The 288,358-nt window shown below is 40.4% G+C and overlaps 3 protein-coding genes across 6 annotated transcripts; all 3 read right to left on the bottom strand.

The window, feature by feature from the left end:
* Positions 1 to 37,163: 37,163 nt before the first annotated feature.
* LEPR (leptin receptor) lies at positions 37,164 to 103,020 on the bottom strand. Of its 4 annotated transcripts, none has more exons than XM_016208321.2 (20): positions 102,884 to 103,020; positions 102,497 to 102,542; positions 85,892 to 85,948; positions 81,337 to 81,666; positions 79,199 to 79,322; positions 68,280 to 68,488; positions 67,288 to 67,433; positions 65,708 to 65,852; positions 64,439 to 64,729; positions 64,163 to 64,280; positions 63,109 to 63,308; positions 60,786 to 60,934; positions 59,645 to 59,804; positions 59,445 to 59,527; positions 56,297 to 56,513; positions 54,425 to 54,607; positions 52,636 to 52,731; positions 51,145 to 51,250; positions 50,189 to 50,264; positions 37,164 to 38,999 (listed from the first exon to the last, which is right to left on the bottom strand). In XM_016208321.2, the coding sequence occupies exons 3-20, from the start codon at positions 85,929 to 85,931 to the stop codon at positions 38,193 to 38,195; spliced, it is 3,480 nt and encodes a 1,159-aa protein (XP_016063807.2). In that variant the 5' UTR covers positions 85,932 to 85,948; positions 102,497 to 102,542; positions 102,884 to 103,020; the 3' UTR covers positions 37,164 to 38,192. The 4 variants fall into 4 exon arrangements, with proteins under 4 accessions (XP_016063807.2, XP_016063781.2, XP_016063798.2 ...); XM_016208295.2 differs by lacking the exon at positions 37,164 to 38,999 and adding an exon at positions 42,001 to 42,096; XM_016208312.2 differs by lacking the exons at positions 37,164 to 38,999; positions 102,497 to 102,542 and adding an exon at positions 42,001 to 42,096.
* A 45,125-nt stretch (positions 103,021 to 148,145) lies between these two features.
* Positions 148,146 to 159,451, bottom strand: LEPROT (leptin receptor overlapping transcript). The gene is made up of 4 exons (XM_087820498.1): positions 159,407 to 159,451; positions 154,766 to 154,841; positions 153,024 to 153,210; positions 148,146 to 150,580 (listed from the first exon to the last, which is right to left on the bottom strand). The coding sequence occupies exons 1-4, from the start codon at positions 159,420 to 159,422 to the stop codon at positions 150,464 to 150,466; spliced, it is 396 nt and encodes a 131-aa protein (XP_087676624.1). The 5' UTR covers positions 159,423 to 159,451; the 3' UTR covers positions 148,146 to 150,463.
* A 2,260-nt stretch (positions 159,452 to 161,711) lies between these two features.
* DNAJC6 (DnaJ heat shock protein family (Hsp40) member C6) lies at positions 161,712 to 262,173 on the bottom strand. The gene is made up of 19 exons (XM_016208345.2): positions 262,149 to 262,173; positions 204,329 to 204,479; positions 203,184 to 203,233; positions 202,938 to 203,086; positions 193,818 to 193,940; positions 189,921 to 190,054; positions 189,198 to 189,392; positions 188,206 to 188,323; positions 186,495 to 186,574; positions 185,462 to 185,655; positions 185,277 to 185,357; positions 182,203 to 182,637; positions 179,151 to 179,285; positions 174,668 to 174,736; positions 173,526 to 173,645; positions 167,872 to 168,135; positions 165,579 to 165,721; positions 163,851 to 164,027; positions 161,712 to 163,206 (listed from the first exon to the last, which is right to left on the bottom strand). Exons 1-19 carry the CDS (start codon positions 262,168 to 262,170, stop codon positions 163,105 to 163,107), a joined length of 2,742 nt encoding a protein of 913 aa, XP_016063831.2. The 5' UTR covers positions 262,171 to 262,173; the 3' UTR covers positions 161,712 to 163,104.
* Positions 262,174 to 288,358: the final 26,185 nt, after the last annotated feature.

The following is a 288,358-nucleotide window of genomic DNA, read 5'->3' as shown; positions in this document are numbered from 1 at the left end:
GCATGCTTGCGGGAATGGGTAGCTTGAATGGGTTAGTCAGCAGAGAGAAGCAGGAAATAGTAAGATGGAAGCGGAGAAAGAGGGTGCAGGAGAGAGCCAGGAAGAGAGGGAGCGAAAAGACAGCAGTCAAGTCCCTGCACCAGCCACCGCTGAGGCCGGGCAGGGGCCTGGCCAGCCTGGCCCTCCCGTCGCTTGGCTGAGCCAAGAGAGTCCCGACCCATCAGCCCTCGGAGTATTTGAAGACCTGTCAGCAACCCGCAGAGTGCCTTGTTTGAATATATTAATAACATTTTAGTATTTCATGTAGTACCCGACACATAGTAGAAACAATATATGTTTACTGAATGAATGATCCAAGAAGCAAAATTGTTAAAATAGTATACACCAAACGCAGGGGTTGCTGTTTGCTGTTTCGCTCTGGCCGGCTCTGCGCAGCTCGGGGAGGATGCTAGTGCGGCGCTGCCTGGATGGCTGCAGGAAGGCCAGACAGGCCCCGGCTCCGAAACGGCCAAGCGCATCACGGCTGTATGTTTTAATTTGATTTTCAGAGATGAGATATGTTTAACCTTACGTTTATTAAATAAATGTCCTATCATAATGCTTCTTCTGGAAGCCTTCTTCCTGGTGGCTGTTTTTCTTTTCCATTCCATGTACTGATGTTTCAGTAAACCCCATTTGCCTTTCTTCCTGTTGGGTGACCCAGCTGCTGAGGGGCACCACTTGGGGGCAGGAAGAGCCATCATTTCCTCCATGCCTGGGGGTGTATTTCTACTGCTCTCTGTGATGAAAAACCAGTATAAAGAAAGGCCCCTCCATACAAACATAAAAGAGGAGGAAGACAGATAACACTGTCCTCTGTAACACGGTTTAAAACAGGGATATACGGAAAAAGTGAAGCCAGTAGAAATGAGCCTGGCAGAATAAAATTCTTCTTTATTTACCACTTTGAAATAAAGGAGTCCTCTTTCACCTGTATTTCTTACTAATATTCAACCCCCAAGAGTCTATTAGAATGTAAAACACTATAAAATAGACAAGAAAGTATACACTTTTTCATTGCAATAAAAACTTGCATTCGGTTTTGCTTTAATATTAGACAAGTGATAAAATAAGCAAGAGGAAAAAACAAAGTTACTTCTAAGTCCTGTTGTCTAGAATGCTGTTACAAAACTGATACTATAAACTTTGCTTAGGCTGTTTCCCTCTGAGAAGCACTTTACCATCCATTAACTTGCTTCGGCTCCACACGTAGTATGATGGGGAAATCATCATGCTTTGAATCAGAAAGTTAACTTGCATTTGGACAAGTCACCCAGCCTCTCCAAGCATGTTTTCTCTTCTCTAAAATGAAGATACTGACACCTCCCCATTTGACAGGGTAAGCAAATAATGTGAAATGGCTGGAAGAGGTGGAAACTGGAACTCAGGTCTTTTGTCTTTTTTAGGACTCCTTGAAGGATATTGTAAATAATGGCTGCTGTTTTATATACAGGTATATAAACAATTTCAGAAAAATTGTTTCTATATTTTTAGAAGTCTATTTTAAGAATAATGAATTCATTTTGTAACACGTGGTAAATAATATGTGCAATTAAGTGTGTGATAAAATATGAGGGCCACATTCCTCTATCCACGGAGATGAATGGACTAGCCGACATCTCTCACGCACATATATGTACAGGAACAGATAAAAGGGCAAAACTTTTGCTTTTGTCTGTCAGCATTTCAGCCAAAGGCCCAAAGCTGCAAATAATAAATGAGGAGTAATCCAATATCCTACAGAAGATGGAAATGCTGTCAGAAACCCCTAAGGGTTTCTAACTTCAACCTCTTGCTTGCTTTTTGTTTTTTCCTTAATTCTTGAGGGATCTTTTTAAAAAACAGTCAGTATTCATTCTCAATTGATGGTTTCCATGTATCAACCTACAGATTTAGTTCTTTCATTTCAGAAATTGTTTTCTATATTAACCCTTAGAGATCTTTTCTGCTTCTTTGTTAGAATCTACTTCAAAAGCACCAAGTATAGTTACATTTTATCATCTGTTTCCTTTACCTAAAATTGCCTTTATCTTTTTTTTACCTTCATTCAATGCCATCATTTCACTCCTTTTCACCACGTAAGTAATTTGAATATGAGTCCTGTAGATTCTGTTCTCGGTGTTTACAATTGATTGATTGATTTACTACATAATGCTGTTATTTTGGTAGCACATTTTTTCCCCTTCTCTGCAATTTCCTGTGTCACCTTATTTTGTTGATTTATCAGCACTCTCACTTTACCAACTTTGTGCTTGTGTTAATCACTTTATAGCAAGAAATGATCACAAGCAATTACTTTCTGACCCTTTAGTTATATTTTTTTCACTCTCCGTTGTCCATTTTTCTGTCTTATATTACACTTTCTTCTTTCAAACTTTTTAATTATAGATTTTTGTATAGTCATCATACAATTTTTTCATGTATATCCAATGTTAATGTTGACTACTCTGAATATATATATTATTTCCTCTGATATTCTATTAATGAATTCTCTAACATTCTCTCATCTGGGCTATAGTTTGAGAATGAGGGATGGGTTTGGTGAGATATCAACCTGGGTTTAGTGACGTTTTCAAAGAGGGCCTTAGTTATGTTCTCTTTTTTGACATTTCCCTAACTATCTCTTATTATTATTTTTTGACCTGAAGGGGGTATATTCTATCCAGTGGGGGTCTCTTCAGGCCTTTTATTGTTGCCACCACTTAATATGGAACATCTATACTTCATCAAACTCAGTCTATGCTGGTTGGTAGCTTGGCCTATTTTGTCTCTCTCCTCAAAGCTACTTATATTCTATGTAAGACAAAGGAGGGAAAATAAAAGACCAGAACTTGGTTGAGTCATTTTCTAGAACTGATGTTGTGATGTTGGGGCAATAAAAAGCAAGGCTCAGGTCTTCTTTCTTTTCATGGCTACATAGATTTTTTAAATTTTTATGTCATAAAGCATGGCCCCTTTTCCCTGTTAGATTTCTTATGGCTTTTTTTGTGTGCTATAGTTTTATTTGTTTTACTACTTTTTTTTTTTTCCATTCAATTAAGTGCTATAGAGGGAAATCATGTGATTCATCCTCACTCTATCGTTTTTACCCAGGCGTTATTAATGGAAAATAAAATTATCCTACACTCATCATGTTTTCATATTTCATTCATTCAACATGAAACATCTATTTATGAAACACCTACTAGTGCTGAGCATTGAAGCTATACTCCCACAGGCCAGGGGGGAAAAGAATTTTTATGATGTAAAATCTACATGATTTCTTCCTCCAACCTCTCCAAACTGTGTCAACCAGAACTTTTGATTTGCTCACTTTGACAACTCATGAACTTTTCAAGCGCCCTCGTGAATTACACATACCCCTCGAAAGTTCACCACCAGCATGACTTCTACTCTCTCTCATTGCCTCCAAAAGCTCTGACAGAAGCACAAAGGTCTCTGAACCAGAAAGGAAGGCAGTTAGATTTCAAAGAACTTGTAGAACTGAGACCACAAATAACAATAAAAGTAATTGGTATAGGTTTTGGGGATATGGGTTAACATCCACCTGTGGATTCTAAGAAACAAAAAAAAATTCTACTTTATTAACTAAGTAGGTATCTGTGAATTGTTTTTATCCCCAGGATCATCCTTTTTCAGGGCAGTCCTTTCAGCCTCTGCAACCATCAGAGAAGGAACCAGGCGCGGCTGACATCACGGGCCTCTTTACCCTCGAGGTCCCAGTCTGCCCTGAGCACAGGGAGAAAGCACGATATGAACATTAGCTTTGTTTCCTGCTTTGCAAAGAGGACTGCAGGTCTTCATCTGGGGGGGTTGTCAAGCAGCACAGCCCTTTACAGACCGAGTGCTGCATCGTGCGGTAAGGTGTGTGCCTAGTGTGCAAAACTGGAACGTTAAGCCAACGCATAGACTCTGAAAGGGTTACAAAACATGGAACCTTGATCAGGCAACATCCGCTGAAATATGTATATGGGAATCAAAGAGCCAACAAATGGCATGTTAAGCAGGCACCAGAAAGAGGGCTGTTGTCTAAGACTAGCCTTTTCCATCTTTTGTGGCATAACGCTTAGAGAAGTCAGCTCCATTTAAAGGCAACACCAAGTATCCACTAGGTATACAATGATACCTAGATCAAAAGTATCTGTAGAGCTGAAATATGCATTTACAGGTTATTGTGTATCTGAATGTAAGGCTGTCACACAATATAAATTTAAGCTTTATATACAACATGACAGGAATCACAGGAGATGAAGTTCTCAGGAGAGGAGGGTTCCTGGAAAGCATGTGTTCAGTGACATTCCCAGAGAGGATTCCGGAGTCGCACTGTGGGGGTTTGTGGTTTAGTAACATAGATGTTGTGGGAAAATTTGAGGAGGAACTAAAATGCTGTTAATTGTGGTGTTAAACCCTGACCCCCTTGTACAAACCATGTTCAAATACTATCATTTCTAATTTGGACAGAGCAAAAGAGAAAAATGGGAAACTCCCCCTGTTATCATTATAACTGGATAGTTATTAATATTAATAATAGGAAGAAAGAAAGGGAAGGCCAGACATTATAAGCATGGTCATCTGGACAACTCCACCAGGAAGCTGCAGCTTCACACGCCCCAGGGAACCACGAGTCCATTCCCTGCAAACCACTGGGGAAAGAGAGCAAACAAAGGGGAAGATGGGCACGGGTCTGGGTGAGGTAGGGAAGGTGCTTGCCTGTCAGTATAACCTGAGAAAAGAATAATTGGCTAGAGGGGGTAGAGCCACTGCAAGCACACAAAATCCTGAAGGATTCCTTGGATAAGCGCCCAGTTAAAATCCCAGAGGCAAAGCATTCTCTCTCTTGCCACCTGCACTCCTGTTTCTCACTTGCTCCATGTCACGCACTCACCGTGCACCTCCGTAGCTATGTGGCCCTAAAGCCGAGCGGTCCATGGTCATGCAGACCCCACACACGATGGACTGCGGCTGGGAACACAAACTAAGCTGGCCGGATGCTGGACTAGGCTGTGCCTTAGTGGGGGGCAAAGACTCGGGGCAGTGGCTTTAATCCCAACTCTGCTGAAGACAAAATGGAACTTTTTCCATGGTGGGACAGGGGAGATGGGACCCTGAAGGGGACTTCCCTTAAAGTTACCTCATGAATAATGCTTTCCACAATGCCTCATCCTTCCGTAGCGGCCTCAGGAAATTTTTATTCCCGTGGCACCCCAAAAAGCCCACTTCCACTAGGAACAGGTGGGGACGCAGGGGACATTCTACTGATAACACTCTTACTAGACAGCAAGCAGAAATAATAGCCCCAGGATCCCAGCTTTACTGAATCTCCTCATCGTTAAATTGCATTTTTAATGACCAGAGGCACAAAGGATGTGAGCCAGTTAAGAACTTCTCCTTCTCTTCAGAACCCTGCTGCCGGGGACTGAGACTCTCAGGAGCACTTGAGGAGGTCTCCCAGCAACAGCCCCGTGTCCGACTGCCTGCAGGCCAGCAGGGCTTCTCTTCCCTGTATTCCCTTTCTTTTCTCCTCTGTCACTTTATTTCTTCTCTTTCTTTAGAAACTCCTCCAATTCAGCCCCCATCTCTCTCTATATCTCCAGTTCCCTGTGTCCTGCTTCCTCGGCAGCCCTCTCACAGCCACTCGGATCAGGGTTCACGCCTTCCAGGCAAGCACCTTTGTCCTGCCTGTTGTTGTGCAGTGAGTTCCCTCCTGTGCTCTCTTTTGAAATAGTCCATCTTTTCTTCTTTTCGAACTTCTCCCCTTTCCCCCTTGCATTTGGGGGTTCCCTCTTTCCTCAGCATATCTCCTAATCTTAACAAGAGTAATTTTTCTCATAATTCACCCTCCAGGAAAACAGCTAAATATTTCACTCCACCGAAGTTGCAGCGGACACTCCTCCTTGCTTACCTGACCTCCATTCCTCTCACTTTCCTCCTTTCTAGCACAACTCTGATTTTATTCAAATAACCACCACTACTCCACACAGCCATGTGCTCAGGAAGAAAACGCCATTTGGGAGTCAACTCCAGAGGGGGACTGCTAATTAGTAGAAGCCAATTGCCATCATCTCATTCCGTTTTGCAAGTATGGGCTTGAAGAAGGGAATTTGTCCTAGTGAGTGAGACATGAGAGTAGTCTGCTGGGGACTTATGGGAGAAGAGTTTCCATGGTCTTAAGAAGGCCCCAGATGAAAGCCACCTCTTTCTTCTAAATGCCTTCATCACGCCTGAATGTGAGGCTAGACCCGTGGTAACCATCTCATCTCCAACCTGAAGTTAAGGCAGAGTGGGAGCGAGGAAAAGCGGTAGAATCAGAGAGGCAGAGCTGGGGCCCTATCATCCTGCCCATAGGACCTCCATCCTCTTGTTATTCAGGATAATAAATGTCCTATTAAGGGAATGTGAGTCAAAGTTTTCTGTTACTTTCAATCAAAAGTATCCTAATCGAAATAAATATCATCTGCTTTAGAGAGAGTGCAACTTTAGCTCCACCCCAAGATGACTAAGCAGATTGATTACTTGCGGTAAGCTTCATTATCTCCACCGATATAGCCAAAAGATCCACGTGAATACAGATGAGGGCATATTAAAATGTGAACCCTGAGATTCTGGCCCCCTCCTTCTTGGTATTAGGGTCCTGGTCCCCAGTTGTCTACATGACTCTAAGGGAGCTTACATGCATTTATGAACTGGCCTTGATTTAGAGCCCACAGCTTCAGGCCTGACAGGTGCCCTGTAGCTGCTGTTTCAAGTGGGACCTTCATCTTCATTCAGTTGCTGCTGCATAGATGTTGGTGGAGATAGAGACCTACCTGCCTGGATAGTAGCTGACTTAAAATACATACCACCCCAGGCCCTCTATGCTAGGGATCTCTGTCACCATTCTTGCAAAATAGGGAAGAGAATGCCCTTTGAGTGTTTAGTTGAGCAGGTTCCCACAACATGGTTGAGTCCCAGAGAACTCTTCGTTGTAGTCCTCCCACAGCAAAATTTCCTGTGCTCTAGGAATTTCAGCATCCAGAGATGTAGCTTGCGATTCACACATGGTGTCTGTAGCAGATGCTTCCAATTGGTATTTTGCATTCTAGAAGCTAGAACATTAAAAACAACTTTTCTCAACCCCTTTCTTCAACTCAGACTCCGTATGTAATCTGGCTTCTCCAAGCAGATCCATCAGCACGAGATGCAGAAGACAAGGGTGAGGCGAGGACTACACTTTTGCTGCCTTTGCCATTTTTTACTGGTAAGCATGGCCACGGAGGCAGTAGGGTTTTCTGCAGCAATGATAACCTATGCCAATGATGGCTTTATGCCATCGGGAATTGGGGGGTGGGGCATTCATTTTGCTGGCACCCATCGTGGCTGAGGTTGAGTAGAGCTAGAGCCAATGGTGGTAGGGCATCTTCTGGCTCCTCAGCTTGTGGGTGAGGTGTGCTGTTCTGGTCAGAGAGACTCCCCAGTTCCTCCCTTCCCAAACATGTTGTGACACTAGTAACCCTAACTGCCCAGTTCTACAGTATTGTTCAGGATGTCATTCTTAGATACTCAGCTTAATTCTGGGTCCTTTGGTCCTTCCAATATTTTTGTAAGCATCTGTGTTAAATCACTTTCTGCTTAAAGTCGTTTCTTTAATGCCCGGCCGGGCGTGGCTCAGTGGTTAAGCATCAACCTAGGATCCAGGCGATCAGGGTTCGATTCCCGGTCAGGGCACATGCCCGGGTTGAGGGCTCGATCAATGACTCTCTCATCATTGATGTTTCTCTCTCTCTCTCTCCCTCTCCTTTCCTCTCTGAAATCAATAAAGATATATTTAAAAAAAAAAAAAAAGTCGTTTCTTTAATTTGGAACTGAAACCCTGATTGAGGCACAGCCTGTTTATAGGCCTGCAGAGTAGTGCAGTGAGAACAAATTCCATCACTAAGAGCAGACTGAAACCCGAAGAACCCAGCATGGCCCTCTCAAGATCAGGCAATATTTCTATGTTTAGCTTATAATGTCGGACTTCTCCCTTCTTTATAGCAATTTCCCTCTCAGGGGCTCCTTTTTGTTCTTGAAAGCTGGCATCTGTCAGGGTCCCATGAATCTGTCAAACATATCCACTTATACTTGAAATGCAGTGCCTGACAAGGTTGAGCCCTTTGCCCAGAGACTCTCAGCATCTAAGTGGATCTGTGGATATAAACAGACACAGTAGGGGGTGTGTATCAGCTAATTCCACAACCCAGGAGCCTCTGGGCCCTTGATCCTGCCTGGACAGATAGGACTGTTCCTAACTTTAATTTGTAGGAGTATCTGTCCAGCTAAGACACTCTATTATATTTATGAAATAGACATGCCTTCGTTTTTATGAAGACCCAGTAAGATAACACAGGTAAAAATGCTGAGCACCATATCTGGACCATAGTAGGTGCTAATAAACAGTTTCTTTTCTCTATTAGTTCATTTTGGGGTAAAGTAGGTAGTCAGAGCAATTCTTATACAATGATTTGTGATTATTTTAAACGTTGTCCTGGGAATATTTACTGGGCCTGATTTAACATTATGTATCATTTTCTTTTTCATGTATTTTTACATTCAAATGCTAGTAAAATATCACTCCCAAGTATTTTATCTCTTAATCATATTTTGTAAGCATACCTAAATGGAGCTCACCATTTATTCAATAAATATTTATTTAGTGCTTTGAGCCAGGCCCTGTTTCAGACATTGGAAATACAGTGGAAAAAGCAACAAGGTCCTTGAACTTACAAAGCTGTAATTCAGACAATTAACAAATAAAGACATAAAATGTTCCTAAACTCATTTTATGGCCAAAACCAATTAACTTTCTTTTCTTTCTCTTCTTTTTAATCTAGCTGCAATCTGTTCCCTCCCTCTCTCCCTTCCCTCCCTCCTTCCTTCCTCCCTCCCTCCTCCCTCCCTCCCTCCCCCCTCCCTCCCTCCCTCCCTCCCTCCCTCCCTCCCTCCCTCCCTCCCTCCCTCCCTCCCTCCTTCCTTCCTTCCTTCCTTCCTTCCTTCCTTCCTTCCTTCCTTCCTTCCTTCCTTCCTTCCTTCTTTCAATAATATCCAATAGCTACTTATTACCAGACATCTTTCTTGGAAATAAAAATATAGCAGAGAACAAAAATGACAACCAGTCTGTAATTCTGGAGACTATATTCTAACATCAGAGAAGATAGGCAATAAATAGTTTAAAATAAACAAATAATGAAATTAACATTTAGCGCAAGGAAAGAAATAAACTAGATGATTTGTTAAAAAGGGGCTAAAGGATAGGAGGGCACTACTTTAGATGGGATGGTCAAAGGAGCTGAGAACTGAAGGGTGAGACGCAGCCAGCCATTTGAAAAGCTAGGAAGGTGGCATTACAAGCAAAGAACAGCAAGTTCAAAGACCACAAAGCAAGGCTGTCTGGCATTTGAAAAAGAGAAAGGAGGTTAGTGTGGCTGGAGCTCAGTGAGCAAATGGGAGAGTGGGAGAAATGAGACTGCAGAGTGGGCAAGGGGAAGACCATGTGGGAACTCGGGGCAAGGTAAGAAATATGGACTTTATTATAAGTGTGTTGAAAGACATCAAAAGGACCTTGCTCTCCTATGCTGGTCTTTTCCACCTGCAGATCCCTTGTGGTTCCCAGACTTTGGGATACAAGGGTATGAAATAGGCATGTCAGAGTGTGGTAGACTAGGCCTGTCTAAGGAGGATGACTTTTTCTATAAAATCAGAGCATGAAAAAAAAAAGGACCATGATGCACTATCATCATCTTGGGTTTTTGCTTGTTGTTGTTTTTTTAAGTGCATTTTCATTAATACCATGGAAGCAAAAAGTTAGGAAAGACATTATCTCAGAATTTATCAGATTTTAAAAAATGATATGAAAAACTCACTGTATTGACCTTTCTCTTTCTTATTTTCCTTTAGACCAGTAAGTGACATGTGTCCTTGGGCCAGGGTTTTGGAAATGCTTCTCTTTATACAGGGATAGGCAGAAACAACTGTGGCACTCATTCTACCTGTGGATGTTAAGTTTCTTTTTATATCTATTGTAGCATTCACATTAATTACAGGACATTAAAAATATGAGAAGGTATATGTTTCTTGAAAACTAGAACTTTGGCTATTAAAGCTGTTTGGGGGGGATTAAAGTATAGAAGCAAATGTTCTCCCTCATTTTTTATTCAATATATTCTTGCTTACCCTTGCCTTTTCCTTCTAGATTAGTGACTAGCAATTATCTTCTGTAAATAGTGACTATTTTAGGCTTTATCGTTAATAGTTTCTGTCACACTCCTCAACTCTGCCATTGTAGACACTAGAGAACATACGTAAACAAATGGACGTGTTTGTATTCCAATAAAACTTTATTTACAAAAACAGCAGACCAAATTTGTCCCATGGGCTTCAGTTTGCAAACCCCTATTCTAATCAAACATTGGAATTATTTTGTTTTGGGGAAATTTCATTGGAATTCTATCAGGGGTTAAATTAATCTGGGGTTGACATTTTTACAATAAAGTCACTTCGGGTCTTGGAGCAAGATACATCACTGAATGGATTTAAATTTCTTTTATGCCTCTTACCAAATGTTATGTGTTTTAAAAACTGTCCACGTTGTTTCCCATTTACTTGCTTATGTACTGCCCACACCGGGGGTCATGCCTCCCATTCTTCACTCTGCTCTCAGAATACACCACTTCCTGTGGAGCCCATTCGAAGCAGAGGGTTCTTTCTTTTTCTTCTTTAAGTACAGGTGCGTGGGTAGCTGATTGTGCGGTTCAGCTTTTTTTTTTTTTTAATTTTAATTTTTTTTTAGAGAACTATTGGGTTCAAAACAGAATTGAGAGGGTACAGAGATTTCCCACAGGCCCGCCCGCCGCACTATGCGTAGCCTCCCCCATTATCAACATTGCTCCAGCATGGCCCATTTGTTACCAAGGATGAGTCTACGTTTATACAGCATAACCTCCCAAAGTCCATAGTTTACATGAGGGTCACTCTTGGTGTTGTATAATCTATGGGTTTAAACAAGCGTGTAAGGACGTGTACCCATTGCAATACCACCCGAGCGTGCTCACTGTCCTGAGAGTCCCCTATGCCCTGGCTACTCTTCCTCCACCCACCCCGCAAGCACTGCTCGTACTGTCTCGTGATTTTTATCTCTTCCGAATGTCAAATAGTTGGAGTCAGAGCCTATGTAGCCCCTTCAGATTGGCTTCTTTCAGTTAGTGATACGCATTTCAGGATCCATTGTGTTTTATCAGAGATTAACAGCTCATGTCTTCTTAGCACTGAATGATAGTCCATTGTCTAGATGTATCACAGTTTGTCTATTCACCGACTCAAAAACATGTTGGTTGCTTCCCAGTTTGGGCAATTATGAATAAAGCTGCTATAAACATCCTTGGGCGGGTTTTTGTGCGAACATAAGTTTTCATCTTCTTTGGGTAAATACCAAGGAGCATGACTGCTGGATCACATGGTAAGAATGTGTTTTGTAGGAAACTGTAAAACCGTCTTCCAAAGTGAATATATTATTTTGTCTTTCCACCAACAATGTATGAGAGCTCCTGTTGCCCCACATCGTCACCAGCATTTGGTGTTGTCAGTATTCCAGATGTTGGCCATTCTAATAGGTGTATGGTGATATCTCATCTTATTGTTGATTTAATTTTCATATTTCTGATGACATATGATGCAGAGCATCTTTTCATATGCTTATTTGCCATCTATCTTCTTTCATGCGATGTCTGTTAAGATCTTTAGGCTATTTTTTAATAGAGTTGTTCTCATGTTGTTGAGTTTTAAGAGTTCTTTGTATATTTTGAATAATTGTTTTATCAGATATGTCATTTGCAAATATTTTCTCACAGTCTATGGCTTGTCTTCTCATTTTTTTGACACTTTTTTTTTTTGCAGATCAGAATTTTTAAAATTTTAATCAAGTCCAGTTTATCAGTTATTTCTTTCATGGATCATGTCTTTGGCTTTGTATATAAAAATGCATCACCATATCCAAGGTCATCTAAGTTTTTTCCTATGTTATCTTCTAGGAGTTTCATAGGATTGTGTTTATATTTAGATCTATGATCCATTTGAGTTAATTTTTGTGAAGAACATAAGATCTATATCTAGGCTCATTGTTTACAAGATAATTTTATTTTTGTTGAGTTATAATTGACATATAACATACTATTAGTTTTATGTGTACAACATAATGATTTGATAGCTCTATGTGTTACAAAATGATCATCGCAATAAGTCTAGTTAATATCCCTCAAATACATCATTATAAATTCTTTTTCTTATGATGAGGAGTTTTAACATCTATTTGCTTAACAACTTTCAAATATGCAATACAGTCTTATTAACTAGGTTCATTTATTTATTTATTTATTTTTGCATGTGGATTTTGTTGTTCCAGTACCATTTATTGATGAGACTCTCTTTACATAGTATTGCCTTTGCTCCTTTTGTCCAAGATTGGTTGACTATGTTCATGAGGATCTATTTCTGGACTCTCTACTCCATTCCATTGATCTATTTTTCTCTTATCAGTACTGCACTGTCTTGATTACTGTAGCTTTACAGTAAATCTTGAAGTCAAGTAGTGTCAGTGTTCTGACTTTGTTGTTCTCCTTCCATATTGTATTGACTACTCTTGGTTGGTTCAGTTATTTTACACACAGAATTTAGGTAGTAATAGCTCTTTCATATAGGCCAATGCTTCAGATCAATTGGAAAGAGAAAGCAAAGAGGGTGAGAGGATTGAGGGAGAAAGGTGATAGATTAGATAAACATATTCTGAGAAGCCACTTTGGCCTTAATGCATTAGCTCTCTCCCTTGCCCTCTTATAAGAGACCTGCTAATAATTTTCCACTTATTCACACTTTCTCCATTTCATGGTTATAGCTAAGAGATAATGTAAGGACATTTCTCTCTTTGGCATGCATACCAAAATGAGGACATCCCTTTTTAAAAAAAAAAAAAAAAATGTTTTATTGATTTCAGAGAGAGGAAGGGGGAGAGAGAGATAGAAACATCAATGATGAGAGAGAGTCATTGATCTGTTTCCTCCTGCACGGCCCCTGTTGGGGATTGAGCCCACAAACCGGACATGTGCCCTGACTGGGAACCAAACTGCCATCTCCTGGTTCATGGGCCAGTGCTCAACCACTGAGCCACACTGGCAGGCAAGACATCCCTTTTTACTCCTGGTCTTATCCTGAACAGTGACAACCAACACTTATTTCATTGGGCCTGGAACAATCACATTCATTATTAATGGGTGTGCCCTTTTCTCCATTGGGTATAAGATGGTATATTTGGAGCTTTTCCATTTCCTTAAATTTTCCTTAGAAACATTTGCCTTGCAGAAAAATGCGCTTGCTTTGCAGATGAGAGAGTTTGGTATAAGGGTCATTCTGGAGAGTTTAGCTGAACTCAAATGGAATGAAACCACCATACGCCCCAGTCAATTACACATAACTTATATCTTCTATTGCAGGAGGGAAACATGCAAAAATAAAAGACCAACTTTCCCAATTCAATTTTCAAAAATAATAAGGTGAAACTTTAAATCAATTTACATTAGTAGATTAATTATTGGGGATAGACATTTATTCAGAATCTGAGAAATTTAAACTCTTCTATCAAAATATATACTTCTGTTTTCTTATTTTAAAACAGCTCTTTTTACCTAACCTTCTTGCCTTAGGTATCAAGGTTCTCTGCTGCTGAAAACCATACAATTAGCAGATGATCAATAATATTTATTGAAAAGAAGATTCCAGTTTTGTTTTTTCCATTAGCACTATAAGCTATATATTTTTTCTTATACCCATCTGTATTTAAGGTTGGGTGGACCCATTTTCTCTGCTTTTTGATGTATTTCTTGCTTGGGGATCCCATAAAACCTCTTCTAATTACTTTCCCCTCTTAAATGTTCATAAATCATATCTGTTATGGGAAAAAAATAGAAAATACAGGTGGGAAAAGGGGGTGAATCATTTAAACTTCCACTACTCAGTGATCACCAACTGTTACAATGTTGGTGCTTCCTGACTTGGGTTTCTTATAAATATATAAATTTTAAAACATGGAATTTGATTCTGCATTTTCCCCTGCACCTGCCTTTCTTTGAACATTTTCTGTATTGATAAATACAAACTTATATCCTAATTTCAAAGGATCAACAAAATTCTATCATATGTACACATGATCATTAATTCAGTAAAACCTTTACCGTTGCATGTTAAGATTGCCTCACTTACAAAAACATCTTTGAAAAAAATATCTTCGCTTGTTTTTTTTCTTTCTTTAGGACAGATTTTTTTAGAAGAGAATTACTGAATTTAAGAATATGTCATTTTTAAGGCTATTGATGCATTTTGTCAAATTATTCTTCAAAAAGTATGTAACAGTTTGTTGGGAAGTTTTCCAGAGATGCCCTGGAACCAACCTCTAAAGGAAAATGGGCCCAAGAAACCAAATAAAGAGGCTCAGAGCTCCAGAGTTTACTAAGGGAACTTACCGACACCCTGGGGCAGGAGCTTGAGGGTAAAACTCCTCAGCAGAAAGGGGATGAGGGCTGGACAGACACTGCCTCCGGGGCACAGGTGGTTTTCGGCCAAGTGGCCCAGGCTTGTTAAGAGCTGTACATTCCAAAGCCGAATGCAATTTAATGGGCCTACTTATCTATGTAAGAACATTCCTTTCAGGTGATATGGGCCCACCCTTCTGGGGGTGAATTAGCAATCACTGAAAGCAACTTGTTTCTTAAAATAGCACCAGTCAAGTCAAACACCAGAAATCATTTTATCAAATACAATTGCACTTCCACCTGGATTATGTAAAAGTTCTTACCCCTCCCCTCATCAATACCAAGTATTTACATACTTAGGCTAACTTTATTCTGACAAGCTCTTTTTATTCTTAAGTGGTTGATATGGGTTTAAAAGGACAAAGAAAGGAAGACCAATATAATTTTTGAGACTCTCGGAAGGATTTTTAGGTGTTTTCCATTTACTGAACCACCAAAGAGCTGCACATCAAATCTCTAACTGGTATTAATATAAATCCATATTCCTAATTATTATTGTAGTTAAATGTGTTAAGAATTACTTGTTTTCAACAAAGCCACTATTAAACTCAGAATGTAATTCATTTCAAGATCCTGGATCTATCAATCTAAAAAGCTTTTAACCAAGTCCCTACGGCTGAATATTGGCATTCTTTCCCAGTGGTTTAATGAAATAAGCAACAAAGAAAATAGGTTTAAATTGAGCTGCCAGTTTAACTTGGGACTTCTGCCACCTTCTGACTGAGATTTGACCCAGCGATTTTTTTTTACTTCTAATTGCTTCTATATAAGTGATTCTTGGCCAGTATTCTTCAAAACAGAGAGACTGCCAGGCATTTGTCTTCAGCTGAACCTCCAGCTCCTCGATATAGCAGAAGAAAGAAAACATAAAATTCTGTGGCCTTTTGTGTTCCCAGTTGTGAGTTTAAAAAAACACACAAAAACAAACAAAACAATGCAGGATGTTAGAATGAGGTCTTTTCATCTCCGCTTGGCTAACGTGGTACATAGCAGATATCAAATTGCAGGTACAACTTGTAAAGGGGTTGAGGAAGCAAATACAGAAATGGAAGGATTTGTAAAGAAATTTCTTTGGAGAGAGCATGGCTTTGCTTTTATCCCAACCTGTTTCACCCAAAATAAGAGGACGATTTATATCAGTCATCTGCAGTTGACTGGGGGCGGGGGGGGACCCAATGGCTTCTCTGAGAGCTTTAAGTTTTTCTCTGAAGCTAGGAAACACTTAAGGAATATTGCCTTAACCCTCAGGAGGGAAGGGTAAAGTGGACTGAAGGCCGCTGCATTGCAGTGGACCAGCACTCCCGGGTTGTCAGAGAAAGGGAAGCATATGAGCCAGACAGGAGAGAAGGCTAACATGAATCCATATTAAGTTCTGCTTACAGGATAATCTAGGATGATGAAGAACTCCAACAAGGAGATGCACTGGAGAGAGAGCTGGGAAACTAGGGGCTGGGGGTGGCAATGTGGAATTGGGTGGTGAATCAGAACAAAGCATTACCTGCATCAAGGGAGCAGCTCTGAGAGGCCACAAAAGCACCCAGAAAAGCAAGTCCACTTGAAACACCAAGGTTATAAAGCCATCTGGTCAAGGTCAGAAATAGCAGCTAGTTTCTTGGGGAGGAAGTGAACAGAGAACAGCTTCCCCTGGAAGCTGGTAGCTCACCAACTAGGGCAAGTTCAAACTTTTAATGAATATAGAAGGGAAAATCAGTATCTTGGACTAGACATTTTAAAATTATGACTCAGATTGATGTGGAAATTAAACAGACAGAATTGTCTTTTGGGATCTGACAGAGACAAAATTCTCTCCAGAAAAAAAGACAATATTTTCTCCCTGAAGAAAATATTTAAGGAAACAAAGGCAGACCTAACAATAGCTAACAGATTATATAGAGCTTCCTGTGTGCCAGCACTATTCTAAACACTTTACCAATTTTAACTCTTGTGATCCTCACCATGATCCCAGGAGGCAGGCATTATTTGAATCTCTATTTTATATATGAGGAATCTAAGGCACAAAGAAGTTAACTTATTTGACCAAAGTCACACAGCTAGTAAGTCACACTGCTGAGATTAGATATTTAATAATCTGATGCCAGAGTCCATCAAGCTCCAGATTTGGATGCATCCATTAAAAATTATAGAGCATAAATATCTGAAACTCTTCATGGACAGACTTAGTAGAGAAAAAGCTTTAGGAATCATGGACCATCTATCCAGCCTCCTGGCACACAGCATAACATTATTGCCAATCACCATGTGATAATTAATTTGAGGGGCAAAGATCATTTTCCCCAAACTAAATTGCAAACTTCTTGAGAGTAGAGAAAATGTTTGCATAAAAATTGCATGTGGAGGACTATAATTAGCATCTGTGGATGATGACTTTTCAATATAAGGGAATTTAAGGGGAAAAGACATTTCTTATTCCAGTTCTTTTTGATATATACCCAGGAATGGAATTGCTGGATCATATGATAGTTCTGTTTTAATTTTTTGAAGACCCTCCATACTGTGTTGCATAGCGGGGTCACCACTTTACATTCCCAGCAGCGGTGTACAAAGGTTCTAATTTCTCCACACCTGGCCAACGGTTATCTTTTTTTCTTTTAATGATAGCCATTTTAACAAGTATGACATGATATTTCATTTTGGTTTTGATTTGCATTTCCCTGATGATTAGTAATGGCGAGTACCTTTTCATACGCCTGTTGGCCATTTGTATGTCTTCTTTGATATCTGCATCCCCATGTTCATTACAGCATTCTTCACAACAGCCAAGATATAGAGACAATCTAAATAAGATCCACAAATTAATAAGCAAATGTGGTATATACTTACAATAGACTATTATTCAGTCTTAAGAAAGAAATCCCGCCATATGTTGTATCATGTTCATATGGATGACCCTGGAGGATATTATGCTAAGTGAAATCAGCCAATCATACAAGGACAAGTACTGCATGATTCCACTTATATAGATATCTAAAACAGTCAAACTCATAGAAGCAGAGAGTAGAATGGTGGTTGCCAGGGACTGGGAGTAGGAAGAAATGGGTAGCTCTTGCTCAATGAGTGCAAAGTTTCAATTATGCAAGATGAATAAGTTCTAAAGATTTGCTATACAAATAGGGCCTATAGTCAGTAGTAATGTATTGTGCACTTAAAATGTATTAAGAGGGTAGATCTCGTGTTAAGTGTACTTACCGCAAAAAACTGAGGGAGAAGTGCACAAGAAGACTTTTGAAGGAGATATGTGTGTATTAGCTTAATGGTCGTGATGGTTCCACAGGTAAATACATATGGTCAAACTCATCAAATTGTATAAATTAAATATGTGTATTTTTGTATATAGATTATACCTTAATAAAGCTGTTAAATGATAGAAATTAAAAATAAATAAAAACAAAACGAGACATCCCTTTTCTGCCAGTGATTCCAGCTTGGTTCAAAATAAGTTTCCAATGAAGTATGAACATAGGCTAGATCTGATGCTAGTGAAATATGCCTTGCTAATTCCATATTTTCTATTATAATCTGGGAGTTAGTATTGAGTACTAGTATTGAGTAGTAATGAGGGAGTGAGTAATTACTGACTCTATCTATTAATAATTATTGACTGTATCTATTCTATACAGATGATTTCATTGTAGGTTATTACCTTGTAGAATTCATATAAGAAAGATAATGATGATGTAATTGCTATTATCTCCAGATGGCCTGCTTTAATAATAACTAACATTTTTTGAGAACCTCCCCTCTGCTAGGCATTATTTTACTTTATAAATTAATTCATTGATTCCTACAATAACTTTATGCATTGTTATTTATCCCATTTTACAGATGGGAAGGCTGGAGCAGTAAGAGTTGAACAAAATTTCACCAAGGATTTCCCACAAAGACATGGCAAGAGTGGCTGTGAACCCGGGCAGTCTGTAACAAAACCCACTCAAGTGTTCAACCACTGTGGTTACTCACAGTGAAGTAAAATGGGATTCTGGGTGAAACAGACAGATTGTAGGTCCCTGAAAAATTCATACGTTGAAACCTGATATCCAAGGTAATAGTATTAGGCGGATTGGCCTTTGGAAGTTGCTTGGGTCATGAGAGTGAAGCCCTCATGAGAGGAATCCATGCTGTTATAAAAGAGACCCTACGTTGCTCCCTACCTCCTCTGCCACGTGAAGTTATAGCAAAAAGACAGCCATCTAAGAAGTGGATCTTCGCCAGCCACCAAATCTGTCTGCACCTTTATCTTGGACTTCCCAGCCTCCAGAACTGTGAGAAATCAATTCCTCCTCTTTATAAACCACCCAGGCGATAGTATTTTGTTATAACAGCTCAAGTGGACTAAGACTTTGGGTGTTCTTAGGACCTAAAAACCCTAATAAAGGACAAAGGCTAGATTCAAAATCTAATTTCTTGGATTTGCATGTCCTCCTTCATGCCCTCCCTTCCTGATCTAAAGATGTCATGCCCCACTTCCCCAACTGAAATTCAGCTTCACCCCTAGATGTCCTATGTGGGGCTCCTATTTCCATGTCTTAGGCATTGCAAGAACTCATGGGTCATCTCCCTGTATCTGCATGAATCCAAAATGCTACTAGAACTTAATAAAAACCTCTACTGTTCTTAGTTTTAAATACAAAAGAAAGCTTTGTTAGTGTTCTGGAAAGGGATACTCGGGAGCGAAATTTCACTCCCACGTTTAATCAGCATCTACCTAGCAGAATTTTCGAGTTTGAATTTTGACACCTTCTGTTCATTTGCAGTCATTGACATTTGGTTTCATTTTATTTTAAATATGTTTTCATTGATTTTTAGAGAGAAGGGAGGGAGAGAGGAGAGAGAGAGGAGAGAGAAGGAAAAGGAAGGAAAGAAGGAAGGAAGGAAGGAAGGAAGGAAGGAAGGAAGGAAGGAAGGAAGGAAGGAAGGAAGGAAGGAAGGAGGGAGGGAGGGAGGGAGGGAGGGAGGGAGGGAGGGAGGGAGGGAGGGAGGGAGGGAGGGAGGGAGGGAGGGAAAGATTGACAGGAAAGAGAAACTTCAGCCGGCCGCCTCCTGCACACCCCCTACAGGGGACCCAGCCGGCAGCCTGGGTTTGTGTGCTTGACCCGCAGCCTTCTGGTGCATGGGACTGCGCTCAACCAAGTGAGTCACACCAGCCAGGGCCGTCATCGCCATTTTAGATGGACTTGGCTGTTAGACACACAGTGTTCCCAGTATTTCTTCATCCTATCATTGGCCCAATTTTTCCTTCAAGGCTCAACTCAAGTCCCGTCTCCTTTACGAGACGCCTCAGTGAGTTCTCCTTCTCTGAACGCCTGTCTGTGCCTCTCAGCCGGTGTCTTGTGTAAGCGACATCGAATCAGGCCCTGCCCCCCCGCCTGGGGCTTCCCTTATTGCCATCCTGCTATGTCCCCACCAGAGCCACACCAGAAAGGCTTTTCCGCGCCCTGAGCCAGGCACAGCGGCCACGGCGGCGGCAGCATTTCGGTGTCCAGCTCCTGGCCCGACGGAGCTCGGCGCTCGGGCTGTGGACTCGGGCTCCTCTGGGCCCATCGGCGTAAGAGAAACCTCCTGAAGCCCGGGCCACCAAGTGCCGCTTGGTCTTTCCGTGAGGGGAACGTCTCTGGTTCTGCAGCAGGGCTGGCTGAGCAGAAACCGAATCTAGAACCAGGCGCAGCGGCGTCGGGGAACCTAATTGCATAACAGCTGAGAAGCCAACATCCCCCCCTCCCCGTGCCCAGAGGGGAGAGTTGATATTCCAGATGTTTCTGCAGAATGGGCTCCCAGCCCGTCGGAGCGGGCGCTGGCTGCTAACAGTTATCAGTGTCTGACGGCTTAATATTCCCCCTGCCTAAAGCGATGCCAGTTATGACACTACTTAGGGATATGAGCTCTGGAATTAGATGGCCCGGACTGAATCATGCTGTGGTTTATCCTGAGGAAAATTCTTTGCCGCTCTGTACTCAATTTCCTTATCTTTAAAATTAGTATAATAAGAGTACCTTTTTCATAGGGTTATTATGAGGATTAAATGTGCTAGAAGAGACAACATATTTAGAATTATGCCGGGCACATCAATGCTCGGTTAAGTATGGGTTATTCTTATTAATTCATTTCTCTGTGCATGTACTTATGACTTTTCCCTTCTTCCCTTCTAGTTTATTTGGTTAATCTAATAATAAAATTGATATGGACAGCCCAGCCGGTGTGGCTCAGCAGTTGAGCATTGCGCATCAGTGGAACCAGGAGCATCCTCCTGGGCGTCGAGCCAGGAACCAGGAGGTCACTGGTTTGATTCCCAAGGGTCAGGGCACATGCCTGGGTGGTGGGCTCGGCCTCCAGTAGGATGCGTGCAGGAGGCAGCCAATCAATGATGTTTCTCTTATTGATATTTCTCTTTCTCTATCCCTCTCCCTTCCTCTCTCTCTAAAAATCAATAAAAACATACTTTTTAAAAACTGACATAGGCCTATTAACTGGAGAAAAACAAATTGTATACATACAGGAGCCCCGAAGTAATGAGACCCAAAGACTCAGGCAATTGATGTTTATACGTGAAACACAGTTTATTCTGGTATTATTATTGATTAATTTTGTACTATCCATAGGAACACCTGTACACCTACTTTTGCCTCACTCTGTATGCCATCCTCAACTAAGAAGAGGGGGTAATGGTCTGGGGATACAACGGGGAATTTACAATGTACAGGAAGATGAGAAGAGCAAAGGTTTGGCAACCAATTCTTCTAGGCCCTGCAGGAAAATCTTTCTGATAAGACCTTATCTTTGGCATTCTCGCTCTCCTGTTACAGGCCCTCCATCTAACTTATCGTAGGCACTTTAGGGGAAGGTTAAAAGTTCTTCTTGAGTCCGTAGGGCCTTGATTGTCTTCAGTTCAAAATAATCCACAGGTCAAAGTGGCATATTTGGGGTCAGGTAGCACAGAAAGAGGCACCAGGCAGAGGTCAAACTTACTGCCAGACTGTCCATTAGCTCACCATTGTTGAAGCAAAACCCCTGCCAGACAGCAGAGAGAGGGACATACTCCCAGGCACAGGAATGAGGCTGAGACGTCTAAGCATAGAAGCAGCTCACTCTTTCATATGGGCCTAGCAGATGCTGGCCTCCCAGCAACAAGATTTACTCACGGATCCACCCACTGGTGAGGATGTGACATATGGCCAAGTCCTTTAACATAGCTCAGGGATGGGTAAGGTGCGCCAGGCTGGTGGTCATCGCTGTCTACAGCTAAGCAGAGCTGGAGAAACAAGAACCTTCCTGAGTTCCCTGCAAAATTTGAGTGCTCAAGAGGATAGTGTTGATGATGATAATGATATTGAAAAGATTATTTATTTACTTGTTGCATGAAGACATTTTCTTGAGGAATTGCTATGACCTAGGCACTATGTGTTACAATGGGAATTCAACAGAGAGCCAGACAGGCATGGTTTAGCAGGTCCAGGTAAATTCTATGCTATATTCCTTAAAAACCTGTATCGACAACCTAGAAAAGTAAATGTTCTTTACTCCACAGGGAGCTGCTAGCTTCTACAACTTTATTTGGCTGGTAGCCTATAAATCAAGGTGAAAAATATTTAGATTATAAATTTCACAATCTGACCCCAAAGTTCTCAACCCCAGGCAGCACCTAACACTCTAACACTTCTAAATTCAAATCGTAAGAGCTTTTTTAAAAAAAATTTTTTTTAAAAAACCTCTTGCTCTTTGAGAGTGGTAGTAATGTAGGGCAGATGTGATGTGCAAAGTCTGAATAGAAACGTCCATCTTCACACATTGTATTTGCTCCCTTAGAACAATTACTGCATAGTGAGTCCTTTCTTTCTTTCTTCTCTCGGGGGCGAGTGCTAAAAGGTCTTAGAAAATAAACATGCTGTGCCCAGGCGAGAAAACCTTTATTCTTCTCTTTGGCTTCTCTGTTCTTTTTTTCTTTTTGGTGAGAAATCATGCTTTTCAATCATGTGCTACAGGAGGGAGCATGCACTCTGCCTGTCTAGATTCTGGTTTTACAAATGGAGCCAGAGGAGTGAGAGACAAAGCAGACCAAGGACTCCAGGGCTTCGGGCCAGTGGTGCCCTCAAGGACTAGCACGACACCCACCATTTCAATTTCATGATATTGAATTTCCCACAGTGGTAGATGCTTCAGAAATAGAAAAGCCCAGATCAACACTACTCAACACACACACACACACACACACACACACACACACACACACTTCTGTTCTTAACCCTTTAACTGGTCAGAGGATGAAAGACACACACCTAATTGAAAATTTTTTTCCTTCCTCTGGCCTCCTAATGAGCTGATCATCTCGCTCACTTGAAGGAGTAAATGTCATCATTTTTCTAGCACCAGGTAGCAAAAGGCTTCCCAGCAGGTGTGTGGTAGCTCAGCATGAAGCACAGCTGGTATTAGGTTCAAGAAGATGAAACTGAGAACAAGGGTTTCATCTCCAGCTTTAATCAGTGGCTCTGTACAGCACCCAGGGCAGCAGGCAGTCTGCATTCTGTACTTGTCTTTTCTCCCAAGTGAAGGAAAATGGAAGGTGGTAATGAGAGAAAGAAGGCAGCCCGCGGGTGGCTAGTGGCCCAGCCATTCTGGGACTGCTGCCTCCCCTTATTATCTGCCCAACACACACGTGCTCTGATTTTTCTAATCCCAAATTACAGGAGCTTTCCTAGAACTGAGTCCTAACAACAGATGTGCTGATAGTCTTAAAATCCATCCTGAATATCAATGTGCCCTGAGCAGAAGAGTTGCTCCAGAAATGTTAGATCATGATCATAAGGATGTGGAAAGGGAACATGAGAAAACCCAAGCTCACGACATCACAATTGTATTCATATATCCATTCAAGCAAATCTCTGAACGTTAGGTAACTATCGAGGGGTTATGATGGGGCAGGCACTGATGGTCTTCACAAAAATGAGTAAAAACTGACCATAGCCCCTGCCCCATGGAGCTTACTTTTGAATGGGGGAGACAGAAAATAAATCCAATGCGTGTAACAACCACACACCTGCTGGGAAGCCTTTTGCTACCTGATGCTATAAAAATGATGACATTTACTCCAAGTGCGAGAGATGATCAGCTCATTAGGAGGCCAGAGGAAGTGCTAACAAGAAGTTCAAGGTGCCATAAGGGGGCATTTTAGAAGAACTTGATCTAGATTGATGGTTCTGGGGGGTGTTTTCTAGGGAAAGACTATTGCCTCAGATCTTACAAATAAAGAGAACTTACTAGAAATGGAAGGATGGATGGATGGATGGATGGATGGATGGATGGATGGATGGATGGATGGAGTGCATTTCCAACAGAGGAACTGCAAGGACAAACTCCTGTGGTGGGAAGCAGCACCCTGAGACCTGAAGGCAGATCTGGGCAGCAGCTGGACCACTGAGCACCATGGGGACATGATCTGAGATGAGGCAGAAAGGGCTTTGTATCCCATGTTAAGGATTTGAGACTCAATCCTGGAAGCAATGGAAAACCATTTAAGATTGTTCTGTGAGGGTGAAGGGGAAAAGGTTTTGCGTTTCAGAGAGCTCTCTCTGGTAGCCGCAGTGACAATAGACTGGAGGCGGCCAAGTTTTGGAAGGAGTTCAGGCAAACTGGATGGTGGCTCGGGCTGCTGCTAACAGTGCAGATGGGAAAAGGTAAGTAGGGCCTAGGTGTATTTAGGAAGCAATTGGTACATTCCTTTGGTTACTCACTGCTCAAACCAGGTCATCAGTTTTACTTATTCATTCATTAGTTCACTACACAAGCTTCTCTTGAACGCCAGCTATGTGCTAGACTGTGGAAAATCATGTGCATTGACTACAGATACGATTCTCATTGAAAAACATTGCAAGGGTCCATTTAGCAGAGCGGTCAAGAGCGTGGGCTTTGGCCCCAGCCCGTTTGGCTCAGCGGTCGGAGCGTCGGACCGCAGGCTGAGGGGCTTGTACCTCAGTTGCAGGCTCCATCCCCGGCCCAGTCTGGGTGCGTGCGGGAGGCAACCAGTGGAGGTGTCTCTCCCGCATAGATGCAGAGAACAGGCTGCTGGCTGCCACAGGGGAAGGCGACTAGGGGACCGGGTGAAAAAAGGTGAAGGGAGTAAGAAATAGTTATGAAATAGTCACAGGAATATAAAGTACAGCATAGGGAATATAGCCAGTAATATTGTAGTAACTCTGTATGGTGCCAGGAGGGTTCTGGAAATATCAGGGGAACACTATGTACAGTATATGATTGTCTAACCACTATGCTGTACACCTGAAACTAATACAAAATAATGTTAAATGTAAACTATAATTGAAAAAATTAAAATATTATGAAATAATAATTTAAAAAAAAAAGGAGAGAAAGAAGAGTCTTCCTAAGAGGCTAGCAAAGAGTGGCCAGAGAGGTGGGGAGAGAGGAGGGACCATGAGAGCAGAACATTGCAGAAGCCAAGATGATATAAGGTTTAAAGAAAAGAGAAGTTGTCAGAATCAAATGCTGCCAAATGATGAAATAAAATAAGATCTGCGGCAAGGAGTCTGTTTCCTACTGAAATGCCTTCACGGACTGTCCTTTGCCTACAGAGACATTCATAAGCATGTCATGGTCTGCTCCGGGGAGGACACATTCATTATTTTAGAGAAGATATTCAATACCTGGACTTGCTTCACAAATGCAGGAGCCAAGGGGAACCTGGCAGTCATCCGGAAAATGAGAACTGCAGGAAGCCTACCACACGTCTCCTTGGGATGGGGGACCTGAGGGAAAAGACGGAGCTTCCACAACTGAAGAGCTTGGAGAAGTTCCAAGTGCCTGGGTTTCAGACTTCTGGGAGGAAGCCTTGGAAAGCTGGTGCCCAGGGCGCTGCGGAAGGAGAGGGACCCAGCAGAGACCTGTGTTGACTATCAGGGATGTTAAGGCCTCTGGTGAAGGGCATGGCATAGCTGGGTCACTGATTGACAAACAAACTGCCCCCCCCCCCCCCCCCAGCTGCTGCTGGCCACCAAGAGGCACAGAAAGGCTGGAGCGGAGCCAGCTGCCTGTGACTCCTGAGAAACAGACAGGAACAGGACAACGGGGGCGGGGGGGGGTGTTCAGCTTTCTCCCCCTCACTTCCTGGACTCTTTCTAGTGCCTCCCAAGGGAGAACCCCAAGGGGACAGCGGCTGACAAAAAAGTCCAGGAAATGCCACTTGCAAAGTCCCAGGCCCAGTATCACAGATTACATATAAAAGTGTGTTTATTGCTGAGAGATAACAAATTTTTTAAAACCAGCCCGTGTGCCACCTTAGCTCCTGTATAATCTGCACCCACAAAATGATGTACTTGAGCTGCTAAGTCAGCTTCACCATTTGCCAGCCGTGCAAACGAGAGCAAGTTCTGTGCCTCTAAGTTTCTATTGCCTCTTTCATAAAATGAGAATTTAATGGTACATGTCTCCTAGCGCACTACATGCACAATCCTGAAAAATCTCATGTTCTACAAAAGCACACACTAAAACTAAAAGGACCGAGGGGGGAAATAAAATTGGGCCCATCTCTCCAAAGCTGTGAAACATTGCGGCCAGAGCACTAGTAAGAACAACGGTTGGCATCTCAGGATACAGCTCAAGATGATCCAGGCAGGGCATTCGGCATAGTTGAAGGCTACTTCGGGGGATATTTTAAAAGCATAAAAGTATGGAGTGGAGATGCTATGATGTAGGAGCTAAGAAAATGCGGGTAGAAGCAGAGCTCTAAGCCAGGGGCCTGCCGTGGATGTAGACAGAGAGGGATGGGTTCCTGCCCTGAGCCAGGAGCCCGTGCAAGGCTGGGCTACCCGGCAGGAGCCCCGGGGCAGGCTCTCATTTTTAATTATTTAAAATACAGCGGTAAGGGCCTCAGTCTTAAACATAGTAGGACTGAGCGCTTTCTTGTTTCCTGTTGGAAGTTCTAATTTTACTTCTGCTCTTCCAACTCCCCTTGCCTAGGGGGGAAAAAAGTGTTTGAACCAACCCAAATTCCTTGCACAGAAATCATTTCCCATTTTCCAATCATATATGAGTTACCTGGAGTTATATTACAGCAGAACAAACTCTACCAATATCATAGCGCTTTGTGAAAAGTGAAAAGGAAAGCCCACGGAAGGTGCTGAGTAGAATACCAGGCCTCTAGGAAGATATTAGCGTTATTGCTGTTGTCCGGATGCAGCCAGCATCATCTTTAACTCCTTTCTCTTAAGCTCCAGTTCGTAGTAGCAACTGCCACATCTTGCAATTCTGGGCCTCTGCGTGGCCCTTGCCTCTGTTTAAAATGTTCGCCAATCCCCCAGCCCGTATCCCCACCCCCCTAATCTGCCCCGGCCTGATAATCTCTGGCCCAGACTGCGGGCAGCTCCCCAGAGCACTCCCTGTGCTGCCGGCTGTTTCTCCAAGACCTGGCGCTGCTGGAGGGCAAGCGCTGTGTCCCGCTCGTCTCTACAGCCTCAGCGTTGATCATAGTGCCCGGAGCCTAACAGTCAAATTTGGCTGCTGACTAGGTCACGAGGAGGAGAGTAGTAGGCCACAGCCTGGGACGGGATTGTGGAGGGGCTTCTATGCCCAACTTTGGAATTCAGGTTTATTTGATCAATACGGGTAATTTATGGATGTTTTTGGCAGGACAGTCACAACTGGCCCTCAGATGGATGAAAGCAGCATCTAAGTCAGAGGGGCTGAAAAAGGCAGCCTGAAAGCAAGAAACCTTGAGAGGCTGGTGCTGTGGGGTGAGCAGAGGCGATGGGCTGAAGCAGTGAAACCGCAGCGGGAGGGGGAGGAGGTGGACACAGCATCGCCAGGACTAGGCGGTGTTTAAATGCTGGGAAGAGAGAAAAGTAGCTCCCAGATTTTATGCTGAGGTTTCTGGAAAGGTGATGGCCCTGTCTTCAGAAAGGGGAGGGTGAGAAGAAATAGTTTATTGGGCATAGGGAGACGGTGGGTTTGATTTCACTCATGTTGTGTTTCACTTGCTATCGGGGGAGCCTGCAGTTTAGCTCCTCTCAGCTCAAGTTAACCGTATGGGTGAATAAGTCTTAAATTTTGAATTCACAAACCTCTCCAGTGACAAATAAGTCCTTGTGGTCCCTTCCCTCTCCCCTTCGACTTCATACTGAAGGAATAATATCTGTTTCTAGGCACTTGCTTGTGAACATTTCAAGTAGCAATGAAAAGAGAGATTGGAGTGAGGATGGGACAATTACTGTGGGACAGAGCTGGGGACAGAGGTGGTGGCAGGAGATGATGGGCGAAGCAGGAATGAAAACAGGTGGGGACTCGAGGCCAGTGCCAGGTCTCTGGACCCCAGCACCAGCAGCATGCCATCCAGCCAGGTTAGTGATGGCATTCGAGAAAACGATTACTGTCCACTGCCTGCAAACTGCTGATGTGAGTGAGCTGCAACAATGAAATGGAGCTGCCCCTTTCTGCCTTTGCGTCTCCTGCCCAGGAGACCCACATCCATCCTACACACAACAAAAAACGTCCCAGGTACACAAGTCTCTGATGAAGAAACTTTTTTTTAAGTTAAAAATATTACACCACTAATAAATGTTCATTATAAATGTTGGGGGGGAGGGGGGACCTAGAACATGCAGTAAGATAAAACAAGCTCATCAGATCAAAGTACTATTGATATTTGGTGTTCTTTCAGAAATTTTATAGTCTTTGTATATGTGTGTGTATATATAATGTATTCACACATTATTTCTTAATGTTTTTCCCAAATTTCAGGTGGAAAAATAATGGGCAGTGGGTAGTTTCCAGTCCACTGCACAGTTTGGAGTCTGAGTCGCCTGCTGACCTCAACAACCCACCTAGCTGGAGCCCCGGCATAGCCAGGTCAGCTGCCTGCAGACCCTCTCGTGGTTCACAAACCCCAAATGAAGGCGCTCTGTCTCGCGTAAGTCTGACGCTGATTTTTTAGCCAGAAAGTCCTAAATGCCAGCCAGAAGGCCCCAAATCTTTGGGACTATGCCAGGCTCTATATGTACTCCAACTGAGAGGACTGCAGGGGCCAAGCATTTCCTGGGGGAACCTCAGGTGAAAGAAGAAAGAACTTCTATTTGGAAAATGCCTACTATGCCCTAGTCAGCACTGCTGGGCCCTGCTGAGAACCATGTATCTCCTTTATATCGAAGTTCCGGGACTGAGGGGAGAGGCCTCCGCCTGCATCCTGCTTGAAGGCTGGAACTTCAGACTTTGGGGCAGAGGTCCTTCACTCAGAACTTTTCAGAGATGCCTGGAAAAACAAACAAACAAACAAACAAACAAACAAACAAACAAACAAACGAGCCAAGGGTCTCAAAACAAGCTCCTGGAGAACAACTGCAGGTCGTGGAGCTTCCTTCTGCCTTCCCACGGATGACCAGCAGGTGGCAGAAGAGCACAACTCAAATCAGGAGGCCGCCGGCGGACTCTGGAAAAGAGTTTGAAACCATGGTGATTTTGTGGAACAGTACTGCTCCAACTGACCAGCCCGCGGTTGTTCTCTAACCCTTCATGTTACCTTATATATTACAGAAAAAGAATATTGGTGTCCGCATCTTTGCATGGACACGTGTTTTCATTTCTCTGCGTGTAAAGGCTGGATCATACCTGAGGTGTATGCATAACACTAAGAACATTCAAGCAACCTTGTAAGTGTGTCATAAACCTCACGTGGGTAAAATGTATAATTCTTTTATATATTACTGGGATGATTTACTAAAATTTTATTAGGAATTATGGAATATTGTTCTGTAGTTTTCTTTAATTATAATGCCTTTTGCCTGATTTTGGCATCAGGGGAAGGCTGGTCTCATTAAATGAGTTAATCAGTGAAATACTGAGGAAGAACAGGGATGAGGGACTTACACGTTCAGATATCAAGATTTATGATAAAGCTACAGTCATTAAACAATATAGATATTGACACAAGAGAAGCCCAAAAGGCCAATAGAATAGAATAATGTCCGGATACAGACTATACATATATGGCTAGGGCAAAGTAACACTACAATTCAGTGGGGAAAATAGTTCTGCTTGATACATGGACCTGGATCCATTGAAACACTGGGGAGAAAGCAGAAAGAGATGGTAGTAGGCAGAATATTAAGATGGTCTGCCATGGTCACCGCTTCCTGGTATCCATGCCTTTGTAAGTTCCCATCCCCTTGAGTGTTGGCAGAGCCAGTAACTTACTTTTAATCAATAGAATATGGCCAGGGTGAATGGGTTTTCAAGATGTAATTCAGGTCTCTAAGCAGTTGACTTTAAATTAATCAAAAGGCAGATTATCTTAGCTGGGCCTAATCAAATGAGCCCTTTATAATAGGATTTGGGGGTAAGCAACCCAGAGAAGCATTATGTAGCATTATAGCCTTCTCGCCCTTGCTGGCTTTGAGGAAACAAGCAGCCATGAATTCTGCAGCTGCAAGGAAATAAATTCTGCTAATAATCATATGAGTTTAGAAAAGGACCTTGAACCACAGATGTCTGAGACCCCAGCCCAGTTAACACCTTGACTGCAGCTTTGTAAGAGCCTGCATGAAGGACCCAGCTAATCCATTCCAAGACTGATAAGCTATGGAAACTATGAGATAATAAAATGTGTTGTTTTAAGTTACTAAATTTATGTGAAATGTTGCACAGTAATAAAAAACAAATACAGATATATCCTTAACTCATACCATACCAAAAAACAAAACAAAAACCTAATTCTAGATGGGTTGTAAAAATAAACAGAAGAATATATTTGTAATCCTAAACTAGGTCAAAATTTCTTAAACAGGACTCAAAAATGCTAACGATAGAGAAAAATCATCAAATTATACTATAATTCAATTAGGCATTCCACTTATCAAACGATTTCATTAGGGTATCCAGCCAGGCATGGCTCAGCTGTTGAGCATTGACTTAGGATCCAGGAGAGAGTGGTTCGATTCCCGGTCAGGGCACGTGCCCGGGTTGCAGGCTCGATCCCCAGCAGGGGGTGTGCAGGAGGCAGCGGATTAATGACTCTCATCATTGATGTTTCTCTCTCTCTCTTCCTCTCCCTTCCTCTCTCTGAAATCAATAAAGATACATTTAAAAAAAAAAAAGATTTCATTAGGAGAGTAGAAAAACAAGCCACAAAGTGGTGGTATATGTTTGCAATTTCTGTATCTAACAAAGGATTCATATAAAGCATTTTAATAAGTCAATTGAAAACAAAAGCAAACCAAGTAGGAAAAAAAATAGGCAAAAAACTTAATTACATACTTTTAAAAAGTGGATATGTGAATGACCAAAACATGTATGAAAAGATACTTAACCTCGTTTCTCATCAGAGAAATGCAAAATGATGCTCCACCATAAAATGCCTGAAATACAATTTCCATCATCCAGTGAGATTTCATGGAAACCTGGCCTAGAATGGTGATGGGGGTGAACTGTGGGTAGGTTTAGGAGACACTCGGGGTGTAGAAGCACTAGGACATGGTGATACATTGGGTGTGATAAGTAAGAGAGATGGTGGAGTCAAATTCTCTGGCCAAAGGGTTTAAAGGCCCTTCGGCAGAAAGCTAAGCATCTGGCCACCTTGGGGATTTAAGAGAAGTCTGGCACAGTGTCACTAAGTATTTATTCATTACAGATTCAAAAATTTTCCCCTGACAGCCTTCCCATGAAATTATAGTGCCTTCAAGTACCAGGCTTTAAGGCCGTAGACAAAATATCTGCTAAAGAAATTTTCATAAATTCCTCAGCTTTGATTTGCTGTACTCTGTGTCTCACCATAGAGAGAGATACAGACACAGAGATCTTGCTTTAAATATATATATATATTTTTCTTCATCACATATCCCAGCGTGTTGTCAATAGTCTATGAAATTGCTCGCAGTTTCACTTGTCGACGCCTCTGCCTCCACCTACATGAAGCTGCCGACAGTTCCATCAGCTTCATCCCCATGAAGCTCCTTTCCCAGAGGTTGAGCTCCCTCTGCGGCTGCAGCGGGCCTGCTTCCAAGGCAGCTGCCGGACAGCTCTGGAAGTTAAGGCCCGCGCAGCAGGAGAACCCCGAGTGTGGAGTCAAAAAGAGAAAATACCATTGGGAGTGGAAAATGCCCCCTTTTGTCTTTACTGTTAAGGTTTGTAAACTCGGTAAAGAGAAATATCGGTAAAAGAAACACGTTCTTAGAAATTTGGAGTTGAAAGACACCTCCGAAATTAAGTAAAGCAAGCTTCTCATTTAACAGCTACGAAAATTAAAGATCTGAGTACATAAGTTATCCCTCAATTAAGAAGAGCTAAGATGACAGGTAAAAAAGAATTATAAGAAATCAATAACACTGTAATAACCCAATAGAAAATTAGGGACAGGAATATGAAGGCAGAGAAAAGTTAATGGCTTATAAACATAAAAATATGCTCAACTTCATTCACTGAGTTAAAATTAAAATGCCAAAAGGTACTTCGGAAAATTTGAGTTAGTTTCTTACACTTGCAACCAAGAGTCCCGACAAGTATATTTGCAAAAGTAGGCAAAGACATAGCTATGTATGAGAATGCTCCCTTCAGTATTACCCATAATAGTAAAAGACTGGAAATAACTTAAATGTTCACCATTTGTGACTTGTTTACATAAATCACTGTACTTGTGATACAATGGTATACAATGCAACCATTAAAGTTAATGAACTAGGTATATTTAAGTTTATAGGGAAATATCACCCGGATATATGAAGGGGAAGGGGTAGTTTTATAACAGCAAACAGAATACAGTCCCAACGATGTAAATTTCTAAAATGGCATGTGTATGACAATCACAGAGATTATTTGGGGGAACAGGCACTAAGGGTTGGGAATAAAAGACTTACACTTTTTATTTCATACTTCTCTGTGCTGTTTGAAATTTTTCCTTTGTGTGTTTGTTTTATTTACATTTTAAAATTAAAAAGCCAGAAAGAGAACATATTTAAATACTAGCCCAAATAGTGGCTACAAACTTACATTGCTAGAAACCTAAGTGACATAATAAATGTCCACAAACTACTGTAAATCAAGATTTCTTAAGGAGCTAAAAAGCTCTTGATGTTTAAAATGAGTTATTTTTCATCTCAAGTACTTATAATTCCAGCAAGAATTTGGGGTGGGGCAATGGTATTCGAGAGAGTAACAGAAAAGGGAGATAACTTGGATCTAAAATGTTTTCAAATCCCTTCCAAAGGTAAGGCATTGTGTAAGAATTTGAAGGCACGAAGCCTAACAATAAATAAAAACTTTATCGTAGCTATTTACATAAAGTACAAGGGTTACTTTTTTATATTTTCAAATATTTGCTGAAAGTAGTACTCATACAATAGATAAAATAATCCTAAAAGAACTTAAGTTGATAATAATTCTATTTGGGCTTCCATTTCTTAAAATTCTGACATTGTTTATAATTCATATTTATAAAAAAATTTAAGTAAGTCATAGCTTATACTTTATGACTTTAGAAACACAAGAATTGGGATAATGAAATTTTATTGAACAATTAATGATGCATTTCTCTGCACTTACGCTTATAGCATTTATTAACATACCGGTTGTGACTAAGAGAACATGTTAACTGAATGCCAAATACTTAGTGATAAGTTTTAAAAGTATAATATCTACAATATAAGTATTTCACTGCAAAAATTAACATCTTCCAAATTTTTCTGTTTCAGGTTTTTTGAGTGAACATGTTATTTAAAATATCCTGTCAAATATTCTCACAAAATTGAATTTAATGCCATACATCTTAAGCATAATTAATTTTGAAATATAGACATCAGCAGCTTTTCATTGAGTTTATTGGGGTGACATTGGTTAATAAAATTATATAGGTTTCAGGTAATCAATTCTATAATACATCATTTGTATATTGAGACATCAGCAGCTTTTCAAAATAAATATGGACTGATAAACTTTGAATAAAAAATAATTTGGTCAATATAAACACCCCTGGAAACCACTTAATGCTCAAATACATGTAACAATATCTCAGTTCCAATACAGACTTTTGTATTCAAAGTTGCTCTTTGAATTAGGTTGTGATTAGGTGGAGTGCTTTGTTTTAAACTAGTTGTTAAGGGAAGAATAAAACTACTGACTTATCTAGTTTCCTTTTATCAACAGTTCCTCACGTTGTTTTTGGTAACTGTGTCTAAGTTTTTTATCAAATGCAACTTCTTTTCACCATAGTAGAGAGGCCCATTTTTATTTTGTGTTTTAAAATTTGAGAATGTTTTCTCAATAATGGATACTTTAGAAGAGTTTGTAACTATCAAGACGGCATTTGAAAGATGAAAAGTAGAACAAATTTCTTGTAAACACTATAGGAAAGGATTTGGAGAGAAGTCCCGTTCATGCCCATCCAGGTGGCAGGTGGTGGCAGTGGGTCCTGATGCGTTCAGCACCCTGGCCAAGCCCACCGGAGCCCCCAGACGCGGCTCTCACGGCCTAACCTGGGTACCGTGCCAGCCAGAGCAGCTTTGGAATCTGCTATCAATTTGTGGAGGCAATTTGTCTTTCCTCAGCTTTTGAGAAGTAAAGATGGATATTTCTAAGGGAATATGACCATATGTTTGCTATCTGGAAGGAGGAAATTGGTTTTATTGGGAAGGCCTGAGAAGAGGCAGAAGAATGTCATGCTGAGGGTCATAAAACTTTATTCCAGGTCTAGGACCACACATTGGTTTAGGAATCTCACCCATGTCCTTTCACTACTTGAAACTAGGTTTAAAAATAGTATCTTTTCCAATTCTTATCAATATATATCTCATCTCAAAATTGGTGCATAGGGCTCAAGAGGAGGCCCCTACTCTTACTAAGTATTCCTTGATTTTTTTTTTCCATCTCTGTTCTTGGGGGTTTTAATCTAGGAAATCTACAATCTTATTAACCTTGAAAAATGATTTGTCTTCAAACGGTTAGAATTTCACATTTCTAGAAACTGAATAGTATTTTGTGTTGCAATTTAAGGCCTTTAAATACAATGTTCAAAATTCCTGATTTATCTTAAATTTAAAAGTCCAAACTCGTATTTCAGCTCTTCTCTCCCTTAAAATTTTTTTAGAGAGTCTCTGGGAAAGAAATGGAGAATATCTGGCCATCCTGAAGGATAAAAGATTCTAAACTTTACCTACATTTTAATGAAAATCCACTACTTATTGGCACATAATTTTCATAAAGGCCCAACAATATACAGTAATATATATAGTGAAATGAACTTTCAAAAGTGAAAATCAGAGTCCTAGCACATTGACAATAAATACGATCTAAATCTAATATATACCAATAGGCCAAACTGTACCACTTCAGCCCTCTCCATTAAAGAAAGTCCCTTGTAATTTCAATATTTTTGAAACTTGTTTTTGGAACCGAAGCTGCACCAGGATGGTACCAACAATCTGGGGTTAAGGTGCTGTCACTAAATTTCTTTAATTCAGTTCTGTAGCACTCCAGTGGTCCTGGGACTTCTGAACTCACTACTGTGTCCACACAGTGTGGTGAAACCTTGGGCTGGTTGAAAAGCATCTATCAGTTTCTCTTCCATGCTGTCCTGAGTCCCAGACCACAGGTGAATGTTGTGTATCAGCGGACATGCTCAATGTTTAGTCTCTAATTATATGAAAACTGGGGCAAAATGTAATTTTCTATCTTTTCTATACTCTATCTTCAATTAAATGTCTGTATTCTATGAGCAATATTAAAAATCGTCAATTTTACCAAAACTTCCATATATATGTAAAATGTTCTCCTTCTGAACCTGTAAACCACTTAAAAAATCAGTGAAAAAGTATTTTTTCTCAACTTACATTCATATAGAACCAAGGCTTTCCTACCACACTGATTGTTCAGTGCGCTGATATGGGTCTCCATCTTTCTCTTGTAAGAGGGTCATCAGTTGAATACGTGAGATCCTGAAACATCTCAACAATACTTACGCCACGAAACAGCTTTATGGATTGCTAAGAGGCAAACGATCATGAAATATGAAAAGATACCTAGAGCTGGAATCTGAGATACTTTTTTAAACTATTGAATGTATTTTAACTCTCAAATCTTTATTCACATTTTATTTTTAAAATTTTTTATTATTGACAGTATTACAGATGTCTCCCATTTCCCACCCCTTTGCCCCCTCCACAGCCCCAGCCCAACCCCAGGCCTTCACTGCACTATTTTCTGTGTCCTTGGGCTATACATACAGGCATATAAATTCTTCGGTTAATCTCTTCCTGCCCGCCTTCCCTCTGAGTTCCGTCAGTCTGTTCCATGCATCCATGTCTCTGGACCTATTCTGTTCATCAGTTTATTTTGTTCATTAGATTCCACATATAAGTGAGATCATGTGATACTTGTCTTTCTCTGACTGGCTTATTTTGCTTAGCATAATCATCTCCAGTTCCCTCCATGCTGTCGCAAAGGGTGAGAGATCTTTCTTTTTTACAGCTGCGTAGTACTCCATGGCATAAATGTCCCACAGCTTTTTCATCCACTTATCTACTGATGGGCACTTGGGCTGTTTCCAGATCTTAGCTATTAAAATAATGCTGCTCTTGCCCAGCTGGGCGTGGCTCAGCGGTTGAGCATCGACCTGGGATCCAGGCGATCGGGGTTCGATTCCCGGTCAGGTCAGGGCACATGCCCAGGTTGCGGGCTCGATCAATGACTCTCTCATCATTGATGTTTCTATCTCTCTCTCCCTCTCCTTTCCTCTCTCTGAAATCAATAAAGATATATTAAAAATATATATAAAAAAAATAACAAAATAACAATGCTGCTCTGAACACAGGGGTGCATATATTCTTTCTGGCTGGTTTTTCGGGATTCTTAGGATATATTCCTAGAAGTGGGATTGTTGGGTCAAACGGCACCTGAGATCTTTGTCATTGTTTAGAACTCATTTCATACGGCTACACCCGGAATAGAGAGGGCATGTAGGACTTTATTCGGGGTAACAGTTAAATCAGCAAATCGTCTCAGTCTAAGTATGAAAGCGATGATGTTTAACAACCTATGGTCACATTTTTGAGAACTAAAGTATTTTTTTTTTTATGATGCTGATAATCTTCAAATTCTTACTGCCTTTGAACATCTATCTGTGCAAATTCTTAATTTAACTTGCTGCCCAATATGCTGTCTTTCAATTTTCTTGCCATACCAAAAGCTGAAATAAGCAATAAACTTTAAAGTCTTTAAAGACAAAGACAGTATCTGTGTAACTCTCAATTTTCATTTGACATTATATTTCTACCTAATATATTTTATTTGACACATCAGCTTTTGTATTTTGTTTTGTTGTTGATTTTTTAATGGAAGTCAATACAAGGTATAGGTTAAAAACACAATCACTAGCATTGAAAAGCTCTGAGTTTAAACTGAATTCCAGCTCCATCTTCCACTAACCGCGGGACCTTGGCAAATTACTTAATCTCCTCCTCTTTACAAGGAGTGTAGCCCCGTTTTGGGGCTTGATCCCCAGCAGGGGGAGGGCAGGAGGCAGCCAATCAATGACTCTCTCTCTCTCCCTTCCTCTCTCAGAAATCAAAAAAAACATTTTTAAAAAATTGAAAGGAGTGTAATAGTACATGTCTCATATAATTATTTTAATAATTAATCGAGTTAAAGTATGGAAAGGGTTAGCACAGTGGTTGGTTACAGAGAGAGAATGTTCAGGAAGGGAGAAAAAAATAGCGTACATGCAAGTGGGAAAGGGGAAGACAAGGATCCAGAGTGACGTTCAGCAACATCGAGCGACCTAACGGAAGCAGAAAGTGAGCGTTTCAACACCGTACAGAGAAAAGTGAAGACAGGCATGTTTCAAAAGTGCTTGTGTTGTCCTCAAAATACTGGTGTGGGTATTGCCATTATAGTAAGTTGGTTTCCTTCTACGGTACACATCTTAGGTTTTATACATAACACCGGCTGACCTGTCAGGCTTCACCCGCGTGTCCCCGAGGCCCGGGCTAAGGCCTCTGTTTCTCTGCAACACTTAGTGGAGTGCTTAACACAGAGGAAGTGCTCAAGGCAGGCTGGTTAAATTGAAAAGTCCTTAAACCACACAGCCTAGTGGCACAAAATTCAGACACATCACACATTTCAAAAATGCACAATGACGCCTATTAGGTGTGTTTGTACACGCATGCATATAAATTAGGGTAAAACAAAGACGGCTCACGGCAGAACTACCACATCCCTGAAACAACAGGCACGTCTCACAAGTGTTAGTGTGAAGTCTTCTTTCAGATGTAGGTATGATCCAGGGGCTTAGCTCTTTCTACACAGGTCTAATGTTCACGGAAGATATTCGTTGGCTTTATTTTCAGCTAGAAACAGGCCACTGGAGGCTGCCGGGCTCCCGAAGGCCCTCTCCCGTTACTCGTCTGTATGGCTGAGCGAGGACAGACAGGTACCATTCGTTCTGAAACAATCCCTTTCAAATTTGACTCCGACAGTTTTCTTTCCTCTCCCATATCCACGACTATAGGGGAATATATTACACGTTTTAGGTTTCACTGTAACATAACTTGAGCTGTTTCTTGATTGAAATTAGACAGTTAGGTCGCACATCTTGTTTTCTGTTATCTTCTGAGTCTGGGTGGAACAAGTCTGAAACTGAGGCATGTAGGACACAAAAGCCTTCTGGCCAGAAGATCCTAAGTTGAAATTATTTTCTACAAGGTGTGAGCAACTGTCCTGGAGGATTCGGATGTCAGTGAATAAACAGTGGGCCGGGTATGGACACAGCACCCTTGGCTCGTCAGTCAGAAACACACTACTCTCCTTTTTCATCGATGTGACCCCTAAATAGTAGATGGATTTTTCATCATTAGTTTCTTCAGAGAAATTTCCCTCGAGGTTCAGAAGTGTATCCAATTCTTCCGAGAATGTAAGGTGTGGTGGAATGATACCGGGATGCTGATCTGGTAACATGAAAAGTGCCTGTGTCTCTGCCCCCCAGGAGCTCTCAGGGAAGGGGCCCTGGGGCGGAGGGCTCCGGCCCGGGCTGTGCAGGGGCCCTGGCGCCTCGGCGGCGCCCGGCTTCGCGTCGCAGAGCAGGGAGGCGTATCGGACGGGGGCCTGCGCCCTGCCCTCGCCCTGGCCCCCCCGGGCCGCCTCGGGGCTCCCCCCAGAGTCGCCGGCCCTGCCGCGCTGGTCACTCAGACCCACAGAGGCCTTTTCAGGGTCTGGAGTTGTCAAAAGCAGAGGAACCATAGTTGCCGGTGCCTTCCCGTCCTTATTTTCCCACGACGTATCCACCCTGATATCTTCCGAAATGGTTTCAGGCTCCAGAAGAAGAGGGCCAGACGTCACCGACTCTGTGTGCTTGATAAAAAGATGCTCAAACGTTTCTGGCTAAAAGAAAAGACACATTTTAATGTTCAATTGTATTCCTTTTTTTTTTTTTGCTTTTTTTTGCTTCACTATGACATGCTTACAGAAATGGAAGTGTGAGAAGTTAATGCTAAAGGACATAAGTCAACCAAAATTTAACTAGTTTGGGACTAAACCATACATCAAAAATCATAAAGGAAAAGCAGTGATGTTTAAAAGAAGAACGAGCCCTTCTATTTCTGTGACCGTGGGCAAGTACACTCATCTCTCGGCCTTTCATCTCAGTTTCCTCATCTGTGAAAACATGTCCAATACTTACTTCATGGCATTGTGGTGGGCAATAAGTTAAACAGTGTCTGGAAGCGCTTAGCTCTCAATAAAGATTGATTTTTGTAATTAGAAACTGCCATCTTCTGAAGAAGTCCTAACATTTAACAGCAAATTAGATTTCCACAAACTGAAAATTTAAACCTCAACTAAAAAAAATTGAAATAAAATCAAAGGAGCAAAAAACTTACCCCAAAGACAGTAAAAATATCTACTCCGTGACATAAGATATGGTGTGAAGGTAAAATATCTGTGACTGCTAAGAGCTTATCTGCCTTACATCATACTGAGAATCTGTTTAAAACGATCAGAAAATAAGAACTTAGAATACCTATTTGTTGAAAACAAAGAAGGTGAAAAAGATGATCGCAGGCTTCTCAACGACTATTCCTTATAACTAACTTTATATGAGAATACATACTATGGGGTGTGTGAAATGAAGACAAAGACACAAAACAAATGCATATCATATTTTTATAAGAATGGTGGTTACAGCACAAGAAAAAATCCTCCCAACCATCAACACATCAAGAATATGTGTGCGAAAAAGCACAACTCATACAACGTGAACATATTGAAACAATAAATGCAAAAAATACTGTGGACACATCACATTGAAAAATTAACACAACCAAATGAGGTGCTATAGAAAATGTGTTCAGTTTGTATATCATACATATAATTGAACTTTTGAATGTTACAATTTTTAAACCAATAAAATGAATTCAGGTTTATTGCCTGAATTCATAATGGCAAATCTATTCCATATGAAAACATAATTCATTTAGCAACGTTTTGAACTCTTAAGTGAAATGTATTGGTGATTATAACCATAAAAGAATAAATATACAAACACTAATATAATAATGGAATAGAGTTATATAGATATTAAAATACTGCATAATGACGAATATCATGTGAACATAACCTTTTCCATTATTCTATAAACATTATATATGAAGAGAAACTGTTTCTGTGCCTATTTTCTTTGTGACAGAAATCTATACATGGATTTATGATTTCCTTCAAATATTTGCTTGCTCACTTTGTGTTTTTTCTTAAGGTCACTACTATATATGTATTGAATTTCTTAACATTTAAAATAACCTAGAAATTAAGATCGCCAAATAAAGGAACTACATACTATCAGTGTGAAAAAAAACAACACATAATTAGCCCATAGTGTGCAATCAAAGTCACATATGTTCTTCAAATGGCATGTCTGGCATATTTCATGCCCTCTAAAACTTCATAATTGGTAACTAATTATTGACATCAAATACTCTACATGTCTTCAAATGCATTCATTTAAGATGGAAGACTTCACTAATAATTAATTAGAAATCATATACTCATATTATTGAAGTATATTATATAAAGGGGTCACAAACCTTTATTAAACATATGCTCATTAAAAATCATTTAAATTACTATATGCATATAAACTTTTGAGATTTTCTAACAGTCTGGGAACATATTAAATATAGGGTGTCCCAAAAAAATGTATACACACATTTTGAATAATTATAAAGGCAGTGCTTATTAAAATACATTTCATTTTTCATTTAGCAGCTATCAGCTGTTAAAATGTGTATACATTTTTGGGGACACCCTGTATGTGTTTAGCAGGTAGGAAATAAAGAATGTCTTTTCTTAATTTCACACTTACATTTTACATTCCAATGACATTTATTTAAAGTCAAGGAAGGAAAAAAAGGATGCAGTTCTGATTTTTAGGGTTTTTTGTTTTTGTTTTTTGCATTCAAATAAAACTACAAATGAAATCTAAATGCAAGTGATCCATGTATAGCCTAACTGAATACTTTTTTGGTTCATCAAGCAGAGACTTTGGTTTATTCTGAATGTGAGCAACAGCACAGTTACTATGCTAAGCTCCTACAAACAGCAGGTGATCTTTTTCAGGAGAAATGTCCTGTCTTCGCAGTAAAATTTGTCAAAGCTCTAGAGTCTTCCTTCTTGCATCACTGTGCACTCCCCTGCCTGCCAAAAGCTTTGGGAGGTTCAGTGTAAATAAATTAAATTCAGGCAAAATTTCACAAGAAGGCTGAACTGGAAGCTAATGTGTTTTCTGGTTGATCTGACCTAGATATATGTCAGGTCATGCTGATACGAACTGTAACTTCCAGAGGCCTGCGACCTGCACAAACTCTAACTTCTGGCTTTCTCTGAAATGAAATGGAAGTTAGCACTTGACCATTTTTGAGGCTATTGAAAATGGAAATTCCCAGGTTGTCCACATTGATGTGTCTATAAAAGAATACAAAGTGGAAAATTTTGGACATAAAAGTATTAACTAAGTACTTTTACTGCACCTATAATTAGAGTCAGTGTATTTGCAAAACTGCATGTCAGAAGCTGCTGTTGCCATCTACTTACAGAATTGTTTACTCTATATTCAATGATATCTAGTAGATATGTAGTAAGAGCAAGTTACAATTTTTTAATGTTTCATGACCAAATGATAAATCAAAAGCCAGATATCATGAATATTGCTTTTCAAACTTCAGATGATATGAAAAGTAATCATACATCCAAACTGAACTGGACTCAGACTTTTATCTTGATCCCAAATTTACCCATCTCTTTTTAGTTCTAAATCAACATAATCCATCATAGGTTAGTTCTCAATAGTTCAACCAAATTTTATTTTTAGATTTTCTCCCCTTCTTCAAAATGTAAAAATCTTCTAATACTCTATAGAATGTTGGACAGTTGATACATTGGGTTCATCTGTAGTGATCATGATTAGACTTCAAAGAATGTCCGTATTCTGTTTAAATAAAATAAAACAAAATAAGAAAGAAAAATAAAAAAATTACTCAGAAAACAAAATATAAAAGAATTCAAACCATTTTCTGTCAGGCACGGGCTCTAGACTATAAATTCTTGTGTGACAGTGCAGTACTACGTCTTTTTAGAAAAGGGTACAATTTTGAACTAAGGCGGCTTCTCCCACTTTCTTAATGCGTGCCTTCATCTCACACTCTGTGGACAGTCTTAATTACCCCAGAAAAGGAAAACAATAGTGGAATAATAAAGTAAAAGGAGAGAAAAACACAGAACTGGAAAAATAAAAAGGGTGCAGGAACAACAGCAACATTAGAGAGTTTGGAACAAGAAAAAGTAAAAGGGTAGAGCAGTGGAAACAAAAATTAAAAAAATTAAGAGAAGGGCTGAAATAGTGAAAAACAGAATCACAGAATCATTATCATAATTTTTTTAATCTAGAAAAAAGATCTAAGAAATCACCTGTACAACTATTCAAATACATATATAACTATATACAACTATTCAACTATATATACAGGTAGGTACAACTAACTATTCCACTAAATACATAGCAGCTATATACACCTGTTCAACAATATACAGAGCTATATATAATGATTCAACTACAGATCCTGCTATATACAACTACTCAAGTATATCTATAGCTATATACAACTACTTAAGTGAATATAGAACAGCAATATACGATTCAACCATATATACAGCTATATACAACTATTCAACTATATATGCAGCTACATACATCTATTCAACTAAATATACAGCAGCTATGTACAACTATTCAACTATTATATAACTACATGGACTATTCAATCACATGTACAGCTATGTACAACTATTCAACCATATATAAAGTTATATACAACTATCTGACTCTATATACAACTATATACATCTATTCAACTATATATACAGCTATTCAACTTAATATACAGTAGCTATATACAACTATCCAACTACATGTAAAACTATATACAACTATTCCCCTCCCCCAAAGAGAAAGAAATCATCTAGTTCACGTCTCTCCTTTCTGACACAAAACAACTGAGGCTTGAAGTTACACAGCTAATTAGAGCAGAGTGAGGTCCCTAAGTTAGTGTTTTCCAGTCCAACAATCTTTCTACAGCACAGTGGAAGATGAAATGATATCCCAAACACAAACAGTCAGGAGATCATGTTCTTGGTTTTGCTTTTTTTACTTGCTGGGACAGACTTGAGCTGATTAATTCATACTCTCTTCGAGATCCTTATAACCTAAGGGCACATGCACAAATATTAAGAACAAGAAACTAAACCAAACTGAAGTCATATTTTAGGGAACTGGCATATATATACACTACTAAGCCCAGTAATGTGTACTTCTAAACAGAACTTCTAACTTAAAACTGCACCAGCTCTCCCACACTTGTGAAAGGCAATGCTATCAGTGTCAGGATGCCTGCCTCAGGTCTGTGAGGATGGTGCTCGTCCACGGGTGGCTGAGCTTCTCTGGAGGCCTGGAGCAGGCTAAGGAATCTAAAATAGTCTCCAAACCACAAGGAGAAATTCATTTTGTTTTAGCTTTAACACTCCTAAAGATTGTTAAGTAGAGTACACTCTTAAGAAATTTGACATAAATGTAGACAACAAATGAGCGAAGTTAGATTTAAAAATACAGGTGATTTGGAATTAGAGAAATAAAATCACAGATTAGGCAAAAATGCTAAAGAAAAGGGCAAAAAATGGTTAAAGTCTTTTAACCACTGTGAAATTTGAATTAGAAGAAAAGCAAGGCTACTGAGTGACTACAATACATTTTCCTACAATATAAATTCGACCTTTCTCTAATATTCTGATTTTTTAAAATTATATATTGAATTTATTGTGATGACATTGGTTAATAAAATTATATAGGTTTCAAAGATACAATTCTATAATACATAATCTGTATATTGCATTGTGTTTGAAGACTGATTTTTAAAAATATGTTTTTAAAGATTTTTAGAGAGAAGAAAACCATCAATGTGAGAGAGAAACCTTGATCAGCTGTCTCCCACAGGCACTCCTTACCAGGGATCAAGCCCACAACCTGGGCGTGTGCCCTGATCAGGAATTGAACCAGCGACCTACCGTGCATGGGATGACACTCTGAGTCACACTGGCCAGGGCTTAAGATTCTGATTTTTAAAGTATTAAGAAAGAAGTAATCTCATTCAAGATGGAAGACTGAGCATATATGTCCCTCTCTCATCTTTGTAGAGACTCGGTTGGAATGAAAATACATGAGTAAATCAAATACAAACCTACAACAAAAAAAGATAATCTGAAAAGGCTAAGAAGGGAGAATGAGATTTTGAATTCATGTTTTACTGATTTCAGAGAGAGGAAGGGAGAGGGAGAGGGAGACAGAAACATCCATGAGAGAGTCATGGATCAGCAGCCTCCTGCACGGCCCCCACCAGAGATTGAGCCGGCAGCCCGGGATGTGCCCTGACGGGGGTCGAACCCTGACCTCCTGGTTCATATGGCCACACTCACCCACTGAGCCACACTGGCCAGGCTTGAATTCATTTTTTAAAAATGGAAAATGACTGAATGAGTGTAGACCAAAGAGGATGAGCAGAGGAAGCTGCAGGCCGGGGCACCTGCAGAGCGGCGGTCGCTGGGGGGAAGCCGGTCGCCCTGCTGAACAGAGGGCACAGCGGCGAGGAAGCGGCGGGGACAGGGGAGGGAGAGCGGGGCGGCCCCGAAGCTGCACGGAGTGGGCCCTGCGCTCCGCTGCTGCCCCCGAAGGGCCCTGGCGTCAGGACTACCCTCCACCCCAAGCTGGGGTTGTGTTCTAAAAAATAACTAAGGAGCTATCTGGGGGAAACCAAGCAGCCCTGGGGATCTCTCCTCCCGTCTACCCACCGGGACAACAGTCCCTGTCTCTATGTCTCGGCTCCCAGGCAGCCGCCTACCGCTTCATCCTTAAACGTGAAAGGAAAACAAAAGATTACTGCTAGGTATTTGGGGAAAGTCTGAGATAAAGAAAAGGAAGGCCAAGAAAAAAACAAGGGAAAAACATGATTCTAGTAAAAACAGAGAATTCAGAAAATAGAAGAAAAGAGAATTTTGAAAACAAACAATGTTCCTTTCATTGGTATTTCAAATAAGATTTATTAAAACATTGCATGCATAAAACCAGAACAGAACATTCTTTAAAAGAATACTTGGAAATTTACAAATATAACAGAAAATAAAGTTCAACAGAAACACTGGAAGAATAGGTTATGGCAAGGTCTCAAATGTAAAACAAAAACACAAAGAACAGAAAAGAGACAATAAAATATAGATCTATGCAGTGAATGCAAAATCCAATGAATGCAGACTCCAGAAAGAGAGAATCAAAGAAACAAGAGAAGAAATTATCAAAGAAATAACATAATTTCTTAGAGTTGACTGGCGACAGGATTGAAAGTATCTTTAAATAATGACCAAGTTAAAATGAAAAAGAACCTCCCTATAAAGTAGAGCACAGGGAATATAGTCAAAATGGTGTAATAACTATGCATGGTGCCAGGAGGGCACTGGGAATATCAGGGGGATCACCTTGTAAAGTATATGATTGTCTAACCACTACGCTGTACACCTGAAACTAATACAGAATGATACTGAATATAAACTGTATTTAAAAAATAGAATTGAAAAAATGAACCTCCCTAGACCCATCACTGAAATTTTTGTTTTCTTTTATTTTAGAACTGAATATACCACAGTTTGCCTATCTACTCATCATTTGAGGGACACTTGGGTTGTTTCCATATTTTGGGTATTATAAATGATAAATAATGCTGCTATGAACATTCATATACAAGTGTCCGTGTGTGTATATATGATTCATTTTTACTGGATATATATGTAGGAGTGGAATTGTTGGGTCCTATGGTAATTGAGTGCTTATCTATTGAACTGTCAGACTATTTTACAAAAGGGCTGCACTATTTTACATCCCCACAGGCAGTGTGTAAAGGTTCCAATTTCTCCACATTCTCACCAATACTTTTTTTTTTTCTTATAGCCACCTTAGCTAATGTAAAGTGGTATCTTGTGTTTTGGTTTTATTTTACCTAAAGGCCATTGATGTTGAGCATATTTCCATTTGCTTATTGGCCACTTGGAAAAATGTCTATTCAGGCTTGTTGCCCATTTTTTATTCCTTTAAAATATACATAACATAAAATTTACCCTTTGAACTATATTTAAGTGGCACTAAGTAAATTAAGCAATTAATTGCTAATATGGAATTGATGGCAAGAGTATCAGTTTGAGTCAGACGAATCTGTGTTTGCACTGAGTTTTTTACATGTACAGCTGGATAGATCAATACAAGCTCAGAACCACCCTGAGCCTCAGTTTTATCATCAGAAAATATAACGCAATTAGGCCTATGAGAGAATTAAATAAAATAATGTGAATACAAAAGCATAGAGCAGTTAGTAAATTTACCTTGTGCTCTTAGGTAATATAACATGATTTACATTGTATTATTTTTCCTTAAAAAGTAAATTTTAGTTATTTAGGAGATTAAAGCAGTGAGATTTTTAAAAGTTACTAAATTCTAGGAGATTTTAATCATTAGTAGAATCTTTGAAATTACATTCCTTTCCACTCTTCAAATATTCCTGCTATATTCCAAAAACTGATTTATTCCTAATTGTGTTCTCTGGGTTAAGCCCTAGTAATAAACTAAACATCTTCAGGGCTAGTGTTGCCTAAAGAATAACTTATAATATTATGAAATTAAATATTTGCAGAGGTTAAAAAAATCCATCTTACAAATAAGGGCATTCACACCCACTGTAGGTATTTCAAAAATTCTTCATAGTTCTTTAATGTATTAGAACCTGAAAACAACTGGTGCTATTTCAGTCTAATTACATGAATGTCTGTCAGATGATCTGTATGGCCTCAGGATCACCTTCAGGGAGTGTATGTGAAACAGTGGGGTAGCACGTCGTCTATCAACATTCACTGGTCCAACCTACATCCACTGAGTGGTTCCTTGGTGTCAGGTATTTTCTGGAAAGATCATTTGGCTCAGGTTCAAACTGCATTTTGCTGAGCTGGCCCTAATCATTTCCCCGCCCTGGTAAACACTTAGGAACCATTATCATGTGGTTCATATGGGAGATTTCAGAGCTTAACATGTTGAAGAGAAAGTGTTTTATCTTCTTTTAAAGCAGGAAATCCCTATTAAATAAGCTTAAGGCAAAAAAAACCCCAAAAAACGGATAAACCCCGAAACCAGGGGTGGGGAACGTCCGGCCCATGGGCTGGATACGGCCCATGAATCATTTGGTCTGGCCCTGCCAAGGCAACCACAGGCGGAACTCGAAATTCAATAAATCTAGGAGCTTTTTTCATAGCTAATTTTTAAGTTGATAGTTTTGTATGGCCCGTGAATGATGTTATAAATATCCAAATGGTCCTTAGCAGAAAAAAGGTTCCCCACCCGTTTTAAAGAGACAGTAAGATGGTTATTCCCTGTATTAATATATACCTATATAGTGAAGCTTTTCAAGTTTCATTTAGATATTTAGATATTTTTGACAAAAAACTCTCATTAAAAAAACCACACTCACATTTAAGAATTTTCTCCTCCTTCCTCTGTCTCCTATTCGCCTATTTCCAGGTTTTGAATTGTGCCTATTTTCCCTGGCTTTGCATCTGCAGGCGGCCCTGCCTGGGCTCTCCCCGTCCACCACAAGATCTAGTTAATGGCCATTCATCTTCCAGGCGTTAGCGCAAATGTTGCTTTCCCAGCACTATTTACAATGTCCAAGATGTGGAAACGACCTAAGCGTCCATCCTCAGATGAACGGATAAAGAAGGTGTGGCATATATACAACAAATTATCATTCAGCCTTTAAAATAGGAGGGAATCCTGCCATTTGTGGCAGCATGGATGGAACCTGAGGGCACTGTGCGGAGTAAAGGAAGTCAGACAGAGAAACACAAATACTGCGTGATCTCACTTATATGGGGAATCTAAGAACAACAACAAAACTCAGGAAGAAAAGGATCAGATTTATAGAGGCTGGGGAGAAGCAGAATTGGAGGAAGGTGATCAAAGGCACAAACTTCCACCTATAAGATAAATAAGCACTAGGGATGCAGTGTACAGCAGGTTAACACTGCTGTATGATATATATAAAAGTTGTTAAGAGAATAAATCTTAAAAGCACCACAAGAAAAAATATATTTTTTCTTTTTTTTTATGTCCACATGAGATGACAGATATTAACTAAATTTACTGAAGTAATTATTTCATAATATATGTAAGTCAAATCATTATGATATACACCTTAAACTTATACAGTACTGTATGTCAATTATATCTCAATAAAACTGGAGGGGGGAATGTTTTACTGTCTTTATCTGCTCATCCCCACCCCACACACTAAGCTCTTAGCATACTGGGTTTCTTTCTTTCACAACATGTAGTTTAAAATTATAATATTATTTCCATTGTAAGCTGGTTAGTGATTATCTTCCCACTAGACTGTACACACCAGGAGTTTCTGTTTTTCTGAGCATTATAGCCTCAGGGCCTGGCACAGTGACTGGCATAAAGTATCAATAAATGGTCTCTGGATAAATTAAATGGATTAATGAATGAATTTTAAAACAAACTATTTTAGAGAGAATAAAGAAGTTCTTTCCATTCTGCTTTCAAAGCAGCCACTCCTCTATGACATGCAAAATAATAACTAATATTTATTGAAACTTTACTATGTTGTATGTACCATCTTCTTTAATCCCCAAACAACCCTATGAGGTAAGTTCTATTTACTTTATTTTACAGGAAAGGAAACAGAGACACTGAGCACTGAAGTAAAATCTTAATGAATGTAAGAGTATGTGTCTCAGGGGTTTGCACATAAATGAATGGACACCATTAGAATAAATTATTAGCTACTCTTTAATGAAATCCTACTTTACTATCTTGCATATAGCAGGAGGAGTCCAGCAAACATCTGTAATGGGTAAAACACAGCCCTTGAACTCAGAGCGCTCGTCACAATAAATCAAACAATAAAATGTCCTGAACGATATTTGTTAAAGGGAAGTTTGGAAAAAGAAGGGCCCAGAGCAGGGTCTTCGTTGGTGTGGAGGAGTGTGTAGAGGTAGAAGTAAATAATAAAGGCATGACTGAGACCCAGGGACAGAAAAAATTGGATATAAAAGTTGGTAACAGATTGTAGAGAGAATCTGTTGATTACTAGCTTAGAAGGACTGCACTTTACCTTGGAGCTAAAGGGAACCACTGAAGACTTTTAAGTGATGAATGATGAAAATGCCATTACTGAGGCGCATAACAACGTCCGTATGATTATGGTTTGAACATCATGTAGATATTCTGACATGAAAACGAAATCCCTATTTTCTCAGTTTTACGGGTGGAACACCAATCTTTCTTCAAGGGAAATTCTGAGAGTTAATAAAATATCCACTTACCTCTGGGGCTTTCTGAGAAATTCTACTATAGATATAGGTACAAATAATTTTATTATAGGAACTAATTCCTTCATTAAGTACTTGAGCTTGGAAAGAACTATTTGCATAAGTATAAGTTTACTTATTATAATTGCATTTTTCAAATTGCAGTGTTTAAGGACAGGATTATTTATATAGTTTTTGAATTGATTTAAATAATTATGGAGATAATTATAGGTATTAAAAATACTTATTCTAGCCCTTTGCCTAAGGACAATCAATTTATACCAAAAAAGTGTATCCAAATATCTGTTCTCCATCAGATTTGATCCTTAACATTCTAACATTAGTTTTATTACACAGAACTACGACACAGAAAAAGATATATATTAACTTCCATATGAAAAACTACCTATTGAGTTTTGTATCCCCCAGTTCCAAATCCTTATATCCTGCTACTCTTGAAAACATATAGTACAGTAAACAGACTCATATTAAAATGAATTGAATAAAAAAGAACTTTTAAACCTTAAAAATGTTTAAAGCTCTAGAAGGCATATGACATCTAAAATGCAATCTTATATATTTTGGGTTAAGAAAATTGAAAAAAGGACCTTTTGAAAATTCAGTCCTTGTGCCCAGGAACAATTCTTGGGGTTTGGAACATCATCCCAAAACAGCTTCTTCATTCTACAAAGGACAATCACAGGGCATTAGAATCAGAGAGGAACATTTCTATCAAAAATGCTAACAACGAATGTATCAACTAGGAATTGATCCCCCAGCGCTATGCCTCAAGAGGGTCAGATTCATTTTCAGATGCTACCACATGAAGATTTCCACCAATGAGCAGTCTAGAACAAAAATAATAATATTATTATTTTTAATAATAAAAATAGCCAACACTCATTGAAAACTGTGTGCCAGGCACTCTGCATAGGTTATTCTCAGAAAAAATAAAATATTAAAAATGGTCATCAAGTGAGTTTCAGAAACAATTCTACTCGATACGGCCCCATCAGCTCACTTGACTGAAAGGTAAATTCTGATTCTAAAATTGATTCTCCCTTTTTTTTTGCCAGAAGACAAAAGTTTCTGCAGAAATTCATTCTGTGAAATACTCATTGGTCCAGATCTCTCAGCACAGAGCCACACGGCACCCACAGGGCCACGAGAAAGTCAAGGCCATTTGCCAAAGCAGACTGGCTAGAGCCAGCAGTGCTGATTTTGAGCAGAGTGCTTACTCATTATAAGTGAACTGACTGCTCCAGGGAAATTTTCACCACTCAAAGTCCTCAACCCAAATTGCACAACTCTGAGAGCCATTTTGCCACCTCCAACAACATACAGCCTAAGATTTCCTAGAATAGGCTTGTTATTTCCTGCATGTATTTACCCAGAAAAATTTATTTCTTCCATGAGATTTATGTTGTGCTAGAAAAACAGATTTAGCTATCTGAAAACAGGCCTTTTGTTTTTATGCCATCTTAGTCGTACAAAAAAATATTTGGGATATAATATTTCTTATTTGTATTTTAAATCAAGGTTTAAATATGCTGAAGGTTCATACCTTTGATGTAATATTAGCAATGCTCCAAGCAGCAAGGTTAATGAGGATATAATTATTGGCACAATTACATATAGACCTGCATCAGTCTGGTGTTTTTCAATATCATCTGAAAAGAAATGCAAGTCACACAATTCAGAAGCCTGAGGGAAAAATTACTTTCTGTATCAAAAATTATAATAGACTTTTTCCTAATTTCATCCTAAATCTGTGTTACCTCTAAAATATAAAAATAAAAAAGAAGGAGATAAAAGTATAGTTATGATCCCACTAATAAAATAATTACTGTGTTCAGAATTATGCTTATTATAATTTAGCAAAATACTTTTTTCAGAATTAGTTGTCAATTCTCTCCCTCTGATCAGTTTTCTATTATATGAGTTAAAGTGCCATTTAAAGTTGTTATGATGACTTTCTGTCCCCGCATCTGCTTCTAAAGAAGCCAATCTACAGCACTAGCCAACCTCTAGCTTGTTCACTCCAGACACACTGACTTCTTTGCGGTTTCTTGAATCACCAAGCATGCTCATTCACCAGTACCAAGCACTGCTTTGTACTTGCTGTCTTTTTGCTGAAATGCTCTTCCCCTTTGTATTTGCAGGGCTCTACTCAAATATCATCTGCCCAAAGAAAAAGACCAATTTTGGCCATTCTAACTACACCACCACATTTTAAGTCTGTCCTTTCATCTTACTTTTATTTTGCTTCATGACACTCCTTCTATCTGACATTATACATGACTTTTTGTCTGCCACTCCTGCTGGTGCGCTGGCGGCTAAGCTCCATGGGGCAGAGAATGATGTTCCCTGTCCAATCCGCAGTGCCTAGAAGAGTGCTCAATCCATATTTGTTCAATAATACAGAAGTGAGTTTTTTCAATTATTTTAATTCTAAAACCAGGTAAAATATTTCTCTCTTGAACCTTCATGATTGGTGTGCTTGGATTTGAAGACAATTCAAAAAGTAATAATAAAATGGGCATATGCCAAATATGGGAAGATGAATCGGAAATATGAGAGGCCCTGTCTATGACAATCTCTCCAGTCTTATTTTCAGAGGAAAAAATATTTCCTTTAGAAGACTAATTAAAATTTATGGACTCACAAGTATATGCCCCCTAACATATTCTTTGGGGAAGGCGCATTTATATACATTATATAAAAGTGTACAGAAAATTAATATATTTCTAATTAGTCTTTATGAAGATGTATTTTATTGTATAGCTGTGTATTTCCCTTTATTTTGTTTATATCAACTTTTTACCCAACTTGAGACTGAAAATTTAACTTGCAAATACAAGAATTCAATACCATGCCTAACCATTCCCCTTCTTACCACCACCTTGGAACCACAGACCCTGACTGCATGCACCCCCAACACATAAGCCTCTGGACTCTTCCATATTTCATCAGGAGAGAAGAGCCAGACAGCAACATTACTGCTACACAGGAAACCACCATCTCTATAAAAAGAAGCTAAAAGCAAAAGTCTTACCTTGCAAAAAACTATTAATTATCTTTGGCTTCCCCACTCCTTCCATAAATATTGGGTAAAGACTGAATTGATATTTCTCAATAGGGATAAAATGATCTGAGGAGAAAAACATATTAGAGGGTCATTCTTACTGAATCAATACAAGTGAGTGAAATCTATGTAAAAAAAAAATAAAAATTTAAGTGCCCCTCCTATATTTCCAAACACAGAAATTAGTTGTTATTGATGGATTGAAACTGAAAATTAAGGGAGTTTCAAAAACAACCTAAGCACTCCAAATTATCCTGATAATTACAATAATTTTATAAATAATACTTTTAAAATCATACACAGAGATAGGAGATAGCAAGTTATCATAGGCATGTTCCCATTATAGCCACTTTGTCCAAGTTCAAGGTATATGAGTTTTTATTTCCCTGTCCAGGGCAATATGCTCTACCTCCTCACCTCTATCTTCAAAGCGAGCAATATTCACTTTACATAGGAATTTAGCTAATTTAGTTTCCCCACCCAAGGCAGCTGGAATACTAAAGTCCTGGGAAATCCTACATTAAAAAGACAGGGGTGGTAACCAGGAATGTCCTTGCAATATCCAGGAGTCTAGATTTATGGAGGACAACCATCTCCACAGCAAAGCTCCAAATGAATCTATCAAGGACTATTAATATACAAAAATTATTTCACAAGAGAGAAATCTCTTTGAAGCCTGAAGTCCACATGGTTTAAAGAAAAGCAGAGAGAGTAACAACCTGGACAACACTGGTAATGAAATGAATTCAGTTCTCTATCAATAATTAGTTTCTATTTACCCTAATGCTAAATTCTAGATCTTTGAAATAAAATAAAAGTATGAGTCTATGGGATGATATTACATAATAAGATCATGGCAATCCTTAGCTTCCCTATACTTAAACCTAACTCAGAGTCGGAAATGCTGTATTGTGCGCTTAAACTTTGTAATCACTTCCTGCGGCAACTGGCCTACTTTTGGGGGTCTGCACTGCCTACGTCACCAAGCACTAGATCCTCGCACCTTCAGCATGGCACTCTCACTCTTTGCTAGTGGAATTATAAGGTGGTACACAATCTGGGAGAACTTGGCAACAGACATCAAAAGCCATTTCAAAGTGGTTTAAAGATAAAGGTACAGCTGGAAGCAACAAACACTTGTTCTCAAGCCCAGCCAGCACGGCTCAGCGGTTGAGCATCGACCTAGGATCCAGGAGATCACGGTCTGATTCCGGGTCAGGGCACATGCCCAGGTTGGGGGTTCGATCCCCAGTAGGGGGCATGCAGGAGACAGCCGATCAATGACTCTCATCACTGATGTTTCTGTCTCTCTCTCCCCCCTCCCTTCCTCTCTGAAATCAATATGTGTGTGTGTGTGTGTGTGTGTGTATACATATATATATATAAAGACTATTCTCAAATAAGTAACAGTTTAAGTTGATTTTGGAATAAAATGCAATATGGTCATGAAAAATAATGGGTAAAGGGATTAGGGAGAAAACAGAAAGCTGTTTGTAATATATCAAAGGAACAAATCAGAAGAAAAGGGGTAGATGACCTGGTACGATGACAACTGTGTAAAATATTTAAATGAAGGAGGGTTGAATGAAATAGAATTAAATGTTTATGGTAAGGTGATAAAATTACCAGTTTTAAGATGGTAGTACCATCTATATTTTTGAAGTTTTTTGTAATTAACTGGCTCTGTTAATTGAATTAATAATCCATAGTATCATACTAATCCATAAGAGAAACTTATTAATAAGTATAGTAAACTTACCATGGATATAATACCTCTTAACAGATGAAGGGATCTTGCGCCATTTAATTTCATTGTCTTCATTAAGAATTTTCCACTCAAGAATAAAATACATCAGCTTGTAATCAGTAAGTGAGAGCATCCAAGAAAGAATCACACAACTGCTGTTTAAAGGATAAGCACTGAGTGACTGCACGATATTTACTGAGGGGGAAAGAAAGAAATTTATTTTTAAAAATCAAAATTAATGAAAATTTCCTAATACCCTTCAAGAACATGTTGCCTACTGGAAAAGGGGAGAAAGAGGAGAAGGCAGATATTTACACAAATAAATATAACACATGGCAATTATTTTTGTATTATAAGAGTCACATAAGCAGAAAGACGTGGGAATACATGCTATCAAGGAGAAACAAGGCGCCACCTAAAACGTAAAAAAGGGATTTTGGAAGATGGTCACACGGCGTCTCCACTGGAGTTCTGCACAAGCCTATTAGCCACCCTTTCTAACTCCCTCCAAACGCTTCTCTCCCTCTGATGGCGCTGCGCTTTCAGAGCACAGATCTGATCACTTTAACACCCTCCGCTCAGAGTCCCACTTGAAAACCTCCAGTGGATTTCCACACATGAAGACAGAACTCCAGCCTGCCTCCAAGGCCCCGAGGGCCACGCCTCGCCTGCCTCTTCGCCTGGGAGGAGCACGCTGGTCTTCCTGCAGGTCCCCTCCTGTGCCACAAGGACTTTTGCTCAGACTGTTCCTCTCAGGAGCCTGTGCTCTCCCCCCCTTTAGGGAAGCTCAATGCCCACGGCACTTCCTCAAGAAAGCTTCTCTGACCCTCAATACTGGGTCAGGTTCCTATTTTCTTTCTTTTATTCAATTACATTCCTTTCCTGGGACCACTTATATTTGTAAATAGGCTTCACTTGTAGGATTATTTCATTAGTGTCTGTTTCACCTACTGGACTCCATGAATGCTGAGACCATCATAGTTTTTCCTCAGGCTGGAATTCCCACTACCTGGCACAGTACAGACAGCCCTCAATAAATGTTTCTAGAGTATAATGATCGAAAATATTTTTAGTAAAACTGTGTGCAAAGGCCGTAGAACTTAAAAGAAGTTTCCTCTATCTGTACAAAAGTAACCAGAATATAAACCATGATATAAAATACCTTCAGAAAGGTAGAAAGCACTCTGAGATTTAAGAAAAGAATAGGACATATCTCATTAAAGTAATAAGCAAAGGTTTCATGGAGGAGATTGGCAGAAGTACAGAAAATTTGAATTTTCCATTAAAAACGTATACTTTGAATATACAATCTAGATTAGAAACCCCTATTGAAAGTGGTTCTTAATTCTCTGAATAATCAAATCTATCCAAATTCATTAAAGAGGGTTCATCACTCTCATTAAATGAAGTACAGGTTAATTTTCAAGTCTGAGCAATTACTTGCATCCATATAATATCTCATACTATCACATATATATATAATCCATACAACACATGTATATATACTGGTTTTTACATATTTACATATATATACACACACACATATGTGCGTGTGTGTGTATTTGTATATATGGAGAGAGAGAGAGATTGAGATTGATTTACCTACAACCTACATTGGTTCAAAAGTATTAGATTTATTAGTACATTCTCACTTATTATAACATCATTTCAACCATGTTCTACCACGAGACCCCAGGACCATATTATGTAATCAGAGTACAATCTAGTTTGTTATTTTTCAGACAAAGAAGAGCTCAAGGTAAAACAGAGACGTTCGGATTCAGGGAATCACAGGCTTCTTGGAAGACCATGTAGAATGGGGGGAGATGGCGAAGATAAAATACTTCAAAGGGCACAGGTTTACGACCCTGTACGTTTTCTTACCTTTGCTCATAGGCCATGAGAATGTTAAATTAAAATTTGCAAAAGAGGCACCAACTGAATTGACAGCCAGAACTGTAACAGTGTGTGTTTGTTCTGTCCACTGGAAAGTGAATCTGGTGTGATTGCCCACATCTTCTGACCATGTTCCACTGCGGGAAGTGTGATGTTTTACCACATATGTTCTCACACTGCACAATGAGTCATTTTTCATCAGGGGCTGGAGTAAACATAAAAATTGATTAGTTTAAGGGTACAGTGCTTTTTATACCAACCGAGCTCGTGGAATTCTTATTCTACATTTCCCAGTGGGAGGCAGGGGTCAGACCAGAGGCGACGCCTCCTACTTCCAGGCTGAGGGATGGGGAGGGCGGGTGGAGAAGGGTCTGCCTCTGACCACAGGTTTGGTGAAGGTGTCAGTGAGGTGGGTATGGAACATAGGAAAGTTAATTTCCTCCTTCTGGATTTTTTTTTTCCTTAGGATTCAAATAAATGAAGTATAAATACAAATGAAGTTTTTCTACCAAAAAGAAAGACTGGCAGAGAGTTGAGTTTCCTCATCTAAAAAGCCAAAATAAAGGATAACACCCTGGTTCTATAAAGAAGCAGGAAAGCTGAAAATTGTTAATCATCACATATATTAATCCCAGTAAAGCTGCCACTCATGTTCCCTTCCCCTGATATGCTGCCACCTCAAGTAACAGAGGCTGTCAGGAAAGTGTGCATGGCACCCCAGAATTTTAGTCCTATAGTTTAAAAAAATCATACCAGGTCACTGACAATTCCAGTGTAAAATACAGATTTAGCCCAATCTAGTCCTCCATTCTACAGAATACACTACTTCTCCCACCACCTTCACCTGTTTCAGGCAAGAATAAGTGCTGCCAATGCTCTGTAAATCCACAGAAAGCTTGACTCTATACAACAGACTAAACCAGTGCTTCTCAATTCCTGCCCCACTCCCTCCCTCTTTCCCTCCTTCCTTTCCTCCCTTCCTTCTTTTGTCATTGAGATTCCTACAAGTCAGGAATATCAAAAAATAAACAGGAGTACATATACATCTATCCCTGCAGGGCTTGAAATAATCTGGGTAAATGGCAAGTGAGACTCTTGTAACCACTGCAAGAATGAAATGTCTGAAAACTCATGCAAATTTCTCCTTTTGTTTTTAAAAATTTATGTCAGTTTTCAGATACAAATATTTACTTTTGTAACCATCAATTAAAAATAATGATAAACTTCCTTACTTTTTGGTACTACAAAGTAATACCAAATAGGCTAATAGGCTAATGTTGTATATTTCCTGCCCAGCCCCAAACCAGCCATTTTTCAAGGAACTTTAGTTTCTTTTATTGGAAAATGGTATTAGAAACAGACCTGGGTATGCTCCTTGCTACTGGCATGCCATTACTTCAAGGCCCTCTCAGCTTACAAATCAAGAAAATGCATGTGTGTATACGAACTCCTGCATTACGCATACCCATAAATGCTTCTAAATGAATCCATCCTTAGCCATAATAAGCTAAACAGGAGCTCATACTGATGTCTCCAACTCTAATCCCTTACCACATGGGCCATTCTTGCCTTCTGTCCCTAGCTCCTCTACCACCAGTCCAACAGTGAGACACCTGGGTCCCACCACCACATCCATTTCCTTAACTGTTCAACTCCAGACAACATGTATAATAGTACAAGGATTGTTAGCCCACGATAATTAATAATTCTATCAAACAGAACCCAGTGCACAGTGCCATTTCTTTTGTCTTTAGTTTTAAGAATCCACTCATTTACAGTTACTTAGGCCTGCACCTTTCTCTCGCACCTCCTTTGGTGAGGTTTTACATACACTTGTAATACACTTGATTCTTCTGTCCCAGTCTGGATTTCATCCCAGGATCCTCCAACCCCCTAAGTGATTTATTTTCAATTTGCATACGTTAAGGTTTGCTCTCTATACAGTTCTACAGGTTTTGACAAATGCAAATGTACTCAAAGCTATGTACCCACCATGGCAATATACAGACTAGTTTTACCACCATAAAAAAAAATCCCTTGTGCCTCACCCATTCAAACATTTCCTCAACCTTCTAGAAACCACTGATCTTTCTATCTTCTCTATATTTATGCCTTTTCAAGAATGTCATGTATGTGGAATCATTGTGTAGTCCTTTCAGATGGGCTTCTACCACTTAGCTACATGCATTTAAGACTCATCCATGTCTTTTTGTGGCTTTATAGCAATTTCTTTTTATCACTAAATAACATTCCACTGTATGAAAGCACCAGAGTTTGTCTATCCACTCATCTATAGAATAATATCCTGGTTGCTTCCACTTTCGGGTGATTATGAGTAAAGCTACTATGAACATGTATGTGCAAATTTTTATACAAACACAAATTTTCAAATCAGTTGGGTAAATACCTAATAGTACAATCCTGGGTCATATAGGAAGACTATGTTTAACTTTGCAAGAAACTACCAAACTATCTTAATTTTGTATTCCCACCAGCAAGGAATAAAATTTCCTGTCACTTTGCGTCCTTGCCAGCAATTTATTCTGAGAAGTGTACAATGGCATCTCATTGCTGTTTTAATTTGCAATTTCCTAATGACAAATAATGTTTGCTGTGGACTAAATGTTTGTTTCTCCCCCAAAGTCTGACACCCCCCCCAAAAAAATGCATTCACTTGTGATATTCAAATCATATGGGAGAGAGAACACTTTGAAAATTGTTAGGCTGAATATCCACTGTTTATGGAAATATCCATTGTTTATGTCATCATGCAAAAAGAATATCTCTTGTTTTAGATGTCCTTGAGGATGTGGAGGCCATGTTTACTATGCTTAGGATTAAATATAAATAGAATTCTTGAACTTGAAGGAACACTAGATGTCACCTACTGCAACCCTACTTTTACACAGATGAGGCTAAAGAGTCCAGGTGACTTTGGCAACACAGTACTGACATAACTATAATATGTTAAGCTGAGAATAAAATTAAAGTCTCCTAACTCCATGCTGGTATGCCCTCCACTAGGGATCTTAGCTATCTGAGATCACCTCTCAAAATAGAAATGAAGTGTGGAATTGCAGAGCCTTAAAATGACAGGATTATGAACAATGAAGAATAACATAAAAAGCAGAAATACTTTCCAAAGTAAAGTGACATTTCTCTCTTTTTTAGTGATGTCTTCATTAATTATTCTCCAAAATTCAGGTCCTCTGATAGGAACTGCAAAACAACAAGGAGCCCAAGTTGTACATGTGTTCTCAGAAGGAATATTTTTCAGTCATATCTGAAACAAACACTTATGCACTGCTAAGGCACATTTACGAAATCTCTACAGACCTTTTATATCCGTGACAACTGTGTAGGCCGGAGTGCTCCAATTACTCCAATACCCCAGTCCATCCAGCCTCCTGCAGCGCACCTGCGCGGCGTAGACGGCACACAGGTCTGGCACCGGGAGGCTGACGGATTTTGATTTTGCATCAGATACCTCATGCATCTGGAACGTAAAGCATTAGATTGATCATTACGAACACAGAGGTAGCTAAAGGGCCCTGAAGTGCATTTTAGTTTAAACCTTAACACTATTCCCAATTTAAGAAGGAACACTTCGTGTCTTCTGGCTCTGGAAATACTCATACTGGGCTGGGCTCGTGAGCACCTTCAAGTTAAAGACTGTCTTAGTCCTCTCGTTATTTCCTTCTTGTAACCAGATCTGGACTGGTCCACTTGCAACCTCACTGCCCAACCGCTCTCTTAACCCTACTATTACTCATCCCTGTCCACTAATCCTCTATCCATAAAAGCTTTTAAGAATTTTAACCTAGCAGTTAATGGGGCCTGCTGTAGAGAATCTCTGATAGTCAGTCTCCTCAATAAGCAGGTAAACAGCCACGTTCATTTCAGTTCAAATCCCCATGATCTAATGATGTTTGTAGGTCTCTGCAGGCTGCCATCCGAAAACTGGCATGGCAACTCATCATACGCACACTTGCAACTATGGATATGATCTGGTTGTTTGATAAAAGCAGCTTCTTCCAAAACGCATTCCACTGAACACATGTATACTAAAAAATATAATTAGATGTTAGAGGAAAAAGGCTTTCTTGGTAAAATGAGTTTGAGAAACATCGGATGAAATGAAGTCACAAACGTTTCTTTCATGCAGGACCTCTCCCAATCTTTAATATGTAATAACTTACGACTCTACACTCGGAACATACAGTGATGCAGGGTTTCCTGTCTATTCAGCCATGCAAGCCTTTTTTAAGGAACATTTTACAGAACCAATGTTCTATAAAAGCTCACTTTTGGAAATGATAGATTGCGGACATTTTATTCCTTTAAAGGGTTAAACTTAGGTCAATGTAACAAAAAATAGCTGAAGAATATAGAGGCTATACTAAATAAATAAATTTTATGATGATTAACTTTTATTCAATAAAATTCTTGAAAATTATAATAAATAACATTTAGTTACCTTCCATTGTACTTCTTTCCCATTTAAACCATAACGAATCTGGAACTGAAGATTATTCTCTGGAAAAATTGGCTTTTTCCAAGATATTTTCAATAATCCAATTTTTGAAGTAATTTCTGCTTTCACACTGGATGGAGGCAATGGTTTCACTGGAAATTTAAAAACAATATATGTAACAGTAATAATGTTTAAAAACCGTTATAATGATGTTATGATTGCCATACCTTATATTTATAAATCAATATCTTCTTCAAATTTTACATTCCTTATCTCATTTGATCCCCTACAACCTTATGTAATAAATAAGGGATTATTTTGCAAATAGAGAGGTTGATTTTTTTAAAAATCGATACACTGCCCATGCCATTCTGTGTATAGTAAGACTGGATTAGAAACTGAGCCATTGGTTCTTCATGCAGAAGATGCCATATGCACACATGATAAACATCAATAGCAAACTCTGTTCCATGCAGAGCTTTAATTAAAAGCAAAAAAACATGCACTGCATTCTTTTTCACATGTGTGAGTTTCAGACTCTTCTCCTACTATCTACTAATAAGTATATCTGAGTCAAGGTCAGATGTGGTCTTGCAGAATGAAGGCCTGATTCTCTAAAATCTAAGGAAAACAGGCTTTTAGGGGACGGAAATGGAGGCACAGGTGACTAGAATGGCAAGAAGATTTTTTTTTTTTTAATTTAAAAAGACAATATAGAATATAAATGTATTTGGAAACCAAAAGCCGCAATGCCCAAGCACAACAGTGTGAGCCTCTGAAGCTCCACACTTCATCGACAATAATACTTTAAACAGCTGATGACCAAAACATACCTGAACTTTTCCATTAGAACACAGTTTCTCATGACTGTTCAATTCTTCACATACCAAGAAGGCATTCCTCACCAACCAGTAAAGTGACATATTTTCACGTATTAAAAAGATAACTCCTCCTCAGGACAGCAAGTACAGTATGAATGTGCACGAGACACGAAGATATTAAAATCTGTGACTGTACCTGACTGAACCACATGGATGTCATATGGATATATTCTGTAAATATCCAGTTTGCAGAAAAGATGCTTTGAAATACTATAGTTTGTGTGGTCCTCACAATACTCACACTGAGACGTATGAGGAGGTGTCCACATTTATTGGGTGATAAAACAGTCAGAGAGCCCTCACGTGGCTAGCCCTAGTCTCTAACGCTGGTAAGAGGTAGAGCTGGCATTTGGATCCCAAAGTTTAATTTCCTCATTGTTTTCTAGTACTAAGTAGGCAATATAAGACCAATTTAAACTCCTTATTTAAGTACTGGAAAGAGTAGCATCAAGGTTAGTCAGATACAGAACTGAATACATGTTGCATTTGTTACACATTATATGTGAAGATACATCTGTGCATGTTTGTGGGGTAGGGAGGTAGGAGGGCTCTTTGCTATCTTAGTACGTTTAGTACCAAACAGGCATTGTCTACAGTACAATCATTTAACATGGAACCAAACTAAATTGTGTGTGTGTGTGTAAATTAATTAGGACTTTATGTTGAAAAAGAAATCTAAACATTATGAGCTTATCTCATATTTAACAAAATGCAGGTTTTAATTCTGATGTGTCCTTATTATTTGAAAGTATAATGAATCAAATAGTGGCTTTTGGCATAATTTCCCAACAAAATAGCATACGGCACCAAAATATGTTCTTTTACCTCTGCTGCACAATCGTAAATGGGTCATTTCTCAAAGATTCTGCAGTAATAACATCAGAGGGATATATCAAATTTTCCCAGGGCTCTCTTAATCCTTTTAAAGCAAAACGTCTTTTAAAAAGATTATTTAAAATTTCATGATGGATATCATTTCTTGTCTATTTTCTTCATTTGAATTTAGCTATTTTCAATCCTGCTCCCTACACAGCCTCATAAATTAAAGCCTTGGGTTGTTACCATTCATATTATAAAATCCATAGAATATCTAAATTAAACTTTGATATTTAAAAACATCAAATGTTTCCAGAAGTACATTGGGGGGGGGTATATACCAATTAGTGCATTATTTAGAATATTATTAAATTTCATTCCCAGTAACCAATATAATTCAACAAATAGTATGCTGAAAATATTCCTATTGCTAAAAAATTGTGCTACAAATAATTTAAAATAAAATCAAAATGGTAAAACTTTCTAATGCTGTCTTCTCAATTTCACTGTAAACAGAAAAAAATGTAAATCTAGTATGATCAGAAAATGGTAAAATACAACAAGTACCGTGAATCAACCTAAATCCAAATCTGCTAACAGAAATGAAGACCCAACACGAATGAACGTACCCACAGAATCAGGAACGACACATGTCGGGGGCGAATCAAGGGAACCCAGCGAGTGACTGATCCTTAACCACATTGTGTAACCGGATAACAGAAAGATTGGCTGAAACACACATTCATAAAAACCACCTCTCTGCAAATGGCAATCTTTGGGTTCAGATGTGGGATGAATAGATGGAACATCAGAACAATAAAGGCTGCTCCTTGAAAGATACGAAAACAGTCAATTAATATGCAACATTGATGAAAGCAGTAAGATTTGAGAATTCTGCTCTGCTGTTTAAAAGGTACAGTTTTTGCTCCATCTGAAAATAGATGTCCTCATTAAACAGGTGTTTCTGAATTCCCAGCTACATCTCAGTCTTGTATTTCCATGAAAGCAGGCAGTAACCCTTATTAAATATTTCATTAGACAAAAAGTAGGGATGCAAATGAAATTAAATGACACTGCTCTAACAAGGAGCTAATGACCCAATTAGAGATAGAATCTATAACACTTTGAAAGCTAAGCTAATATTATACCTAAGTGATACGATTTTAAAAGTATAGATCAAAAGTAGTAATGGGCATCCCTGAGATGAAAAGGAAAATAAATACCTTATACTGTCAGTACAAATTAAATTCTACAACAAACTGAAAACATAGTCAATAGTAAATTACAGCATAATTACAGTGTTGTAATATTTTCTAGTTCAAAGCAATATAATTTTAAGATACCAATTCTTGATTCATATATGAACCATAGAGTCAAGTATATCATTCATCTTCTCAGAGAAGAAAATCAAGAAAATATTTTATAAATGAGTTCCTACCAATACCCCACCTCAAAACATACAAAGCATTTCTCCTCTTTTTTGAAATAGTTCTTCTACCACTATTTGCTCTTAATATGGCATTTAAATGGCTAAAATAGCAGTTACTGTTTCCTAATTAAGTACATTCTACCTTCCTCTTTCAAGAAGAAAATCTATAAGAATACTGTGATGGTGATACTTCTACAGGAAATTTTTATCTCACCATACCCACAAAAAACAAAAACAGCAAAAATAATACATACCTGTGATATCTCAATTGCAAAGTACTCCCCACGAGTGATTGGATTGCATTAGTTGACCATCTGCAAGTCATTTTAGTTAAGTACCCATCAGTCTCACACAATATATTGATATTGACATCTATTTAAAACACATAAAAATATTAATATGTAGCAAAAACAACAACAAATTTTAAATGAAAATGAAAGTTCCTTACATCTTCAGTGGGACTCTACCACAGGGCCCATACGGTGCATTTCCCTTGCAGAACGCAACGGAGATGCCCCCCGTGAGCTTACCGATCACATATAGCTCTGCGTAGCGGTGGTGGCACTCGTGCTCCTCGCAGCAGTACACTGCATCGTAGGTGAACTTCCCCCGAGGCCTGGTTGCGTTCAGGTTGGGAAGGCTGACTTTGCTGACGCGGTCCCCCACAACATTATACTGGCTTTCTGGAATTTTCTCAGCTAAATTCATCCACCAAACAATCTTTTCTGAGGGAACAATCTTGTTTTCATTTTTGTAGATGCAGTGAAAAGAAACATTAGAGCCAACACTTGTCAGAATTTTAGGGGGAAAGTATATGACATCTGTAACGAGGGAAGAAAACAGACAATCGGATGAAGAAAGAAAACATCACGCAAGCAAGCGACTGTGTAAACGTGACTCACAAAGCACTCAGGATCACGCCGCCAAAAATAAAACGCGCGCACTGAGGGCCTGCAGCGCTGTCGCTGCCTGTCTGTGCAGCTACGTGGGCTCCCAAGAACTCTCAGTCTCAGACACTTGATCTTCCACGAATGTTAGAGATGACTTTAAAAATATAAAAACTCTCAAAATCAAGCATGCGAAGCAGAAAAAACTTTTACTGCATAATATGTAACATTCAAATAAAATTTAAATATTTGAAATTTACATCAAATAAATATACCCAATTTTTCAAAATGTAAGGCAAGGAGGCAGGTTTGACTTCTGGTCAGGGCACATACCCAGGTTGCGGGTTTGAGCCCCGGTCCAGGCTTGCAGGGGAGGCAACCAATCAATGTTTCTCTCTTCACATCGATGTTTCTCTCTCTCTCCCCCTCATTTCCAATTTCTTTAAAATGTAAGTTAAGGAAACACCAATACAAACAGTGTTCTGAATTTGTAAATTTGGAACTTTTATATTAACTATATACATATATTTTTTTCTTCTGCCCACCTCCACCTCCACCCATCCCCCGCCTCTACCCTCCTTAGCCTTCACCAAACTATTGTCCATGTCCATGGGATATGCATATATGTTCTTTAGCTTTTCCCTTCACCTTCTTTATCCAGACACCCCCATTAACTGTGTATTTTGAATAAGAAAGTAATTCAACAAGATACTGCTATGAACGCACACAAACCTGAGAGCTTGTATACAAGTTTTCATTAACAAATTAACTTTTTGAAAATTTAAGTAGAAAATTAATATTGTGTTCCTCTTTCTGATTCAGTGCCACAAAATTTAAGAGTCTTATAATATGCCATAGGCAATGTCAAAACCATATTTCTTTTTTAATAGAAGGTACCATTACAAAACCTACCTTGTGTGGTAAAAATGAGAGGGGAGCTCCAGTCACTCCAGATTCCAGGGCCATCCAGTCTCTTGCCCCTCACGTGAACCTCATACGAAGACCCAGGAAGCACACTGTCTACTAGCAGAGATGTGGCTGAGACAATCTCATCAGCCTGTTAAATATTAATTGAAAACAGCAGAACATCAAGTCAATGTGGACCCTTTACCAAAACTGATCACATTAATCAAATTTTACGTAACCCGTGAGTCCAAGAAAACAATCACAATGACAATAAACAAATATTTTTAACTGAATGATAACGAATATTGACTTTTCAAATCTTGAGATACATAGCCAGTGTTGGTGGGAAGCGTCGAGCTACTGCTGACAACTGGAAAGCACGTGGGTGAACAGAGAACTATTTTTCCCTAGAGGAAAACGCCACAGAAGGAAAGCATGAATAACTTTTAAGAACCTGAGCCTGATGATAAACTACAGTGAATCAAAATACAGCTTACAAAGTAGAAGGAAAATATTTAAGAGACCTAACTCTGCACACAACCACCACCAGCAACGAACAAATTTGGTTTTCTAATTAATAATATTATACGGTGTTGGCAAAACTGGACAGCCACATGCAACAGAATGAAACTAGACCACTAGCCCCTTTGATTGTATCTTCTTTGATTCACACTGTTACTCTTACCCTCGTTCCCTCTCCTGGCCTCCAGCCTCTCATCCAGCTCGGAACCTCTGAGTGGCTGTTTTCTCTCTGTGGAACCCAGTTCCCGCACATATCTACATCCATGTCCTTCAGATCCTTGCTCATATGTCACCCTCTCAATGAGATCTTCCCCTACCTCCACTTAATATCCTAACCCACCATCTCCCACCAGCACTCCCACACTCCTCTGCAGTCTACTGTCCCAACGTATCCTGACACAAGCACAACCGTTCCTGGTATCTAGCAGGTGCTCCATAAAAACTTACTCAAAGAACGAAAAAAAGGATTTCATGCGCTTCACGGCGCAAATGCACGTACTGTACTGCATGTAAACAAGTATATTAAGCATTTTCAAAAAAATGATTAAATGTAACATCAGAAGATGCGTAGGTGAAAAATTTATAAAGGAATTCGAGTGTGTGTAGCTGGACTTCCTGCAGCCCTTTAACTGTGTGTGTGTGTAAATAAGAGGAAGGGAGAAGAGAGGAGAAGGGGAGAGAAAAAAGGGAAGCGGAGAAAGATGAATCTAATACACACAGACGTTTTGTGGAAGCGGGACTTTCTCTAGCGCTAAATTCTGGGAGGAATTTGTCATGCTCCTCAATATATAACATAGATCCATATATAAGCAGCACCGAGTAACATCAAATAATTTTTCTAAAAGCATTTTACAGAAGATGCAGAAATGCTGTTCATGTGGTAATTTCCTATGCTGATTGTAAATGAAAGCCAGCGGTATCATATTAACTATAACCGGTTCCGCTCGACCAGGAGCAGGCACGTCTGTTTGTACGCGGCGAGCACTTCCGATGCGGCTCGGGCGGCTCTCACCTTCACTGTAGTGGCATCTCAGCTGTTCCTATAGTTATTAAAATATACTTACTTCTCTCACACTTGTTGTAGAATTCTCTGAATATTTCACTTGATATTGATGTTGAAATGGTACCAGTGTTGAACTGAGCCAAGAAATCTTTAAATTACCACTGTCTGTGATTTCCATATGCAAACCTAATGGTGGATCCGGCTTCACTTAAGAAAAAAAAAAAAAAAAACACGTTTAAGTCAAGCAATTTTTGTGCTAATCATAGAATGAAGTCAAATTGAATTTTTAGCATATCCTTTCTTTCAACTACTTAAAAGGTGATCCTATTTAATGGCTAATAATATAACCAAAATGTTGGGTATGCTCCAAATCTATACAAAACCGAGTCAGTTAAATACTTTAAGTTAACACTTACTTAAATAAGTCACTGATCAAACTTTCAACAATAAACATAAATTAAAATAATAATAATAATAATAATAATAAAGACACATTACTATGGAAAAAATCTGGGGGCTCTTTGTTCTCAAAATATGGGGCAATACTTTGAGTTTTTCTCATGATCAGATTTGTATGCAAGTTAACCCTTGTCTACTTCTTGTTTACTTCTGCCCACCATTATTTGTCCCAACTCTATGAGACAAGAACTTTGTCTCATTTACCAATGTTTTCCCCAGCTCCCAAATCATGAGCCTCTAAGAAACAGTTATTTAAGTTCAGGCAAAAAAAAAAAAAAAAGCTTCTAATTCTTCTCATAAATAGTTATCTGAGATATAAAACAGTGAAAACCAAACGACACATATCCATTAGACAGATCCAGGATTTAAGGAAATCAAACTGTTTTCAAGAAAGAATTTAGGTTACAATCGCAAAGATAACAATACTCCGTTAAATCGTTCCCGAAGCTGCTCCCAGTACTCCCTAGTGCCTCCTGTATCACCATTACAGCGTTGGTCAAAGTGAGATAAGCTAGTGACAAATTTTAGAAGCCATGTTTAACCTGTCTGTAGGACGGATGTTTGGATCTGTGATCTTTCTTATGCACAACTTACTGATAGTTATGGGTTGAACCGACATTAGAGGTGACTGAAATACCACTCCAGCGGATGTGATTTTTAAATACATAAAGAGCGTGCAGTTGAGTCTGGCCGCTGGCACAGACACGGGGCATTCACAACACTCAGGAACACTGCAGTTGCACCGCACAAGCTGAAAACTGCCTTTCGGGGGGACCGCCGGTGATTCTTCCAACACTTCTGGCCTGTATGAAAAAGAAGAGCTAAATATTAATATAGATGTAAAGGCACCGAATATACTTAAAATGTAGGACACAAAATCCGAATGGAAATAAGCTATTCTGGACACCCAGCTTAAAGGGAATCGGCAAAGCAATGCACTGTATCAGGGAAACAAAGATGAGTTAAAGCAGGTCAGCTCTCAGAAATAACAGAAGCAAGAGATAGTCAAGCAACAGAGAAGTACTAAAAGGAAAGAAAAATCGCTATCCTAAAACCCTATACCCAATTAAATATATTTTAAAGTAAACATGAAATAAAGGCTTTTTTTTTCTCAGATATACCTAAACTGAAAGGATTCATCACCGTAAGACCTGCATTATAAAGCATGATAAAGAAAGTCCTTTAGGCAAAAAGGAAATGAATGATGGCAGATGAAAGTGGTTCTACACACACACAAAAATAAAATTTAAGAGGGTAAATATTCACTGACTATCTAAAGCAAAAATACTTACCATGTTTTGTGGGGTTATATCATAAGTAGAAGTAAATGTATGACATTAGCACTAAGCTTGAGGAGATATGTTAGTATGCAGTCAAGTGGTGTAATATCACTTGGAGGTGTAATATCAGGCTACAATAGGTTAAGGACCTATATTATAAATCCTAAAGCAACCACTAAAATAATTTTAAAAAAAAGAAGTTATAGCTAATAAGCTGCAATAATAGAGTCAATGGAGTATTAGTGAAAAGATAGAAAAACAGGTTACTGGAACAGAATAGAGACCAACATCTATATGGATGACAATTTTCTACAAAGGTAAAAAAGCAGTTCTGTGGAGAAAGGATTGTAATCTTTTCAATGAATTGTGCTGGGACAGTGTCATATCTATATTCTGGTGGGGGGGAAGGAACCCTTCAATTCATACCTCACACCAGATTCAAAAGTTAATTCAAAATGGATCACTAATTCAAATGTAAAACCTAAAGCAATGAAACTTAGAATAGAACATGGGGGGAAAACTGGGGGACCTTTGGTTAGGTAAAAATTTGTCAGCTTCAACACCAAAAACATGATCCATAAAGAACATATTGATAAACTAGACTCCTATCAAGATTGAAAAACCTCAGTTCTTCAAGACACTATGAAAAAATTTTAAAAAGACAAGCCAAAGATGAGGGAATATATTTGTCAATCATCTACCTGATAAAGCACTTGTATCCAGAAGATATAAAGAACGCTCAAAATTCAATAATACTAAAATTAACAATCCAATTAAAAAACAGGCAAAGATGTCAATAGTCACTTCACCATAGAAGATAAAAGAATGAAAATAAGTCCCTGAAAAGAAGCCCAACGTCATTAGTCATTCAGGAAACGCACATTAAAACCACAATAAGATACCACTATCCACGTATTAGAATGGCTAAAATTAAAAAGATTAGTCATACCAAGCACTGAACAAGGACATTGGTGAATGAGAATTATAATACAATGCTTTGCCTATCACTGTAAACCTAGTAATGAGTGGGTTAACCTTAAAAGATTAATTGTAATTAGTAGGGTAAGGTTACCTAACTCAAGGTATAAAGAACAATAGTATGCAACTGAGACACAGAGAGTTATTTCTGATTAGTGTTTTTTATTTAAACTGCTTGGTCCCCTAGTGTAAACCTTGTTGTAAATGAGATTTAGAGTGAGAGTGTTGACTGGGGGTGGGGGGTACCAAGGTCCCACATACCCCTATCTTGCTTGAGCTTCCCCCATTTGGTCCACTAACACCAGCTGCCTTCTATCCAAACCACTCCATACTTTTTAAAAACTTGGGAATAGGAAGGGAGTAATAATATTTGGGCATGATCATTGCCTTCAGAAATGTTGCAGTCCTTTTGGAGGTAAAAAGCTGTAGTTGATAAATATACCAATTAAAAATTCAGTGTGGCCTGGCCGGGTGTCACTCAGCAGTTGAGCGTCGACCTCGGATCCAGGCGATCAGGGTTCGATTCCTGGTCAGGGCACATGCCCGGGTTGTAGGCTCGATCAATGACTCTCTCATCATTGATGTTTCTATCTCTCTGTCCCTTTCCCTTCCTCTCTCTGAAATCAATAAAGATATATATATTTTTAAAAATTCAGAGGAAGGATTGCTTTAGAAATTGTGCTAACTAGCATATACATGAGCATTCAGATATAAACACAACATGAAAGAAACGGACCCTAGTCTTTCCACACACATTCCACCAGTACTAAATGTTTTGAATTATGATAACTTTTCATAATTTATCATAAACATTAGTATTAATTTAGTCCTAAAAAAATCAATCAGGAAACAATATGCATAGACTTATTAATGTGCAAAGCAGTCTACTGGGCATTGTGTGAGGAATAATATTGTTGTAAAAAGCACACTAAATTAATACTTGTTTGTTTATGAGCCATAGACCATAGATATGTGAGGGCATTTTGGGAGCCCTGTTTACTTAATCAGTAAAACAGAGAAAATGTCTGCAACATCTAACTTTACAAGGTTGTTGTAAACATCAAAGACAATTACATAAAAGTATCTTTGAAAATGTGAAGTGCTATGCACCCATAAAATACTGTTTTTAATCAGATGTGGATTACTTAGCACTTTCGATTTTATGTAAATTGTTAAACAAAATAAAATGTAATTTTAAAAAATATTATGCCATGCCTTTTATGTGTTTTTCAAATGTTACAAAATAAAAGCTTTTATCAAAAGGATATGGAACAAACTGAATAAATTGTGTTTTGTGTCAGGAGCTTTAACTGAAGAACTCACAAATTTCAAGGCAAAAGCAGAACTGAACAGAAAACAAGACATATATTCTTGACTAATATTTTTATTTTTATTTTTTTAAAGGCTAAAAAATTCTAATGATACTTTTCTTTTTAAAACAAACAAAAATGTTAGAATTACACTCCCTTGACTTAGATGGTCTTGCCAATGCCATCCTTTTCTAAATACAGTGGATATTTGTAGAATAGGGCTGATTACCAATTAGATTAACTCTTTGGTTTCTCTAACGCTTCACTGTTGTGTTCTACTTAATCAATCTTCATTTTCTTTAAAATTGAAATATACACAGAGAAGCTAAAAATATATAGCAAATATTTATAGTAACTATATGTAATGATTTTATATAATATATAACATATATTACAGTAATTCATAATTTGTTTTTTCTTACCATCATCTCTATTCACAATTTTCCCAAACCACCCCATCAGATAACCCTATCATGAAACTCTAAGAATCAATCTAAAATGAATTTTCGAATGTTCTCAGCAGGAGTCAGGAAACTACAGCCCACAAGCCAAATACACCTGTTTTTGAACAGCCTGTGAGCTAAGAATGGTTTCTTACATTTTCAAATGTTTTTTAAAAAGAAAAAAGAAAGGAAGACTGTTCTATGATATGTGGAAATCATATGAAATTCAAATGTTGGTGTCTATAAACAGCCATGTTCATTTGTTTACACATTCACTGTGGCTACAAGGTTATAACGAAGACAGTACGGCCTGCGAAATCTAAAATACTGACCACCTAGCCCTTTAAGAAAAAAAATTTTGATCCCCCCTGTAGGCCAAAAACACTTTGTACTCCTTACTGGTGGGTACTGGGTGTGCAGAGGACACAAAAACCGAGAAACCACATTAAATATATCATCAAATTTCATCATATAACGTATTTACAATTTGCACGAAACACCCTGAGGATCAATATCTACTGCAACTTTTCAAGCCACCTTGTTAGTGAACTTGTATCACCTACTTTATGGGTAAGAAACCGAGGCTCAGTGAGAAGGTAGAGAAGGTAGACCTGGAACTCGAGTGAAGTCTTAGGCTTCCATCTTCAGGGCTCATTTCATTACACCCAAGATGCCTTAATTAGTACAAGATAAATTTCTCTGTTGCCACTGTCATTTTATTTAGAGGATTAATAAAGACGTTAGGAGCCACAACTACAGAATCCTTAATCTGAGTTATGCTAATATTTCTAAAAATCAGAACATTAGAGACTTCTGTAATTATCTCAAATTCTTTTTCCCTTGAGGAAAATATTAGATATTTCTCATATTTAAGAGCAGAAATTTTTCCAAGTTTGTGTGAAACCTGGACTACACCAGCTTTGTTACTTGCCAAAGTCAGCACAAGAACTCCTTTTGCCTTCAAAAAGACTTTTAAAAGTTTTAAGCATTTATGAACATCAAAATATACTCTAAAAATGTGATAATTTTAAACTATAAGGATTAAAATGATGATGAATATTTTTAAATAAAGAAGAAATACATTGGCTTAAAATAATCAAAACTTAAGAATTACCAGCCCTTGCCGGGTGGCTGGGTTGGTTGGAACGTTGTCCCATACACCAAAAGGTTGCGGGTTCAATCCCTGGTCAGGGCACATACAGGAGGCAACAGAAGGGGGAAAAATTACAAAAGAATTAGTGAAATTCTTGAAATATTTTTATGCAGCAAAATATTTTATGCCTTGCCAGCACATGCACATACACACACACACACACACACACAGTGCCTCTTTATTTAATCTCACTTTACTTGAAAGTGAAAATAGTAAAAAAAAAATTTGTCAAATAAATTTTAAATTTGGCCTATTTGCAAATTTCACCATTTGGTCCATTTTTCCACTCAGAATTTACATATATGTAAGTATTTAGTATTGAAATTTCGTTTTTGTAGCCAGAGTAGTTTATAGAAAGCACATTCTGTTCTCTGACCTTTGGTCAAATTATTTATTCCCAGAAAATTTTTCTATGAATATATTAAAAATTCTATAAGCAAGGATTTATACTAAATTACTATAGGAATAACACCAAATTGGTGCCACCCAAGTTTCTGATTGTGACATAAACTTAAAGCAAAACACAATGGACAAAGCAATGAACAGGAACTGGAAAATTTAGTACCAGCTTTCTATGTAATTTAATCAAGTCATTTATTTTAAATCTCAGACTAGTAATCTATATAAATGTTGCCCAAAAAGTATACTTTGCCAATCCCAAATAATTTCAAAAGCCAAGTTGGTTTCCCAGACTAGCTTTATCACAACAATCACCTGGAGACTTGTTAAAAAGTAAATTCCTAGACCCTCCATGAAGAATTCAGTTGGTCTGGGGCTAAGGCATCTGTTTTGAATGTGTCACAGATCAGTGGTTCTCAAAGTCTAGTCCCCAAACCAGTCACATCCACACCACCTGGAACTTGACAGAAATGCAAATAACCGGCTCCACCCCAGAGCTCAGGAATCAGGTCCAGGTGAGAAGTACTGACCTAGATAAATCTTATCAAGGAGACAAGTTTAAGAAGCATTTTGTAAAACACAAAGTTCTCTTCAGATGTAAGATATTACCAAACAAGGAAAAATCAACAAGGATTAGAGGGAGAAAAAAAAAAGGGAGGGGGGAGAGAAATGAGACAAAAACAAATGGACCTTAAAGTACATCAAGTAAACATATAACCACAAGGCACAGAGAAAGGGGAAAGGAATCCCCACGCTCAGCTCAGGGCCCAGTGTACACAGTAGACACGTCACGAAGGAAGAAGAGGATTTCCATTCTAGGTCTAAGATAAAAGGTCTACAGCAGTTCCAAAATAGCACATTTCTTTTGGTATCTCTCCTTCAGATTCTCTGACAAACATTAATATCTGAGCTCAAACAATGTTTTCCCTCAAGGGACATATTTATAGGGCGTTAAATCTCTTACAAACATCAAGTGTTAGTTCCTTTTAAAAATATAATTATTTCACACATGGAAGCATTTGAAAGATTTCTCTTGTGAATTTCCTAATGTCCAGAGAAGATGACTTTGATTAAAAAATCTTTCTATAGTAACCACCATTATGAATTTTCTCTTCCACAGAGGTCTCATGTGTTCTATTGGCCAGCTCCTCCTCCTGATCTGAAGAGTCCTGTTTAAAGTACTTGGAGATATATTGCCCAAAAATGTGCACAAAAATAGAATTCAAGGCAGAACTAGTATGTGCCCATTGGTAAAATAGACATATTAACAAAATTAACCAAATCATACAAAGGACAGAAAAATTAATGTGGCAAAAAAGACAGAATGTTTCTCAGATTGAATGCACTTACCATACGTTTTCCTGTACTGATATTTTTAGAAACCTGAGTTCAAAATAAAAACAGGTTAAAAGAATCTGCTAAATTCATATGAGCAAGTTTTTAAAAATCTAGTTAATTTATCATAATTTTCTCATTTTTCAGTAGTCTTTCATCAAAGACTACTCAGCTGATGAAAGTTAAAATTCTCAGCTGTAGCTAAGTTACTGTGCGATTTTGTAATACTCTGACATATTCAAGCTAAATGTCTTTTCCAGAAAGTGCAGACCTCAAGACAGAACCATAGTCTACACATAATAAAATCTAAATCCTTACACATGGTCACAGAGCTTTAAAACTGAGCACACTGCACAAGCCTGCTGGTAATATTTGAAATTCGCTCGAGTAAGTTCTGTCTTAATGGTTTGTTATGATTTTTAAAAGTGTCTTTTTGTTGCTGTTGTTGTTAATCCTCACTCAAGGATATTTTTTCCATTGATTTTTAGAGACAGTGGAAGGGAGGGGGGGCAGAAAGAGAGAGAGAGACACCAAAGTGAGAGAGACGTATCAGTTGGTTACCTCGCGCACACACCCCGATCATGGCTGGGAACCGAACCTGCAACCCAGGTACATGCCCTTGACCAGGAATCAAACCCTCGAACCCGAGACTCTTCCGTGCACAGGCCGATGCTCCAACCACCGAGCCACACTGACCAGGGCTTTAAACTGTCTTTTAAACTTACATAATGATGTTGATGCTTTTGCCTTTTTTTCTGGTACTAGAATTTGTATTTTCAAAAGGAGTGCCCTGTAGCGGGTATTACAATTAATCTGTTTTGTTCATAAATGTGTCAACAGCTTGATGGTGCATTTCTGAAATGTAGAGCAAAGTGCTTGCAAACTATAATAAATACACTTGTGTACTTTGTGTACTTAAAAAAAAAGTGAGTTTTTGATCATGATCCAAAGTATTTAGGTCATTGCAGGAATGTACTACATTGCAAAGGAATTCTTTTCTCTGTGCTAAATCTGCTCTACCCAACAAAGGAGGAAATTTTCTGCCCCAAACTTCAACTACATCTTCATCCCCACAATGCTTCCTTTATTCTTTCAATACTCAAAAGACAAGGCGAGCATTCTTCATTTCTCCCTCTGTGCTCTTTTCTGGAACTTGCCCATGCAACTATTCGCTACCTATCACACACCTTCATTAGGCCCCTTTCTATTATATCTTCAACCATTCTCTCCCTGCGTGGTCATTTCCTACAGACTAGAAATAAGTTCATTCTTTCCCATGCTTTAAATATTCACCCTTGGCCCTGCATTACCCATATTCTTCCACCTTCCAACCTTCTCAATCTCCACTAGGCTTCTTGGGCCTCTACAGATTTATAGTCCAGCCATTTCTGTTGTGGGCATTTGTCTAGGTGCCCGGGCTGTCCAGCATCAGGGTGGAAAACCTACCATTTGTAAGGTTGAAATGCTGGCAGCTAGGGCACATTCTCACCCATCAGATACTCCCATTCAGGATACAGGCACTGATGGGAACTGCACAGAGGAGCAGGGACTGGCAGGGGCTTCCAGATTCACCCATGGTAGCATCTAGGGACCAGCACTGAGATGTGGAAATTATTAGCACAGGGAGACATTCCATGTCCAGATGTGACAGCAAGGATACCATATCTGGGCTACTTCTGGGGAGACTTTAAGAATTAGTTCAACATAAGTTATAAATATTAACTACTGCCTGATAATCAGCACAAAAATAAAGATGTCAATTAAGCATATTTTCTTCCTTTTTTGTATACATGAACTGCATTTTGTATGTTATATACATATATAATACATATTGTATACAAAATACATATATGAACTACTTTTTTATTTTTACATATTAAGTAATTTCCTCTGAATCACCTCCTTCCCCTATCATTTTACATAAGGATTCTAACTTTATAATTTAGTATTTAATTCACAGAATATTCATTTAGATGAGACTGTGTCTGAATATAAAGAGAAATTAATATCACCCAGGTATCAGTATTGTTGATGTTGGCCCAAATTGGATACAATGACAACTGGCACATAGCATCTCTCTATTTTCGGTGTCCCCTTTTGGTCAAAATGTAGCTGCATCTTATTAAGTGAAAGCAGGAAGCCATAGGGAAGTTGTAGTTCCAGTATGTGCAGGAAGGAGCCTGTGGCTGCTGGGTAGCCCACGGGGTGAGTCATGCGGGTGAGGAAGCTCTTGCCTCGCAGCTTCAAACCCACCACCTACCTAAGCTCTGCTTTCCCAAACTGTGGCTTCTGGTTAACTTCTACCTGTAGGGGGCGCTAGGGGACTAGAAGGCTGATGGAGGACCAGGGGACTTGAGCCTTCTTGTTTTGTTTCCCACTCATCACCCCAGCAACGGCTCCTCCCCTGGGGAGCTGAGGCTGATTTCAGTAACCAGGTTTCTCCCTCCCCCCCCCCCCCCCCACACACACATTCTCAGGACCAACCACAGCCAGAGGCCCTTCCACACCAGCAACCTAGCGGCCCCTCCTCAGGTGCACGCACTCCAGCTCCGCAGGGGCCCTCCATCAAGCGCCCGAAGCACCGCTGCCAGCTCCTCAGAACTCAGCTCTTCAGGATCCTTCCTCCAAGTTTCTCTTTGTTCTCGCCACCTCCCTTCCCGCTCCCTAAAACAGCTCCGGCCAAAGTCCTCCTTATTTGCACACCGCGAAATCAAGAGATCTTATTCAGACCTTACTATACCTTTCTATTATATCTGGCACAACTGGCCTCTCACTGGTCCCACCTGTAGACAATATTATTTCTTCATCAATAACTCTTGGTACATTCATACATTTCTGCGGGGGATAAACTGACAAAAATTTCTTAGAAAGCATTTTAGCAATATTGATTCAACAAATAATTTGGAAGCATCTGTGTGACTATGTCCAGTGAGTTAATTTCTAGAGTTAGGAATGCTGTTAAGCGTAGCAAGCGCTGTGTGTGTACACGTAGTAGGTGGTAGAGCCAGGCGGTCCGACTCTAAAATATGTCTTAGTAACCTCTACACCAGGTAAAACATAGCTTCATGGGCCCCACCCTGGAATTTCTGGTTCACTAATTCTGGAGTGGTGCTAGAGAATTTCAGTTTCTAAGAAGTTTCCAGGTGATGCTGATCTGCTTCTCAATACTACCTACTCACATATTTTTTCTTATTAGCTTTTGTTCATCCCTGAAGACTCAACTCAGCCATCTCCTTCCTTAGGAATATCCTCACCTAAGGCTCCCGCACCGCTCTCGTGCTCCCACGGCGTCCTGTGCTGACCAAGGACACATCAGTAACCACAAAAACCGAAGCCCTGCGCGTACCTGTCCCAACCACTAGCCTGTGAGCGCTTCAAGGACAGAGATCATAACTTTTTTTTTTTTTTGACATCTTGAAGTTCTTTTGTTTTAAATTGTTTTCTTGTGGTAAAATACACATAACATAAAATTAACCATTTTAAACATACAGTTCAGTGACATTAAGTACATTCACATTGCTGGGTAATACATTTCTGGGAGGTAAGTTGACAAAAATGTCTTAGAAAGCATTTTAACAATATTGATTCAACAAGTAATTCTGAAGTATTCAGAACTATTTACATCTTCCCAAACTGGCACTCTGTATACACTTCAAAAGGAACAAACTCCCCATTCCTCCCGCCGCTAGTCCCTGGCAACCATCCTTCTGTTTTCTGTCTCTGTTCACCTCTGTATGCAGTTTCTAGCACACTGTCTCTTAAAGGCACGATCTCACCAACTGCAGAATTGAAGGTGAGTCTTTCTCAAGCATCAAATAAAAGAACAAATGAGAAAGAGCTTTAAAGAGTTAAAACTCACGTAGAAATGGTACGGATTATCACTGGAGTTACCAGAAAATTTGAATGATACATTAGCTGTCAGAATTGTAAGTGTAGGCCCTGGCCGGTGGCTCAGTGGTTGGAGCGTGGTCCTGTACACCAAGAGGTGCGGGTTTGATTCGGGCAGGGCATGTACCTAGGTTGCAGGTGCAATCCCTGGTCGGGGTGTGTACAGGAGACAACCGATCAATGTTTCTCTCACATTGATGTTCCTCTCCCTCTCTCTCCCTCTCGCTCTCTTCCTCTCTCTAAAAATCAATAAAAAACATATCCTCAGGTCAGGATTAAAATAATAATAATAAAATAATTATAAGCATATAGCTATTTGAAACAACCGTCTTGGCTCTCTACCTAGCACAAATAAATATGGATCACCTATATTTTTAAGATAATGGGGGGGGGAATCTACCTGAAATAGAAATAGAAAACTTCATGTCCCCACCCTCCACTCAAATATCTAAAACTCCTAAATTGAGCTCATCCGTTTTTCAAAATATATGCCCATTCATATCTGCAATGTCCTGCCACCTGAATCAACTGGAGGAAAGAGAAATCCTAGTGGAAAAGAAGGTTGTATAAAAAAATACATAAAATGCCCCCTAGAAATTTACGTAGACATGAAAGGTAGGGATAGGAGAGGTTTCAAGGTCTCATAGTCTACTTCTGTACATTGGTACTCTCGCATTTCTTTAAAATGTGTCATAGAAATGTACAAATTCATTTATTTGGTACTTACAGGGCATATAAAAGATGGACCTTAAGGTCGTAATTCTTGAAAGGATTCTTAAATAATGGCTCTATATAACAGATGAATAATTTCAAGTCCTCTTTCATCCAGCACTGTATGTTCCAGTTTGCACCTGAATTAAAAATAAACTACTTTAAATCTGAAAAACATTCTGAACAACTCACTGAAAGAGAAGAGCTAAATTAAATTTACCAGTGTTCTGATATAACTTCCACTGCCCATTCTGAGAGAGAAAAAAAACAAGCTAGGCTCTACCTAGCGGTATGTGTTTGCCAAAGTCATTCATTCCCTTCGGCCTTCAGTTTCCCTTTTTTGTAAAGTAAGAGAATTAAGTACAATTATTGCTTCTTGAACTTTTTTATCCTGAAACCACTTAAGTAGAAAAAACCCTCAAAACAAAATCCTCATGTAGCTCAGTTAATGCTCACTTTCCAAGAGAGAAGAGAACATTAAATATCAAAGGACAAGCAAATGTGGAGCAGTATTTATGTGTCTATTTTAGCAATAAAGGCACAGTGATTCACATTTGAACTATAACGCATGTCTTAAATTCTTGTTGTTATGATATTACAGGCTCCAAATATAACTGATGAAAGTTTATTTCACTGCACACTGAAAAACTCACCTGATAATATAAGATAAACTATAGGTGATCTGCAATTTAGAAAGAAAGAGTAGCAACAAACAAAAATCATGACTAACATAAGACAAGACTAAAAACCACCTTAAGGCAACAGTAACATATTTCCCCAAACCTGAGGGATTTCTAGCTAGGAGGACTTTGCAACACTCCTGAGCCCTACGAAGTAAACAACCTACTTGGCAGAATAATTAATGGAAGTCCTCAGTGGCCACCACTTACATTAGTAATTTTAGTTACAAAAACTTTAACTCACTCAGAAGGAACTAGTTATTAGCCTTTATTTACACAGTATATAAAATTAAAATCTACAGCTTCACAGTTATTCCTTTAATATGAAGAAAATATTAACACTTTTTGATCATGTCAAAGCTCATCCCAAGGACCCTGCTTTCTTAAGTTCATTCTTAATACATTTAATAATCACTGGAATGGCTAAATTTCCTTACAGATTAAAAAAAAAGTGCTTCATTTTAATAACAGTGCAGTGGAATAAAAATGTTATAATTAAACTATAATTAATCTATAGTCATGTGACTAAAGATTCAATTGGAGGCACTTCTAACTTGTTTTAAAACTCTGATTTTATTGCATATTTATGCTTTACCCTTATTCCTAAACCGATTTCAACAAACTGTAATGCTCCTTCCATCTAATCAGTAGTGCTCCACAGGGGCAATTCCATCCTCTATGGGGCACCTGGCAAAACCTGGAGATACGCTCTGTTCATCACAACTGGGGAGGGGATGCTACAGGCTTCTAGTGGGTAGAACCAGGGATGCTGCTGGGCATCCTGCAGTGCACAGAGCTGCCCCCCGATCACCAAGAATTACCTGGCCCAAAATGTCAACAGTGCTGAGGCGGAGGAATCCTGACCAATCCTGCACAGGAGAGCCATACTTAGGCGGGCCCTTATTCTCATCCCGTAGGTCTCTCTCTATTGCTGATCCATTGGCTCTGCTCTATTAGCTCTTCCAGAAGCTTGGAAATAATTTGGTTGTGTAGGTCTCCAGACGCAGCAATTTTAACTACAGTAGCTACATTCATTATCCTCATACAACCAAAAACCCTTGATTTAAAATATCTATTGGTTATAGAGCAATTCTTTGTTTGAACAAATACTATTAGTCATAAATGCTTTAAAACTTAACTAATTTAACAGTTGAATATTTTAATATTTTATCTATTTAACAAAATAAGGTGTGCTTTTAAACTATTTTAAAGCACATTTGGAAGACTACAAGAAACATATTTATAGGTTAAAAGAAGTTCCTTCATTACATTTTTGTATTTTTTATGGGGTACAAAATAATTTGGGGCTTATTAGCTTGGTCACACGATGAATCCTAACTTTATTATTAATATAAAATCATGTATTAAGAATCCCATCCATAAAACATCCATTCCATACAGGTTTCAGAGAATAAAAACATTTTGTTCAATACAGTTAAATAACAGCTAAATCTTAGAACATTAAAATACTTACCTATTTGTTGAAAAACTAAAGGATTTACTGTTGAAACCAATGCCTTCCTTTCAATGTCATCTGCATGTCCAGAGCAGTGCTTATCTTCCCCATTCCAAACACAACACTGGAAAGTTGTTTTGGATGTTAAGTTAGAATAGTAGGTACCACTTGAATTAAATTTAGCTTCAGAAAGTGTCTCATAATATCCATTCAAAACTGAAGCATTCTTTGAGATTCCAGCAGACAGGAGAAAGTCATAGGTTGTATTTGGTGGTATGCAAAACAACTTAAATCCCCAAGGATTAATGGGATATGCCAAGTTAAATGCCGTTATCACATATATAAATTCTGTTTGGACATTAAAAAGAGGCATAGAAAAACAATTAATCATTCTGACTAAGACATAAATAGGAAGTATCTGAGATTAAACCATGCAATGCTCAATAGTAATTATCTAACTTGCCAAATGCTCGGTCAGTGCCTAATGCATGGCTCTGCTTCCACTGTACAACGCGTCGTACTCCAGAGGGTGCATTTACTTATGGAGACAACTTCACTGTCTAGCACCCCTTTTTGGGAATTCACACTTCCAATTTTTCATTAGTCTAACATATGTATATTTTAATGAAAAGAAAGTATGACTAAATATTTCAATTTCCTTTTCTAGAAAAGGATATTCTAATGAACTCCAGTTTAAATAAGAAACATCTGACTGGGGAAACAAAGTGCTATTTCAATATTTCTTAAAGAAAGTAACATCAAAACGTTAATAGTGCTTTCACTGAATGCTTTTAGAAAGGGTTTGTCTTCAGCATCAGGATAGCTGGGTGATCTGACCCTGCCCATAACCCTCCAGATATGCAACATCATGTAAGACAGGCCCTAAACGCATTCCCCAAGAATCGATGCACAAGGACAAGACTTCTTACAGGAACCTTCCATTGATGATTAAAGACAATTACCACTTTTAAGATACATAAAAGTTAAGAACAATTATATAATCCTGTACCAAAAAAAATCCTCAAAGGTGATACTTGTTTTTTAGTAACTGTTTGAAAATACAATAACAATTTTCCATAATTCTTTCCTTTACAAGTTACCCAAATGATCCAACACCTGTGTTACTTCAAATACAGACTACTACAGAATGAGAATTCTGAGAATTCTGCCTGGATTTATATGGAATTAATGTTTTTAAGGATTAGGGTAAATGTAAAAATGTAAGAAAATAGAAATTTTTAAAAATCAATTCACAATTATTTTAAATTGTAAAAACAAAACATGTAAGAATATTCAAACAATACACAAATAATGACTGTTAACAGTTTGGTTTCTAAACCCTTCTATAAATATAAGTTAACATAAATATGTATCAGATGCAAAAGTTAAGGCAAAAATGATTAGCATAACTAATATTATTTTGCCCACAGTGTTAACAATTAGCTACCATTACATCACTGACACGAATCCTCATTGCAATTGTGCTCCTTTGTACTTCAATATTTCTACACGTTTCTAAAATTATAATATCTCAATGAAAAGAGAATAACTTATTTCTTTGGTGTTACAAAACCATGAATATGCATTGGTACTAATTAAAAGCATTATATTTTCTAGCTGCACCTGGAGGATTCGGTTGGCTAAACTGAAATTAGCCTAAATTCCTCAAAGAAGTATTTGAAATTTAAAATGTAATAATGAATGTTATAGACATAGCAACTATTGAATCAGTTTAATTAAAAGATGATTCTATTTTGTTTGCATGTTTCCTTTGCAAATGTTATTTCTTTCCCTCCAAATGAACCCTAAACCTGCTAGGAGTCCAGAGCTTGCATCTGAAAGCATATGTTATCATGGTAGCAATATCCCAGGAACTTTTCTGATTCACAAAACTTGGTCAAGCTGCAAACCTTTTGGAAAGTTAATGTGAAACATGTGAGTGGAACCTAACAAAAACTAGACAGAGATTATGAGAGAATTCTGTAAGAAAGAATGGGTATGATCTTACTTTTTGATAGTCTTTTGTGACATAGTTTTTTCTGAAATCTGTAACAGTGGAGTTATCCTGAGTATATTCTGTAAATATATAGCTACAATGAGAAATAATATCTACAACAGGGAAGACTAAGAGAAGCTCATAAGAGCACCTTTAGATTGGCGTGGCCGAGGAGATGACCCAAACTAGCTGACATACAGGTAATGATTGCTAGATAAGATGGGTCAAGCAGATAGCTTGACTTTAACTTTAAAAACTAGGTAATCAACCTAAATTAGATGATGAGGATTTTTAAATATCAGAATAAAACTAGAATACAGTAAGAAACAAGTGAGAATAGTATACTCAAAAGTCATCAGCAATGTATGACTAATTTCAAACAGAAGCCTGTTATGGTTCAGGGCAGTTAAAAATCACAAGATAGTAAAAGGACATCTGTAAGCTTTCCCTTGAGGATATTCCTGCAATGGGTAGGAGAAAGACCAGTATACATTTAATTTCTGAAAGCATTCTTCTGGTGGTACTCAAGATGGAAATTTCTAAGGTATACACGATACCTTGACAATATGCCTTTATAACATGGTATTTTTTATTATTTACCAGTTATAATGCAAAATAGCATCTCCATTCCATTTGAGAATAAACCCATCATTTTGTGTCATTTATTTTAAATATTATCACCACATAAATTGCTCCTTAATATAGAAAATTAAAGTTTTGACTATTATCTGATATATATATATGTAATTTAACAGTGCTACATTTGCTAAATAAAATTAAAATATTTAAGTGTAATTATATTTTGTTTCTAAGTATATATAAGGGCGTTCATGTGTATATATAAATTTTTGTGCTGTGAAAGAAAACAAAGTTAAAAAGCAAATGGTGGGCAGGGAGAAAAGAATTGCAAAACATAATATAAATTGTTAGGGTATGATAATTAAGGTGACGAGTTAATTTGTTGAGGCCTACAAAGTACTGACATTTGGTCAAACAGTATTCTGGGTGTGCCTGTGAGAATATTTTGGATTAGCTTAACACCTGCATCAGTAGACTGAGTAAAGCAGATTGCCCTCCCTAACGTGGGTGGGCCCCGTCTAGTCAGTTGGAGACCTGACTAAAACAAAATGGCTTAGTTAAAAGGAACTCTTATTGCCTAAAATTAGCTTTTTCCTTCCTGTGGACTCAAACTGAAACATCAGCTCTTCTTGGGTCTCAAGCCTGCCAGTGTTCCTAGTGGAACTTCTACAATCAGCTGTCCTGGGTCCCCAGCTCGCCAACTGCAGATCTTAGGGACTTAGCCTCCATAAAGGTGTGAGCCAGTTCCTTATCATAAATCTCTTCCTAGATACATATAAATCCTACTGGTTCTGTTTCTGTGGAGAACCCTGACTACCACCACAAAGCTAAATATCTATTACATTTTAGAAATTTCTAAAAATCGCCTAAGGCCAATAAAATCTAACAACAAAATGGTGAAAGTATATGAATTAGAAAATCACATAAGAAATATAAATGGTCAATAAACAGTGCTCAACCTCACAAATAATCAAATAAAATTGAAATGAGATGTCATCTTTTGCTTATCTGATAGGACAAAAAGGTAAAAAAATGATAACATGCATCTTTGACAGAAATGCAATTAAATAGCACTCATATAATTGTGTTCAGATTGCAAATGGTACAAAGCTTTGTGGAAAAGATTTCATAGTATATATCAAATTTAATAATTGTACACTATTCAACATAAACATCCCTCTTTAGGAATTAATCTACAGAAATATTCTTCCAAATATACAAAGATATGTGTATATAGATTTCAATGCAGCATTATTTGTTACAGAAAAGACATTTATATCAATGGGGAATTGGTCAAATAAATTAATAATTTAAGGTACATTCATACAGTTCATTGTCACGCTACCATGAAACAAATAAGTACACCAGTAAATACTGGAAAAATTGGAATGATGAATTGAAAAGCTGTTAAATGGGAAAAAATGCAGAACAGTATATATAGACTAATTCTATGTTTGCAACTAAAGACATGAAGTATTTCTCTGTGTGTGTGTGTGTGTGTGTGTGAGAGAGAGAGAGAGAGAGAGAGAGATACTTCTGAAAGAATAATATACATTAGGTTCTTTCCAAGAGGTAGGGAATAGTTTTCATTTCCACTCTATTTTCAAAGGGTTTTCATTTTCACACTTGTACTTTCATTTGGTGAACATAAATATGAGAATTCCTAACTGGAAACAGAAAATTCTGTTAGCCAATAAAGGAAACTATCTCCAAGGGCAAAATCTCTTCCTTACATATGGGCATTTAATAAGAAGTACAAATTGGTTGTTACAGAATAGTCATGGGGCTGTAAAATACAGCACAGGGAATATAGTCACTAACACTCCAATAGCTATATATGGTGTCAGATGGGTGTGAGATTTATCGGGAGGAGCACTTAGTAAGTTATATAATGTCTAATCACTGGGATGTACACCCAACACTAATATAATAATGTACGTCAACTGTAATTGAAAAATAAAAATGAGTTTAAAATGGGAAAAATGGCCAATAACTTACCCCAATGTAACAAAGCCAAACAAAGTTTTTGACAAGTCATTTTACTTCAGAGAACACCTGAAAAACAGTAAATCTAAAATTAATAACACACAGACACACACACACCCCCCAAAAAAAACTGTCTGTGAAAAATATAAAAAGGAAAAGGATTATAAATAAATCTTTAAATTTTAATCATCAATAATACTCTGGATCAATATCAGGGCCGTGTCTCACATTAAAGGACAACTGTGTTATAGATTTATTCCTGTGCACATAATATCTTATTGCATAGTTAAAATAAGCCACATATTCATATATGACATTATCAAAAAACTGCCTTTATCTTTCCTATGATACAACAAAGCCAATGGTTACAGCACAGGTAATGACTGCATATTTATTTCCAATAAAGAGAAGAAAACTTTCCAGTATGTTTTTGGAAACCCACACTGTTCATTTGGAAATGAGGTAATATCCACATTGGAAAGTGATCAGAGTAATTCAAGGAAAGTTTGAAGGCTTAATATATCCATATAGGGTGACTACAGAGACAAGCTTTCCCATGAATTCCACTCAATTTGAAACAACAATAAGATCATTTGTACTAGTATGTCATGAATTAGAATGCTAGTATTATTTTAATATTTTGGGCTTAAATTTGTAGTGATGCACTAGAGGTTTTTGGTATTTCCAATTTTTTTATTATCTCAAATTGGGGATTCAGTTCACTACACACAAATTAATCTGAGGTGAAAAGCCCTGAATGAGGTGTCAAGTCCTGGGTGCCAGTCTAGTCTCTTTTACAAATCAGCTGTAGGACTCTGGACTTTAGCACTCGGGACCTCAGGTCCCTCATCTACAAATCAGATGGACAGATGCTCTCTACAGTCACTTTCAGAGCTTCCCATAATTCCAGGTGATTTTATTTGAAAATAGAAGTCGCGTTTTACCTCAAATAATATTCTAAAATATTAAGAAGCATGCTTCAGGAGTCATATCTTAGAATTGGTACCATGTGATGAGTAAACAGAAAAACATATCTGTTTAGTTCACAACTTAATAACTCTTGGGAAGAAAATAGACGTGTATAAACATTTTGTAGTCTGGTAAATTTGTTATTCAGACTATCAGTTTTTCATCAGAATTTGGGTTCTTTATACACTGATATCACATTATTCTTTAGGATTTCTAAAAAGGATTCGGTTTAGAATCCTCATTATCTACTCATATGAAATGTGTGCAAATTCTTCCTAGTTTTTGATGCTACTTGTTTCTGATACAAAGTTTTCTCATAGAATAAACCCAAGGGCAAGTTTCATAATCAGAATATGACAAAAATACAACATATCACTAGACTAAGTGTTTCAAATGAACTAACTAGTGATTAGTCATTCAGTCCAACAATTAATCTGACTCACTTTTAACTCAACTGAATATCTGCCAAGTTAAGTGACAAAATAGATCAGTTGTTTCTCCTTACATAAACCAACCATTCTTTTATTTAATGTTCCATGAAAAAACAAACAAACTATTCTTATGGTTTGAAATCTTGCAGTCAGGTTTTGCTCTTATATAACAAAGAAACAATCACAAGAATGAAAGGGCACAGAACACAGTATGAAAGGTGGTACCTTCTTCCACAGACTCAGAGAAATATTTATATGCACCCTAAATTGTACCAGAAAGGAATATAAGGAGGTTTATATGTTAATAAAATAACACAGAAAAAAAGTTACAGACATTTTTAAACATGAGACAAAAAGAAATCAAGCAAAGGGGAAACTAATGGTAAGGTGACCAAAATAAGTCTAATATACAAAATGCCATTAATTTAAATTCACTTCCTAAGGATGAGCTATTAATTTGCTTTAGCCTTTCTTATGGTTAAATTTCTCAATTAAAAAGTCATAGTACTTAAGCCCTAGCCAGCTTTGCTCAGTGGTTAGAGCACTGGCCCTCAGACTGAAGGGTCCCAGGTTCAATTCCGGCCAAGAGCATGTACTCGGTCGCAGGCTCTGCCCCAGTCAGGGCAAGAGCGGGAAGCAACCAATCGATGTCGATGTCTCTCTCCCTCTATCTTTGAAAAGCAATGGAAAAAATATCCTCGGGTGAAAATTTAAAAAAAAAAATTCAGAGTACTTAAAATGATCCTAACACTAATAATAATCCTAACACTAAAAACAGGAAAAAAAGTTGCCTAACTTTAAGATAACAGGTAAACTCTGTCCAGATGGCTCAGTTGGTTGACTGTCGTCCCACGCACAGAGAGGTCACCAGTTCAGTTCCCAGTCAGGGCACATGCCGAGGTTGTGGGCCCGATCCCCAGTAGGGGGCGTGCAGGAGGCAGCGGTTCAATCTTTCTCTCTCTCGTTGATGGTTCACTCTCTTGCCCCCTCTCCCTTCCTCTCTCCCTAAAAAAATCAATAAAAACATATTTTTAAAACATTCTAAAAAAAAAAAAGATAACAGGTAACATCTTCATGAACACCCTAACAGTAGCAGAGTTTCACGGGAATCTCACAATTCAATAATTTCTCACCCCCCTCCATTGCCAATACTCCACTCTAAGCCACCATTCTCTCTTCCCTGGAAGATCAGAAGAGCCTCTTAGTTGGTCTCCCTGCTACTTGCTGCCCTTGCTTCCCAATTCAGTCAACTCTCAATGCAGCAGCCAGAGCTGTCTTGTTGATACACAGGTCGGATCATGTCTCTCTTTCCCAAAACACTGCAGTACTCCCCTTTTCACTCACAGTAAAAGTCCGAGTCCCAAACAGAACCACAAGGACCTTGGAGTTCTCTGCTGTCTCTCCGACCTCATCAACCAGTGCTCTCCCCTCTGCTCAAGTCACCTTCTCTGAGGAGCCTTCCCTGACCAGCCTACCTAAAATTTCAACTCCTTCCCCACCCCAGTATGTCATATCTGCTGTTCTGCTTAGCTTTTTTTCCTTATTACTTAACACTAATGTGAATATGATTTTGTTCTACTTGTTTATTGTATAACTCTTTCCACTAGGATGTAAACTCCACCAGACCAACATTTTTTTTTTGCCTGTTTGCTTTTCATCATTATATCCTTCACACAGAGAAGCCTGCCTCTCACATAGTAGGTGCTCCATATATATTAACTGAATGAATTGAGTGAATTAGCGAATGGCAAGATATAGCTCTTTCCAGAAATATTCTCCAAAATAGCTGGTGGCACCACACCAGCGGCAGCTCTTTCCATCGTTTCTCGAAAGCAGAAATCTTAACTTCTGACCCAATGTTCTGGCACCCAGAGAGGAAGGTTGCCATTGAGTTCATGGGTTTCCTCTGCCCCAAAGAAAATTGCTGGTCACAGCATCAACTTAGAAACACTATGAGGCATCTACCCAGAGCGGCAGGGGCAAACCCTGAGCCCCAGCCCCATGCCTCAGCTGACCCAAGCAAGCCCCAACATACAGATGTTCATAATATTTTCTTACAATCCTTTGTATTTGTGTGGTGTCAGTTGTTACTTCCCTTTCATTTCTGATTTGAGTCCTTTCTCTTTTTCTCTTTGAGTTTGGTTAAAGGTTGTCAATCTTGTTTATCTTTCAAAGAACCAGCCCTTAATTTTGTTCATCTTTTGTATGTTGTTGTTTTTTTAGTCTCTATGTAATGTATTTCTGCTGTAATCTTTATTATTTCCTTCTATTACTTTAAGCTTTGTTTGTTGCTCTTTTTCTAGTTCCTTTAGGTGTAAGGTTAGATTGTTTGAGATTTTCCTTGTTTCTTGAGGTAGGCCTGTATTGCTATGAGTTTCCCTTAGGAGACTGCTTTCGTTGTGTCCCACAGATTTGGGGTTATTGTGTGTTCATTTTCATTTGTCTCAAGGCTTGATTTCTTCCTTGATTTCATTGTTGACACATTCATTGTTTAGTAATGTGTTATTTAGCCTCCTTGTGCTTGTGTGTTTTTCAGGTTTTTTTCTTGTGATTGATTTCTAGTTTCATACCATTGTGGTCAGAGAAGATGCTTGGTATGATTTCAATCTTACTGAATTTATTAAGACATCTTTTGTGCTCTAACATGTGGTCTATCCTAGAGAATGTTCCATATGCATTTGAAAAGAATGTATATTCTGCTGCATTCAGGAGAAATGCTCTCAAATTATCATATAAAATCAACTGGTTTAGTGTGTTGTTTAAGGCCACTGTTTCCTTGTTGATTTTTTTGTCTGGAAGATCTATCCATTGATGTCAATAGGGTGTTAAAATCCCTTATTATGCGTGTATTACTGTCAATATCTCCCTTTATGTCCATCAAGATTTGCTTTATATATTTAGGTGCTCCTTTGTTGGGTGCATATATGTTTACAAGGCTTATATCTTCTTGTTGGATTGAACTCTTTCACATTATGTAATGTCTTTCTTTGTCACTTGATATGGCCTTTGTTTTGAAGTCTATTTTGTCTGATATAAATATTGCTACCGGGGCTTTTGATCCCTTTCCATTTGCATGAAATATCTTTTTCCTTCCCTTTACTTTCAGTCTGTGTATCTTTTGTTCTGAGGTGGGTCTCTTGTACATAGCACATATATAGGTCTTGTTTTCTTACCCATTCAGCTACCCTGTCTTTTGATTGGAGCATTTAATCCATTTACATTTAAAGTAATTATTGATAGTACTAATTATTGTCATTTTATTCTTTATATTTATCTTCCTCTCTCTCTCTCTTCTCTCTCTTTCTTATCTTAAAGAAGACCTTTTAACATTTCTTACACTACTGATTTGGTGGTAACAAACTCCTTTAGCTTTTTCTTGACTTGGAGGCTCTTTATTTTGCCTCCAATTTTAAATGATAGCCTTGCTGGGTAGAGTAGACTTGGTTGTAGGTCATAGTTATTTATCACTTTAAATATTTTATGCCAGTCTCTTCTGGCCTGAAGTGCTTCAGTTGAGAAATCGGCTAGTAGCCTTGCGGGAGCTCCCTTGTAGGTAACTGTCTTGCTCTTGCTGCTCTTAAGAGTCTCTCTTATCTTTAACCTTTCCATTTTAATTATGATGTGCCTTGGTGTGGGCCTCTTTGGGTTCATTTTGATTGGGACTCTGTGCTTCCTGGGTAGGTGTGTCTTTTTCCTTCACCAGGTTAGGGAAGTTTTCAGACATTATTTCTTTAAACAGGTTCTCAATTCCTTGCTCTCTCTCTTCTTCTGGTACCCCTATGATGTGGGGTATGTTATGCTTGATGTTGTCCCAGAGGTCCCTTAGTCTTTACTAATTTTTTTAAATTATTTTTTCTTTTTGTTGCTCTGCTTGGGTGCTTTCTGTTATCCTTTAAATTGCTGATTCGATCCACTGCTTCATATAACCTGCTGTTGATTCCTTCTAGTATATTCTTCATTACAGATATTGTGTTTTTTGTTTCTGACCAGTTCTATTTTATGGTTTCTAGGTCCTTTTTAATTCTTGATATAGATAAGTAATATCTATATCAAGGAGTGCTTATTCCTCAAACAATCCTCCACAATTATAGCTCCGTGAACTGAGCCACTGATGGACACCAAGCTAAGAGGAGTTTGAAATAATACTGCCTAACATTCCCCTGGAATGTAGTCATTCTATGTTGATGGTTAAAAGGAACAATGTATCTTATTTGACATGTTTAAAGAAATCTTTCTGAAGTATACAAAGACTCATACATAGCCTAATCTACATAATGCATCCCTGATACCTGGATGTGGAAGCAATAATTCAATTTGCATAACACACCAAACACAGTAAGCATATTAAACATATCACTAACTCTTTAGTGATTATGATAAACTTTAAACAAAAGGAAAATCAAGGTCTATATTCTACTGAATTATAACATTATGGGTTTTCATAAGAAAATCAGACTGTTTAACTCCTATCATAGAGAACTCTCTTTGTGTTATTTTTATGTATCAAATTCTACTTAAATATAAAACAGAATAGTCTCAATCAGTGCTTAAATGGGTGATTGGGCAGGAAAAGAAATTATTCACAACTTGCTCCAATCATCTCAAAAAGTCTCTAGCTGGTAGAAGAGTTTATGAGTAAGAAAAGCAATTCTGACAATTCTGTTGTCTTGATGAATAAACTCAATAAGCTCCATCTGCCACTAATTTTTCCTTTTACTTTGTGCAGGAGAAGTACTCATCTATCTTTCACTTAAACAACATTTAAGCATTTCATTTAAATGTAAATGAAAAACACTAATCCTTCAAGTGTCAAAAATTTAACAAAGTAAATACTGTCTGGTCTATTTGTAGTAACCTTGTCATTTCAAGTATGTTTATTTTTATTTCTTCACTTAGGATAGAAATTGGTTGTGCTATTCCCATCAAGTAGCTTTAAAGACTTAAATTATTTTTGAAATTTTAAAAATACATATTTTTCCATCATCCTGGCATAAGCGTGTCACTTTGAAAACACATTTTCAAGTACTTTAATTCCTGATAGTACTCTAATTGTGTGATCCTGTCGCAAATTAACTCCTTGAAAATGCAGAGGTATATGTGGAAACTAATGAACAAAATAAACTAACAAACAAAACCAAAAATGCATGGGAATCAGCTATGATTCATAAACTTAAAGCCAACAAAACTGAGTCAAAATAGGCATCTTGCCCTGGCCAGTGTGGCTAAGTTGATTGAGCATCATCCTGTGCACCAGGGGGTCACCAGTTCAATTCCTGGTAGTGGGCTGGGCCTGGGAACTACTGTTTTTTATTACAGTAGGTTTTTGTTGCCATATGCATAGATTATTTTCATGCAAAATTATTATTTAGTCCTTTTAATTAAATAAAGTGTTACAAGATTTCACAGAAAATAGCTACTATCAAAGTCCAAGGGGACAACAAAAGTTTCACAGAAGTGAAATTTTAGTTGAACTCCAAGAGATAAAGGAAGATAGTATTGTATTTCTTCTATTTTAAGATCCACAATATTTTCACACCTCTGACACCAGGATCTTTGTTAAAATCGATGTCATCTTACAATCACCGATGGCCTGGTAGCAGCTGTGATCTTGTTGTTATTGATTGCATACATACAAACTGGGGCACTTGCCTCATGACACACTGGACAATTTTAACCCATCAATATTTCAGTCAACAAACTACTTAAAGAGCATTTAATGAAAGGATATGAGCCCTGAGCATTGTCTCGAAACCTTATGTTGACATCTTATGGTAATATCAATAAAGAGTCAGCATAAAATTCGCAAAATGGACCAACCTAAAAGAAAATCTCAGAAACAGTGAAGCATTCTTTTATGAAGTGCCATATCACAAATATTCTTGATATCCCAGAGTATGATATTGTTTGGGAAAACATTGACACCAACGACACTGAGTTGCAAAGCGATTAAGAAGAAAACCAGGTTCTGAATATAAAAAAGAACTCCTTAGCCAATTTCTTTGATTTCTACTTTCTTATGAAAGTGTTAAGACTTAAAAAAAAAGATTTAAACAAAAATCTTCTTTTAAATTATTCTAAAAGAGCTCTCTCAGAGGGTAGAATAAAACTCTAAAAGTTGAGAAAGCACTGTGAAATAAACAGGCAGATCTCTTTCTTAACATTACAAAAACAAGTTTACCTTGAGAATATTGTGCTAAGTGAAATAAGTCAGTCAGAAAAAGCTAAGAACCATATGATTTCATTCATATGTGGGATATAAACACCGAAACTCGTGGACACAAACAGCAGTGTGGTGGTTGCCAGAGGGAAAGGGGTGGGGGTGAGGGGGGTCCTAATATATGGTGATGGGAGAAAATGTGACTTTGGGTGATGGGCACACAGTGCAATGTACAGATCTTGTAACACAGAAACCCACACCTGAAATCTGTATGTTCATATTAACCAATGTCACCCCAATAAATTTAATAAAAATAAATAAAATAAAAAATAAATAAAAATCCACAATGCTTAGATTTAAAGAATCACAACTACCTAGACAGGGTGGTAATTAGGAGAAGTCAGAGAGATTACTTCTAGTTTGGGGAAATCATAACAGATCCCAAAGGAGGAAGATTTAACTGTGCCTTTGAAAAATACAGAGGATGTGAAACATATTCTAAGTATTATAAAAGAGATTCAAGATCCACCAAAGAATATCAATATAACACAACAGGAACTCCTGTGTGAGAACTAATTTGAAAATTTGGATCAAAAGACCAGTAAGTCACTTATCCAGATGACTACTTTTTATAGAAAGAATATTTTTACATACTGTTTGTACTGTGCAAAAACCATATCTCCCCCAAATCAAACCTGTGACTAGCAGTGTTGCTGCAAGGCACTTGGGTTGCTAGAGAAATACCCAGCTACCTCCTAGGTAGGTCTAATACGATAAGTATGCCAAAATTCTGAGAGATAACACCTTAATAATATAATAGCAACTACAACTATTGAGAACTTATTATGAATATGTCAATACACTTTCTATCTTTTTACTATATGTGTGTGCTTATCTATATGTATTTATAATTTATTTTCTCTTTCACCTCCTAAACGCTGACCAGTTTGGTTCAGAAATGTTGTTGGTGCATACAAAAATCAAATTGTTCGATTATCTCATATTTATAGTTTCTTAATTTTCATAGATTTAGGCACCAAAATAACAGCTGCTAGTTAAAGTAAAATGAGAAAATATAATTCTGAGAAAAACTAAGTTGTCCTATGTCTTTACAAAACAGATATTTGGTAACAGCTGTTCTTAAACATGAGTTCACATTTTTAAAGCCTATTATAATACCATTATAGAAGCTCCTGAGAATCACTATTTGGCTCAAACCTTTAACTATTATCTAGCACAAACAGATAAACACTTACACATTCCCATAAACTTTATAGAAATTATTGGCCCAGCAGTAGAGCCTCTTCCTCTCAAAAACACGCATTCATTCTCTCTCTCTCTCTTTCTCGCTCTCTCTTTCCACCTACTTTCCTTTCCTTCCTCTTTCTCTCTCTCCCTTTTTCGTTCATTATTATATACACAGCATAAACATTTGTAAGTCTATATTATTTCTAGATTCCCCCTCCCCACTAATTGGCAAAGACTTTAAAATTAATACCACAATGCCCCTTAAGAGTCTCCAATAGGTCATTTTCATTTGCTAGTCCATAGTAGTCTAGTTTGATTTAATAGATCTATAGGGTACCACAAAATTTATTTCAACTAGTTCTCAAATGCATGGCCCTCTCCTTCAAGATTACAAGGCAGTGGCTCCTCACAGCTCTGTTCTCTCCTCAGCAAATCCCATGCTATGTTAAGCAGAGCCACAAGTGGATCCCAGCTGAGTTGATTACCTAGTCCTAAACATTTCAATGACCAAGCAAATGCTCTGTGACTCTAACTCAAAGTGAACTGTTTTCACTTTGGGGGAGACTTTATTTGGTACCATAAATTTGTATAAGTGGGAGGAATCCAGCCTACTAATTTTATGAACGAATAACTGACTTTCTCACTTTCATTCAGTGAAAATCAATATCTCCCAAATTTCCCATACTTTCTTTAAACATACTAAGTCTTCACAATTCTAAAAAAGATTTTAAACTTCCAATTTAATGGAATTTAAATTTGACAATATTTTTACTATATATCTAGCATTTCTGTCTCTGATATTTCTAATACTTACTAAAATTCCCTTGAAAATCTTGTAACAGCATTAATCGCATCGTTAATCTTGGCATGTCAGATTCAAGGGTTACAGAATATGTATATTTGGTTTTCATGTTGAAGCCAGTAGGAAGTATGAGGATAACCCTAACTCAGAACTATTTTAAAAGATTGTTAAATATGTAAATGTGTTTTAAAATAATATCTCCCCAATAAAACCCTACAGAAGCAGAAATACAGTAACTCAAGAGAGTCACTCCAATTGATCAAAGATTCAATTCAGCAGGAATATATAATTTTAAATGTGGATATAAATTATAATGTAACCTCAAAATAATGTTATAATGCAGCTTCAAAATATATAATGTGAAAATTCAGAGTACTACATGGAAAAAGGCAGAAATCCACATAGATGGCAGAAGATTTTAACACTCTCCTAAAGAATGAATAGAATAAGCAAAGCAGTAGATACGCGATAGATGAGGATATCTGAGATATAACAGCACTAACAGATAAATTGGAACAACAATAACAAATTTGACATACGTTGAATTCAGCTCCCCCCCAAATGTAGATAAAACATTATTTTCAAGGACCAATGGTGCATTTGTAAAAACTGACTATATACAAAGACATAAAGTTACAAACAAAGCCAAAGGACTAAAATCAGACCACATTTTATGACCACAGATTTTTTAAGGCAGAAATATATAGCAAAAATATAACTGCACAAATACCACGTTAGGACATTAAGAAAAATCTTTTGAGCAAATGACTGAACAAAATAGATAAAATTAAAATCCAAATATATTTGAAACAGACAATAATTATAAAAGCACCTCAAAATTATTTCATGCAGATTAAGGAGTCCTTAAAGGGAAAGTCCAAGTAATTAAAAAAATAATATTCCAAAAAAGAAGGCTGAAATTTAATGAGCTGTCACTCATTTTAAGATGTTAGAATAGAACAGAAAAAAATTCAAAGACAGTAAAATGGGGAAAATAAAGATAACAGTTGAGATTAATAAAATAGAAAACAAGATCCAAAATGGCAGCAGAGTAAGTGGAAGCTACACTCATCTCCTCCCAAGACCAAACTGGAAGTATGACTAAAATATAAAGCAATCAACCTGAATAACCAACTGAAGACCAGTCGAAGAGAAGCCTTATACACAAGGATTCACAAAACAGGCCACATTGAGCTAGTAGGAAATGCACAGACACAGAGGACAGGCCCAGCTCCCATTAGCAGCAGCTGAGATTCTGGAGGGATCTCTCAGCTGCAAAGGCTCCCCCAGAGAAGCGTGGCTTTCAAGCCCAAACAGGCTCCACAGCCCAGAACACTAGAGCACAGAACATCTGGCTGTGAAAAGCGGCGGGATTTCTCTCTGCCAGGGAGAGACGAGGATCTGCTAGAAAAATAGGCACCCTCTTAAAGGGCCAATGCACAAAATCTCTTTCCCAGCCACTCACCCTGGGCTCTGGCAGAGGTAGGGCAGAGCAGACTAGAGTTATGCGAAGAGAGGCTGGGGTTTGTGATTCTGGGGAGAGAGCTAAAGAAACAAAAGGCAGGACACCTGTGCTGAGTCACTCTACTACACTGCAGACTCCATCCTTCTTGGGTGGCGCTTGCCCTTTAATATGGCAACAACTGGGGAAAAGTGACAGCCTCACCCTCTGGACTTCTTGTCTACCCACCTTGTGAAGCTTCTGCCCGGCTAGGAGTGAGAGGCCTGGGGCAGGGTGTAGAGATCTGGACAGACTCAAGGGGTGTCAGGGATTTGTGAGGCTTCAGGAAGACATTTCCCCCCTTTCCCATGAACCCGACTGGCACTTCCCCCTCATGGTAGAACGGCAGGCGCTATTCTCTGACCTCACAGGGGCCCCACCCTCCTGGTTTTTGGTGGTTCCACCCTGCTGATGTCTGGGCAGAATCTGGGATAGTCTGAGTCTGTGGCTCTAGGACAAGGGTGGGGAACCTTTTTTCTGGATATTTGGATATTTATAACATCATTCACTGGCCATACAAAATTATCAACTTAAAAAGTAGCTATGAAAAAAGCTCCTAGATTTATTGAATTTCAAGTCCCGCCTGTGGTTGCCTTGGCAGGGCCAAACCAAATGATTTCGTGGGCAATAAATATATATCTATCAACAACTGAATCTACAAACAAAATGAACAAACAGAACAGAAACAGACTCATAGAGAACTTTTTGTTGGTTGCCAGATGGGAGGGGGGTTGGGGTGATGGGCAAAAAAGGTGAAGGGATTAAGAAATACAAACTGGTTGTTACAGAATAGTCATGGGGATGTAAAGTACAGCATAGGGAATATAGTCAATAATATTCTAGTAACTAGGCATGGCGTTGGATGGGTGCAGAATTTATTGGGGTGATCACTTATTAAGTTATGTAATGTTTAGTACTGGGATGCACACCTGAAACTAATATAATGATGTAGGTTAACTGTAATTGAAAATAAAAAATGATTTTAAAAAAAAGGACACAGAAACCATAAAAAAGAACCAGTCAAAAATAAAGAACACAGCCCTGGTCGGTGTGGCTCAGTTGGTTCAGCATCGTCCCATGCACCAAGAGGTGGCTGGTTTGATTCCTGGCCAGGGCACATGCCCAGTTGCAGGCTCATCCCCAGTCAGAGGCATGCAGGGGGCAGCCAATTGATGTTTCTCTATTGCTCTCCCTCTCCCTTTCTAAAATCAATAAAAATATTTTTAAAAATAATAATAAATTAAAAAACAAAGATTACAATATCTGAAATGAAGACTACACTAGAAGGAATAAACAGTAGGTTGGATGAAGCAGAGGATGAAATCGGTGATTTGGAGGACAAGGTAGAAGAAAACACCCAATCAGAGCAGCAAAAAGAAAAAAGAATTTTTTAAAAAATGAGGATAGTTTAAGGGACCTTTGGTACAACATGGAGCATAACAACATCCACATCATAGAGGTACCAGAAAGGGCAGAGAGAGAACAAAGGATTGAGAAACTGTTTGAAGATATAATGACTGAAAATTTCCCTAACCTGCTGAAGGAAAAAGACACACAAGTCCAAGAAGCACAGAGATGCCCAAACAAGATGAACCCAAAAATGCCTACACCAAGACACATCATAATTAAAATGCAAGGGTTAAAGACAAAGAGAGATACAGTCAAGGAATAGCAAGGGCTCCAGTGTGGCTGGAACTGAGTGAGTGAGAAAAACAGTAGGAAATGAGATTATGAGATAGGTTAAGGGGAGGGGATAAATCAGGTAGAACCCTGTAGGTCATCCTAAGGACTTTGATCCTTACTCTGTATAAACTAAAAAGCCACTGGAGAGTTTGGAGCAGAAAAATGACATATGTTGTAAAAACAAAAGCTCTGATTGCAGTTTTGAAAATGGATTGTGGAAGGCAAGGATAAAAGCATGGAGACCAGTTAGGAGGCCCTTGCAATTATCCATGTGAGAGATGATGGCAGCTCGGGCCTGGGTAACAGCCATGAAGGTGATGAGAAGGAATTATGTTCTGGATTTATCTTGAAGATACAGCAAAAATATCTCCTGACACATTACATCAGAGGTATAAGGAAATGGGAGAAATAAAAAATGACTCCCAGAAAAAGAAAAGAAAATGACTCCAAAGTTTAGGCCTAGGCAATTTGAAGGATGGAGATGGGAAAGCCTGCAGAGAGAGTACGCTGAGCGAGATGAAGATGCCATCTGGAGTATGTTGAACTGGAGATGTCTCCTAGACATCCTAATGGAAATGCTGAGTAGGCAGCTGGATAGGGAGGTCTGAAGTTCAAGGAGAGAAGTCAAGGTCTGAGCTATCGTTTTGAAGTCATCAGTATACAAATATAGAAATCGGAGAAAAAAATAGAGAGGTTGCATAAAATCATTCAAGAGTGTATAAAGGAAATTGCTCCCAAGAACCAAATCTTAATGCATTCTAAGGTTAAAACCAGTGGAGGAACACCAAGAGTTCATAGTGTCCTGGAAGTTTATAAGGAAATATTAAAACTGTGACAATACTACCAATGGGTGAAGTAAGATCAGCACTGACGCTCTGACCAGTGTGGCTCAGCTGGTTAGAGCACTGTTCCATGCACTGCAGGGTCATGGGTTCCATTCCTGGTCAGGGCACATACCCAGGTTGCAGGTTCCAACCCTTATTGAGGCGCGTACAGGAGGCAACTGATCGATGTTTCTCTCTCTCCCTCTCCCTTCTTCTCTCTCTAGAATCAATTAAAAACATATCCTCATGCCCTAGCCAGTTTGGCTCAATGGTTACAGCACCAGCCCGCGGATTGATGGTTTCTGGGTTGAAGTCCAGCCAAGGGCATGTACCTGGGTTGTAGGCTCGATCCCTAGCTCTGTTGGGGCATGTGAGGGAGGCAGCCAATCCATGTGTCTCTCTCACATCAATGTTTCTCTCTCTCTCTTCCTTCCTCTCTCTCTGAAAAGCAATGGAAAACATATCCTTGGGTGAGAATTAAAAAAATAAAATAAAAGGCAAACAAAGAAATACTTAAGGTTAACAACTGTAGTGTTAAGCAAAAGAATCTATGAAAGAATGCTTCCTATATTTATATAAAATAACACCATCAAAAAAACTTCCTCAGGAAAGGGCAAGAAAGAGGTTTCAGAGAATTAAAAATGTTCTTTTACTTACATGATGAAGAGTAGGGTATCTGCCTTATAAGGATTATTCACTATATTACTTGTCAACCAGTGCATTTATTTTATGGGACTTTTCCCTATAAATGCTATAGTTCTAAGTGTTAAAAAAGTTACTTAATAAGATCATGTGTGTGAAAAGACAACAGATAATATCACTATTCTCACAAAGTTTTAAAAAGTATTTGAGAAGGAATATTCTAACTAATAAGCAGACCAAATTTAAATTTAAACTCCAAAAAGTTATATGTATTAGGGTGAACATTTGTGCCTTTCTGATTTAATTAAAATCAGAATTTGTACATCACATAAAATCTTAAGAATTAAATCAGACTGTAAGCCACTGTCTTCATTTTTAACTCTACAGAACTATATCGTGCTTGGCTCTGAGCAGGAAAACACGCAGTACAGAAACTGCCAACACAATTCATTTTGTTTCTGGATATTTTAGGTTTTTTTCCAAGACCCCCTCGAGATATTGCACTTCACAAACACAAACCATTTGGTTATATAATAGTGATCTAAGTGTGAAGATATGATTTTTTTTTTCTGGGTAAATTAATGGGAGTAAAATCCCCACATTACAACAGAGGAACAGAGCTCCTGCCAGCCCATAATGATGCTCTTAAGCCATGAATGAGTTGGCTGTGGACCGTAAGCAGTCAGATCTACCCACTGTTTCCAGTTGTTTTCCAACAAGCAACGAGAAGCCAGGGTATTTAAGATCTACTACTCCGCGTTCGTTCAACAGTTTTCTGAAATCTTTGAGCATTTGTTTCAAAGGAGATGATCATCTACTTCACCAGAGCATATGAGCGAAGACAAATGTCTGAATGATTGATTGATGACACTTCCAGCCCAAAAGCAAAAAGGCACTGAAACAAAGTTCAAATGTGTTCAGGAAAGAGTACTTCAAATCCATTCCACTCTCCCACACTGCATACAACACACATGCGGGTGGAACACATTATTTTAGATCAAAACCACCAAAAAAGCCAGACCCCTTCTAAACTTATCCTAATGACGGATGACTAAGTCTTCAATAATTTTGAATTACAAGTAACAACAAAAATCATTCTAACATTCTCTGTCTACTTAAGCCAATAGTTGTTGTTTTCTTAATCAAAAGGAAATGAAAGGTTCAATGACACTCTATAGTACACACTTGTATAACTTTTTGTTTGTGTGTGTCAATTCCTAATTTCTGGTTTATCAGTTTAGTTAACCTCTGCTATTTTCTGGGATTCACTCCAAGGGAACCAAAATGCATTACTAAAATTGGCATCTCTGCTCCTGAGCATAATTCAGAGAGGCTCTGAAGTGGTCTGAAACCATTTTTTTAATATTCTGCACACAACTTCTTGCTAAAAAGTAGCAAACACTGTTCAAGATCAGTAATTGGGGTAGGGAAGGTGAAATTTTTGTTTTCCTCCAAAACAAGTTTTATGTATTCCAAATGTACAATACTGAAAGAGAATAAGTACTCTGTGATGCCAGGCGTTTTTGTTGCCGTGTTGCAAATGCTCTACTGACTTAAATTTGAACGTGATTCTTTAAGGTAGTGTGAGAGATGATCTAAGTATTTACATATAAACTATATATTTCTGAACTCTTACAAGTGCTTTTCTCTTTAATTTTTGTTTGAAAAACCATAAAGGTATAAATCATAAATGCATATAAGCAAAATGCCAAGATCAATGTCATGAAATGATGAATCTAGTGATGGTTGAATGTCATGAAATTATGAATCTAACATGCTAAAGAGTTAAAGAATTACACATTTTTAAGTTGGGAAACACCTTAGATATTTTTAAAAGGCCCTCGGAATCTCAATTCAACCCTCTAATTTGACAGATGAGGAAAGAGGCCCAGAGGAGTTAAGCTAACCAGTGTCACAGATAAGTGGCAAATCATACCAAAATTCTGACTCCACGTCCAAAGCTCTGAAAGAGTCTTTGTTTCAATATACTTTAAGATTTATGGAAATAATTTTAACAAAAGACACTCTAAGCAACGCCTCAATATAAGGAACTCCCTCGGGGTTACAAGAACCTGTGTCATCCTCTGTTTGCAGACACAAGTACTAGAAATAGCACTCACAATAACCAATTTCTTAGAGGGCCTCATCATCCCTGAGGCTTCCGAAGATTCCCTGGTTGGGTCTCTTTTTCTCACCTCTACAAATCCCTTTAAATAAGTGCGTTGGTTGGGATTGGGTCTTATTTTAATTTGCTTGAGGAGGGCAGGGGAGGGTGGGAAACAGAGGCTCAGGTCTATAACACAATTTTTTCCTTTTGTCATCCAAACCAATAAATCCTTCCTCCTGGGCCCAAGGCTTACGGTTTACGTCGCAGTCCCTTCAGTTTCCAAAGTGCAGGAAGGAGACCTGGAAAAGAAGTTGGCTGGTTGGCATGCCCTTTCGGTGGCGCCAGGCAGATGCGCCCGAGCTCGGCTGGCTACCCTTAGTCCTGCGCCCCGATACCCCGAGCCTCCCGGGCCTCCCGATTCCCAGCCCCGGTGAAGCGGAGAGCTCCCCGGCGCCCCTCCAGCCGCCCTCTGGCCGCTGGCCTCTCAGGGGGTGCCTCCCGGGCTGCCCCAAACTCCGGGTCCCCAAGTGGCCCACGGGCTCCGCGCCAGCCACGCGCGCCCCAGCGCCCGGCTCCTGGAGTTGCCCGGAGCCAGAAGAGGCGGCAGCTGGGGAATGGAGGAGAGAGAAGCGGGTCCCACCTCGATGCCGGGGTCCAACCCAGATGTAAAGCAGAGATGGCCGCAGCACCCGGGCTCTGGCACTCGCGTGGCTCACGCTCTGCTGGCGTGGACTCCGCAGCGGGGCGGCTCCAAACTCCTCGCCGAAGGGGCCGGGCAACCCTCGGGAGAGGAGAGCAGCGTGCGGGGAGGAGGGGCGGGGGGAACCGGTGGGGGGCAGGGGCTGGGGGGAACGCGTGGGGGGCAGGGGCTGGGGGGAACGCGTGGGGGGCAGGGGCTGGGCGGAACGCGTGGGGGGCAGGGGCTGGGGGGAACGCGTGGGGGGCAGGGGCTGGGGGGAACGCGTGGGGGGCAGGGGCTGGGGGGAACGCGTGGGGGGCAGGGGCTGGGGGGAACGCGTGGGGGGCAGGGGCTGGGGGAAGCGGGTGGGGGGCAGGGGCTGGGGGGAAACGCGTGGGGGGCAGGGGCTGGGGGGAAACGCGTGGGGGGCAGGGGCTGGGGGGAAACGCGTGGGGGGCAGGGGCTGGGGGGAACGCGTGGGGGGCAGGGGCTGGGCGGAACGCGTGGGGGGCAGGGGCTGGGGGGAAACGGGTGGGGGGCAGGGGCTGGGGGGAAACGGGTGGGGGGCAGGGGCTGGGGGGAACGCGTGGGGAGGCGAGGAAGGAGGGAGAGCCCCGTGGCTGCCCGCGCCCCTCTCCACGACTCCCGAGGGCGGGGAGGACCCGACCCTGAGTGGCGAGGGCGGCCGCGCAGGTGACCCGGAGCGGCGCCTGGAAAAGCCGCGGCTCGTGGCCACGCGCCTGGGGGAGGGGGGCGGGGAGCTTAGGGCCGCGGGCCCCCTGCGCTCGCACAGGCGGGAAGCGGCGGCGAGCCCGGCGGGGAGGCGGCGCCACGACCTCCCGCGCGGTGCGGCCGCCGCGCGCCCGCCGTCGGCCGAGGGTTCAGGCTCGGTTAGGCGAGGGTCCCCCTCGGTTAGGGAGGGTTCCCTCCACTCCCAGGCGCCCTGGCCTCTGCTCCATCAGGTGTGGAAAATGCTACCGTAACGACTTCAGTAATTAGGAGGAGTGGGAAAGGAAAGCAGATGGAAAAGCCCAGAAGGAGTGAGGTAGTGAGTTTCCTGTAACCACGGGTGTTTCAGCCAACCATTTTGGTCATGCTCCTAAGGAGGACTGAAGAGGCCACTTATGCATCAAGTGGGGGGTTGGCCTAAATGACCGCTTACCTTTCAATCTTGAAATTCAATGGCCTTTGATGTAGGGGGCGAGGGGGAGGGGAAGCATCCTTGAACAGTCTGATTCTGACCCCAAAGTACATAGACATTTTCTTGCTCTCCACTCAAAATGTTCACCCACGGGTGTTTATTAATGCGTTTGTATTGCGGGTGCACTGCGGGCCAGACAATAGGCTAGGTGCAGTTACTATGTCCCTTGGACTTGGAGCTGCGGCAGACAGACAAGCAAGCATTTGTATAACTACCACTCGGGACGGATGATAGGAAATAGACCAACAGGCTGAGGAAGAATGACTCAAGGGGAGTGGACATACTCTAGGTTGGTTGGATAGTTAATTTTAAAAAGTTTCTAGAAATGAACGTGCCTAACACCCTCATGGGAAGAGGCATTGGAGGCACAGAGAGAAAGTCGCCCACAGACAGGACCAAAAGCAAGGTCTCCTGGGTCCCTGACCCAGCTGCTTTGCCAACTTGTAGGACTTTGTTAATGGACCTTTTCCCACATAGAAATATGCTTCTAGGACCAGTGCCATTTTTCTGAAGAGCATTTGAATCTCCAGACCACTTGTTGAGGCTACTTTATTCAGAAATTTCATATTTGTGCGCTGGATGGACTTTCTGGGGCATCTATGGTAGGCAAAAATAACCCAGAAGTACTAACCTTTCAGTTTTCATCAAACCTCACAAAACAAATAATGTCTCCATTGGGTGGAGACAAGAATTGGAGTAGAGATACTGACTTTCCTGAACTATTATGAAATAAAACAACATAGCAGAATCCTTAATTAGATAATTGGTATAAAATAGCATGTTAGTTTTCTAGAGCTGCCTTAACAAATGACCACAGACTGAATGTTTAAGACAATAGAAATTTATTCTCTCACTGTTTTGGAGGCCAGAAGTCCAAAGTCAAGATGTCATCAGGTCTGCACTCCTTCCCAAGGCTCTACAGAAGAACCCTTTCCTGCCTTATCCAGCTTCTGGTAGGTCCAGGAATTCACTGACTTGTGGTTGCATCATTCCAATCTCTGATTTCATCTTCACATGGTCTTCTCTCCTCTGCTTCTGTCTTTTCTTCTATCTCTTTTAAGTACACTTGCCATTGGATTTAGGGACCATCCAGATAATCCAGGATGATCTCAACTCAATATTCTTATTTAATTACATCTGCAAAGACCCTTTTTATCAAGTAAGATTCTGATACCGAATTCAGTTTCTGCTGCCTGCCACTTTGAAGGCCAGTACTCAAGGGACTGGTGATGGTGCAAGGAAAGATGGTTTATTCATGTGTTGGCAGCCCGAGAAAATGGGGGACTTCCATCCCAAAGACCATCTTAATATCTCAGCGCAGGCAGGGGTTTTTATTAGGAGGGAGAGGGAAAGCAGACCAAAGAAGAGGAGGGAGGTTGAAAGTTCTCTATGTGTTAGTCAGCACAGTCCATTCTAATGATTATCTTGAAACTGGTCAAGCAGGGGTCTGGGTTTTATGGTTGAGAGTCAGCAAGTCTCCCGGAGCCAGAACATTTGGTTGCTGGAGTCAGCCTCCTCCCCCAAAGCTTGATCCTTGACATGTCATTTGCAGATAATTAGCAGGTCAACTTATTTGATTGACAAATGGTAGCCAGTACCACTGACTACACCAGAAATATGTTTAACAGTGGAAAGTTTAGAGCAGGTAAAGTAAAAGTTGATTTAATTAAAGCCGAAAATCACCCTGGTTGGTATGGCTCAGTTGGTTGAGCACAGTCCCGTGCCCCAAAAGGTTGCTGGTTCTATCCCAAGTCAGGGCACATGCCTAGGTTGCTGGTTTGGTCCCCGATTGGGGTATGTGCAGGAGGCAGCTGATCAATGTTTCTCACATCAGTGTTTCTCTCTCTCCCTCTCCCTTCTTCCCTCTCTAAAATCAATAAAAACATATGTAAAAATAATAAAGCCTAAAATCAATTTTCTACATTGAACACAAACAGTACCCCTAAAATACACTTCATTTGTTCAAAAGAGTTTAGCAATTCTCAATTAAATGAATTAGTAAAAAGCAATGAAAGAAAAACATTTTAAAAATTTAGAGGAAATTGAAGAACAAATAAAGCAAATTTGAGTCTCTAAATATTTAATAAATAGAAAAATTAGTATCAACTATAAAATTCTGCTACCTTAAGTGCTAGGAATTTTTTCCTTAAATAAATGATATTCAAACTTTCTCAGACTAAAAGACCATCTCCAGGCCCAGAACTTAATCAAAATTAAATATTCTACACTTATAGTTGCTCCACAAACACTTTTTGAGCAAAAAGAAAGGCAAAGGGAACAAATATATGCAAATGAATACTTCATTGTCAATTTATAAATGATAAAAATATAAATAAATAATGACAAGGAAGATTAGATATTAAAATATTTCAGGAAATTCTTATGCTCTTCTAAGGAGTTCTAAAAAGGTTTTCTTGGAGTTTAAAAGAAAAACAAAAACATACTTGCTATTTATATAATAAAATAAAAAGATATTTAGAAAACACTTATATGAACATCTACCTACACTCAAATGGGCATATCATTACTTTTAAAATTTTTAAATCTCACATAATTTTCGTAAGGTACAGTCTTGATCATTTTATTCTAGTACTCAAAAGTATCTGTGGTTCTCCACTGCCTACAAAGTTTAAACTCAGTCTGACATTCAAATTCATTCTCAGTGTATTGTCTGAGATTTTATTTACCAGTGTTTTCTTCCACTACAAAGGACAACTTGTAGTTATCTAAACACACCTTTGCTTTTTTTTTTTTCTCACTTCTTGCTTTTGTTCAGCATACTATTCCATCCTGAATGTCCTTCCTCAACTTCACAACACCCCTTCCCTTAGCCATCACCCATCACCGTCATCTGAGGGTCAAAGTCCAAGCCAATACTCCAAGATCCAACCAAATTTCAGCTATGTTATCTACGGGCTGTGATAATTTGGAAATTTATTTTGTATCCATTCTATCATAAAATGCTTTCTGGTCCATCTAATGGTTAGTTGTGCAGGTATCTATAAAAATGCCCTGGGGGCAAAAGCTGTGTCTTATCAACTTTTTATCACAGTATCTTGGATGTAGAAGTTGTACAGTTAATATGCATTGAACAAAAGTATAAAAAGCGTATCTTATAGTTTTCCATTTGTATAATTAAAAAGAAAAAACAAAAGTGCTTTATTTTATAAATATTACTTTACAATGATTATTTACCTACAGTATCATTTAAAATTCACATACCAAAGAGAAATTTTTATTTTAAATTTTCAGAGAATATATAAGAATCCTATATGTAAAATTACTCAATGAATTTTTAAAATATACATGCACAGGAAAAAATGATGAGGAATATACCAAAATGTTAATAGTGGCTATCCCTGGACTGGGGAATAATAGAAGAGTTTGGTTAGTCGTTTATTTTTACATTCCAAGTTACCTACAGTGATCATATATTACTTTTATAGTTAGAAAATTTTAAAAATTATTTGAAAATATCTATATAAGATCATGTGTTCTTTGGAAACTAATCCTGGGATCTAGAGCCATTCTGATGCTCCTTAGGACAGCCCAGTTACTGTTGTGTAAGCATTTAGGCTCCTAATTTGTTGGGACATCTTTTCTTGCCCTTTAGCATGCTACTGGCATGGATATGGGAGACATGTATTATTCTGACTGCCTAAAAAGCTACATAGCAGCAATGAAACTCACAGCAGCTATTTAAACTGTGATCATAAGACTGTTTAGAGTTGAAAGGCAAGTCAATTGAATTTTTTGTTTACACACAAAAAAAGGCTATAATAAAGAGTTGTCTAGAATCATTTCAAAATTATGCAGCTAAATGAAGTTTTCATAGAAATGTATTTCAGCTTTAAGTCCCTATGAACCTTAAAGAAAAGTGGCTAATATTTCTGATAACCTTGATGATTGGTACACACATACTATGAATCAATTTTCACATAGCACAAAGCACTTTGTTCTTTTCAGGAGTATAATGGGATTTGAGAGCAAAAAACAGCACCAGGTCTATTCGTTGGCCTATAAACCAAGTCTCATAATTAATTAAGCTCCTGCACGGTTTACAAAAAACCTAAGTGTGTGTTTGTTTTCCCAGAGCCCAGGTTCTAGTTCTGAACTAATGGGTCATAAGAGGCATAGTCAGCACCTTCTTAATTATTTTAGTTATTTGGCTTGATCATATCATTGTGACATTAAGGAAACCTTTATCAGTAATGGTCCTACTAGATAGATTTCCAATTCAAACAGGCCGTGGAAAATACTTATTATTTTGCCCTAACCTGTTTGACTCAGCGGTTAGGGCATCACCCTTGTACTGAAGGGTCCCAGGTTCCATTCGGGCCAAGGGCATATACCTCGGTTGCAGGCTCCATCTCCGCCCCAGTGGTCAGGGTGTGTGCGGGAGGCAACCAACCGGTGAGTCTTTCTCACACCGACATTTCTCTCTCTCTCTCTCTCTCTCTCCCTCCCCCCCCTTGCACTCTCTCTGAAAAGCAATGGAAAAAATATCCTCAGGTGAGGATTGAAAAAAAAGAACACATTATTTTATCAGCTAGCTCCCCTTCTCATCTTCCTCCGGTCAAGGTTTCAGGAGTTTTGTTTTGTTACTTGGGGTTTTTTGTTTGTTTCTTTATTTTTGGCAGAGAAACTACTTCTGCAGCTTCAAGCCCATGAATCTAAGGGGATGAGGGGCTGCAAGTTTCAGCATCCTGGTTTCAAGACCACACCGCATGTGGCCCATGCTGGATCTATCATATCTCACTCTACCTACTCTGTAATTGGATAATGGGGTGGGAGCACGACTAGAGGAAGGCCAGTCAAGATTGTTCTATGAGGAAATATAGCCAATAATACTGAGGTAATTAAGTATGGGCACTTGAAGGTTGGGCACTTGAAGCAGTGGAGGAACCACTGTGTAACAAACATGATTTTCTAACCACTTTGCTGTACATCTGAAACTATAACAGAATAATGTTGAACGTTCTGTGAAACTCTTCAAACAGGATCTGGGATAGGGGGACCAAGGGGTGGAAGTCAAAGTGCTGAAGACCTTTTTCCCCTCAGAGGTTGAATCTATGTGGTTGTGAGCTGCAGCCAACAGGAGCCAGATTCTCTGCCACATGGAAGAACATAGTCTGCAGTAGAAGACAGAATTTGAATTTCGGGCCATATAAGCAGGTGCTCTGGAAGTATGACAGTTTATTATACAACTAAACATGATTTCTTCACTGAGATCCTGTTTCACCAATGGATGGACACTAAGCCTCAGTGGATTCAGGTTCCTGTTTGTTTTCCTTAAGTTCACTTCTAACTTCTAAGCAGAGAACAGTGGGTCAGGAAGGTAGGCAGGGCCCAGGATAAGCAAAGGTTCTGACCTTTGGTCATCTGGTGACTTTGTCATCTGACTCCTCATCCTGTCTTGTTTTTCAGGTGTTGATCTACATGGATTCATGCCAAAGGTCACTTCAGGATCAATGACTCCCCTTGCTCCCCTCTGATTATGTTCTGAAATGCACCAAGTAATGTTCTACAAACACTTCTCTGATCTTGAAGCAGCCTGGTGAAGCTTTCCAAGGCTCAGAGCCATATCTGTGCTGCTCTCAGGAATTAACCTGTTGTTCCTACCTCTTCCTGAGTGAAGTGGGAATTCTAGGAGGCTGCCTCAGAACTGACTGCCCTCACCACACAGCCATTTCTACATGCTGCCCCGTACTACCCCAAATGCCACAAACATTGGGGTCTTCTCCCCACCGCTAGCTCTATCTAGGATAAGGGACAATGACTCTTTCTACTCTGTGATTCCCTCAGCTCTTGAAATCGCCCCCAAACTTTTCAGGAGTGTCTGTTGCTGCTTCCCTATAGGGTTCAGTCCTTGAATATAAACTTCATAGATTACTTCAAATTTCTGTTTCAATTATAGGTTGGCTGTACAGCAGCCCCCTCTATCTGCATGTATACATTCCAAGACCCCAGTGGATGCCCGAAACAGCAGATAGTACCAAACACTATACATACTATGATTTTTTCCACACATACATATGTATGATAAACTTTATTTCCATTTGCATGAAGTATATTTTACCATCCTTTAACTTATAGTCTATGTGTATCTTTTGCTGTGAGGTGGGTCTCTTGTAGACAGCATATATATGGGCCTTGTTTTCTTATTGATTCAGCTACCCTATGTCTTTTGATTGGAGCATTTAAACCATTTACATTTAAAGTGATTATTGATAGGTACATACTTATTGACAATTTATTCTTTATAACTATGTTCCTTCTTCCCCTTCCTCCTCCTCCTCCTCCTCTTCTTTCTTTTTCTCCTACATCAAGAAGGCCCTTTAATATTTCTTGTAATACTGGCTTGGTGGGAAGCTCTTTATTTCTCCTTCAATTTAAATGCTAGCCTTGCTCAGTAGTCTTGGTCATAGGTCCTTGCTTTTCATCACTTTGAATATTTCATGCCAATCCTTTTTCACCTGAAATATTTCTGTTAAGAAATCAACTGACAGTCTTATGGGAGCTCCCTGACTTTCTCTTGCTGTTTTTCAGATTCTCTCTTTGTCTTTTACCTTTGCCATTTTAATTATGATGTGTCTTAGTGTGGGCCTCTTTGGATTCATGTTTGGGACTCTGTGCTTTTTGGACTTGTGTTTCCTTTTCTTTCACATTAAGAAAGTTTTCAGTCATTATTTCTTCAAATAGGTTCTCAATCCTGTTCTCTTTCTTCTTCTTCTGATAGCCCTATGATGCATATGTTGTTACGCGCAGGGGGTCCCAAGGGTCCCTTAAACTATCTTCATTTTTTTAAATTGATTTTTCTTTCTGCTGCTCTGTGTGTTTTCTTCTACCTGGTCTTCCAAATCACTGATTTGATCCTCTGTTTTATCCAACTTACTGTTTATTCCTTCTAGTGTATTTTTTTTTCAGATACTTTATTCTTCATTTCTGACTGGTTCTTTTTTATGGCTTCTATGTCCTTTTTTATGTTTACTATCTCTGATTAAGTTCTCATTGATTTCACCCATTCTTCCCCTAAGTTCCTTGAACATTCTTAGAACCATTGTTTTGAACTCTATATCTGGTAAATTATTTGCCTCCATTTCATTTAACTCTTTTTCTGGAAATTTCTCTTGTTCTTTCAAATGGGGTCTGTTTCTTTGTCTCCCAATTTTGACTGCCTCTTTGTGTTTGTTTCTAATGTGTTAGGTATATCTGCTATGACCCCATTCTTGGTAAGGTGGCCTTATGTAGTAGGTGTCCAGTGGGGTCCCATGGCACAGTCTCCTTGATCATCTGCACTGGGTGCTCCAGAAATGTCCCTTATGTGGGTTATATGGGCCGTCCTGTTGTAATTGAGACTTGATTGCTATTGACCCAATTGTGTGTGGGGTCAACCCTCAGGCTGGTTGACTGTGAGGATCAACCCTGACCATAGTGTATGAGCTGCTATGCAGGTGCTGAACACCCAGAGTGGAATTTGCCTAAGCAGGGTGTGATCCTAAGAGATCCTACCAAGGTCTCTCTTTGGATATGCCACTTGTAAAACTAATTGGATCCCACTTTGATATTGTCTGAAGCTGAACTTTTATAGTTCCTTCTATTTTCCCTGATACTGTTCCTTTCTTTACCAGGAGTGGGACAATAAGTTATGCAAACAACTGAACCCTAGTAAGTTGAGTGCCTGCCAGGAGAACATTCATATTGGCAACTTTCACCAAATTTGTAAGATTCTTGTGGTAAAATGAATTACAGCTGAATTCCTTAATGTTTCGAAGTCAAATACTCATTTAGATCAATGGTTCCCAGACTCTGGATTTCAAAAGTGAAATTTAAAAAATGTGTGGTGAACCAGCATAGATTTGCCAACTTTTTCTTTTGCCAAGTAGGGTTTAGGGGAAATACTGTTCTCTACTTTCAGCATCATTTCACAAAATAGAGGACATTTTTAGTCAAAAGGGTAGGTGGGACATTTTCTCAAGCTTAAAAAAAAAGGCAGGGGATATTATTCCCCAAGAACAGAGAGTAGGCAACTATACACTGTATCAGTCAGGATTCTGACAGGGAAAAGATGGCTCCTTCAAAGGGTTAAACTAAAAATATTTCAGGGAAGAGACTATATATAGAAGCACAGGCAAAAAATTTTTAAATCCAACAAGAGATGGTGAGTTACCAGAGACTAGCCACAGCCGGAAGCCATTACTTCTGGGCTTAAAGGGGTGAGGAAAGGGAAGTGTTTCCAGAACCAAGTGAGAGTTGGAGTTGGGACAAACACAGCCACTGCCAGAACCATGATGAGGAGGGGAAAGAGTGGAGCTAAAAATGCCATATCTATTTCTTTCATCCGGTCTGAACCCAACTGGAACCAGAAGACAAGGGGCCAGAGTGTTGCCGTCTACAGAGTCATCCTCCTAGAGCACAGAACAGGTCATAAAAGGGTAAAAAAAAAAAAAAAAATGGATTCAGGGTGGGGGGTCCACTAGAGCACATTGATATATTCTGGTGGGGGCACTGGGACCAGACAAAGGAAAGGGCCCGTATGTGAATATCTTTTTTAATTTCAATTGCAGGAAAATTGCAAGAGAACATATTTTAAGATATAATAGTGTTTGTTATTATGTGCTTGGAATATTTGTCAGTTAGTGGCTCAGTACTCAATAGTGTTACACCAAGTGGTGCTCAAATGGGCAACTTGTTCCACTACGTTATTTTTAGCACACTCATTAAAAACTCAACTTCACATAGGTATAAAATAGAAGCAACACTCAACAGGTTCATTTAGTTTGGAACATTTTGAGTGAAGTCAAGAATGACAAAATATAACAGTATCCATGCCTCAGAGACTTCTCCTATACCAGAGGTTCCCAAATGTTGCTGCACGTTGATATTATATGGGTTCTTTAAAAAAAGTAATGATTCCTGGCTCACGCTCCAGACATTCTGATTTAATTGGTATGGGGTGAAACTTGTCATAGGAATTTTTTGATACACTTTTTATTTTAGACGTTTTAGATTTAAAGAGAAGTTGCAGGTATGATTTCACTCATATGTGGGATATAAAACTGAAAGCAACAAATGAACAAACAAGAAAAACAAACAAAAATTCATAGACACAGACAACAGTAGGTGGTTACCAGAGGGAAGGGGGTAGGGAGGTCTTAAAAGGTAAAGGGGGCCAAATATGTGGTGACAGAAGATTATTTGACTTTAGGCGGTGGGCACACAATGCAATATGATCATGTATCATAAAAATGTACACTTGAAACCTAAATAATCTTATTAACCAATGTCACCCCAGTAAGTTTAATAAAAATTAAAAATGAAAATTTATAGAGATAGTAGAATTCCCAAAGTCACATAGCTAATAAATAGTGGGGCTGATATTTGTAACCAGAAATTTGGTGTATTTTTAGGCTCTTTATTCATTCACTTACCCCAATCCATCCTACAGCTCATATTGCGGTTTTGGATTATTTGGAAAACATTAAATGGAACTACACACTTTTTGATTTTGTACCAACCCCTTCAAAATGGGAAGAATATTGTGAAAACACAGCAATTCTTTTGGGGAAACCCATTGTATTCTTGAATTGCAGTTGGTTTGCCATTTTTCCCCCCAATCCTTCCTATCTCCTGAAATACAATGTTTCACTATCATAAGCATTTAATAGCTTTCCTTTTCCCTCTGGGACCAGAGGACATCAGGTGCATTTTGACATAATAAAGAAAAGTACCCCTTTGAATTATGAAGTGCTGCTATTCACTGAACATTGGCTTTCCTTTTAATATAGAATCACTTAGTGTTTCTCTGTTAGACCTTCACTGATGACCATTTCCCCTTGAGACATACATGAATGAATCAGACAATTTATTAATGACGCTGAATTGGGAAAATGGTACCTTGATTCCTGCTTGTAAGTTTATTGTACCAAAATAAAAGTACACAATTTTAAAGAGGGCACTTTTCTGTGCTTGATGAGATAGGACACAGGTGGGTCTTCAATGAACTTTTAAAGAAATCCTTGATTTATTTTTAATTAGTGAAATATTATGAAATCAAACATATACCTGCACATCTTGAGCATTTAAGGAAATGGTCAACATTGTTGCAAGGTAACTGGCTGCCATCTTTTGAGAATTTAAACTAAACTAAAAACAAGACAACTAGAGGATTAGGAAAGAAAAGCACAGGGAACAAATAATTGCTTTCCATCCTTCTGTTTATATAATAAATGCACTTAATGTTGCCATGGCAAAGGAGCCAGTTTGTTTTTCCCATTCCTGTTTGGACCCATTATTATATCCAACATGATAAAATGTCATATTTTACCATCATCTTTCTTGGATCATTATATTTATCCATCTACTCTGCATTTACTACTCTCCTCACTGTCTTTTTCGTGGTAATCCTTACTTAGAAAAAGGCAATTTCAGGTGAGGGAAATGGCTTCAGATACAGTTAGAGGAATCGGGAAGCAAAGAATGATGGAATGGAGGTGAGGGGAAAAGACTTCAGCATTTATTTCTCCAGGAGGGCCTTCCTAATCTTAGAAAACCCCTCAGATCCAAAAGGAAAACACTCTAAAAATGCCATTTAAAACAAATTACACCTTGTTGATAAGCTAAATCAACTTTGTAGAGGTCTATTTTGGCTTTCTACACACAGATAACCATAATGATGGAGGTCATGTACCCTTTTGTCATAATTAGGCTGAGCTCATCAAAACATAAAGTCTAAATTAATGCAACTAATAACACCAAGACTCTATAATAGTCATACCACATATGGAGTATTCTGCCCAGTTCATGATGCCACATTTCGTCAGCACAGTAGCACACTAATGACTAATGTGTTTTCAAAAGATGGCAACCAAGGTCTTGCAACCATGTTTCCCACTCGTTAGATCATTTGTGTATTCAAAATAATTTTTTTCTTTTTTTTCTTTTTGTTTTTTAAAAAAATATTTATTAAGAGCATATTATGTGCTGAGCACTGATCTAACTTGAAATTAAAAACAAACAAAAACAAACATGAGTAATACTTTTTTCCAATCTCTGCAAAAGTTCACATTTTAATCCTGCCAAGCAAGAGACAATTGAATGAACAGGGTGTTTCAGTTTGGAAAAGAGAAGGCTGAGTTTAGAGAGCTGTTTCTGAGAAGCGAGCAAATGTAGGAAAATGCCACAATCTGTAGGAAATAATCAGTAAGTGTGAGATAAGTGGTTTCTTCCTGTTTATATGTTCTAAGGCTTCAGTGTATAAACAATCAGTTCAAATGTTCTTTCTTTTATTCCCATTCTGCCAACCGTGAGGGCCAAAGGATGAGGTAACCTTTCTTTCCATAAATCCTTCAGCTACAGACTCTGATATTCTCTTTTTTTTCTATTACAGTTGACATTTGATATTATTTTGTATGAGTTTCAGGTGTACGGCATAGTTGTTAGACAATCGTACACTTTACAAAGTGTCCCCCTCAATATTTCCAGTAACCACCGGGAACCATATATAGTTAGTGCAATACTACTGACTATATTTCCTATGCTGTACTTTACATCCCCAGGACTATTTTGTAACTACCAATCTGTACTTCTTAATCCCTTCACCTTTTTCACCCAGTCCCCTAATCCCTCTCCCCTCTTGTTAAAACAACCCTATGAGACAAAGGTACTATGGGAAAGCTCAGGGCAGGAAGGGTTTCAGCCTGGAACAGCCTAAGAAGAGTCCGGCAAATGAACAACCTGGAGTCTACCATCAAATAGTTGAATAGTTTTCATGTGGCACAAGGAATAGACTAGACTTATACAAAGTTGCAAACACTAAATTAAGACTAATTAATGGATACTATAAACAATAAGCTTTCAAATAAATAAATAAAAACTTGCAAATTTGAATGTGCATATTATGAAGCACGGGGGGGCGGGGGGGATCCTGTGAAATGGAGGTTTTTTTAGGTCCTGTGTGAGGCCTGGGATTCTTCATTTCTAATAAGATCCCAGGTTGTATTGATGCTATTGGTCCTAGAACTGTATCTCCTATATCACTACTCAGATTATCTGACAATGAGTTCACTAAGACATGCTGGGTTGCCAGTCACTGGAGCTATTTAAGCAGAAGCTGAATGACTGTCAGGAATACCACAGAAAGTGAGAGTGGGCTAAATGGTCCCTTTCAAATCTAAATTGCTTGATTCAGGGCTTTGTACAAAAGAATTAATTTTACATGTGCTTGCTTCTTTTAAATATTAAAATACTTGCACATAGATAATAAATTAAAGTGAGAGTTTTCTTCCTACCTCAATAGATGTGAAAACGGATCTTATGCATTAAGTGCCTTGCCCCGAATTCCCTTTGTCATACAATGAGAGTATTGAGCGCTTACTCCTAGCCAAGACCTGTCCTAGGGTCGGACATTCGGCATGAACAAAGCAGATTTTTGTCCCCCCAAAATCACAGCCTACCTGAATAGCCTACACCACACCTTTGTGATAAATCACCCTTGCTATTAGCACATGGAATTGTCAAAGACTCTAGGATTAGGGAAAGCTGATTACAATGACAATGAGGCTTGTGGGGGAGAGAAACTATCCTTTAAAGTGTCAAGTGCCAGAGGAAAGCACTGCTTTAGGATGGATAGCATGACTCAGGCACTTTGACAAGACAACTTTTCACCCCACTCTGAGAAAGTGTGATTAAAAGGGATCAAATCATCTTAATGTCTACAAACGAAACAAAAACTCTGAAAAATCCCAAACGAAACAAAAACTCTGAAAAATCCCAAACGAAACAAAAACTCTGAAAAATCTCCCGTCCTTGCCAGACAACCTACCCTTCCCAACCCCAACTTTGTGGGATGGGACAGAGACCTCTTGTTAGACCTTTTAGAATCCTTCATACTGGGGTGGGGGGGGGGGGGGAAGAAGAAGAAGATGATGAAGAAGAAAGAAGAGAAAAGAAAGGAGAAAAAAAAGCATACTGAAACTTTGTTGGAAATTAAAACCCACTAAGATATTGCAGGCTGATTAGCACTTACCACTTGTGTGTTCAGTTTTGGTGTAAAGTTAACCCAGGTTTTTTTTCTTTCTTTCTTCAATGATCTGATGCATACAACACCTCACTATTAATCTTTCTGAAGCCCCTCACTAATTTCCTAGATGATCTCCATCATATTTTATCTGTCTTTCTAAGACTTGAAGAACTGCTTAGGCCCATTCTGTCTCAGTCTTACTATAAGGTTCCAATCTCTTATTTCCCTATACCATCTTTATTTTCTTTCCTTCAGCCTATCATTCTTCTTACTTAAGATTTAAGCTCACACATTACAGAGAAAGTTGAGATAAGCTGAAGTATCTTTATATGTTGTTTTCAGGTCCCCTCATTGTGTGTCAAAGGTTGGGTTCTCTGAGAAACAGACTCTGAAATGGAGATTTGCATGCATATGGTTTATTGGGGAGTGATCCACAGAACACCAACTGCGAGAGAGTGAGGGAAGCAAGGTTGGGTAGCTGGTAAAGAAGAAAGGCAATACAGCTGCCACATGTACCTAAGACAATGTCACAAGGAATGCCGAAGGTGGGATGACCCTTTTAGATGTCCCTATTTGAGGCAAAGGGGCCTAGATCAATGAGATGTAGGTCACTGCTGAGGTGGAGGCATAATCTTGAGTAATTTGACTCTTTTTCCAATAGTTCTAGGGTTGGACTCAGCTATGAGATGTCAGCACTCCTGGAAGCTGAAGAACTAGAGTCTTGGTTCTTAAGGTGCAATCTGAGCAACACACCACAGCATCTATTACAATATACCTCTTGTGCTGCTTGAATCCATTTGCTTCATGTAAAAAAATCACCTCATCTGGGAAGAGCTCTTCCATAATTCTGATTCATCTTTTCTCTTGGTAAAACTTTTAAGATAAAGGTTGGTGAGACAAACTGTAACTTCCACCACTGCAGCTGGTCTCTGGACCACAGTTGGTTCTATCGTCACTGTCCTATACTTCCAATTCTAAACTGCCTTTGCTCAGCTAGCACCTCTGCTAGTCTAGGTAGCTTAATTGGTGGGTGAACCAGACTCACATTCTTGAGATGTATGATCCTGTGTTCACCATGCCTTTTTTTCTCAGGCCATGGCTACTTCACCTGTATATTTACTACCAATTTAGGCAGGTTAGTATCAAGAGACAACCCAGTAGATTATCTGGATGCTAAATATATTTTTCCCCCATGTCACCATGTAATAGCAGCCCTACCACTTCCAAGAGTTAATCATCCATGGCAGGATAGTGGTTCTTTTTTGCTGCTTGTCTCTTAATATGAGGAGCCTAAAGCGACTGATGTTCACTGAAGCATGATGTTTAATGGGACGTTTACTATGAAATTGTTACCCTTTTGAAATGCAGGAATTCTAGCTCAAAGCACAAAACAGATCACTGGAAGTGATGGTGAACAGGGAAGTCCCTACTTCTATCTCTATTGATAGGGGACACAGCACTATATAATAGTCATTGGTTTAGGATGTGTACTGCATCCTGGAGGAGAGCACTCCATCCTTTCAGGTAAGCTTTCACCATAGCTGCCCCTTCAAAGACCATTTCATCACTCTATTTGCTTCTGGATAATAGACTGGGTGAAAGAACCAATGATCCCATGGTCATATACCCACAACTATGTCTTCTTTGCTGTGCAGTGGGTGCCGTAATCCAATGCATTGCTGTAAGCTCTCATTCAGTGATGTGGACTGACACACTATAGGGAAGAAAGGCAAACTAATACCTAGGTTATGTGTCAATTGCAGTAAAGATGTAATTGCTCTCCATCCAGGGTGAAGAAGCACAATATAACCAACTTGCCTTCAAGTGATTGGTAGGTCTCTCAGAAACATGGCTGCGAAACACTCTTTATGAAAAGGAGTAGTTAAAGAAGCCCAAAGTCAAGATAGAAGATAAAAACAAGACTACTAGAGGAATTTAAAGTCTCTGGTACATATTGCTATAGCAAACATTAAAAACTCCCCAACCCTCAGATAAATTAATATAAATGTTATAGGCAGCATGAATGACACAAGGTGTTAGACTGGTGAGGTCCAACTGGACCTGGGTTCAGCAACCTCGGTACTTGAGTTCTGGCTCAGAAAGAATTCAGAGCCAAGACTCAGACTATAAGAGAATGCTTATTTATAAAATCACAGAGGTAGAAGAAGTAATTTGTAGAAGAAATGGGCTGAGGAAACAAATTATAGAGGTAAAGAACCCAGTGGGCGTGGCTCAGCAGTTGAGCATCAACCTATGATCCAGGAGGTGGTGGTTCGATTCCCAGTTGGGGCACATGCCCAGGTTTCAGGCTCAATCTGCAGTAGGGGGCGTGCAGGAGGCAGCCAATCAATGACTCTCTCATCATTGATGTTTCTCTCTCTCGTTCTCCCTTCCTCTCTCTGAAATCAATAAAGATATATATTTTTAAAAATTATAGAGGTAAAGCAAGGGCCCTTGGAGCTGGGGAGTGAGGAAGGTAATGGTAACATGCAGGGGGAGGGGGGAGGCTCAGGTGTGCTCCCAGGGAGGGAGAGCACATTGGGTCCTCGGTCCTAAGGGTTTTAAGGGTGGAGATTTTAGGGAGGTCCCAGGGGAAGATCTCAATGGAATATTCAGCAGTTTTCCAGGTGTGTGTCCTTTCAGGGTTGTGGTCTCCACTGGTTGATTGGCAGGTACCAGGGCAAGGGGTCATATTCATTGTGAAGAATGGTCATTTCTCATGTCTCTTTCCTCTAAATACCATTCTTGCCACAGCCCAGACTGAAACTATTAGGACTGAGAAGGGAAAGTTTGAGAAAACCCACAGTACATTAGGGAAAACAAACTCTACTAAGAAAACAAAAATCCAAGATGCATAAGGGAATTTGTTCTCACAGAAAAAGAAACCTGGAATAGTCCTCACAGGAAAATTCATATTATCCCTAGGACAGACCTCAAAATAAATTGTGTTACCACTGACAAATTCTTAAGATTTTTAAAACTAACATCAGGACTACCAGAACATGTACTATGCTCTTATAAAATGCTTCTCTCAGTCCTCTACCTTGTATGTTGTTTTCTATTATCTCTCTTTGGAGTCATGGACAGCAGACTTGCACAGTAATAAAAATCGTAATAAAAGCTATTATCTGTTGAATAGTACCAGGTGCCAGGCTCTTTGCTAAATATTTTACAGACATTAAGTATTTTAACCCACACAGCAATTCCTGTAAGTTGATAGTATTGCCTTCATTTTACATACAAAGAAATTAAGAGAATTGCAGAAAGGTTGTATTGGCTGAGAGGAAGCAGAGCCAGGATGCACTTTCCTTTTCTTAGTGACGTACTGTTTTGTTTTTGTTTTTTTAATCCTCACCAGAGGATATTTTTTCCATTGATTTTTAGAGAGACTGGAAGGGAGGGAGGGAGAGAGAGAGAAACATCGATGTGAGAGATACACATTGATGTTTGCCTCCTGCACATGCCCGGGACCGGAGCCCGGGATTGAACCTGCAACCCAGGTACAAACCCTTGATCAGGAATTCAACCTGTGGCCCTTCAGTGTGCGGGCCAACGCTCTAACCACTGAGCTATCGGTCAGGGTGGTGCTATACTGTTTTTATTGCTGATGAAAATAGAGGATAGACCAAGTATAAACTTGGCTATTACATTAGCATTTGACCTACAAAAAAATTGTCTTCTTTCTCATGTTCTCTCTCGCCCCTAAAACTGAACCCACAAGTGATGAGCGCCAGGAGGTTCCATTGAAATTGGGATTGCATAAAAAACAGCTTGGAAATGGGTGTTTAAATGTTGGTTAATTGGGTTGAAGTAAAGAGTGGAATGGAAGACATTAATTTAAGGCCCAATGAATGGCCAAGTTTAAGATGTATAATCAGAGATAAAAAGTCCCAAGTATATCTGCTGGTCTGTAAATGTAGCCGATTTTATTTATTTAAATGTAATCAAACCTTCCTCACTGTTGCATTTTGGTAGAAATCTTGATGATAGATGATGATAGATAGATGATGATAGATAGATGATAGATAGATAGATAGATAGATAGATAGATAGATAGATAGATAGATAGATAGATAGATAGATAGATAGATGATAGATAGATATAGATAGAAATATTATATATAGTTAGATAGAAATTTATATAAAATATGTGTATATATATATGTATAAAATCACCAGTTATCCAATATTTATTTACTATACCGTCAACAATCCAGAACCTAAGAGGAAAACAAAGAGTTGGCAAAATGTTCTCTTTGCACCCATAATAAATACAGTAAACAGGATGTACTTTGCTCAGTGCACCATCCCTGCAGGGGCCCGCACTCAGAGCTGACCAGACCTTATCTTACTCATTGCTGCTCACCGGGCAACCCATTTGCTTTGCATTCCACTGCTAATAAGAAGTAAATAAAAAGGGAAGATCATTGGAGGCAAAAAGTGACAACGGGCAGGCAAACGGTGAAACTAAAAAGTACAGTCACAAGTAAGTAGTTGCTTCATATACTGTCGCTAAAATCCCTTTTAATTCTAAATTTCAAAATGGAGCTTCAAAGCATGGAGTCTGGAAAGCTAATATCCACAGTGAGCCTCGCTCCCCTCCGAGACGGCTTCCTCACAGCTTCATTACCTTATTCCCCATCGCCCGCTGCCGGCGTGTACTCTCTGTACAGATGACGTCGCAGAAATGTTCAGACCCGCCGTGGCTCCAAAAGAACATTTTTATAAGTGATGTTGGAGGCTGACTGTACAAATTGGTCATAGGAGCACTATAGGATCTGTTGTTACTAATCTGTTTTCAGAAAAATACTCCAAAATGACACAGCTTCTAACCAGAAAGGGAAATAGGCTGGTCTGAGTGTGTGTATGCGTGTGTGCGCATGCATGTGTGTGTGCGTGCGTGTGTGTGCGTGCATGTGTGTGTGCGTGCGTGTGTGTGCGTGCGTGTGTGTGCGTGCATGTGTGTGTGCGTGCATGTGTGTGTGTGCGTGCATGTGTGTGCGTGCATGTGTGTGTGTGTGCACACACAGCGCATGTGTTGGAAATAAAGGATTTATGTGAGTGACCTTCAAGATCACCTGTGTCCACCCAAGAGGCAATGCTCTGTAGCAACAGTTGGCGCCAGCAAAGCCGAGGGTTTTCCGAGCAGGCGCCAGAGGCCTGCAGGCCTGGGATGCCCTGGCTGCCTGTCTCCGCGTCTCGTCTGCACGGCGGATACCATCACGGTGCGTGGCCGAAGAGAATCCGCACCAGGCGTGCAGCCCAGCGCAGCGTCTGAGGCCTAGTGAGCGAGCAGCAGGCACCAGTTACAAAATTTACTAACAATGCGCGTGCAGCGAGTGTTCTTTCAAGTGCCCGGCAGCAACACCCCGATTGTTCCCTATGTATTTTCTCCTTACCTTTCCCTATTTTATAGGCAGAAAATTGACACTTAGAGGAGGTAAGTTGTTCCAAGTCAAACAGCATGTGGCAAAGCTGAAACTTCAACCCAAGCAGTTTTAAACCAAGAGTTTTAAGCCCAGTAGTTTCTAACTACTAAATATAACTTCATTTCAAGTGCATTCTCTCTGCCCGGCATCTTTAATACCAAGCTTCTGTCCGAAAAATTATCTCATTGTGGTTTTAATTTGCATTTCCAAGATGACTAATGAGTTTGAGTGCATTTTCATGGTTTTGTCTGTCTTTCTCTTACTGATTTGTAGAAATACTATTTATTCTGAATGCTGATTAAGTAATTATTTGCCATGTTTATGTATATGCATGTATTACATCTATACAAGCTCTAGAGTTCTTCAAAATCCCTTTTTCTACCAACCTACCATCATTCTTCAATGTTTAAGAAAATTAGTGCAGCTTTATAGATGTTTTTACAGTTTTCATTGCAATTCACATGTTTATAATTCCATACAGCAAAGCTTGGGAGTTCAGATGAGCACCCCATTCCTCCGGGGCTAATAATGGCCAGAAATGCATCTGGGACCCAGATATTCTGAGTCCTAGTCCTGGTGCTTTTCCACTAAGCTTTGCTTCCCTCATAATTTTTATAAAAAGCCCTTTGTGCTCTTCTGTGTACTTAGTTCTGAATTTCTATTTTTAGATATACTTTCTGATTTGGAAATTCTGTAATTAAAGAATGACTTCAAAGCAATCTCCAGTTGAATAATATGAGTGTGGGTTGCTTGTTTTGAACATCAATAATATCAAGAAGCATTCTATTTATTGCACAAAAATAGTCATCCAATGTCCTCTACCCTAAAAGGACCAAGTAACTTTAAAAGCTACTCTAAAAGTATAGAGAGTTGTGGGAAATGACTAAATAGCACTGAAAGCAGTACTCAGCTATGAAAAAGTTCAAAAATTAGGCAATCCGGGTGGTAGAAAGATGTGAACTAGAGGAACCAGGACATAGGACATAGCTCTGAACAAGTCCCAGGATTTATAATGTGGACAAGTTATGTGCTTAAGTTCTAAAACCAGCAGCTGGGCATGTTTTGTTTTGTTTTGTTTTGTTTTTAATCTTCACCAGAGGACATTTTTTCCATTGCTTTTTAGAGAGAGTGGAAGGGTGGAGGGAGGGGGAGAGAGAGAAACATTGATGTGAGAGAGACACATTGATTGGTTGCCACTACATGCCCCAACCAGGGCCAGGATCAACCCTGCAACGCATGTAGTTGCCCTTGACCAGGAATCAAACCCATCACCCTTCAGTACATGGGCAGATGCTCCAGCCACTGAGCCACAGCAGCCAGGGCTGGGCATGTTTTTAAAGATATTCCTATTGAACATGTTTGAGGGCAGGTGGTCTCTTCAGTATGGCATCCCTCTCATGTGTGGCACCTGGTGTTAGCCAAATGGCCCCAGGCACTTTTAGTGCTGCAAGGCTCCTGAATCCCAGTGCCCTCCCAGACAACCTAGGAAGCATTCAAGCAATGTCTCAAAGTCCTACTCATCAAAAATATTTCTCTGACACAAACACTGACTTACAATCATTGCAGGAGTGGGAAAAGTACAGTATTTCTGAAGGGCACTTTGGCAATTTTACTCATCATTCCTCAAAAAGGTATTAAGCCACCTCTCTGTGTCACACAGTCTTCTAGTTGCTATAGACACTGCAGTAAACAAAGCAGACCCTTTTGCAGCTGATAGTCTAGTGATTGGGGGAGACAGGAAAAAGATAAGTTTATCTGGGAAAGAAAAATTAATTTTAATTAAAGTTAATTAATTAAAGTGTAATTTTAATACATAAAAGGTGAAAATTTCTATAGAGAAAATTTAAATAATAATGGAGATAGCAGATTGAAGTCCGATATAGTTTGTTTGTTTTTTTCTTTTTTTTAAATTTATCTTTATTGTTGAAAGTATTATAAATGTCCCCCTTTTTCCCCCCATTGATCCTTCCACCCTGTACCCCTCCCCCCAGGCCTTCACCCTACTATTGTCTGTGTCCATGGGTTATGTATATATGCATACATTCTTTTTTTTAATGTTAAGGGGTTTTTAGTATTCAAAAAGTAAATAACAAGATAATGACAAGTTCACTCTGGAAACAATGGAGACTGAGGGTAGATACAATGGGTTTCTTTTAAATATAGTCATTTCTTGAGGAGGAATGGGCAGGCTCAGAGCTGCTCTCTCTGTTCCCCCTCCCATCTACAGCGGTGGAGACAGAGACAAGCTTGAAATAACTGATTAGCAACAGCCTGACACTGTGTGTGTGTGGGGGGGGGGGGGGGCGATGAGTATCAGGTGGCTGGGGGAGGCAGAGTTTTTTAGTTCTTGGCTGCATCAGACTTTCTAGAGCCTATCCCCTTCATCAGTGGCACAGGGACCCAGAATCAACCATGTAACTAAATGTGAGCTAAGGCTCCTTGTTTCCCTTCTGGATCTTCACTGATAAATCAAATACATTAGCAGCTGAAAGACATTGCGGGTAATAAACAGCCCTGAACTTGGCTAATAATCTGTTACATATAAATCCTTATGTTAATCTCTCCCCACCAACCCACCCACCCCCTCCTTCCCTCTGAGATCCCTCAGTCTGTTCCATGCTTCTATGTCTCTGGATCTATTTTGTTTATTGGTTTGTTTAGTTTATTAGATTCCACATATGAGTGAGATCATGTGACACTTGTCTGTCTTTCTCTGACTGGCTTATTTCGCTTGGCATAATACTCTCCAGGTCTCACCATGCTGTCTCAAAGGGTAAGGGATCCTTCGTTTTTACAGCTGCGTAGTATTCCATGTTGTAAATGTCCGAGATTTGGATATAGTTTTAAATGAAATGGTCAGGAAATATTTCCATGAAAAGGTGACATCTCAATAATAAGATTAAAAGTTTATAGCTACAAAAATAAAAGGCTGAATGAAAACTCACAAAGTGCTATTTGGGATTTTCTTTTTTTTTCTTTCTATAAAACTTTTTTAATTGATTTTTTTTTAGAGAGAGAGAAACATCAGTTTGTTGTTCCACTTATCTATGCATTCATTGGTCAACTCCATGCATTCATGTGTCCTGACGGGGTATTGAACCTGAAACCTTGGCACATTGGGATGACGCTCCAACCAATGGAACTACTGGGCCAGGGCCTATTTGTGATTCTCTTTAGAAGATATGATTTGGTGTCATTTTGTTGTGTGCTGTGTTCTGTATGTGCACTATTATGATTTTAATTAATTGGAATTTTGAGAATTTAGTCAGTCATCTCTATTTTTTAAAAGCTCCCTCAATCAATTCTGATGCATAGTCAGATATAAAATTTTTCCCTTCCCACCTTATATTTTAGATTCTCTGGTCAAAAAGATCCCAATAATTCTGGTCATATTGAATTCAACATTTCAAGTTATGTACAGTTTAAATCTTCCTGAAAGTCCCATCAATTAGATCATTAAAGAATCTAAATACTTCGTAATGCATTGTAAGAAATAAATGATGTAATTCAAATGAAGAGGTTAGCATCCTGCGCGATAAGTGGTCAGCTACCATCACTGTTGCTGTGCTTGTGAAAGGCGTAATGGACAAAAGCTATTTGATCCGGACCTTGAAAAAGAAAAGGGATATGGCTAAAGGACAGGTAAAGGGTTTTCCTGGCAAAGAGGATGCCTGGCCGAAGCCACGGGAGTGCGCTCAGCGCGAGCAAAGACAACTCTTCCTCCACTCCGTGTAGGTTTACTGGGCTGCCGGCCGCGAGCTCCGTGAGCCCTGGGACTGTGCCCGCCGTGGCCACTGCTTTACCCCAGAACCCAGCCCAGCACATTACACGAAAGACATCTAGATACTTGCTGCACATTCAAAGCGGTGTGACCACAAGTAAAAGGCGCCCACTTGAGATGTGTCCTCAAGCAGTTTCTGCAGCATCAGTCATCATTTTAATAAGATGCTAACTAGAGCCATGCTGAGAAAAGAAGTCAGACAAGACACACTAAAGCTATACCAATAAAATGTAATCATTTGTTGGATTTGTATGCAATAACAATTCATTTATCTGTTGTGGTTAGGAAATTAGAAAAAAATTTAGGATGGAAATATCAGTCTAATGCTAAACTTTTTAAATTTTATTTTAACAAAGGTGGATGGGGTTATTTTTAATTTTTATTAAAAATTGTGGCTTTAAAATACTGCATATGAGAGTCTGTGTCAGTTATGATCACTTATAGAGTCTGTGTCAATTGTGATCACAAGTTGTGAGCAGCCCAAAATACTTTTGGTTAACTTAAGCAAGCAAAGTATTTTATTGGAGTGTTTTCTAGAAGTCCCCCAACTTAAAGGAAAATTGGACAGCCGATCTTGAAAAAGTAGGGACCATGCAGTCCCAAGGGTCTATGTAGAAGAAAAAAATTAAATATCTGTTCAGGGTACAACTTGTACCCAGTTCCAGTGGAACCATCACTTGAAGTGTCCTCTCTTCTTCCGAACAAGATGAACATATGGTCCAAGCCGGGTCAGTCACTCTCTTGTAGGAATCTGGATGTTGAACACAGCGATACAAAGCTTTTGGGGCTTAGTCATCCTGGTGGTATGCTGTCATGGTTTTTTTTTTAAAGAACACAATGTTCTCTTATAGTTATTTTTCTAGGTTTATTGAGAAATAATTGATAGACATCACTGTATAAATGTAAGGTGAACAGCATGATGGTTTGATTTACATATATTGTGAAGTGATTACAATAGGTTCAGCTAACATCCATCTAATACAGATACAATAAATAGAAAACAAATTAAAAAAAGAAAAAGAATTTTCTCCTTGCGATGGGAACGCTTAGGATTTACTCTCTTGACAACTTTCCTATATACCCTGTAGCAGTGGTACCTATAGTCATCGTGTTTCACCTTACGTCCCTCCTAGTACTTAGCTTGAAACTGGAAGTTTGCACCTTTGGGCCACTTTTGTCCAACACCCCCGGACCCCCCACCTCTGATAACCACAAATCTGATTTCTCTTTTTTATGAATTTTTAGTTTTTCTTATTTAGATGCCACATATAAGTGAGATAATACGGTATTTGTCTTTCTCTGTCTGACTTGATTTATTACAATGCCATCGAGGTTCATCCATGTTGTCATCAACAGCAGGATTTCCTTGTTTTTTATGACTGAGTAATACTTTACCATATATATATATCTCACAACTCCTTTCATCATTCATCCATCTGTGGACACTTAGGTCATTTCCATGTCTTGGCTATTGTGACTAATGCTGCTATGAACATGGGGTGCAGATCTTTTTCAGTCAGTGGTTTTATTTCCTTTGGATACATTCCCAGAGGTGGAATTGCTGGGTCGTATGGTGGCTCTTTTTTCAATTTTCCACGAATTCTCCATAGTCTTTTCCATAGTGGCTGTATAAGTTTACAATCCTGCCAACAGTATGTGAGTGTTCCATTTTCTTTACATCCATGCGAGCATTTGTTATTCTTGCCTTTTTTATGTTTTCCATCCTAACAGCTGTGAGGTGGAATCTCTTAGTGGTTTTAATTTGCATTTCTTTAATGACTAGTGATGTTGAACATCTTTTCATGTACCTGTTTGCTTTTCATATACTATGTTCTTTGGAGAAATATCTATTCAAGTATTTTGTCCATTTTTTAAATTGCGTTACTTGGTTTATTGCTATTGAGTTGTATGAGTGAGTCCTTAATATATTTTAGATATTAACTCCTTATCAGATATATGGTTGGCAAGTATTTTTTTCCCATTCCATAGGTTTTTTTCACTTTGTCAATAGTTTCTCCTGCTGTGCAGAAGCCTTTTAGTTTGCTGTGGTACCATTGTTCATTTTTAATTTTGTTGCTTATGCATTAAGTGTCATATACAAAAAATTATTACCAACACTCATGTCAAGGAGCTTTATTCTTCTGTTTTCTTCTAGGAGTTTCGTGGTTTGGGGTCTTACATTTAAGTCTTTAATTCATTTTGAGTTCATTTTTGTGAGTGGTGTCATAATTATTTTTTAAATTCATCTTCAACATAGCACTGAAAAGAGGGGCAAATACTTGCTCAGTTTTATAAATATAAAAATGGAGCTGCAGATAATGTAAAGTGCATAGATGAGAGGGCTAGTGCTAGGCCCCGGGTGTCTGGTTTCCATTCTAGAAGTTAGTTAATAGATTCAGCTATGTCAGTATCAGGAGACCTACAGAATCATAGGTCAGAGGCAGCTTAAAACTCAAGGAATCACTAAGGGATATAATCAGTGTATGATAGAAACAGAAAAGCATGAAGAGAATTCTGCCTGTAGCTGTTGAGTATGCACAAACCCTTGAGAACAGTGTAAGTAAATAAACGGCAACAAAGAGAACGGTGTAAGTGAACTAAATGGGAGCCAACATAAATGTCACCATGCAATCACTTTAGCAGCAGCTTGGATAAAATACTGAAAATGTGTTTACCAATTTTCAGGTGACACAAAACTGAGAAGGATTACTAATATACCAATGACAGAAGCAAGATTCAAGCTGGAACTCTTGGTTGGAATTTAACTATGATGAAATTTAACATAGATTTTTTCCCCCTTATATTTATATTTAAAATTCAAATTTACAAACATGGTAAAGGAGAAGCCTGGCTTGTCAACATTCACAGGATTTGGGCTTACTGCAAATATAGAAACACTAACAATGATAATGGTAATAATACTTATCATTTATTGAGCATAGTGCTCAGCACCATACTAAGTTCTTTATATGTATTATGTCCATTCTCACAATTCTCAAAAGTAGGCATTATCATCATCATCATCACCATCATCACCATCCATGTCAGAGGTGAGAAAACTAATAAATCTGGAAGTAAAATGCCCAGAGTCCAACGGCTTGTCAGAGTTGAAACCAGGGGTGAAACCTATCTAAACCCATGTCTTAACTAATTATGCTACTCTTATTCCTTAAGAACAAATGACATTAGTAAAAGACTCAAGGAAGTCTCTTTGCAAAACTCACATCGCAAGTGGAGTGTTGTATGTAGTTTTCTGGAGATCAATAACTTTTATATTTATCTATATATATCTTTTATGAAGATACAGTCACAGTTTATCCTGAGAGCATTGGAAAGCATGCCATACGAAATAGGAATGAGGAAACTGAGAGGAAGAGTTTCAGAAATGCCTTCAAATATACAAATTTGAAAGAAGAATTATGCATGGTGCTGAGGAAGAGGCCCAGGCGTTGGGTTCGCCGGGGGGGTCCAGCCCTTGGCTGTGACCTTGCATCAGTCTCTTCATCCCTAGAATGCACGCAGTGGGCCCTTCCTGGCCCTGTTGCCGGGAGCTCTAGAAACAGTGCCTGTGAAGCTCCTTGGCGCAGCTGGGGAACCTTGAGGTGCTCCCGAGAGACTTTCATTATTACTTCTGTGGAGTTAGAGGGAAGCGGACCTTACCTCGACGTGAGCAAGAGCCTTTAAAAATGGCAGCTGTCAGAAAGAGAATTAGCAGCCTCATGAGACAGTGAACTTCCATCCTGGGCGCATTTAGCCAATTTATATATTTCCTTTGGGGGAGTATTACACTGCATTAGATAAGTTTGGGGATCCAAATCCTTTAAAGTTGAGTTTCTGAATGAGAACACGTGCTTTCTTCCATCTGTAAAAGGTGCTGACGGGCGGGCAGTGGGACCCATGTTTTGAGCCCTAGCAGTGAGGTGAGGGTGCACAGAGACACCCCGCCCTCTTGCCCACTCCCCACTGGGCTCGAGGGCACACCCTTTCCAGAGGTCATCACTCATAAGGTAAAGGACGATTTGTAAGCCCAGCTTGGTGGGCACTCTTCATATTGTGAAGTAGGTGACTTTGGCATCAATCATGCCACAGCTAAATGACCCAGAGGAATAGAGTTGGTTGAACAGAAGGGAATGGAAAGACTGCCTGACCCCACGGGACATTTTTTCGCCACTGCACACCTTTGCCCTTTCTCCCAAATAACAGCCTGTTTATGGATTGCAGCACCTGGTCTGAGTTGCTCCATTTTACTACATCGTGCTAGCATGCCATTGGTGAATTGATTTTGTTTCTTTTTTTAAATGAATGTTTGGTAATACCTCATATTACATGATGTTTTGAAGGCCTGCGTTGCTCTTGCTTTATCTTTTTAATCAGAGTTCATAGTAGTGTATTTATTTACCAAGGCAGAAAAAAAAGTTTTACTGTGTTTCTAAAGTCTGCAAGTTCATCTGGGATAACAAGAAAAGAGCAATTACAAACACTGGGGAAGTGTTCAGGGCATTTTGTTTACAAGCCAGAGAGATGAAATCTACCTCTTTGATGTTACAGTCTAAAATGAAGTGATGAGGTCTTCTAATATCATGGGATGCTGAGTTTCTATCTTGGACTTTGGAAAATTTTCACATTGTGAAATTCACTGAAGACAAAATACATTCTGTCCCACACGTTGCTCCTCCCGCCTGGAACTCTCTTCCCCTCTCTCCTGACTGGACCATCCCCTACTCGTCCCTTGGGTCTCTGCTGAAAGGTATCACGTCTCCACCAAGCCTTTCCTGTCTACTTCGCATTAGGTTTCTACATCCTCTGCTTTCAGAGCACTCTCCCAGTTTTCTTCTGCATGTCCTCAAAATTGGTAGTTCTGTATTAAATTATAACATATTTGTTGAATGAATGAGTGCATTCTAGCTTTTTACATTAAAATCAAAGTAAAAGAACTCAATGTTAAATTCCTAATATGGGAAGTTTCCTCTAAAAGTTAAAAGTTCAACTCATTTCCCCACTACTTTTTTTTTTTACAACTTTGGTTTATATTTCTTGCTTAAAAAGTATGACCCTATGGAATTTTGTCTGTAAGTAGATCCTTTTTGAAGGTATGATTCTGTTTGTCCATCAAAGATTCTTTCAAAGGTCTTTTGGAAAAACAGGGCATCCAGGTCACTTTTTGACTGACCAAGTGGGCAAAAACACTCATGTGCAAAGGTCACAGGCAATGTAAACATTATAAAGGCACGAGGCCTGCCACAGTTTCATGACTGCGTTTCCTAATACCTCTTCCTGGGACTATAATGTTGTCAAGATAATGTTTTAGAAAAAGTAAAAATTTAACTCTACATGCTGTCATATTTAACCAATAGCAGTGGTTTCCAATCAGTTTGCCACAAGGATTTGCTTTTTGTTTTTTATATACTCTGAACTCATAACCCTACTCTTACCGTAGATCCGTCAGGGCAGGGCCCAAGTCCACCTGTTCTACACTTTACCCTTAGTGCCTGACACAGACACGGTGCTCAGTGAACAATCATTGAGTAAATTAGTGGATCCTGACTAAAGTATGCTTCTGTTTGCACAGAGGTAAATTAAGGGTGATCAAAACAATAAATAAATAGAAACTTTTGTATCAGCAGGGGAAGTTTCATTATAAAATAGGTAGCTCTTTAATCCAGCATTTCTTCATTACCAATCAACACGAGTATTGTTTCCTTACTGCCACTTACAAGAACACATTTGGAGCTCCTCTGTGTGAACTGCCTTCAGAAGCTCTTTCTGAACTGTTAAGAAAGACTGTCTTGATTCCTACTCACTCTATTTTTTGTCCCCAAATGATTATCAGATGTCTCAATCGCCCACTTTATTTACCATGCTCAACTTTAAATAGTCTTTGATAAGTATTTAAATTGTTTAATTATTACAAAAAGTTTTTTAACACTTTTGAAATAAGGGTAGGACCCTTCTCCCATGCTATTGCTTTGATAGAGAAAACACTTGTTTAAATATCGAGAGTGTCCATTATTTAAGTTTTTCACATAGAGTTTAATTCTTATCACATAGTCATACAAGAGTTTTCATTATAAATCTTAATGGCAAAGTCATAAGCAAATTTGGATTATCAGTGGTACATCATTATGATTAAAATCAGAAATTTCCCTCTGTTTGCTTCTTTGGGAAGCGAGCATGTGATTAGAAAGGACTCCTCTTGGGGTTTACATATTTGTTTACAACATCATCAAGGTTGCTAATAGTTGCTATTATTAATAAATGTTCTTTCATATCATGGAAATGAGATTAGAGCTGCTCTGAGTTGCCTCTCTGGGCAGAACTAGAACCAATAGGTATAAGCAACAAAAGACCAACTTTAATTTATTATTAGAAAGGACCAGCCAATCATAAGCAATATCCTACTTAAAATATGTAGCTGCCAGATTTTTGGCCTCTGGTTTTTGTGTTTTCAGCACAAGGGGCTTATCATAAATCCTAGAAATGGTATGTGAGCTCCTTGGTGATGGTGATGAGGTAGGGGTAGTTACCTTAGTCTCTCTTGGGCTATTAAAGTGCCAGCATTAGAACACTAAGAGTTTGAAATATATTGCTATTATTTAGAGAGAGAGATGCTCATCTAGTGGCTCAGCGGAATTTGAAGTTTCAAATAAAAATTATGTACTAGAATTTAGGGAAAGGATGCCTGAGGGAGGGTAAAAGGTACAGCCAGACAGAAAGAGAAAAAATCCACCCCTGCCAGCACCAAATAAACCTTTTTCATTTTGTTGGCTGTGTGACACACTTAAGAAGACTTCCTGGCTGGCTCCAACCTAATCTCACATCAAATATCACTGCTGTGTGCTGAGCACACAGCTCATGCATGGGTCTCTCCATTTTATTAGCTCTCGATCAATAATCCTTGGGGGGTGGGGGGTCTAAGACAGGAATGAGAATGAGAACAAATACAGTGTTTTCTTACTGGTTGGTATGAAGTTGGGGTGCCCATGGGAGCTGTTTTGACTGGACCCAGATAGGTCAGCCTAGCCCAGTCAGAAAGGTTATTATGTATCATATAACTGCACAAGGACCTATGCATACATACTCTTTGGCTAATTGCTACTAACGGTCACTCAGTACACCTAGTATACTGAGCCTAGTTGGAATACTCTGTCTCACTCTTTCTGGCTGGTAAGTCCGGGAGTTAATGCCAATTTCTCAGTAGAGCTCCTGATTTCATCCCTACGTTCCTTCAAGAGAACCTGGGGACTAGTCATCTGTTGAAAACAGCGCAAAGTCCAAATGCCCAGGCCCATCATAATCCAGCTCCAACCTAACTTTCTAGACCAATAAATTACCCTTGTCATGAATCCTTACTCCGATTATCTAATCCCCTAAACTCACTCTGTGATTTTCTAACTCTCAACATTTGCTCACCATTGATACCCTCCAGCTCTCCTATTGTCTCAAACTTTCAAGAAGCAGCTCAGACATTTACTCTCACAGACTGATGTTGTCATAGACCAGAGTAGGCTGAGTAACTCCATGCTTTACAAGACACAGGCAAAGCTCTGGCTCCCCTAGACTGGCCCACCTGGCTCAGCAGAGCCCAGGTTCATGGAGTAGTTGCAAACTGGCAATGTGAAGACCATGTCCATGAAAGTATTTCCTTTGACTCAGTTTGGGAATGCTTGATGTTTAACAAAACTTTCTGAAATAGTTGCCACTGTTTAAAAAGTAGACTATTCCACATGTTTTTAAATCTGGATTTCCAAGTTCTTTGGAAATAGAAAAATATTGCATCTGAGCTTACTCTCCTGCCTAGCAAAGATCAGCTAGCAATGAGTAGCAGCTGTTTTCTCATCTGAGGCTGGTTTTTCCTATTTGCTACAGTTCCCAGAGTTCCTATATATCTTATACCCAACTTATTTTACTCATTTAGATCACATAACTGGGCATTTGAGTTTGCATACCACCTCACCTCCACACACATACACACCAAGAGATTGTCAAAGCTCATCCTCCAGAACGCACGGCTCTATAGAGCTATAGCTCTTCCCAGGAAGAGCCATGAGACAGCCGAGCAGAAGCAAGCTGGACAACCTAACTTGGCTCAGCCCTTCTCCCAACCAAATGTCATGTCCTTCCTCCCATACCAGAGAGGCATACAGGCCCTAGGCCTTTGTGAATTTTGCTCTCTCTTTTTTCCAAGGTTGCAAGACAAACTACTTACTTCTATTGAGCTATCCATTATTTTAGTAAGTTGTTTTTGTTTTTAGAGTAGTTCTAGATTCACAGAAAATTTGCTAAAACTGTTCCCATATACCTCATAATTAATTTTCTATGTTATTGACACCTTACATTACTATAGTTCATTTGTAACAATTACAAACTGATATTAATACATGAATATTGACTAAAGTCCGTATTTTATTCAGATTTTTTCAGTTTTCACCTATTGTTCTTTTTCTATTCTCAAGATCTTATCAGGCAAACCTGAGATGAATTCTGACTCTGAGACTTGTTGAATGTGTTATTGGGAAGTCACTTTATCTCTCTGAGCCTCAGTGTCTTCAGCTATGAAATGAGGGCCGTTCATTCATTCAGCAACTATTTTTTTTTGCACTTACTACATGCCAGGCACTCTTGTTGGTGGTGTGTAACATGCATTAGAGTCCTACTCTCACTTGGCTTATATTATGTGGGACAAAGGAACATAGTAAAAAATAAATGACATTGATAAGTACTAGGAAGAAACTAAACAGAAAAACAGAAGACATTGGAGATAGCTGAGCTCTATTTTAGATTATGTGGTCAAGGAAAACCAAATGAGGAAGCGGCATTTAACAAAAGCCCAAATATTAATAGAGAGCTAGTGATACAAAGGTCTGGGGGGGAGATTGTTCCAAGCATGGGGTAGAGCAAAGTCAAGAGCTGTAAGGTTAAATGAGCTTGACGCATTCAAATAACAGAGAGAACAGCTGGCGCTATGTAAAGTAGACAGAGTAGCATGCCAATAAAAGTGAAGAAATAAGTAGAGGATAGATCATTCTAGGGGCTTGTGGGCCTTGGTAAAGAATTTGAATATATTCTAGGTGTAATAAGAAGTCACGACAGTTATCAAGTTATTGCCTTTCAGCTCCAAGTTCACCCTTCTTTGCCCCAAGTTAGGGCTAGTTCCTGTGAACACTTTTCCTTTGCTAGTTGCAGTGTTAAGCTTTGTCAATAGAGGGCAGTAGAAGGACACTGCAGAAGGAAGTGCAGAAAAGCATTTCAAGTGCTTTTTGTTTTGTGATGTTATTCTACACACAACTGCCAGTAACAAGTTAGAGAGACATAGGGTATTTCTCTGTGAGTTTTGCTGGCACTCCAGAGGGGGATTTCCTAGTGACTTTGGCTACCTACCCACAGGGAAGCCTCCAAGTGAGTTTCAGTGGCATCCCTATAGGTGATTTCCCAGCAATTCTTGCCAGCACCCTAGAGAGTGACTCTCAGAGGTCAACTTCCTAGAAAATGTTAGTGCAACCCCAGTTGGCTTCCCAGTGAAGATTACCAGCAATACAGCTGGTGGTTTTCTACTTGCCATCATCTTAGCAAAATTCACTCTTCAGGGGGCCTAAGTCTCATACTGGGGATGGCAATCTGTTGCCCTTGGAGCACAGGTGAAGATCTATTAAAGCTAAGAAAAATATTTCTGCCCCCTGGGGAAGAGGCAGGTATACATGCTGACCTCCTAACCAAAAAAGCATAAAACTTCACACTAAAGGTATATTTACACTGGTTCCTTTTATCTGATTAATTATGTCTGGCTAACAGAAATGAAGAATGCCTCTGATGAACTTATCAGTAGACTGAACACAGCTGAGGAAAGAATCAGTGACCTTGAAGATATGTCAATAGAAACTTCCTAAATTGAAAAGCAAAGAGAAAAAAAACCTGAAGAAAAAAAGGAATAAATATCCAAGAACTGTGGGACACTTACAGAAGGTGTAACATAGGCTTAATAGGAATAACAAAAAGAGAAGAAAAAGAGAAAAGTACAGAAGAAATATTTAAAGTAATATTGGCTGAGAATTTTCCAAAATTAACGTCAGATCCAGGGAGTTCAGAGAATACAAATCAGGATAAATACTAATAAATCTACATGTAGGCACATCATATCCAAGCTGTAGATAATCACAGTCAAAGAGAAACTCTTGAAAGAAGCTAGAATGGCGGAAAATACCTGCCTATTGTGCACAAAAACAGGTTCTACAGAAAGTAAATCCCACAGGTTGAGCTAATCATATATTCCTGACTGGGCAGGTCATGATGGGTAGTCACGCCCCAAGCATAATACTTGTTTAATTCACAGATTGGAACACTTACTATTGTTAAGATGTCAATTCTTCCCAAACTGATCTACAGGTTCAATGCAATTCCAATTGAACTCCCAGGAGGATTTTTTGTGAAACCCAGTATGTTATCTGATTTTCAGACTTATTATAGATAGAGCTACATTAGTCAAGACAGTGTGGTGTTGAAGAAATGGTAGTCATAAAAAATCAATGGAACAGATTATGGAATCCAGAAATAGACCTACACATACATGTAAATTTATTTTTCATAAAAATGCAAAAGCAATTTAAGGATTAAAATCATAGTTACAGCAGATGGTGCTGGGCCAATTGGATATCCATATGTAAAAAAAAAAAAAAGAATCTTGATTCATAACTCATATTCTACAAAAAAAAAATTAATTCAACTGGACCATAAACTTAAGTCTTAAGTTTTAAAACTTCTAAGTTGACCAAAATCATTATCCAGCAAAGAAAAAAAAAGAAAAATTAAACTTTATCAAAATTTAAAACTTCTGCTCTTCCAAAGGTACTGTTAAGAAAATAAAAAGATAAGCCATGAACTGGATAAAATATTTGCAAATCACATAAATGATAAAGCAGTGTATCAAGAATATAGATAAGAACTTTCCAAATTCAATATTAAGAAATTAAACAACTTAATGAAGAAATGGGCCAGACATGTGTATAGACATTTAATAAAGCTATAAAGATGATAAATAAGTACACAAAAAATTCTCAACATCGTTAGGCATTAGGGAAATGTGTATTAAATCCACAATGAGATACCACTACAAGTCTATTAGAATGGTTGAAGTTTAAAACCTGACAATTCCTTGTGCTAATGAGAACGCAGAACTGAACTTCCATACATTGTCGGTGGGAATGCAGAATGGCACAGCCACTTTGGAAAACAAAGTGGCAGTTTATTACAAAGTTAAGCATGCACTGGCCATTCAACCCAGAAAGCTGGCCCCTAAGTATGTAACCAAATAAAAAGATTGATTGGTGCCAGACAAGAATATAGTCAGCACCTTGGCTATTATCTCTGGTCATTATGCAATCTTATTTGGCTAAATAATATATCCTGAAATTACTTGAAATGACATATCTGGTTTTTTTAGTTGGAAAACAACTTTATCCTCAGAAATATTTAAAATTAAGCATAGAAATGATGAAGAGAATCAACCCCATAATATTAACGTTTTGTATTAAATTTTCATATTTGATATTTTATGTACTTATAGTGTTAAGAAAGTTTCACTTGTTAGAGTTAGCACGTTAATTTAAAACATGTAATTGAGCAATTGATTTAGTCTTCTATTTTAAGTTGAAATTTTTCTTATTTACTTGCAGAAATGGAACTTAAAAAAACAACCCACTAAGTTCAACATCCTTACAGGTTAGAGAAGAGACCCCTAACCTTAAAACTGCTAAACCATTGAAAGATTTGCAGTTAAAGAAAAGTCTCTGTTCAGTTAATGTAATCACCAAAAGCTCCACAGGAAAACAAATATTGACTGTTCCTGGTAATGAGTTTAACCACAAATCTATTCATTATCTTCACATTATAAAAGACTTCACGAAGGAAGATAGAATTACAGCCAGCTCCCAATGTTATCTTACTCACACTCTACGGGAACAAGAAATGCCATTTGGGGCTAGAAGGACAGAAGAAAGGATGAGATTCAGCAGCAACTTTGGCCCACATGCTACATATTAATCTCTCTCTAAACAAGTGACATTCTTTTTACACAAAGCAAATTTCAATTCTGAGTTCATCTTTATTAAGTTATTTACTATTGGCTTAGATTAAAAACAAAACAAAACAGTAAATACAGCCAGGGGGAACATTTACAACCTCTGTAGCTTGGTAAAGGGCTTTTAACCTGTGCTGCACATAAGGAGGGTTGATTTTGTGGATAAAAAAGGGGTGCTATAATAAATCATAAATTCCTACCTGGGCAGGTCATGGTGGGCGGACAGGCCCTAGGAATATAACTTCTTTAGTTAAGGGCTTACCTTTACCTAAGGCAAGCCCTGTCCGTTGTTTCCGTGCATCTAGGTTAATACATCTTTGAAAAGCCTTTTTTCAGACCCCTCCTCCTAAAACGTAACCACCCTCAAGAGAGAGCACATAACCTTAACTGTCCTGTAATCCAGCCTCTGCCTCCCTTCCTCCCACCTCCATGCAATTTTCCTTACACTTCTCTCCTTAATATCAAATGCATGGAAGACTGCAGACCTGTATTCTCCCCAACATGTGAGATCTTGCTTCCTGGCCATTGTTGTCAGTTTGGGCTCAAATAAATTCTTATAAAAAATTCTTTCCAGGTTTGTATGTTCTTACATTGACAGAAGAAACACAGAAGTGAGGTTTCCTTTACACCTACACATAGAAAATTGTAAGTGTGTATATTGTAAGTGTACAATTTAATGAACTTTCACTAAGTTAAAACTGCTCTGTAACCATCCAGGAAATGAACATTCCAGGATTCCAAGAGCCTCCTGCTGCAACCACAGCCCCGAGTAAACAGCATGGGTTAGTTCTGCCTGTTTTTGTGTGGTCTATAAATGAAATATATATTAAATCTATAAATGTAATCCTTTAATATGCACCCATTTGGACCCCATGGCCAGTCAACTCAACCATCACAGGAGATAATGATTGTACCCGAATTTCTAGACTATGATTCACACTTATGACAGTAGAATCACTTTTCTGACTCTGACAGAAGAGAAAGAAATGAAATTGTAGAAACGCCCTGACCTGTGTGGCCCAATGGTTAGAGCAGCAGCCCAAGCACCAAGGAGTCTCAGGCTCGATTCCCAGTCAAGGGCACATACCTGGGCTGCAGGTTGAATCCCCGGCCCAGTAGGGGTGTGAGTGGGAGGCAACCAATTGATGTGTATCTCTCACATCGATGCTTCTCTCCCTCTCTCTTTCTCTCTCTCTCCCCATCCTTCCCTCCCTTCCATTCTCTCTAAAATCAATGGGGAGAAAAATATCTTTGGGTGAAGATTAAAAATAAGAAGAAATTATAGAGGCTTTTCAAAATCAATTAAGAATGAACCCAAGTATTCCATTTTTCAAACAGTGCCATAGGTAAGAGAATATGCATTTTAAAATATTAACCAGATAGCACAACAAAGTATATAAATATTAAGCTATCAGCTCAAACACTCTTCATTCACATGTTGGTACAAGCTGTGTCATACCCAAACACGCTGCAAAGGGAGAACTTGAGAATTTCTCATTGTATTGAAAGAGACAAACTTGAAATATAGACACTTTTAATAAGACACCACATAATCCTAATTTGCCAAGGATTAAAATATAGGCCACAATGAAATCTCTTTAAACAAAATAAACCTATTTTTAACGAAAGCTTTTTAATCTTACGACACTAACCCTTCTCTAAAAAACTCCGTATCAATTAAATTGTCATTTTTAAAAAAATCATTGATTTTAGAGAGAGAGAAAGGGGGGTAGAGAGAGAGAGAAACATCGATTTGTTGTCCCACCTATTTATGCATTCATTGCTGGATTCTTGTATGTGCCCTGACAGGGATCTGAACCCTAGACCTTGGTGTATGGGGACGATGCTCTAACCGACTGAGCTGTCCAGCCAGGGCTTAAATTGCCATTTCAGATTCAGAGTTCCCACTATGTGCTAGCTGTAGTTGACCTGATTAAAGTATTTCTCACTCCAAAAAAAGAAATCCAAACGGAAATCAATTTCACCTTATAAAGCATGTGAAATGAAACACTTCTAATTGCTAATGCTGCCCAGACATACATGAGATTCAACAGGTCTCTAAAAGCTTTTGAGCACCTGGATAATTACTTGGGTTGTCTCAAAAACAATGGGGTTCGTAATTGCACTGATTTGGCTTAGAATTAAAAAGCCCTTAAGAATTGGCTGTTGTCAGCAGTTCCCAACATGCATGAAGATAATTTCAGGTAATAAAAAAATATGTCTTTAGAAAAATATAAAAAGGAAACCAAAATTTTTTCTGACATTGCCTTAATTAGTCCTCAAAGTTAACAGTCACTAAAACTCAGGAACCAGCAGCTCCTGCTGCCTCCATCTAGGAGGGCCACTGCACTTACCCTCCACCTCAAGCCTCTCTTTGTCAGTGACCATAACCTGGCCCGAGTCCCACCTAGCTCATAACTATACTTTCTAGGTTAAGAGCTGTTTCATTTATACTTTTTATTTCTCACACTGTAAATCCCAAAGCTAGTTGGAATATTTTTTAATAAAAAAGAAGAAAAATTAGTGCAGATTTATTCTATCCAATTTAAAAGCATACGATGAAGCTACACATTTTTTTAATTGTGGTACCAGTTCAGGAACACGTAAGTCAAAAAGAACAGAAAAGAAAACCCAGAAACAAACTAGGTGGATATAAATGTTTACTATATGTTAAAGATGATATTTGAGATTAAACAAATTATTTAACCAGCTTACTAACTTCCTGAGATACCTAGCTAAAGATATCAGGAGAAATACTCTTGCCTGATATCATTTACCAAAGTAAATTCTAGGTGGGTTAAAGATAAATGTATTTTTAATGAACCTAAAACTGCTCTAGGAGGATATGTTTTTCTTCTCGTGGAATAGAGAAGACCTTTCTAAGGATATATGCAAATTCAGATGGGGGTGGGGGTATAAATTAACATATTGGGCTACACAAAACTCAGAAAATCTTGTAGGTAGAAAAATTACATAAATAAAGTTTAAAATCACAGGACTACCTTTTGCTAGTCTATTATCTGATTATATACATATATATACATATATATATTTGCCAAATATAAGAAACAATACTTACAATCTTAATATGTAAAGAACTCTTTCAAATAAATTTTTAAAAGGTAAACACTCTAAAAGAAATGTAGCAACTCACAACAAAGAGAAAAACAAATATGAAAAAAACTCAGTATTATCAATTTTTAAATATATGTTCAATTTAAAATAACAATGAGGTTGGGGTTTTTCCTGAATTAGCAATTCTCTTAAAATATAAAAACACATATTTTGGTAGGGAAAGAGCATTCTAAGAACTGCTGAGCAGGACGTGGTCCGGCACAATGAAAAATGGATAGACCCTTCAACCCACCTTTGCTCTTCTAGAAAAGCATCTTAAAGAACTAATTAGAGGTGTTCACAAGATTGATGTTTACCTCAGAAATCCACACAGCCCTTTCTCACCTCTTGGATCTGAACGCAACTGGCTTCTTCACCGCGAGGCCTACCTGGCCACCCTATCTAACGTTGCCAGGCCCACGTACTATTTATGCCCCCTCCCTACCATATTTTTGCCCCATGCCACCTACCATATCATGTATTTTACTTTTTACTTTACTTTTCAATTACATTTGGCATGTAATATTATTTTTTTAATCTAGTTTTTCTTTTTCTTCTCCCCTTGAAATATAAATTCTATATGGCAAGTGATTTTATCTGTGTTGATCACTGCTATCTATGGCCAGGGACAGTCTCAGATTTTTGTGGAGCCTGATACTTATACAATTTTGGGGTCTTCCTTAAAACAAAGCAAAACAAAAAAACTGTTCTTAAATAAATTTAAAATTTTCAACTTAAAAAAACCCTGAGAAATAAAACATATTACAAAATCTAGAAAATCAACAACACAAGTAAACTGAAACTCCCTTATAATTGTCATTATTTTGGTATTGGCTAGACTCCTGAAGATATTGTCCCACAAAGCCTGGAATAACTGATTATTTATTTACTTATTTTTGCAGTTCAGAGATCATTCATTTATTATGTTTTGCAGATTTATTGATATATAAATCAACATACCATGAAATTCGCCCATTTAAATCATGCAATTCAATAGTTTTTAGTACAGTCGCAGAGTTCTGCAAGGATTACCACAATCCATTTAGAAAATTTCATCACCCATAAGTTTGCATCATACCTATCACTTAATTACATATATGGGTTGTTTCTGCTTTTTCCACCCCCCACTTTTTGTTTTTTGTGCTTTTTTAAATTGAGATGAAACTCACTTACTACAAAACTTACCCTTTTAAACTGTCCAAGGCTTCTATTACAGATCTGTACAACGATCACCATTAATTCCAGAACACTTCCCTCATCTCCAAGAGAAACCCTGGACTCGTTACAGTCATTCCTCACTTCTCTCTCCCTCAGCCCTGGAACCTACATACATCCGCTCTCTTTCTATGGAGTTGTTTATTCTGCACATTTCAGATAAATGATATACAATATGTGGGCTTTTGTGATTGGCACTTTTCCCCACTTAATACAGTGTTTCCAGGGTTTATGCCTATTGCAGCATGTATCGGTACTCCATCTGTTTTTAAGGCTGAAAAATACTTTAATATGTGGATAGACGCAGTATCATATTATCCATTCATCGGTTGATGGATTGAATTGTTCCCACTTTTTGGCTGTTATGAATAATGCTGCTCTGAACATTCATTTACAAGCTTTCGTGTGATATATGTTCTCCTCTCTCTTAGGTATATGCTTAGGAACAGAATTTGTGGGTCATATGGTTAGCTCAGTGTTTAACGTTTTGAGGAATTGCCGAGCTCTTCTCTAGCGGCCACACCGTTCTGCATCCCCGCAGCAATTGACGAGGCTCCGATTTTTCACAGCCGGGTCAGTGCTTGCTCCTGCCCGTCTTTTCTGTTCTGGCCGCCCCGGTGGCTGTGGAGTGGCATCTCAGTGGTTTTGATTTGCATTTCCATGATGTCCAAACACGTTGAGGATCTTTTCATGTGCTCATTGGCCACTCGTACATCTTTGGAAATATGCCTACTCAGACCCTTTATCCATTAAAAACAAAAACTGGGTTGCTTGCCTTATTGTTGAAATGAAACGGGAAGCCATTGGCACAGAGTGACATGATCTGACTTACATTTTACAGGCTCTCTGACTGCTGCACTGAGACCAGCCTGAGGGGGAACCGGTCAAGGCTGGGGGAGCAGCTGGGAGGCTAGTGCAGTAACCCAGGCGAGACACACTGTGTCCTGAGCCAACAGTAGCAGTGAGGCTAGGAGAAGTGTTTTGATTCTAGACACATTTTGAAGGTAGAAGGGCAAAGGTTTCCTGATGGCTTGCACGTGGGATGTGCCATAATGAGACGTTCTGAAGCGCTCTTTGTCCTGAGGAATGGAATGATAGGGAGTGTCGGGAGTTTGATTTCAGACAAGCCAAGTCTGCGCTGCCTATTAGGCATCCAAGCGCTGGGTTTACCCTGGCAGCGGGATATACAACTCTGGGGTTTAGAGCAGTCTGGACTAGAGACTAACATGTGAATGGAAAAAAAGGGTTTATGGAAAGTAACCTCATGGGGTGGTCTGAACATAAATTCCTAACTAGGCAGGTCAGGCCCCAGGCATATAACAAATTTTAAGTAAGAGATTTCTTTTTTTTAAAAACATCTTTATTGGTTTCAGAGAGAGGAAAGGAAGGGGAGAGATAGAAACATCAATGATGAGAGAGTCATTGACTGAGCCCGCAACCCGGGCATGTGCCCTGACCGGGAATCGAACACCCGATCTCCTGGATCCCAGGTCGACGCTCAACTGCTGAGCCACGCCTGGCAGGGCAAAGGTTTATCTTTTCCCCCCATTTTGCTTCAGTTTGTGGTAGGCAGTTAAACAGACTTGAGCAGAGCAAGGACAATGGGCTAGGTATAGAAGGTCACCAGGGCGGAGAGCCCTGGGTGCCTAGCAAAGGACAATTGTAGGGTGGGACCACACCCCCAAGGTGGCCTTTCCTGCCCCAGCGTATCACTGGTTAGGCGGCTTGGACCCCCTGACCTTTCCACCCCAGAGAGGACACCTAGGCCTCAGTTGTCTTTCAGCACTAGGCCCAGAAAAGACCAGATGCATTGAATAATGACCCCTCTACCCCGGCACCAACCAATCAGTGGAGACCACAACCCCGAAAGGGCACACCTGGAAACCTGCTGAATATTCAATTGAGATCTTCCCCTGGGCCCTCCCCTAAAATCTCCACCTTAAAACCCTTAGGCCGGAGGACCCAGAGTGCTCACCCTCCCACCTGCGCCCGCGCCCCTCCCAGGTGCCTTACCATTACCGCCCTCACTCCCAAGCTCCAGGGTCCCTTCCTTTACCGCTGTAACTAGTTTCCTAAGCCCATTTCTTCAAATTACTTCTTCCACCTTTGTGATTTTTATAAATAAATGTTCTCTTAGAGTTTGAATTATGCTCTCTTGGCTCTGAACTCTTCCCTAGCCAGAACTCAAATACCGAGGTTGCTGAACCCAGGTCTGATCTGACCCCATGGGTCTAACACCTGGTGTCTTTTCTGCACCCTACAAGATGAATGTTTTTATTTTTTTTCAAGAGCTTAAAACATTTGCAGATAACTTTTTTTCCAAAGACAAGAGAAAGCAGATCACATGTAGTTCCTATTTTTAAAGACAAGCAAAGGTTAAGGGAGACAAAGTAGAAGGAGGCTGGAGAAAACAAAGGCAGGGAGAAGAGTGAAGGCTGACACAGAATGCATAAAAAAAGAAATTACTTTAGTGCTGGGCATGAAAATAATAGACTCTGATTCTTTAATCTTAAATTGTAAAGAGAAGCAAAAAGGAAAACTGAGACATAGTTTTCTTCAGTCACCAAAGAGGAATTTAAAATAAGCAGCAGCAATAACAAACCCCATTACAATTCGTTTGAAAAGCCCAGGTAAATCCAAATGTGATCAAGAAACTATACCCTCAAAGATAACAATCGTGTTCCCCAACTGTCGGGATGAGTATCTTTGGGATAACAAGGGAAAACAGCCCGTTCTAATAATCCGACTTTAGACATGAGTTTGGGACAAAGGAATTTATAAAATTTCCTTAACAGCTTTGCCTATATGCCCAATATTAAAAATGAGTAACTGTTTCAAATGGTCATCGATAATTTTGCTCTGTGCCTGGTGATCACAGGGAAATTTAAAGGAATTGAAATTTATTTCCTACTTTTTAAAAATATGGGGAAAGGTTTGAAATGTGAATTCCTCACCAACTTCAGTTTTTTAAAAAAGACATTTGTTTTCTACTTCTGCAAAACCAAAGAGGATGAAACTGGACAGATAAATGGGAATGTTTTTTAAATAGCAGGTAGGTACATGCTTTCTCCAGACACACTCACTCTCGGCCCCAGATGAAGTATCTCGGTGCATCCAGCAGGTTTTCTAAATGAAAATGCGTATGTACAAGCCCTTGGACAAGAGACGTTTCTTTTGGAACTCTTTTATCTTATGGGCATTTTCTTTACTTGGTATTATCAAATTTCTATCAAAATTTAACTTTAGCCCGGCCAGGCGTGGCTCAGCGGTTGTGTTGACCTAGGACCCAGGCGATCAGGGTTTGATTCCAGGTCAGGGCACATGCCCGGGTTGTGGGCTCGATCAATGACTCTCTCATCACTGATGTTTCTATCTCTCTCCCTCTCCTTTCCTCTCTCTGAAATCAATAAAGATGTATTTTTTAAAAAAAAAATTTAACTTTACACTTAGTTGGGCAACACAAAAAATCTCACTCAGTTTCTTCCTAATCTAGCTGCCTAAATCCACCTGTAAGACATCAGCTGTTCCACAAATATTTTGTGCATAAGGACACGTTATTTCTTTAGTATTTTACATCAGTGCTTTCTTTTCTATAGTGCGCAAAAACTCTTCAGGGCATGTACAGAACTATTTCTAAGTGTTTTTTCCCTTTTCCAATACAGCAAACTCTTGATTAACCAAGCCCCCCACATCCACCTCTACCCTGGGAGTGTTAGGCACAGCAAAGCTGTCACTGGGGCTGGATTCCTTCCAGTCAGCACACGTTCCTGGACGGCTTCACTTCAGCTACAGTAAATAGGGGCTCAAAATGAGTCAAATTCACATTAAGATTATCCAAACAAAAACACTAGGAAAGTAAATCTGCTGGTCTCCTTTCTAAATACAATGTATTCCAAAGTAAAATACATTTTAGTTTAAAAACGTACATAAAAGTCTTTGTTAAAGTATAAATGACAAGTTTTACTTAAAAAGTAATCATCCTCATCATCCATATGTAATGCATTCTGCAGCAGTCTTGGGGTCTTTCACATCACGTCTGGGTCACACGTGTCACTGCTCTCCTCCTGTCACTTAAACGCAGACTGTAAGTCAGGAGCTATTAGATACCGGAAATTTTGCAAATAAGGTACTTCATGAGGCAGAATGGCAAAAAGAAAATTTAATTACACAACTTATATTCATCTACCAAAATAGTATTTCCCAGTTGTGAACTAATTACAATGCTTGGAAAATGCTAGCATCCTCATAAATATTTTGGTTAAATTATGGTGCAAAATCTAAATTTTGTGAACTTTGAAAAAGCACATTTCTGTGACATCTAAGCATTCCCCTGAGAGCATAAGGAATGTTATTCATGTAATGAAGCATTTTATCTATACTCTGGAAGAGTCTTCATGAAGAAGATACCTCAGAGGTAAAAATATCCTGAGATGGTAAGAAAAAACTGAGGGGCCCTGGCCAGTGTGACTCAGTTGGTTCGAGTGTCGTCCCATGCACTGAAGGGTGGCGGCTCAATTCCTGGTCAGGGAACATACCCAGGTAGGTGTGCAATTCCCTGTCAGGGTCTGTGCAGGAGGAAGCTGGTCGGTTTCTCTCTCTCCCCCTTCCTTCCTATCTCTAAGATCAATAAAAATAATCTGTGGGTTCCTAAGTGGGGGAAAAGAAACAACTACAGAAAGTAGGACCGGCTGAGAACTCACCCTGAGGAAGGGATGAGATGTGACAGGGCGCCCTTGTCTCCAAAACATTATCATCCTTCTATCAACTGTTGGAATGCTTTTTCCACTTGACTTTGAAACATTGCCATTTTCTGTGAGTCGTTGGGTTCCAAGGTGTGACCTTGTAAAAATGCAGCTGCAGCACTGTGTGGCGTTGTACCATGAAGGTACTGATGTTTTAGATGTGGGGAAGATGATCCCAAGTCATTCATTCTGGGAAGGCGTTTGAAGAGATTTTCTTCTTGTCACCACATGGTATCAGCTGTACTAAGAAAACTGACTGGTAGTAGGAAGGGGGGTGATTTTGGAATATGAAGAACCCCAGTAAGTGGGGCAGGCTAGGAGGACCCCGATCCAGAGAGATGCCAGCAAACCTCACAGGGGTGTACCTGGGACCTAACGGCATGAGGGGGGTGGAAAGGGTTGCAAAAACTGAAGGCAGACCTTGTTCTTAGGAAAAGAGATGGAAATTTATACTTTCCTCCCTCCAAACTGTTCACACTCCCTTATTTCCAAGACCCAAATCTCAGGCAGGTACCAAGGTCAGCTACATTAGGGTTTAGTCTGACACCAAAGGGTTGGCCTGGGAACTCAATCACCAATGCACAGTATTGTTTCTTTGGGAAGAGTGTTCCAAAATATACCTGTAAGCCAGATGTTCAGAATGTGGAGAATCTTTTTACAAGATTATTTATTTATAGACAATTCTTGATGTGTAATCTGTTTTAGAATGTAATCAATGTGCTTAGAATCTCCAAAATATATTCTATGGTATATACAAAAAAAAAAAAAAAAACTACAAAAAAAAACCCATTTATAAGCAAAAAAATGTCCAATGTTTGTGTCGTAAAGCTGTTGTATTGTACATTCATATATAGCAAAACTTACCATTGACATTTATTACTTCAATGATACATAGGCACTCCAAAATAAACGTCTGTTTTCAGAAATATAGCAAATCCAATAATCTACTACTTCGACAAACCATTACATTATTAGGGAACAGGTACAAATATTCTATAGGCAAGTACTTTATATCATTCTGAAAATACAATCAAGGAGCAATGCTTTAATGCTACACATTAAGGCTACCTGGGTTATTTGAAATGTGTGTTAAGCAACAAAGACATTCTTGCAAAAGGTAGCATAAATTAAACACTATTTCCATCTTAGGAAAAGAAAAGCTATTATAAGCCAACTAGACATTCAAAATGGAATCTTAAATCTTATTGCTATTATTTATTGCAGGACAGATTATCACTTGAAGCTGCCCAATTCAGAACACCAAGAAATTCTCACTTTTTTGTTATCTTTTAAGTAATTCTATATCAGAAAAAAAACTTTTAAATTAAACTTTTGTGTTTAAAGTGAAATTTATTACAATACAATAAGTACAAGTGCTATTAAAAATGGTGGTTAAAATTATAAAGTGTATATATAATTATTCTAATATAAATATTGGAAATAGTAACTTCAACAAGTCTATATGTACACAGAACACTGAAAACATAAACTCATGCACAAGGTCAAAATATAACTTTGCATACTGTCCTTTTAGGTATCACTTTTATCTTCTCCTGGTCCCAGTATGATTCCCCAATATGAGGGGGTATGCTAATTACTCCGATTACAAACTTAAAGGGTCAGTGTTTTGAATGTTCGTCAGTTATCAGACATTAACAATACTCTAAAATCACGGTTTATACTATTCTGATCAAGTGGTTCTAATTCCCGATTTCCCTTTCTCAAAAGGTCTTGAACATAAAGTCGAGCTAGAAAAACTGTGATTATAGGATCCAGCATGACATGTATTCCTAATGATTCATTTAAAAGTGGCCTAAAGTGTTATTACATATATAAAAAGTCCTACATGACACAGAAGATAATAAGTACATCAATATGTAAGTAAAATTAAGCAGCTCACCCTCTGCTTGCTTGCTTATTGGTTCCATGTCTCTATAGAAAGGAGGCACCAGGTCATGAGGAAGCAAGGGCAAATCGGAACTGCTGGACTGTGCGCTTGGGGAGGGGGAGCGGCACAGCGAAGGGGTGGGCAGAAGTGTCCACTTACAGAGGGAAACTAAACAGAATGACCCAGCTATCCTTCCTCATCCTGCTAAAGCAGGGACTGGTTCCTGGCCTCCCTCCACTCAGCCCAGCCAGGCTCTGGGGTTATTCTGTTCCCAGCACGGTGAAAACAGCCACTGCCTTTCAGACAGTACAAAGGCAGTTAGCTGTTCCTACTGAGAACACTTCATAAATGTGAGGAACGGCCTATGCATCACAGGTGCGGGCATTTCACAAGTACCCCAGAGTCTAAACTAGGCTGGGCCTCAGCACGGGGCAGGTGAAACAATTTTCACAAGTGAGCAGGTAACACCCAGGGAGGTTAAGGGTTCAGCGCAGGGAAGAAAAGGAAGCTGCATGTGATGCTGAGTCCTCTATGGCAGTGCTTCTCATCCGATTCACTTGGGATCTCATCAAAATGCACACGGTCTGGGGTGAGCCCTCAGGTTCTGCATTTGTAATAAGTGCCTAGGAGATGCCAGTGCTCTTGGTCTATGGACCACACTTTGAGAAGAGAGGGTCTACCACACAAAGAGTGTGCCACCTGTCCCTCTGGGCCACAAGTGTATCTTAGAAATCCTGAGCAGAACTGAGACCTGCTCCTATTCAAGCACATCCCCAGGCAAAAGGTGTAGATGCATTGCATACGCGAGCAGCTGGCTACAAAACCATGTTAATGTATTTTCTGAGAGCACCATGGATACATGAACAGCTAAATAACATAATTCAACTTGAGTAAGTGGAGTGGTCTATTTGCTGGTAGTAAAACAAATCTCTTTCTCATGCAGTCCTCCTTAAAGTGAACATGATATAAAAGTATAAAACCCCCCAGCATATTGAATTTCATAGCAAAAGGCCACATGTGCACACACATACATATAGTATGAATTTTAAGAAATTAAATGCACTTCATCAGAACATAGTGCTACCACTGCTCCCAGCTAAAATCATCTCCTCTTCCAAATACTAGGAAAAAACCTTGAATTGTAAGGAAAATGACTGCATTGCCTGCCAGCACAAGGCCACAGGCTCCCCATTTGATCTGAAACACAAGAAAAAAGGGTTAAATCTTTACTTTCATCATATTATATTCTTTGCAAATCTGTTATTTTCTGCATTAGAAACATCCAATGAAATATTATATAAAACTGCTAAAAGGCTTAAAATAACAGGCAGGAGACAGTGAATTATTTGGTAATTAGTCTAATTACTTTGTGGTGCTTGTTAATTAAGTCTAGTATCATCTGTAACATTTTCCCCATTAGACATATTTCTCTACTTGTTTTCAGTAGACAATGATGGCCTTAAGTAAAATGCACGCAGCAGATTATAAAGGGTTCAACTGCAACACTGGGTACTGAAAGTTCTGTACAAATTGCCTCCTTTCATGAAAATGGGAATTGGACAGTTACGAAGTTGTTTCTTTTCTCAGCAAGAAAAGATTTTAAAAAATAATCTGCATGCAAATGAAAACAGCTTTCCAGCGTGGCAGATGATTTTACAGAGGTACTGTTGGGGATGAGAGTACCCTCTAGTGGGCATTTTTTGTTTTAATTTAACCAAAAGAAAACATTCATGAAAGTTGCTTCATAAAATAGAATGCAGTAATGAAAGGTAAAAATATAAATCTTTAGAGCAAAATTTAGAAGTACTTAGTCTGAGGTATAAAAAGAATAAAGTCATGACAACTTTGCATTCAAACACTATCAATGCTTCTCTACTATTTAGGTTCTAGATAGAGTTCAAATTGGCAATGTATTCAAGATCCTTCCCAATCAGGCTTCACCAACCTTTCTAACCTTGATCTCAATCACTCCTTTTTGCTCCATCATATTGGACTACTGCTCTTTATTCCACATATTAATTGCATTTTCGCACTTGGGTGCCATTCCATTTAATAGCCTTCCCTATTTTAATCAAAACCGTATTTATCAAAAACCACATCAAATGCCAGTTAGAATTTCTCTCAGTGTTCCCAAGGCATTCTGATACTGTTTTAATTATCACGCAGTATATTATACGCTTACCCATCAGGCTAGTTTCTGTGCTCTTTGGGAACACAGCATCTAGCTCTTATTCCTGGTATCTTACAAACAGCAGGTGTTACAGAAATATTTACTAAATGAATAAGTAAGACTTGTACATATCTAACATTTAATGCCCCAATAAATTTCATGGAATCGTAACAGTATGTAATTGGAGGACTCAAATCAGAGTATGAAAGAGAGTTAATGTCAAAAAATGGAATAAATATACCCACAATGTTTTTTTCTTTGTATTTTCTAATAGCTATACAGTTGCCCCTTAACATATGCCTACTGCATTGACTTGAGAATTGTGTACATGGTCCTATTGAAGGTGAAGAAATTGATATGATGTGATACTATGAATATAATAATATATATTTGATCTTCCTCTCCTTTCTGGCACAGAACTCTTAAAACACTTGGAATTTCCTAAGTGATAACGGTGATAAAGGTGATTTTTATGTTAATAAAGTGACTTTTGTAAAGCACCTAAGGATGGGGGCTGGTTGCCAGAGAGGCCAACCATGTGCTTAGAGGGTCAAAACTTTTAGTCCCACCCTTCCCTGACCTTTGGGGAAGGGAGAGGGGCTGAAGACTGAATCAATAACTAATGGCCAATGATTTGACTGATCATGCCTATGTAATGAAGCCTCCATAAAACCCCAAAATGAAGGGACTGGGACAGCTTCAGGGTTGGCAATTTGGTAACTTGGGCAGAGTGATGCCTTCAGGAGGACATGGAAGCTCCCCTATGCATCTCTCCCATTGAGCTGTTTGTTCCTTTTATAATAAACTAGTAACACAGTGAGTAAATGGGTTTCCTGAGTTTTATGAACAAATCAGTCATATCCAAGATGAGGGCTGTGGGGACCTCTGATCTAAAGCCAGTCAGTCAGAAGGACAAGTGCCAACCTAGACTTTTTATTGACAACTGAAACAGAGGGCAGTCTTATGGGACTAAATCCTTAACATGTGGGATATGATGCTATCTCTGGGTAGTGTCAGAATTGAATTGAATTGTTGGGCACCCAGTTGGTGTTGAAAAATTGCTCTTTGAAGGTTTGGGGGAAACCCCAGCTCCACACACATTGAAACTGGGTGATTGAGACTCAGTTAGATGTTCATTTCGAAACTAGAAAAGTATTGCTATTGTAGTTTTTGTAGATTGCCCTAAGATAAAAGGCAAGGACTTATGCACAATTCCAGAAAATACCTTGAAGTAGAAAAAGCAAGAAATCACTTGGTCTAGTTAAAAGTTGTAAGAAAAACTAAGAAAGCATTCTGAAAACATGGCCAAGGTATTGATAGGTAGATCTAAAACGTGGAATAGATTAACTAAAAATAAGCCTGGCTTTGAATTTTAAGTCTAAGCAACGAAAATAAAATTGTGGTTCCAGAAACAGGCCTTTGAAGGAAACTCAGTGACAACCGGGCAAAACAATACAAAACAAAACTCACCACAGCCACACGAGCAAGAATAACAGGAAATCCAAAGGCAGAAACAACAATTCCAGTAGTGAAAAAATATGCCAGTTCCCGACAGGCACTGCTTGTTGCATCAGAGTCATATGTTGCTCTTTTGGCAATGAAATAGGGAATGGGAGAGATGGCGTGAAATATCAGGACGAACAAGGGCCAGTAAACACTGTTGGTTGGACCGAGAAGAAATGCAAAAAGAAAAGTTAAAATTAAGACATTTTACTGTTTCAAAGTTACTATTATTTTAATATTATTTTAAATGTCTAGGCCCCCATATTATTTATTCAATTGTCAATGTTAGCACTTAAGATGATTCCTATCAGGAACAGATAAGATGTAATAATTAAAAATTACTAGTCATTAATTATAGATAACTAATATTGTGCTAAGAAATTGCACAATTTTAATCTAGAATCTTTGTTTTGTTATTACTGAGCTGTAATTTCTTTAAGAACAGCAGCTTAACTTAGACATCTTTGCTTTCCCTATAGAACATAGTACAGTGCCTTGCATATGCTAATAAAGATTTTTTGAGTGCTTGCATTGTTAGAAAGCTTTCAATGGCTTAGAATAAAACCCAGATTCCTTGCCCTGACCTACAAAGTCTTACATAATCTGGTCAACTAATTTTATTCATTTTGTGCCATCCTCCCTACATTCACTTAATCTGTAGCCACACCAGCCTTCTCTCTGTTCCTTAAACACTCAGCCTCCCCCCCCCCCCCATCTCATGGTTATCAGATTGTCCCATCCCCAGTGGTCTACCATTTCAACACGATGACCACCATCCCCTGAGCCCCTATGCCCTTTACCCTTCGCTCTTCCTAACACTTCTGATAGCATATACATTTTGAAATCTGTTATTGTCTGTCTCCCCCACTGAAATAGACTCCAAGAGAGCAGGACTCTTTTCTTATTTCTTAATCCCCAGTTCCCATAACAGCATCTGGCAAACAGTAAGCTCTCAACCAAGAGCTGTGAATAAAGAAATTTGTTGAATGTTCCCTCTGCCTGAAATACCCTCCCCTGAATCAGCCTGATAAACTCTAATTTATCCACCAAGTCTGATCTTAAAGACAGCTTCTATGCAGCCCTCCCTGACTCTCCCAGGGAAACTCTGACACTCTGATGTACCTTCTTGAAGCTCTCACTGTACTTTTCACATATCTTCACTGCAGCTGTCTTCTTACTAACCAGATTGTTTACCTCTCTCTCATATTCCTTGAGGACAGGAATATGTCTCTTCATTCTTGTATCCCCAGTTGATCCAGAGCAGTTATTCAATAAATGCTTATTAAATTAATATACCAAAACATTTTAAAAAATATTTTTATTGATTTCAGAGAGAGAGAGGAAGAGAGAGAGAGAAACATCAATGATGAGAAAGTCATTGATCGGCTGCCTTCTGCACGTCCCCAGCTGGGGACCGAGCCTGCAACCCAAGCATGTGCCCTGATGGGGAATCGAACTGCGATCTTCTGGATCATAGGTCGATGCTCAACCGCTGAGCCACGCCGGCCAGGTGAATATATAAATTTTTAAAAGAGCTTTTCTCTGCACAAGTACAGCTGACCTATGACAGGACTGGGTTCATAATTTGGGCTTCACTAACTCACTGGTTAGAGGTTGGTGTTACACTGACCAAATTCCCTAACACTCATCACACACACACACACAATAGTGACAGACACAAAAAGAACAGTTTTTTTGAAATAACTTACCCATAATCCTCTAAGGCACATCCCAGCATAAGAAAAGTCAGTCCAACAGCCCCACTGAAGGATAGTAACACAAGAGCTGTGAAAAAAACCAAGAATTATAGGTTCCAGATCAGTGGTTACCAGGGCCTGGGGAGGAGGGGAGGAACAGGGAGTGACTACTAATGGGTGTAGAGTTTCTCTTGGGGGTGATGAAATGTTTTGGAATTAGATAGTAGGGTTGGTTGTACACCTTGTGGATACACTAAAACCCACAGAATTTACCATTTAAAAAAAGTTGATTTTGTGGTATGTGAATTATATCTCAATTAAAAAGCTTAAATAAAAAAGTAAAAGGTCCCAAATTTAAGTAAATGTAGCAACTGACTTATTTCATTAGTTGTAGAGGTAGTCAGATGTTACATCTGACTAAAATATCATTGCCTACCTATGTCCACCACTTTTAAATTATTAATGGAGAAAACTCTCAAGAATTTCCAGTACCCAACCTCTATCTAATGTATGAATTACCTCTATATTTGTCAGAAGAGGTCAGCCAGCCAATCTGTATAACTCCAGTGAAATGAAACTCACTACCACCTGAGGCAAGTCATTTCATTCCGATAGTTTCTAAATGTTGAAAACCTTCTTTCCTTAAATTATATACAAGACTGCTTCTCTGTAATATATATACTTAGATCATTTTTGCCTCCCAAACCTTAGTACCTTAAGTGTTTGCAGACTGCCTTCATGTCTTCAGAAAATGATTCTCAACTACTGAATAAAATATTTATTTCTGGCATCTGTAGGACACTAATCTCTGAGGGGAAAGGAACATATCTGTGTCCTTATGCTGCTGACTTGTTAAAAAATTTGAGCTCTGAGTCACCAACATGGGTTCAAATCTTCTCTGCCACCAACTGGTTATGTGACCTTGGGTAGAAGTCGAACCTCTTTAAATCTGATTTCTCACCTGTAAAATAGTCCTAATGGCGCCACCTTATTAGGCAGCGTATGGTAATTAAATGAGATAATCTATGTAAAGTGCTTGGCAAAAGGAGGAACTCAGCAAGTAAATGTTGATTGATGTAGGTATCTGCTCATTTTAGCAAAGTTCTTTGATAAAGGTATAAATCAGAAGCATAGGACACTATATTAACCAAATTTCCTTCCAAAAAAATACATAACACTCAAAATTAGTCACTGATTAAACTAATTAGCATTCTCATTGCTTCCTGTTACATTAAGAGATTTGGAGGTAATGTTCTATAGGAAGATGCAAGTGTCTTTAAAATACATCCGGAAGTATGCAGGTACTAGGGAACAAGGAAAGACAGTTAATTTTATATATTTTTCCATTTAGTAGATGTCACTTTTAAAGAAAAATGTACAAAAGTAAGTTTTCATGTATTGTTTCATTACAGACAATCTCTTCCTAGCTGGCTTTGTTCCCCCCGGGCCTGACCATCTGTACTGCTCCCTCCTCCAGGACGGCTTTCAAGGCCAGGAGCCACACACTTCTTTCTGGTCTGTGACACTCATCTCTCAAAATTCACAACTGTGTGTCTCTGGTTGATTCTTTCTAGTCTTTTTTTTTCTTCTTCAGGAATTGTATCCTCTACATCTCTGCAAGTTGGAGCTGACCAGGATTCCAACTTCATCTCCCTTCACTCTATACTCTTGCTGAGATGTTGCATTCAACCCAAAGCTCCCTGGCACCACAAGGGCCTAGCCACACAAAAGCTGCACCTCCAACTCTAATCTTGATTTCTCCACCTGAGTAGCCAGCAAGGACCTCAAATTCAACATGTGAAAAACTGAAACATCCCCACCCCCTTCTCCCAAACACACACTCTCCCTTTGAAGGGTCTATCTTGAAATACCAACACCATTATTGCACTCTGCCCTCTAGAAAAACAGCAAGTCAAGGGGACTCAATCTCCCAGACCTCACTGCTACAGGCTGAAAGCTTGTACTTTATCCCGACCCCGACCCCTCAAAATTCATGTTAAATCCTAATGCCTACCGTGACAGTGTTGGGAGGTGAGGCTTTGGGAAGTGAGTAGGCCATGAGGGCATTAAACCTCATGAATGGGATTAGTGCCCTTATAAGAGACTCCAGAGAGCTCCCTCACCTCTTCCACCACATGAGGATACAGCAAGAAGATGGCTGTAAATAAACCAGATGCAGGCCCTCAACAGACATCAAATCTGCTGGCACCTTGATTTTGGACCTCACAATCTCCAGAACTAACAAATGAAGTTTTGTTTAAGCCACCCAGTTTATAGCAGCCCTCTTCTCTCGAAGCCTCTGCTCCTGCGCTAGCACAGGTCCTTGTCATCTCGTATCTGCCTCTAGTCATCTCTTCCAGTCCATCCTCCACACAGCAGACAGTGATCTCTCCAATACATAAAGTTGGTGTCACCCCTTCACAGTTGCTTTCACAGCCTACAAATTATTCTGGCACTTGAGGCTCAACGTGGTCTGACCCCTGACTGACCTTACCACTCTCCCACTAAGCTCCTGGAAAGAACAGGTGTGCTCTTTCATGCCCCCTGCCCTATGTCACATGCTGTTCTCTCCACTTGGAATAAACTCTGTCTGCACCCCATCCTTTGCCGGGTGAAGCCTTATTGACCCTTTTAGCTTTAATTCAAGGGCTGCCTCTTCTGTAGAAATGGTTCTCCTCGTCCCTGGAGCAGGGTTAAGGGATCCCACCTGTATTAGTTACTCCAGCTGCTATTAACAATGTCCCAACTGGGTGGCTTAGAACAATAGGAATTTATTTTCTCATAGTTCTGGAGGCTTCACGGTGTGGGCAAGGCCATGCTCTCTCTGAACGTTCTAAGGAAAGAACCCTTCTCTGCCTCTTCTGAACTTCTGGTGGTTGCAGGCAATCTTTGGTGCTCCTTGGCTTGCAGCTGCCCCACTCTACTTGCTGCTTCCATCTTCATACGGTGTCTCCATATGGTATACCTGTATGTCTCCATGTCCAAATTTCCCTGTTCTTGTAAGAACACCAGTCATTGGGTTAGGGCCCAATCTAATCCAGTATTATCTTAACTTGACTGCATCTGCAAAGACCCTATTTCCAGATGATGTCACATCAACAGGTTGTGGGGAGTTAGAACATATCTATTTGAGAAACATGATTCAACCCCCTAACACCATCTTTGTGCTCCCACTGCATCTCAGCACACCTTAGCCAGCTAAATAGTAACTATTTCCAAGTCTGTCACCCAACAATAACTTCCCACTTACCTTTTTATCCCAAGTCTCAGGCATACAGTAATCCCTCAAAAGTTGAATTACCTGCAAAATGCTTCCTTCCCTGAATCCTTTTCCATTTCATAACCTAGCTTCCTTCACAATTTCTAACACATTCACACATAAACATCATTATTTGATAGTTTCTGGGCATGACTGAACACAGAGCAATACTGAGACACTACTTGTCCTAGGTCTTCGGCACTGGCTCCAAATGGCTGTCTTACCCAAGGGACACTGCCCAAGTCAGTCATGTTTACTAAACTGATGTTGAATATATATCACCCAGAAATAATAAAATGTGTCTGCTGCTAACAGCTCACGCACTCGGCTAACTTTCATAGTGAACATACCCATCCGTGCAAACACACTGTATACAAGCTTATGGCAAGTGGCGAGATCTTCGGGTACAAATGTCAAAACAGGAACTGCAGCAAAGAAACAAGTTATGCTCTCATTCAAAAGATTATAAACCTAATGCTTTCCTCCCCAAACAACAGGAAGCCTTTCCAATAAAGTCTCCCGGCGCTGGCACGCCCCCTTCCTCTGAAGGCACACAGATAAGGGAAGCGGTGTTCTCGGTACCCCCTTATCAACCGCACCCCCGTTTTATCAACTGCACCATTCAGAAACACATGCTGCACAGACACCACCTTCTCATCGGTCCTAAGATGAAAGCAGAGATAATTTGCTCTCCACAATTACGAGAAACTCAACATTTCTGGGCGCTTTCCATGACACCTGCGCGCGGTCAACTCTGCCTAATTGGAAAGAAATCGTCCAGGAGCCAGAGGATGAAGCGTCCCAAAGCCGGGAACACTGGAGACAATGTCTCTTCTGGAAGAAATGGGAAACTGCGGAGCGGCAGGAGAGGAGAGAAGGGGCGTCAGGGAGGACAAGTCAGGAAATGGGAACCCCGTTAAAACCCCCGCGGGGGACGGGAGGGGGAGGGGTGGGACTCGGAGCCGGGGAGCCGGGGAGCCGGGGAGCCGGGGAGCCGGGGAGCCGGGGAGCCGGGGAGCCGGGGAGCCGGGGAGCCGGGGAGCCGGGGAGCCGGGGAGCCGGGGAGGGGCTGCTCCGGGGCCCGGGGCGGCCCGGGTCTCCCAGGCAGGCGCCGCTCCCGCCAGGGCGCCGCCCGGAGGGTCCGGGAGCGCCAGGAGGGCGTGAAGGCGAGCGGCCTCGCGAATAAAAGGGCGGAGGTCCCCCAGACACCCCTCCACCAGCAACCCAAGAAGCGCAGGGAGCGGGCGCGGGCATTCCCGGCCGGAGGGGCGGGAAGCGCGGCGAGTCTGGGGGAGGCGGCTCCCCGCCCACGCGCTGGGGCCGCAGCACCAAGCTTAGCCGGGACGGAGGCGCGACCCCGCCGCAGGACCTGCGAGCCGGCGCCGCGGATGTACCTTTAATGCCCGCCATGTCTCCCGAGCTGGGGCCGCGGCTGCTTCCGGTTTCCTGCCCCAGTCCCCGCCCAGGTCCGGGCAGGGGCGGTACCGTGAGTCCCGAGCCCGCCCCCGCCACGCAGAGCCCCGCCCCAACCCGGGCGTAACTCCGCCCCCTCTCGCAGAGCCCCGCCCCCATCTGGCAGAGCTTGGCTCCAGCCTCCGGATCCATACCCTGGGCCATCCTGGCAAACCCACTTTCTCAGAGTAACCCCGACCTTGCACCGTGATCCCATCTCCTAGCTCCTGAGCCCTCCTCAGAGGGCCATTCTGTACTCACTTTCCTCAAGGGAAAGGAAAGTTTTGTCTTGTTGGGACAATATGCAGAAGAGCTTAAAAATCATCCAGCCTTGCCTGGCCGGGCGTGGCTCAGCCGTTGAGCCTCGACCTAGGATCCAGGCGATCGGGGTTCGATTCCTGGTCAGGGCACATGCCTGGGTTGCGGGCTCGAACAATGACTCTCTCATCATTGATGTTTCTATCTCTCTCCCTCTCCTTTCCTCTCTCTGAAATCAATAAAGATATATTTAAAAACAAAAACAAAAACCATCTGGCCTTTCCAGGGTGTAGGACTTGCTTGCTTCACACAGCTCTTTGGAGGAGACTGGGTTGGGGGCCACTTACCCCCTCATTCTAACCATAATATATTACTGCCCCTCTTAGACTGCTTTTTCTTAATTTTCAACGAAACTGAAAGATAAAGGGGTTCGTGGGAACCCAGGTTTCCATGGCTACCTGGTAAGTACAAATTCTTACCACCACCACCTTTCAGATTCCTGCTCTGTTTACTTTTTAAAAACTCTACACTGAGCATATTATAGTCTCACCACGTTTAATTACCTGTTCGTTTAGTTTACATTTCTGGACCCTTCCATGTCTCCTCATAGATGGAAGGTACACTTATTAAAACTCCCAGGATCAATCCCTCTGCCTCAGTATACAAGTTCTAGCTAGGAGACCAGGATTTCTATGCCGATTCTTTTTGAAACAGTATTTATGTAGCATGATCAAACTGTGTGTGCCTATAGGGGCAAAGGTGGCAGTGGGGGTGGTTAGAGTATAAATCTAGGAATCCTGTCAGGTTACCTTTTGGTACAAATGTGTTATATGCTTTTCATATTCTTTCCCCATAACTTTTTTAAAATGCAAATCATGTCAGAAGGTGTAATTCAAGCTGGTCATTATATTCCTACAAAAATAACAGATTTCTACAAATATTTTTAAGCCTTTTAATATACATTACAAATATTTTAGACCAATCACATTTTGTTGTGTGTAACATATTTACAAAACAAAAATATATTACAATAAATACGAATGAAATGGTGAATTTGATCAATAAGAAGCTCTGTCACAACCAGATATTTAAAAGGAATGCAAAAACCTGTTGGTCTGCATATGTTAAGGGTTTTAAGATAAATAGGGGCCCAAAGTTATAATGCATTCAGAAAAGAGATGGGAGAACCCAAAATTAAGTTAGGTAAAATTCTTTCTCATTGCTAATTATGTAATGTTTAATAATGTTTTAAACTGTGAACATTGATGAATTATCCAAACATGATACAAAGCTAATATAGTTTTAACATTTCAAAATGTGGCATTCACATAATATCCTTTTAATTATTATCATTATATACTGTAGTTCACACAATATCTACAAATGTGAATGAGAAAAAGAACAAGTCACAGCAACATGTCTCACATTCCAATTTTAAATAAGACAAGCACATACTGAATCAAACATTATTTTATAATACGTTAATAAATAACACCTAGTTTGTTATGGTTACCTTGAACAGTTTACAGCTGTATATTTAACAGGAACATTTTTTGCGAGTTTCACATTGTCAGTAAAAAGTAAAATAAAAAACAAACCCTTTACCAAAAAAGAAGAAAGAAAGAAAGAAAGAAAGAAAGAAAGAAAGAAAGAAAGAAAGAAAGAAAGAAAGAAAGAAAGGAGGTAGGGAGGGAGGGAGGGAGGGAGGGAGGGAGGGAGGGAGGGAGGGAGGGAAAGAGGAAGGAAGGAAGGAAGGAAGGAAGGAAGGAAGGAAGGAAGGAAGGAAGGAAGGAAGGAAGGAAGGAAGGAAGGAAGGGAGGGAGGGAGGGAGGGAGGGAGGGAGGGAGGGGGGAGGGGAGGGGAGGGGAGATCTACATAGAACATGACGCATTTTTTTCTTTTTTCTAATTTGGAACATAAAGCATTTTGACATGCTGCTTTTCTGGTACAGTTTGCCACAACAAAATTAAAATAAAAACAAAAAAAAAATGATTGTCTTTGAAAAACAATTTTTGAAAGCTTTTCACAATATTGAGCATGAAACCTTTTAAAATTAGCATGGAAATCTTTTTGCCCATCTGCTTTGCATATGTATACTATGCACACTGCATCTGTGCACACCAAAGAGATCTAGTACAGTCACAGGATAACAACTGCTTACCCCTCAAAATCACAAACAGCCAAAACACTGAACTGAAATCCAACCAGTCTGAAGTCTGCAAAGGTTCATTCTTGCTTTGCTTTCACAGATGTCCCTGTATGAATGTTGTTCCTGTGGATCCCAAACAACTTTTAAAACAATAAACCCCACTGATAATCCAAGGGGTCCGCTTTCACCAGGTGGGGAGAGGAAACTGGAAATCCTGACAAGCCATCTGCCTGGGTCTGAAGGTCAGCACAGCTCTCTCACTGCAACTGCACCTGCCTGGCTACTAGTGTTCAGTGCTGTCTTCTATCCTTTCACCACAACCACTCACAAACCTAGAGGACACTCAGTCCACACTAGATATTGGTCCTGGTAACTTGTGAATGTGCCAAACTGTTTTACAACAAGCTAAGAACATTTTCTCAGCTAAGTAGAAGGAAGAGCATTAAGCCTTATGGCAAAATTAGAAGTTTCTTTCAAATCAGTTGAGTTGTTGTTATGGTATTAAGACTTTTTTCATTAGGCAACCAGTCTTCTAAAGGGAAAGGAAGGTAGCAGCCCAACTTTCTGACCAGGAATAAAAATTTTTACATCCTCAGAGTCCCTATTTTCTTTAACCAGCATTTTCACTAGTTTTTAGGTTATTCAGGAAGAGTTGGTGTTCATCACTGGATTGTAGTATAATCACTTCCCACAATTCAAGTTCACTTGCATCTGTTAGTCCTCTTAACCAAAAGAAGTATAGTGTTATGCTAAAGATGATAGTAAATTTCCATTAAAAAAAAATACTGGGTCGTTGTATTCCTGGAGTTTAAAGCAATTGCTCAAATTATATCTTTCCAAGAAAATCTAAAAACCATTAGTTAAAATCCACCATGTAATCCTATTGTTGTAACGTTTGCTCATTAATCCTATTTCCAGACAATGAGATGGGTGTGATGCTTTTGGTGGCCTGTTTTCCATTTCCCCTCAATATGCTGAGTAGGCTCCTCAAAGGGCAGGCTGGAATGTTGTAACTCAGCACAGTCATCTGACTAAAAGGTCCTCTCCTGCTTTGGACCTTTTATGGTGGGGACTTGAGAAAACAAACATCCAGGAAGTAATTCATGAGTCATTTAACAGTTTAGTACTGGATACACGTTACTGGAGTTCTTGGTTCATCTTTGAAAGCCTCAGAATCGTGACATACACTAAGCATTAGCACAGGTCTGCAGCAGAGGTGGCAAAGCTCATAAATTAATACAAGGGCTTTTGGCCTTGATTTTCAAATTCAGACCAGGCATCATTGAGCTCCATGAAAATCATCTTTGCATATTGTTCATAGGGTTGTCCAGTAGCCTAAAGAAAAAACAAAACACATATTAGGTACCACAGACCAAAATTTTATTTATATTAAATTTTCACTGCTAATATGTGGGCTCTATGTTATTGAAATGTTTTTCTATTAAGCCATTTCTCTTCTTACAGCCCAATCTATGTGACCCTAATTACTATGACCTCCCCAGAATGCCCTCCCCCTGGAAATTCACATATGGTAGTAGTAATCAGTCAATGTGTAGATAGCACAGAACTTATTGGGCAGCAAAAGATTCTTCTCTATTCTCCAGAAATTTTCCAGAATTACCTACGAAATGACAAAGGTTTATGACAGCCTATCTCCAATTGACTGCATTTCTAAACTCCCATTTTCCCATTTCAAAAAACAGCTAAGTTCTTGGAGACCCTAAAAATGATTCACTGGTGAATCTTATACCTCTCTAAGGAAAGCCCCTTTCCATTACTTGTAATAGTTTTATTTTTTTTCCATCCACTTTATAAAGTATAACTGTTTGTTTAAATACCTGATTATAGCCCATGGACTTCATTTTATCATATAAATGGCCTAGTAACCAGTAAATTGAAAGTATGCTGTTTTAACACATGTTTATAAACCAATGAAATGAGGGCCAAACAGGCAATACAACAGGGTAGGTTATGCTCACCTTGTCTGGATGCACCACCAGCACAGCCCGCCTGTACACCTTCTTCACCTGCTCGGGCGTTACCAGGTCTGCCATGCCAACTGGCTTCCACTTGGTCTCCCCAGCCCACAGCACAGTGTGCATTGTGGAGAGAAGTGCTCTGATGTTTCTCTCTTTGCCTTCAATCCATTCCAGAATCTGTAAATGCAGGGGAATTAAGAAATTCAGAAGGTCTTTATTGGGACTCTAGGAGGCCCCCCTGCTCTGGCAACATCCAAGTACCTGAGGCTCCCTGCATTCTCCAAGATGTTTCCTCTACCTGGAATGCGTTTCCACCTCCACTTCCTGCCTTCTCTTTTTCGTTAACTCTTCATCATCCTTCAAAAGCCTGCTCAGGAATTTCATACTGTTCCCCTTCGAGAGCCTGAGTTCCTTCCTCTCTGCCCTACCCCAGAGTTAATTATTCAGTTCTAAATTATACGCTCCATGGGGACACACACTACGTCTATTTTGGTCTTTGCTATCTGATTCTGTCTAGTATAGTATCTGGCACACAGATACAAAAGAAATACCCCTTGAAAAAAAGAATTTCTCTGGGATACTCCCTAGAACACGTTTCTATCATAGTATGTGCCACACTTGATTGTAACTGTCTGTGTGTCCACTGTCCCTGCCAGGAGGCAGAGCTGTGTGAGGAAAGGTTCTGTTTCGTATACAACACTGTATCTCAGAAACCAAATAACTCTCCTGGCACAGAACAGAGCTTGAAAAGATTTGTCAAATGAATTCATCCATTTAGTCACTCATTCAAACTATTCATAGTTTGGATCTTCACATTTTGAACAAATGGGGTGATTAAGTTAGTGGGTTCGTAACGATGCATCAGTACTGAGCGCATGACAGGAGCTCAGTGCATATTTAACGTCCAATGAAGGGTTTAGTCAAGGTCAATGATGGCCACTCTCCCAAATGACTAAATGCCCTGTACCAACGAAATAACCAAGCATGGTTTAAAAGACATACATCACTTTCTTTTACAGAAAACTGTCAGAGTTTGCCTAATGAACAAAAGTAATCAAGATGGAACACAAAATTTTTGGAAGGACTCTAAAGCTCCTGTGATGTTAACTGAAGTGAAAAGCAAATACAAACAAAGGATCTTCTACTGTACTCAAAAAAGTATCCGAGAGCCTATACATCTTCAATAAATGTTCAAATCTGTCTAGATATGTGTTACATTTTTTCAAAATCATTGACTGGCTGTGCTAGTCATTTGATGTAGTAACAGATTAGACCCTCATCCTCCAGTTGGTTACAGTGGCAGCGTATTTAGCATTTTGTCACATAGGAATTGGACCTCTCCCTCTATGAAGAGCAGTCCTACTCTCTTGATATTTACAAACTCTTCCACACCCTTACACAATTCATCTACATAACCACTCTTTTGTTTCCAGATTAACCTGGGTCCACCTGCCACACAACATCCTCATCTATGAACTATCATCTGTTTTCTCATCTGTGAAATAAAGGCGTTAGAGTAGCTGGTTTGCACACCTTAAAAAAATGGAGAAATATTCTTTTTCCCCAACTCAAATTTTACCTAGACTACCAGAATCAAAAACAGATAAAAGCGGAACTGCTCTGGTTAAAAGTAGAGGAAAGCACTGAGGGGGCCAGGGACTAGGAATGCGATGGCTCCACACCCATGACCTTGTCATACAGGATACACTGAGTCAGGGACTCACTCACCTTTAATTTTTCAGGATCCATTTCCTTAGCCATTTCTTCCTTTCTCATCTCAGCTATTGTTCGAGGCCCCTTTTTGTCTTTGTGTGCATTGAAACCTTGACTAGAAAGTAAGTCTTCAAAGTCAGCTGCTTTTTGTTTCCCTTCTGCAATATAATTTAAAAAAAAATCATTAGTGTTTTTACTCTTAAATATAATACCATACCATTGTCTCTTAACACTTAGAGTCCTCAAGGTGCTTTCACATGCATGAATCCCCTTAATCCTCACATTTACCCTGTGGGTAGAGTATAAAACCGTCATGCCCATTTTATAGATGAGGAAAGTGAAGTCTAGAGAACTTAAGAGATTTGTCCAGAATCATATACCATGTCCCTGGCAAAGCTAGGACGTGAGGCTAGATCATTAGACTAAATCCAATTCCATAATTCTGTTTCCACTGTACCATCTATTTATATATGAGGGTACTAATGACTCTCCCCTACCCCGTGCCCCAGTCATACAATTAGTTAGTATCAATAATGGAACTAAGTCTGGGTTTTGGTACTTGAAATCTACGCGTGCCACCGCTTTCCTTCCTACACCCAGCTGACAGTTTTGGTCCATCACAGTGGTCTTTTTCTCCAAGTCTGGTTGTGGCCTCAGTCTTTCTCAGTCTGTTTGGAGAGGCAGCCTAGCATGGCGGTGAAGAACAGAGACTCTGGAAATAGGCTCCCTGGGGTCTGAATTCCAGCTCTGCTGCTTATTAGCAATGTCAGCTTGGGGCATGTGACTTATCTCCATGCCTTAAATCTCCTCATTGGTACTACTTACCTCACAGGGTTGTGTGAGAACGAATGTTAACATTTAAGGTGCTTAAAAGAGTACTTGGCTATTTAAATGTTTATTAAATTAAAACAGAACCAAAACACAGCAGTCCATGCCATCAGTGCCCATCAACCAAAGTTGGTGTCTGAATTGAAACCCCTGTGCCATCTCTGTACTGAAAGGCACTCTGTACACACATCACACATGTACACACTGAGACTAGGGATTATGTCTGTCCTGTTCTCTGCTCTATCAGTGTTTTCTACACTGAAGATGCTCCATAAATATTTGCTGATGGAAGACACTCGCCCCACATCTACTCAATTTAAAAACGGAAAGGGAGTCACAAGACTGGTGGAAATGTCCAAAGAATATCCACTGCTCACCAAAGAACAGACATGATGCTACATCTTCCCAACAAAAGAATCCCTATCCTGTTAGTATTATGAGAAGGCACTGAAATCATGGCTGTAGGGTGTGGCAGTTAAGAGCAGGCTGTCTGGACCCAGATCACCTGTATGAATTTAGGAAATTGCTTTATTGACTTTTCTCACAAATTTCTCATCTACAACATGGGGTAAGTTTTGATTCTTATATGAAATAATACATGAAAACTATTTAGAATGGCACCTGACATAAAGTAAGTAGGTACTCAATAAATGTTAATTACTGCTACTAGGAAAAGTAGAAGAATTTCTCTCTGTGGAGTCCATAGAGGGAGAGGCCTGTTTCCTCATCACGTCCCTATGCATTTAATTCTTTGGTATGATCACATCAACCGGAATGCAAAATGTATCATACCAGGCCTTTCAACAAACTGAAATTTAACCATTCCTGCCATGCAAAGTATGTTTTACTCATCAAGAATCCCATTCAAAAAATAAAAATAAAAAAGAATCCCATAGAGTATCCTCCAGCCTTAGCTGTTGGCCCATTTTGTGTTCTTTTAACTTTCTTGCCTCTGAGAAGAAAACCATCACAGGAAACCCAATGGTCTCAGAAGCATCCACCAAACAGAGCATAAGAAAGGCTCTATGTCTAAGACAGATACACTCTAATCAGGACCCAAGGGCAAATGTGAACAGAGTATTTGAAAAGGTTCCCAACCTTTCTCTTCTACCCCCTTTCAAAGGAATGACATCGTCAAGATCCATGCATCCCTCCACTCATCCATTCAATATTCATTTAGTGCCTGTGGTGTGCCAAGAGCTATGTTATGTGCTAATAATAACAGGGCAAAAATACACACAGTCCCTGCCCTCCATCTGGACTCAGTGTGGTGAGAAACAGACAAGTGAGCCAACGAATGACGTAAGCGTTAGGAGCGTGGTAAACCCAGGTACTCTAGGCACAGAATTGGAGGCAGCAGTCTTGTGTCTCTAAAGCTACAAAATTGCCTCAGAAACCATCGGAACTGTTTTCTGACTGCTGCTGCAGACGTACCCACGCACAGGTAGCATGACACACGGCCACATATCATCATCCTTACCCAAATTCGTCGGTCCTTTCCCACGCTCACTCTGGCCCCCAGGCATGGCTGAGAAGCTCACGTTGTAGTTGGGCCGGTTCTGGGGAGAGGAGTGCGGCATGCCAGGCTGTGGCTTAGACTGTGTCTGCTGCCAGCTGTAGCCACTTCCCTGCTGCCACCCTCCACCCATAGGTTGGGGAGAAGCTTTCTGAGGTGAGCTGAGAGGTGGAAATCCCCCACCCAATCCAGTTGGTGTGGTGGGCTTGCTGGCAAATGAAGAACTACCTATAGGAAAAAAAGGGGGGATGGGGGAGAAATAAGGTAATGCTATTTTGAGTAGCCTCTACGTCTTGTGTCTTGAGTTATTGTTTGCAATAGCTTTAGTGGAAATTGCCTTGACCAATAGCATTATTAACATTCCTAATAGTTAAAAATGAACTGCAGGTATATATTTCCTTTAATCCCCACAATGACATTTTATTTATGTATTAATAGCCCCATCTTTTCTTTCGATGAACCAACTGCAGCTCAGAGCAGTTAAATGATTTTCTCAAAGCCATACAGACAGCAAGCGATTTAGTGAGGCTTGAATCCAAGTCTTTGACTTCAAGCCAGAAGAGCCTGGGCTCTTCCCACGATGCCTTCCCTCTCCGCCATCCCATCTTCTAAGCAGATTTATTTCTTCCCTGGGGTAAAAACTACCAAATGATAAAAACAGGAAATAAAACAAAATATGATCACTCATTAAGGTGCTATTTAAACTTCAATGATCAGGATTAATCATTGTTTGTTATAAATACAAGCGTGGTTAATGCTCATGAGTAAACAAATATGTTTTGAAATTTCACAAGCAGTTTTCAGTTTCACACTACTTGCATTTCATTGCAGGAGAGTAATAAACACTGCCAACTTTGAATAGGACAAAGGATTTTATTCAACCTTTAAAAATGATGTTACTTTGTGCCAGGGATTTAAGTAGAATCCTCATTCCATAATCTCTTAATTTTTAAGTACTCACTGAATACAGGCTGGGTTGTTTCCAAAATAAGAAGACCAGTTGTGGCTTGTGTTTAAAGAGGTAAAATGAGACACTGAAATGTGGTCATCTCCAGGGACCCTTTCATGCACCAAACCCAAAGTAACAGCGATAATAAAATAACTAGCATTTATAGAGCTCTTCAGAGTTTACAAAATATGTTTACGTATATTATTGCCTTCAATCTATGCAACACTCTTAGGAGGTAGGTAGTATTTAGTGGCCCCACATTACACATGAGGAAATCAAGGCTCAGAGAGGTTTACTGAAGTGCTCGTGATCACACAGCTAGTCATACATATTTGGTGCACCCAAATTAATTCCTCCCCAAATCTCTGAGCTTTTCACTACAATTCATCCCTTCCTTACTCTCTTCTTTCTATAGATATTTTTTCCTCTATTCTGGTCTGGGATTCCTCCTTTCTGCACTGAGAATGCTGTATCATGGCCACTGGACTTGGAGTCAATCTGAGTTTGAGTCTCAGCTCTCTCTCTCACTCATGCATTCAATCTTGCATGCCTTTATTTATTCATTCATTCATACATTCATTCGTCAGCGTTTGTTGAGCATCTACTATGTGCCATATACTTTGTTGGGCACTCGAAATAGAACTGACAACAGTGTATAGAGGATCCTTTCACTTCTGAAACCTGATGAAAAACTTCACCTCCTTGAGCCTCAGACCCCCCATCTGTAAAGGCAGAATTACCTATGCGTCACAGGCATACTGTAAAGACACAATGTCTCTATGAAAGTACTTCAACAATCCTGAATTAAGTGAATCAAGAGGCATATATATTATAAAGTAATGCAAGTTCATATGCCCAGCAATGGCTAGCACACACTACTACATGGTAAGGGCTCAATAAATGCTAGGTAATAGGAGAGGTCATGACAGGGCATATACTATGAAGCTTGGCATTGGCCCCTCTCAGTCTGTGACTCAAAGCGTGAAGCTTCTCTTCATGAGCCCTTGGGCCCACCTGTCCACAGGACATCAACATACAAACCTTAGGCTGGGTATTAATTCTACACTGAGATTTCATTTTATATTTTAAGGATGCTTACTATCTTTCTTCTAAATATATATGTTTATTACTTTAAAATTCAGTAAATATGGACAAGCCTAAATAATTTTTTTAAATGCTTCCATATTCCTATAACATTCTAATTTATTTATTCATTTCTGAAACACTATTGAACATCTGCTACCTGCCAGGCTGCAGATACAGTGGTGCAAAGGTTGATGCTGACCCTGTTCTTACAGGGCTCATCAACACTGTAGGATTTTCTCATGTCCACCCTTCCAGAATATTTCTACCCATGTTCAATAATGCTTATTTTGTTGTAGATGTTAATCCTCACCCGAGGATATTTTTCCCCACTGATTGTTTTAGAGAGAATGGAAGGGAAGGGGAGAGGCAGAGAGACAGAAGCATCGATGTGAGAGAGACACACTGGGTGCCTCCAATCTGCCCCAACCAGGGCTGGGGATTGAGCCTGCAATGGAGGTTAAGTGCCCTTGACTAGAATCGAACCCTTGACCCTTCAATCCCCAGGCAGACATTCCAACCATTGAGCCAAACTGGCCAGGGCTATAATTCTAATTTTTAATGCTACTGAAGCAGAGAACTGACAAAAATACAAAGCAGCAGCAAAACCTAGAGGCCACTGCTATCCTCATTAAAAGCTAAAGCATGGTTAACAGCTTTAGCTGCGCATTAAAATCACCTGGGGAGCTTTGAAAACTCTATTTCCAAGCCACAGCCAGATCCATTAAATCAAAATATCTAGGGAAGGACTTAAGGCATAGGTGTTTGTATCAGAATTGTTAAATGTGAAAATACCTTAAAGAGAACACTGTCTTTTGTCTTTTCTAAATTGCAGCTATATAATTTGGAAGTTTAATTTTTACCTTGTAGCCCTTGCTCATATACCTGTTCACTGTGTAGGCTTTAGGAAAGTCCCTTAACTTTCCTAAGTTATGGGACTAGAAAAATGAAGAAATTTGGGAAACCAATTTCTCCAGCAGTTGTAAAAACTACTGCATTTCAAACATGACAAGAGAACTCCTGAAGTCCTCCTAGTAGATTTGTTCCAGTGATATGCATGCAGCTGTTCTGAAACTATTTCTGTTGTCTGACTACTAATGTTGTTGCAATCCAGGGAAAAAGAAGATACCCATATGCTATAGGGGAAGGCAAGGAAGCATCCTGTGGTACTGGATGGAATTCTACATATTTATACCCATTCATCTACTATCTCTATCCCCTGAAAGGTAGAGAAATGACACCCACCCCAGTACCAATGAACATACTTAGTGTACAGATTTTGGTTTTAAAATAGCATTCCCCGCAAAAGGGAGCAAGGGTACTTTGGAGAACAGCTGGTTCCAGGACTAGGGTATAAAAATCTCAAGACAAGCCTGGAGCCTCTTGTACTATAAGAAAGTAAGCTCTCAAAAGATGGAACCTAGTGAAAAGGACATGGAAGCCAGAACAATGGGGCTCTCACAAATCAAAACCGAGACAATGTGAGCATTAAAGGAAATAATGGCAGTAATGAATGATAACCCACTGAATCAAAAAAATTCATTTGTCCATTCTGATGTGAAGGTGAGGGAGAGAGGGGGAGAGAGAAAGAAAAGACTTTTTTCCTTACAGTGAAATGCCAATTAACAAATGCAGAAAGAAGAATCAGAAAAATCACAATTTTACCAACATCATAGTAACTACTTCTGGCAAGAATCATTAACGAATGCTCAGATCAGTGGGTAAAAGTCATGTGGAAAGGAAAATATTCTCCAACAGGATTATCTGAAATAGGATAGTCTCAAATGATCTCCCACAGGTTACTAATGATTTACAAAGGGAAAAATGATCATTTTACAACAAAGGAAACACAGACATCACCTTAAGCAAGTGATTAAATTTAACAAACTGAGCCTTTCTTAACTGGCCCGGACCCTTCAAGTATCAGTATCATGAAAGGCAAAGGAAGATTGAAGAATGATTCCAGGTTAACTGTGTAAAAGGACATGAGAACTAAATGCAAGACATAATGTTGGATTTTAAAAAATAACTTCCTATAGAGGTCACTCTTCAGAGAGGCTTTCCCTAACCACTTGGTATCTAAAACAACACCCCAGCCCAGCAGCCATCACTCACCATCGCTCTCTGCCTTAGTTATTTTCACAGCACTCTGCACATGGGCTACGAGTGAAAACTTTAGAGCTAGGACTTTAGTGTTGAAACCTTAGGGCTCAGGAATGTTACTTTACCTTTTGTGCCCCAGTTTCTTCATCTACAGAAGACTCCACTTCAAAATTTATTTCATTATTGGGAAGATGAAATAAATTTACATATGTAAAGCACTTAAAATAGTGCCTGGCACATAGTAAATTCCCCAATAAACACTGTTATTATATGTTTATTCATTTACTATTTGTTTCCCCTTCTAGAGCATAAGCTTTAGAAGGCAAGAATTTTGTTTTGTTTCTGTTTTCTTTTGGTTGGCTGATTGGTTTTTATTAAAGCCGTATTAGCACATTGAAGGCACTCGCTAAACAGTTGTGAAATGAACAAATGGATAAAAAATGAACTGTCAATGAAGTTTTCTTCAACGTAGAATTTCACCTGATGTTGTTATTTAAAAATTTTAAGCTTACATTAAGATACAAAGAAGGGAAAATAATTTTGAGAGTTCTTAAAATAATTCTAAAACATATATAATAAAGGTCAAGGTTCTGACACAATTACTGTCAAAAATGGTAGTATGCTCTCATTTCCTGAGACAATTTGGCTCCAAATACCCCAGGACTTTCTGAGAACCTGAACTATCCACAGGGCAAATTTAAACCTTTGTGTCAGGGCTCACCCACTTTGTTTACCAACTCTGCACTGCCCAGAGGAGAAAGGAAAAAGGAGGGAGACAAGGCTTCAAAACATCCAATGAACTACTTGAAAAGTGCTTTCTTGGTGAAATAGTTTGAGAACACTGCAAACTGTATCCCTTTTGGGAAGCATCACTGTGACCACGTATTCTCAGAAGTTTTTGCAGTAATCAGAAGTCCACTGAACCCAGTGTTTCCAAAATTACTTGCTCATGTAATGCTTATCCTCTAACAACAATTAACATATGATGAAAAATACTTTGCAAATGTTATACAGAGAGTCTATTTTTTGTAGGTAATTTTACAAACTGACCAGACAGGCACTGTAGTCAATGAGGAGAAGATGGGTACCAGTGTGAGGACCTCACTGGTAACATCACAAGAAGGCCTATGCACAGCTGGCCCCATGTAGCTCAAATCTACCTGACCAGCCTCATCTCTCAGTGTTTTCCTACACTCTCACTACTTTTGCTGCAGCCAAATTCTGTTGTCAAATGCCCCTAAAAGTTCTAACTTTATTAATCTTACTAATCCAAAATTAGGCACTGGAAAAGTGGATTCATAGGAGTGAGTTCCAACACAATATTTGAAGCCTGTGTGTGTGTTTTTAAAGCTAATCTCTGGTTTTGGAGTACATACACTTAAGAATATACAAGATTTTTAGGTACCAGCTTATTATAACACTAAAGATTTAGATTTGAGATTTTGCAGCCATAAGTAAATATCTTAACCTGTTAAGTTTGTACCTAGTGTCCCGAGGTCAGCAAAAGGATCGAGAGTCTGGGGTTTGTTCTGATGGGTGGGAGTGCCATGCAAGGATCCTGTTGGGCTGGTGGCAGCTGACTTGCTTCCCATTCCAAAACCTCCTGAAAAGGAAATAAGGTCGTTGAAAATGAGTTCATTGTCTAAGGCTAAATTCTGAAATTCAGAAACCTAAAGCTATGGCTCATTTTGTCTCTAAGGGCAAATTAGGACAGGATATGGAAATGTGTTAGAAGTTGCTAGGCCTTGCTTTTCTAACTTAAGTGAATAGTGGCCTGGAGCAGAGACAGGGCACAAAGAAGGCATATATGTGGTTTCCTGGCCACACCTGTGAACTATTATGTCCAGTGTTTACCTCTCCTGTCACCTGACTCCATTCTTTGTATGGGATCTGTATTCAGGCCTGGATCTGAATTCTGGCTCTGCTATTTACTGAATGAGTGACCTGGGGCACATTGCTTAATTTCTCTTGAGTTTCAACATTTTCTCATTTGTTAAGTAAAGAAACAGGAACTGCTTCACAAAGTTGCTGTGATAAGCATTTTGTGTGTGTGTGTAACTTGCACAGTGCTGAGAATGCAATCACACAAGATGGCTCTCTCTCAATAAATACCACCTACCCATGAGAAAGACAACTTATCACAGACAAATCCAGCCCTCAAGCAAGTCCTTTGCGAAGAAGGAAGACAATCCAAATTATTTAGCATCTACTTTATGCTAGAAATTTTCATATAAGTTATTTCACTTAAACTATACAACTATGTGGGACAAGAATTATGATCCCCACTTTGTAGATAACAAAACTGAGAGTCAGACTTGTAAGAAAAAAATACAAGAACTTCTAAGTGGCAGGGTTAGATAGATACCCAGATCTGCCTAATTCTAGCGCCAAAACAGACATTCAGCAAATGAGACTTAGAAAAGTAAAATAATGTATAACACACAGCACTACCATGTCATCAAATGCAATGGGGAAGTTCCACCAGAATATGAGCCTTTAGGAAAAAGCAACACAAATTACATAGGCGGCTATTATATCCTGCAAAGCACTCACTTCAACTTGGATGGCTGGTCATGCTCTTGCAATTGGTTACATATGCACAAAAAATAGCCTGCTGACCTTTACCTGGTTTAGTAGGCCAGTCCCAACCTCCTGCAACATCTGGCTGAATGTTCACAGCAGGTGTACTTGAAGCTAAAAATTAGGAGGAAAAAAAGAATCAAAACACGATAGCTCAGAACCCACTTTTCTAAGTTCACATAGGATACCTTCCATGAAATCTGCATGGCCCCCCAAAGTCCCAAGGGATTCATCCCTCCCTCTGAGCTCTCAATACATTCTGCAGCACTTGATAATTTGTGCATTCCGCTATGATGACTTACATGAGGGTTGGTAAAAGCCATTCAGGGTGTCCCAAAAAAATGTACACACAGTTTAACAGCTGATAGCTCAACTGATGTTTCTTTCTTTTCAGATTTAACCCACTGGAATGAATAATGGCAGCCAAAGTGTGTATACATTTTTTGGGACACCGTGTATATTGTTTATCTCTGTTCCTTCTTTGGCTCAACTTTGCTTTACCTCCATACCCATACACTCTGAAATATAACTGTGATATGTCTGTCTTCACTAAATTGTGAATTTCTTGAAGGCAGGAACTACCTGATTCATCGGTGTGTGTCCCACTTCTATACTTATCCGAAAGGCAGTGGGCAATAAGAAAAGATGAAAAAAGCAAACCAAATTTGCCTTAGGTTGGCATGAACAAGTACACGAGAGGCCCGATCAACAGAACTGAAGTTTTGTTTTCTTCTCTGCTGTGACATGAATTGAGAGTGACCAGTCATTCAGAACACACACCGGGCACTGACTATAAGCCATCCACCATGCTCATGTCAGGGGTATATCTACTGTCACTCGAAACAAACTCCTTACAGCTTCAAAATACATCTCCTAGCCCCTCTCAAAATTCCAAATGTAGAATTTATGTTTTGCTAAAGAGAATCAGGAATATTAAAAGAATACATACTGGCACCAAGTTTTTTCTGAATCTATAAAACCCAAATAAGAAACAGGATGTCATAAGAAAGTATTTCTTTCTAAGGCACCTCTAAGTTCTGTCCATAAAATCAATGGGTAAAATGCAAACACTAAACACTGCAAGTCAGATTTAAAACCTACACGTACTTACCACCACCACCATCACCACCACCAAAAGAATCATCAAATCAACAAGATTAGCATTACCAAGCCTTATATTTACTTGTTTGCTTAGTACAAACCAAGATATCTTGTACCTTCCCATCATTAAGTTAAAAAAAATGCCATAATCAGCAATCACAATTCTTTCCTTTCTGTTCTTATTCCACAGTAATCCCTGAAAACTGAGGTGGAAATTAGGCCATTTTGCTAACATTTGCTGTCTGACTTCCTTTACACTCTGATCTTAGTCTTACACCGAACTAGGATGTGGAACTAGGTGTCAGAACGTCAACCTGATTACTAATCAAACCCACAAATCCTTATGACTACATACCATATGCAAGGGACCATGCCAGGGAACACTGGACTAAAAGACACATTGCCTATTCGCAATATTGGAGATGAAAATATACAAATTAAAAGATAATTACCTAATACTTTTATTCTCTAGCTTACCTTTTATTACAGTTATTTGTTTATTTTTTCTTCTAACACTATGCCCCAGTGCTTATTCTCTTCAGATGTTCAATAAGTATTTGTAGAGCTCAAAGGTAATATTTCTTGATTTTCAGAAGAGACTGGTGGTGCCTTGTGGAAATCTAAGGAAAATGATTCCAGGTTTCCAGCGTGAATGGCTGGATATAAGAATGGGAACAGGTACCTTTTGCTGATATAGAAAATTCTGGAGATGGGCAATTCTGACCTCGCAGTCTGACATCTGAGTCTCACATGTATGTTATCCTCTATGAAGAATATGCAACTGAACCACTAACAGTGGAGTGATCACAGATTTCCAAGCAAGGATAGTGGAAAATTCTTAAAACTCACTGGCAAGACCCAGGCCAAAATGAGAAGTGAGGCTTCAAAACAAAGGGGTGCTAACTGGCCTACATTGGGTAATAAACAACATGTTCTAACCAGCTCACAAGAAACAGAGAACCTTGCCCTAGCCAGGAGGCGCAGTTAGTTGGAGCGTCATCCCATACACCAAAAGGCTGCAGGTTCGATTCCCAGTCAGGATACATACCTAGGCTGCAGTTCTATTCCTGGCTGGGGCACATATGGGAGGTAACTGATCAATGTTTCTCTCTCACGTCAATGTTTCTCTCTCCCCACCCCCCACCCCCATTCCTCTCTCTCTAAAAATCAATGGAAACATATCTTTTGGTGAGGATTTAAAATAAATAAATAAAATTATCTTTTTAAAAAGAAACAGAGAACCAGATCCAGAACTGCCATGCTGAAATATGAACATCCATGCCCATGGGACTTAAAAGGTAGTACTCTTATAAAAATAATAAATTCAAAGTATCAAAATCAGGAAAATATATAACCTTATTATACCTAGCATTATGCATCAAAGAGGCTTAGGTAGGAACAAATGACTTAATTCATTTTATATTTACATATTTAATAGAATGATATATAGATATCACCTACTGTGTGCCAGTAATTCTCCTAAGCACTAGGGAAGCATCAATGAGCAAAACAAAAATTCCTGCCTTGATAGGAGAGACAGACAACAAAAAATAAACATAACATGTAAGCAAACTATTAAATATATTGAGGTTGATAAGTACCATGGAAAGGAAACTGTAGGGTAGGGGCAGGGGCATGAGTTGTGATGTGAAATGGAGCAGTCAGAGTAGATCCCACTGAGAAGGTGACAGCTGAGCACAGATCAAAAGAGGTGAAAGAGTTAGCCATGTGATGTCTGGGGAAGAGGAGACAGCCAGTGTGACAGCCAGGAGGCCAGTATGGCTGGAATGGAGAGAGCAAGAGGGAGGGAATAGGAAATGAGGTCACTGGGGTGCTAGAGCACATAGGTCCCACGTAGGCCAGTTTGAGAACTTTGGCTCCCATGCCAAATGAAACAGGGAGCTATTTTGAGCGGTGATGTGACTTACATTTTAAGTAAGTGAGCAAAAACAAAAGCTTTAACCTCTATCCCTGCATCTTTCTCCCCAGGGAAACCAACTTCCAATCAGGAGAGTCTCTTCGGTGGACACTACTTTAAGGGTGAGAGGTGCATTTCTTGTATGTTGTCCTCATATGACATACGTACACCTCAAATAGTTTGAGATTTAAGAATAATTGGAAATCACCCACAAAGGTCATTGCTACACTGACTTTAGTCAAGTTACAGCTTGACCGATGTTGCATAACTCACCTTCCTTTTGCATTTGCCTAACTTCCAGGAAGTCAAGCTGATGACTGGACAGCGATCTCCAGACAAGCTCATGGTGCCTTCAACAATACATCATTTTCTAGGTTGAGGCCAATAATGTTCAATAGCCTTCAACATCAAAAATGAGATATAGTTCTCTAGCTCAAAGCCATTTGTCCCTCAATGAAGAGCTCCAGTTCTAATCTGTTACCTAAGTGATACCCTTTTGCACTTACAAATGGATGTGACCACTGTTCTTTCCACACAACTGAAGTCTCTAACATAAAAATATAATGTGGACCACATATGTAATTTTAAATATTCTCTTTTTAAAACTGATTTTTTAGAAAGAGAGAGAGAAAGAGAGAAACATCAATTTGTTGTTCCACTTATTTATGCATTCATTGGTTGATTCTTGTACGTGCTCTGACCAGGGACCAAACTGGCAACCTCAGCATATGGGGATGACGCTCTAACCTTAACTGAGCTACTGGACAGGTATAATTTTAAATTTTCTAGTTCTCACATTAAAAAAGGTTAAAAAGACATTGGTGAAATTAATTTTAGCAATATATTTTATTTAACCCAACATATTGAAAATATTAATGAGTAATATAAAAAATACTTATGAGAAATTTTATACTCTTATTTTGTACTAAGTTTTAAAATCGGAGATGTTATTTCATACTTAGAGCACATTTCAAATAGACTAGCCACATATCAAGTGTTCAACGGCTGCTTCATTTTAGACAGAATAGCTCTAATTCATCTAACTTTTGTTCTGTAGGATACTGATTTCATGGAATGCTCATATCACATTTTATTAACTTGGCTCATATTTTTCCACATTTCAAAGATGTCTCCAACTAGGATGCATCTTCCAATCAACTAAAAGTAACAGTATTTTTTTTTCTGCCTTATCAGTACATAAAATAGACATCCTACAATCAATGGTAGCATAAAGCTGTGCATGTAGCTCTAATGCAAAAAAGAATCCCACAGTCAAATTAGTTTTAGAAAAGCTGAATAAAACAAAGTTAAACAGACTTATTTATGATAAGATTTCCAGAGCTTTTAATATGGTAATATGAATTGTTAACTTCCAAAAGAGAGAGATGCATTATGTAGTTCTTCCCCCACCCCACCCCAAACACCTACAGGATGCTTTTAAATCTAAGTATCTACTGATACCTTGTGAAAATCTATGTTCCACTGAACACAATATAAAATACTTCTTACCAAGCATTGTAGGTGAAGGACTTCTCGTAGGCTGAAGAAAGGGGTCACTGGAAGCACTGGATGTGTTCAGGAAAGAACCCAGCAAATCTGGACCTGATGGTTTAGGAGGTGCTCCAAATGGGTCAAAGGCAGCACCTAAAAAACAAAAGACAAAATGTGTTTCTTTGTCCTATGAGTTCATTCATTCAATAAATACTGAAGAGTTGTCACTATAACCAGGCCCTAGGCCAAAAACTTGAAAAATCAGGATAATGTCTGCCTCCTGGGCTGTTCCACAAGCCCAGCCCATCCTTAAATATCCTCTGGGGCTAACAAAAATTTGTGAATCAACTAAGAAAACTAGAACAGAGGCAGCTGAGGTTTCCAGCAACAATGCCACAACACTAATATTGTATCATTTCTTAGGGTTTACACTGCCTGTCATAAAGAATGCCTTAGCTGATCTTCAATACCTCTGTCTTCTATCAGACAGAAGCGGTATTATTTTCATTCTATAGACAATGAAACTGAGGTTTAGAAAGCCAAGTTGCTTGCGCAATATCAGGTAAATAATAAGGCTGAAATCCATGCTCAAGTCTTCTGACTCCAAATTCTATGAATTTCCCAAAGGCATATCACATTTCTCCAGGTGTGAAATGAATTTGAAGGAAACCATGCAGAGCTGCATGTATGTAATTGCCTTTCAATATCTCATTATTGGGCAAGAACAAAATTCCCTTTAGCTCCTTGTAGTGAGATGTCCCTGCCTGTTCTGTAAGTATCACACTAATGAGTTGATTGCTTCCTGGAGTGGGACTGACCTATTTAAGAATAGACAACTAGAATCCAACAAGGTAACAAATAAATCACAATCTCAAAGCCCAGGTAAGATATATGGTTTAACATGTTCAGCTATGACGTCATTGCCACAGTGCTCTCCTATGATCTGCTGGGCAGCGAATTAGCCTTGCGTAGCACTAGTAAATCAAGTATCTGTCAGGCATTCTGCTACACAATGTATATCCCTTATAACTTAATACAAAACTTTATCCCTTCTATAAAATGAGAAACTGAGATTTATAGAGTAACTATAAGAGGACATTGGGTTAATTCCTCTACATCTAAGTTTGATGCCAACTAATGAAGGATACTAAAATCTTCTCACTATTACTTGGTACACTTTTAATAGCAACTTATGTTAAATTAGAGGCATTCTCCAGTAACTAAAAGTGAACATCCCAACACACAAGACCTCAAAATTTAGTCTTTACAACAATAGATAAGTGTTATCCCCTTTTTACGACCAAGAAAAATAAGGTTTTATTAATAAGGCTACATAGATAGTTAAGTGTCGTCCTGGGATTCAAATCCAGGCCTTTAACTCTGGACTGTGTTCTTTCCACTTCCTACTTGAGTTCTAGATCTGGGTTTGCCACCAATCAGCTATGTATCCTTGGATAAGTCAATCAATACATCTAGGCCTCAGTTTCACTGTCTATAACCTGAGATACAGATTTATCGAATGCCTCAGAGGGCTCTGCCAGTTTTGACAACTGGAACAGAATTATCTGCATGGGACTATAATGGATTAAATTATCAAAAATCACATAAGATGCACCATCTTAACAGGTGAGCATTGAACATTATGCTATCTTGGATCTTAGGGATTTTTTATAACCCTGATAGAGCTTTTATTCACTTTGGTGAGTAAGAACTGGGTGGAAGGAAATGAAGTATAGAGGAACTACCCTGGGATTCAGGGCACCTCACATCCTGGCTCCACCAATAACATGTAGGAGCTTGAGCCCCAGCACCTACATTCTATGATTCTGAGGCTCACTCTCACAAAGAATGCCTCCAGCTGCACTACCACGAATCAATGCCTCCCCAAGGCATTCTGAGAAGTGAAAAATAAGCTTGGGAAAGAAAGTTCCTACAGGTTACCATATGCCTGGGATGTTCAGACATTTCTCTTCACTGTTCCTAATGTGATGTTATCTTGGTAACCAGGGGCAGCTGGTTCTTGGAAGCTATAATGGGCCTCCACTTGCTCAGCTACACTGTCTTGCAAATATCAAAAAATTGTGGATGTCCAGCCATAGGAAAGGTTGAGCTTGTAGCAATGACAAGATGAAGTTAACAGCCACATGGGCTCCAACTCCATACCTGGCACCAATAGCTCTGCTACAGTCAGCTGTGCTGCTGGCACGAGTCCCTCATACAAATCGAAGTAACCAAGTACTTCTCTGCACAGCCAAAGTGTATTCAGAAAACTACAATTCCAGGAAAGCATTACAGGAAAAACGGGGAAAGCTCTGGAGTCAAGTGGCCTAGTTTTGGACCCTGGCCCCATCAATTACTAACTGTATAAAAGGGATGCTACTAATCTGACTCTAAGCCTCTATTTCCTCAACTATGAAGTGGGGGTAATAATAGCACTTACTTACTGGGTTTTTACAAGAACTGAGTCAACACTAAGTGTTAAATCCCATGTTTGGCAAATAGTAAATACCCCACAAATATCAGCTGTCATTATTAATAATAATTCATCATTCTACATCTCCATACTCAGGTACTAAAGCCCTGGAAAAAAAAATTAAAGGGTGAGAAGCTCACACATTGACTCTTACCCTGTCCTACCTTCTATTTCCTCTTGTGTTCCCCATTTATTATTTATTTATTTTTAAATCTCACCTGAGGATATTTTTTCTATTGCTTTTTCAGAGAGAGTGGAAGGAGGAGAGAGAGAAAGAGAAACACTGATGTGAGAGAGACACATCGATTGGTTAGCTCCCACACGTGCCCCAACTAGGGCCAGGAATCAAGTCTGCAATTGAAGTTGCCCTTGGCTGGAATCGAACCCAGGACCTTTCAGTCCATGGACCAATGCTCTAACCACTGAACAAAACTGGCTAGGGCTGTGTTCCTCATTTAAATAAAGATATAGAGTTCAGAGGAACTTAAAGGGAGACCAGAAAAGTCTAGCTTATTAGAAAGGTTCAATTCTACCTGCTTGGCCCAAAGGTTATGTATTTCAAAACAGAGAAGTACAGTGCAGCATGGAAAAAATTACCTTCTCCCACTCTTAGGGTTGGAGACGCGGAGCTGGAGGTGGCAGACCGGCGTGGTGTTGACTGGGCAGAGGCAGGTCCACTTGGATGAAACACGTCTTCCACCCCAGACTGTCCAGATGGGGCAGGGCCAGTCGCGCCTGCACCCCCAAACAGGTCACTGAGCAGTTCAGAATTGGTGGGAGGAGCCACTGGCGGGGAGAAGTTCTTACTCACTGTTGACCCTTCCAAGCCCAGAAGGTCCACTTCCTCCGGGGGTGGAGGGGCAGCTGGCTCCTGCTGCTTTTTGCTGGTCTTTTTGGTTGCGTGATGTTTGTCACCGTTGGCATTACCATGTGGACTGGAAAGGGTCAGAAGTTCATCGTCTGATTGCTCACTTTCCTGATTCACTAGGGCAGCATGGTCCTCTTCACAGAATGATTTCTCTGATTTCTGATCTAAGAAAGGCCAAGTATGTCAACAAGTGGTTAGCTACTGGCTACAGCATTGTTGCTGTTGTTTTTTTTAAAAAATAATTTATATATACTCCAGAAAGAGAGAAGGAGCTACCCTGAGCAAAGTGCTTTCAGACCCTTTCCAACAGAATACTTGATGTATTTTGCATTATATTCAATACACTTGCTGAACATCTGAGAGTCAGTATAGCAAAGGGGTGAAGAGCAGAACTCTGGAGTCAGATAACCTGGGTCTGAATTCCAGCTCCACTGCTTACTGGCTCTGTGACACTGAGAAAATTACTTTACTTCTCAGTGCCTTAGTTTCCACCTCAGCAAAATGGGGGTAATAAATGCTACCTAACTCACATGGCTGCTGTGAGAATTACATGAGATGATACATAGGAAGTGCTCAGATCAAGAGTAAGTAATACCTAAGTGTTTATATCTTTTCTTAATAATAATAATATTATTGTTATCATTATTATTATCTTCCAGGCACTGTGCTAGGTGCTTTGAAAAAAAATCTCCTATTTCTTTGCTGACTCCTCTCACTGTCTTTTACTTTTCCATGTGGCTTGTAGCCAAAAGCAAGGCCTTTCTCCCACAGTCTGGAACAGATGTGACCACACAGCTAATGAAGGAATAGAGGGAATGGCTCTGCTTAGGATGGTCCTTACACCAACCTGAAAGAAGATACTTTCAGCATAAAATAGGCAGCAGGAAAGAGGCATCTTCCAGGGAAGAAATAGAGGTGCTGGTGAGTGACTTTCCGGCCCTCCTTGAGACAGCTCCTCCTATGGAACTATGTTATTTAATGTCAGATAGATCCACATTCCAAATTAAGTACAGATGCATGTCCCTTATCCCCAATTCCAAAATGCAAAAAGCTGTGAAAAGGGAAAGGTTTTCCTAAGTTTGGTGCAAACTAAGTTGGCAGAAAAATATGACCAGAGCTGATGTAAAAGTATTTATAGTCTCCATTTATTTCACTCAGGGTTATTATTTGTATGTTTTGCTGCAGAAATGTTAGTATGTTTGATTACAAGTTGTTGTTGGAGATGCCACTGGGAATGCTAAGTCATATACAGTACATGTACCATATCACCTTTCTAAAATTCAAAAAATTCTGCATTCCTAAGCACACCTGGCTCTGCAAAGCTAGGAAAAGAAACTGTGCATCTGTGCTAAAACCTATTTCAAAGCCTAATAGGAATTGTTTTTATCTAGATTTCCCAAGTTTTCCATTTTTAAAGTGTGCTATTGGTCCTATTTCTGAATGTAAGCCTTTCAATTCAAAGGAATTCCAGGAACAATGTTTTCACCAAACACAGAAAATTCTGTGTAGAAAACGGGAATATTGTCTTATGTTCACACAGCTGAGGAAGGTTCATCAAGAAAATTAGACCACTGCCAAAGCCAGTTTCCTACCCATTTTATAGAGGAAATCTTTACTACTCAATTCTACCTTGAACCTCGCAGTTAACTCTAACAAATTCTAAAGCAAGGATTGAGACAGCATGGGGACTTGGGCCTGAGGTGGAAGGAATGCCAGACAGCCCGAGGGAACACCAGATAAAATAACCACACAAATGCAACCACACCTCCACTTTCGTGCAGATGTGGAAACCATTGTTCCACATGCACCGTCAATTAAGGTTTGACCCCTGTACTACCTTCCTCGGGTGGCAGCGGTGAGCAACACTGCCCTCTTGCCCTCACTGGGCGGGTGCAGAGGTCACTGCTAAGCAACTCAAAGCAATGAGAAAGTGGTGCGGCCCTGACAGAGGAAAAAAATCCACACCTTGCCCTACTTTTACACAGGCCCACTTTATCCACAGCCTATTAAACAACCCAACAAAGCCACTCGGGAGCCATTCGGGAATCCTGTCCTCACATGCTATCTCCCTAGTACCTGGTGCAAGTCGAATAAAATTTGTCTGGAAATATCTTGGGTGGTTCCTTTTGATTTCCATCTTGGGGAACCCAAGGAACCCAACCGGTGACAGGAGGGCAGATGGGTATCAATTAGAATGCCAATGCCAGTCTGCTGATGACAGCAATCTGAAGTATTATGTTAGAAAGATTCTGAAACATCTCTAGGTTTAGCAGAAAAGGATACTGTGATGGAGCCTGATTTCTGCCATGATTGTTAAAGCAAGTAGCAGAGGTGTGTGGGCAAAGTGTTTGCCTTTCCTGCACCAGGGGAAGCTCAGGTCTGCCCCACTAATGGTTACAGCCTTCTAGGAGAAAATGCCAGATTTATATTTTTAGAATATTTGGCTGAGGGCGGGAGATAGAGTTAATTTGTGTGTCAGCAGAGTAAAGGAAGATCCTAAAAAAGATCATGCTTATTTGTAAACCCAGGAGAAATGTGATCCAAAATACTGCATCAAGAGAAAAGGTAGCATTCAGCTTAAAATAGCCTTTTGCATCAGACTGAGAGCATTTATGGACTTGAAAGTAGGGAAGCTGCCTGATCTGAAAAAGGAATGAGCCAAGAGAGTGTCAAATAAGGAGGGGCGGGGATGACTTCTAAGTGCTGCTTTACTTTAGGCTGCTTTGAGAATTAATCACCTTTATGAAAGAACCATGTGACTTAATCACCTAACCACATAATGTACAGAAATGCTTGGAAGTACCTTGCCAACAGAGACTGGAAAAGAAGCCACCTTGCCCAAAATGCCTGGGGTTGTCTGGAGGGATATCTATTGGAGCCTGTCCTGCAAGACAAAAGGCCATGGAGTGTCAATGAAGCAGAGGAAGTCAGTGTGATAGATAACACCGAGGCTTCACGCTGGAAACAAAACCTTCAGGTGACTCATACCTCCTAAGGCCAGAGTGTCCTGATGCTCCTGGTGAGACGAGAAGAGAATGCTGGGATTGATATCTCTTGTGCAGTAATGTTCCCATGGCGGGGTTAAGTCGACCACTTTGTCCTGGGGCTGTAGTTCTACATCCAGAGTCACCTGAAATAGCTGAGGATATTTTTCTGGTACATCACATGCATCTAACTCAGGCCTAAACAGGGAAATAAAAAGATCAGATCAGTGAAAGACAATGGAACCAGTACAATGTTCAGCACAGACACCATTGGAGGCTGACTCCTAGGTTAACTCTGAGACTCACTTCTAGGGAAAAAGCAATCAGCATTCATTAACCAAATTACTTTATTGGTCTGAGCTTCAGTTTCCTCCTCTAGAGAAAAGAGGGGGAAAACACCTACTCGAAGAATTTGGATATGATTACATGCAAAAGCATTCCAGAACACGGGTGATACATACAGCCAGTGTGCACTGGCACGGCCAATCAGTTACTAAAACAGTGAATAGGCCCAAGGCCACGACACTGAGCTCTTGGATGTCTACTCCTACCCTGACCCAGCAACTCCCATCGATCACCCCAGCTTCAGCCAACCCCCCGAGCTCTCTAGACCAGACTGTAATACAGCAACCAAGGGTTAATGTCTGATGCAAGGGGGTCTCCCAGGACCCTGCTTGAATGCTGTGGCCTAGTATCCAGTGTGAAGGGCCATTGCTCATATCATACTACTGATGACACCGCCACCCCTGTTGGAAAACACAAAGGGTAACACAGATGCAAAGGATCCCAGCATTGATACTTTGTTCCCTCTTGTTCCTTCACATGGAATTTTAGGCCTTTCTATTTGAAGTCCCTTGAACCATTTTTGTTCAAGACAAATGAAAACGCCAGCCTCTCTGTGCTGCTGAGCTACGCTCAACAGTCCTGCGGCAGATTCAGGGATGCTGCAGCACAGCACCAATGAGCCTCGGGCACCTGGCTCCCAGCATTTCACAGCTGCTCGCTTGAAAAGGGTTTTCGGCCCAAGCAGCACTCACTTGGTGAACTTTAAAACCGTTGTTTCCAGTGGTATGAATCCAGTATGAAACTGAAGCTGGAATATCTGAGTGTTGGTCACCTAAAAATACATGAGAGCAGCACATTATAATCAATTGGTGGGAAGGGAATCAGATCAAACGATTATATTTTGAGGAGCCATGCACCTCCAAATATTTCTAAGTCTGAACCTTTTTTACTATAAACATTAAATGACTTCCCCATTTGGAACAGGCTTGGCTTCATTTCTAGCCTGTCCTCTCCATAAACTCTGCCTTGGCAAGCCATTTCCTCATCTGCTAATAGCCCATGTTCTTGCACATTCTATTCCGTCCATCCAGTATGCCCCTACTCCAACCTGATAAACTCATCCTTCAGAGCCCACCTAGAAAGGTCAGAGCCCCTCTGTAGCCTTTCTGGGCCACCAGTGGCTAAAACAAATTGCTCCCATTATAGCATCTAATCCTCCCTCTAACATGGCAGTGGGTATTTGTACATGCGTCAATTTCCCCGGCTAGGCTACGTTGTGTTTTTTTGGTTAATCCTCGTCAAGGATATCTTTTTCCCACTGATTTTTAGAAAGAGTGGAAGGGAGGCAGGGAGGAGGAGAGAGGAGAGAAACATCAATGTGAGGGAGACACATCAACTGGTGGCCTCCTGCATGTGCTCTGACAGGGGCTGGAGATCGAACCTGCAACCCAGGTACATGCCCTTGACCAGGAATTGAACCCGTGACTCTTCAGTGTGCGGGCCAACGCTCTAACTACTGAGCCACGCTGGCCAATGCAAGGCTAAGTTTTTTAAAGGCAGGGACACAGTCTTATTCTTCCCAGTCCTAAACTCCTAGGCAATGACTGATACAGCGCATGCACTTAGCAAATAATTGATGAGTTAAAATGCAATTACGTGTAGTAATATTCCAAAAGTGGCAGTCACCCGAATGTCCTCAACTGATGAAGAGATTAATAAAAGGCAGTATAGTCATACAATGGAATATTATTTGGCCATATAAAGGAATGAAATATTAATAAATGCTATAACATAAATGAACTTTGAAAACATGCTAAGTGAAAAGAGCTGGTCACAAAAGACTATATATATTGTATGATTCCATTTATATGAAATGTCCAAAACAGACAAATCCACAGAGACAGAAAGTAGATTAGTGGTTGCCTAGGGGATAGAGGAGGAGAAATGGGCAGTGACTGCTAATGGATACAGGGTTTCTTTTGGGTATGATGAAAATGTTCTGGATTTAGACAGTACTGATGGTTGCATAAGCCTTTGAAAATACTAAAAACAACTGCAGTGTACACTTTTAAAGGGTGAATTTTATGTTATGTGAATTGTACTACAATAAAATAATTTAAAAAGTGTAATTACTTAATCCTATATCCTTAATAGAAGTAGCCCCGCATGCTGATCCAAATGGGACACTGTAAAAAAGGCACAAGCTTCTAAAGAGCAAGGTGTGCTAGAAGTTCTTGGGCTGCCACCTTCTAGCAACGTCATCTGGGCAAGTCATAACCTCTCTGAGCCTCAGCTCCCTCCCCTGTAAAATGAGGGGAGGTGGGCACAAGCAGTCTGTAATGGCTCCTTCTGATTCTAAAACCATAGGATACTCGAGCCTAAAGTGATGTAGAAGAAAGACTCTGAAATACTCCCACTGAAGGCTCAGGGGAGCTTATGCCACGATTCTTCCTGAGACCGTACCTTGGCTTGTAGCCGGCTCCCGATGGTTGACCTCAAGTGATACATGGAAACAACCACATCTCCTTGCACAGTGATGTTCAATGGAATGAAGATTTTCCCATCTTGGACACGGTATTCCCTTTAAACAGAGACAAAAACATACATGAAAGAGAGTCTGATTTGGTACAGTCACACAGGTATAGACCCCTGTGGCTCTGGCCAAGGGACCTGTTTGCTCAGGTCCAGACTCAGGAACCATTTCCCATCTTGGGCAAAGTAGGAGCACATCCCGTGCCAACTGGGTGCAGACTGGTTCTGCCATGGGATGGCGTTGGTCTGCTGCCACGGCCTCTCTATCCCATTTGTACTTCTACATCAATAATCACCTGCCCCTACCTCACAGATCTCATTTTCTTCAAAGACATCTAGCCCTGATATATGCACCACTCCATAACTTTAAATTAATGGTAAAAACAGAGATAGAGGGAACAAAAAGTCCAACCGATCAGTACAGAAATAGCAATGAAAGGCTCTGCAAGGGTCTTGGATACTAATCCTCAAATTCAATCTATTCCAAACTAATTTCTTTCATGTTACCATCTCTTCACACTCCCTCCCACCTCCCACTGGCAGGTGCTCTTTCTTTTAGATTCTATTATGTCTTTAATTACATTGCCATGCACCTAGTTCTTCACCTAGAAACATCATTCAGCTTTCTCTTCATGTTCACCAAGTCTCATCAAGATCATGGCTTTTTAAAATATCCAGGTCCTCTCTCCCACAGCAGTGTCTTAACTCTCGTCAGAGTTTAGGTTAGTCCTTTAGCTTGTATCACCATTTGAAAGGGGGCTATACGATCCCTTGATTTAGTTGTACTTTTCTATGGTTACCTCCTGTGATAAACATTTTTTTTATATCAGTCATTTCACAATGACATAGTTCTCACAGGTAGAATATAATCCAACTTACAGAAGAATAGAGCAGTTTACAAGAACTGAAGTATCATGACTTACTTCATTCGTTCAAAATCTGTGCAGGTTGAATATATTTTGGTTTCTCCAATCAGTACATCACAGTAAGGGCGACATCCATTTCTCTGTTTGTTAAAAAAAGGGACTGGACTGACAGTGATCGACTTAATCGTGAGAGGCTTGAAGTGAGGACGGTAGGGTTTGTCTGCCAGGAGGTCACACATATAGCCCAGGTATCTAAAACAGAAGATTGTCATTCTGTTGGGGCCCACCACACCAGAAGAAAGAAGTCATAGATCTTTGCGAAGACATTTGTTTTTGTAAATTATTAACTGACAATAAAAATTTACTATGCTAATTTCTTTAATATGAACTAGCGAAAGAGAATGCAGCCAATAATTGAGGAAAGCTTTTATCTAGTGACACTGTTGTACTTCCCCCAAAGAACAGATGGAGGGGTATTTGTTAAATGAAAAAGCTTATGGGAGCTCACTACTGGCTCCATATCTGAACAGCTATTCCTCTTTGATCTAACAGATTAGATTTAGCAGTTAAAGGCTGGCACTGGGAAATTTTTAGAATTTTATCATCAGAAGCACTTTTAATCCACACAAAAAAAGGTAAGGAGATACAAATTTTAAATAAAAGGAAGAAACTGTGACTGAAGATAAGAAGTCAATTATCTAAAAGGTTGTGTGTGTTTTTTTAAGTACATGACACCAATTCCATTATGTCTGCACCTACCCCGCGTCTAGCTTACTTTACCTCCTGTGGGATGGCGAGAGTCCGATTCCTGGTCGCTTTGCATATAACAATCGAACAGCTGGGCCAGGAGTGGAGTAGAGATTACAGAAAATGAACATAGCACCAACCAGAATCGACGATGCTGCTCGTCCATCCTGCCAAAGAAAATGCATAAACTTGTCACAAACATGGTCCGATCAGCCACTCACCGCTGAGAATGGCTATGCTTGCCATTAAAAGAGAGGAGCTGGGGGTGCGTGGGAGAGAGGACAGAAATCCTTTTAACTGGGCATGCCTGTCAGTTCAAAATTGTTTACTTGAAAACCAAACTCAGTCCCAGCTGTTCAGCTATTTAAATCACAAAGCAGAAAGGAGAGATTTATTCTTCGGATGAAACTGACTCTCTACTCACCTTGAAACCCAGCAATATAAATTTGATTTGCATATAGTTACTGGAAAATAATCTAATCGTCAATGTAAGTTTGGAATTGTGACATCAGAACTAACAGTTGAGGCCTCTTGGCTTAGAGCTGAAGGTAGAGTTCACAGGCTAGGTAAATATTGTATTTTGGAATATGCTATGTATATATGGCGTACAATATATGTTCCTAGATTCATATAAAATCATATAAAAGAAGCTTCACCTGATTCAACCTCATTCAGTGGAGGAATATATACAATCACATTCCTGACAGATGGTGACCAACCTCTTCCAGAACACTGTAGGTGACAGGGAGCTTAGTGCAACTTGAAGTAGGCCAGGCCAGTTTACAAGGTTCCTCCTTACATTGAAAAGGCTGAGTTGAAGTCTATGCCACTCAATGATCTTCACTCTTCCTTCTGGGAAGACCAAGAGTAAACTGACTCCTTTCCTCCTGTAACAACCCTGACATATCTGAAATACCTCCCTTTCCATCAGCACTTTTATTTGCCAGGTGAAAACCACACCCAATCTTCGATGGTCCATTTTATGTGTTAACTTGGCTGGGCTACGGGAGCCCATACACTTGGTAAAACATTATTTTTGGGCATGTATGCGGGGATGTTCCTGGAAGAGGTCAGCATTTGAATCACTAGATTCAGTAAAGACATCCACCCTCATCCAAAGGGAGGGGGCATCATCCAATCTGCTGAGGGCCCAAACAGAACAAAAGGTGAAGGAAGGGCAAATTCTCTCTTCTTGAGCTGGGACCTCCACCTTCCCCTGCCTTCAGACATCAGAGCTCCCAGTTTTGGGACCTTTGGACTCCCACACTTACACCAGGAGCCCCCTTGGTTGTGAGGCCTTCAGACACAGACTAAATGATACCATTGGCCTTCCTGGGTCTCCAGCTTGCAAAGGGCAGACCCTTTGCAGTTATGGGACTTCTCAGCCTCCATAACCAATGAGTCAATTCCTATAATAAATTTCATATTTCTCTAGGGTGTCCCCCAAAAATGTATACACACTTTGACAGCTGATAGTTAAATTTTGAAAATGAAAGGTATTTTAATAAACACTGCCTTTATAATTATTCATAGCATGCATACATTTTTTGGGAAACTATATATATATGATATCCTACTGTTTCTGTTTCTCTGGAGAACCCTGACTAACACAAAATCCCTTCAGTTCTTCCTCATTTGATATTCCATTTCAAGAGACATCATCGTTTGGTGTACTTCCTCTGAACAAGCCAGTTTTAAAACAACCACCTTAAATATGCTGCCCAGATGTGAAACGTAAACTATGACATGTGTTCTAACCAAACTAGGGAGGAAATATCATCTTCCTTAGTTTGGACACTAAGTTTTTATCAACATAACCTCAGGCCACGCTAGTTTAAATGCAGGCTAAGTCACACCATAAGCTCGATTGATCTTTCCATACACTAAAGCCCCTTGTTCTTTTTCAGATGATGGTGAAGCTAATGGGCGAATGTATTTAATATTTTAGAATCAGAATTCAAGACTGTACATTTATCCCGTGTTTAACTTCACATAGTTTCTGTTAAACAACCAATCTCCTCAAACCTTTAAAATCTAGATTCATTATGCGAATCTCCCATTCTGAGAAAATCGGTGAGACTGATCTCCACGTTGCCATCAAAAATGTTAATTAAAGGGCAACCAAACGCAACCTTGGGAGGCTGCTGATCCATCAGCCATCTACCTTTGGAAGCAGATATTCAACCACGATTTCACAAGATATGTAACAACCTAGCCCAAGTTTCTCCATCTTGATTACAAGAAACTGGTAAATGCCTTGCAGAAATCCAATACTCTCTACTAATCTATTAGTCTGTTGCAAAAAGTTCAGTTGGTTTAACATGTGCATTCATAATAACCCAATTTTTGGTGTTTTTTTCTAAGAGTTGAAAATCATCTGTGCAAAAATTTATATGAGAATTTCGCCTGAATTGCCATCAGGCTCACCAGCTGTAACTTTCCAGGATCAACCTCCTCTGTCTTTTGGAAACAATCTCCCTTTGATTGCCTGGGACCACTTCTTCGAGTTTCCTCAGATTACATAAGGGATCCATAATTGCTTTTCCGAGTGCTTTCGGCATTCGGTCACATAATTTAAGTCTGGAGAGTAGATATTGTTCAGTACTGTGAGGCTCGTTTACTATCTCACTACCTATCGGCTTTGTCTTAATTACTGCTACTCCCTTTCCAGCTTGACATTTGTTCCCTGATAAAGGAACAGAGTAAAGGACTTAAGATAAGATTATACCATGTGCTTCAAGCATTTATTGTTGTCCTTATTCCAAGGACATTTTTCTTTAAAAAAGACATTTTTCTCAATCTTAATTCTTTTTAGAATTTCATCTTCCAGACACTCTTCTACCAGACTCAAGGTGCTTTGAAATGGGTCCCTTCCTTTTACCTGCCATGTAGGTCTTCTACAAAATTTTATTTGTTTTTATATTAGAAGTATTTGAGGTGGAAAGAAGAAAAAATGTTCTGCGTTTCCCCCTCTTAGCCAACTAGCTTTCAACAAGAAGAGGGAGAGTGATCCAGTAATATCAGAGTAGAAACATGCCCTGAGGTTTTCAGAAGCAATGAGTATTTCCAGTATTTACGCTCATTTGTTTAGGTTGTCAATCACTTATTCAAATCTTTCATACCTGGGGTGCAAAGGAAAAGAAGACATAGTTCTTGCCTATAAGATGCTCTTAGTCTGGAGAGACAACAGGGAGTTCACCAAATGCCACAGAAGGCATCTAGTTATATAGTAGAAATGTCCATACGGTGAAAATACTCAAAAGAGTCAAAAAGATTTTACTGAAAGTTGAATTTTAAACAATAAGAGGCCTCGGAAAAAGGGCTAGAGAAAGGAACTCTGTAAAGTGAGTATGTGACTACTTACAAGGGCATAGGTGTCTTTTTATTTCATTTTTATTCAAACACAAAAAGTAAGGAAAGCACAGGGAATATAGTCAATAATATTGTAATAACTGTATAATGTCAGATGGGTACTAGACCTATCAGGGTGATCACTATGTAAGTTATATAAATCTCTAGTCACCATCTCCTATCCTTGAAACTAATATAATATTGTATATCAACTGTAATTGAAAAAATAAAAAATAAAAATTTAAGAAAAAATAAATACTCCAATGTGTTTATGGCAACTTTATTCACACAAGCTCAATGGCATCTTTACCTGCTCTTGTCTCCACACATTCAGAATCCCTTTATGATGTGGTTTATGTACATGTCCGCCTGTCCCACTAGTACTCAAATTTCAAGGCAAGAATAATAAGGTCATTCCTCATTTTTATATCCCCCAGATCACCTAATTCCTAAGTAGGAGCTCAATAAATGATCTCAACTTAAATGTTACCTGCTCATCAATCCGCATAGGGCCAACAGTATTTGAGCAAATTATACCAAACAGCCAAGACGATGACAACAACAATGAAGCTTACTCACCAAGCAGTGGACAACACAGACGTTTTTGGGATTCTGTAGTAGCCAATTATACATATTCCGACACACAGCAAAGAGGTTGTGCAGACTGGGGGCCTGCCTAATGGGCCAACTGCATTCTGAAACCTAAGGGAACAAGGAAAAGGAAATGAATTCCCCTAGTGACTTCTTCTCCATCAACAGGTATGACACCGAACAACTGCTCCTGGGAGTGACACTCTAGCCTCTTTTAATATAGCCAGGAACAGCTGAGAGCGGTCCAAACACAGGAAGAAGAGTTACGGAACCCAGCAGTCTTTTCATTAAAAAATTCTGTTTCCATAAGGGAATGAAAAAAAAATTTTTAAATACATTTTAAATTCAGCTAGACCATTTAAACTACATATTTGGGGTTTTTTTTAAAAATTCTGTGAGGTTACCCAAAATTTCATTTCAATTAGCAATAATTATGTCTCAGATATATCTCGTTGGCTATAATACTACTGTACAACATTCCAAATTTAATTTCTATTAAGTATAAAATGTTTTGACCTACCTACTAGGTGTTTAATTATAGGTTTACCATATAAACTCTAGACTGTTCCTTATTTTATACCAGCTCTCATGAGCACATGAAAAGTGCAGCAATATGAGCCAAACCTTGTTCAGGGCTCTTAATTCTTTCTCTTTTAATGAAAGGACATGCAGCTCCATAGGGCCAAACTTCACCATTTTTATTCATCTAACACATATTCAATTATCACATTTTATAGAGCACCGACTATGTTCTGCTTGGCTCTAATCTGTACAGCAATCATATACGACAGGTATTAATATGATCCCCATTTTGCAGATGAGGAAACTGACTCTCAGAGGTTGTCTTGTCAAAAATCACACTGCTGGTCAGTATAGCATTGCAAGTTGGTCTTCTGAATATAATCATTGTGCCACAACAGTATATACTGGTTGAGATTATTATTTCCTTCAAAATACTAGGTATCACCCTCAATTGATATTCACTAATTTAACTAATGAATAATAAAGAGAAGCTTAGACTAGGGCAAACTTTGTGAACTCTTTAAGGCTTTCTTTTTTAAAAACTGAATTTACTGGGGTGACACTGGTTAATAAAATTATATACAAGCCTTTCTTCACAAAATGTGGCAAATGATGCCTACCTACCTACCTGACAGGATTGTGGGTACTACATGAGAATGTATTTCAAGGGCTTAGCTCAGTATCTGACTCACACAGAGTGATCTATAAATGTAGCTATCATTATTATTGTAGCAGGTAACTGCCAGTACAAAGCCCTGAGGTCAGAGAGAGCCAAAAATGTTTGGGAGAAAAATGAATGAGACACTGTATGGCAACAGCGTAGACGGAAGGGGGTCAGATCCTACCTACAAGGCCTTGTGAGGAACTGGGAGAAGTATTTTAAAAAAGAGTGACTCTCAGATCTTCATTTTCCAAAGAACCCTCAAGATCCAGTATGGGGATTGGATGTGGACGACATGAGAGTAGTCAGAGAGATCAGTGACGAGGCTGCTGAGGAGTCTAAGGAAGGGCTGGTGGTGGCTGAGGCTCAGGAGGGTGCAAAGAGACTTGAGGGATTAAAAGAAGCAAAGAAGGAAGTGAAATACCTCTACACACTAGAGTAGGGGACTGATCTCATGGCGGCCGTGCATGAGTGAGGAGGGGCGTACTTATGAGAGAGATGGAGGGGAAAGAGTCAAGGATGATTCCAGGCTTCCGGCGTGAATGGCTGGATAGCAGAATGGGAGCAGGCACCACTGGCTGACATAGGGAATTCTGGAGAAAGAATGGGTTTTGTGCGGATGGTGTCATCAGAAAGTGTTTTACAACACTAACACCACTGGCCTATGAAAACCCCAATGTCTCAAATGCCTAAAATTTAACAGTGGAGCAAGGGAAGGAGGAGCAATCTGTTTGGTTTGACCTTTTCTGGTAACCAGATAATAACCACTCCAAATATTAAATTATGTGTGGTCTCTTAAAGCTGACATCTAAAAGAAAACACATGTTTCTCTCTCTGGGGCTACCAAGAGAGCCCATTCTTTTTGGTTGATTTGTAACTTTTTTTTCCTATAAGATGATTACAGGGTAGTGGGAGGGAACCTTTCTGGTAACTCATTTTTCTATACCTTTGGGAATTACAGATGTGGTTTATGAAACAAAGTCGTTGCAATGCTTGACATAGCTACCAAATGCTGCACGGTCACCCAGTATCGGGCCTTTGTTGATTTGAACTCTGCAACATATTGTTCTTTTTACCCAACATGATTCAGGGCTGTATCTGGCCCATTTTTTATCCCCCAAATAGATTCCCCACTGATGTCCCTTCAGGGAATGGAGATGATATACCGATTTAAAAAATAATTGGGAAGATAAGTTTTTGCCATCAGAGGAATTACAAAATGTACATTTCCACAGGTTGCTTCCTGTCTGCAATGTTTTTTCTCCCCTAGTAAATCACTATTCTTCCTTCAAAACCCAAGTTCAAGTGCTCTCTTGTCTCTGACAGTTTCTAACACAACCAAAGGCAGAAATATTTAGTCAACTTAGTCATCTTTGTACCCAGGCTCTTGTCCACTTTCATCTATTACAGCTCTTATCGGTAGAGCGACATGGGTAAGCCCACAGGCCGGGTTTCCATCTTGGCCTTACCACTTACTACCTAAGCCACAATTCTCTTGTGTGTAAAGTAAAAATGGGCATTACAAGATTGTTGTGAGAATTTAGTAGCACAACGACATCAACATAGTGTCAGCATCTTGTCAAGCTGTATTCAAATTAACTGTTTATGTCTGACTCCCCTCTAGACACTAAGCTCCATGAGAAGAGAGGCCGTAACTTATTCATTTTTGCAACCCAAATCCAGTTTGCATGTGCTAGCTGAATGGCAGGTGCTCAGCAGGTATTCGCTGAGTGAATGAATGAGTAAAAGCACGAGCCCCACTTGGCAGTCTCTTCTTGTAATAAGATTTGTCTGCATGTGCAAGAACAAGTGAATAAATTTTGCTGTGTTTTTAGATCGCAACTATGTAAAAGTGTAGGAAATTTGTTTTCCCAGGCAGTATTTTTAAACATTTTAGAAACTGTATGTCACCCACACAAACACTGCCAATATTTATAACAAGTCTCAGTTAAAAGTTCGCTAAATTGTTCTTAGCACAATAGGCTAATAGCTCCAGAATAATTAAATCAATCAAGTAAATAATATTAATTTAAAGTGCTCTATAATTACATATTTACTCGATATATAATGACACATCATTAAGCAAACATACAATTAGAACTTTTTTAAAGCATGTGCTCTGTCTAAAGGGGAAAAAACATTAAGGCATAAACAAATCCAAAACATTCTAAAGAGGAATTCAATCACTGCAAGCTATTTTTTTCCTCTCTCTCTGGAGTTCACAGTTTCACACAGTAAGCACTATCTTAGGGTAAGTGACACTTCGCTGTGCCATCTCCAGTCCTTTTGAACACCTCCCGGAGCTGCAAAGCATCAGAGAACACCATAAGGGTTGCAAGACTGCCATGATGTCACCCAGTGGAAAAAGAGGCCAAATGAGAACCCGGGCTGGATGCCATTCAATTTTCATCTGTCTGTCACCCCAAGCATGAGATAAGATGGCACAAGCATCCCATCTGCTGAGTATAAGAGCAAAAGGGGCTATGGAAAATCAGACTGAAGAGCCATATTCAGTGTATCCAGAATCTGAAACCATTTTTGGAGGACAGGGGTATTTTGGTCAATTATTATTATTTTTTTAAATATATCTTTATTGATTTCAGAGAAAGGAAAGGAGAGGGAGAGAGATATAAACATCAATGATGAGAGAGTCATTGATCGGTTGCCTCCTGCATGCTCCCAACTGGGGATCGAGCCCTCAGCCCGGGCATGTGCCCTGACCGGGAATCAAACCCCGATTAGCTGGATCCTAGGTCGATGCTCAACAGCTGAGCCATGACCGGCGGGCTGGTCAATTATTTATGGCAGCATTTTATTATTACCCATGTTGATCATGGCTACCACTTACTGAATGCTTACTCTATGACGGGCACTGCAATCAAATTTATTTCTTAAGAAAACCTAGAGAAAAATGTTCTAAGTATTTGTGAGATAGGTGTTCGTATTGTCATCCCCATTTTATACAGGAGAAAACTGAGTTTCAGGCGAGGTAAAGTAACTTACCCAGGACGGGGAACAGCTGAGGTAGGAATCTAGTGTAATTTCTAAAGTTTAAAATTTGTATGTATTATGCACATTATACCTCAATAAAAATAGTAAATTTGTGTGTTTTCTATTATACCACACTGCCTGATGAATATTTACTACATTTCCATCTTACATCTTGAGGCTTCATGTAATGGCTATATTTTACCACGGTTACGACATTCGATTCACAGCAGCCACAGCGTGGGGACCCACGGCCGCCTGGCTGCCAGGCCGGGGTTTCTTTCTGCCCCCTATTTCCTGTCCTCACCCTTCCGCAGGCCAGCAGAGGGAAAGGGAGCGTCGCTCCTCTACCGCCAACCCGTGCACCCACCAGCAAACCAAAGCAGAAACGACGGGAGCTTTAGGGAACCCTGGAAGGAAAAGGCCAAAAGAAAAGGCTCACCTACAATCAAGGCCTCCTAAAGAAGCTCAAGTTGATCATATATCTTCCAAAAATCCAGTTGTTCCCAAAAGGGAAGAAATCATGCAAGGCCATGTGGTTTGGAAAGACTCAAAATGAAGGGGGAGTCTGAAGGAAGCTGCAGGGCTACCTTTCTGCGCTGACCGACAGCAGACCTTCCTTCCTGCTTGGGCAGAGGGAGCGCGGGCTCACAGGGGCACTGAGATGGCATCGGTCCGGATGCCAGGACGTCACAGCCAGGCCGGATTCGACGGCCATTCACCCAGTGTTCTATTTATTGACAATAGCATGATGTGTAAAGCAGGGGTTCTTGATGTTCTGGGGCACAGCTCTAAACCATCTGTGCAGAAAGGGAGCCAGTGTACACACATGTACACACCCGTACACACCCGTACACACACGGAGTGGATGGGTCCAGTGTTTACTTGGAGGACGATGCGGAAAAGATGTGGGTATAGATAGTGATGATGATGACACAATACAGTGGTGTATTCAATGCCACTGATTTGTACACTTGCAAATGGTTAAAAGGATACATTTATGTATATTTTTCCACAATTATAGTTTAGAAAATGAAGTGGAAGCAGATGCTTAAACTCTCTGAAGCCCATCCATGGACCTAAATACACAGTGGACCCCTGTCTTTTCAACTCAGATTAAGAACATCTGGTTTAGATGATGCATCTCATTAGTTTCTAGGACTTTACTGTCAACGTCAGTACTTATCGCTTCCTCAAGGTGGTACTGGCTAAGAAGAACTAAAAAATGACCTTCAATACCTCCTCTGTAATTCTAAAAGGTATTCTGGCACCTCACTTTGAATCTGGGACTATCTGCCATGTGCTGTTTTGAGCTGACTCTTCTGCTAAAACTGAAACTAAACGCAGAGTCCTATTTTAACTTTCTGTGTCTTAGGCAAATACTAAGAAAACTGCTTTTTTATTATTGCATATGATTCCTGTCAAACCATGTGACTTCTAAGCATAAAAGCTAATCAAAATATAGAATCAAATCCCTAAGCAAATAAATTCTTCCTAGAAACAGCACGTCTTTGCCACTACCACCAGTATTCCCAAACACATCACATGGTAAAAATGTAAAGTGACTGAGTTCAGTTTTTAAGGCACAAAGACAGACAGAGCTGGATGCCTGTGAGTCTATAAACAAAACCAGTCTCCTGGTTAGTCTTTTCCAACACTGGGATTTATGGAACACTCTGCCATATACACTTATTAAAATAACATTTAACTGCAGACCTAATACTCCACTGACCTGAAAGGAGGAAGAAACGGCTTTAGTCTTCATGGACTGGAAGATGAGACGCAAGACAGCTTTTCTAAGTAATGCAACAGTAAGACGCAAATCAATTCATAGAGTTACTACTTGGGGACAGAAAGGACCAGAAGCTTGAAAAAGCCACGTGAAAAATAGAGCTAAGATGAATATACCATTTTGGGGCCTAACTCATATGCAACTGAGGGTGCAGGAGCTATGCCAGAGGGTCTAGTTCTAATTTGCAGAGCCTGGGGCTATCTCTGAAGGGCTGAGAATATCATGAAATCCTGTATTTTAGGGAGAAAGGATTGGAAAAGCCTTGTGGAAATCCTCCCTTTAGTGAAGTTAGGCTAACAAAGAAGGGGTGGGGGCAGTGTGGTAATGGATGGCTTTTTAGGGAGAAGGAGCAGCTCATGCAAAGAGACAGTGTGTGTGCCCCCTGGTTGGAGCATGAGGTTTCTGGGCATGAGAAGAGATGAAGTCAGAGAGGCAGGCAGAGGCCAGGTCATGAAGAACCTCTTAAGACACATTCTGCAATTTGCATGGAAAAGAAATAACACCATACCTTTCACCTACACAAGACTTACTGTCCTGGCCGGTGTGGCTCAGTTGGTTAGAGCATCATACCATGCACCTAAGGGTCACGGGTGTGATTCCCAGTCAGGGCACATACCCATGTTGTGGGTTCAATCCTTGGTTAGGGCACGTGTGGGAGGCAACCGATGTTTCTCTCCCACATCGATGTTTTTCTCTCTCTCTCCCCCATCCTTTCTCAGAAATTGAATAAAAAAAAATTTACTCTTAAAAAAAAAAAAAGACTTATAAAGGTCCAGCCCTCACTGCTGTCTCCCTTCACTAATCTCCCTCAGTAGGTACTGTACATATTTGCATTTGTCCTGGGTTCTCTCTCCAACTGGGCTTAAGTGCCTTGAGAACAAGAATCAAATATTTATTTTATATCTACGTGTTTAACAGTCCTTGACACATCCATTCATCTGTGAAACATTTAGCCATCCCAGGCACTATTCTAGGTATCAAATAAAATAAACACGCTTCCTGCCCTTTTAAGGCAAGTGAGAGCAAGCAGCCCATGGCAGTTTCAATTCAACATATAATTCCTGGTTCCTCTGGTAAGATTGTTAAGCTTGGTCACAAAATATGTAGTTACACTAATAGGTATCTTTATAGTGACTGCTTTTATAAATACTACCCAAAGATACATCTTCATATGTATGAATGCTTCTATAATGATATTATATCTTTATTTACTTTCAGAAGGAAACTGTTCCAGCCTATCACAGATCTTTTAAGATCAAATAAAATTTCTATGAACAATTGTGCAGGATGTTCCACATTCCTTCAGTTTTAAAAATGATGGCACTGATTTAGTCTCCAAAATAGAAAAAAATCAATTCTAAAGATTTGCATCTGAGTTAGAAACAGAATAACTACCCACACTTTTGTTTGACATCAATTCACTTACTCTGAAGGTAATAGATGGAGTAGAGCTGGTAGGGCAATTAATTATAGGGAATTTTAAGGAGCTGCATTTAAAATCTCTGTTAGAGAGTGCCAAACCGCTTCAGATGGTTTCATTGGTGCTTCTCAGAATGGTCCCCAGGGAGACAGAGTAGCAGCACCCAGGAAGTTGTTAGCAATTCGGATTCTCCCCGCACTGTGTCCCGCTGAATCAGCAATGCTAGGACTGGTATTTAACAAGCCCTCTAGGTGATTCTGATGTACACTGAAGTTTGAGAACCACTGGGTTATCTCTTGCTATTTAGAGAACACTCTGAGAAGGGAGAGTCCTTAACAAAACCCTCCCTTATCATACTGAACATTAGGGCAGGAATCTTAAGAGAACATGCAGGTCAACCTTCTTATGTTTTTTACAGATCTGGAAACTGAGGCCTGGACACTATCAATGGCAACTGAAATTTGGAGCAAAATGTGTTCTGGTATCAAAGCTGAGATCCCAGATACACAGCTACCATTTTACAGTTTGGAAACCAAGTTTCACTTTTAAAGGGTCCAACATACAGAAAAGCCCTTTGATTTATTAATAGACAAGACGTAGTTGCAGAAACAATTATATGTAAAGGCTAAGTCTAAATATTTGCAGATGTTCTTGAGAGAGAAAAAGCCTTATCTTGGTGAGTAAATCAAGAATTCAGTGACAGGAGACTAGGCTTTGGGTGATGAACACACAGTACAATATACAGATGATGTATTCTAGAACTGTACACTTGTAACTTACATAGCATTAAGTACCTTACCCTAATGTAATTATGTTACTTACATAATGTTAATCCAATAAATGTAATATTAAAAAAAAGAATTTAATGGCCAGAAATATCAGGCTTGACATTAGATTCAAACCAAAGCCAGCTCTCATAGCTCCTAAACTAGGAATATTTCTCAGTCTACTTCCAGGAGCTCCTTCAGAGGGCAATCCATCTTTTCCAAGTAATACTGTCAGCCTGGGGTAATGGTTAAGAACACAGGCCTTAAGCCACTTACTAGCAGTTGTGGTCTTGGGCAAGTTACCTTACCTCTTTATGTCTCAGTTTCTCCATGTATCTCAGAGGGCTGTTGAGAGAATTTAATGAAATACTGCATGTCAAGTTCCCAGCACAGTGTACATGCTCTGTAAGTGTTGGCTGCTGCTCTCACTACTATTAATACTAGTAATAGTATTACCAAACCTACCATGTAAACTCTTTATGTGTTATCTTCATTCATGAAAGAAGCTTTTTTACTGAATGTCAGCAAGCTAGTTTCATTAATACTAGTGTGTCTGTACTGGTCTAGTTACACTGCCTCATCTCAATGCCCAAGTAACAATAAAGAAAGGTTAAAGGCATGATTAGTGTTATAGTACAAAGATAGCCAAATGCCTCATGTGGCAGTTCAGTCTCCAACCGAGCCTCATAGTAACTGAGCAACCAACCACAACTGATTTGAGGCCCTAACTTAGATGGTATTTCATTGACAGATAAACTTTCCTGCAAATATCTTCACCCCAAGAAAATCTTCAGAATATCTCAGTAAAGCCTAGTGAATATTTTGTGGCTAGAAATGTCCAGCGTGTGTAGTTTTTCAGCTTCATGTGCCACAGGGTGAAGGCTTTGAGGATAGCTCTTAGGAGGAGAAATACCCTGTTATGTCTCAACCCTGTGATCCCAGAGCTAAAATTCCTTACCCTGCTGTGAAACTTGGCAGTTCGATAAGACTTGGGTGACAGATTATACACCGTGTAGTGGTCAAGATGTCTGGAATCCAAAAAGCTCCGAATGTCATCAACCTGATTCCTGAATCCTATGTCGACATTATCCAGAGGAAAGGACATCACTGGAGGGTCACACAGAAAGAAAACAGGTTAAACAGGTCTGCTGTCATGATGAGCAGCAATTGAAAACTGAGCAGTTAATAAACATGAGAAACTTACCAATAATTCTGGAGGTAACATAAGTGAAGTCTAAATCTCCCTTCGTGTAGCTAAAAGCCAGACAAGAAAGGACACTCATTAAAATGATCTAAATATGACAAGATTGCTCTCTCTCAATCACCTGCCCATCATCAACGGGGAAGCTTCCCTCTAGCTGGCACATTTTAACTTCCCTCAAGTCTTCTCTCTAACAAGGGAGCATTGTTGAGAGAAGACAGCCTACACCCTAAAGAGCTTAAATCTATCGCTTCCACCCGTGCACCCCAATAGTCTTTACAAACAGATGCTACTTTACGAACAGAATCCACTCCGAAAACAATACTTACTTATTAACATTGTTCCAGGTTCTTTGCCTACAGGGAAATATCACCCATAGGTGTCAGCAGGTAGGGGGTAGGGGAGGAAGTGACTGAGAAAGAACAAAGGGCATGCTTTTTCTGCCTACCAGGCCCCGGGTGGGGATTGAAGGTAAGGGACAAATTTTACCTTTGAACAAAGGTTAAAATGTTGATTAATATATTGGACTTGACATTTGAATTTCTGATTTAAAGCTGCACACTGTAACTTAGTAACCCTAAAACTTTGTAATACCTAAGAATAAAAATTTAAAAAATTCATATGGTCTTATAAAAGTTTTCATACAGTGACAGGGTAGAAAATTTCTCCCGCTAAATAAATTTTAAAAGGCTATTAAAATACAAAAACAAAATTCTGTTTTGATTGCAACCCATTAGTATTGCTTATTCAGATTGCATAAACATGATTATCTCATTTAATTCTCAAACATCCAAAGGCACAAATTCTACCAGGATACAAAAGTAAAGCTCAGAGAAGTTAATTAACTTGCCGTAGATCACACGGTTAACAAGGGTAGATAATGCATTAGAACTCAGGATGCTGATTCAAAAGCCAGGGATGGCAACCCAGAGTACTCTCATGTATCAATGAGCTGAGTCCTCCCACCCTGAGCTTGTAGCTGCTGAAAGACTCAACTTCATGGCTTCAGTGACATTGCTCAGTCAACCAGATCCCATGAAATGACATCCCCAAATTGATAGTCTTTGAGCCAGACAAGCAAACGGCAGGTAACCAGATCCTTTGGGGGCACAAAGGTCCATTAATTCAACCAGGAAGAACACACACACCTGGTAACAGATTGTATAACTCTGGAAGATGTGTCTTTGAGGGTGTCTTTCAGGTTGTCCTTTAGGTTACTGAAGAGCCTGCCTGCACCTCCTTTCACCATGTCAAAGAGACCTCCCCCATAGCTGGGCTCCATGTCTGGAGATGAGGCACCTGCCAATGAGAAACAGAAAAGGAGCTTGATGGCACAGACCACACAGAAGACCAATCCCACTTTGTTCCTAAAATATATGCGGACCACCTTTGGCAGTCTGGGACAGATATTCCTGGAAGTCACGTCCTGCTCTCAGCTTACTGGCTCTGTGTTACAGCAGTGCTGCTGGTCCTTAGAGATCAAGGCAAGTCCCGCATTAAGTCCCAGGGAACCCTCCAGAGCATCACAACCAGTACTGTAACCACTAGTCGTATATGCCAACTGCACAATTGCTATGGGGCTAATCCAAACATAAAGTACACACCAAATTTCAAAGACAGAGAGGAAAAAAAAGTAAAATATCTCAATATTTTTACATTGATTATGTGTTGAAATGATAGTATTTTGGACATATTGGATTAAATAAATTACAATATTAAATTAATTTCACTTGTTCCTTTTAACTTTTTTCATGTGGATACTGGAAAATTTTAAATTATAGATGTGGCCTGCATTATGCATCTTTCGGACAGTGCTGACCCAGAGAGACTGCCGAGGACGAGCAGCGGGCAGCTGATAAGTGGGTCCGGGGGTCTCCTCTGCCCTTTGATGGAGTTGGCTATGTTAGAAGAGCTATTCCATGGCTATCCCTCAAAATAATAGTTCACCTGTATCATGGAAAATACCTTCTGAAGGGCCTTCATGACAGCTTTTAGGCCTGAAGATGCATGGTGGTCATCAGTGTTATTTGTCAAGTATTTCAGGTTCTCATCCCTTCCAGCTTCATAAAATTGTGCTTGCTGGCTCCTTGTAGTTAGCTCAAAGTTTCTCAGCCTTGGCACTATTGACATTTGGAGCCAAATGCTTCCTTGCTGGGGACAGGGGCTGCCCTGTGCATTGTAGGGTGTTTAGCAGCACCCATGGCCGCACCGGTATGCATACTTCATAGGAAACAGTTAAATGAGTGCACATAAAGCTATTCACATAGTTCCTAATATATCTAAGGGTGATAGGTTGTAGCTATACTACTATTTTGCCCTAAAACTTATACAGCACCTACTCTCTGCTAGGTATTAGAAATTCTAAGTATTTTATATGGACAAACATTGATAATGTCCACCACTTACTGAGTTCTCCTAGGCACCAGGAACTCTGCTTGGACTTTTATGTCAGTATAATTTCACATAGTGGGAGAGGAGGAGAGTGTAATTATACCCATTTTATAGATGAGAAATGGAGGCTCAAAGAAAGGGAAGCAACTCACCTAAAATTTCAGCTAACCAGCGGTAGAGCCAGGTGTGTGAAATTCCAAAGCCTATGCCACTTCTACCATTTTTCACTATTCTACAGGTCCACATCAACTCTCGATTCTAACACTATAATTAGGATGATCCTTGCCTGCCTTATACAGAGCCCTCCCTCTCCTGTTCCTTGATCTCCTCCGCCTCCCTCCTGCGTGCCTTTCATCTGGCAGCTCTCAGCAGCAGATGTCCCTTAACAAGCACTCTCATAAATCACTGCATCTGTCAGACCAACCAAACCAATATCCTTCTGTGGGCGTCCTAAGACTCTGTCACCCCCACTGCTTCCCAGCCCTGAATAAAATGCAGGAGCTGGTGTGCTGGGCAGCTCCACAAACTACAGCCAAAGCTACAAATCTGAGAATGTTCTGGGTTCTGTTCCCCTATGATACAGGGCACATTATCTCCCTTTAAACACATCCACATAAAAGTCTGTATTGTGTCTTCATTTTAAATATAGCAAGGATAGAGCAGGATAAAATGTTTATAATTCCCCCGTTTCCATCGCACATTACCACTCCAGCCTGAATATCCTTCTGATATATTATTGTTCTAAGAGATGACACCAAATTTATTATCCAGACCTCTGTCTGACTCTCAGTTTCATGTTGGAGAAGAACTCCAAGGCACCAACCTATTAAAAGATATAAATATCCTTGATTATATAAAAATCAAGACTGTCGCTGCCATTCAGGCAGCATGCTCTGTTCATTAGAGCCTTGGAATCCCTGCAGAAACCAGACCCACTGGTCAGAGTGCATCTGTAAGCTTCATATTCCCAAATTATATGTCAGACTAGCCAGGACACAGAAAAGGGAAGAGGGGCATTATCTGATCCTGACCTAACAGTCCTTTTAGGTAGGGATGCTGGCTCTCCCTGCTGAGCTACATGAAGGCCAGAAGCACAGACCCTCCAAAGGATATTTGAGCCTCAGCAAGTTGAGAGAAAGGGCAAGAGGTTTCAAAGAACGGCACAACAAAGAGGGAAATGGTACAGTCAGAAGGTGGTGCAGGAGTAAAACGACGGCTGTAGGTCAGGAGTTGACAAACTACAGCCCGTGAGCCAAATCCAGTCCACTATTTTTGAAATAAGTATGGCTTTTTTATTTTTAAATGACTGAAAAAAGTCCAAAGAATAAGGTTTACTATGAAGGTCAAATGTTAGTGTCTATATGTAAAATTTCACTAAAACACAGTCAAGCTCATGCATTTACACATTGTCTATGGCTGCTCTCACCCTACGATGGCAGAGTTATATAGTTGTTACAGAGACCTATGGCCCACTAACCTAAAGTATTTATTCCCTGGCCCTTTACAGAAGACCTTTTCTCATCCCTGCACTAGATGGCTGAAAAGACTTCCATTCTTCGGGATCCAGAGCTTGCCACCTCAGACATGTTTCTAGGTGCTTCGGCTAACATGCACTCAGTGGGCACACACACGCTGGGCTTACCGAAGGGTCTTCGCGGACTTGAGGGTGTCAGATAGTGGGAGTGAGGGGGCAGAACTGCGTGAGCATGAGGGTATCATCCAAAGAGGAAGGCCCAGACCAGTGTCTTAAGGCTCAGGTAGGCTCTTGTTCTATGATATCTTGTCATTTTAAAACCTAAGCCCACCGGAGACAAGCATCAGAGACCTGCACCCTGCCCTCCCCATCATTTCTAAGGGTGTAATAAACAAGCTTTCTTGGGATTCCTAATGTTTATGAGACTACAAGCAGCATCCTATCCCTCCCAAGCCATGGGAGCTCACCCCATGTATAACCTGATTAGTTCTCATTTGTACCCTGACATAAAATTTGTATCTCCTGGGAGAGAATCTGCTTCCCACTGGACTGTTAGTTAGCTGTTTGCTCGATTATTTAAATTGCGCTTCATTCCAAAAATGACTTGAGGTGATTCGATAGTTCTTTGTAACAGTTCTTTACATAGAAAGTGTGTATATATATATATATATATATATATATATATACACACACACACACACACACACACACACACACACTCACACATACACACACACACTTTCTATTAAAGTGTGTATCTATCTATATACACTTTCCACTTACTTTATTTTTAATTTATCTTTATTGTTGAAAGAATTACAGATGTCCTCTTTTTTTCCCCATGACCCCTTCTACACCGCACCCCCCAGGCCTTCACCACATTAGTATCTGTGTCCATGGGTCATGCATAATGCATAGAAGTTCTTTGGTTAATCTCTTCCCACTCACCTACCCCCGCCTTCCCTCTAGGATTTACTAGTCAGAACAGAATATATTTTTAAGAAGACTAGCACAAATGTTGAGCCTGGTCTTAATTGCCTTACTATAACTAGAATACAGAAAAAGTTAAGTGTGGTCTACTTTTCATAAGCATTTTATTGACTGTCAGCCACAGGCAAAACACCATGAGAAGTACTGTGAATGAAGGAAAATGTTGACAAAGGCCTGGCCCTGGAGAGTCCATAACACACAGTTGTGATTCCCCACGTGTACTCCCCCTGCTCAGACAATGTAAGTGCCCATGACACCTTAGGCCACATACAATCCTACTTGGTAACCCCTAAGTAGAGATGCTCCCCCATAAGGTACTGTTATCAACAGAAAAGGATTATATGTAAATCCTGAGCAAAAAAGATGTTCATTGAGGTATTGTTTATTGAGATAGTGTTCATGGAGGCAAGAGAGTATAACTGATGTATTATTCTACATAATTGGCTACCAAATCACTATTTAGAAGAGTACAGATACTCACGACAAAGGGCTAAGTAAAAATAAACAGAATATAAGCTATGCATGATATAATCTCAAGTTTGTAAAAGAAAAATATTTAAGAGGGAAAAGAACCCGTGGCAACAATTAAAGTTCTTAGGACATCAACCTTCCTCAGTGGGTCCTCTGGGCCTCCACAAAGACACTTCCACAGAGCATGACCTTTCCCATTTCTAGAACATCACTGCCATCCAACTCTAGTGTCTGTGAGTTATTGTTATTCCATAGTGTTCAGGATGAGCTGCTTAAAGGGTAGCTGATAATTCAAATTTTGGCATGATGATCGGTTCCTATTCATGTTCCTTTTCACCAATGGGGCATTTTCCTCTGTGATTATTTAAGTGTCATAATGCTACAAGCATCCTTTCCTGGCTTCTACAAAGTTGGCAAATGCAGGACAGACATTCCCAAAACTAAAGTGACCTTGCAGAGATGCACCATCAGTCCCTATCCTGGGAAAAGGCTGTTTCTTCTCCACAACACTTAGGGGTCAAAGAACCAGTGTCATCACCACAGAAGGCTTCATCATCCTTTGTACACAACAGATTTTTCATCTCCTGGCTTCCCACAAGTAGAGAAATGTATCACATGGAGATAACACCTACATATGTCACAGAGAATCCCAATGTCTCGGCTTCCAGAATCAAAGACAGTTTAAACCTCATTCCCCATTCATCCTACCTCTGGGAAGCTTAGAGAAATAGGACGGACTCTGGGGAGAGAGCTTACACTGCACACTTAGTTTTCCACCTGAAAACTGTGACCTTAAGCGTATTTTACTCCTCCGAGGCCTCCTCTCCCTTTATAAATTGGAACAAATTAAGAACAAAAGCTTTCCTACATGTCTCATGGCACCAAAAGGATCAAGTGAAACCATGTATGTGAATGTGTTGTGTGTTTTTTAAAAAATATATATTTATTGATTTCAGAGAGAGGAAGGAAGAGGGAGAGGGAGAGAAAGAGACAGAAACATCAATGATGAGAGAGTCATTGATCGGCTGCCTCCTGCACGGCCCCCACTGGGATCGAGCCCGAAACCCGAGCATGTTCCCTGACTGGGAATCGAACCGAGATCTCCTGGATCCTAGGTTGATGCTCAACGGTGCTGAGCCACACCCGGTCAGACATGAATGTGATTTTTAAGCTGTGAGATTTCTAAAACAATCAGGAATTTTAATTTTAATCCTTAAAAATTCATTTCTCATGCAAACGAGTCATTCAATGACTGCCTACCACAGAATGCCCAGGAATCCAACTAGAAATAACAATTTCACAGAAAAAAAATTTTTAAATCAAGTGGAAAAAACAACAACATTCCCTATGCCAGATGAAAGGTTAGTCAGAAGACAAAGCTACCCCAGTCAAAACATGGGCGTTACATCAGCCAGAACTGGTTTGGCTTCAACTTTTGCTATGAGCTGGGTATACAGCCCAGAAAAGTTAAGTAACTGATCAAAATCCTGATTTCCTTATCTGTAAAATGGAAGCCTTCACAGAATATCACATAGGACGGTGGTGAGGATTAGGTAAGACAAGGTTCTGTAAGTTTTAGCACAGTGCCTGGGGTGTTGTCAGCACTTAGGGAATTACAGCTTCCAGGCGGCTCTGGGGAATGGAAAAAAGAAAGTCGTGGAACTTGCTGTCTCCAGCAAAGCTAGGCATCCTCAGGGAAAAAAAAAGTTTCCGGGTTGACGAGGCCTATGTGAAGCCATGACTCAGAAATGGGGATCACTTAGTTAATGACAAGGACACTTTAAAAAATGTCCAAAATCAACAACAAAAAAATTGGAAATTAGAGTAAATTGTGCTATAAATATTATCACCTGGTAAATAGTTATATGTGCATGTGTATGTTTGTTTGTTTAGGAAATAAAAGGGGGCTGCGCTTTATATATTTACATATTAATTTACATTATTGTACCAGTTACAAAATAGTTTATCATCACTCCTGATACCATCAAATCAATGTACACAGTATTTCTATACCCACTTTTCATGGCTTTGATGGAAGGAGCAGCCCCAGTTATATGGCTATGAGAGTGTCACAGACTCAGGGTAGTAAAAAAAAAAAAGAATAGTAAGTTAAAAAAAACAGTAAAAAAATAGTAAAAAAGAATAGTAAAAAAAAAAAGAGAGAATGAATTAGATGAATCCCTAAGTCCCCTCCAGTTCTAAAATTCTCTGACACTGTCATCATTGTAAAAAGGCCATCTGTTAAACAGGTACTCCAGGCTACACACTCTGCCAAGGAGTTCTCAGAAACTACGAATTTAGACCCTCACATCTAAGTACAGTGGCAGGTGGGAGTCCCACTGAGGAAACTGAGGCTTTGGTGAACTTTAGTAACAGTCCCGGCAGAATGTGACTGGACCTATGTTTGGCTGAACCTGAAGGCTCCCCTTCCCCACCTCCCCATCCTGCCTTCTTTCACAAGGGACTTTGTTTCTCATGCGCCCATTCTCCCGCCTCACTTTGCACCTCCATCCTAGGATTCAGAAGAGTCTGACTTGTATTAAAATAATTTGCGAATGGGTGTGCCCCCCACCAACCCCAGCGTCTCTGGGTCTTTAATAGCAGGGACCATGTTCCATGCTCCTTCACACCCCTCTAAAATCTTAACAGGGTATTTGGCCCAAGTGAGCACTCAATAGATGTATGTGAAACTGGGCTGCTGTAGAGTGCAAGAATCAGAGAGAAGATGGCAGGGATGGCCAGGGAGACCAAACAGATCAACCTTGGCAGAGACCTGGTCTTTGCCTAACTGGCAAATATAGCCAAATGCTTTCAATGTCTCCTCACATGTCTCTGAATTTCTGATTGTAGCCCTGTATCTTCTGGCACCCACAGAGCAAGCCTGCTTAAGCGATGGGGATTTCATGAAACTCAACATGTTTTATTGTGCAGAAGACTAATATTTGATGAGCAGACCCGGGAGAAATTTTTATCTTCAGACCGATAAGATGAACTAATTAAGTAATCATTACTAGCTTCTCTTCCCCCAAAGGATCTAAGAGGTGTAAAAAAAAAAAAAAAAGAATGAGAAATGGAGTCAAAGTGAAGACCACATGGAGACCAAAATGGACTCTGTGGAGAATAAAGGCAAGGCTGTCAGCAAGAGGGAAAGTGCAGCTAACTGGATGTAAAATATTTTATTCCTTCATGGATCATTAAAATCAGGCCACTGCTGCCAATCAAATTCTAACCAATAAACTCTCATATAAAACATATATATATGTGGCTTAATACGATTCAACAAATATTTTAAGTGTTTATGGTATGGTATGCTAGGGAAACATTTCTATATAAGAGATACTCTCCAACACGCCGTCATTATGAAATAAGTATGATGAAATCTATTTAAGGAGGTGAGAACCCCCAATGGAACTCTAAAGAGAGAGGACGGTTCTGCCCACCACATGGCCTCTCAACTCCAGGAAGTGAGGGACCATCAATTTTTCTCTCCTTTGTCTAACCAAAAGGTCAGGGCTTAAATTGCATTAAATGTACTATGACATTTCCCTCTAATTACTAGTCTTTGCCTGGAACAGAGAAAACATCCTCATTGTTATCTGACCCTGTCCATGATGGATGACAGAGAACAAAGGACCGACAGCCTGCTTCAAGAGTACCACAAAGGGAAAGCATCCAGCAAAAACTTCTAACATTTCAGTTCCATTTAAAAGAGCGGGGAGGCAACAGAGGCCTCCAAGAGTAATTGAGACAACAATAACAGTCCTCCCAAATAATCCTTGGGTACACACTGCCTGTTACGCAACTAACACTGTTTAACAAACATTGTTACTTTTAGGAGAACACTGTTTGTTATGCAAGTAAACTCTAAGAGATGTTTCTCAACCCTGTATCCTTCCAACAAGACTCTCTTCTCTTAGCTCCTCCTACACAGAAATCCTGGAGCTGCCACTGCAAGGGGACTTCTTAGAGAAAGATCCAATTGTTACTTTCTAGAGAGGCAGCAACTGCTGTAGATAGAATTTATTGTTTACAAGATTAGCATCAATGTACATATACTATATACTACACATACACACATACGCTACACATACACCAAAGGAGCCCTACACGGTAAGCCCTGTGCAAGAACGTATATTTTGCTCTTATTTTTTTAGATAAGGAAGCTGTGTCTCAAAAGGGCAGACTCATTCCTGCAGGGTTACTCAGCTAGGATATAGCAAAGTGTGATGCCGTGCATTTTTCATTTCATCAGGTATGGTCAAGTACATACAGCCACAGCAATGGAAGTCCTGCTCGAACCATTAAAGGAAGCAACTCATGTTTATAACATTTCAATACTTAATGGGTATTAGAAATGTATCCCCATGCCTCAAATGGACATACCAGGAAGATTAAATGATTTCCCCCAATTATTGCTATGACTGTTTTTTAAAAAACAGCTTTATTGACATATCTAAAATTGACATTAAATAAATTACACATATTTAAAATGTAAACATTTGATAAACTGACATATATGTGTGTGGGTACACACACGCACACACACACCCTTCTTTAACTCTAAAGCCTGTGTTCCTCTTATCATATCCTAAGGAGATACAATACAGAGAGGTGAATTCTGGTTTTTACCTTTAAAAAAAAGGTAAAAGCTTTCATTTAGATTTATATATATTATATGAATATACAATATATATTATTTTTGCAATATCATATTTTATTATATATAATATATACTTTATTATTTAATAGTATAATATATCTAATACAGAGGTTATTCATATTCAATATGGAAAATCCGGGCACATCTAAGGATATATTTCAAGATCATTCTAGAAAAAAAGAGAATGACTTAGAAAAGAGGATGGGAGCCCAGCCGGGCGTGGCTCAGCAGTTGAGCATTGACCTAGGATCAGGAGATCTCGGTTCAGTTCCCTGTCAGGGCACATGCCCGGGTTGCGGGCTTGATCCCTAGTCAGGGGTGTGCGGGAGACAGCCGATGAATGACGACTCTCTCTGAAATCAGTAAAGATATATTTTTAAAAAAGAAAAAAAAAAATAGGATGGGATTGGGGATGAAGGGAGAAAAATAGAAAATTTACAATAAAACCAGAGTGGCCTTGTGCAGTACAAAGACTACAAAGCAGTATGATTAACTCACTTCTCTGCACCTGAGGTTCACTAAAACCAAAGGAAAAGGAATTTAAACAGAGAGGAAAATAAAACAAGAGAACAAACAAGGATAACCACTGTTAACATGTTAGAAAGCTGTAGATCCTTCCATTTTTAGTTCTGTGTTTTTCTATACATTGTGAACCTTGAGAAAGAAGACACATACTAAGGAGGACTCCTGCTGGCTAACTGGACTCAAATTTTTAAAAATAGAACCTAGCAGCCATTTCTACAAGGCCCTCTCAGGCAAACCACAGCTCAGGGAGAAGCCTGCATGGAGCCGCCTGCCTCTGCACTGAACCGCCTGCCTGCACTGTGTCTGCCACCTGAGCCAGCCCTTAAAGGAGTTCCTGGGATCTTACCTCAACCACTAGAAATGAGGCTTTCCCCATCCAATCAAAGCTGCCCAGTTCCAACCAACCAGAGCAGCTCTATTCTAACCAATCAAAACAATGCCTTTTGGACCAATCAAACTGAAAGGATTTGGAGTCCTCATTTGTATGAGGGCGGCCCAATCAGAGGCAGGGACTTCGGTTTATATAAGCCAGCTCCCCTCTGGCTCAGAGTGTACTTTCCCTTTCCACAGGAAACTGAAGACTTTGTGTCCCTTGCTGAGCTGAAACATGGAAGCTGTCTCACTGGAGCTAAGTGGAGCAGACAGGCACGGAGCAGAGCTGTTTGGCTGGAGAGGGGCCTGGATCCAGAGCTGCCTGGCCCAGGGCTGCCTTGCAGGTGTGCTATATCACAATTGAGCTGTTTCACACTGAATAAAGTTTCCTTCTTCACTGCACACCAAATTGGGAATTTCTGTTGGTGTTGAATTGGAGTCAACGGCCATGGGTTGACAAAGTGCACACATAATTTGCTGTGTTCTGTGAACACAAATACAGAAATAAGATCATATTATATACAGTTTTGTACCTGCCATTTTCCCCACATAATACAAAAAGTATTTTCCAAGTCATTAATATTTTTCCTCTAACATCTCTCATAGAGCTGCAACATAACTATTAACTGATATTCTTTGCACAGACTCACCAAGTATTTTTATGTATATAGATGCATATAAAGTGGACAGAAGTTCAGAGAAGCTTATTTCCAGCTTGAGGAGAGGGATGCAGGTGGCTGGAAGTAGGAAAGAGAAAAGCTTTATGGACAAGGTGGCATTTGAATTGCAGTTTGGGTAGAAACGGGCTACAGGGCATTTCAGGCTAAGGGCAGAGAGCTAGCACAGGTGAGGAGACCACCAAGTCAAGGACAGGCGTAGAAAAGAAAAGGGTCATGACTGAGCACCAGTTGGAACTGCACTGCGGACTATGCTAGAGCACTGAGAGATGGACATTACTGTCCCCACTAGGACATTACTGTCCCCACTAAACAGATGGGGAAGGAGGGGACTCAGATGATAGTACTCGGTTGGTTGAAGGCACTGCCCAGGAACGCATGCTGTTTCCCAGCGAGCTGGGAGGAAGTTGAGGGTGTTAGAGAGAAAGGCAGGTGAGCCTGGGAAGGTGAGTGGTCCTCAGATCCCAGGATGGCGAGCTAAAGAGTAAGAAATCTTACCTGCTCTCATACAACTGCCGCGGGGCTTCGCTGTCACACCAACATAACAAATGACCAAAAATGGTCGTCAACAGGCTTCCAAGAAGCTGTTCTCAGAGCCAATTAATATTGCCTCAGACAAGTGGAATTTCCCAGGGAGAGCACACACTTTAGAGCATATTTCAAAAGCCCGAGATCCATCAGAGGGCACCTGAAGGAAGTTTCAAGGCAGCACCTTCAGCTCCTAATCATCAGATAATGTAGTAGAAGGAACCCCTGACAGGCGGTCTGTGAACAAGCAGTGCTGAGCATGAAACTGCTCAATGAGGCGAAGCAAACTCGGAGTGAGGGTGCATGTCAATGCTAACTAAGCAGGGAATGCAGAGACACTCTGAAGGTGAACCCCGGGGGAAGAAAAGCGAGAAAACCACCACCCAAAAAAAATAAAACCCACAGCAAGCATTCGGAGGCAAAGCTGCTACCTAAGGGCAAAGAGAACCTGCAATTCCTCTGTTCCACTGTGTCTCAAAAGTGTGCTGAGGACTTGACTGCTGGAGACTTTCTCATAAAGGTCTGACCACTACCCTCCTCTAGTGGAAAAACGAAACGCTGAGAAAATTCAAAGTCAATGATGGGAGCTGGCTGGGCCAGACATGGGAGACTACCTGGGTCTGGCCTCGGCACACAGCAGACATGTGCTAAATCTCAAGGGCACACCTGTACCCGCTGGGGAGTAGACTGGTTCATAGCCTCTCTTCAGCACCTCTCCACTCAATGTGTTACTTGTGCCGAAGAATCTCAACTAACAAGAAACACACCTGAAGGAACCGGGAAAAGAGAAGCGTTTGGTACTAGCACGATATGCTTGAAGGGACAAAGGCTTTGCAGAGAAGCAGGCCTGGATTTACGACACTGACACTCCTTCCTTACTACCCTTGTAACTAATCTCTCTAAGCCTCATTTTTCTCCACTGTAAAATGGGGGCAGATAATGTCTTCCTTCCATGTATGGGACAAAGTTTAAGAGAGATAATGCCAGAGACGCCTCTGCCCTCTGAAAGGCAATCATAAACAGTATTTGCCTATGCCCGCCTGTCTTACTCTCACATGGGAAAGTGAAGGAGATCCTACGGGCAAAACCACCATGAGGAAAGGAAAGAAACAGGCAGGCGGGAAAGGTGTGCATCTGGGAACTGCCACGTTCTTCCACTGATTCAGGGGAAAGGCCATCACTGTCTATAACCTTACGCAAAGAGAAAGCCTGTGAATAGCTTCCCCAAAGAATCATCACGAAGATTACCTCCACCATCTGTAAAAGCATAGTCTGTCACATTCACAACTTAGCAAGTGGTGACTTGAGGTGGAGGTGTATGTGCTGTCACTGAATTAACTAGAACATTGCTCACGGTGGATCACCAACTGGGACTCTCAAATCCTTTCCTTGTTTGGAGATTTTTTTTTATCATATGGGGAATGGAACTGCACAGAGGTGCGACATCCAGGAAATGGTTCTCAAAGGGAAACCCTCCCAGGGCTACCTGAGGAAGGCTTCCCAAGAAAAGAAAGGGAGTCCCTCCCTGACTCCCATGTTAACTACCTGCTCTGGCTGTCTTTTTGCCTTAATGATGCTCCAATAATTCTGACAAGATTGGATATAAATCATGACAGTGGAAATCCTAAAATAAAGCAAGATTAATGCTATGACCTCAATCTGGGCACGAGGGCTCATTAATTGGAAACCATGGACTTAATTGAATCCTGGGCACAGCACTGCCAGCTGGATTACATTTTCTGAGACATGTTCCTGCACCTGCATGAAGATACCTGAAATGCACCAATGACAGCGAAGCCAAACATTAGCTGTTGCTGAGGAGACACATAATTGATTCTTTCCCTGGCATGCCAGCTACCCAACCATCAGAAGAGTCTGAGTCATGCTTCGGAGAGTCTATCACCATCATTTCAGCTCTTCCCTGTCTTCTGCATGCTCAAGGGGTCTATGTAACCTCTCTGAACCTCAGTTTTCATAGAGTAATTGTTAAGAGGACACATATATTTCTGTATACAATACATAAAGTATATTTTGAACTGAAATATATTTATACAAACATTTATACAAGCATATATATGTATATGTATACATATATGTATATGTATACACACACACACACACACACAAGAAGTGCACAGTAAGAAGTAGCCGTATTATCATTCCATCTTCACTGTCACCCACTATTGTAAGGAGCCTGGAGGGGGAAGGAAAACAGGAAAGAACTGTGTGGCTTCTCTTCTGCAGGCTGCAGAAATGGCACCACAAATGGCACAGACAGATCACTGGACACCCAGGGCCTCCCCGAGGCCAAGGGAGCTTCTGCCTCTGCTTGGCATTTGGCAGATACAGATTCTGTGTCTCTTCTGTTTCCTGCAGTCTGGTCTGTGTGGGTCCATCTTCTCTTAGGACAAAGATTTACAGGCATGAATCCTCACTTGTACAATATAGTGATTATAGACAACAATAATTATAATAATCAAACTTGTATATAATAAAACTTGCTAAGAGACCACATCTTAATTATTCAAGCCACACACACAAAAAATGATAATTATGTGACATGCTAGAGGTGCTAAGTATTGCTAAAATGGCAATCACATCACAATATATAAATGTATCAAATCACGTCATATACCTTCAATTTACATAATCTTATGTCAATAATGTTAAAAGAAGTTCTTTTCTAAATTAGCCTCTTCTCTCTGCCCAGTGCCACCCACCCTACAGGCACACAGTCTTCAGGGTTAGCAGCTGCTGCTCTGACTTTGATTCGCACGTTCACCAGCCACGGGCATAAGCATTTCAGCAATGGGAGCAAAGCACAGGAGAGGAGAGGGCAAGAGCTCAGAGAACCAACCCGCGAATATGCTCTCCATCTTCCCCCAAAAAACCATTCTACACGCTGTGCAGACCTGCCCATGGTCAAGACCCTTTAAGGTATGAAGCACATCAGTGCTGATGAGTGCAGGGTCACAGCCTTCTCTGAGAAGGCTACAGAGGACAGAGCGGATTAATCATTAGCACTGCCTGGTCTCTCTCGGTGCCTTTTAGATCCCAGATAACATGATCAGAGCTCACAGGCTCTGAGATTTCAAAGATGGACACAGCCACAGACAAGGTCTTGGTAAAGGAGGGACAACACGAGAGTCTGAAAGCAGGTTCCTCCCATCACGAGTGATGTGTCCTCTGCAGAAACCAAGAAATGGTACACAAGTGCAGGTGCATTTTAAAGGTTCGGTGTCCTCCTTTAAAAGGAAGAGAGTGGGTTTCCGCTCGAATATTTTTTATACATACTGAAGAGGGAGATCCGGCCCTTTGGTCTCTGATCTCAGTCCACACTTGACCCCTCGAACAAGCCTGTCTGTGTGTAGCATGACGGGACGAGCAAATGTGGCAGCTCCAGGGGAAATGCATTTTCACTAGCTCCCCTGCATGCCAAGTCCAAGTGAGATGCTTCGCACGCACCACCTCGTCTCACCCTTACAAGGACCCTGCAGAAAAGGCTACGTTGGTCCTTCTTCACAGGTGCCGGAATGAGGCTCAGAGAAGTTCATAATCTGCCCAAAAAAGCCCAGCAAGCAGTGGGATGAGGGATTCCCAAGATTAAATGCCAGGTCTGACTCCAGAAGGCAGAGGTGCCAGACCACTGGATCAAAATAGCTTGGAGGCCTATTTAAAAATGCAGAGTTCCTCCCAGCCAGGCATGGCTCAGTGGTTGAGCATCGACAGGATCCAGGAGATAGCAGTTCGATTCCCGGTTGGGGCACATGCCCGGGAAGCGGGCTCGATCCCCAGTGGAGGCATGCAGGAGGCAGCCGATCAATGACTCACTCATCATTGATGTTTCTCTCTCTCCCGCTCCCTCCTCCTTCCTCTCTCTGAAATCAATAAAAAATATATATTTTTAAAAATGCAGAGTTCCATAATTTTTCTGAATCAGTATGTCTGAGGGAGAGACCCAGAGTCTCCATCTTTCATCAGTCCCTCAGGAGCTTCTGATAAACAGGGAATTGTACCAACAGGGCCACAACCCTATGCCAAATGTCCTCAGGATCTTAAATGAAGATGGCCGGGGTGGGGGAGAGAGATACAGAGGAGCTTACCACTTACTGAGCACCTTTTACCTGCTTCCCATATACTCTCATATTTAATCCTTAAAGCAACCTGTTGTAAAGGATATTATTATGCCCATTTTACAGAGGAGAAAATTGAGGCTCACGAAAGTTAAATAACTCTAGAAAGGTCACATACCAGGTCTGCCTGGCTCTAGATCCTGTGCCCCACCACTATCACATTCTTCATTTCCCATCTGACAGAGACAAGAGTAGGGCTCTCAGTGCCATCGCCAGCATCACATGGGTGGGTGGACCTCTAAAAGAGCCCCAGGAAGACCTCACTCAATATAAACCAGGCAGCAGAAACGGCTATGTCCTGGGGGCACCCAAGTCTTCCCGCAGCAGCACTTTCACTGTCACTGCACTTTTCATGGGAGTGGGAGCCCGGATTTGCCAATGACAGCGGGGACAGCATGTCCCTTCTCCATGCACTTCCTCAATGGCATCTACTGCCTCCTGGGCACGAGCCCTGGCATTTGGGAATTTCCATGATCTGACCCATGAGGGTAACCAAAGAAGTTTATGTTCCAAATACCTGTGTGCCCTTAAGCAGACGGATTTCCCTCTCTGGGCAAGGTCTGTTCCTCTGTAAAACGAGGAGGTGAAATTAGCTACCCTCCAAGGTCCCTTAACACTGGGTAACTCACACAGACTCCCTAAAACGTGAGTTAAACTGTGATGTATGCAGTTTGCTACCAGGCAAGGTGTGGGGAGGAGCCCCACCAAACTGGACACTAAGGGGAGCCCCGAAGGGTGGCCTCAGTCAAACAAATGCATTCAATCACGGTCAAGGCTTCTGTCTTCTATTTCTGTCTGGGAAGCCCTGGTGAGGGCTGCTATATAACAGGTTGGCCAGCTGCAAACTCCTCCTGTCCTCTTTCACTGAACTTGGCCTTACTCTCAAACTGAGTGACTACTCCCCATTCATCAGATGCCCATTTTTATAACCTTTAAACATCTGCACCTTGCCCTTTAACTCAAACTACACTCCCAGAAGGCAAGCGGGTGGGTTAGACAAGACTGCACACACAGTGCAGAGCACAGAGCTGTGGACACACTGACAGTAAGAGTATTCGAGTATTCTGCTACTAAAAATAGCAAACTAACTAAAACCAGCTAACATCTGAATGCCTACTATGTACCAGGCATTGTTCTAAATGCTTTATAACCCTATGAGGTACGTATTATTGCTACCTTATATTTTGTAGATGTGGAACAGATAAAGAGAGGCTACCTTATTTGCTGAGGTCACAAGGTTAGTAAGGCAATGTGGATGGTCTCCACACCACTTGTTGAATGAATACATCTAGAGAACAGTTGGGGCTATGTGCCTTTGGCATCAGACAGCCCTGGCCCAAACTTCAGCTCAGCAATTCACTTGCTGTTTCTTTAGACAAGTTGCTTAAACCTTTCTGTGCCTTAGTTTCATCTGTAAAGTGGGCCAACAACATCTACCTTGTGGGGTTATGCTGAAGATCAGAGATTTTAAAAACCTACTGTTGTGCCTGGTCTAGTAATTTAGTCACGGATATGTTGAACTGCTACTCAGTAAAAGGCTTTGTGCAAGGTGGTAGGAAAACAGAAGCAAGCATAGTCCCAGCCCTCAAGCTGCTCACAGCCCACTGATCAGATAAACATAAACAAAAAAAGAGTATATACCACAGGGGAAGGACAGTATTATTATGCACAGGTATCAGTGGAACACAGAGAAGAGCGCCTGAGGGCAAGGAAAGCTGAACAGTCTGCAAGGAGGAGGGAGGCTAACCAAGACAGGTGAGCAAAGGGCATTCGGGGCCAAGTTATTCCATTCTGTCAGCTGATTAAGCCATACCCCAGGGCATCGACCTTGACCCTATTCTCACATCTCACATTTACTTTTGGAAAATAATGTCTGTGCTACCTTCAAATTTTATCCAGAATCCAAAATGTGTGTAGAACTCCTGCTTATCTAAGACAGAGTGGAGGGACATGGGAGAAAAACATATAAAAGCATAATATATAATGAGTGTATGTATATGTGTATATAAAATATACATAAATAGCCAGAACTACCTATGAGGCATAGAGGGCAGGGATAGAAGATGGATTTCTTTGAATACAACTTATTTTATAGATCTAAATTTGGAACTCTGTAAATACTCTACATAATTACAAACACAAATTGAAAAGCAACCCCTACAAACTGAGAGGCAACTGAACCCGACCAAGTATCAAATTGATGATATAACCGCACAGAGAAACTATCTCAGGTGACTTTAAGACACAAAGTAACTGTCTTAAAGAGACATATATCCAGACCAAAAAAAAAAGAAACAAACAACCTTACAACCTTAGACTGTTTTGGTGTAGTGTTGATTGATATTGTTATTCTATGACTGTGTGTTATGGCATAAAGCAAACCAGTAATTATATATTGGTGCAGGTAAGAACCAGGATTCTTGGCATGGGAGAAAGGAGCTATCGACGTAAGAGATATTGAAATAAAAGATTGATGAAATTAAGTTTAAAAAAACACACACAACAAAAAGCAAACAAAAATATGATCCTGAATATGAGTTGGAAGTATCATTATGAATCCATGATGTATTTTTCTCAGTAGGTTGCCAGTTTGATTTCAGGTCAGGGCACATGCCGGGTTGTAGGCTCAATCCCCAGTAGGGCGCGTGCAGGAGGCAAGTTGATGTTTCTCTCTCTCTCTCTCTCCCTTCCTCTCACTAAAATCAATAAAAACATATTTTAAAATAATAATAAAGCAATTTGTTTCTAACTCTATCTACTGAAAAGGGCTAGACACAAAGACCAAACCAGTAGCAGTGAGCACCTGTCACACCAAGATTGTGGTCCTGAAACACCATTGCCTTTTCAAAAGAACTAGGGCTCTTTGAAAAAAGGCTCATTCTAATACTGGGGTGGAAAATGTGAAAGATGAGCCTGGTTTGTGACACCAGGATGCAAAAAAAGAGTCAATGACTACTGCAGTGTGTCAAAAGGACTCAGACGCTAACTTAAGAGGCTTCTACTAGCCAAAGATAGGTCCATTGGAGCATCAGTAAGAATAACAACTGCAATGGATTGAAACGTAAGCACATGTTTACAAGCATGAGTTCATCATAAGATAAAGGGGAAAATAGAGAAAGAAAAACTTTATTAGTCACCCTTGGAGAAGACTAAGGAATCAGTTTTTGATTTTTTAAAACTGATAAAGAGAAAGAATCAAAGTCTTTTCCTGCCTTTGCAGCTCCTAATAAAACAATGGAATTACGTAGTGATCACAAAAGCAGAATCATGCATTATACACCTCCAATGGAAATACAAAACACAATCTATGAAACAGTCTTACAAAAATCTAATCTGAATCTAAATCTGATCAAGCCTCTAGATCTACCTACCAGGCAACACAGGGGACAGAGAAATAGCTTAAGAGCCACCACAGTGATGCAATCAGCAAAACCCAGATGTTGGGGAAAACTTACAGCGCAAATAACCCGATTTGTCAACAAAGATACTGCAAGGGGACAAAAAGAAATGAATAGGAAACTTTAAAAGATATTAAGAGATGTCAACCAACTTCAGTGCATGAACATTATTTGGGTCCTTGTTCAATAAACTGTAATAAGAAAAAATTAAGACTCCCACTTAGAAGAATTGGGAAAATTTGAACGGAGTAGATATTGGATGATAGTAAGGAATTATTATTATATTCTAGATGTGATGAGGATATTGTGATAATGTTTTTAGAAGAAGCCCTTATATTTTAGATACACATTGAAATATTTAAGAATGAAGTGATATCATGCCTGGGATTTACTTCACAATAACCCAGAGGGGCAGGTGCAGGTACAGATGAAATGTGATTGGTCATGAGTAGGTAACTTAAAGCTGGGTGACAGGGACATAGGTTTCAGTTTTCTACTTATGCTGTTCCCCCTTCCTACTTCTGCATATATTTGAAATTAGAAAGCTGTATATATTTACATATTATACACATTATATATCATAATATATAATGTACATATTTTATATACACACATACATATGGATATAATCCAAATTTTCTTACTACCTATGGTTCTTCCAACCATAGATCTAAGTCACCATCATTTCTCACCTGAATTACTGCAGTAGCCTCTTAACTGATGTCTTCACCTCCACCCTTACCTCCCTGCAGTCTGTCAGATAGACAGCAACAAAAGTATCCTTTTAAGAAATAAGGTAAATCATGTTTCTCTTCTGCTAAAATCTTCCAATGGTCTCCCATCCCACTTAGAGTAAAAATCAAAGTTCTTATTATGGCCTACAAGGCTCTAAAGAGTTGATCTCTGCATAGCTCTGTGGCCTTGTCTCCTACCTCTCCTTCCCTTTTGACTGCAGTCACATCACAACTCTATTCAATATATACCTGCCCCAGGGCCTTGGCACTTACTATCCCACTCTTCCTCCAGGGGGCCACATGGCTGGCTTTCTTTCAGACTTCCTACAAGTCTGCTTAAATGTTTTCTTTTCAGAGAGGTTTTCCAGATCACCCAACATAAAGTAGCACCCCCACCATATCCCTCCCCCAACTTCCTTTTTCTAGTTTATTTTTCTTCATGGTATTTTTAATAACTTTTTTTCCCTATCTCCACCTACTAGAAAAGGAGCTCCATGAAAGGATATGGTTTGTTTTGGGCACTGTTCTTTCCAAAGTGTCTGGTCCAATAAATATTGTGATTTGGACCTTAAATTCTGAACTGTAATCCTCATCAATCGGATGCCTCCTGCATGCCCCCCCACTGGGGATCGAGCCCAAAACCCAGGCATGTGCCCCAACCGGGAATTGAACTGCGATCTCCTGGATCATAGGCTGATGCTCAGCCACTGAGCCACGCCAGCTGGGCCCGCAAGGCTCACTGAGTAAAAATGCTGCAAGGAAATTAGCAACTTGGGGTGCGAGTACTTATTAGGAAAGCATCTGTCGCCCTACTCTCAGCAAAGGTTTTGTGGCACAGGAGGTTACGGGGTAAGAATGGATGATGCAAAGAAATCTGAACATCACCTTGTCTCCTCCCACTATTCCTACAGGCAAATGCCAAATCCATCCCACCTTTCCACACACCCGCTGCTGGCTAGTACCTTAGTTCAGGCTATTTGCATCTCCAACCTCCTAACTATTCTGCAAACTGATCTCCTTACCACTGGCCTAGAACCCTCATCCTCTCCAAAAGGATGTGTCAAAATGCAAATTTAACCTGGTCACTCCCCTCATTAGAAACTTTCAGGGACTCCAGGTAACTGGGTTTTAAAAGCCTTGAATCACTTGGAAGCTGCTCACCTCTGCGGCCTCACCGGTGTGCCTCCGGATCCTCCAGTTCTTTGTTCTAGCCCCAGGGAACTGCGGGCAGTTCCCCAACAGCCCACCCTCTCCCTTCCTTCTAGAACTTTGCATGTTTTCCTAGGTTCCCAGGTGTCCTTAACTGTCTCAAGTATTTTTGTTGTCTTTTCTCCAGCAGCAATTCTGCCTGTGTTACATTGTTACATTTTGTACCTTATCCTAAGAAAGGCCATTCTAAAAGACCTCACATTATTTCCCACTTTGCCAGAGGCTATCACAGGATTAAGGGTTTTTTATCGTTTATGTTCCCTGGTTCTTGTGTCAAACACGATTACATCTTACACTTGCAGTGTTCCTGTCTGCCTGGAAAATCTTGCGAGTATAATCTCATTTGGGAGTCTTCTGTTGATTTTGATACAGTTTTGTCACAGCCCTCTCCTAAAGCAGGGATAGTTAAATTAACCTAACAACAAAACTGCCATCTTATCCTCAATTATCTAGTCCAAGAGATTAGAAACGTATCTTCAAAAGAATTTCTTATAATGAGCGAATCAGATCCGGACATGGCAGAAGCCTAGGTTACTTTGTGAAAGAGATTTTTTATTTATTTATATTCATGTCTATGCTTCTTTTTAAAATTTATTTCTCAATTAGAGTTGACATACAATATTATATTAGTTTCACGTGTACAAATAGTGATTACACATTTATATAACTTACAAAGTGATCATTCCATAAGTTTACCCCATCTGACATCATACATACTTAAAACAATATTATTGACTATATTCCCTGTGCTGTACTTTACAACCCCATGACTATTTTTGTAACTGGAAAACTGTACTTCTAACCCCTTCCCTTTTTTTTCACCTACCAGCCCCCCTTCCCATCTGGCAACCATCAATATGTTCTCTGTGTCTATAAGTTTGTTTCTTTTTCATTTGTTCATTTATTTTGTGTTTTAAATTCCACATATAAGTGAAATCATATAGTATTTGTCTTACTCTGACTTATGTCACTTAACATAATACCCTCTAGGTCCATTCCTGTTGTTGCAAATGGTAAGATTTCATTCTTTTTTATGGTTCAGTAATATTCCATTGTATACATGCACCACTTCTGTATCCATCTGTCAATGGACACTTAGGTTGCTTCCATATCTTGGTTATTGTAAATGATGCTGCAATGAACATAGGGGTGCATATATCTTTTCAAATTAGAGCTTTGGGTTTCTTCAGATAAATACCCAGAAGTGAAATTGCTGGGTCATATGTTAGCTCTATTTTTAATTTTTTGAGGAGCTTCTGTACCGTTTTCCATAGTGGCTGTGCGATAACATGCTTCTTCTTTAAAAAGGTGATACAAACAACCTACAAACCCTTAATAATGATTCTCCAAGCTCTGCACTCAATATGATATAACCAAACACAAGGTAATATTAAAGAGTAAAGCTTGAGGGAACGTCAAGTAGTCTTGACAAATTCTGGACTCAGGGACATTATGGAAAGCATTATTAGAGTTAGTATGGAACAGAATTTGCAGTTATTTCCTTAAAATGTTTAAAACAATACTCATAGAGGGACAGTCCCTAAGACACTGTCCTAAAGATGGCACTGGCACTTTTTAAATTTTAAAGCTACTCTGGTTTTTCAGGAGTTATAAGTAAAACAACAGCTGGAATGGAGTCCTAATTCTGTCACCTGCTACCTGTGTTGTGACCTTGGGCAAGTCACCTATTCCTCTTGAGCCTCGGTCTCATCAGCCACGAAATAAAGAAAATTAAACTCAGCTCATAAGGCAGCTGTAAAAGTGAAGTAAAATGATGTTCGTGAACGTGCTCTGTAAACTAAAAATACGGCATTGACGGTTTGTGCTCATGCCCGATGCTGAAGGGCAATGCAATTAGAAGATAAAGCTCTTCCTAGAACTTCAGTCCTTCACCTAAGAGCCCATTTATTTCACCACGCTCTTATGTTCATTGTTATTGGAAGTGCATCAAAAGGATCTCTGCTGAGCCTGGGCACATAACAAATAAGCCCAGAATGTACAATTCCCACAATTAATTACTGGATTTGTGTTCTTTTTGCTTGCTTCTTTTAAAAGAACATCTCAGTATGTGTGTCATAAACCTTTAAATGAACAGCTGAATTAAAATCAGATTAAGAACCCAAGTGCCCAAACTGGAACCACGTGCAAATCCACTGGTGATTGATGGGCTGCTGCCAGTTGATGCACATCTGTGAGGCTCCAGTGACTATAAATAAAAGGATCTGCCATTGTTTTCAGAGCAGCTCAGCCCCTCTGCCAACAGAACAGCCTTTGAGTACCCTCCAACTTTCTATCAATTCCAGGTTTCAGCCTGATGGAATCATCTGATTTCCAACCCTTTGAGTGCTTGAATGAATTTTAAGAGGAAAGGGTAAGCTAAATATTTTTATAAACCACTGCTAATATCAAAAACATTGCTCCTTTCGTAGCTTCAAAGCTCCTGGAAGATCTCAAAAGAATTCTGGCCCTGGCCGGTGTGGCTCAGTTGGTTGGGTGTCGTTCCATGCACAGAGAGGTTGTCAGTTCAACTCTCGATCAGGGCACATGCCCAGGTTGCGGGCTGGATCCCCCAAAGGGGGCGTGCAGGAGGCAGCTGATCGATGTTTTGCTCTCACATTGATGTTTCTTTCCTCTCTCCCTCTCCCTTCCACTCTCTCTAAAAATCAATTTTAAAAAATTTTTTTAAAGAATTCTGAAAGGAACACTGTCAACGTGACCACTTTCAAAGGTGAGTTTAGTGAAGTGAAAGAGAACAATGATTCACTGAGGAAATTATTGCCCATTCTTCCAAATATACCTCAGCAAGGGGGAGTCTGTCGAGCAGAACAGCATCACCCCAGCATCACTGAGGCTTATCCAAAAATGGCACAAATTCCCCATTGGTCCTTGGGGACCAGGGAGGCACCACTCACAATGGGCTCTGTCCCCCCTCTGTAACAAACCAACTCTACGATATTTAACGCTCAAATGTGATATTAATTTTATTTCTTGCCTCTCTTCCATTTTCCCCACTCTGGGCATTTGCTTTTGTTACTCTGTCTACTGGGGGCCTCTTCCTGGCTTTTTGCATGATCGATTTCTTCTCATTTTCCCGAACATCCTACTGTAAATGCTACCCATTCAGAAAGGCGTCCCCTCCCACCAGCTCTAAAGCGGCCCCCATCACCACCCCACAATTTGCCAAACAGTTGTTACTCTAAAATATCCAGGTTTCAAGTGTCCCTCCTGTGGCCTACATATCCTGATTTGAGGTTGGAAAAGAGACTTGACCATAGAGAAGTGGTTTCCTCATAGAATGCCTCACAGTTAATATCTGTATGTATAACCCATTCGCCATACTCATAAGAGGGAAAAAACAAAACGTTAAAAAGCAAGTCTATCATATTAAATCAGAGCCTAGAAAAGTCTGTGATCAATCAGAGCCTATGATCTCTAACCAAGCCCAGCAAGGCTGGCAAACGTAGGCAGGGCACCAGGTCTCAGGAGATCCTGAGAGACTCCAGAACCCAAGGAAACAGTCCAGGCCCAGGAAAATAATGCACATGAGGCAGTGGGCGAATTAAGATTCCCAGTTTGGCATCAGACCGACGTGGAGTCAAATTCCAACTCCACCACATGTAATAAATAAGTCCTTTGGTATCTCTGTGCCTCAGTTTCCTCATGCAAAAGAATATCCTGAGGATCATCGCTCACAGCAAGATGCAGCACAGGGACAATAGCCTTTGCATAGTTAGTCACCGTATCTTTTTTCTGACCTGAGCTCAGACTTGGCGAACAGGATGTAAGATCCAGCCTTTCAATTCGGGGCTCACAGCCTACTGAAAACAACACTTCCTGCTCAAGTTATAATTAAAAAGTGTCCGGTTATTACATGGCATGAAAGAGCTTTATGAAGTGTTAATGAGCAACTCCAATTTGTATGGCATCAAAGTGAAGAGGGCAATGACTTTGGGCCACCAGGGCACCGGGATAAATGGGTGGCAGTGTCATCATGCATTTGCTAGGTGACCTTGGGGAAGCTATTCATCTCTCTGGAAAAGTTGATCTGCAAAACTGGGGATTAATAATAGTACTTGTCTCCCAGGATTCTTCTGAGAATTAAATAAGATAATGCGTATTAAGTATTTAACACATGTACGGCAAATAAACAGTAAGACCCAAATAAATAACAGCTATTTTTACCATTCTGACCTCATCACCAAAGATTCTGAATTTCCGTCTTTCATGAAGTTCTGAGAATTTCTCTTGACTTCCGTGGGAGGTCCTGTTTTGCCATCTTTCCTAGAAATGAAACTAAATGTGATTAAGTTCTGACCCATGGGATGTGAGTGGAAGTGAGAGTGCAAATTCCAAGGTGTTGCTTAGAGAAAAGGGGTAGGCTCAGGAACCGACGTGTCAGTTGGCCATCTTAGATAAAGAGAAAGAGAGTAACACCCTAAGGAGCATAAAGCATCAAGACAGAAGGAGCTTAGGAACTAGTTATTTTATATATTAGAGCTGCCATTCAGATCAGGCTTTTATATGAGCAAGAAATACGCTGTCATCGGTTTAAGCCATAATTTTGATGGTCTTTGTTAACACACGGCCAAACTTATAGCCTTGTAAGCATTGTGACAATGTGGAGAAAGGAAGAAGAAAGGCACAACGTGGTAGACCCTGGCACACAGTAGGTTCTCATAATTACTTGCAGAATTAAACATCCTCTCTAGGACTCCAGGCAATCAACCTAAATTTGGAATGTTGAGATCAGCTCCAAAAACAAGAGGGATGGTGGCCAGCTGGAGGGTGTCCATGGGAGAATGATGAGGGCAGTGAAAGGTCGAAAAAACCCATCTCAGGAGGAAAGACTGTAAGAGCTAGAAGGAGAAAGGTAATCCAGACCAACAGGATTAGGTTTCAAGTAACTCAAGGGTAGTAAATTGAACAGGGCTCCTCTCTTTGGACTCTAGTTTCCTCATCTGTAAGAGATAAGACTAGAAATCATTAAAATCCCTTCTAGCTAGAGCAAGAGGGAGCTATAGATTCAGAGCAGTTTATGTTGCACCACAGGACAGAAATACAGCCCACTACACATAGTGCTGAGGGAGAGAAGGGAAGATTTCCAATGAACATCAAAGACAGCTTCCTAGCCATGTTTCTTATCCCAAATTATAACGGCTGCCTTCCAAAGTCCAGAGTTACTTGACTGGAAGAGTTCAATCAGAGGTGAGACAGGCTCCTAGAGGAAGAGCTGAGTTTGGGGAGGACCATGGAGTTAAAACAGGCTCAGCTCTTGCGTACAGACTGGTCAGCAGACAGTCCTGGATTTCAATGCAGTTCTGTCACTTACTTGGTGACATTCACCTTTTTTTGAGTCTCCATTTCCACATTTTAAAAACTGAATAGTAAGACAGAACTTGAGATATATTGTGTTAAAGGAGAGAATACATGTCAAGCGCACAGCACTGTGCTAGGCTCGTGGCTGCCTGTAGTAGTCATCAACATCATATTAGCTTTAGAAACAGAGGAGGAAAACGTGAAGAGCTCAGGAGATAAGTCAGTCATCCTGGCGTAAGCACCAGCAGGCAGAGGGCTGGAATCTGTGGACTGGGCAAGCAGTGGCACAGCCAAATAAACTAGGCTGGCCACATACATGCTGTGAAGTGCTACTCAAAGAGTAGGAGGAGAAAGAGAGCTGGCAGTTGGAGGCTGATCAGAAACTGGGAAAGGACTCGTCCAGGCTCATCTGCCCACCCAATATGTATTGATTATCTATGAGCAATTATAAGATGAGAAAAATGCACAATGAGGAAAATACAGGGTATAATCAGGGCCCAAAGAAGCAGTGGCTGACCCAGATTTAAAGGCTCAGATAAGGGTTTTCCAGAGAAAGTGATTACTGAGGCAAAGGTGTTTGGAGTGAAGGGTAGGGAGAGAGCTCAAGCTGATGCTGTGTTTACAGAAGGGCGGAGAATCTCCCACTTCCCCTTTGAAATTCCCACGTTCCATGTAACCCATAAGACTGCTAAGTTCTTTCCCACTCTAAGGTTCTACAACTATGGCTTCGAATGAAAAAGCAAAATAAATTAAATGCCCTATACATTTGAGTTCACTACACTTTGCTGGTTTTCTAAATAGTGGTGGGTGTGAATGTTGTTATAAAAAGGCAACATGTGGTCTCTTTGTGGTGTTGGAACTGTAAAGTATCTTGACTGTGGTAGTGGATTGATGAACTCACACAGGTAATAAATAGCACAGAGTGTGTGTACACACATGCACACACACACACACTAAGACCAAACCAGGGGAGTATGAGGTGGAATGTATCAATGTCAATATCTTGACTGTGATATTACACTTCAGTTTTGAAAAATATTACCACTGGGAGAAAAAGCAAAGTTTACAAGGATCTCTCTGTATTGTTTCTCACAACTGCATGTGAATCTACAATGATTTCATTAAAAATTTCAGTTATGTAAGTAGCTACAGAAAAAGAATATAGTTATATAAAATTGCAGTTATGAAATGGAAATTCATTGCTGAAACTGTAGCAAAACGTATATAAAATGTTCAAAGTACTGGTACTCTACTGTCCAAAAATCCTTTTATAATATTTTGATATAGTTCTTTAATTTTTAAACTACTATAGATCCTTACAATGATTTTCCTGTGTGAACATATAAATATGTGTGTGTTTATATAGTTTAATTCAGCATATAGTTTGTTTCTTATTTATTCCAAAATTTTATATTTCAAAGATCTTACCATTATATTAAAAGTTTGTTAAACAATTATTTCTGATGGCTATTTAATAATACCTTATTGGCATATCATAATTATCAGAACTAATCTCCTGAACATTTTGGGCTGCTTTAAATTTTTTCCCATGATAAGTAATTCTAAAATAAATTAAATCTAACTGGCTGCTGACATTACTGAGATGAAAGAGAACAAGCCCCTGAAATGTTAGAGAGGATCTTAGAAATCATCTGACCAAACAATCCCCATAAAACACACACCCACATATAAACCACTTTGTAGTTATGGAAACTCTCTGCCTATTCTCACTTTGGGAAGTAAGGACAATGCACCATCTCAAGATATATTTAAAAACAAAGAAAACCACTACCAACTTTGCTTGAAGTCATTTTTGACCCCACAGAATCAAGCAGGAAAGGCAAAAATAAAGAAACTAGAGAGAAAAAATGTTTGAAGACTGAAACACGGCAGATAAGGTTCATACTTCTGAGTCTCTATGAAAATGGGGAACTGAACAATTTTAATTCTGTTTCTTCATCCATAAATGTACCCTCCTCCTCGCAGGTCCTCAATAAATATCTGTCCTCTGGATGAATGACTGAAGTTACCGGCACATACAGGTAACTCAGCGGCTCACTGGGGCACAAACATTCAACGTCCCTCCACCTTTCCAGTCGGCTCCTGTTTGGAATGTCTTTCGTCATCGCTGTCCTCACCGGAGGAAATCGAGCCTACACCTCAGAGCCAGCACTAGGGTCCCCCTTCAGAGACGCCTTTACAACCCACTAACTCACTTCTCACCCCTATTCTCTACCCCATCCGTACTCTGTCATAGATACATAAACGCCTGTCTCTGCTCACGGGGAGGGGGCAACCTGACGGGTGGTCTGCTTTTTTTTCAACTGTGCACAGGGCTTCTCCATATTCACAGGTAAGCACCCTGACTAGAAGTCGAACCCGCATCCTCTCGGTGTACGGGACAGCGCTTGAACCAACTGAGCCGCACCGGCCACAGCTAGGTCAACATCTTAATCCTCGCAACAATCGTGTGAGACAGATATTCTTTACCTTACCCTAAAATGAGCAAAGTGGCAGGGGCAGGATTTGAGGCCAGGAAACACAGATCCAGATCTGAGTCGTCACCGCAATAATACTGTCTTCTGTGCTCCTCTAGCGTGGATACCATGGCTTTAGTTTCCTTTTCTTTTTTATCTCACAGCACAGTACTCAGGCTGGTTGTCACTTAATAGTGCTTGCTGAATGAACCAATGCTTGAATGAACAAAGAAAGTCTATCTTGGGTTCCATGGAAACTGAGACATGAACTTGAACTTCCTAGGACTTTGGCTGCTTCCAGGTAATAACTCTACCTAAACAGAACTATTTTATAAGTAGTCTCACACACTGTTAGTAGGAACTTAAGTTGGTACAGGTTCTAAAGCAGCAATCTGGCAAGATCTAGTGTAATATGAAGTGGGTGTGTGCTTCCTCCTAGCCATTCCACTTCTAAGAAGAGTTTACCAAAATATATGCTCAAAGATATTTACTGCCTGTCAATAAAGGAACTGGGGCTTCAAAGCAGACATTGGAGAAAATGAGGTACATCTCTAGATACTAATGTAGAAAGTTATCCAAGATATAGTGTTAATTAAAACCTAATTAGCCCAGCCGGGCGTGGCTCAGCGGTTGAGCGTCGACCTAGGACCCAGGTGATCGGGGTTCGATTCCTGGTCAGGGCACATGCCCGGGTTGTGGGCTCAATCAATGACTCTCTCATCATTGATGTTTCTATCTCTCTCTCTCCCTCTCCTTTCCTCTCTCTGAAATCAATAAAGAGATATTTTTTAAAAAAACACAAACAAAAAACCTAATTAAATAACAGCATGTATAGGATTCCAGGACATACAGATACACATTATATATGAATGTGTATATATATATATATATATATATATATATATATATATATATATATGCATGTGTGGTGTGCAGGAATCTGCTTATGTCTACGTGGTTGTGTATACAAGCTTGGATATGCACAGAAAATTCTGTAAGTATATACCAGAAACCATTCATGTTAATCATGGAGAGTCAGACTAAAAGCTGGGGAGAAAGGAAATGGATTTTTTTCATTTTTATACTACTCTCTGAATTGTGTTCTGTGTAAAAAAATTTTTTTTCATGAATATGTATCAGTGCTATAAGCAAAAACAGGGTTTGGTTTGGCTTTGGTTCGTAAGATACAAGAAGCCCAGCTCTCAGACAATGGCTTGAAAACAAAGCAGCACATGAAATAGAACTGTCTTCTGTTACGACTGCAAACGCTCAAAAACAAGACTGTGTGTGAAAGGCTCCCGGGCTCTGTGCGCCAGTAAGAGGCATAATGGAGACAGTTCTTTCCTGGCACACACTGAGAGACGAAACCAGCTCCTGCCCTGTCAGAAGAATTAATGGCTGGATTTTAAGACCAATAAGTAGAGTGAAATCCTGCTATACTTTTCGAGGCAACCTAAGCTAATTTCCCTAGCAGTTAAAACCCAATTTCTCCTGTGCTTTCCTGCCAGCGTGTCTCCCCCTAAAGGAGCTGATAGATCTTGGCCACAGGATGCAAGACCTCAGTTCTCCTCCTTGGCAGTCTCTGCCCCTCTCCAATATGTCAGAAGACCTGGGCATGCTGCTGGCTGGGCTGTGTATCACTCACTGAACTTAATGGAGCATCTCACCTCTAAAACATTTCGTTGATACCCCCTACTTCACTGGATAACTGTAACAACTAAATATGGTAGGATATCAAAAAGCATGTTGCCAAAACTAAGATGCTGTGAAAATGTTAGTTCACTTGAACTTGAAAAAAATAAAGGCTGACCATTAATGCTGAGCAGTACAGTTGCCGACCTCATCTATGGCATGCAAATCCAGCGCACAATCTGGAATGCACAGAAAGCCACCTCAAATGCTTTCTCAATGCAAGCAGCCAAAACGGTCTGTTAAAAGCACAACTCGGACTTCCTTTGCAGTCATTCTCTCCTGGCTCACTAAATGCCAGTTACACCACCTACCTACCCCTTTCTGCAAAGCTTTCTCCCCTTTCTAGGTCTCTGCAATTGCTGTACGTAATACTTGAAATGCTTGCTCTACACCCAGTTTTTTTTTTTTTTCCTGTTTGTTCGTTCAGGTATAAGCTCAAATGTTAGCTCCCCAGAAAAGCTTTCCTGATCACGGTCTGTTGAAAAGGCCTCTCTCCTCCCACCAGCACCCTGGGTTATTCTCACCTCACTCCATCCCCTCATAGCATTTAGCATGCCATATAATCCTTCATCTTGGTTTCCTGGTTCATGGTATATCTTCCGCACGATCACGTAAGCTCATAAACGCTGAGGTCTCATCTGTCTCATCCTTCACTGTATCCCTGTGCCTAGAACAGTGCCCAGACACACTATGCAGTTGGGAGGCACTTATGAAATGAAAGAATAGCGCCGTTCATTGCAAAGTGCTTTCACCTACATTCTCACACTGCACCCTGCCTGCCTGCGGAACAGGCAGGGTCAGTGAGATTTTCCTCACTTGAATTACCTGCCCAAGGTCTCGTTTCGTAAACGACAAAGCTAGAGTTTATATCTGGGTTTCTGACTCGTGATTCCCTAATACCCCCACGGCCCAACAGCATCCAAAAACTGGACTTGGAAGGGTTGAAAACAGAGCAATTTATCTAAGCTTCAGCAACAGGGGTGAGAAGGAAAACGATCTGCAGGGCTGGGGTTAGAGAGACAGGGAGGGGAAGGTGGCGAGCTATTATTTTGCACTCCCTTGTTGCGAATTAGTAAGCAATAGTCTTTCCTTCATTGGAATGAAATGCAGTCGCCTCGGGGATGGCGGCTTATGAAACCTCTCATCGCAGAGCCACAGGATGGAACATTTTGCTAATTGAAACAGTAAGTGAAATTTTAGGTAGGTCAGATACAGTTACCCAAATTGGAAAGTGACACCAGCGTTCACACTTATTGGACCACATGCAGCAAGCTGGGATCTAAGTCATACACACACCCACACACAGCCCCCAAAACTAGAGTCATCCACACACCTTATGGCATAGGGCTCCAAGTCTCCCAGATATGCTGACTCACGGACAGGGGAGAAGGAGAGAGGACCTACAAGGGAAAGGGCCAGAGAAACGAGAAGAAGAGAGCAGAAGGGGAGCAGAAACCAGGGAGGAGAGAGGGACCGAGGAGGTGAACACAGAGGGGAAGGGGAAGGAAGAGAAGGAAGGGGGACTGGAGAAGAGGGAGGTCATGACAGAGGAATAAAGGGCAGGGAGAAATGAGGACTGTTATACTGTTGTAAGGGTTTTGCTGCAATGCTCAAGTGGCCAAATACGAGTACAGGCAGTCCTGGGGTCAGGGTTTTTTCCAGGCATTTGTCTGTTTCCATAGAGACCAAAAATTCTTGCATCAATAATCACCTTTCAAATCTCACTGGTGTTTGAATTTTTCTTCCTGTGCTCCCATCGCCAGGCAAGGAACCAGAGGCTCACCCAGTGAGAACAGGCATAAGGGCAGGCTGGCTACCCTACACCATCCTAGCCTCCGGCCTCAGGCCTGGACTCAGCCCAGTGCCATAGAGCTTCAGTTCTAGCGTTTCCACGGATTACCTGACCCCTCCCCTAGGCAAGCACAGGGCCTGCTCCTGCCTCCTGCCCTCTCCACAGCACTCCCCTGAAGAGCTGCACAGCCCAACGGGCAGCCTACCAAAAAGCTGAAAGCCTGGTGAGACCTTGTGCCAAGCTGACAGTGTGTATTCAGCTCCTCCACAAGGTGCCCGTGGTACATTTTGCAGCATAGGAAACCAGTTGGTCACATTTTCCCTTTCTGGACAAGGCTGGAAATACTCCCTCTTCTCTCGCCATCCAGGCCAGATGTCTCTAGCTTCCCCTATACCTCCCACCCCACGTTGGGTCAGCTGTCAGTCTGTCCATTCTTCCATGTGATGCTTTCCAGGGCTGCCTGTTTTTTTCCACAAGCCCTGGTTTGGACCACCACTATTTTGCATTTGTTCTCCTGATCCTCCAGGCAGTACCCCCTCCTTCCTTACTAAGTCAGAAATTCCTAAGGCCCAGGAGTCTGTGTTTTCCACCAGCGTCCCAGGGAAATGGGACACAGCTGGGAACCACAAATGAGGTTCAACCTTTACACCTGCAAATTACCTCCGGGATTCCCACATCCCTTTCTTCTCCCTGGAGCTGCAGGAAGACATCTGGGGGCCAGGGGCACTTTTTCCTTGGGTGCCCATTCCCCCATTTAAAAAATTATATATTTTTACTGCATTTGTATAAAGAATAATAATTCCTAACCGTTAATACTCATTTTTAAAAGTCTGGTTTTTATTTATTTTTTTCACCGGGGGAGGGGAAGCATCTGTGTCTCGTAACTGTTATCCCTAATGTACGCAAGTTTGGTTTTATAGATGAGCCAACTACAATATAGGTAGTTTGCTATCTTGGCCAATAAGGGGCCCAGGGAGATTAAGCCTAGTAAGCCCTGCCATAATGTTATAAATAGGGTCAAAAAATTTCAATTGCATAACATGAAGAGCCTCATTATTGCAAAAATAACAAAAAACAATTTTTTCCAGCCAGACTTCTGTTGCTATATAAAAAAGGAAAAAACCCTTTTGTCATCTATTAGCTGTATAGAGAAAAAGTTTATTACAAATAAATGTGCACCAAGCATTCATTTCATCCTCTTCTCTCCTCTCTCTGCTGCAGAAGATAAGAACCTTAGCCTGCTTCTTCTGAGAATAGGGTTGGGAGCCAATAGCCAATCACTTTGTATTCCCGTCAGCATCATCACGGGGCCCGTTTCCATAGGGCTCTACTGTCACTTAGTGCTTCTCAGGGAAAAGTACTCCAAGTGGTAGCCAAGAGCAACTGTACACCTTTGGGGGCCTGGGAGTGTACACCACAGTGGTCTCAGCAAGTATAAAATTCCGGTTTTTAAAATAAATTAAAATTAAAGCAGTTCTGTGGGCCTTAAGATTCTTGTGGTCCCTAGGCACTATGCCTGTTGGGTAAGTTGGCCCTGCCTCACCCCTACTCCCAAATCTTCAGTGCCCTCCCATCGCCTACAAAATAAGGGCCAACCTCCTCAGCAGGCTCGCCCTGATCTGGATTCAACCTCTCTTCCCAGCTCCATCTACCATAGAACCTCCCACTATATGAGCTCCAGCTTCTAGGCGTAACTGCAGTTTCTCTCACCACATCACACACGATGATGCCACTGTGCCTTAGCCCTGGGCCTGAAATAACCTTCCTTTCCTTCTCCACCTACTGACTTCTGGCCCAAACATCACATTCCCCTGTGGCCTTCCCTAGTCCTCCAGGTTGACATCACAGCTCCTACTTCTGCACCCTCATAGCATTTTATATGTATATTTATTATACCACTTATTCACCCTGTTGTTTGCCAAATACACCCAATTCTAATGGGCATTTCTTTCACGACATAACATTTCTGAAATCAGGAAGTGGCTATAACATATGCCACCAGGTAGAGGACTGTGCTGCAGCAGGCCAACAACAATTTTCTGCACATGCAAACCCAACACCACACAGAAGGCACTGACTGAGTCATCTGGCTGTTTCCTTGGTGGGGTTATTTGCATTGTTAACACCACACACAGTTGAATTTTCATTTCTATCCCTAGTACCTTTTAAAATTATGTGTTTATGCATTATTGAAATAAAAAATGTTTTGGACCTAGACTATAGCCCGTAACATTCCAGGTAAAGCAATTAAAGGTAGTAAAAACTGCCAGATCTCTTGGCACATGTCATGAAATTTTCTAATTCTTTGGACCATGAAGGACTTATTCCTCAGATACTGAGCTGTCTTGTCAAAAGCTTCCAAGTAAATGTCAAGAGATGCTGTTTAATATGCAATAACTATAATTTAGTTTTTTCCTGAATTACAAGTTTTGCCAATAAGGAAATGTATACAATGTAAACTCCAGGATTCTTCAATCCACCTTGAAATTACAGATCCTTTCCTAAAGAGGTTCAAGATGGTGAGTACAGGTTATAAAAAGCAGTAAGTCACCACAAAGCTTACATATAACCACAGATAGCTGAAGATGATACAAAGAATTTTTAATATTACACCTGAAAATAGCTAAGAGTCAAACTTTGTGATAACAATGAAGAAACACACAGATTTACAGATAAAAGTCACCTATTGTTAGTCTGTTAAAAAAAAAAAAAAAAAGTATGCATTTAGTGTCTCTTATTTTTCTGCTGAAAAGCATTACCTGAATGGTGAATCATACAATAGATTGCATTTTTTGGCCAAAAGAGCCCAGTGTTTCGGTGAGCTACTTTCTTTACATTTCCACGTTAGAAAACTCTTTGGAGGTCTGAGACTATGTATTAACCCTCTTTCTCTTCCCTCTAGTGTCCTTGCATCTGAAACATGCTTATTATTGAATTGGTCTATCTTTTTGCCAATAGTTTCATTTCTTTCAAGCCTGGGCTCATTTCTGTTAAAATCTAGCTGTATGATTATCTTCAGTTCGGATGGACATATTTCATTATAAATGCCCTTTTAAAAAATTCAAAATCTACTCCTGCTTTCATTCATTCGATGAGTATTTATCAGACTCCTAATAAATGCCAAGTGGCGACAAGAATGCAAAGGTGAGCAAGACACAGCTTGGCTCTGAACTTCACTCAGTCTAGAGGGAGAGACAGGCCAGGCAACATATCACAACTCAGAGCGACCACAGCTCTGACGGGATGGACAGGCTGCTGCAGGGGCATGGAGAATGGCCATCTCGTGCAGCCTACAGGTTTAGGGATCCTGAAGTCAAGTCCTGAAGGAGTAGGAGATAACCTGGAAAGTGGGCATCTACATGGTAGTGCAAAAGTAGGTTTACAGTTGTGAGTAGGCAAAACAGAGAGTTTATTATTGTATTATTATTTAGTAATTATTGTATCATTTTCCATACAAACCACTGTAAACCTACTTTTGCCCCACCCTGTTATTTGTTAAAAATAATTTTTTCCCAGTCAGATTCATACTAAACAGGGAAGTATTTCAGCATTCATTTGCACTATACTTTTTATTAAATCAATCTTCACCTGAGGATATGCTTTTATTGATTTTAGAGAGAGAGGAAGGGAGAGGAAGAGAAACACTGAGCAATTGCCTCCCATAGCGCCCCAACCAGGGATCGAACCCACAACCTAGGTATGTGCCCTGACTGGGAATCAAATCCCACAACCTTTTGGTGTATAGGACAATCCTCCAAACAACCATTATGAATTTGGTAAGTATAGCCTAATGTTGGAACACTTAGTGACTCAAGATTGGGAGTCCTGTTTTTTGCAAATTCTACCTTCCATAGAAGGTGAAATGCACACAAGAGAAATATGGGGCTTCTGAGCTAATGAATTGAGATAGCTGAAGTGCCATTGGGATATGAGAGGATGACCTTTGAATGACATTTTTTTCTAGCGAACAATTCCAATGAAGAAAAAGTGAGCCAGGGCAGGTAGCGAGCTCTCTGCAAGTTACATCTGAGTAGGCAACTGCTCTGGAATCTACCACTTGAGAATCTGTCTACTTAGAAAGTCATTACACTTCTCTGAGCATCTGTCACTCTTTTACCTAAAAACAAATGGGGGAAAGTCAAAGTAGATAATATTGTTTCTATTTCAACAACTGGTTGATATGCCTACACAAAAAGACAGCTTAGTTCAATGGGAAACACTTAGACCTTACAGCCAGAAACCCAAATCTGGCTGTCACTAAGCAGCTATTTTACCTTTTTAGTCTCCTGCCATCTCTAAGAATAAGTTTCCTCATCTGATTGGGAGAAAAACTGAAAATATGTTCTCATGTTGTTTTAAGCCTCAAACTAAAGCTCTATTATGATTCCCATTTTATAATGGGGAACAGGTTTAAATACTTTTTAGGTTTTACGGCTAGTCACAATAGTGCAGAGGTTTGATCCCAAATCCTTAGACACATCCTGCTTACTCTGCCTAGTAGAATTCTGGGGAAATGAAGTAAGATTACTGTCCAAGTGTTCAATCTATAACAAGTAACTATACACATATAAGGTATTGTTAAGACTAAGCTTTAAATTCTCTAGAGTGAACTTGACATATTTTCTTCATTCATAAACACTTCTTTTACAGCAAAAGCCCCATGAACCACCTAGCCTATGCAGCATGTCACAGCACAATCAGATGAATGAATGGGCAGAGTACTGCTACTTTAGAAATGATCCATGAGTTTAATTAAATATCTTAAACAAATGAATACATTTACACTGCACAAGGCCACTCATTGAGGATCTTAGAAGAAAGAACTATAATTAGACAAGACAGATATAGTTGCACTAGTAAATGAAACTTGCTACCCACTGAAAGAAACTCCCAATCTCTCATCCAAACCAAACAGCATCCTCCCAAACTGCACTCAATTGCAAATATGCATCAAAATAATCATAAAATACATAGTGCCACAATAAAGCCACAGCACTCCCCTGACCAGAAAGGGGGGGAGGGGAATAAATCCCTGCAACCTCTTCATATAGTGCTAATTTGATTAAACTGAAGAATCAACTCCTAGTAATAGCACTTTAGAGATAACAATATTCTTTTTTGTTTTTTTAAATATATCTTTATTGATTTCAGAGAGAGGAAGGGAGAGGGAGGGAGAGAGAGAGATAGAAACATCAATGATGAGAGAGTCATTGATCGGCCGCAGCCCGCAACCCGGGCATGTGCCCCAACCAGGAATCAAACCCCGATCTCCTGGATCCTAGGTCGATGCTCAACCGCTGAGCCACGCCCGGCTGGGCAAGATAACAATATTCTTAATAAAAATGCTTTCCCATTACAATAGTTTGTCAAGGAAATTCGTTCTTCTTTCAACCTACAGAGAAACTGATTTCGTGAAAAATATAATCTTCAAAGAAACAAACCTTACCATAGGGCGCTGTGTGTTTGAGTTACTGCCCCTATTAAATGACAGCCCCCTAGAGGCCAAAAGTGTCTCATTAACTACTATATTCCCCACAGTGCTTGGCACAGTACCTGGCATTTAACAACCTCAGGAAATATGTGTTGAATTTATTCTAGAATGTAACATACTTTAAAAACAAATTCCATTTCTAAATATGGAAAATCCCTATAAAAGTTAAATACACAAAATTTCACAGTTTTTTCATTTCCCTGAAGTGGGGCTCCTCCACACTCATTTGGAAACTGTTCATTTTCACTTCAGTTATTTGTCTACATGTCCACTACTTCCAGAAAGGATTACAGTGGCATCATTTGGAGTACATGAGTCTTTATTTAAGATTTAAAGGAGATCATATCCAGTCTAAAGATGGTTTGGACTTTGATATGTCACAGATTTGGAAAAACATGAATCAAATAACCATGTACGACATCAATACCCAAACTCTTGAAACCATCAGCCCCATCTTAGCTTTAATTTAAAATGATCCTGAGAGAACATCCCACCAAAATCTTATTTAACCTCCGTAAGAGCTTGTGTGGGTAAAACTCGTTTTCAGGCCAGAGCACTTGAATATTTGTTAACAATATTTCAACCCACTTACAGGATGAGAAAGTGGTAGCTCAGGGAGAGCCAATGCACAATTAAAGCAGCAAGCATTTCCAAAGTGCAGGAATTAAACTCAGCTTAATTTCATGACTTTCCAAACAACCCAACCTGAATCTTTCCTCTGCAGTCCTCAGTTTTCCAGTATTAAAGTTATCAATGTAGAAGAAACCACTCAGTACTTCAATTATAAATTATCTCTATGTAAGCAATCTTCAGATCCTAGCTCCTTGAAAAAGTAAGCAAACAGCTATAATAATACTCCTGGTCCAACATGTATATATTAAATGAGTGCTTTACTATGCGAGTCACCAAAAGAGCATCCTCAAGAGCCAAATCCAACTCGTTAAAATGCTTTATAGAAGATGCAAGCCCAGATTCAAAGTATGGAGGCATTTCCATTTTCCTTACATGTAAAGGTTTATGAAATATTAATACACTCAATGCAAAAAGCTAAAGAAAAACAAGATGAAAGCCAACAACACATGAAAAAAAAAATTCCATTGTGCAAATCATAAAAGCTGTGTAAAGAGGTTCTAGATCCCAGACAAAAACTTCTCAAGACACAGCATTAACCCTAGCAGACAGCATTGAGAAGGGGGCAGAGCTTCACACAATTGCAAATAACATCAGCATTACCAGAACAATTGGAATAAATACCATGCCCAGGCTGCAAAAACAATCAAAGCACACTAGCTCCTTCATCTCTCCCGCTCAGGCAGCAGGGTAGAGAGCGTCTGCCTCTCCCCGCCCTCCTTCCCAGCCGCTCCACGCGCCACCCCCTCCCCTTTCCTACCCACGCCTCCCCTTCCCTTTCCCACCCACCCCCCCTCCCCTCCCATCCCCGCTCCCAGCAGGTGAATCCAGCAGCCTAGCGAGATTAAGAGGCGCTCGCTTTGGTCACTGGGCCTCCGGGCTGAGCTAACGTTTCCTAGCTCCCTGGACTAGAGAAATTAGAGACGCGAAGCCCTGGTGGTATTAGGTGCCTTCGCCTCTATGCCGGCCTCGCCCAGGCCGGGGCTGGGGTGGGGGCCGCGGGCTAGGGGGCTGGGCCGCGGAGCTCAGCCCCGCGCTCCCCGCCGCGCTACCTGAGCTGTCCATGGTGCTGGCGCGGTCCGGAGGCTGCCTGGCGGGACTCCGCGCCGCCGCCCCGACATTCACTCTCTGCTTGGCGCCACCCCCGCCGCTCCCCGCACTTAAGTCCCCGTTACTGTCCACCAGCTGCAAGGATTCATAACCATCGTTGCTGGTCTTTTTCCGGTAGTTCCCGAGGAGGCTCATGGGCAAGACCAGAGAAGAGGGGGGAAAAAATCAACCTGGGAGACGAATGGAGAGGTGGAAGGTGGAAAGGGCTCAAGGAGAAATTTAAAAAGACACACACACAAAAACAAACAAAAAAAAGAAAGAAGGGAAAATTATCAAGTGCCCGACATGACGCAAAGAGGAGGGAAAGAGGGAGCGGCCACGGTGGCGGAGCGGAGAGGGGCGCGGCGAAGCCACCGCCCTGGGCAGACCGCGCTCTGGGCGCCGGGCGCAAGGGAGGGAGGGAAGGGAAGGGGAGGGACGGAGGGGCGGCGCGCGCGTCCCCGGAGCCGCCGCGGAGCCGCCGGGCCTGCCGAGCTCCAGGCGCCGGGCCAGCCGCCCTGGGCTGGAGAGCGCCCGGGAGCAATCCCTTAGGTGTCCCCGCCGCCAGCGGGGCAGCTCCGAGCGCGCTGCCGGGGGAAGGCAGACAGGAGAGGGGGCCGGGAGGGAGGTTCTCGGGGAGGTGGGCTGAAGGTGGAAAATGGGGCGGGGTGGCGGGGGAAGGGGACAACTACGACCGGAGGAGAGGGTGTCTTCGAGAGTGAGGTAAAGAAAGGGGCTGGGTGTCTCTGGCTGGTAGGCGTTGGGGATGGGGGGGGGGTCTCTTGGTAAGATCCAGACACGCCCATTTCGTATAACTTAACCTATATTTTCTGGAAGATTCGGGAAGTCAAAACCACCCCGACGGTGACCGTCCTGAAGGACTGACTTGTAACTCAACAGAACGGCGAAAAGCACGCGTGTTAGGTCAGGCTCTGTGAATGCGAGGACAGAAAGGGACGGCAGTGTTCCTGCACCTTTCACATAATGGGGATGATCCCTAAGGGACATGTCACAGAGCCGCTATTCCAGCGCCGGGAGGCAACTGGGGCGCGTTCCACCCAGCAGCACGCGGGACTGCTTAGGCACTGCGGGAGGAAGGAACTGGGGGGGGGGGGGGGGCACGGGTGAACCCGGACAATTTCAGATCTGACATCATTTACCTGGGGACCTAGAGAAAGGACCAAACCACTCAGCTGGCTTGAGGGGATGGCTGGGAAGCTAGTTAAATAAGGATTTCCTTTCCACTCTCCAGCCCCTCCCCCTTTTTTCTTTCATGATTTTGGGCAAAGAAAGCAGTCAGTCATGACTAGAGGAGAATTTATCATGAAGGTAATGAAGCTTAAGGGTCAGGGCCCCTTTCTTGCCCAAGCCCCTTTCAAGGCTGTGTATCTAATTTAACACTTGTGATTTCATATTCTTATTCTTAAAGTGGACCCCAACATTGGGTAAGTTTCAAGCCTTACAAAGTCTGGATATAACTCTTAAGTCTCAAAATGTAATCACCAAACGTTCATTTTCACCTGAAGACCAGGTGAAGATCTTGATTAAAAACTGCCCTTTTTCCCTCCTAGGATTTGGAATGACTAAGTGAGAGGCTTTTCCAAAGTCATCTGACAGAGTTTCAGCACCAAAACAACAAAAAAGTGCATGTTTGTAAAATTGTCTTAAGCCCATACACAAAGCCAGCGTTGCCTTCTCACCTTTCATGGCTTTCTCCTGCTGTTATGATTTTGGTCTCCTAAGGACACAAAATCAAACTAGATCATCTAGGAGACCTCGATCCAAATCATCTGGAACCCAAAGAGTTTCCTGGAAGCTATAGCTCTATATAGGTCTACATAAAAGACATTAATTGGGTTGGGAGACATTTTCTGTTCAAGGATCATGCAAATGCAAATTCTTGTAAGAAGAGGATGACTCAGTAGGGGCCAGAGTGCTGTCTTATAACGTGCAGTAAAATTGTGCACATGAAACCTGTATAATTTTGTTAACCAGAGTCACCCCAATAAATTCAGTTTTTAAAAAAAAGAACACTGTTTTATAGACTCCCCAGTCCCTGATCAGTTGCTTTCCTAACTGCATTACCTGGTGAAGGTATGTCTGACCTGAATTGCAAATCAGTTAATGCTCATTTACAAGACCAAACCATTTGAGTGGTAACAGTTAAAATTGTAATAAAATTTTAAACACAATCTGTCAGATTGAGCTATTTTAGTTACTCAACAGAAGTAATACTCTGTAAAGTCTAGTAAATAAATCTTTTCCAATTACATATTAAATAATATTTTCCTGCACATTTCCTTCTCATTTAATTCATTACTGACCCACAGGGACAGTAAAAACCCAGAGTCCATCATGTGCCTTGACAAATTCTGGATTTATAATCTCCGGATTAAGAGAATTTAGAGAAGACCATTTTTTAAAAGTGAAAATTATTTTCAAAAAGAGCACTCTCAGTTATTTTTGTTCAACTGTTTTCAGACTTGCAGACATATTGCTGGAAGAAATTTAGATGAAACTTATGCATTTGTATTTTTGGATATATATCTCCCCAGTTTGCAAATTTAAAGAAGAAACATGAATGGGTTACAGGGACTGTTTTATTTTTATCTTTACTCTTAATTTAACATAAATAAAATCAATTAGTATAACTATTAACAGCCATACAAAATTAGGGATATAAAGAACCTACTGGGGCAGGAAAAGACAATAGCTAGATTAATTTACAACATTCTAAAAACTAGTATAAGGCTTATACTGGAATATACACCAATTTCAACACTAAAATATTTTTATCCTAAGATCAAATTCATAAAGAGTTCACTTATCCATGAAGATCTCTTTTTGTATTCTATAAAAACAAAGCATAATAAAGATACCTAACACATATAAGTAAATACTTAATAAATATTCTCTATTATTACTATTATTGATCTGGCTTGGGCACAGCTCTACCCTTGGTGCTTGACAGTCCTAGTTCCTCAAATGGGAGGAACTCAACAAAGGCTCAGTATTACTTTTTCAGGACTATACTAATGGAAACTTTTACCTGTGATTCTAAATGAGAACTTGTGCTTAAATTATTCCTTTTTTTTTTTTTTTTAATATATCTTTATTGATTTCAGAGAGAGGAAAGGAGAGGGAGAGAGAGATAGAAACATCAATGATGAGAGAGTCACTGATCGAGCCCGCAACCCGGGCATGTGCCCTGACCGGGAATCGAACCCTGATCGCCTGGATCCTAGGTCGACGCTCAACCGCTGAGCCATGCCCGGCTGGGCATTGTGCTTAAGGAAGGGAGATGGCACTGGTGAAACCCAAGGTGAACATTTAGAGCCAAACTCTCCTGTTTTTCCAATATCAAAACTGCTCCATAATTTACCTTATCTCAAGAATACCACATCATACATCGGGCAAAGCAAAAGGATTAGATGCCCTCTTTGGGGGAGAGCATCCTTTCCCTTTGCCTTTCTATTGCTGACTTCAGTCACTTTCATGAATTTGGTGAAGATTATCCACACTAAGGAATATTCAGGAGCCAGGCCCTATTTCTCTCCATCTCCTCCACTCCCAAAATGCTCCCCTGACACAGCAGATGTCAAACTACTTTTGTGATGGGGATAGGAGAAAACGAATATATGACACAACCTCTCTGGGATTATGATCTGTACTTTTTGACTTCCAGGAACTATAATATCTTGGTTAAAATTGAGGTTTTGGAACCATATTTCCTAGTATTGAATCCTAGTTCCTGGGCCTCTTAGCTCTATGACCTCAGGCAAGTTACTTAACCTGTCTGTCTCACTTTTCTCCTCTGTAAAATGAGCATAATAATAGTACCATAAGAGTAGGGTTGTGGTAAGAATTAAATGTAGTAAGTGCTTAACAAATGCTATTATCACTGTTGTTCTACTCTTTTCATATGAGTAAGTCATTTTTTCAAAAATGCAATTTCTATCCTTAAAATTAGGCTAAATTCTGTCCTGCCTACTTGTTATCATTATGACGTATGATAATAAAAAAAGTGTTATGTAAAATGTGAAGTGACTGCTCTGCCTTGAGTTTTTAGACATTTTCATGCATGTCTTTCCCATTAGACTTTGGACTCCTTGAGGACAAAAATTCATGTTTTGTTCATGTCCATCTCACACTCATTAGAGACTGAGTAACTATCTATTAATAAATTAATGAACAAATTAAAATGTATTAGTATCACCTAGTCTAGTGTGTGTTTTTTTTTAAAACTAAATGTTGTGATCTACTAGTAGATTATAAAAACTTGGCAATTCATGACCATTATTTTAATAAAAATGAAACAGGTTGGAAAACATCAGTTTGGGCACATGGCAAGATACTGTTTCTTGAAATATTATTTTAGGTTTGTGTGCGGGGTGTGTGTATGTGTGTGTGTGTGTGTGTGTCTGCTCAAAAATGACATAACTGTATTTCTCACTATGGATCCCAGTATTCAATGTTTGAATGTCTATATATGACAGAACCCCCAGTACTGAAAAGTTCTAGTTCTCCCCCAATTTTTTAATCCTCACCGGAGAATATGTTTTTATTGATTTTAGAGATAGAGGAAGAAAGGGAGGGAGTTAGGAAGAGAGAGAGACCGGTTGCCTCCTGTACACGCCCCAACAGGGGATCAAACCCACAATCTAGGTATATGCCCTGACCGGCAATCGAACCTGCAATCTTTTGGTGTAAGGGAGGATGCTCCAACTAACTAAGCCACTCAGCCAGGGCTAGTTTTCCCAATTTTTAATGGCCTATACACTGTGACATCTGAATTCACTTGGATAACTAGACAACAAAGAATTCTGGCTAACCAGACAGTAAATGAGAACAGAGCTTCTACTGTGTTTTCTCTGTTGCAAAATGTATTATGATTAGATTTCTAAAATGCACTTCTTTAATTTTCTGCTTTAGCTAACAGAAATCAATGAATAGTATCGAAACTTTCTTTGGCAACATGACTCAGGTACATAATTCCGATTGTCTTCTTATTGAATAAGGCCTGTGGATATAGTGGGTACAAAGTACTGAAACTGAGACCAAGGTACTCAAACTGGCCACCAGAAATATTTTGTTTGCCCTGTACTAAAAAAAATAAAAATAAATTGTTTTGCTTAGATGCCTTCACAGAAGGTAGACAGGCTTCAGTTTGAGTGCCACAGTTCATCACCACTTCCCAATGTATGATACCCAGTCTGTCCCACTTGCTCCCACTGTCAGTCAGCCCTTTCAGGTATTTGACTTTGAGACCTGTAGTGTAGTGGCCAAGCCAGAGGAGTAACACCACCAAGACAAATGCCAAAAGCCATGTCTTTAGGCCACAGTCCAGAAGAAAGAGCAATAGGCTGGGAATCCTCTCCTGCCTCTATTATTAATCAACAGAGTGGCCTTAACAATCATTCTCCTTCTCTTGGCAATAAAATTGAAGGTGTTAAATTACTCAATTTTCCTATCCTTCTCAAAACTTTAGTTGTCATTTTCCTCTTTCTCCTCCAAATAAAGCCCAGAGGGAAAAACCATGACCATTTAAGTGTTCCAGTAGCTAAATCCCAGTTACTCTTAAGTTCTTCTACAGAACGCACACATAAGTGGTGGAAGCTGACAAGAGTTACACATATAGAGCAGAAATTTTCAACCAGTGTGCCACAAGAGTCTTTAAAACATTCAATACCTGACTACTTAGTTAGGGGCACTGACCTCTTTTCCCTTACATTGTCAAATTAAAAAAATAACAACAGCCCATTTTTGAATGCCCTGTCTTGAACCATATATAGGTCATATAATAGAGTTGCATCTTATTGGTCATGTCACATAAGGTTGTGTCTGATTGGTTAATTCTTGGTACCAGAAATACTTATATACAAGTACAGGCATCTCATTTTTTTAAAAAAGTCAATCTGGAGCAAAAAGGGTAGGTAATTACTATTATTATTTTCTGTAAATCAATCAAAATTACACCTTTTTGGTCAGACTGGCAAAAATATATTTTTTTGGCATGCCACGGAATTTTAGTAATTAGTTTATGTGTGCCATGAGATGAAAAAGGTTGAAAATCACTGAGTTAGGGCAATACACAGAGAGACAAGGAAGCATGCTAGAAAAAAACTGAGTGAGCTGACAATATTTAATAGAAGATAATCTCAACAATTCCTACAATATTCCTGAGGAATGAGGGTGTCTGTTTCTGGAGTGTGATGGAGTGCCAGGTTTCCCAGGAAATAGGACAAATTTTCCAGGCAAGAAAATGTACATCTTGGTTCCCCCCCCCCCCATTGTTATAGTTGTTTATTCAACTGGCCTTGAGGTCATAGATGGTATTTATAATGTCCATGTTCCTCAGCTGATAGGGTTAAATGATACAAACCTTTCCCCCTGTGGGGCTGAGCCTTGGGATTTTTTTTTTTTACTTATTTATTTATTTATTTGAATATTGTCAAAATTATTACAGATGTCCCCTTTTTAGCCCCTATATCTTATATTTTAAAAGATAATTCCCTGGGGAAAAAAGGATAATTCCCTGAAACCTGTGCTTCCTTGAAGCTCTAGTAGTAATAAAAATAATTGCCATTGGTTACTTACCATTTGCCAGGTACCTTAACTAGTTTAACTTTCATCTTCCCAACAAGTCTGCAAAGATATTATCCTTATTTTGAGGCAAACGAGAGGTCAGGTAACTTGACCAAGCTCACACAGCTACCAACCAGTTAGTATTCAAACTCCTGTCTTTCTGACCATGCTTTGGCCACTATACCAATCTTAAGAGGTGATTCTAGTGGTCAAAGTGAAAGCTGGAGGACGCTTGGGTCATTCCTTGGATTTAATCTAAGTAGCCAGTGAAAAATGGTTTGGACACCTTATGGGAACTACCTTTGCTTTGCTACCCACATGGCAGGTTCTGCTCAGTGAAATCTGAAAGTTTTCAATTAATGTGACTTCCCAGTAGGCAGTCTCATTCTGCAACCATCTGGCTTAGAGGAATTTGTATGTTGTGCTCCTGAAAATTGATACTTGGCTACTTTTTGGCATAGTTTTAAATCACTGGAAGGAAAAAAAACCTTTGTTTTCATTAAAAGCAAACTTCTAGCTTTAAAAAACTTCTAGCTTTAAAAGTTCACACATGTATGTGTATAACTGTGTGTATGCAAATTAAAAAGGCATCAAGGCATGGTGGAAAACCACTAGCTTTGGAAGAAAAAGTACAACTATGCTTGAGCTCTGGACCTGCCACATGCAAGTTTTCTATAATCTGTTTACCACTCACAGCCACATTTCCTTTCTACAAAGTTGAGGAGACTACTTTTCCTCCCGCATAGGAAGGAAGAATCGAATGAAATAAGGTACATAAAAGTATATAATATACACTAAAGCCCAACTCAAATCCTATATTTCATCACATTTAAGAAACAATGCATTTTAAATCATAACATTAAACAGGAAAAATATACTACTGATGAAGTATGACACACATGATATACTATCAATTTTAAGACACTTCAAGCCCAGCCGGCATAGCTCAGTGGCTGAGCATCGACCTATGAACCAGGAGGTCACGGAGGTCACGGTTCGATTCCCGGTCAGGGCACATGCCCGAGTCGTGGGCTTGATCCCCAGCAGGAGGCATATAGGAGGCAGCTGACCAATGACTCTCTCTCATCATTGATGTTTCTCTCTCTCTCCCTCTCTCCCTTCCTGTCTCTGAAATCAACAAATATATATATTTTTAAAAGACACTTCAAGATTGCATAAGTGTTAATAGATAGAAAACTGTTTTAGAATTGATGTAAGAAATTTTATTATTTGCCTATGTTAGCTTAAGAATACTGTCTATTTATAATTCAGGTATTTTGAGCAACTCTGGTAGGTAAAGACAATATTCATCATGTTTTGCCAGGAAGCCTAGCACAGTGCCTGCTAAGTAGTAGGTGCTCAATAATATCTGCTACTTGAATGAAAATGCAGACAATTGTGTGGGAGGCCATGTTAGTTTGCAGAAAAATTCCCCATGGATTGATTTCCTTAGCTAGCACACTTAAAACAGTTTCATTTGCTAACATTCAACTTACCCTTGACTTTTCAAGGACAGACTCACGATATAACAATGTTACACCTACATTACCATTTCAAGAGTAAGTCACCTGTCTCTTTCATCTGTCATCTTACAAGCAGGGAAACTTCAGTTTCTCAAATGGACAGACACCAACAGACTACCATAAACTAGCTCTGTGCTCAATTGCTATCTATCTTGGGGAAAACAGACTGAAAATGTTTGCATGGTGAACAGTTTTCCAAAGTCAGGTGCAAATCTACACTGAAGTGAAAGTTTTCCTAAATCCTGGATACTCCCATATTTGGCTCTGAGCTTACTATATATGATTTTATGCTCAAAATACTTAAAATGTGGATGCTTATTCTCTGTAATCCCTTTGTGCCCAAAGGTTCTGAGCCCTAGAGCATGCGGGAAATCCTCTATGATGGTGAGAAAGGCAGTGGTCATCACAGATGCAGCATACAGAGCGAATTCTTGGGGTGCTGAGTCCCCAGGCGATTTCTAAGGCACCAAACCACTGCTGCCCACTGACCACATATTGGAGGGAAGGAGCTAGAACTGCCTGAGCACTAAATTAAGAGCCTGGGTTTCTCATGTATTTATCCATCTAAACATGAAAGGTCTTTTGAGAGGATTACCATGCCCAAATCATACCTAGGGAGACCAGAGGTCTGAAATGCTACTGAGCATGGGCTAAGCAGTGATTGTCAGTGATCTTCAATATTTCTTTCCATCTTCTATGCTAATAGAACCCTTGATCTTTAGCTGGGCACAAGGTCATACAGTATAATAAATATATTTCTGTCTTTCATGTCTTGAACCTGCCAGATGCAAGTTTTCTATAATCTGCTGGTATATACATGGGACTAAGTCATGGTCACTGTACTATAAGCAAAAATGATAAGTGCAATTTCTGGCATTCAACCTTAGAAGGGAGGGTGGGTCGTGTGTTCTTCTTTCATTCCTTTTTCCTTTCTTCTACGTAAAATATGGAGCTCCAACAGGTATCTTGTAGAGTTCAGTGAATGTTACCTTTGTTATATCTTGTCATTGTCCTTCGACTGATACACAGCTGAGTCTACTGTGCATAAGTCCAAAGCCAGTAATCTCTCCCCCTCACCCTGCTCCCCAGAGACTGCCTTCCTCGGCAGAGCAGCCCAGAGCTTCAGGACCCTTACTATGTTATCAGTGAACTACCTAGAAGAGTTGCCCCTTCCTTAGGGTGTATCCTTTCTTTGAGCTGCCCAAATAATTTCAGTGCAGTCTGGAATATTTTAAGTCATCAAAGTTGATCCAGAACTTAAAGCAAAGTGTCAGCATTTATGCCATAGTGGTTCTGAGCCTATTTACCTATAATCTGCTAGGTATGTACATGGGACTAAATTGTGGCCAAATGAGAGAGCATGCCTCTCCATTTGTGCTAAAAGTAAATGAGGAACTTGAGTGGTAGGTTGAGGTATCTTATTTTATTATTTTTTCATTTGACTTTCCATTATGGAAATTTTCAAACATACACAAAATAGAGAAAATTATATAATGGACCCCTTTATACCCATAATTCAGCATCAACAATTACCAAGTCATGGCCAATCATGTTTTACATATAGATGCCTAACTACTTTTAAGCAAATTCTGGACTTTGTATCATTTTATCAGTAAATAGCTCGGCATGTAGCATCTTAATTTTTGTAAAATACCTTTCATATTCCCTCTGCACTAGAAGCAGGGCAAGGTGACGTTAACCTGTCTGCCAAGAGGCTAAAGCTATCCACTATGTACCTTCCGTGAGACTGTCAGAGAACCCTGCATAGCCTTTCAGTTTTCTTATTTCCCAGTGGAAATGACGTATCAGTCCACTCAACTTCCTGTCCCCACTCTCAGCCACCCCCATACCCACAAACTCACTTCTTCAAGCACTAGTTGTGATCTTAGGCCTTGCTACCCAAGAAATCTAGAAATCAGCCTGGAATTAAGTTTTTTCAAAATAGGAGAAATTTATGGACTATTAAGGTTGGAAGGAGTTATAACGGGTAGATTAACCCTTTCAATTTAGAAATAAGAAAACTGAGACAGATAACTGAGCAAATTGATTCACATCTGAGCTTTCAAAACTGCAGATCCAACTACGTGACTCAGCAACTTAAAACTATCCAAGGGTTTCCACTGCCCTCAGTCTAAGGCATTTGGTGTAATGGACCCTTCACATTCTAAGACCAGATGCATCCCTCTGGAGACTCAGCCCTCTCCACTTTTCCCCTTCCCCATCCTGCCTCTAAGTCCACAGGGCTTCTTTAAGATCCTCTGCCTGGCCAATTCTTGCTTGTCTTTCAGATCCCTGCATAGGTAGCACTTCTCCAGGAAACAATCAAAGTTCTCAAAAGCAAGTTAGATATAATTCCATGTGGTCCCACAGAAGAGTGTACCTACTGGAATGTACACTTAAAACACACCACACTGAAATTTCGTTACGTGTGACTTCCCACATCAGATTTTGAGCCATGTTTGGTATCTAACTCCATGCTTGACACATGCAGACACCTAATAAATACCTGTTAAACAAATGAATGACTACTGCCACTGGGAAGAGCCCATAAAAGGCATATGGGAAAATGCTCTCTATAGCACCCAATGTAGGTTAACCATTGCATTTATAACTGTGTAAGGCCACAAAGCTACAGGAAATATAGGGGACTGGTTTTCTGACCCGTCCATATCAGAGCTTTTAGCATTCCATCACACTGCTTAATATAAATTCAGTCAATAAAGTCACTGCTATTTTCCTATGCAAATAAAACCACTTCTACTGGGTTAAGGAAAATACATAGACTTGTAACCTTCTGAAATCATTTTAGTTTAAAATTTTTGACTTTTTGATCTGAGTAGGAAATTCAGGCACTGCAGATCATTTTTCTGAAAGTATTACAGGTCATCCTTTTTAAAGACTATTTCCTTTGGGCTAGATATTGTTTATGAATTACGGAACACGACACTCATCTTTGGCTCTGCAATCACCATGCCCAAGTGCTACAGAGTATAGGGAACTGGGTGTGGTGAAAATTGAGATGGGGAAGTTTTCAAAAGAAGGTGTTAGATCACAAATTACAAAAACAAAATGCCCAAGTGGTGGTAAGTATGTTTTAAGCTCCTTACCTTTCAGATAATGTTAGAGCTTTTCTATAAGCTTTAAATCTTTGGCTGCAAAACTGCAGCATAGTAGTGTTGGTTTTCTATTCAAGAAAGATACGAGGACCGCATTTACTTACACCACCATCTTGACTGAAAGTCCCTATAGTTTGTTTCTTAACTGTATTAATAACCTACTTCCTATACCTAAGATTTTAACTTCCTGTGCATCACCTCACTAGAGTTACATCAAGCCCAATATATCCCTCTCATCATTTCTGCTGTAGTTTCCCACATTTACCAAACAAGATGAAAGAGATGGTCCATGGGCTTTTCAATCCTAAGAAGTAATCTACAGATGATCACAAAAAGCAAACAAACAAAACCAGATGACCACTGTTCTATCTAACTTGGAATTCTGTTATTCAAATTACAAATGCAGAATACTAACTAACAAAACGAAAAATTAGGTTCTGGTTTTGTGAGCGGAGAATACACACACAGGAAGTCAGTTTCATGTAGCACGTGCTCACTGATCCCCCAAGTTGCTGAGGGTGGGGGATACATTAAATGATTCCATAAGTGTATGCTGGGCATCGACTCTGTGGTAGGCATAGTGTAATGTGAAATGACTGACTCAAGGTGATTCAATGTCTGGACTGGAAGTAGAAGAATTTCAGATCTCTTCACTTCTAGAACAATGGGTTTTTCATTCTACCTGGCTACCTCATTTCTTTAAAAATCTAAAATAATCCTCTAATCCACCAAAGTGAACAAGAAAGGTAATTTTAAAGAAAGAGGAAGAAAGAAAGGCCAATGTGTGCCCTACCCACTATATCATTTATTTACTCTGGAACTTGAATTAGCCTCCTAAATCAAAAACATATTTTCCTGTTAAGTAGAGTTTGAATGGTTAAAAGTGCCAGTATCTAAATATCCTTTTAATAACGGAAGGCCCGGTTATTGTTATGAAATATTATCAATTTTGTAGTATTTTTCAGACACTAAAAATGTAGAAAGTTGGCAGTCACGTTAAGTGAAAAAAAAATGATCACAACAAAGTAAAGCACATATATGGATATATAAAGATATCACAGGAAGGGGATACGATACACTCAAGCTTGAACAGCAGTTATCTCTAAGGGACGGAATGATAGATGGTTCTTACAGGTTTCCTCTGTGCTTTTCTGAATTTTCATAATTTCCTTTGGGGAACATATATACTTTTAAAGTACAATGTACTGAGTCCCTGCTATGTGTCAGGCACTATGCTAGGTACTTTTAATGTATTATTTCTAATCTCATAGCTACCCTATGAGTTGGGTATTACTATTTCAATTTTGAAAATGAGGAAACTGAAGCTCAGAGAAGTGAAGGAACTTGTCCACCTTGTTAAGTTTACGAGGAGGGATCCAAACGTGGCCCCTCTTCTTCTCTCCCCTCCCTTTCCCGCTCTCTCCCACCCTCCTTTCCTTCCTTCCAGACAAAGAGAAGGGGAAATATATTCCAGGTAGAAGGAACAAAATGCTGAGAACTCAAAATCTAGCGTTTGAGGAAGCAAAATAAATCCAGGATGACATAACGACACAGTACCAATCCCATGTGTGCATGTCTGTATGTGTATGTGTGTGTGAGTGTGTGTACAAAATATCCTCACCACATCCTCAGTAGGCCAAGTCCTGTAGAATTGGGAGGAAAAGAGGAGATACCTCCCACTGTTTCTTTCTCCTTACTGCACCCTGTCCCCACCACCCCAATTAAGGTAAGTCTGCTCTCCAGCATCCCCCCTCTCTTGAGCCCTCTCCTTTCACGTTGGTTTCCAGATTTTACCACTGAGCTCGCAGCAGCAGGAGTCCCAGCTGGATTCATTCTCTGCACCAACGCTCCCACCCGCAGTTTGGAAAAAGTGTTCTAAATTTAAACCACACAGCATTAAACTAAAAATGGCGTAGAAAGGGAAACAAACTACCTTGTACTGGGCTCTTGGCAGATTTCACAGGCATTAGTTACCCTTTTTTCCTAAGCATAAGTAGTCAAATGATTCTTAGGTAATAAAATAACTGTCTCCAAGTTTGCCTGAGATAAAGGTGTCTGTCTTGAAATGACAGGGAAGAGGCTAAAGGGGACATAAAAGAGCAGGGAGTTAGAAGTGGTGACTCATGCGAGATGCATCTGGGGTTCTGAGAATGTCCTCCAGCTCCAAGGCTGGCGCTTGCTGGATTTTTCCTCAACCCCTTGCTGAAAAGTCAGAAAAGTAAGACAAAACTAGAGTCAGGGTCCTGAGTGTCAGTCCCTATTGCGTGAGACACTCCCCCAACCCTCAAGTAATTTTCCCTTTCCCAGCTTCAGTTTCCTCATCCCTAATCATTCTGAAAAGACTGAAAAGTAACCACTTGTTTAATTTTGATGGAAAATTTGGGGTAATGTGAAAAACATTTCCACATTTGGGTAATGATGAAAGATGAATAGCTTTTTCCAGGATGAAGAACAAGACACTGGCTGCCGCCACTTCTATTCAACATTGTAAGAGGAAGCTTAGCTGGTGCAGTCAAGGTAGGAATGAAAGGTGTAAGGGTTCGAAAGAAAGAAATCAAACTGTCAGTATCCACAGAAAACCAACCGCCTACATAGTAAATCCCCTCAAAATCTAGAGACTACTAAAATTAATAAGTGAACTTAGCAAGGTCATTGAAACAAAGTCAAATAAAAATCAACTGTATTTCTATATCCTACCAACAATTAGAAAATTCAATTTTAAAGTACCAGTTACCTTATTAAAAAAATAATTACCCATGACATTTTTTAGATGTGTAACTCCTACATCCCAGCATTTCTGCACTTAAAGAGGGCAGCTGATGCTCAGCTCAATCTCATTGCTGTAGATAGTTCCAATTTTTTTAAAGGAACCAAAAATATAGAGTATATAATTTCAAAAAGTTTTAATGTTGGCTCAAAATTTTTTTTAAATATTAAGGAGGCCAAAATAAAGCCATTTTATAACTCTAAGTAACACAAATGTACATAAATATATGTTTTTAGTTCTCTGTTTAGTATCTCAAAATAAAATTCAAAGACAAATAACCTAACAAAATTTTTTAAAGGATATATAACATACCAATTATAATGTAAAAGAGAAGTGAGAGAAAAGTTATTTATAATAAAACAATATGGATTTCAATTTGTAAGTGGTCTCACTGGCCTGTATCAGGGGACATAATAAAGTAATCAGATATGTGTACCTATATGTACACTGCACGAGACAGGTGTTTTGTATTGAAGTGTCAGATACAAGTGTGTCACTTTGGGTAAGTGACGTTCTGAACAAAATTAAGTACAATCTTTCCTCAGTTTCCAAGGCGTTTTTAATCCTGGCAATTTCAACGTATATGTCAAACCAATTTATGTTCTAGGCTCAGAAAAAGTACAGAAAGTTTTTACTTACCTCTTCAGCAAAACATTTGAAAGTTGCAAGAACGTGAGATAATTTGTCATGGGACAGAACAGTCTGGAACATTCTGGCATATCTAGCATTTCTGGTTTCTGCCCAGTAAATGCCTAGAGAGCCCCTTGCATATTTCCAGTTCCCCACAGGAAACAGTACCATACCCATTTGAGAAATAGAGACATACCAGGCTATAAAACCAGGTTTATCACATGCTAGCTAGCCCTGAAACCCAAAACTCACTCAGCCATTTTACATATCACTCGAGCCAAAATATCGTTTCCTCAACCCACACAGTCACAGAAGCAGTAATAAGAATCCTGGAAAGAATTTGCACTCTCTAAAAGTATCAAAGTAAGTGCAATGGTTAAGAAAAAAAAGTTTTTGGACTTCCTTACGCTTACTTCATTTTGAATTACAGACTAGGGAATGGACACCACTCTTTTTAATATTTTGGGCCTAACAGTCTGGATCTGACCATATTCAAACTCTCAACCGAACTAATAAATTTCAATTAAAAAAAAACAAATTCCTTCAGGAAACACTATCATAGCTCAATGCTCCAATCCCAATTTTACCACATTAAAATGTGCTGTGTTTTATATGCTGTATAACTTCATTAGCTCACAAAATGTCCCACTTGTTATTTTGAGATAAAATATAGAATAACTGAAAAATTGAAAAGAGAACTATTTATCCTGAACTCTTGTAGAAAAAAAATTTCCACCCTAATTTTCAAATTCTCCACTCCTGTCCTTCCATATCTATTTCTAAAACCTTGTTACATAAAATACTCAGAGAACTTACTTAATAAAAGAAAAATTTGGAGCTTAACTTAAGATATCTTTTCCAAATAAACACAATCTAGAAAATTAGTCAAAAGCCATCATTTTCTAAAGTTCCTGTATCCCTTTTACAATAAGTAAACTAATTCGAATAATAAATTATATTGAAAATCTTATTAAAAACTCTGCAAGTCTGCCATACTACTTATTCTCAAGCCCTAGTCTACCATGTGAATGAATGGTTTGGGAGATAAAATGACCTGGGAGTGAATTCTGGCTCTGCCACTCACTAGCTATGTCCCAGTACAAAATTCTTAATCTATTTCTTTATATATAAAATGCCTCCTACCTATCAATGTTGTGGAAATATGTAAAATTCCTTGCATACAACTTTTCACATATTAGTTGTTCATTAAATAAGAGCTAAGGCTATTATTATAATTAGCTGTCATGTTTGCCAATACCTGCTTATTTAACTCATTCAACTATTTTTTTCCTAGTAGACTCTCACATATGTTTTTTCTGGCTTGCAAAGCATTTTGATATATGCTGGATAAATAGTACACAATGTCCCTTGTATAAGACAGCCTTGCCAGACTGTCTTAAGACAGCATATACCAAAAATAGGAAAAAGAAGCATTTATTAAACCACAATTTTACATTTACTGAACACTGGTCATGTGATGGTAGCTTATAAAAATTCAGTTTCTCCTACCAACACCCTGAGTCTTTATTTGCCCCTGTCAACCTCTTTAAATTTTACCTGACTCTCTTTTTTGTTTTTGCAAAGGCAGTGACTTCTGAACAATTCACATGTTAATAGTTTTTCTGTAGTACTTTTAAGCACGAAGGCTCTAATTTTCAGTATATTGTTTCATATTCAGGTCACCAACTGATCCTTTGGAACCGACAAAGAGCTCTCATGGTATGGTTACCATGGTCACACCCTCTCTTAAACATGCACACACACACCCCACATCGCATCACACTCTCAGCTGGTCTCTGTCAACACTTCACCTCGCAGCCCAGAAAGGGCTCTGTGATCTCTAAGAAATTAGCAAGGAAGAGGTTTGGAAGAAATATAACAATTTGTAATCTGTATGGGGGCTTATATTCCTTTTGAAAATCTGAGGAAAACTCTATTCTTATATATAAGCAAAATAGGACATGCATATAAAACTGTATTTCACAGATTCCTTGCAAACCAAATTAAAGAAGCTATGACTTATTACAGTGTTTCTCAAACTCTTTTGACTAGGATTCACAGTGAGAAACAGAACCTGACATCAATATAGCCCATACCTACATACCAAAACAAACATAATATCTAAAACAGAAGTTTCAGGAAACAATATTTATCCTTACCATGTGTAATGGTTTCTAGCATTTTCTATTCAATTTCATCTTTCTAAATGTTGCCTGTAACCCACTAAATGGATTTCTTACCACTCACAATCTGAATAACAGTGATCTAGTCTAATATTTCTCCATTTTTGAGATAAGGAAACTGAGATCCAAAAAAATAAAGTCCTAGATCACTAATGAGTTTATGGCAGAACAAGCCAGACCTAACCATTCTGACTCCCAACTAAAAGCTCTTTCCAAAAACAAAGCGAAACAAAAATTCTAAATACCAACTCACTTCAAAAAAGCAGCTGGGATTTGAAACTGAAAACATGCTGATACACCGAGAAGCTGGGAGTGTTTCAGTTCCAAACCATGGTGAATATTAACCACCTCAGCCTCCATTCAGGCAATAATTTTTTCAAAATCATGCCACTGGCCTAGCATGACATGGCATATAAACAATTTTTTTCTTTCCAGTAACCCTTTCTCCAGCCACTGAAAACAACATAGGAAGAGACAACGGTTCTCCTTGAGTTCCTTTAAACTACTTCTAATACACACACACAGGTTTTATTTGTCCACCAGAGGCTGGTTTACAAACAGGAGTGGACAGGCCCTCTTTCCACTTACCAGGCCAAAGCATGGCTGTTTTCTTCCCTGCTAAGGCTGCTTCATTAACATTTAAACATCTAAACCACACAGATCAATACGTGGATATGAATGATCCAGAGCCTATTCGATGTTACTACCACCACCACCAGCTACCCCAAGCCGTTTTTAAGCCTCAGTTACAGACAGTAGGGTGGCTAAGAGCCTTCATTGCAAACAGCCTGGTAGCTTAAAATACCAGTCCCCCCACTGACGTCAGGCTGTGTGGTTTGTTTGTTTGTTTTCATTTCTTATTTTTAATTTATTATCTTATTACAAGCCAGACACAGTGGCTGGGGACCGGTCAGCAGAAGGCCAAGCCGGCGGCGCTGCGCACAGGGAGGAGGCGTTTGGGGGCCCGTGTCGTTGCACGGATCACCCCAATAACTTCCCTCGGGCGCGAGTCACCTGCGCGGGGGCTGCGTGTCCGCCTCCACCTGCGCACCCGAGCCCGGGTACCCACGGGCAAAGCGCCCGGCCCTCCTCAGCCGGAGCGCCCGGGGAGGAGAGGACTGGGCGCTCATCGATGCGCAGTGGCTCCCGGGAGAGAGCCGTGAGAGCGCGCGCGGAAAGGGGGGGCAGGCAAACCCTAAAATTAGCGCTCAGGGAGCAGCGGCGGGGCATGGACGCGCAGAGATGGCGTCCTCTGCGCCCGCGGCCACCGGGAGCTTTCCCCGGGGAGCCTGCCTTCCCTGCGCCTTCCCGGGCACCCGGACCGGAGCTGGCCCAACGCTGCAGAAAGGAAGGGCTCGTCCTGGAAACAGGAGGGGGGAACACGTGCAGCCTCCTGAGACCTTGGGGTCTATCGCTCCTCCCCCAACTGCGGCAGAAATTTTAAGGAGCCTCAGAATTTAAAACCGTTTCTCTCCTCCACAGTATCTCCAAAGGAATTAGCGATTGGGGGTGGGGGGAATGTTAATGTACCAAGGATTTAGGGGGCGGAGGCTGGCAGAATAGGGGGAGCTTGCATCCCAATATCTCTCTGCAAGATAAACAGTTCTGAAGGTCAGTAAAAGCTCCCCACTGAGTCCTCCTAAAAAGATTTCATTAAGGGATTCTCAGTCACCGCTTTTCCTGAGAACCCAAACTGTGTAAGTCCCAAGTATTTCAGATATTCCAATTCCAATAATGCACTGAAAACCTACACATTATTGTGAACACTCCCAATATAAAATTACCAAAAACCCTGGTAGCTATCATAAGGAAACCTGTGAAATGGAAATACTCAGCTAAGAGTAAATGAATGCAAAAATATGGTTATATTTAGTAGCACAAAAATGGAAAATTCAATGGCACAATATTTGAAAACCAGAAACCAGTCATTTTAATTTTTATATATATTTTTAGAAGCCAGTCTTTTAAAAAGTCATGTTTATTATGTAACTAGAACGTTAAAATGACATATGCACAGGAAGGCTAAATCAGTCATTAACACAAACTAAACATGCCCGTGGAGTGCCATCTCACCTCTAGCATCTTCTTGCCTTCCCTCTGCAGTTGGGCCCTTACCTTTATTTTCAGAATCTTTCATTCTTTGCTTCCTCCCTCTGCTGCAAATGGGATGGAAAGTCCAGCTAATTCTCCAACCCTGACTTTCGATTTGTCATTCACAGAGAGTCAGCGGTCTCAGGGGCGAAGTCCCTCCACAGAGGTCTACCGGGGCTCTGATAATTGCATGCAAGTCAATGTGCAGGGTTATAATTTTGCTTATGCTGGAGCGGAAAGGATCCGGATGAAGGCAGACGTAAACACAACTTCCAAAACATGGCATGGAGTTGGATCTGGAGCCTAGGCATGCCTTTCCTTCCCTTAGGTTAGGGAACCAACTGTTCAAGCGCCTCCTGGTCCCCGGAGAGATGTGATTCAAGTTGAAAGGGGAATGTCTATGCCATGCACCAGGCTTATTTTCAAATGGAGACCTTGACTTTGGAGGGGAATTAGGCCCGTGTGCTCTGTTTCCTCTTGTACATTCATTCATTCAACAGACATTTCTTTTACCTCTCTGTGGACCAGGCTCTCTGCTTAGTACTGGGGCTACAACAGTGAAGGGGACTAGCCTCAGTCCTCAGGCTGCTCACACTGTTACAATACAGAGGCATGCCGTACAATACAATGACCTATGAATCTGCAGGGACATGTGTTATTGAACCCACTTCACCCAGGTGTAAGCGGATACTCAAGGAGGCTTTAGTGATTGGTTTTAAGCCACTGAGTGGCTGAGCCAGAAATGGGTATGAGAAACCAGACCGTGAGAACCCTCTGTTAGAGGGCAAGGAAGATTTGAGTAAATCTTTCAGGCATCCAATTCAAGCTTCCTTTCAATGATTACACAGCTCAGATTCCTTCCTTCCTTCCTTCCTTCCTTCCTTCCTTCCTTCCTTCCTTCCTTCCTTCCTTCCTTCCTTCCTTCCTTCCTTCTTCCTTTCTTACTTCCCTCCCTCCTGTCCTCCCTCCCTCCTTCCAAATGGTATTTGTGCCAGGCACTGCTCTACTTGTTAGGGATTCAGGAATATAGAAAAACAGACCACAGCTATTACACTCTGGTGGGGAGATTCAAACAGACAACAAACACACCAATATACGCATATAATAAATGTCAGCGAATAATATGAAGAAAAATGAAGCATGGTTACGGGGGAGCAGAGGTACCATTTTTGACAAGGTGGCCAGGGGAGGTGACATTTAACTTATTTTATGGAAAACTGGTCAGGATCATTACAGTCCCTTCCAAACATCTTCACTCTGAAGTTGATGTTTTAAGTTTGGAACCCTCACAAACTCCTCTGCTCCAGGTGCCCTCACTGATGGGTGGTGTTCATTCCCTCATTATACAAATTGGTAAACTGATATCCAAAAAGCTTAACTGGCCCAATTGAGGACCTCACTAAGTTGGCTGAAGAGCAACAAAAAGAAATATATCTACCTATTGCTCTCATCCCCAGAAACTGCTGGGTTAAATACAATATTGACATGGAAAATTTGCTGGGGTAGGAGTTGAGGCAAGAGGGTTGAAGACCTATCTCTACCTCTATTAACTGAGTGGTGCAGGGCAGGTGACTTAGCCTCTCTGGCACTAGTTTCCTCATCTGTAATGTGGGGCTAATCATACCTGCTTGTGTATGTACCAGGCTGTTCAGAAGATCAAAAGGGGGAACAGATGTGAATAGTGCTTTGTAACTAAGCGCTATATAAATGTAAGATACAATTATCAACATGCTTGGGCACACTTAAGAGAACTAATTGCTAGTATTCACCGGTTCATTACTACAGCCCAAGAGTCCAATATAGCTATAGAATGAAAGCTATCAGGGCCACTAGGGGTTCTGGAGTTCATTTCCAGCTGCCACAATTTAGACTCCTCTGAAATTTAGGGGAAATTGTAAGTATTTAATTTTTGCTCCCATCTTTCCTTGGCAGTGGATAATACCTTTTTCCACCTCTTTGACAACGTAAGACCAATGAAGAAAATCTGTCTTCATTAGAATTCCTTGCTGCTTCCAAATGAGCCATTTGGCCCATAGATCAAGCCAAAGGAGCAGGCATCTCTATCTCCAAGGACCAAATCCAGGGCAGCCTAAATGCGCCTAGTGGGAGCACCTTTAGAGGCTGAGAGAGTAAGGGAAGAAGTAGGTGGTGAGAAGTCACCATTCATTCACTCTTTCAGTCAATAAATATTCATTGTGCCAGGCACTGCCCTGAACCCTGGAAATAACACAGTGCTGAACAAAACATTCTCTGTCCTCAAAGGGCTGTGGTCTCAGGGCAAGAGGTTCCACAAGGTATGCTGATCTACTGAGCTAGGAAAAGGAATGCTAAGGCTTGGGCCTTAATAGGCAGGCAGGGGCTCTAAAGCAGGAGAGAGTGGGCTCAAACATGGACTGTGCCATTTACTGGCCCCTAGAGTAAACCAAGATATATTCTTGCACCTCTCTAAGTCCCTATTTCCTGATGAAGATAATAATGGTACCTACCTCCTAGGCTCGGGCGAGGCTCAAACAAGTTAATGCATGGAAAGTACATAACACACTGCCTGACACATAAAGTAAGGGCTCCATAAATGCTATAAGACTAATATTAGTACCTTGCGACCCAGGTCAAGTTTACTCCTTCTGCACCTCCGTCTCCTCACAAAATGCAGAAAATAATAACCAGCCGGTGCTATTGTGAGAATTATGTACCAGGAATAATATAAAGCCCTTGGAATAAAGGAGTAGCTCACCCCTGCAGCCTCACTCAAGGCCCTTTTTAATCAAGCAGGCTTTCCAGGAAAAAAACTAAGGCTGGGAGGAGTGAGGAAGTGTGAGAAGGGTGGCTATTTACATTAAAGAGGAAGTAAATTTTTTGAGAGTGTGGTCATTTTCAGAGGTACCTGCATTTTACCCAACATTGCATTTTGAAAAGTTTCAAACATTAAAAAGGTTGAAAGAGCCTAGCCCGAGTGGCTCAGTTGGTTGAGCACTGTCCCATGCACCGAAAGGTTGCCGGTTAGATCGCCAGTGAAGGCACACACATGGGTTGCTGGTTTGATCCCCAGTCGGGGAAGTGTATGAAAGTGACAATCAATGATTCTCTGTCATATCAATGTTCCTCTCTCTCCCTCTCTGTCTCCCTCCCTTCCTCCCTCCCTTCCTCTTTTTGAGCATGTCCTCAGATGAGGATTGGGGGGGAAAAGGCTGAAAGAAGTGCACGGTAACTCCATTTTCCAGTACATTTTGCTATATTTGCTGTATTGCATATCTTTCCATCTCTCTGTCCATCCTTAATTGCTAGTTTACTTTAAAAATTAAGTTGAAATTAGTCTGAAGACCTCTTCAAATAAAAAAAACCTTTACTTTTCTTCCTGACACAATAGTTACAGAAGCCTTAGACCTCCTGATTCTGTAGCCATTCCAAGGTGGGTCAGGTAAATTCTTAGAAGCTTTGTCCAGTAAATCTAAGGCCACACCCAGTTGAGGGACAGGGACGGACTCAAGCATTGGAGCTTTCCACAACAAGGCAATGTCTCTGGCAGACCCTGGACTTCAAATAAACTGGTACCAAGGACATTATAAACATGCATTAATGAAAATGATGCTCCATCTCACTAACTGGGTTTAGGGAAAGCTTCAGGTGGGCTCCACTGGCCACCAAGTCCCTTCACAGCTCTGCACAGGCCTTGTCTTGTTAGATGCTGCTTCTGAGTCATTAGACTGGTGAGTCATGCCCAGCAGGCCATCTTGAGAGCAAAACCAAAGAGAATTTTCAAGAACAATCAGTGGGACCCTGAATTGAAAGAGAACAGGCTTTTTATTGTACCAGCAAAACAAAAATGAAAGGAAAAAAAGCTGCTGTAATATTGTGAGTTAAACTTCCCAGCTGTACATTTTAATTTGAAGAAAAACTGAGCAAAAAAAAAAATGCATTTACATTCCCTTAGCAATTTGAGAGCAAAAGAAACTTGGAGGCTAGGTCCCAAATTAGGGAGACCTAATGATCTTTCTATCACTTGCCTGGAAACTCTTCTAGCTTGGTCATTCATTCCCAAAACATATAGGGTGGGGTGACAGGAGGTAGCTAGCTTCATCTGAACCACCACATGGGGTCTTCTTCCATCAAGCCAAGCCTCTGCTTGGTTTGCTCAGACCATCGAAGTGACCATAAAAGAGGCAAGAGAGAAAAATTGCCTACTGGTGGGTGGCGGTTTGTAATTAGTAGAGTCGGGAGAGAAGAGGGTGGCATGACTACAAGGAAAGCTACGTAAGCTTTCATGAAGCCCAGCCACAAGGCAAGGAAAGGGAGTTAATATATGAAATGCCTATGTGTTCCAGGCAATCTCCTTATCATCATCATACACTGACTGAGAATTTATTATTTCCAAGCACTGTCTTTACGGCAAGGACTTGCACAGCACGCCGCCTGGGTTTGAATTCCAGCTCACTAGTTGTGCAACTTTGGAAACATTACTTAACCTCTCTGTGCTTCGGTTTTCTCATTTCTCTTACAAAACATGGTTATTGTAAGAATTAAATAAAATAAAAATATGCACAGGTTTAGGACAGTGGCTATAACATAGTAAGCAGTGTGTACATATTAACTCTTGCCATTTCATCTTTTTAGATGAGAAAAGAGAGGCAGAAAGAGGCAAGGGGACTTGCTAAAGGACACAGAGCTAAAAAGTTGCAGGGCTAGGACTCTTCCTTCTCATTTCCTTCTCACAACAACCCCAGGAGGGAGATACCTTCTTTTTATTGATGAGAGCTTGGAAACCCAACAGGGATCTAGTAACTTGCTCCTGCCACAAGTGGCAAATGAAAGAGTTAAGATTTAAAACCCTCATCTGATGACTTAAAGCTCTGGCACATCCCACTAGTCATTCTCAATCTTTAGCACACTTCAGATTTACTGCAGGGCTTGTTAGAACAGATTGCTGGACCCCAGCTCAGAGTTTCTGATTCTGTAGCTCTTAGAGTGGGTCCAATAATTTGCATTTCTAACAAATTCCTGGTGATGTAGATGTTGCTGGCCCAGAGACCACACTGGGAAAACTACTGCTCTACAATCACGCACCTGTATGCAGAACAGGTGGTAGGAGAAGGGATAGGGCCTACAGATTATAGTTCAACAAGGTTTTAAGCCTAGGAAATATACCCTGCATTTACATAGCCTTTCCTGTTTATAATCTCATTTGATCTTGCCAATATCCCTAGGTAGTGATCATTATTTCCATTCAATGTGATTTGGTTTTAGGGACATACGGCCAAAAATAAAATGGCAGTGAGGGATGAAACCACAGATCATCTGGCAAGTATTCTGTCCCCTTCTCCAACTAACTTGTCCTGGAAAGCGTTATCTGCTGATGGAGACTGACTCTATCCCAATCTGTGTCTTCCCAGGGGATATCGCAGCTCAGGAAAGGGCTCTTCACCCCAGCAGGGTTTGGAGGAGGTAATTTCTAACTGGGGGATCTCAGGACTCATTTTCCACCATCACTTCAAGGGGTAGGCAAGTCTACTGCTCACAAAATTCTTCCACCAGCTGTTCACTCCCTTTTCTATAACCTAAAAGCTTAGGTGTTTGACTAAAATATGGCTCTTTGGAAAGGATAAAAGCATATGGAGGAGTAATTTCCACTGGGCACAGCTTGCGTGATCACATTCCTGTTTAGAACCATTTGCATGGTTTGGTATATTTTTAGAACTGTTTGGACATATAAGTCAATAAATGATTACTATCCAGAATATTCAAAAAACTCCTATAAGTGGGTAAGAAAAAGACAAACTATCAAGGGGGGAAAAAATGGAAAAAGACACGAACCGACATTTCAGAGAGATCACACATGGCCGATATTCATGTGAAAAATCTTCAGCTTCATTATTTGTAAAGGAAATTCTATATAAAACCATGCAGTACCATTTCACACCCATCAAATTGGCAACCATTAAAAAGCCTGACAGTACTCAGTATCAGCAGGGAAGTAAGGAATCAGGAATCTCATACACTACTGGAGGGAACTAAATTCACTCAAATATACTGAGGTCAACTTAGCAACACCTTTCAAAATTCAAGAAGTATATACCTTTTAACCCAGTAACTGTCCTAGGTATTTATCCTAAACTTACAGTCATAGGTGTTCAGACTATAAATTTCAGACTCACACTCTTTGGAGATATATGTATCCCCTAGAGGATTCGTTCATTACAAACATATGTATTGAATGTCTGCTTTGATTCAGGACAGTGTCAGGCTGAGAAAATGCCAGGAGTCCCCAAAGGTATGCTACTTCTCACAGAACTCCAGCCTTCTGTAAAAAAAAAAGGTGGGAAAGAGGAGTTGGTGGTGCGGAAGGCCTTCTGGTTAGTCCAGAAGGGTGAGCTGGCCCAAAGGAACTTCCAGCCATGGTTTTTCCCCATAGCTCATTGAACTTTCCAGGCCCATGGCTGAACATATTTGTGGTATGAGCATATGGTGGAAGACTTGAAGTAATATTAATAAAAATCACCACCTTGTAAGCCACTATGATCAAGGCATTTTACATACATTAACTCATTTAATCATCACAGTAACATTAAGGCATAGGCATTATCATCCTTAGTTTACATATATATAAAGGAGTTTTAGATTTAGAAAGATTTAGCACCCTGCCCAAGATGACACAGCTTATTAGTATGTCACTTACTAGTGACAGATTCAAAGCATAGTCTGACCCCAAAGCATATGATTCTAGATGCTCAAAATGATGGTGATAGCCTCATGAGAAATTCAGGCTACCTTTAAAAAGTTTTTCTTTTAAAATTGGAATGTGCGTTTCTTTGATTGCATGATATTTATTAACTTTACTTCGCCCTTCCACAAGTATAGATATTGGAGATGTGGCAGGAAGGGTGCCATATGGATACCCACACCTGAGTCTGCCACTCACCCATCACATAACCTCCTGCGTGTCACTCTATCTTTTGTTTCATCTTCTTCATCTGTAAATGGGGAAAATAAATCATCTTCCCTCCCTCCTTCCAGGGGTGCTGTCAAGATCTACACAAGATTTTGTGGTTGACCTACTCTGTAACCTGTAACATATCTTGTAACATGAGACAGTATAATGACCTCATCCCCAGGTTGTACAGGGGATTGTAGAGAAATGTAGTGACCAGCCAAGATCCTAACTAAGGAAAGAGAGGTCTAGATAGCATGGCAATGGGAACTCTAGAAGGGGAACAAAGAGAGGAGATGATGGCTGTGTATACAATATAGAACTGGTTTTTAAAATTATAAAACTGGGAAGCTTATTCTAACTTAATTTAGCACAGTGGCAATATCCATTTATTCCTCTCTTGTAAACACTGACACAACACATGGAATAACACCAGGCATGTAATTATCACTGAAGGAATACTTGTTGCAATTCCCAATCTTTTCAACTACTCGGGCAAGCTAAAGAAACGGGGTGGTCAGCCTTGAGCCCTACTAAGTTTCAGCAACAGTTCTTGGTGCCAGTGGGGAAGGAATTTAACTGGTGCATTGATGAAAGTAATAACACACATCCTTTGAAAGCCACAAGAGGACAACGCCAAGCCACAGAGTCTCCCTAACTATCAACAACAGAAAAGCTTGTTTCTAACGCAATAAATATTCAAAAGATAATTACTGCTGCTCTTTGTCAAATTTATCTTTAGAATGCTTACGATACGCATATGCGCCAGCACTTTACATTTGTTAACTCATTAATTCACTTAGCCCTCAAAATAACCCTGGCGTGGGAGGGTGAGGGCTACATCAGTGACAGGGCCCTGGTGCAATCCAGCCTCTGCCCGTTCGGATCGGCCATTTTAGAAATCAAGGCACGTCAGTGTCTCAGAAGAAGATCCTCAGATGATGGAAACAGATGGAAAGGACAAGATGGGACACGCGCACAAACACACACACGCAAACAGGTATCTACAAAGTACCAAACCCTGACTTAGCCTAGAGCGGAATGCGAAGATGAAACCGATGAGACCTTGTCACGTGGAACCTATAAGGCCAGGTGAACAGCGACAAACGCCCTATGGGTGATGAGATTCCAAAAGAGCCGTTACAGGTGGCAGGAACCCCGGGAAAGGCTTCCCGGAGGAGATGGCATCTGTGCTAGTCTTGACGGATGGGTAGGAACGGGCCGGGGTGAAAGACGAAGGCATGGCCGTTGCAGATAGAAAGAAGGCAGTGTGCCAGCCAGCAAAGCATGTCATGTCCCTGCAGAGAATACTTTCATGGCTTCCCAACCCACTAGGAATAAAATCCAAACTCCTCGTCATGGCCTACCCAGACCCTGGGCCGGGCCCTGCTTCCCTCACTTTCCCGGGGCACACTGGGCACCTTTCCATTTGTTATTTCCTCTGGCAGGAACACTATCCCCGGCTCCACCCCGGAGTACACTGCCTGGCCTCCGAGAGCCTCTCTGTCCACCTGCCATGTAACCAGGGCCCCTGCCTTTTCTCCTCTCCCAGCTGACTCCTAAGCACACGTACAATTTCTAATGGGGATTTTTACCCATTTTATTTGTGCAATGTCTCCTTTCCCCTCTAAAAGTAATTCCACGAGCTGGGGCCTTGCCTCTCTTGTTTATTCCAAGCCCTGGCTCACAGGGGGGCTGGATAAAAATTGTGGAATGAATGAATGGAGTGAGTCAGTGACTGAATAAATGTGAATTAAGGCCCCGATGAGGACAGGGCGGAATGTGTTCAGGAAATAGTTTATCATGGCTAGGGCTTAGGAGATAGCAGGGAGTCACCCCAAACAGGTTGGAAAGGGGGGTGGGCCCGATGGGGGAGGACCTTGAAGGGAGCATTGGGTCCAGATTCATTCCCCCAACGGGTACTGCATTGCAGGTGCCGGCCAGGTGTGGGAGGTGCTGGGACGGCAGATGCAAACCTGAGTAAGACTGTCCCTGAGGCGCCCGGGATCCCTTCAGTCCAGAGCCAGATGGAAAGGCAGGGACTTTGCGGAAAAGAAGCTGCAACCACCTGGACCAACGGGAGGCGCTTATGGGGCCAAGGGGTGGAGGGGGAGCGAGCTCTGAGCCGAGACTGGCCCCTGCGGGTGGTCGACAGACCCCAGGGGAGCTCGGGGACTCGTCTCGTTCCCACGGCCGAGGCTCGGGGTGCAGGGTCGCCGGGCTGGACCCCCAGGCTGCGCCGCCGCAGCCCGCAGGTCCGGGGAGGCCGAGAACTCGGCGGGAGTTGCGGCAGCGGGCGGCCGGCGTCGGCCGCACGCGGTAACAGGTCCCCCGGCCGCGCCCACACTCACCCCGCGCCGCCCTGGGAGCCGAGCGCGTCCTCCACAGCCGCCGGGTGGCCTTCCACGGCCGCAGAGAAGAAAACAGCCTCCGGCTCTTCTTGCCGCCCTCCTCAGTTGCTCCCATCTGTGCGCCCGCGCCCCTCCCCCGCCGTCCCCGAGGGTCGCCTCGGCCGCCCCCGCTGCTGCGCGTCTGCAGGTGCCGCGCCGTCGCCGGGGCGTACGCAGCGGCCGGGGGAGGAGCCTGCGGCCCCGGCGGTGGGAGTGGAGGGGGCGGGGGAGGGGTAAGTGGGGGCGGGGCGGGGCGGGAGGGGCCGGGGGCGGGGGGGAGGACAGCTGCTGGGGCGGCGCCCGCGGGGCGGGGCGGGGCGGGGCGCGGCGGGCGTGGGCGCCGTAGGCTGAGCTCCTTCGGGGACGCGCTGCGCGCCAGGCGGCTTCCCAGGTGAAAGTGCGGCCCAGTCTTCCTGGGGTCAGATGTCCATGGAGCGAGCGCCCAAGGACCGCTGCGCATCATTAATGAACAGGGGTGTGATTTTTGTCCCCAAATTACAAAGATAATACGGAAGCTCTGAGAGGTCCAGGAGTCTCCCCAGAGATCACACAGCTGCTAAGTGGTGACGATCCTCACATCCTGGGCGCTCTCTCTTTTCCACACCCTGCTGCTGCCTGAGAATGATCTCACATTATGTTAGTTTGGGGTTTTTTTTTAATCTGACAAATATTTCCATTTTCCTCATACAACAGGTTATGGATGGCTCATGAATTTTTGAGCGCCTGTTCCATGTCCCGGCGCCTTCACACACGCGCCACCGAACTTCCCTGCACACCCGCGGGGCGGGGGCGCTCTCCACTTGCCGGAGGAGCCTGACCCGCGGAGCCCAGGCTGCCTCCACTCCCACCGTTTTGTCTCTGGCCTGGTTTTGCTTGTACTTCGGAGGGTTTGCGAGGAAGGTCAACGCCAGGTGCCTTTAATACTGCCGGCTGCAGTGATAATAGCTCATGCTTACGGACTGCTTTTCATGGGCCAGGTTTTTTACGTTCGTTACCTTAACTCTTCCAATGATACCCATGGGAGAGAGATTATTACTACCCACGCTTAATTAATGGAGGGCACAGAGCATCGGGGAGGTCAGGGTACACATATGAAACATTAATATGTTAGGTTGAGTCATGAAATTGCTATTTTTGTAGGCCCAAGCAAATATCATACAATAACTACACCAGATGATCAATAAGAAAACCACCAGTGGAGGCGGATGCAAATGGAGGGACTTCAGACGCATCACCCTGAGAAAGACACCTCGCCTTTGCAGTATTTTGGCCAAGACTGCGCCACCGGAATCCAATCATAGGGAAATCTGAGTGAGGACTGAACTACTAAAAGTTGGGGGGTGGGGTGGGTATTCTTTAAAAGCATCAGTGGCCTGGAGATGAAGAAAGGCTATGGAGACGTCCCATATTAAAGGAGGGTGAAGACACATGGCAGCTCAATGTAATGCCTGATTCTGGACTGGGTCTTGTGTTGGGGTTTTTTATTTAAGACTTTCAAGGGCAGTACAGGGCCAATTTTCAAAAGAATTGAAATACGGAAAGCAGACTAGATAAGTGTTTATCAATGATAAATTTATTGGAGTTGATAACTATATTGTGGTTCAACCCAACCCATGCTTTCCTGACTACACTAATTTTCTCATGGTCCCTTGGCTCAAGGTGGGAGGCCTAGGATCATCTGCCAGGTCTCAGAAAAACTTCCCTATTTCTAGGAAGTACACATTAAGGTATTTAGGAATAAAGGGCCATGATTCATTTAACTTAGCTTTCTTTAAATGTTTTTTTTAAAAAAGGTGTGTGGGGGGAGTATGGATGGATGGGTGGGGCCGTCAAATGATAAAACAAATACAGCAAAATGTAAATAATAGGTGAATCTGGATAAAGAGTATATGAGTATGTCTTATACTATTTTCACTCTTGCAACTTTACTGTAAGTTTAGCATTTATTCCCAAGTAAAATGATTTTTAAAAATTTAAGTTCCATAGGGAAAAAAAATAAAGTGGTAAGAATCACTCTACTTAATATTAAGGTCTACTATAAAGCTATAGTAATCAAAACAGTGTGGTGTTGGCAGGTTAGACACAAATATCAATAAAACAGAATAAAGAACCTAGAAATATACCCACATAAATATGCCCAACTGATTTTTGACAAAGGTATAAATAAAAGCAATACAATAGAGGAAAAATTGAATTTTCAACAAATGGTGTTACAACAACTGGACATCAGCTGACCAAAATAAATGAACCTTGGCCTAAACCTCACACTTTATACAAAAATGAAGTCAAATGGATTGCAGACTTAAATGTAAAATTTTTGTAGGAGAAAATCTAAGACCTGAGCTATGGAAATGTTGTTAGATTTGCTACCAAAAGCACAATCCATGAGAGGAAAATGATAAATTGGACCTTATCAAAATGAAATACTTTTGCTCTGTGAAAGACCCTGTTAAGAGGATGAAAAGAAAAGCTACAGACTGGGCAAAAATACTTGCAAAGCACATATCCAACAAAGGACTAGTATTTATAATATACAAAGAAGCCTCAAAACTCAAGTGTAAAAAACCAAATAATCCAATTAGAAAATATACAAAAGACATAAACAGATACATCACTGTTCTGTATATTAAAAAACATACAAAAGGCATATCACTGAAGGTGATATACAGATGGCAAATAAACACATGAAAAAATATTCAGCATCATTAGCCAGTAAGGAAATACAAATGAAAGCTACAATGAGATACCACTACACACCTCTCAGAATGGCTAATATAAAAAATAATGACAACACCAAAATGCTGGCAAGGATGTAGCGGGAGAAACTGTATCACTCATACATTGACAATAAACATGTAAAATGGTATAGACACTCTGGAAAAGAGTTTCACAGTTTCTTGTAAAACTAAGCACACAACTTCTATAAGACCAGCAATTGCACTCTTGGGTACTTATCCCAGAAAAAAACCCAACAACAGCCTATATACAAATGTTCATAGTAACTTTGTATGTAATAGCCCAAAACTGGAAACAACCTAGGAATCCTTTAATGGGTGAATGGTTAAACAAGCTGTGGTACATCCATACCACGGAATACTACTCAGCAATAAAAAGTAACAAATTTTTGACACAGGCAACAAACTATATGCATCTCTAGGGAATTATGTTGAATAAAAAAAGCCAATCTCAAAAGTTACGTACTGTATGATTCCATTTATAGGACATTCTCGAAATGGCAAAATTATGGAAATAGAGGAAAGATAGTTGCTGCTGGGGAGGAGGTGTGGCTATAAAAGGATAAGAGGAGGGGTTCTGTGATGATGGAAATGTTCTGTGTCTTGACTGTATCAATGTCAATATACTGGTTGTGGTATTGGACTACAGTTTTGCACAATGTTCCTACTATGGGCAAATGGGTAAGAGTGTACATGTGAATTTATAAATATTTTTAAAATTAAAAGTTTAATCTTTTTTAAAAATTACATGTCTATAATTTCATATAGTTCACTCCAGTATTTAAAATGTGGTTGAGCCAAGATTCAACCTAAACCCATGCCTTCATGGCTACACTAACTTTCTCATGGTCCCTTGGCTCAAGGTGGGAGGCCTAGGATCATCTGCCAGGTCTCAGAAAGGAAGCATAAATGACTCAGAGAGGTCACAGGAGCACAGGGACTCAGGGACGGCTGCATTATTCTCCTATTTGGAATGAGTCCATTAGTGGTTTAGCTAAGTGACACTCTAAGAGTAAGTATGGGACAGCCCAATTTTACTCTTTCTCCAATCCAGAAGAATAAGAAGATATAATACCAAAAAAAGAAGGGAAGTGGGAGAAACTATCAAGAGGGTGGCCATTGAGAGGCGTCCTCTCTCTCCGTCAACAACAGGCTGAGTTTTCTTCTACACCAGCCTTCATTGTCCATGGCATCCAAACTAAAGTCTGAAAAATAAGCCCTTAGAAGAAATAACCTAATTTACAAAACTACTCAGGAATAGCAGCTACATACCACCAACTAATACCCTAGACAAGGGTTTTGCTCTGCTCCTCAGACTTCTTACCTGGCCTTAGGGTTAGGACACCTAGAATCTAGTCCTGGTTACCCAAACCATCTGTGAAATATTGGTTCTGCTCCTTCCCCTCCTGGCTCCCTATTTTAATGTTCACCATCATCCCCAGTCCTATTAGTGAAGGGGATTTAACCAGATGACATAGATGTCCCCTTCCAAGGTCTCCCACCATCCTTCCCTGTATGTCCTAACTGGTTTTGGAATCCTGCTGAGTGTTAATAGCCCCACTGGGCCTGGCTTAGAGACTCACCTTTTCTTCCATTGTCCTGATACATCCAGTGCATTAGAACAGCTCCTTGGAGGGGCCCACTTGCTCACTGCTTAGACTTCACTGGTCAGGGAAGGATGAAAGAAACATTCTTTGGCTTGCCCTTTTTGTGCAAACATCATGTGGTTTCATGGCAGTCCTCCAGCCTAGAACTAAAACAAGGCCAGAGTCTCTGGCTCCCACAGACACAGCTTGCTCCAGGCAGATCCAGTGGGGCGTCTTCGCGGCAGTCTTTGGAGTCCATGGGAAAAGAATGCTGCCTGAGAGACCTTCCACCCAACCAGAAACACCCAAGTGCCCTCAGGCACATTCATGAGCACTAACAACATGGAATTTCTTTTCAAATGTCAAAAATGCAAAACAAGCCCACTTATTTGTACATCTGGCTCACTGAGCACAAGGGGAAAACAAAAGGGAAAAAATCCTTTCATTTCATTCACGTCATTGTGTTTACGAAGCTAGGTGCAGGAATATGAAACTGACAGTCCTCAAAGTCAAAGAGATACCAGATTCTTCTGTGTGTGTGCATGTGTGTGTGTGAGAGAGGAGAGGGGGTAATAGAAAAAAACCTAGACTCTCCAGCTACACAAAGCTGAGTGAATCCTGGCTCTGCTGCTTACTAACTATGTGATCTTACCCAGCTTAACTAATTTCTCTAAGTCTCAGTTTCCCCATCTGCAAAATGGAAATAGTAAATAATTCCTACCTCACAGGGTTGGGATAAGTTTTACTATTATATGTAAAGTATTGAATAGTTTCAATAAAGGCTAGCTTATTATAATACTATGTCCATTTAGAGAGACAATGACATAAAAAACAGTGGCACCTTCTTTTGCAACAAACAAGTGTGTGTGTATATTTGTGTGTGTCTAAAGAGAAAGAAATGAGAAAATCTTGATTTGGGATGAAGGTCACACCCTTCAAACTTCATGTTTTATTTTTTCTATTATGCCTGAAGGGTCCTGTTACCTACCCTCCCTTACGAGAGTTCCAGAATATAAACAAAGCTGTACCACCTAACGTCATCTTGAGTGCCTGCCAGTGTTTTATGTGACCCCAGTGGCAATGCCAACGGGGCTGTTATTAGTGCAGGAAGCACTTTAAACCTATTTTTCAATCTGAAGTTCTCCAAGTTGACAAGATTACATGTACTCCGGATTTAAAGAGCAGTACCTACAGAAAGCCTCCCAACCGTGACATTTTCAGCAGTAGTATCTAGTGTGAGAGGAGGGGATACTGCTCACATAAAATGTTTTCAGGGCTTCTAAGAGATTTGTTTTAATTACCTACTTTTACATAATAAATCACTCCCAAACTTAATGGCTTAAAACAACAACAATCATTTGTTAGCAAATGATTTTGCAGTTTAGGCAAGGCTCAGAGGGCACAGCCCATTTCTGCTCCACAGGAGGTGAGCTGGGCTGGTCAGGGCTTGAAGATCCACTTCTAAGAGGGCTCAGTGACATAGCTCACAAGATGGTGCTGGCTGTCACCTGGGAGTTCAGCCAAGAGCCCTGGTTCTCCCCCACGTGGTTGCTTGGTCTTCCTCACAGCACGGTGGCTGGGTTCCAAAAGGAAAAAAGCAGAAACTGCTAGGCTTCTTTTTTTCTTTTTCTTTTTTGATTGTATGCAAAGTGAGTTTATTGGGATGGTTCCCCATTCATCCTGATTCGGGAGGTTTTTAGTGCCGCTAAAGGAGCCTCCTTCTGTAAGCCTCGTTGGCCAGCAGAGTGCAGTGGAGCAGTCAACGCAAAACTACCATCTGTGCATCTAAAGACAGTGGTGATTTTATAGCATCCTGGGCTCTTCACACCCACGAAGTAAGAACTGGGGCTCTGCACCAGGCACTTCTTAGAGTGCTTCCTAGTCTCTTCTGGAGAGGGATGAAGGAGATCCTTAGTAAGAGGAATGTTGTTGTAGGGAGGCTGTCACCGCCTGAAAAGCAAAACTGCTAGGCTTCTTCAGACCTTGGCTCAAAAGTCCCCATATACCTTGGCTCAAGTCCCCAAAGGTACTTCCTGCACATTCTATTGGTCAGCTCAGCCACAGGCTCAGCTGTTCAAGGGAGAAGCCATGAGCTTCACCTCCTGGATGGAGGAGTGACATCACGTAGGAGGAGGGCAGAATCATTTGAAATCACCTTGAGGGACTAGCTACCACAGGCTCCCGCCAGCCTGAGAATAACCCCGCCCAGCGATTGGTGGGTGATCCCCAGCGCCTCTCAGAGAACAGAAGCCCTGTGCTGAGCAGACGCTCCTCACGGAGATCAGGGCTCTGCAGGAGGCCCACGAAACGGGAAGATGAGCATAAAAAGGGGACAGTCATTCAAAGGTAAAACTGTAATGTCACAAATTAAAACATAGAAACCTCCTTTGACTACCTACAGTGCTGAAACCTGAGCGATGGGAGAATACCAGGCGTGGCATGGAAATCCTGGGCGGAGTTTAGTTTACTTGCCATTTTAATGTCCTTACGCAAAGTCACTGGATTATCTGACCCTCGCTTTCCTCATCTGTAAATTGCGTGTAATAATATTTGCCTTCTTGTCCACAACAGAGCATTTCCAGCGACCCTGGAAAGCAGGGACTTTCCAACAAAAGCACTCGTGAGAGTACTCGGTTGACAATAATCCAATAAACTACTTTGCAAATGTTTTAGTAGTAAATGATGCATTGACTCTTAAGATCTCAGAACTTTAAAGGGAACAAAACCCTTGGACCTCATTTTCTGCCAAACCTGTGCCTGAAGCCAGCTGGTGGGGACAATGGGGGTGGAAGGAATCCATCGCCTGCAATGCAGAATGGTCAGGGCCGGTGTCAGGGGCAAAGACGGGGTGGGATGGGAAGGTGAAAAGAAGGGGTAGAAGTCCAGTATGGAGGGGTTTTTGATTTTTTGTTTGTTAATCTTCACCTGAGAATATTTTTTCCATTGATTTTTTTTTTTTTTTTTTTTTTTTAATGAGAAAGTGGAAGTGAGGGGTAGAAGACCATCAATGTGAGAGACATATTGATTGGTTGCCTCTGGGACACTCCCCCCCCCCCCCCCCCCCGCCAGGGCCAGGGATGGAGCCTGGAACCGAGGTATGTGCCCTGCTCTTGACCGGAATCAAACCCACGACCCTTCAGAGTTTTCGTGCCTACTTCATGCATTATAATGTTATTATAATATGCCTTGTTATAGTACTAATTCATGCCTTCAAAAATGCTGATTTATTTTTAAATTGACCTAAAAATATAAAAGATGTTTATTGAGAGGGGCAGTATGACATAACCATTAAAATCACACGCCCTGGTAACGGACTGTTGACTCTAAAGTTCCATTAGGGAGTTGCATTAACATCGCTGTGTCTAAGTTTCTCTTCTGTAAATGGGAATAAGAGGTGCCCATTTCCTATGGCTGTTGTGAAAACTAATGAGTTATATGTAAACATTCAGAACAAACCTGGCAATGAGTGAGCTGTTTTTTTAATAATACCCCATGCTGTGCACTGTGTTAAGACCTTTACAGACATGACTTTTTTTATTGATTTGAGAGAGGAGAGAGAGAGAGAGAGAGAGAGAGAGAGAGAGATGGATTTGTTGTTCCACCTATTTATGGATTCATTGGCTGATTCTTGTATGTGCCCTGACCGAGGATCAAACCCACAACCTTGGTGTATCGCGACAATGCTCTAACCAACTGAGCTACCTGGCCAGGACCCAGATATGACTTATTTATTGACAACAACCTATGAGCGTCAACTAAGCACCTACTGTGTGTCAGGGACTATTGTAGGCTCTTGGGATTCATGAGGAATGAATCAGATACAGATTCCTGTTGTGTGGAGTCCACATTCTATTGGGTGGGAAGACAGACAGTGAGCAATAGGTAAAATAAGTAAGCTGTGAAGTCTGACAGAAGATATAAGTGCTGTGAATAAAAGGGAAAGTAGAGTAGGGTGAGGGGACTAGAAATGGGGTGGTCATGCTTGACCTGGTTGAGAGAGAGAAGTAGAGCAAAGACTTGAAGAGAAAGAAACCATCAAGTCAGCTATGCAGGTGCCCAAAGGAAGAGCATTCCCTGCAGAAGGAACTGTTGGATTAAAGGCCCTACCTTGGGAGCAAGCCTGATAGGATGGAGGAACAGCAGGGGGACAGGAGTGGATGGAAGAGAGGGAGCAAGGAGGTCTGTTATGGGAGGAGAGGCTGGGGGCCCCCTGAGTGGGGGGACTGAGAGCTCGGTAGGCTACTGCTGGGCTGTAACTTCCCTCTGAGCGACATGGGAGCCAGCGGTCAATGGCAGGAACCGTTACCGATCCATTTACTAATGACTGAGCTGGGGCAGAGAGAGGCTAAGTAACCACACAAAGTTATACAACTAGTAAGCGAATGGTTGGGATTCTTACCCTACAGCTTCTTACCCTTTTTATGGGGCACAGAGGGAGAATGTGATCAGGGGCAGGGAGGGTAAGCGTTGAGGAAATGAGGCCTGCATGCCCGCCTTTGTAAAACGAAGGGACTGAATTGATGATCTCAAAGGTCTAGACACAATGGTTAATCCTTCACTGGCCTCCAGAGAACAGATGGACTAAAAGGTTTGGAAGATATATGAGATGGCCATTGCTCTTGCGTGGCCAATTGACCCTGATCTTGTGTTCCCACAAAACCTTACGCATAGCTCTGTCATAGCTCTTTTCATATTGTATTGAAAATATGTGCTTAAAAAATCTGTCTTTCCTTCACAGACTAAGGCTCCCCATTCTTGCCTCTGACACTCGGCTTATTAATCACAGGATTGTCTGCACTTGGCAGCGGACTTGGCCAAGAGGAGGCTCTCAATAAATATACACGTACTCTGTCTTCGTTTTACATCAGGACAAAGGACTTTGGTGCGGGGAAGTGGTGATCATGAGTTATTCCAAAGAATAGCAATGGTAGAAAGTCACCGCTGCTCTGGGCTGGAAGGGCAGAAGGCGTTACAGCAGTCCCGGGGTTGGGATCACCGGACAGAAGTTGGAACCAAGGGGATACCTAGGAGAAGAAACAGCCTCTGCCTCAAAATGTTTTCTGACCTGGAACTTAACGTGCAGCCTAACACAGCCCAGACATCTCCCACTTTGAAGGAACTTTCCCAGGAACCCTTCTCCCCTATCTTCCCTACAATATCTGGAGCTTAGGAGCAGTGGGGACACTGATTAAAGGCAGCCAGCTGAGGGCTGTCTCAGAGGGCCACTTCAAAGATGAAATGCGAGATTACACTTACAAAGCATCTAAGCTTGTCTGGCATAAAGCAAATGTTCAAATTGTGCTGATCCCCACTCTCCCCTTTCAAATGACACAGAACATGTTATGACAAAAGGGTTTGGATTCAACTCTTCTCCATCAGAGAAGAATTTGCAGGTGGAGACTGGGAAAACGGTCAGCGGGCAGGGGACCTTCCTAGAAGTTTTTGTCCCGTGGCTCAGAGTTTAACTGTACGCCTTGTAGGATGGGAAATGAAATGCAGGGTGAGTGATGATACTTAGTTGAGAGGCCTTCAAGGTGGAGGACAGGACCATGGGAATGGCTGACAGGGGTTGAGGGAGGGTGGTTTGGGGGTCTCTCCCTTTCTTTCTTCAATCTCCCTTTTGAAAATGACAACCCAATTAAGTGATAATGATTTTTTTTTTCATGTCTATTTCTTTTCTTTTTTCAAGCTTTTTAGGAGAGAATCTTACTTATATAACAAGAAAAAATGAAGCGTCCAGGTTTAGGCCCACTGAAAGATAAGACTGTGTTGGGGAGGCTTTACGGTGGGTGGTAACAGGCAAATGGAAATACGATGAGCTCTGGTAGGGACTGAGCTGCAGCTGTGTGGGACAGCGATGGCCTTTCAATCCAGCCTCACCGTCTGGTCTGCAGTCCTTACCTCTTTTGTTCCACTAGAGAGCACTTTGGCCACAGTTAGAATCATGCTGTGGTTCCTTCAGAGAAAGCTGCATGCTTTTAGAATGTGTGCACACTCCTTTTGGGGGGGTTGAAGTACAATTATAATTAAAATTGGAGTTTTTATCTCCCCTCTGTTTGCCTTGTATCTTTGTTATCGTGGTATTATTTTGCTTTTGTGACAGAGATGGCTGGTGCTCACCAGTATCCATGTTTCTCCCCATCATGGGGACACAGCTAGATGACCTTCCCAGCCTGACTTGCAGTTGGTGATGGCCATGTGACTGAGTCTGGTTAAGGGAATGGGGAGAAGTGCTGTACACTACTTAGAACCCTCTGAAACCTCTCCCATAGCCCTCCAGCTCTCTTTTTTTATCAGCTGCCTGGAGACTGAAGATCCAGTCGCTGATCTTGAAACCCTAAAGGATGATGTAGCTCCCAGAGGGAGGGAGCCTGGGTCCCTGAATGATTGCATAAAACAAACCCCTCTCCCTTTTCCATCAATCACATCGGACTGCAACGTGAGCAAGAAACCCCTTTGCCATGTCCAGCACTGAGATTCTGCTGTTGTTTGTTATAGCAGTTAGAATACTCTTTAGTAATATACCTATAGAGGCTACACATGGGGGGAGAAATATCTGACTCTGACTGGTACCCTGGGCAACAGGATGCCAGATGGACACTTCCAAGGGAGGATTAGCTGGAGCTGCATATCAGCATCACTTAAGGGGCCACAAAAAGCAAATAAGATCATTTCATGTAACCTCTGAGGACAAATTTCTCTGAATTATGTTGGCTGATTTATGTTTCCATCTTCCATGAATAACTACCTCTGCTTCTTACCATCAACTGCAGGTTGTTAATGATGATGGAGAAGACAGAACTGGGTAGACAGAGTGAAAGGTGTCAGAAGGTAGAAAAGGGTTTGACAATCTGAATATTGGAGAGAGCTTGCTTCTATACGTTCGGCCTGATAGATTAGGTTGCCCTCTCCTGTGATACTGATAAGCCACCATGAATTCTTTCTTTCAGTAAACAACTGCTTTGAATAGATACTGCACTAGTCCCTTAGGATACAACTCTGAACGACTGTGGTTCTTTTACTCAAGAAGCTGGCAGTCTAGTGGAGGAGAAATACATTACACAACCGATCACCCAAACAGATAATCATGCTAGTAGAATAGGAGACATGAAGGAAAAGCCCAGCATGCTAGCACTGTTAGGGCATATAACGGTGGTGGGGGGCAGAGATGAGAGGGAAAGTCTCCCTGAGAAAATGACATTGACTTTGAGACCTGCAGGATGACCAGTTGTCCAGAAGAAAAACATTCAAGGTACAGGAAATGAAGCTGAATGTAGGAGGACTGCTGTTACATAACCAACACCTTTATAATACTTATTACGTGTCAGGCAGTGATCTAAGTATTTTACATATATCTGTACAATTAATCCTTCCAGCAGTCCTATGAACCTTCCCAGATCCTTCAGGTATTGTTCAAATACCATATATTCAATGTCTACCAAGATACATGGCCATGAGAGGGTATTCATTTAAAATTTTAAAATTAATTTATGACAGTTTACTTCAGCAACTGAATTTTGAAAGTTAAATGTAAGACTTTGTTCATATCCACTACACACATACGCACTTTTTTTAACATAAATGGTATCATAATCAGCATATTGTGCATATTTTTCATTAACAACATATCTGGAAATATTTCTAAAGCCAAGTACAGTGATATGATGACATCCATTAATCTGAATGCAATAATGCATTTCTATTATAGGAGCTAATATTACATTAGTTGGGGTTTTTTCGAGGGGAAGGGGGTGGAGGATTTTTTAACATTAGGTTGGGCTAGTGCCGCAGCATCTAAAACCTCAGAATGTTTTTCCTAATACTTGTTATAAGCCAAGTTCCTCCTATTCTATATCTACAGCTGAATTTTTTAAACCTAAATATAAGACTTGGCATTCGTTTCCATTAAGTTGCATTTTGTTGTTTTGACCTAGACTCCAGGTCTTTTGAAATCCTGAGTCTTTTATGCAGTGATCCCTCCCAGCTGTGAACATAGTCAATATGATTTTATTTCCATGTCACTGAAGCATCCAAGGCCAAGAACAGAGGCTGGTATATCATGAAACAAATGTGACCTTGCTTCAGACAGATCTGCCTCCCCTTGCACTGATCTTTACAGGAATGTTGTTCTAGGACCGTGTGTTCTGTGGGGCCTGACCCTTTGCTTTCCCCTCTTCTCCATCTTAGCTCTCCCTGTTTAGACCAAAATCGAAAGACGGTCAAGTATGGTGAAGGAGAGAACATATCAGTTTATTTTATTACTCCTTAAGAGTTTTGGTGACAAAATTCAACACAGGAGGAGCTTGAAACATGGAGATAAAATATGGTTTGGAGGTGTACTGAAGACTCCAATCAGAGATCAAATATAGACCAGAAACTCATTTGATGAATTCATTATTTATTAATTATATCCCCAGTCAGGAGAAGATGAAAGGTGACACCCACTCTCCTTGTCAAGAATCAACAAGCACAGAGTGGAAAGAAGAGTACCTCTCATACATGTTGCTTTTCCAGAGCCTCTAGTTTGCAATATGTGAAGTCATCAATGGGGTTCACAGATGTCAAGCTCTGTCTCTGTCCAGGCACATGGCAGGGTGCAGGTCCCCACTTTTCATAGCCTTCCCCAGAAGCAGTCACTATTAACTATTCGACATATACCTTTCTGGATCTTTCCCCTACATTAATATAAATAAATATGAGTAATAAAATATGAGAAAATTCCTCCTTTGCTACATACAGTTCCCTGATTCAGACAGCTTGGCTCTTTTGTGCTCACTGCCACAATGAGAGAAGGAAGGGAACAAACTCATATAGAGGCTTGTGAGAGTCTTCTCCTGGCTTTGTTTGTCAAAAGTCAAAAGCCTTTGGCATCAAAATGAATCTTGGTATATACAAAGCCTTTGAAGAAACGTAAGTAGAGGATTTGAGGAGAGAGGGATTGCCCACTTGTCATTTTCCCTGCCCCCAGATATTCCCCTGGAAGGTGGGGAGCAGAGAGACTGAGAGAAAGTGGTAAGGATACAGATTTTGGAAGGTCCTGGAGTGAGGGGCTGGAGGCCTGCCTCTGAAGCAGCCTCCTGAGAAGTGGTCCACAGGCAGTCTCTCACATAGTCCAGGGCCTTGGTAGGAAGCAGGAGCAGCAAAATGAGTCCTGAGACTGAGGAATGACTTCTGTGCCTATGGGCAGGGTGGAGAGGTTGCAGGGAGGACCTCTGGGTTAACAGCAAGGGAAGACCCGGAATCAGACATAATGACATAAAAATAGCAATACTTCTCAAGTGGATCCGCAGATTAACCACAATCCCTATCAAAATCCCACCTGTCTTTTTTGTTTTGCTTTGTGTTGTTGGTGGTGATGGTTTTGCAGGACTTGACAAGGAGAAGGTGATCTTAAAATTCTTCTGGAAATGCAAAGAGCCAAAACATTCTTGAAAGAGAAGAATAAGACTGAAGGACTCACATTTCCTACTTCAAAGCGCATGACAAAGCTGCTGTGATGAACACAGTGCTGTGAAGTTTCTGCTTCTGCTGAGTAACCCCGGACACTATGACTGTAGAGTCACATACTTTGATCCAGTCTCCTAATCTATAGCATGGGATCTGTGTAGGATACAATGCTATGATCTGCTCACATCATCCAGCTGTTTCACAAATAAAATTCAAGAATGTCCATGAAAATTTGGGGGGGGGGGGACTGCTGGACAAATAAGGTACTTGAGGGTATACAAAATGAGGTAACATGGTGCAGTGGGAAAGAAAATGAGACTGGGGGTCTTGCCCTGCCACCAACTTATCCAGGCTACACTGTGTTCTCTATTTTCCCCGTCTGTAAGCTGGAGATAAAACACTTGAGTGGCTGCAGAGTGGCTCGAATGAGAAGATCTGTGAAGATGTATATTGTCAAGTGTCAAAAGCTATACAAATGTTAAATGAATTCACTAGTTATAAGCAGAAAAAACTTTATTTCTATCAAATCAAAAAGTATGAATCAGCTTCAAGCAAGATAATCAAAATAATAATACAATTAACAGTTAGAAGAACGCTTACAGATTAGGTTGAGATACTCCAGATTAAGCACACACACACCCAAATCAAGAGGGCCAAGGGCTTCCCCACTGAGGGAAGCACTGACTCATTGTAAACACGTGACTTCTGGGGATGCGGAGCTGACATTTCACAGGACAGTAAACCAAAGGGACAAGTTGTCACTGGGTTAGAGAACTGATTTGAGCTTGAAAGGAATCACAGTGAAATGCCATTGGAACTCAACAATTCCCCCCGAGATCTGTTCTTCTCAAAAACAAGAGTTATATAAAAATCAGTAGTACAAATTCTCATAAAACTAGAAAAGCCTCTAAACCCCGACGCCTTGGAGCTTACATAAAACTCAGTTTTTGTTTTTCTTCCCTTTTCTCTAAATTAAATAGTTTGTTTTTATTTAGTACATTTCTGACTTTATAGCCTAAGCTTTAAAATAAAGAAAAGTTAAATGAAATAGAATTAGACACACACTAACCCTAGGGAGAATCTTCAAGGTGCACCGCTCCTTTGAAAAGTTTTAAACAGGAGACTTTTTATTTCAAAGACACTGAACTTCCTGGGGTAGCCTAATGAGCACTAAGGAAGGAGGGGATATCCAGGCCACACAAGAGCTCTCTCCCTTTGGGGAATGTTTTACCATCTATCTTTTTCTCGTTCTCTCACACACACACTAATTAAATTGGGGAATTCCCTGAAGCATACAGATAATGGCATTTATTTTGGCAAGAATTGTGCAATTTGTTAAAACAAAGATAAGGTATGGCATTTATAAACAATTGTAATTATAATACATCTCAACAGATGCAGGAAGCAGATTTTTCTTCATGGCTGAAATATGGCTTCATGGGTCCCCAAAATCTGGGTCTTGCACACTTCTCCCCTGGAAGCCAGACTGGGTCAGTTATCTACAGAAAGGGATAACTTATGACCAAACCATATTCTTCTTTTGAGACAAAGGAGTTACTGCAAATGGAGGGGAAGAGGGAAGCAATTCATATGTGAACAGGACTCTGCCTTATGAATGGCCTCTCCGGCAAAATTAACTGCAGCAAGAAAAGATACTGTCTGATAAGTGAAAGGTGATAAATGAAATTCTCTAGGTAGATACAGATGCCTCCCGAGAGCCTGTAACCCAGCAGAGTACAGATGAGACACCCGCCCTCCACATACAGTGCGCAGCTACCCCGGGGCCCATGGAGCGCCCACGTCCTGGCTCAGCACCAGAGCGTCCAAAACAAAGGTTCCAGGTGGCAGCAAACACATCATTTTCCTATGAATGAGAATGGAGAGCTCAAACTAAAGAAAGGTACCAAAAAGGTCCTTTTGAATTTCCCAGTTAATCTGTATAGGTACGGGAAAACACAAGTTCACATAAACAGGATCGTTTCAGTTTTTAAATACAAGGAGGCAACGTAATTGAAATAATATCTATTATTTAGGGTAACTGTTAAGGATTTAATTAGACCATGCATGTAATGCACTTAGCATGAAGTAGCAATAACCAGCAACTGCTAAGAATGCCTATACCATAACATTTGGAAATCTGTGGCCTTTATGATTTGAGCAAAGACCCCCAGCAGGCTGGCAAATTGTTTAGACAACTAACTAAAGTCAAATACTGAACTCCAATGAATTAAATTTTATAAAAGCCCTATTTATGGGTTTACACAGGCATCTTTCTATCTAACATTATCCTGTCTCAATAACATTTTAAGTGGCAGGAAAAGCCACAGCAGCACCTCTCTCACCCATTGTTGTTCTTATCTTTTCCCTTCCCTACCAAAGAGGGGGACACACCCTGGCTGAAGCTGGAGGGTGAGAGGCAGTGACCCTGGGGAAGGTGGGGAAGGCGGGGAAGACAGGAAGCCATCCCCCCCCCCCCCCCCCCCCCCCCCCCCGTTTTGCCAGAACTGTGTATGCTAAGCAACACTGCCTCCACATTGGATGGCAGGCCGAGGTGTGAGTTTGGCATTCAGAATCATGTTAACGTCTAATGTAATATAGGGAGATGGTATAAAGTCAGGATTACCCTGTGTTAGGTACACAATCACCATTAGTTCACCTGCCAGAGCTTTAGGAAGGATCAGTTTATTATCAGGGCCTTGTTTGGGATGGCAGAGAGGGAGTGATCTGCTCTGATCTCAGGAAGAAAAGCAAGGAGTATCTGGAGAGCTTCCAGGAGCTCAGACCTGGGCGTGAGCACCACGGCTGAAGGTGGCTGAAGGGTAAAGGTCCCTTTAAGGGCACAAAGCCACGGACACAAAGGGGTTGGTGAGGGACATGAGCTCGCCTTCTCCATAGATTAGCCTGGACTCAAACCAGCCTATTGACAGCCTTTCATTTTATTTATAAATGAGTAGTTATGGAGGATGGAGGCTCAGACTTTCCTCTAGCAGCTTCCTTTGCTTAAGCAAAGGGAAAAATAAGAACAGTGTCATATAAAGCTGAATGTCACCATAGGGAACTCTGCTATTTTTGATGTGAGGCCACTCGAAAATACAAGCAAAACCAAGCAGGGTCACGCCCTGGGTTGCTTTGGACAGAAACAGGCAGTTAACAT

Source organism: Miniopterus natalensis, chromosome 9, assembly GCF_054644295.1.
Source record: "Miniopterus natalensis isolate mMinNat1 chromosome 9, mMinNat1.hap1, whole genome shotgun sequence".
NCBI lineage: Eukaryota > Metazoa > Chordata > Mammalia > Chiroptera > Miniopteridae > Miniopterus > Miniopterus natalensis.
The sequence above is the reverse complement of the archived record's forward strand: the minus strand, read 5'-3'. Positions and strand labels throughout refer to the sequence as shown.

Excerpts from the sequence above, each read along its gene's own strand:
- LEPROT (XM_087820498.1), bottom strand. Across the intron at positions 153,211-154,765 it reads TGTGCCTTAGAGGATTATGG|TGTTTACTGGCCCTTGTTCG; the intron begins GTAAGTTATTTC and ends TCCAACCAACAG. Across the intron at positions 150,581-153,023 it reads TTCTTGCTCGTGTGGCTGTG|ATCAAATGGGGAGCCTGTGG; the intron begins GTGAGTTTTGTT and ends CTTGTGTTTCAG.
- DNAJC6 (XM_016208345.2), bottom strand. The coding sequence starts at position 262,170 with ATGAAAGATTCTGAAAATAAAG. Across the intron at positions 203,234-204,328 it reads GTTATACAATCTGTTACCAG|CTACACGAAGGGAGATTTAG; the intron begins GTGTGTGTGTTC and ends TCTGGCTTTTAG. Across the intron at positions 203,087-203,183 it reads TGTTACCTCCAGAATTATTG|TGATGTCCTTTCCTCTGGAT; the intron begins GTAAGTTTCTCA and ends GTGACCCTCCAG.
- LEPR (XM_016208321.2), bottom strand. The coding sequence starts at position 85,931 with ATGACTTGTCAAAAACTTTGTTTGGCTTTGTTACATTGGG. Across the intron at positions 68,489-79,198 it reads GTCCATCTTTTATATGCCCT|GCCAGAAGTGTTGGAAGAAT; the intron begins GTAAGTACCAAA and ends TTTTTCATACAG. Across the intron at positions 51,251-52,635 it reads AATTAATAGTTTTTTGCAAG|ATGATATTGAAAAACACCAG; the intron begins GTAAGACTTTTG and ends ATTTCTTTTCAG.